Below are 274,275 nucleotides of genomic sequence, written 5' to 3'. Positions count from 1 at the left end.
CTAGCAGGTCTTTTAAAAAGTCATCTCGATATGTACTAAAATGGGATCATTTCTAGAATACAATAATGAGTGAGAAAAGCTAGATACAGAAGAATATGTACAGAATGCTTCTATGTATATAAATTAAAGGGAGAATAAAATACAGATTGCTGATCCTTTATGCTGGGAAAGATTGAAGGCAGGAGGAGAAGGGGACGACAGAGGATGAGATGGTTGGATGGCATCACCGATTGGATGGACATGAGTTGAGGAATCTCCAGGAGTTGGTGATGGATGGGGAAGCCTGGCATGCTGCAGTCCATGGGGTGGCAAAGAGTCGGACACAACTGAGAGACAGAACTGATCCTTTATCTACACATGTGAGATGACATTATTTGAATCTTTTTTGAGTTTTTGGAAAAGAACCTCAACTTCTTGGGTCGGAGGGCGGTGGGGAGGGGGGTGCTGTGCCAGGTCTTAGTTGCAGCATGCAGGATCTTTTGGTCTGGGCTTCCCTGGTGGTCAGACCACCAGGGAAGAATCTGCCTGCAATGCAGGAGGCCTGGGTTCAATCCCTGGGTGGGGAAGATTGCCTGGAGAAGGGCATGGCAACCCATTCCAGTATTCTTGCCTGGAGAATCCCATGGACAGAGGAGCCTGGTGGGATACGGTACGTGGGGTTGCAAAGAGTTGGTATGACTAGGTGACCAACACACACAAAATATGTGGTCTAGGTTTAGAGAAGGATGCTCAAAATCTGGCAAAAGAAATGAGAAACCAAGCACTATGAGACAAAATGGGAGGAAAACAACTTCTCTCAGCTGTACATTCAGTTCAGTTCAATCGCTCAGTTGTACTTCATACCTTTCAAACCTGTGCATTGTGTGTATACACCACCTCTTCTTTTTTTTTTTTTTTTCTTTTTTTTAAATCTTATAGCCGCCGCCGAGACAAAGAGGCCGCGGCCCGGCCTCCGCCCGCCGACCCCGGGCCTGCGCCGCGGTGCCCGCCCGCCCGCCCGCCGCCGCCGCCGCCGCCCTCTCGGGCCGCTCAGGGGGCCATCGGTGCCCCCGCCGGCGGCCGGCTGGCGCCTCCTACACCACCTCTTCTAAAGGAATAAATAAACTCAAAGAGATTGAAAATTTTATGGACAGAAAATTTACAAAATCAAATCATGAAAGAAATGTTATTTTGGCAACAGGAGCCACTAATGATAAGAAGGTCTATTCTGTCCATAGCATTCTCGGGTAGCTAAAGACTTCATATAAGAAGCTTTCATATCCATATATGTTATGTATTTTTCATACTAAAAAACAAAACTTGAATATAAAAGGTCAAGGAAGACATTGCAATTTCTGGACCAAGAAGTGTAGGAATGATTTATGATTCACTTTTTCAACAACAACCTGAACATAATTATATGTCAAGCAATACGAACAATAATATATAGAAGGAAACCCCCCTCCTTATTTCCTGCACTCAAGTGGCTTGCTTAAAACTTAATAGACTAATGGTCCTAAGATAACAAGAAAGACCAAAAAATTAATGCGAGGCACAGATTAAAAATGATTTCAGGGGCTCAGCTAACACCAAAAAGTCACTGTAGAGAAGTCTTACAAAAATTAAAATCTGGACCCTCTCTCACTTTCAAGACCTCAACATCTCTCTGATAAAAACCAACTCCTCCAGTTCCAAGTGAAGTTCTCAGCTGCCACCAATGACTTTCTGCTACCCTAGGTCACCCACGTGGTTTCTGTAGTTTCCATTAGCTGTGAATACTCTGTGCTGACCCAGCACCTAAGGTGGATGTGCAGCTGTCCAACAGCCAGCAACTCGGCCTCAGCCTTGTCAGACCTCCTGATGGTGGGTTCTATAAATAGTGAACAAAATCAGTCAAGAACTACTTTGTAATCATTATCAGGAACATCTCTTTGTGGTTTCAAAGGATTAAAGAGAGCAACAATTGATTAAAGATATGTAAAAAAAAAAAAAAAAAAAAGATATGTAACATCAGTCCATCCTAAAGGAAATCAGTCCTGAATACTCATTGGAAGGACTGATGCTGAAGCTGAAACTCCTTTGGCCACCTGATGCAAAGAACTGACTCATTGGAAAAGACCCTGAGACTGGGAAAGATTGAAGGCAGGAGGAGAAGGGGACGACAGAGGATGAGATGGTTGGATGGCATCACCGATATGATGGACATGAGTTTGAGCAAGCTCTGGGAGTTGGTGAAGGACAGGGAAGCCCGGCATGCTGTAGTTCATGGGGTTGCAAAGAGTCAGACACGACTGAGCAAATGAAATGAACTGAACTGAACTGACATGTAATACAAATATGGAGAAAGTTTCGCACATTCTAATTTATGTATAATCCACCATTTCCCAGGATTTTTAACTTTGTAGACAAAAAAAACTCTAAAATAATTTTTCCAAATATACAGTTTTTATGGTACCTTCTATGTTGACTTACACATTCCATTGACTTACATATATTCTATTTAAAGTTGACAAAAACCCTAAAAGCTTAACAAAAACTTCAACTTAAATTTGAAATTGGATTATAAGAAAGTGCCATCTGCACTTCATTTAAAAGTTTTGGACTTTTAAATGAAGTTTTAGACTTCCCTGGTGGTCCAGTGGCTAAGACTCTGCACTCTTAGTGCAGGGGGCCATGGACTGTAACCCACCAGGCTCCTCTGTCCATGGGATTTCCCAAGTAAGAATACTGGAGTGGGTTACCATTTCCTTCCCCAGGGGATCTTCCTGACACAGGGATCGAACCCATGTCTCCTGAGTCTCCTGCATTGGCAGGCGCATTCTTAACCACTGAGCTACCTAGAAATCCTACAGCTGTCTCAAAGAACGTACCTTTCTGTGTGTTCAGTAATTTATTAGGCTAAAGACAACAAGCATTTTATTATATCACAGTTTTGTGGTTAAGGGAGTCAGGCAGGCCTTAGCTGAGTGATCCATAGTTCCACATGGCATTGACCGGGTGGGTTGAGCTGGTCTACAGGACTTGGTAAACTAGATAGAAAGGCTGGGCTTACCTTGGACTGGCACCTGGAGAACCCACTGCTGGGACGCACCTAGCTGTCCCAGTGGACTTAGAGGGCAGCTCCCGGCTGCAGAGAGTATTCCTGAAACAAAAGCAGGAGCAGCAAGACTTCTTATGACACAGCTTGGGGGTCCAGAGTGTCACTCCCACCACATGCCACCAGCCTGTGAGGCCAGCGTTTACTTCTCAGTGGGAGGAGTCACATGGTACCTGTGGCCATTGAAACTGTGCACATCTCCCATGTCCTTTATTTTGAAGTGAAATGCTGACTCAAGAGTTAAAGATTGGGAAATATGAAGGTGTAGAAAAAAATAGCTGTTGGACTAGGGAACTGGTAACAATTTAGACTATATTTCTGCCACATAGCAGAATCACTGAACTCCCAGTTCCCTGCAAGATACAGATAAAGGCCGGACACACACTCCTGAGTTGTTTTTATAGGAAGCAGATCCCCCTCCAGCTGAAAACTGCTGACTATAAGAACATAGATCCTAGACTGTTTGAAACCAGAAAATTGATGATGCTTGAAACTGCGCGTTGATACCAACCAATCCAAGAATTGTCCATGAGTTGATCACACCCTCCTCCCTGAACTCTATTAAAACTCCTCACTACCCCATCCAGGGTGGGTTCACACAGCCTTGAGAGCATTAGCCCACTGTGGCCCCCTTTGACTGGCAAAGCAATAAAAGCTACTCTTTTCTACTGCAGCCAAAACTCTGTCTCCATGTTTCTGTTCCGCACCAGTGAACAGAGGCGGAGTTTCGGCAACACTATCTTTAATCTGCCATGTGCTATTTTATATCCATAAAATGATATCGTTACAATCTCCCACCAGAGCAACAATAATCAGATTTACCCAAAGAATTGGGGAATTTAAGATTGCATGATGCTGGTTTATATTAATTCGTCACTTTCCTTCAAATCATTTTGGCAGCATTTAAACTCAACTTGTCCCTTCTAACAACCAAAGAGGTTGGAATGCCCGCATACCCCCATTTTTATTTTCTAGAATTTACCCTATAAGCTGATCCATCCTGTTCTTGTTACACCTTTAACATGAGCAAAAGAAAGGGGTTTTCCTCTTCTTAGGGAAATAAGTACCGTGTACTTAAAAATATGAAGGATTTGAGCCATATGTGAGAAGTATTTTGAGCAATTTGGAATGAAAAGTGGTAGCCATCTACTATCTCTTTTCCTTCATTAGACGTGGAAACGTAATTTGCTGTTACATTTTGAGTTCATTTTTATTCCAGATGTGTTGGGGTAGGGGAAGACCTGTGATGGTAAGGAATTCAGTAATATGTCATTGAGCACATCCAAATGGGTGGTTCTACCAAGAAACGCAGTGAAGTGAAATTGGAAAAGGGAAGATCAGTGCATGAGCTGAACAGATGTTAGACCCAAAATAGACACAGGGGCCCCAGAGCTTAGCTGAGACAGAAGCTCAGCAGAACAAGATAACAGCTTCAGTTTTGGTGTCCTTCTCACAAATAGTGAAAACTTCAAGATGTGTGACTGGAGGGATGATTTGAAGTTGTATATATGAGAAAGATTGTCATTCTCCAAATGAGAAAAAAAAACAAACATATTTTGAAAATTCTCCTTTTGTGCAAGTTTAGAGGAAACTGTATTTGTAAAATGTAATTTTCTTTTTTAAAATATCACTCTCTGCTAAATAAAAGAATGTTTAAAATACTGTTTATCATATCTATATCACTTTAGCAGGCATAGCTGGGTGGCCAGATGGAGAATAGCCAGTTGAATTTTGAGGGTATGTTACATCTAAAATCATGCTCAGTTATTTTAACTTCTAGTGTTTCACTTGATGAGAAAATCAGATCATCCATGGACACTTTAAGGTCAGAAGCCTTGTTTTCATTTCCAAACAATGCTTCCCAAAAGAACAGCCATTAATCAGATCAGCAATGAATACTTTTCAGTTAAATAAAGCAAGTTCTTCTATTTTCTTTGTATTTAGGAACCGTGACCCACTTAAGAAAACTCAGGCAGGCTAAAATCACTAAAATGCTAACCATTAATTATTTAATATTGTTATTTAAGAATTTAAACCATAAAAGTTGTTGAGTTTATCATTTAAGGTGTAATAAAAGAAACTGGAAGCCACATTTTGCTTTTTAAAACATGTATAGGCTCTTTAACTAGAAATGTTTCAGTTCTGAGGTCGGCCCTAGGTGGGAAGATCTAAATTTGGCACACAACGTATATCCTCATGCTGAAAAATGCCATTTATGAAAGCCTAAATATCCAGGCATAGGCTGTGGCTTTGAATAAAGGAACCAGTGTTCAAGAATCCCATTCATTGATACTCCCACATTTATATTAATAGTACACATCAGTTTACAGAACTTTTCCACGTAAATTGCCCCATTTGAGCCTCACATGCCTGTGAGGTAGGTTTTACTCAACCCATTCTATAGTTAAAGAAACTGAGGATCTGAAAAGATAAAGATTTTTTTCCCTTTCCCCCTAAATCCTTGCCTAGTCCTGAGCCAAGTCAGGATTCTGAATTACGTTTCCCACCACACCGCCCTCCCAGCCTCCACCTGGCCCACCAGGGCCCTTTATTCTGTCACACGAATTTTCTTCCTGCCACCCAGACAGGGGGCCTTCCCTGGTGGCTCAGGGGTAAAGAATCTGCTTACAATGCAGGAGATGCGGGTTTGATCCCTGGGTCGGAAAGATCCCCTGGAGGGGGAAACGGCAACCCGCTCCAGTATTCTTACCTGGGAAATCCCATGGACACAGGGGCCTGGCGGGCTACAGTCCATGGGGTCGCAAAGAGTGGGACACGACTGAGCACACCCATAAAGTCTGTTCTCCCACCTCTGTTGGCTTGTGTGTTGGTTGTGTAAATGCACTTCCTCTTGGCAGAATACCCTTAATCCAGAAAGACTTCCCTCAATACAACAGCCCACATCTCTGTCACTTATTTCCAGCCCCCCACTACTACTTAATATCTGCAATGCACCCCATGGCATTTAATTGTGTCCCTTCCCCTTCCTTCTCTAATATTTACAAATCTCAGGCATCCAAATGGCACATGAATACTTTGAGTTCCCTGGTGGCTCAGACGGTAAAGAATCCACCTGCAATGCAGGAGACCAGGGTTCGATCCCTGGGTGGGTAAGTTCCCCTGGAGAAGGGAATGGCTACCCATTCCGGTATTCTAGCCTGGAAAATTCCATGAATAGAGGAGTTTGGCAGGCTTCAGTCCTATTAGTACAATTGCTTTAAATCACTTTCTTCATCACTTAGTTACTCTCCTTCCCCCAAGTGCCCAGCACAGCCCTGTGTTTGAAAGTATCTGCTGTTGAGCCTCGTGCCTGAGTTTCATTCCTCTGAAGCCTGAAATGTCCTCCCTGTTTCCACCGTCACTACTCCGAATTATCCTGAAGACCCAGATCACGTGTCACTCCCTTTGTAAAGCTGTCCTGAATCATCAGGGAAACGTTAGTCACTGTCTGCCAGTACTTGTCATGCTCAGCGGTGATTATTTACATGTCTGTCGCTCCCCACAAACAACCTGGAACGTACACACAGCAGTTGATACAAGCCATGGTTTCAAATACCTTCCGTGCTCTTCTCTAATTGTTAATAGGAGGAATTCTTGACCCCAAATAGATTATAGACGCCTTTAGAGTAAAGAAAGTGGCTTGGTAGACATTTGTGGAGTGAATGCAGTCTTTGGAGAAAAGATAACCTCTGAAGCAGTGAAGTCATCTCCAATGAAATGCATTTATTCATTCCTGATAAGGAATAAAATAACCCTACGAAGACTTCTGAAAGTCACCCAAACATTTTCCGGAGGAAGTTGGTGTGTTTATACAATTTTTTTTTTTTGTCATAAACAAATCATTATATTCACTGCAAACTCGACATGATCCTGTTGGAAGAAAATTGGTGGTGAGCAAAGATACCTGATGTATAAATCACTTTTACAAAGAAAATGTCTGATGCAAAGATATTTCACAGCTCGAGGATGACCATATTTATGTGCTCCATAAAGATTTCATCTAATTTCTAAAATATATGGAATTTGGCTTTTCATAACATATTTAACATTCTGGGTAATGAAAAGTAATGAGCTGAAGATAGTTTATTATATCAAAGTGACTAGGAGGATCGTTATTCATTCTGAACATTAGAATCTATTTTCATTACATCTTAGTGAATTTAGTCTATTTTAACAATATCTTAGTGAATTTCATGGTATGAAAACATATTTCATGAAAATGTAGAGTTCTTGATCAGGAGTGGCAGTACTACATATATAAGACTGTCCTTATGTAGGAATGAATACAGGAAGCAGAGCTCAGACTGCAGTATCAGGATCACCTGGGAAATTTGCTAAATATACAGATGCTCTGGTCTCAGCCCCAGAAATCTGTATCAACCTCTGTACTTTAAATGATAATGTTTCACACCAAAGTTTGGAAACCAGTAGATTGCCTGTATGTGTTAGCTGCTCAGTCATGTCCAACTTTTTATGATTCCATGAGCTGTAGCCCACCAGGCTTCTGTGTGCATGGAATTCTCCAGGCAGGAACACTGGAGTGGGTTGCCATCCCTCCTCCAGAGAATCTTCCTGACCCAAGGACTGAATCCAGGTCTCCTGCATTGAAGGCAGATTCTTTACCTTCTGAGCTGCTGGGGAAGCTGAATGCCTCTGGCCTTCCTTCTTAATCATGGCCTCAGTTCCATAAACCAACAAAATAGAACCGCAGTCCAGGAGTGTGCTGAAACCAGCTCCTACTGGCTTGCAAGAGCTGAATTTTCCCATCTCTCCCGACTCTGCAGGCTTCCCTGGTGGCTCAGCAGTAAAGAATCCTCCTGCAATTCAGGAGACCCGGGTTCAACTCCTGGGTTGGGAAGATCCCCTGGAGAAGGGAATGGCAACCCACTCCAGTACTCTTCCCTAGGAAATCCCATGGACAGAGGAGACTGGCAGGCTATAGTCCATGGGGCTGCAAAGAGTTGGACACGTCTAAGTGACTAAACAACAACCCAACCCTACACTGAGTTATGTCACATCAATAAGGTAGTCAATGGGGGCAGTACCCGAAAGTCTGCAACTACTATGCCGTTAAACATTTACCAGAACTCCACTGAGTAAGAAATCCGAGTCTTGGTCTCTACAAGCGAATTTTGGGGATAAATTTTGGTCCTTCAGAAACTTACTGATAAACATTTTGTTATGGATTTAGGAAGGAGTATGGCCTGGCGTGCTGCGATTCATGGGGTTGCAAAGAGTCGGACACGACTGAGTGACTGAACTGACTGACTGACTGACTGATGGTAGAAATTCATTTGGTATTTTCCCTTGTGTTGTTTAGTTGCTAAGTCACATCCAGTCCTTTCGAGACCCCATGGACTGTAGCCTGCCAGGCTCCTCTGTCCATAGGATTTCCTAGACAATAGTACTGGAATGGGTTGCCATTTCCTTCTCCAGGGGACCTTCCCCGCCCAAGGATCAAACCCACATCTCCTGCGTTGGCAGGTGGATTCTTCACCAATGAGCCACGACGGATGTTTCACTTTCTTTTAATGAAGTGAAAATTTTAAAGCTCCAGGAAATGAGTTAACACTCATTTTAAAAGCAAGAAAAGCTAAAATTTCTTGAGACGTTGAATTGTTTTTTTTTTTTTTAAGGATTATGGCCCAAGTTCTCCCCTGTATAAGGTGACAGGGCAAATGTAGGATGAGTGATCAACACTGCTTTGCTAACTTTCTCATATTTAATCAGGTCCAACTGCCCTGCTATTTTCCAACTGCAAGCCAGCTCTGACTCAGATATGGGGACCTGGTAGGGAGGGTTCCACAGTGTCCACTCTCCCATCCCTCCTGGACCAGCGTTTACACTCACATGGTTGTCTAAAATCCAACAGAAACAGACAGGGTGGATGCTAATTTAATATTTTATTAAACAACACAGGAAACTCAGAGATGTGGCTTTCAGACTTGGATCTGTTCTCCATTCCTGTATGACACACAACTTTGGAATGCTTGAATCAACAAGGAGTCCCATGATTCTGAAACATATGCACACCCTAGAGGGTTGTGGACAGTGTCTCCAGGTGGGAAAACTACAGTTTTGAAGGAGAATTAAAAAAAAAAAAAAAACCTATCTTGAAACTTCATTCACTGATGTTCATTGAGTGATAACAGCTTTAAAAAAAAAATAACTGGCAGAGTAGACCATGTCCAGATTCACAAGAGAATTATGAAAGAAACATTCTTCAGGATGGATCTGCAATCTAAGTGCCACGTGGGGTCATGGATGTTGACCTCTATGCCAGCTCTCCTGGTACAGTCGTGATTTTAGAAAATTCTATTTTCTCCAATAAAAGATTTCCATTACTGACTAACTAAATGGGATTAACCTATAGCTCATAAAGATTAATTGACTTCACACACACACACATACACACACACACTTCCAAAATCTTTGGAACTTCCCTGATGGTTCAGTGGTTAAGACTCTGCACTCCCAAACCTTCAGTCCCTGGTTAGGAAATGAAGATCTGCATGCTGCGTGGCATGGCCAAAAAAAAAAAAAAAAACACAGAACTTCTTTTAGATAGACGCATCCCCGTTTGAAATTTAGAGAATTTATCACCATGTTTATAGAAGTCATGATAGACAGGTTCCTTATAAGCAGATATATGTCCAAAAGTACACTGTGTTTTAAGACTAAGGGCACACACAGGGATACTCCAACATCTCAATTTAATTCCAAGGCTTGTCTCTCAGCCCCTGCCCTCCCCTGAGTCAGATGCTCTACTTTTCTTAAGACTGGAAGTCTGTTGAATCAAAGGCCAGCAGCCTCAAGTGTCACAAGGGAAGATGACTGATGCTTCTTTTGTTATAAGTGAACCTATAGAACAAAATAAAAAAAGAAAAGAAAAGGCAGAGGTAAATGATAAAATCATTGTGGGAGAGTTGGTGTGTTTTCCTCAAGGCTTAACTCATGCCATTTTCCCCAAATTTGTGCCTCTTTAATGAGAGTGGGTCACTGTAGGGCTGTGTCTCTGAGGGGAGGGGATGTGGGAACTGAGGAAATGTGTCCAGGAGCAAGCGTCTTGTGAGGCCTGGGTGAACTCTGGGTGGTCCCTGTGTAAACCGTGAAGCTACGTGGTACCTAAACTCACAGGTGCCGGGGACTATTCCAGGCAGAAGTTACCCCCCACACCCACTTTTCCCTGAGAAACACTGCCCAATGTTTCCTTCTTCTCCTCCTCAGATGTCCAACTTGTGGATAATATTAGGCCCCCATAGTCATGAATCAGGGGCTTCCCCGATGGCTGAGTGGTAAAGAATCTGACTGCCAGCGCAGGAGACGCAGGTTTAATCCCTGGGTCTGGAAGATCCACCGGAGAAGGAAATGGCAACCTTTGCCAGTTGCAAAGAGTTGGCCATGATTTAGTGACTGAACAGCAACAACCAAAATTCAAGAGTCAACCTAGTCCACTCCCCATGGAAGATTTTGATTTTGTCATTTTTATAAGAAGTAACATTCCTCAGACATTCAAAAGATGTATCTGGAAAGGGGGTAGGAAAAGATCAAAGAAGAAAAGGTGGCTTATGTGAGCAACTTCTGAAGTATATTCTGTTTGGAGAAAATGTGTTTTATACCCTCTCATTTGAAATCATATTGCAACTGGGCATGAAAAAAGATCTGAGATATCCTGCAGTTAAAACAAACATTCTTAGATCTGTCTTCCTTTTTGTGTGTTAAATTTAAATTGTGTTAAAACACACATAGCGTAAACGTTACCATTTAACCATTTCTAAATGTACAGTTCAGTGGCATTGAATACCTTCACATTGTTGTGCAACCATCATCACCATCCATCCCCAGAACTCTTTTCATCTTGGAAAACCGAAACTCTATACCTATTAAACAATAACTCCCCATTTTCCCCTCCATCAGCCCTTTTCGATCACCATTCTACTTTAGGTCTTTAGGGTTTTGAACACCCTGAAAGTGAAAGTGATAATCACTTAGTCTTGTTCGACTCTTTGCTACCTTGGATTGTAGTCTGCCAGGTTCCTCTCTCTGTGGAATTCTCCAGGCAGAAATACTGGAGTGGGTTGCCCACCTCATGTAAGTGGACTGGATTATTTCACTTGGCATAATGTCCTTGAATTGCTTCTATATTTGTAGCACGTGTAAGACTTCCTTTTTAATGGCTGAATAATATTTCTTTGTATGTATAGCCCACATTTTGTTTATCCACTCATCAGTCAATGGACACTTGGGTTACTTCTATGCTTTAGCGGTTATGAATAATGCTGTCATGAACATGGTTGTGCAAATATCTCTTTAAGACTTTGCTTTCAGTCATTCTAGAGCCACACCCAGAAGCAAGGGTTTTTTTTTTTTTTTTTTGCTTGTTTCTTTTCGGCCTTGCCACATAGCATGTGGGATGTTAGTTTCCTGATCAGGAATTGAACCCTCGCCCCTTACAGTGAAAGCACTGTGAAAGCACAGTCTTAACCACTGGATCTCTAGGGAAGTACCTAGATTTATTTTTAATGCGTTTCCCAAGCTTTTAAATGATAAATCCCTGTATGTATTGAACCTCTATGAACAGCACAAGAAATCCATGTTCTGTAGCCCACTATTTGGAATATCAGTCAGAGAAGGCACTTTGTTCAGGAAAAAAAAAGAAAACAAACCCTGCAAGAAATTCTTTCCTTTGTATAGATCTTTATACACAAAGGTATTTCATCAGACCAGCCCACTTGTGAACTAATCAACTGCTTATTGAGAGCTGGGCCACAGGTGGAGAACTAGATCCTTGAGACCTCAGAACAAAGCATTCCTGCTCAGGAGGGAAGGAAGCCAAGCTTACACTTCTAGAACTCAAGAGTTACCACTCCAGGGATGGTACTTCTGCTCAGGTTCCAAATGTCACTCTGACAATTCATAATTAAAGCCATTGATTTTTTTTTTCTGGGGAGTTTTTACTATCCAACACATGGGCTCTCTCTTGATCGTGCATTTACTACTGAATTATATTTCATAACTTTTTCTTGCCAAATTATTTCTAAAAAATTAATTTTCAGGAGTTAACACTTCACCCCAAATCCCATCCAGCAATATGCACAACATGTGGATGCTGAGACTCTCAGTAATAAAAGGAAGGCTGCTGAAGTAGACGTATCCATATATTCTAAAGGAGCAGGTGAACCATCAGCTTGCTTCTGCAGGAAGTAGGGTGTGCTGACTTTCATGGCTTATCATTAGCCTTTCTAGTGTCAGATGTTACTTACAACCAGCAAACAGATCTCTTTCACTCCCTCTGTATCCTGAGATTCTCCCAAGTTCCCTGGTATTTAAGATGAGCTTCACACAGTGCCTCTTCTGTGTCAACCCAGCAAATGCAGAGCAAAAGAAACTTAGGGAAGGGGAAGCACGGAAACGTGTGTGTTACTGCTCGGCACAGAACTCTGGGAAAGGGGAGGGCAGATGCCACAGTAGCAAGAAGTGGGCACTGAAGGAAATTCACAGTCCTTGGGGCTGGTCCAAAGGAGCTCTGGTGGTCATGAAAAGGGCGCCCTTGGGGAGTTGTCAGCGGGAAGGGTGAGCCCCCACCCACACTGTTGGCATGTCACTCTGTAACTGTATGGACACAAGGGCCCCCAGCTGGCTAGAGAGATGGAAGGTAGAGAAACAGCCCTCTCTAAAGCGTGGTCCTTGTAAGTTGGTATAGACGATCTTATTTACAAAGCAGAAATAGAGGCACAGACGTAGAGAACAAATGTATGGATACCAAGGGTGAAATGGGGCATAGGATGAATTTGGAGATTGGAATTGATGTATCTACACTATTGATACTACGTATAAGAGAGATAAGTAATGAGAACCTACTATATAGCACAGGGCGCTCCAGTCAATGCGCTGTGTGACCTGGATAAGAAGGAAATCCAAAAAAGAGGGGATATATGTCTACGTGAGCTGATTCATTTTGCTCTACAGTAGAAACTCACACAACATTGAAAACCAGCTACACGCCAATAAAAATTTTAAAAAATAAAAATAAAATGAAATAAATAACATTTGTGTGTGTGTTGTGTGTGTTTTACCACCGCCTGCTTCCCTCCAGACAGCCAGGGCTCCGGCCCTGAGTCCCTCCTGCTGGAACGCCCTGCTCCAGGCATCCTCCAGCCTCGCCTCTCGATGGAGGATACTTGGAGCCACCAAGCCCATGCCACCTCCCTCTCCTCCATTGCACTCCGCATTCCCAGGATCGTGGCCTTGCCCACCCAAGGTCTCCAGCCTTGACCAGCCTATAGGGAGCGTATTCTTAGGCTGGCGAGGTGGCTGAGGAGTGGCTGTTTGCAGGACAGGAGGGAGGTGGGTTTGGCCAAGCTGAGACTTGCAGGCTGGGGGATCCCACACCTGTCTGAATGAGGCCTCTCACAGCAAGGGGCAGAGCTGAGAGTGGGAACAAAGTGGGAGTGGAATTAGTATTCTTGCCCCCAGGCCTTGCAGACGATGGAGCTGAACCCGCTGAATCCATCCTATTAAGAATCTGGCCAGGAGACATTGCCATACATGAAAAAAAAAAAAAAAGATCTCTTGCTTCGCTGGGTACAGTAAATAATCATCTTTATAAAAGTTACTAGCCCTTACTGGGTACCAGACTCTGTGCTAAGAAGTCTACATGTGTGGACCTCACTTCATTAACAATGCCAGATGAGACATATTATCATTCCCATTTTACAGATGAAGAAATTGAGGCTGAGAGGGGTTAAGTCATTTGTCCAGGTTAACATGGGTCATAAGTAATGAGCAGGGGCTTAAATACCAGAATGAAGTGTCCAACCTGAGGAGGTAGCAGAAAAGGCTGACTCCAGGCAGGTGTGAGTTTGGTTCCTGAGACGGGGAGAGAGCCATGGAAACACCTAGGAAGGAGGCTGGAAAGGAGCAGAAAGACTCCTAGAAAATGGAATGGCCTTAGAAAGCAGAGAAGTGAGTCGGAGGCCAAGGACAAAGTGCTGCCAAGACCTTGAGGGCTTGTGGGGGCTGAAGGAAAATTCCAGCTCCTCCTCTGAAGAGAGCCCAGCTCCACCCAAGAATTGTCTTAGTGAAATCATCCAGGAACCTCGCAACCCCGCTGGACCCAAACCAAATTCAATTCTGGGAATATTTACATTTTAGACATAAGTAAACAGCTGGTTCTCCATGTTTGCCATTCAAAGGAGGACTTGCCTTTAAAAAGAAAAATGTAACTGGAAAATCTATGAAAGGCCCTTGTGGGCCCCTTCACACATTTCCAACATCTAAAGTTGTTTTTTCTTGTTGTCTAGAAGCCTGGGAGGATTGGTAGGGCTGAATTTCTGAGAGAGAATTCATAGCAACCAGATCAGTTAGAATCAAAGCAACTAGGCATATAAGTTCTGGATGTGAATTATTTAATAATAAAAAAATACTTATCATGAAGGTCCATTGAAAGTCAGCATGTTGCATTTGGGGAGAAATGAAAAGTAATAAAGAAAAGTGACCCAAATAGTTTCAATATGTTTCCTACCTCTTCTTTCATAACCACAGGAGAGGTTTATGAAATATCTGTATATGGGTGAGCACTTACAAAGAGCACTTCCTCATTTTCCAAATATATACACTTTAGGTCAGTGAAGTGACAGGAGAAAAACAAGTAGTATCAATGCCATGATAGTAAAAGGGAAGCACAGAGTATAATACATCACACTCTCTCAATACGTTGAAGTTTTGTCCTTGGTGCCATGGCCATGCCTGTTCGCTGGGAGTTCAGTTCAGCCGCTCAGTCATGTCCGACTCTTTGCGACCCCATGGACTGCAGCACGCCAGGCCTCCCTGTCCATCACCAACTCCCAGAGCTTGCTGTGAAGGAGATCTCTATCAAAAACCTTTCCTTCTCTAGGAAGAGAAAAATAAATACCAAATATTACTGCATATGTATGGGAATCTAGAAAAATGATACTGATGAACCTATTTGCAGGGCACAAAGAGAGACGTAGAAAATGGGCATGTTGACACGGGGGAAGGGGAAGGTGGGGTATGAATGGGGGGAGTAACATTGGCGTATATACACCATGTGGAAAATGCTAGTGGGAAGTTGCTGGACAGGGAGCTCAGTTCTGGGCTCTGTGATGACCAAGAGCAGTGGGATGGAGGGGTGGGAGGAAGGCTCAAGAGGCAGGGGATAGTTGCATACTTAAAGGTGATTCATTTAGTTGAACAGCAGAAACGAATGCAACATTTTAAAGCAATTATATTCTAATTTTAAAAAATTGAAAAAAATAAAATGACTCTTCCTTCTCTGACTACACAGTCTGATATTTTCCCTCCTCATAGTTGCCAAAAGCAAAAATAACAATCCATTTCTGCAAGAGAAAAAAAATTATTTTTTTCAGAATAAGAAATGAATGCAGCAAGGATGAAGGAACATGAACTGAGCCTTCCAGCAGGCCTGCTGGTGCTTGCCCCGCTGATGATAAAATTCTAGATCTGTCTTTTGGAACACTGTTCTGCTCACTAGAGGCACTTAATATGCGTTGGTATTTTGTCAGCCTCACAGCACTTCACTTGGATTACCACCCTCCTTGTACAGTTAAGGACATGAGAACATTGGTTAATAAATTTTTATCTCACTTAAACTTTTCCTTAATTTTCTTAAACTTGCATTGAGTCGAAAGTGGATCACCAAGGTATAAAACTAGGGATAAAAGTAAAAACACTAACACTCCAACTTCAAATAACTTCCTAATAAAGAATAATGAAAAGGCTCCCCAGTGTAAATACAGAATTTGACTGAGTGTTGGAATGGGGAATCTATAAAGATTTTTTGCAAGCATCCAAGGAATGACAAATATTTGAGAACTGAATTTTATTGAATTGTCTTTTTGTTTAACCTTAGTGTTAAATATGTTTTCTTTTGAGAAGCCTTGTTGTATTATGACATTAGCCCCAGATTCTTCTCCATCATTTTTCAAATAAAGAAAAGTTGCTTTTGTGATAAACCAACTGAATTTCTCTGGAACTTTCCAGTGCAAAGATGTTCTTAGTGCTACAAGAAACACAATCTAATTGGTAAGGGCACAGACTTTGAAATCTAGACAACCTGGCTGTGAATCATAGCTCTGCTGCTTGTTTTGTGACTTCGGGTAAGTTCCTTTGGACAAAATGTCTTTCTGATCACCTTTCCTCATGTGTAAAGTGGTGTTAATAGTAGCATGGTTTATACTCTTATAGATTTATTGTGAAGATAAAATGGCATGTACAGAGCTGAGGACCATACCTGGGAAATAGCAAACAATAAGCATGAGCAATATTAAAGGCAAAGAAAGCTTGCAACTGGAGAGGGCCATCTCGGGGTTTCTTTCACTTTTCATGCAGATGCAGGTACAAACGATAGTAATCTCAAACTCAGAGAAGCAGTCAGATAAGAGATTGGCAGAGCTTTTATCAAACAGAGCTGTGAGTACTGCATAGGATAAACAGTGTACCAGGAGGAAGGGCAATGACTAATTCATGTGTAGACTTCACAACTGGCTGAAGATGTAAGTTGCATGATACAGAATTTGATTGGTCTATGTGCCAGGTTCCTGGGATGGAGCTTCTAAACTCTTGAAATTTCCTCAGTGATAAGAGTGTTTTTGTTTTTCATGATGGATCCCAGGATGGGTCCCTAGATAGTGTCAGGATGGAGAGTGTCCATCCTTGGTCTGGAAAGATCTTTTGGAGGAGGAAGTGGCAACCCACTCCAGTATTCTTGCCTGGAAAATTCCACGGACAGTGGAGCCTAGTGGGCTACACTGCGGTCCGTGGTGTCACGAAGAGTCGGAAACAGGTTAGAGATTGAACAGCAATAACAGTGTGTATGTGTCGGCGCCACTCTCTCAGTTCGTCCCACCCTCTCCTCCCCGCACCACCCCCAGGTCCACAAGCCCATTCTCCACATCTCACTCTCTGGTCCTGCCTTGCAAATAGGTTCATTGGTACCATTTTTCTAGATTCCATATACATAAACTTTTTTTTTTTAAGTTAAGGATTCTTTCATGAGTCATGGTATAGACTGGAAAAAATGTGTTGACATGAACACTGACAAAGTGTGAGCTAATGGCTCAGCCAGGAAGGGTTTCTGCCACCATCCACTGAGCACTTCACATAGAGATAGCAGTTGTCAGTCAACAAATGACTCCTCCTCTTAATTCTATGGTTATGGTAAGAAGGACAGTTGGATGCAATCAAATTAAGCCTAGGGAATAAATGTATTGTCAGCCTACTATGCAAATAAATTGGCAGTGGAAGCCTGTTTTTTCCACTCTGAAATTCCCTGACTCTCACAGGAGAAGATGCTTATGTCAGCCTTTGAAGTTAAAGTTATGATAAAGTCAGATCATCATGACACTTATAAGGCCACTAAAAACCATCTCTACGATTTCAGGAAGCTTATTCAAGTGTCACAGCTCAACAATACATCAAGAATCCTGAAAAACCTAAGCTTCTCACTTCAGAGGTGATATTTCAAGATATTATTGCTGAAAACATGATTTCAGGATTTTATAAGAAAGCCAAGATAGGATAGACTGATTGTATATCAGTACTATAGTCCAAAAAGTATGTAAACTACTTAACTCAACAGAGGATACTGAACTTCATACAAGCTGGCTATATTTTAAAACCACCTTACATGGGCTTCCCTGGTGGCTGAGAGGGTAAAGCATCTGTCTGCAGTGTGGGAGACCTAGGTTCAAATCCTGGGTCGGGAAGATCCCCTGGAGAAGGAAATGGCAAGCTACTCCAGTATGGTTGCATGGAAAATTCCATGGACGGAGGAGCCTGGGAAGCTACGGTCCATGGGATTGTAAAGAGTCGCACGCGACTGAGCAACTTCACTTCTTCACATGATGCAAAAATGGAAAAGGAAAATTTTACTTTCCAGATTGGAATGTAATCAAGGCATAGATTATGAAACCATAAGCATCCCGGGATGAAACATTCATAAACCTTTACTTGTGACAGAATGAATGCCAGAGGTCATTTTCAGTGAGAAACCACCTCTGAAATTCTGAGTTCTTGCCTTGCCCTGAAAAATAGTTAGCAAAGTCACAGATCACTTGCTTTCTTTCTGACTTAGTAGGTCTAATTCAGTAAAAAATAAAGGAGTAAGTAAAGAAACATCGAGTGCTAAACCTCACTGATGGCTGATGTTACCTACCATCAAGCTGGTACAGTAAGTTGGGAAATATTATCCATTTAAGTACTATGGATTTACTATTTTAAAAATCATTTTCATTAACAAGAGCAATAACATTTATTTTACATTTATGAAAAATTGACAGCCTGTTTCCTGGATGTCTGTTAACTGCTGCTACTGCTGCTAAGTTGCTTCAGTCATGTCCGACTCTATGCTACCCCGTAGACAGCAGCCCACCAGGCTCCCCCGTCCCTGGGATTCTCCAGGCAAGAACACTGGAGTGGGTTGCCATTTCCTTCTCCAATGCATGCAAGTGAAAAGTGAAAGTGAAGTCGCTCAGTCCTGTCCGACTCTTCGCGACCCCATGGACTGCAGCCTACCAGGCTCCTCAGTCCATGGGATTTTCCAGGCAAGAGGACCGGAGTGGGTTGCCATTGCTTTCTCCTCAAAGTTTAAAAATAGTCCTGATAGGAGACGGGGCTCCTGGAATGATGGTGTGAATATTCAGATGAGGACCTTGGTGAATTTTCTCCCCAGCAAAACACCATTTAACAGGTGTAACTTATAAAAATAGAAGCAGAGGAAACAAACATTTAAAATCTCTGGAAATTGCCCTAAGGATATAACAGCAATTGGAGAGATATTTAATCAAATTATGTTAATCTTGTTAAAAATAGAGAAAGTTTTTAGCCTTTGAGTCTTCTCACCCCACCCACACTCTGTGTGAAGGCAGAATTTCTCCTCATGGTGCCAGAAAAAAAGATGGGGTGGCCTGCTCCCCTTTGCGTCTAGTCTATGTCTTACTATAATTTATTTAGTATAAATCTGAAGTAGATTATGATGAAATAAGTTATATAACATAATCATGAAGCAATCATGAAGAAAATAACTAAAATATATATCACTAAATTTCAACAAAGGAACAGCAATGAGATACCACCACACACCTACTTGGATGGCTAAAATACAAAAAGCTGACAATACCAATTGCTGGCAAGGGTAGAGAGCCACAGGAATGCTCATTCATGGACTGAAGGATCACAGTCAGTGGTGCGGCCATTGTTCGGTTGTGTGGTCCATTCACTGTGGAAGACAGCTGGGAGGTATCCTTATATAGATAAGCATAGTCTTACTAGTCTTACCCTATGGTCCAGCAATCATGCTCCTGGGTACTTAATCAACTCATCTATAAACTTATGTGCACAAAAAACCAAGAAGCAATTCTTTATTGATTTACAGCTGCCTAGAACTGGAAACAGTTACTATGTCCTTCAACAGCTGAATGAATAAACAAAGTGTGCTGCAGCCATATAAGGGGATACTATTCAGTAATAAAAAGCAATGAGCATCACGTCGTACAGAGACAGGAATAAATCTCAGATACCTACTTCAAAGTGAAATAAGCCCGTCTGCAAAGGCTACATACTGCATGATTTCATTTGTATGACATTCCTGAAAAGGCAAAACTATAAAGACCGTAAAAATGCAGTGGCTGTTTAAGGGATGGGGTGGGGAGGGAGGATTAGAGGAATAGTCACGGTGGTCCTGGAGAAAAACAGGCAGATGTAGGATTTGTTTTGGATGTGGGCTTAGATGTGAAAATGAAAGATGACTTTTCAATTTTCAGCTTCCATGACTGTGGGTATGGTTACCGTTGACAGAGATGAATAAGATTGGAGGAGAAAATAAGTAGAAGAGGGAATATCAGGGTTTTGTTTTGGACACTTACCTTGAATGGTGTCAGATAACTTCATGGAAGCAGGTAGGGAACCATTGGATGTTTGCCTCTAGGGCTAGGTGAGAGGGGAACAGAGAGGATGGAGACGTAACCGCGGTTGTCATCAGCATTAAGTGGCAGATGGAGTCCTCGTCCCACTCACTAACCTCATTCTACTCTGGCCCACCTCTCCTGATAGGAAGTGCCACCTGCCTTTCCCCATCGCACTCAGCTAACCTTTGAGCCTGTACCTTTGACTATCAGCCTCTCTTCCTGGAAGTCCTCTCTCACCACATCCAACTGGTGAGTACCTATTGATTTTCTATTACTAGAAAGAATTTGCAAGTAATATCCACTATGTATGTTACTAACAATGCTGCAAGCTATAATCCCAATCTCCACCTAATCTTTGCTTACCTAAAAATTCTCAGAAAACAACAAACAAAACTCATAGAAATTAAACAGGTATGTAATAAATTGGACCAAAGTTGGTTCTTAAAGCTCTGAACACAAAACCGAAAACAAAAAGGATGTGTGTATATGTATAACTGAATCACTTTGCTGCACAGCAGAAATGAACACAACATTGTAAATCAACTGTGCTTCAATTAAAAACAAAAAACAAGGCCAGTCGGTTAAGCAGGCTTCCCAGGTGGCACTACTGGTAAAGAACCCACCTGCCAATGAAAGAGACTTAAGAGACATGCGTTCAGTCTCTGGGTTGGGAGGATCCCCTGGAGGAGGAAATGGCAACCCACTCCAGTATTCTTGCCTGGAGAATCCCATGGACAGAGGAGCCTGGTGGGCTACGGTCCCTAGGGTCGCAAAGAGTTGAACATGACTGAAGCGACTTAGCACGCACAACTGGTTAAGCGTTGTTGCTAAGCATTCAATCCTAGATTTTGCTAAAAAACTTATTCTGTCTAAAAATTCTATCCTAAGATTCTTGAGGAGTCTGTTTCTTTAATGACTCCCATGTGTGTGCACACGTGTGTGTATATATGTGTGTACATATGACTATAATAAGATCTGACAGGTGCTCAATTCAGCAGCTGATTTTTCTTTAACAAGAACAAAATTCAAATGACAATGCCTCTATGTAGCTTCCCCTCAATGGTAAGATAAAATATCCACTTCCTGCCATACTCCTGACTGGATCCTGTGCAAGCTTCTGTAATTGTGGCTCCATGTATAAACATGTCTGTCTTCTCATTTGATTGCTTCTTGAGGGTGGGACCTTTGTTTGTGCCTTATTCTCTCATGTATACACACAGCTCTTGTCACTTACAAATGATAGAAAGGAGGAGAGGGAGGAAGGGGGGAAATTGTACACAGTGTGTTTCAAAACCAGTACAGTTCTTGACACTTTATTTTCATATTTTATTTAATAAACCTTCATAATTTACATTTTCTCTTTTCCTTGATAGAAAACTTGACAGTCCAATTTTTAAAAAAAATATATGCACCTAGCTATAAATGAGATAATTAAAAGACATTTTATTCAATTGCTTAACTAGGTCAAAACAATTCTTCCTTCTGTCTCATGAACTGCTCAACCCATTTCTTTACTAATTGAATAGCTCAAAACCACTTGCCAGAGGCAAAAAAAAAAAAAATCAAGTGAGTGAAAATGTCTGCAACAGCGGCCTGACACTCAGCGAAGCTCGTGGGAATCGCTCCTTGAGAGCCTAATCATGTCCAGAAGCAGCCCCCAACCCGTGGGAAAGCCTGCTGACAACCTCCAGCAGCAGAGGCAGGCAGGGCGCCGACAGAAATTCCCAAGATTCTGAACTCAGAGACAGGAAGTACTCATCGTGGCTCAGGGGTCCTACAATTTGTGCCGAATGTTTCTCATCCGTATCGGAGAACGTTTCACGTGGTGCAACTAACACTCAGGTGTTTCTGTGTATTTCTTTGTGTTGCATTTTTTCACCGCCCCTCTTACTGGCAGATATCTTCCTCAAGCACCTGGTTGGACAACACATGGGTCTGAACTGTTGCATCTCCACTTGGGATGTAAACACCACATCCGATCACACGAGTGTTGTGAGCTGTTATCAACAATAGCAGTCCATGAAAGAGCTATAGGGAGTCCTTCTTCATTAGGTAAAAGTCTGATCAGATAGATCTTCAGCGCCTATGACAGCTGAGCTTCCCAGGCTTTATAAACATCATCTGCGAAGCTAATGGCCCCAGAACTCAAGAGCCGTTGTGGACAGAAAATTTCCAATTGAGAGTCAGATGCAGACTTTTAACTTCATGTAGAAGAGGTTCTTCTTGATTCCTTAAGACATGACTGAGCACCAGACTTCAAAATGTAAAAATATTAAGTAGAAATAATAATATTTACTGAGCACTTGCTATTCGCCTGGCATTAGGTTGTGTGTTTCTCAACCTAGGTAAATACCATGATCACCTTTGGTTAATAGATGAGGAAACAGAGGTTTAGAGATTACCACACCTGTCCAGCGAATACATGGCAAAAATGGATCTTCAAGCCAGGCCTGTTTTATGGTGCCATATACTGTTATTGGGCTTCCCTGGTGGTTCAGATGGTAGAGTCTGCATGCAATGCAGGAGACCCAGGTTGGATCCCTGGGTCGGGAAGAGCCCCTGGAGAAGAGAATGGCTATGTATTCCAGTACTCTTGCCTGGAGAATTCCATGGACAGAGGAGCCTGGTGGGCTACAGTCATGGGATCACATAGTGTCAGACACGATTGAGTGGCTAATACTTTCATTTTCACTTTCACACTGTTACTAGTTCATGACTTTAAACTTAAAGCAGAGCTAGAGTTTAAAACAGAAAAACAGAATGATTTTATCCAAAAAAGAACCAAGGAAGCAAAACCACAAAACAGGAAAGACCAGAGCCTTTTTTCCCAGAATCCTGAGATTGAGCCAGACCAAAGATGAATGGTCTGGAGAAAACAGACCAGCCTGTCCTGGTCTGGGGTCCGTCCAGATCCACGGAGGAAAAGACAGGACTGACAACAGCTGGCATATGCTCAGAACGGAAGATCAATTGCCCTGTGGCAGACGTGCAGAATTCTATACCATCATTTTTATCTTGTGACTAAAACTATCCTAATGAAATCCTAATTTTATTCCCAAATACTTCTTTTTTTAAAGATTTCTTTTTGATGCGGACAAAGTCTTTATTGGATTTGCTACAATATTGCTCCTGTTTTATGGTGTTTTTTTTTGGGCAGGGGGTGGGGGATCACGACACGTGTGGGATCTTAGCTCCCAGACCAGGGATCGAACTTGCACGCCTTGCATTGGAAGGTGAAGTCTTAACCACTGGACCACCAGGGAAGTCCCTAGATTGCTTTCTAATAAAAAGACATGAGGAAGCCACACCTGCATTAGTAAATATTGCTGAAAAAACAACGCAGACTACTCCTTGAAGAAGAAAAAGAAAATACCTGTCTTTAGTCTCTCATTTGTAATAATATTCACTTCTGTTTCAAACTCAAGGTCCTTTATTTTATCAGGCATATCCAGTAGGACATGCCTGATACCCTTGACAGTGGTACGGATGATACCAGGATGGAACTCTTCACAACAGCTAAAAGTAATGAACCAGATCTATGTGTACAAATAGGGTTAATATGGATGCTTGCTCTTCCTTACAGCTTTCTATATCTTTTTATGTTTTAACTTATTTTTTAAATGCAAATTATGGCCCCTAGACCACATCTCTTGAAAAATAAACTTTGACAGTAGGCTCAAGCATATGTATTCTTTTCAATAGCTTTTTTTTTTTTAATTGTATTTATTTTTGGTGGCTCTGGGTGTTTATTGCCATGGGTTTTCTCTAGTTGCAGCAAGTGGGGGCTACTCTTCACTGCAGTGCAAGGGTTTCTCATCAAGATGAATGCAATTCATGAACAATAGCTGCTCCTCAGCATGTGGAATCTTCCTGGACCAGGGATCGAACCTGTGTACCCTGCATTAGCAGGCGGATTCTTAACCACTGGACCACCAGAGAAGTCCCAGCATCTGTACTCTTAGCAAGAACTACAATAGGGGAAAAGTTGAGTGATCATTTTAATGCCTTGGAGGTTATTGGCAATCTTTTAATGCAAAAATTATCTCTTGCATTGCCTCCAAGACACCACAGAATGCCATAAAAGAAAGCCAATCCTTGCAATATATTCCTAATCTGTGTTTACTTGAGCAGCACAGACCAGGGGATTTTGAACTTGGTAGAATGTCTACATATGGAGTTAATTCACAGCACAGTTTCCAAACTAGCTCTCTGAGAAACTTCCTTTGACTCTGACTTTAAGGGCTTTCACACCCCACCTTTGACCCTAAGGAAATGTAATGGGGAAAACTCCTTCCAGATGTACTGTGCAATTATTTGTGTTTATTTTTGTCTTAAATGTTTTTCTTCTTAAAGACCATTAGGAACCATCAGATAAAGAGGATTTGGAGTTTAGATTTCAAAAGACACCAGATGTATACCTCATCTGTATATCTAGTTTGAGTAATTAATGTCATATCAATTTCCAAAGACTCTCACTAAAAAGTCTACACCAATTGATATTTGAACACACAACTACAAATAAACTCAAGAGTAACTTTCCACTTGCTAATTGGGATGCTTCCAGCTAATTAAATGGTTTATTAAATGAATCATTTAATAAAGCCAATGAACTCTTCAAGTTTACATAAAACAAGAAAACAAACAAAGAAAAAAGCCCGTGGTCCAAGGTCCTCAGATACAATATAGCTCTATTAAATTCATCCACACATGCAGCCAATATTTGTTGAACACTAACAGTGAGACAGTGGCAGTGGTCAGTAAGAAGAACACAAACATTGTCCCTGTAACAACAATAGTCAAATGATAGACATAGGTGATTACTTCATTCCGTCTTTGATTACAGGAGGGTCTACTCTCCCTTTAGCTGAGGCAAGAAGAGTTGGCAAAGGCTTCCTTTATGTCTGACCTCAATTATGTGTAGGGTTTAGTTAGTGCTGAGAGAGGTATAGAAGGATGTTCTAGGCAGGCAGGGCAGAAGGACAAATGCTACAAGGCACCTGATATCTTGGCTAACTGAGGGAACCAAAAGGAAGACAATGTAGCCAAGCACAATAGATAAAAGGAGAAGAGTGACAAGAGACAGAATGGTTAGAGATGTACACACCGGGCAAAACAAGAGAAGCAAGAAGTCACAGGAAGGGGAATGATTGGCTCTATGGTTTTACATAGGACTTAGAGGAGAGCAAGTGAGGACATACGAAGATGCCTTTGGAATATGCAGATAAGAAGGGTATATTTGTCTGCAAAGTATGTTTTTCCTTAAAAAGCATCTTTTAAATTTTATTATTAGAGTATAATCGCTTTACAATGTTGGTTAGTTGCTGCAATGTATTTTTAAAATGTGATATATAAATATACATATATATGTATATATGTGTATGATATAATTTTATAATATGTAATGACATGCAAATGTGTGATTCTTCTAAATCTCTACTGAGAGGTGACTACATAACATTCAATCTACCCTCATTAGACATCCATTCACCAGAGGCAACAGCAACAAATACCTTCAAATATCACTATTCAATCTTCACTAGAGTGTTGGGTCATTGTCAGAGGAATGCTAGGAGTGTTTCATTGGTGAATGGAGTGGCAGCCAAAATTTATGAATTGACTTTGGTCAATTATACAGTCACTTCTATCTTGGCATGAACAGTGTTTTTTTGAGAGTCTCAGGAGCCCAGCAGGCTCTGTCACCTTTAGGACTGGTAACCTAGGTCTCGATTGGGCACCCCTGGTGGCTCAGATGGTAAAGAATCTGCCTGCAACGCAGGAGACCCAGGTTTGATCCCTTGGTTGGGAAGGTGCCCTGGAGAAGGGAATGGCTACCTCACTTTCACTTTCAGCCTCAGTCTTGGTAACCAGACACCGGGTTCTCTGTCCCACTGCTTAGCAGAGGGCTCTGCTCCAAAAGGTGAGTTGAATCCTGCGGCTTGAATATTGACATGTCTGCTCAAGTGAACCTTTCCTGCTGAGTACTTTTCAAAGTGCCTTAAGTACAAATCAGTGGAACAGATTGGATGACTGTTTTTGTGCTAACTTGAAAACAAATGTTTGTCTATGTGGCAGAATCTCGTGGGAGTCTTGCTTTAATCATAACATCCCATCTGGTGGTAAACTTGTGGAGATACTTACAGCTCTTGCAATCTCCAAACATCCTAAGCTCTCGATGTTTGCAACAAGAACTTGAACGTGGGGTTGGCTAACTTGGCTCAGATCTGTTAACAATACCTGGATTAAGACAGTATCAGTGGAGATGAAGAAAGTGGAACTATCTAAGGGGCAGAACTAATGTGGAAGAGGGAGAAGGACATATCTAAGATGACTAAGGTTCTGAACATGAGCAACTTTGTTCACAGTTGTGTGATGCACAAAGAACATTGGGGACGGAGCTGGTTTAGAAGGAAGATTAATTCAGTTTTGGACAGTGGGCATTGATATATCTCTGAGTTTGCTAAATGGAGATGTTGTGTGTGCAGTTGGCTATAAGAGGTCTGGGGCCAGCTATGTACTGGGTTGACCAAAAATGTTTTTCCCATAAGATGTTACAGAAAAACCTGAATGATCTTTTTGGCCCACCCAATACCTTTGGGATTCTTCAGAATATGGATGTAATTGAAGGCAGGAGAATACACAAGTTTCCCAGGGAGGTGATGGTGGAGAACGGAAGAAGGCCCTGAAGAATTGAACACTGAAAGTCTGACTGGAGCATGTAGGTCAAAAACGATTTTGTTACTTTAGCAAATATGTGCATTTTTACACAATTTTGGAACTGAGAGCAAAATTCCTTTTCAAGTAAGAATTGCCTTAATTTGAAAATGATGCTTTTTTGAATGAAGTGAAGAAGAGAGCCCTGGAGTATGCTTCAATGGCACAATGAAATAGGAACACAGAACGACTATGCAAGAGAGAAAAAGAGTTTGGTTTGCTCTTTTAGAGAAAAGAAGATGCAAGAGAAAAGAAAAGAGGAAGCAATTCAATGAAGAGACCAGGTTGGTGGACTTATTAGAACATCACAATAGAAAGCAATGAAAGGAAGATAGTGTGCTGTTCCATTTATAGTTGTTTGCAATGCTGGGTTGTAAATCTCTCCTCCAGCTTCACCTGCTAAATCTTCAGTAAAACCTATAAAAACGCATAAATGCTTACTGGGAGTAATTTTCTTTTATAGGAAACAAGAAAGAGCACCACGTTTTGTATTAGGGGCAAAGAAATTAAGGACAAAAGCAGAATCTGGGTGTGTAAGAGATAGCCTCAGAAAACATACCCCACCCCCTGCCCCACCGGGGATTTGCAGAAATTTGGGGGCTGGCTGTGAACTCTAATAGGTTATGGAATTGAAAAGGTTATTTTCTATAGATTTTGACAGTAGGCATATCCATCCTCTCATAGGTGGGTTATACATTTTTAAATAATCCATTTGTGTTATTTTAAAATTATTTTTGGGACTTCCCTGGTGATCCAGGTGTTAAGACTCTGTGCTTCCACTCCAGGGAGCATGGATTCAATCCCTGGCTAGAAGTTCCACACGCTGAGCAGTGCAACCAAAAAAGGAAAATTGGGGGGACTTCTCTGGTGGTCCAGTGGTTGAGTCTTCAGCTTCCAATGCAGGTAGTGTAAGTTCGATCCCTGGTTAGGAAGCTAAGATCCCACATGCCTCTGGGCCAAAAAACCAAAATACAAAACAGAAGCAACATTGTAACAAATTCAATAAAGACTTTTTTTAAAAGTCCACATTTTATCTTTAAAATTAAAATAGGTAATATAGCTATTTTTCAATAGGTAATATAGCCATAAGTTTAATAATATGAAGGGCACTTAAAGCAAGTTTTCCTCCCACCCATGGCTCTTATCCAGAGATAACTATTATCATCTGTTTCTTATTTATCTTTCTAGAAATATTCCATTGGTATAAAGCAAATACACATATATCCTTCATGTTTGCAGAACATTTGCGTTCTGCATTTGCAGAACATTTGCAGAAATTTTAGCATACTGTATAAAGTTTCTGCATCTTGCTCTTTTCTCTTAGATCTTGAAGCTGTTTCTGTATCAGTACAGAAATGCTGCTTTTAAATCGTTGTATAGCTTTCCACCTACGGATGTACCATCATTTATTTGCGTTCCCTACTGATGTGCATCTAAGTTGTTTCAAGACTTCTGCTCTTTCTGAAAATGCCTCAGTGAAAAAGCTTTTCCGTACGTCATTTTGCACAAATTGAAATGTTTCCATATGTCATTTTTGTGCAATTCACTTAATTCCTCTTGCCCAAAGACTTTAAAGTCCCTTGCTCATCATGACAATGGGCAAAGCCTGGAGGAGGCAGGTGTCATAGAGAACACAGATAAAGGTTCAGAAAGCTCAGCTTAGACTCTCAGAGAATTGGGCCAGCAATATCAAAGCCAACGAGTTTCAGGGTAGCTGGCGGAAAGCAAAATGATGTAGAGAAATAAACTCCTGAAGACTTAGGACTAGAGAGCTGGGTTTTGGAAGAAGGCATTCTTGAGCTTATCTGACCTCACAGGACAAAGTAAGTGGATCACAGAGAAGACAAACTAAATTGGTAGGAACCCTCCCTTTGAGCTTCCAATGGAAAACAGGGACCAACAGTTCTTCCATGGATTATCATGTGTTATCTTCATAATACTCCATTAAGAAGGTAAGATTATTATTCAGATTCCATAAATGAGGAAAGTAGGGTAAGGAAACTTGATCAAGGTCACACAACAGATACATGGTGGAATCAACATTCAAACTCTTGGGCACTCTGAGCTGGAAGGTCTTAATCACTGACATACGCGTGAAGCTCTAGCCAAACAAGCGCACGTAAATCCCGTGTTATAGCTAGCCTTAATCCACCCATCTCTTTCTGTTAGCTTAAACCCCAAGGCTTCCTTAAAGACCTAGAGTCTGTCAGTAAACTGGCTTGAAAACTAATGACTAAAAATTCCCCTCAGGCAAATAATAATTCATCCTAGATGAGTGCATTAAAACAGACAGCCCATATAAAAAATGTCTCCCATTGAAGCTTATTTCTGTGTGAGTTACAAGTTAAACACTCATTACAAAAAATACTATGATTGGTATTATAGGCTAATATATGCTAATAGGATTGTGACAAAGAGTACTCATTTTAAGAATTTAAATGCACAGAGAAACTTATAGTGAAAGAGTTAGTTGCACAGTCATGTCCCCCTCTTTAAGACCCAAAGAACTGTGGCCCGCTAGGCTTCTCTGTCTATGGGATTTCCTAGGCAAGAATACTGGATCCCAACCAAGGGATCAAACTCAGGTCTCCCACATTGCAGGCAAATTCTTTACCATCTGAAGCATTGGGAAAGCCCAGAGAAACTTAAGGGCCATGGTAAAATATAAAATATGTTAACAGTGAAGCTATTAGAGCATATGATACATACTAAGTGATCAGTAAACACTTTTTAAATGAATAAATAATTAAAAGAAAACTACCAGGATATCAGAGGCCCTAAGAAAACACTGTGGCTGAGCCAAACTAAGCATCTCAGACAATCCTGTGTAGAAGACACTGCATAATTTTCAAAAACAGGACAAGCAACCCTCCCCATATCCTAGAGAAGTGGAATTGTGAAAATTGTTAAGAAAAAAAAAATAGAAGCGGAACTTTCCAGATCCAATTGCTCATGGAAGTAATTTAGCTTCAGTGTGGCCACAGATGGCCTGATAGAGTGATGTTTTTTCCCTCCTCATTCACATTAAAAACCTCATTTTTCATCACTGCCATTTATTTTCAGATCCGAATGCTTTCTTTAATGATCACTTGCGTGCACAAAAATTGAACAGGCATTCAGGATACCAAAGTAAAGAAGATCTGAATCATGAGAATATTGTCATTTTTCCACACCAGGCGAACTCCTCCAGGGAAAAATCAATTATTTTCTCGTTGACCCCGTTGGTAGGTGTTAGGGCAGTGACCCAGATCATGGCAACCTCTTGTTCTGCTCTGAGGAATTAGTCCAATTTTGTCCCCTCAAAAATTACTCTTCAGATGACAGGCAGTTTCTTATCAATCCTGTAGGCTTGCTGAAAGCTGTCATCACGATCTATTGGTGACATTTCTAAGAAGGCTCTCGCAGGGACGCACCCCACATTCTGGGGGAAGCCCCGTATCCAAGAGGGGTGCCTGCACATTTGGTATTCTTGGAATGGAGCAGGGCCCTGCGGTCCTTGTCCCCACCACCCCACCATGTTCTCTGCCTGCCTTTTGCCTGTGGAAAACTTTAGTCAAAGAATAAATTTAATCAGAGAAATGCAGAAACAACAGAAAACAGTCAAAAGAGACTAAATAATAATAATGTAGTCATTAAGCATAGTCAAAGGCCGTTCGTTCTTTCTCAAGGACATAGATAATATTCTGAGCCACATCCTGTGAGCTGTCTGATAGAGACTAAAACCCCAGGTGGAGAAGTTAACTACACGATGACCAGACTGTACCCACAACACGAGCTGCCCCAATTCCGAGAACTGACCGCAAAGAAATGGGAACAAATGGACCGTGGAACTAAAGGCTAACTGTACCTAAAACATTCAGGACGATGCTGGTCAGACCACTGATGACCACTTTCAAGCTGTCAGAGATGACTACGCTGTTTCTGCAAGTGGGCCCTCCCCACCAACTCTGTCTGTAAATGCTCTCACCCCTCATCAGGGTGGGAGTCGGCCTTTGGAGAGATGATTGCCACCCTCCCCCCAGCCCTGACCCTCATCCCTGTCACCCACCCCCAGCCCCGTCCCCATCTGAAACAAAGCAAACTTAACTTTCGTTTCCACCAACCTGGCCTGTTGCTGGCTTTTGAGCGGTGAGCAGCTAGACCCACAAACTTTTTCCGGTAACATTCTGACAAACTCATTCCATCACGAAGGACTGCAAAAAGTTTTTTTTTTAATTATTTTTTTTGTTGAAGTATAGTTGATTTACAATATTGGGTAAGTTTCAGGTGTACGGCAAAGGGATTCAGTTATACATGTACATATATTCTTCAGGTGGTGAACATCTTTTCAATGCGATTACTGGCATTTGTGTATATCTTCTTTTGTAAAATATTCCATTTATTTCAACCATTCAAAAAATTGAGTTGTTTGCCTTTTTATTATTCCTCATATATTCTGAATGTAAGTTCTTTGCCAGATAGGTGACTCTTCCAGTCTTTGACTTATGTTTCCATTTTCTTAATGATGTCTCTGAAGAGCAGAAAATCATCACTTATCGTCTTTCTTTTCCTTATATCTTTTAAATGTATCTGTAATAAATAAATTAGGGTAAACAATTCTTTACCAGGTGGAACCTCCTCCCTGTGTTTGAGAGTCGATTGACACCCCGCACATGTAACCACTCATGTTCTTGTTAGTTTTCCCCCAAACAGCAAGGGCTGCACTTTATGGAGTGCTTTATACACAGTAGTAGAATGCCTACCAGGCTTCCCAGGGGGCACTAGTGGTAAAGAACCTGCCTGCCCATGCAGGAGACATTAAGAGACAGGGGTTCCATCCCTGGGTCAGGAAGATCCCCTGAAGAGGGCATGGCAACCCACTCCAGTATGCTTTCCTGGAGAATCCCATGGACAGAGGAGCCTGGTGGGCTACTTAACTCTCCATAGGGTCTCTCAGAGTCGGACATGACAAGAGACTTAGCATGCCTGCAGAATGCCTAGCAAGTAGTGGGAGCTCAAAAACTAATTGTTACACAAGTGAATACGTTGAAAACTGGAAGGGTCAATTCAATTTCATCAATTAACTTCTTTAAGCATTGTTTTCTCTTCCTTAAAAACAAGGAAACCCTCCCCCCCACTTACCTCACAAGCATGTACAAGCGATCTATGAGATTCTGAACGCAGCCCCTTACATGTACATCAGCAAGAAGTCCGTGATAGATAATTCTCAGAAATTTTATCATTATTTCTATTATTATTTCATGAAAGCTGATTTTCATTTGAAAAGAAGTATCAAAATAAAAAAATTCTTTAGATTTTTATACAATTCCTAATATATCAGATGCTGCTCATCAAGCCCATCTTGAACCAAAAAAGAAAAAAATTACTAGTCAGAACTGGAGATATAAGCGTGTGCCAATTGACTTCATCATGTCAGAGTGATCAGCTTTTTATTCTAGTGAGGCTCCCTAATGTCTAAAACCCTGCAGATTACATAAAAATGACAATGTTATCATTAAATCTGCCCAAGAAATTAGACCTTAATGAATTCCATTGAGAACTCCCAATTTGATAATGCGAGCTTAGGAAGTCATAATACTATTCTGACAAGAAGGTGCAGTTAAAGAAATTTGAAAGGCACTAGCAACAGTGAAAATGATGGGCTAATTGAGGAAGCAAAGTGCAATTGTCTCCTCCCAGCAGGAAGCCCCAGAGTGGAGAAGCCCCTGTTCACTGGACAATGAGACACAATCAAACTGCATTCAGCACAGGATGACATAAGCATCTGAGAGCTGAGTGACTTTTTCCATAGCAACAAAGACTCAGAAAGTCCAGAGTGTTACTGGCCAGAACCTTGTATTGTTCTTCCCAGGTAGCATCAGCCCTCACCTTGGATGATTAAAAGTGCCAGAAGCAAGGGTGATATTCGGATATTCAAGTTAAATTGCTCAATATGCATTGAAAGAATAAAAATATACTTTCATGTGTAAATAGAATGTTCAATTTCCAACTATGAACAATATATAATTTGGAAACCAATTGAACCAGAAGTTTTAAGGATTTCATGCTTACTCAACATTGCCTAGTAGAATACCCGTCACCCAATCTTTGCTTTTGAAAGAATTGGTTCTCTTAAGGGATAGTGAAAGGGTGCAGATCTTTCACTCTAGTCAAGGATTTAGGCTGGGAATAGGAGGGTAAGAGGGTCTGAATTGCCAAGACGCCTGAGCAACAGAAAGACAGGTAGCCCTTACAGAAAGTGGAGGGGCAGCAGCCACTGGCAGCCTGAGACCACTCTGTCGTCATCCACGGAGACTGAGCCACGCATGCCTTGGTTTTCGTTGGCTTCAACCACTTCTAAACATTGCCCAGATTCTCAAACTTCATCTACAACAGACTTGAAATTCTTTTCTCATAAGGATTTGATCATGATTGAAGTGCAGTGAACAGGCAGTTAGAGTTCTGGTGGCGAAGAATTTAGGTTGAAAGCAGGAATTATGTCTTACTCACCTTTAATGGTAGCTCAGCTGGTAGAGAATCCGCCTGCAGTGCAGGAGACCCTGGTTTGATTCTTGGGTTGGGAAGATCCCCTGGAGAAGGGATAGGCTACCCACCCTAGTATTCTTGGGTTTCCCTGGTGACTCAGACGATAAAGGATCCACCTGCAACGCAGGAGACCTGGGTTCAATCCCTGGGTTGGGAAGATCCCCTGGAGAGGGGAATGGCTACCCACTCCAGTAGAATTGCCTGGAGAATGTCGTGGACAGAGGAGCCTGGCAGGCTACAGTCTATGGGGTCACAGAGAGTTGGACATGACTGAGCAACTTTCACTTTACCTTTAGTACCTTGTGTGCCAAGAATGCCTGGCTGGATGACTAGTTAGTGAATGAACAGGAGGCCTACAAATAAAATGAAAAATTTACAAAACTGTTGGAGTTGAAAGGCTACCTTTAGGAAATTAAGAAGCAAACCCCATAACTGAATTATAACACTCTATGACTCACAGAGCTATTGATCAAAGAGAGAATTTATTCACAGAGCTTTTCAAATACAAACAAAATAGCACTTTTTACTTTTTACAAAATGAATATTGGAATAAATGTGGTACAGCACAGTACAATAATGGACAAAAGGAAACAAGATCTAATGACTGGAAAATGTCTCTCCTTACTCTCACGTCTTAACTGAATTCTCTCCTTTGGTGGACAGAAAGTTGCCCCTTTACTTAGTAAGAATATCACAGCAGAAACTACTCAGAGAAATATTGCATATTTGTGAATAATATTGAAATACAAAGGCTTAATTCTAAAGGTCTGCATAAACACTGAAAACATGTTGAGGGCGTAAAGAGTTTATGCAGGGTATACAAAATACTGATAAAGTGGCTTATTGGTCCATTGATTAGGTTGAATGTATGCTTTATAAAGTGATAATACTGTATTTTAAAAGTGTATTAAAAAGAAAACAGAGGAGTAATGCACCACTAAACATCTCGTACAGTCTGTGTGACCACTGAAATGTCTGTGTTTGGGTATGTGTATTGCATGGATATGTCTGTATATGCTCGTGTGCTTTCAAAAGTGCCATGACTTACAGGGAACCTTTCTGGGTTACCCTGCTTCCTAACATAATACTGTTTCTACTAGCCCTTTTGATTCTCTGAGTCATCATCCTAAAAAAAAAAAAAAAAAAGACCTTGTTTGCATATATAGATTTGTGTGTGTATGTATTCTATATCAACAATACTCTGTGGAATAGAAACACCCAACACCCTGCAATATTTTTAGCCTTTGGTCCATTTTTCTGTATCATTCCATGCTCTACATTTCTTTTGCAAATCTTGCACAACCCTTCCATGTGGTATGATGTTTCCGATTCCATTGGGTTTCATTTCGTTTGCATCATGTGGTTTAGAAGCGCTCTTCCGCCTTCTGAGAGCAGCTGGATGCTTCGGTCCCTCGGGTCCCTGCGGCCCAGCCTCTCCTCGGTCTGCGGGTGGCGGCCCCATCTCAGTATGGGTATTGTTTCTGCTTCTTGCCGGAGAAGCAAGCCAGCCACGTGCAGAGCAGCATGGCGGCGGCAGCCCCTGCCCCTGTGCAGTAGTAGGCCCAGCCGATCTCACACTTACCTAGGGACACAGGAGAAGGAGAGAAAGTAGGTACAGGTCAGGATGATCTTACTGGAGGCTCTGTCATTTCTCCCCAGGTGTGGGTTTCTGGTGTACCAAAGTGAAACTGAAATCCTCCTTAGAGATACAGTCTCCCTCGAATGATAGTAAGAGTTGAAAGTTATCTCAAGATGGAAGCAAGCCAGTGTGGTTGTCTGCATTTCAGAAGGACCTCAAGGCCTCTGTCTCCTGCTGGCTAAGGGACAGAAACCAGTTCTCCCCAGCTGTGATGCTCACGCCCATGGCTGAAGAAAAGGAGGAATAGCAGCCATCAGGATAGGGGAGATGAAGGTATTTTGATTTAAATCACTCAAACTCATATGCATAATGAGGTACCTTAGGAAAAAACTTCAAAATAGAGATACAGTCCTAAATATAGACACAGCTTTTGCAAAGGGGCCACTCTAAGGAGGTGATCCATTTGAAAGATAATGTGAGAGTGAAAGAATCTACCAAAAAAAAAAAAACAAACCAAAAAACCCTCCTGTAACTACTAGGTGATAACAGCAATGCAGGATAGAAAAGTAGATATACCACTGATTTCAGACAAGAGCAAAGGAACACAGTCCTTCTTATTTTTCTTTATCATGATAAGGTTCTGTGAAGTTTCTTTGGCTGTAGGAGGCTTAACTCACCCACCTATCTACCTACCCACCCAAGGCCTGCCCTTCCCTGAAAGACTCAAGAAGCAGGATAGAGCCTTCAGCACATCCTCCTTGAGCCACCATCTTCCTGAGGCCAATTAACTCCTTGTCTTGATAAGGGGGTGTGTGTCATCCCTAAGAATTGCTATGTTTATGGAGTCTTTCTTATTTGTGTTATAAAACATATAGTCAACTCATCAGACCAACTGTCTATCAGATGAAAATGGGAAGGTAGGGCACCAGATAAAGGTACCAAGAAGGGGCTTCCCTGGCAGTCTAGTGGCTAAGACTCACAGTTCCACTGCAGGTAGCGCCTGTTCAAGGAACTAAGATCCCACACGCTGTGGGGTGAGGCCAAAAAAAAAAGGTACTTAGGAAGTGTGCCATTGTTGAAAGTGTTTGTGGATGTTATACAGTACTGCTACTGACCACACATAGATCTGAGTGTATGTGCATGATCTACACATTTTGTGGTTTAAATTTAGTAACTGGCTAAGATCGACAATGAGCAACTAACATTCAGTGTGATTTAAAAGAAAATGATTCCTCTATTTCAGATATACAGACTTTCATTTGCTAGGTAATTCATAAGGTAAATCATTATTAAATCAATATGGATTTATTCTGGTATTCTGGATTATGTAGAAATATGGCCAATCCTTAACCTAACTTAAAAAAATATATATAAATGCATACACCATACACACACACACACACACACACACACACATACACACACACGCTCATTTTTTGAGAAACAAAACAATGGTCAAGATCAGTATGCTAAGGTCTAGATGTGTCAATAAAATTTAGACAAATCTAAAGAAACACTAAGTCATCCATCCCTTGATTCTTTATTCCCTTCTTCCCACTTTCTTTCTCTCTCTCATTCATCCATTAATTCAACAAATATTTTTTAAGTGACCACTCTGACTAGGACTCATTGGGTGCTAGGAATCTACTTTGGAAAATGATACAGTTCCCAGTATCAAGGAGCCATCATCTCATCAAGGGAGTATTACTGTTAATGCAGGAGACATAAGAGATGTGGGTTTGATCACTGGGTGGGGAAGATCCCCTGGAGGAGGGCACAGCAACCCACTCCAGTACTCTTGCCTGGAGAATCCCATGGACAGGGGAGCTTGGTGGGCTACAGTCCACGGGGTCACAAAGAGTTGGACACGACTGAAACGACTCAGCACACACGCACTCAGACATTTATATGATAACTGTGATATATGCTTTGAAGAAAAAACATCCAGGATGCTAAGACAGCAAATCATAAGGAACTTTATACAGTGAGGTTGTGTGATGGAGAGCCTTAAAGTAGAAATGAAATTTAAGCTGAGACCTGGCAGATGAGCAGGGGTTAGCCAAAGATGAATGTGAGAGGCCAGGGAAGAGTGTATTTGCACCACGGGGATGGGAATGTAATGGAGAAATGTAGGCAAATTTGGGTCTTGTTAAAGTACTGTCTGGGCTTCCCAGGTGACTCAGTGGTAAAGAATCCACCTGCCAATGCAGGATAAGTGGGTTCAGTCCCTGGGCTGGGAAGATCCCCTGGAGAAGGAAATGGCAACCCACTCCAGTATTCTTGCCTGGAGAATCCCATGAACAGAGGAGCCTGGTGGGCTACAGTCCATGAGGTTGCGAAGAGTTGGACACGACTAAGCAACACTTTTCAAAGTGTTGTTCAAGTAAGAGATGGGGATGCCACTGTTTGTGTAAGCAAGAGATGGGGTTGGGTGTGAGCACCTCCAGAGTTTGAGAGCTAGAAGCCTGAAGACTTCCTCTTCAAATGTTCATCTAGGCTGGCATATAGAGATGTGAGATATTCAACAATCAGTTCAGTTGCTCAGTCGTGTCCGACTCTTTGTGACCCCATGGACTGCAGCATGCTAGTTGTTGAGATATTCAACATCCATAGGTAAATCTTGAGCACCCACTCTGTGTGTTGCAATGTTGCAGGAGACCCAGGGGGAGCAAAATAGATAGCATCTTTGGTTTCAAACGCTTATGTTCTAGCAAGACCGATTCTTGAGTATCACTCACATCAGCTGCACTCTCTTGAAGCCATTCCTTGCATATTCTACACATATGTCTGCTGAAATTCAGTTAACAAAATTAACTAGATATAGAAAGGAATTTTTCCCATGAAACTATCAATGTAAATGTATCTTGAACTTCTCCAAAGAAGAAGAAAGATTTTTCTTCTTCCTGAGCATGAGTCCTTCCATAGTAAAACCCACATGCTCAATAATAAGAAATTAGCACCGTGTTTTACAGTAATAGAAAAAGTCTTTCTGAGTACATTAGGCTATTAGGAAAGAGCAGCTGTTTAAGTTTATATGCTTTAAACAGCACGGTAGTCCGTGAGTAGTAATGGAAACAAAGGAAAACCAGGAAATAGGGGACTATTTTTCCTTGGCCTCTCCTTTCCCCTGTGGTGGCAATAAATTCTTGTTATTATAGTGCAAACACAAAGCATTTTACTAGAGGGCAAGCTTTGTCTGTGATCCTTTCAGGAAATTAGAGAAGCAAATCCCTTTAAACTTTCCCTTTTGCTCTCTGTAATGCTCCATCAAACAGGACTCCAAGCCCACCGGGTTGGCAAACCGCTGCTTGCAGCAATGGGGGATGCTATTCTCCACAGATAAAATAGAGGTTAATGGGACAGAAAGCAGCAAACCACAGCCACCTGCACATTCAATGGAAAAAGGTGTCCTGGCTGTGTTCCAGGGCAGCCCAAGGGAGAAAGTGGGTGGGAGAGGTGTGGCTGATTTTTTTAGGGTGCCTCAAATTGGTAGCTCTGTTGGTAAAGAATCCACCTGCAATGCAAGAAACTATTTCTGAGTTGGGAAGATCCGCTGGAGAAGGGATAGGCTACCCACTCCAGTATCCTTGGGCTTCCCTGCTGGCTCAGCTGGTAAAGAATCCTCCCGCAATGTGGGAGACCTGGGTTCAATCTCTGGGTTGGGAAGATCCCCTGGAGAAGGGAAACCTGCTACCCACTCCAGTATTCTGGCCTAGAGAATTCCATGGACTCTGTAGTCCATGGGGTCGCAAAGAGTCGGACACGACGGAGTGACTTTTCACTTTCAAATTAGTTTTTAGTGCATCTTCTGTTAGTAAAAGGCAGAAGAAAAGGTACAAAGAACCCAGCCTCGGGACTTCCTTGGTGGTTCAGTGGCTAAGATTCCATGCTCCCAATGTAGGGAGTCTAGATTCAATTCCTGGTCAGGAAACTAGATCCCACATGTCACAACTGAAAAAAAATAAAAGATCCTGCATGCTACAACTAAGACCCACCGCAGCCAAATATATATAAATAGGGAGGCTTTCCCGGTGACTCAGTGGTAAAGAATCCTTCTGCAATGCAGGAGACTCCAGAGACAAGGGTTTGATCCCTGGGTTGGGAAAATCCCCTGGAGAAGAAAATGGCAACCCACTTCAGTATTCTTGCCTGGAAAATTCCACGGACAGAAGAGCCTGGTGGGCTACAGTCTGTCCATAGGATCACAAAGAGTCAGACAGGACTAAGCGAATGAGCACAGGACATAGAAATAAATACATAAGTGTAAAAAAATTAACCCGGCTTACTACAAATAAAAATGAAATCTCAATGATCAGTTAATCCTTTGAGGAACTGTATTTATTCATTCATTTGTTTGATTACTGTTTTAGTGTCTACCACGTGACCGCCTGTCGGCCCTATATCCCAGGGCTCAGTATGAGGATGTCTGAAGCACAGGAGACAATCGATACACATTTGTGGATGTCAGACACAATATCAGTGCTGAGAACAGAGATCTGAAATTAGTAATTATATAATAGCGGTTGTGGACAGCCTGTGAAGCAGGTGCCAAACAATTTAGAAGCACCATCTCATGTAACCATTTTTGCCCATGATGCCTTCAGGAAATTAGAGGAACAAATCTGTCATTCCCATTTTGAAGATGAGGACCCTGTGCTGCATGCAAGATAAGTCAATGGCCCAGTATCTCACATCAGTGATGGAGCCTGAACTTGAACTCCAAAACTTTTTCCTGTGCTCAGATATGTTTTAGGAAGATCCATATCAAAATTTTCCCCAGTTGCCAGATAGTACTTGTCTTTGCCAGAACTTACATGCCATGCAGAAATAAGCTATATGATGCATCTTTGCATTTACCAGTATTCTGAGAAGACTCCATATGCCCATGTCTACCTGGCACTATTTTAGTTATTAAAGGCTTGCATTTTACAGATCTAGCATTCTCAATTTTGGAGCCAGCGGAACCTATCTGTCACTCTCTTGGTGACCTCATCCCCCTAGAGGATGAGGGGGAGTGAGATCCAATACATTTACTTGATCAATTCAGATAATTGATTCTTCCTGAGCAATCACTTACCATAAACATGCTCCCAAAGTGGATGTTTTTGACCTGTCCTGGTCTGAGTGTAGCTGAGTAAGGGCTCCAGGTATGGGTCACATTTCAGCTCCTCTCTGCTTGCAAACCGCTACAGTCTGGCGGGAGCCAGACTGGGCCATCCTTATTTAATACCCAGAAACTTTGCCACAGCACCTCCTACTGTGCGCAGTACTGCTCATTTGAACAGAAGCCAGGATCCTTCAGGCAGGCCTGCAGGCTGACTAAACTCCCTTATGTACTCGACCTGCCTGGGCTCTGCATTTGAACTTGAGCCTTGCTGGTCTCCAGATTATTTCTCTCCTCGCCAGATCACTGCTGAGTTCCCAGCCTTGTATATAAGCTAACTGCCTTCATTTATCAAGGCGGGACATCTTTCATCTGTGATATTTTAAACTTTTCAGCAAGTTAAGGTGTCAATGCAAAGTTTGTGTAGAGAAGAAGCAGGCATATTAGATTTCAGCCCTTTCGCTGTACAAATAACGAAGGTAGTAGGAAGGTGGGAGGGTCAGCAGACAGAGAAAAAAACTTTTGTGTTCTTAAATACCATGGGCAGAAGTTTGAGAGGTCTTTTTCCTCTTGAATAAATTCTTTCTTACCTCTTCCTATTCAGACCGTCGTGTCTACCTATGCATGGAAACCAAGAACAAAAAGAACCTGTCATGGTACCGATTCCATGTGTTCTTTTGTGAAGTTACCAAACAAAAGTGCTGCCTCCCCCCCCAAAAAATAGAGTTTAAACATTTGTCCTAAAAACATACAAAAGCTTTGATTCAAACTTTTAACGGAACAAGTAGTTAAAATGACACGTGTGTCTGAAAAGAGAAAAGCAGAACTCAAACTTGATTGCTGGGCAAAAAATGTAAAAGTAAAAAGGCTGAGGGAAGAAAGTTTGTGAGGTGGAGTTCTTCTGAAGGCTCTTGGCTTGTTTCTGTCTGTTTGTGACCAAAGGCAATAACCCATATTGAGGATACAGCCCATCCTAAACACGACTTCAGAGCCCCACTTATACTGTACTTCCTGAGATGTGCTCCAGGGGGCGCTGTCCACAAGAAGATCTCAGGAAAGGGGTTCCCCATGGGTAATTCCCCAAAGAGTAGACAGTGTGGAGGCACGTGCAATGGTAGAACCCAGCCCAGCCCAAAGACTGGGCACCGAGTCTGCACACAGACCACACACACCCACCTTGATGCCTTCGGTCTCCAGAACCACAGCGCAGTGAACCGACCCAGTCTCTCTCTGCAAGAACTGCTGCTCTGGACCTTAATGAACCAGGCTGACTATATCTTTCTACCTCTCCTGCCCCTTAATTTCTAGGTTTAGGGGACTGGACAGTTGGATTAGAACTCTCCTGAGAGTTGAATGATATCCTCTTCCCTCAAACACATAGGATACCTAAGTGTACAAGGGTCTAGTGTGGAACACTGGAGCCACTTCAACGTATAAGAGGAGGCAAGAAAACCTTAAAAGACTCCACACCTTCTATGTTTGCCCTGTCTTCTCCAAGGAAGCAACCAGGAATGTACAGAGAATGCAATGCACATGTGTCCATTGGTAAGAGTTGATACTCTCAAGCTATGCATTAAAGTACTCTTCATAATCTGCATGCCCAAGGGAGCAGGGACTTGCTTCCTGGAAAAGATATGTATCCGCCAAGTGCTCAAAACAGTACCATGTCTAAGGAGATATGTTACAGTCCATTTTGATAGGAAAATACCAGCCTTGTAAATTACAGCACATCTTCATTCATTCTGTAGTCAGAGTGGGAGTGAGGCAAGGGCTGTCTAGACAAGTATGTGATGGGTAATTGACCGCTGTGTAAGCTCTCTACTCAGACATGAGTTCATGTTTTGTGAGTCTCAGATTTTAGGGGGAAAACCCTTCCTGAGTTACACATTGATTCTATTCTATCCAATGGCATGCAATTCTCTTCTGGATTCCCACAAAGACTTCATTAAAGAGCCATAATTTTAATTTGCTCTGGTGTATCTCTCTTGTCCCCACAGAAATGTTCTTAGCTCCACCTTTAAGGTGAGGAGCTGGGGAACAAAGAAAAAAGAGTTCTTGCAGGTACTGTTTACAGCCTCCCATAGAAGCAGTACTGTGCTATATGCTTAGTGGCTTGGGCATGTCTGACTCTTTGCAACCTCAGGGACTGTAGCCCACCAGGCTCCTATGTCCATGGGGATTCTCCAGGCAAGAATACTGGAGTGGGTTGCCATGCCCTACTCCAAGGAAACAGTGCTAGTCATCATCAACCTAGGGATTTACCAGAAAGTACCTTTCGGAGGTCCCACACTTGCGCAGATGTTCAAATTCATGAAAAGGCAGAACAGCAGCTGTTCTTGGCATAAGATTCAGTTGTACTGAGCCCAAACTACACACTCAGGGAGAAAAGCTAGTTATTATTAGCTATTATTATTACTAACACTTATGGCAGAAAGTGAAGAAGAACTAAAGAGCCTCTTGATGAAAGTGAACGAGGAGAGTGAAAAAGTTGGCTTAAAGCTCAACATTCAGAAAACTAAGATCATGGCATCCGGTCCCGTCACTTGATGGCAAATAGATGGGGAAACAGTGGAAACAGTGGCTGACTTTATTTTTCTGGGCTCCAAAATCACAGCAGATGGTGACTGCAGCCATGAAATTAAAAGACGCTTACTCCTCGGAAGGAAAGTTATGACCAACCTAGACAACATATTAAAAAGCAGAGACATTACTTTGCCAACAAAGGTCCGTCTAGTCAAGGCTATGGTTTTTCCAGTGGTCATGTATGGATGTGAGAGTTGGACTATAAAGAAAGCTGAGCACAGAAGAATTGATGCTTTGAACTGTGATGTTGGAGAAGACTCATGAGAGTCCCTTGGACTGCAAGGAGATCCAACCAGTCCAACCTAAAGGAGGTCAGTCCTGGGTGTTCGTTGGAAGGACTGATGTGGAAGCTGAAACTCCAATACTTTGGCCATGTGGTGCAAAGAGCTGACTCATTTGAAATGACCCTGATGCTGGGAGGGATTGGGGGCAGGAGGAGAAGGGGACAACAGAGGATGAGATGGCTGGATGGCATCACCAACTCAATGGACATGGGCTTGGGTGGACTCCTGGAGTTGGTGATGGACAGGGAGGCCTGGCGTGCTGCGGTTCATGGGGTCGCAAAGAGTCGGACACGACTGAGTGACTGAACTGAACTGATGATTACTATTATTTTTATTGTTAATACTTCCTGGAATCTTAGTAAGTTCTATCAGAGTGTGTATCTGGACTGTAAGCTTTTTAAAAAAATTTTTTGAGCATCTGGAGATTTTATTTTTCATTTTACTTTTTAAAAATTTTCTTTATTTGTCTGTACTGGGTCTTCGTTGCTGCGTGCAGGCTTTCTCCAGTTGTGGCCGGCAGGGCCTATTCTAGGCTGCAGTTTACAGGCTTCTCATTGTGGTGGCTTCTCGTACGCTCTAGAACTCTTGGGCTTCAGTAGTTGCAGCTCACGGGCTTAGTTGCTCTGTGGCACATGGGATCCTGCCAGAAAAGGGGCTGAACCTGTGTCCCCTAGGTTGGCAGGCAGATTCTTAACCACTGGACCATCAGGGAAGCCCTGGAGATTTTAAATACTACTTTATGGGTCCATCAGAGAAACTGAAAGATCTGAGAACAAGACACCCAGGTGACTGCACTGGGTGTGGCTGCTTGGGAACCAGTGTTTCTTCTCTTCCACTCACACCTGAGTTTCAGGGGGTTTCCCTTGTGTACCACACCAGATGTGCTCATCAGATCCACCCAGGGTTCTTCCTCCTAAACTCGACGCTAAGTCAGGGCCTTGCATCATCTTATCCTGAAATCCCTGCCAGAATCACATAACCAAGAAAGCGGAGGCAGAGACGCCTTGCCTTCGCAGTGTCCCTGCAATGCAGAGGTGGAGCAAGAGAAATAAAAATACCCCGGTGCCTTCAGAAGTGTGATTAAACTTCACTTTAAGTGGCAGAAAAGTAGGGAGAGTGGAGCGGCATCTGAATCCTTAAGATCACACCCATCAGATGAACCTCTGTTCCATGGCCTGCCGGGTGAATAGTTTTGTTGCTATTTGTTGTTACAGTTGTGTGATTTACCCATAAACATGGTGGATGTGTCGTCCAGTCTGGCTAGCAGAGTCTCTGCTGGCACGGTTGTTGTTAATTCCTGCCCCTTAGCCCCGAATCCACCCTAAAATGTTCCACTAGAGATAACGCCGCCGTGGAGACGGCAATGCGCACACGCTGGCTCTGAACACAGAGTGTGTATTCCTGCTGGTCTCTGTGTTCATGCTGTGAGCTGACACAGAATCCATCTCCACGTGGGGGTGGCGGAGATAACCAGCGGGCCCTTATTCAGTGTAGGCGATAAAGATGATCCTTTGGTTTCTGTCTGTAGCTGCTATTTATAGAGGCTGAAACTACCTGAAATTCAGCCCCTCTGTCTCACGGCCGGCCCCAAAGAGAGTGTGAAAGGACCCAGGCTCTCTCTAATTGCTGCTTCCCAGCTTGGCCTGTGGCTGCGGCCAATTTTCCAACAGTCCCACGAGAAGAGGTGCTGGCTTCCATCCTGACGGCATTTTTATCTACCCTTCCCCTGTTCGCACCTGTCACGCTTTCATCGGCCACTGAGCAGCCTCTGCATATAGTCTCCGTACCCACTGAAATGGAAATGTGTGGCAACCAGGGCTCCTTTGATCTCGGGGAGCTGCCCTCGGTCCAAAAGGTTTCCTTGATGATCACTCCTTGCTTGTAAGGTAGCCCTTGGGAACGGGCTTAATCCAATTTGGTCAAGCACAACCTTGAGACCCTGATAAATTACAACCCACCCCTGCTGAAAAAGCAAGAGGGATGGTGAGGCATAGCTACCGTCCGACGACTTCATTTCCAAGTTATAATGAAAGCAAGTCTCAGACCGCATCCTGCCACACATACAGATGCTTATTAAACTGTTATCAAGAAGCAGGCACAAACCAGCTCACCAACCTGTTCCGAGAGCTAGTTAAATCCTAGCTCCCTATCGTTTTAAGTGACTGGGCTATCATCTTGCACCAAAGAACCACTGGAAGCAAATTCAAGGTTCAGGGAGGGATTCTGTTCCTTTTGGCAACAAGTAACCAAAAATTCTCTGAACCAGAGACAAGAGATAGAGTCCCTAAGGGTGATCAGACTTTGGCTGACTTTCTTATGGCAGAGTGGATGCGGCAGAGTGTTTTAGTAAAGCTGCTCTCATTGTTTTATTTTTTAAACTTTTATTTATTTTTGGCTGCATTGGGTCTTTGCTGTGCTGCGTGGGCTTCTCACTGCGGTGGTTTCTCTTGACGTGGAGTACGGGCGCTAGGCGTGTGGGCACAGTAGTTGTGGCTCACAGGCTTAGTTGTTCTGAGGCAGGTGGGATCTTCCTGGATCAGGAACTGAACCCGTGTCCCCTGCATTGGCAGGTGGATTCTTAACTACCGGACCACCAGGGAAGCTCTGTTTTCATTGTCAAAAATACTAAAATATGTATCCGGGTACTAGTGCATAAACAGCCACTGTCCCCAAGTTCTCCAAGTGCCCCATAGTCCCCTCCCTCCCCTGAGAACCCGAGGGAATCCTAGCCTCATTCCCAGGAATGAAAAGGCCGGTGCTTGGCCAGTCAAGGCCCCTCGGGAGCCTACTCCAGCATTTACTTTAGTTAGGATTAGTCAGGGCCTATGACATATTGGTTGTTAAATATTTTAGACATCTTTCAGACTTACAATAAGGGCTATGTGCCTAGATGGCTGTTTAAATCCTTTTGTGTAAGGACAGAGAGGATCTCTAATTCTTTTAGCCAATCCACAATCTTGAATACCTTTAATTTCACCGATGAGAGTCCATTTTTAACATTATCATGCTCATTAATAAGACACCTATTTCACCATTAAAAATCCATTTCTGACCACAGGTATACTAATAGTGAGGCTTCTTGTGTTGGCCAAGACATGGATAACAAAACGTGTACTACAGTGCTGTATTTAAAATGGATAACCAAGAAGGACCTACTGTGGAGCACAGAGGACTCTGTTCAATGTCGTGTGGCAGCCAGGATGGGGAAGGAGTTTGGGAGAGAATGGATACATGTGTACCTATGTCTGGGTCCACTTTGTTGTGCACCTGAAACTCTTACGCTGTTAATCAGCTGGTTATACTGCAGTATACTCCAGGGCTTTCCTGGTGGCTCAGACTGTAAAGAATCTGCCTGCAATGCAGGAGACCCAGGTTCGATCCCTGGATTGGGAAGATCCCCTGGAGGAGGGCATGGCCACCCACTCCAGTATTTTTGCCAGGAGAAGTCTATGGACAGAGGAGCCTGGCGGGCTACAGTTCATGGGGTCACAAAGAGCCGGACATGACTGAGCAACTAACACTTTCATTTAAAATAAGACGTTTAAATTAAAACAACAACACGTGTACTAGTATCCCTGAGTTTCCACTCTGGAGCCTGCACCTGAGCTATGACTTCCTGTGACTCACCCACACATCTACCCCTGAAGTATTTTAACATGAAGGACAGGCATTATAATAGTGGTGTTAAGAACTTTGAAGAATCTTGAGATTTTACTCACAAGCTAACGAGTTAGCCTGCCACACTTTCACGGATGCTGGCAAAAGCTAGGAGACTCCTGGATCAGAGATGGAGGACTCTATTATTACTCTTAACACAGCAACCAGCACGAGCTTCACATCTGAATCCATCTTTTGGCCTCCTACATTCCCCAGGGACTGACGCGGTAAACTCGGTACTTCTGTGTCACCATTGAGGAACCCCAAGCTTCAGTCAATCAGTTCAGTCGCTCAGTCGTGTCCGACTCCTTGAGACCCCATGAATTGCAGCACGCCAGGCCTCCCTGTCCATCACCAACTCCCGGAGTTTACTCAAACTCATGCCCATCGAGTCGGTGATGCCATCCAGCCATCTCATCCTCTGTCGTCCCCTTCTCCTCCTGCCCTCAATCCCTCCCAGCATCAGGGTCTTTTCCAGTGAGTCAACTCTTCGCATGACGTGGCCAAAGTACTGGAGTTTCAGCTTCCACATCAGTCCTTCCAAAGAACACCCAGGACTGATCTCCTTTAGGTTGGACTGGTTGGATCTCCTTGCAGTCCAAGGGACTCTCAAGAGTCTTCTCCAACACCACAGTTCAAAAGCATCAATTTTTCGGTGCTCAGCTTTCTTCACAGTCCAACTCTCACATCCATACATGACCACACCAGACGGATATTTGTTGGCAAAATAATGTCTCTGCTTTTTAATATGCTGTCTAGGTTGGTCATAACTTTCCTTCCAAGGAGTAAGCATCTTTCATGGCTGCAATAACCATCTGCAGTGATTTTGGAGCCCCAAAAAATAAAGTCTGACACTGTTTCCACTGTCTTCCCATCTATTTCCCATGAGGTGATGGGACCAGAGGCCATGATCTTAGTTTTCTGAATGTTAAACTTTAAGCTTAGGGATCCCAAATTTTCTATAATAGACCGCAAGTAAATCCACCCGAACTTTGCCCCAGAGGGAGACATTATTACAGGGAACAATAAATAAAACCTGCCTTTTGCTCCAGCAGAAGTCATTATCTTCCAAAACTGCTCACTACAAACATCTTTGAGAAGAGGTCAGAACAACATGCTCCCCAGCCATGATGGAAGATTGCTTCCCAAGAGCAGCACTAAAGAATCCCGTAAGAACTCTAAGTGGAAGCGTATTCCATTCCGTAGGAAGGTGGAATGCTCCTTTTCACAGATACAATTTCAACTTAGAATCGAAGTATGGGAGTACTTACTTGCAATAAGGTCTACTGCAAGTTGGACAAGGAAACGGCAGCCTACTCCAGTAATCTTGCCTGGAAAATCCTACGGACAGAGGAGCCTGGTGGGCTATCAGCCATGCAGTTGCAAAGAGTCGGACGCAACTGAGCACACACACATGGCCCACTGCAAGCAGAGATGTTTCACCTTACGCCCTCTCGCTGGCAAACACTTTTCTGGAGAATGAAATCAAGCCAAAGGAACCAGCTTTGGCTGGTCAAATGGCTTCCCAGCTTCCTGGGGGGTGGGAAGATTATTGGGAGACTAGGTCTAGAATTCAGGTTTCTGGCTTTCCAGTGTCAGGCTTCCAAATGCTGCTTACCAGCGGTTCTGAGTCCTCTTGCGTCAGGAACCCACTTGAATAATGAATAAAAGTTATGAATACTCTCTCCAGGAGAAAGCACATATGCACAAGCCTATGGCATTTGCACATAATTTCAGTGATGTCACAAATTCCCCGAAGCCTGTTGATGGACTGTGGGCATCTTGAACGGTCTGGAGACCTGAAGTTAAAACTCACTCCCAGAACAAGGGTTAATAGAACACTGAATTCAGTTACCAATGTCATCAAGACATCTGGTTGCTAACCCAGGTACTGTATGTCTCCAGACATCGTGGAGCTGACATCCTCAGCTATCCAAAACATGACCCCAAATCAAGGGGTCCAAAAAAAAAAAAAAAGGAAAACCGATTCAGAATCGGCAAAAATCAGTGATTCAAAGACACACAGTGCACAGAAATCGCTGAACTGTGTTTTGTTTTTTTTTAAAGCATGGTTCTAAGATGATTTATGATGACTCAACAGAAAAGGACACAAATTAGAAGTGAGGGAATAAGGAGAGAAAGGGGTAATTAATAACTGTAATGAATTATCACTGATAGGGTGACATAAAACTGTTGCAAAACAACTATAAAAAAGCACAGAGAACTCAAAGTCTTTTTCAGTCTTGGTTATTTAGTGAAAAGGCAAATCACTCTACACATGTCCTGTTGGGGACGTCTGGGGGATGATTCCATGTGACAGCATAGTGGTTAATGATTTTTTTTTCTTAAATCTTGTTTGTGTTTTTTATATCTTTTATATATTAAACTGATGGAAAAGCATATGATATATCCTCAAACTTTTTCAACATGATTAAAACAGGAAATACGTTTATGTTTAAAGCAGAAGAAAGAACTGATATTTATTTGTGCATCTTGATGTATGAAGCATCTTTCACTATCCCCTTTAATAATTTTAACAGGCAGGTGAAGTAGTATTATCTTCTTTTAGAGACCAAAGAACTGAAGTTCCGAGAGTTTAGAACTCTCCCAGAACTCACCCAGAATCAAACAACTCTTGAGAAGTGAAACTGAGATTCAAATCCAGTCCAAGTTTTCCCTTTAAGGGGAAAATTCATTTATCTGGAGTAATTCATTCATATGGAATTTTCTGAAAGGATCCGATAAATGAGTTTTACTCTACAAATTCTCTGTTAATTAGTTATTGTCAACATTCTACTAGGCTAAAAATCAGAAGAAAAGTCAGAAAAGATAAGTCCTTTGTTTACTTTGTTATATTTTCGGTTTTATCCTAAAAACGTTTTTGAGGGGTTTATTAAAAATGCTCACCAATGGCCCTTTCTTAATAGGAGACATGTTAAGCCGTTTATCTTCTATTTCTATTTTATTTTTTATTATGGAACAAAGGTAAAAATGCACAGGAAGGTCACTAACACATAAGTTTGCGAATTCTCAGTTCTTGGGCAGAAATACTTCTCCTGAGATTAAGAGTCATAATATAAAGATTTGAAATGTGTATTTGAAATCTGTATTACATTATCAGAAGGAATTATCTGCTTGGGATGGTGGGGGTCAGGGGGTAGAATCTTCTTAATTAATAGACTATCACCAAATCCTTAACTATGGGAAAATTTTAATAATCTACATATTTATTCCAGATGATGTTCATATAGCCTGTTTGTCTTAAAGGCACACAGTTCAGATATATCTACTCTTTGTTGTTATAAAAGGTAACCACTGAAAAAAATTGAGAAAGATCTTTAAAAGAGAGACTAACATATTCTTTCCAATAGTTTGGTGGCCATATCTTATTAGTTCTTAATATCTTGTGGCCACCAAACTATTGGGAAGAATATTTTTCATTTCCCACAGGTTTTCTAAGCAGCATTTCCTTTTTTCCATTAGCACTGAATACAAATTGCAGCAAGTCACTGAATTAGGTTTTTAAAAGGCATTGATACAACAATAGGAAAGATCCTGCTCTAAAACAATGAAACCAAAAAAGACTTCAGGAAGGAAAGATTTAGAGCAATTTCCTTTTTCATCTACCAGGGTATCTGGTTCTTTAAACTATGACCCTGAACTTGATTACTTTCTAGGAGGTGGTTAAGCCATTAGTCCCTCAGAGAGTAAGGTCGTGATTCTCTCCAGGATATCAGCAGCTGAGTGTGTAGAGAAACATGATGGCAACTGCCTTGTTAGTCAAAAATGAGCCGTAAGGTATCTTCCTTTCTATCTTCTCTCTTCCTTCCTTCTCTCTCAGCCTCCCTCTCTTCTTTGAACCATTTAGTAGACAGTAGGTACGTGACAAGCAGGTAAGGATCCTGTCTATCTAATTCATAATCTTATTCTAAGTATATGGCACAACTTTGGGTACCTAGAATGTGCTTAATACATACTCGTTGAATAAATACATCTATTGAATACTGCTATGAGCCGTCAAACTGACATTGGCAGCAATGTTGCAAAAATCCTGTCCCAGAGGAACCTACAAAGATGGTTTAGGGAAGCAGATAGAATTGGATCAGGGATTATACAGAATGGAGGTACTTTTTCCCAAAGAAGGTCTAGGGGCATTTACTAAAGCTCTACTTAAAAGTGGAAATTGTGTGTGTATGTGTTAGTCGCTCAGTCGTCTCCGACTCTTTGTGATCCCATGGACTGTAGCCTGCCAGACTCCTCTCTCCATGGACTTCTCCAAGCAAGAATACTGGAGTGAGTTGCCTTTCCCTTCTCCAGGCGTTCTTCCCGACCCAGGTATCGAACCTGGGTCTCCCGCATTGAAGGCAGATTCTTTACCATCTGAGCCACCAGGAAAGCCCAAAGTGGAAATGTTTATGCTCTGATGCTGTTGCTAGGGCCCAAAAATGGACGGGTTGAATTCAGGCCCCTGAAATGAATAGGTTCTCCCCACTTTCTGAGATGAAAGTGAAAAATCCTTCATCTCCAGAAAAAAGGTCCCTAAGAAGGCAGAGGGACCCGCAAAGCTGATTGTTCTTCCCTTGGAGGTGCCAGGACATTTTGCTCCATCACTTCAGCACCAGCCAAGTTGGACTTCTTCTGTCTGTGGAAGTTTCCAACTATCCTTTGCAGCATCACCTTCCAGAATGTTCCCATGGGTCCCTCTGGGCCTACTCACTTTGGGTCTCAGCTTAACTCACAGAGGCTGCATGGCTTCTCTCTGTCACCCTCTGGCACTAGAGCTGAGTGAAGGAATATAGGCTCATGCTGGACCTTCTAAGTCAGTGGTCCCCAATATTTTTGACATCAGGGGTTGGTTTCATGAAATACAAGTTTTCCAGGGACTAGGTTGGAGGGGGATGGTTTCAGGATGTTTCAAGAGCACTACATTTATTGTGTACCTTATTATTATTACATCACTTTCACCTAAAATCATCAGGCATGAGATCCTGGAGGTTGGGGACCCCTGTTCTAAGTCACTTCCAGTGATTTGGACTTGAGTGTCAAGAGTTTGGAGCAGTTCCAGATAATAGCCTTGGACGAGGTGGAAATTATTGCTGCTTTAAAGACTTGAACGCTGGCTAAATCTCAATGCATATGCAACACCTTACCACTAACCAGTCCCCCAAAGAGCAGTCTCATAATGGGAGCATCAATTACCTTTAAGCAATGACCATATATATTGTCACCCTGCTTATTTAACTTATGTGCAGAGTACATTATGAGACATGCTGGACTGGATGAAGCACAAGGTGGAATCAAGACTGCAGGGGAAAATATCAATAACCTCAGATATGCAGACGACACCACTCTATGGCAGAAAGTAAAGAGGAACTAAAGAGCCCCTTGATGAAGTGAAAGAGGAAAGTGAAAAAGCTGGCTTAAAACTCAATATTCAAAAATGAAGATCATGGCATCTAGTCTCATTGCTTCATGGCAAATAGATGGGGAAACAATGGAAACAGTGACAGACTTTATTTTCTTGGGCTCCAAAATCACTGCAGATGGTGATTGCAGCCATGAAATTAAAAGATGCTTGCTCCTAGGCTATGACAAACCTAGACAGCATATTAAAAAGCAGAGACATTATTTTGCTGACAAAGGTCCTTCTAGTCAAAGCTATTGTTTTTCTAGTAATCAAGTATGGATGTGAGAATCAGACCATAAAGAAAGCTGAGCACCGAAGAATTGATGCTTTTGAACTGTAATGTTGGAGGAAACTCTTGAGAGTCCCTTGGACCACAAAGAGAGCAATCCAGTTAATCCTAAAGGAAATCCGTCCTGAATATTCATTGGAAGGACTGATGCTGAAGCTCCGATACTTTGGCCACCTGATGCGAAGAACTGACTCACTGGAAAAGACCCTGATGCTGGGAAAGATTGAAGGCAGGAGGAGAAGGGGACAACAGAGGATGAGATGGTTGGAAGGCATCACCAACTCGATGGACATGAGTTTGAGCAAGCTCCGGGAGTTGGTGATGGACAGGGAAGCGTGGTGTGCTGCAGCCCATGGGGTTGCAAAGAGTCGGACATGACTGAGCGACTGAACTGAACTGGACTGAACTGAATGAACAGAAATGCATCAAGTGTTAGGGGTCTCTTCCTGAACCGAGTGACAGATGCTGCCTGCCACTCTCTGGGACGACCCAGCAGGCCAGCATGGCTCACGCACAACTCACATGCCTGCAGTCCCTGGGCAGAGGCTCAGCCTTGTCTGCAGCCTCAAAAGTCCACATAAATCAAAGGAGTCGTCTCACTTCTGGCCAAAGGGATGTTTGTTTTATTCAGTGTCACAGAAGCCGACAGCAGCTTCCCCTGTTATTGAGTGCAAAAGTAGAGGCTTCTATGGGCACATCAGAAAAACTGGGTCACTCAGCTTCACAAGTACCCACTAACACTGGGCTTCAGACAGCTCAAAAAAGAAATTTTCTATTTTCGTTCCCATTTTGGCCTGCTGACCTCCCCACACATGCCAATCTTTTTTTTTTTTTCAAGTGCAGTTCGATCTGAGAGGAAAGAAAACACCAGTCAGGAATCAAAGAGCTCAAAGAGACATGGGATGGTCACTGCTCAGACTGCAGAAGAAGAGATCTCTTCACTGGAGTGAAAATTTGGAAGACACTGCCTGCCATCTTTTCTGACGTCACGAGGCTCCAAGTTTTCCAAGTTGATGGTACTACTCTTGAGAAGCCGAGAGCATAATTTCAAGAACAGGAAACACGATGGCTTCTTAATCAAATTAAATAGCAAAATGAAAGCAGTAATTACTCAAATTTACTTGGCAAATTAGCAAGACAAATTAATTGAAACACTCCTTTTGATCATAAGGATATAATTAGAAAAGTCTTTGGTGGATGAAAATATCTCTGAGGCATGAATTAAGTCAATTGGACGACCTGATGATAAAGCCCTTATGCTCAGCGCGTAAATCCCAACCTGCTGTTATGGAATATAAAGGAAGAATAGAGATTATCAGCAAGTATTCATTAAAAATGGTCCTGTACAAATAATGTGAATAATAATAGCTAACAACTACTGGGCTTTTATTACATGAAGGTGCCGTGCTACATGATGTATTATTCTTATCACTTGTACTGTTTTGTTTCTTTTAAAAATTAATAAAGAGACTCATCATGGTTATCAACAGCACGGCTTAAACCATCACTGAGCCCATGGTTGTGGACAGAAGGTCATAAAAGGTTTGTGCTATGCAAGTGGCAACCATGATGATTGTCTATGTCAATTTTCAAGAGAAATGAAACATTGCAAGAGATATAAACCATTACTGACCCTCTGCCCACGGGCTTCTCACGTGGTTCAGTGGTAAAGAATCTGCCTGCCAATGCAGGGGATGCAGGTTCAATCCTTGGGTTGACAGGATTCCGAGAGGAGGAAATGGCAACCCATTCCAGTATTCTTGCCTGGGAAATCCCATGGACAGAGGAGACTGGCAGGCTATAGTCCATGGGGTCACCAAGAGTTGGACATGGCTTAGCGACTGAGCACACACGCACATCCATAACCATAGACTCCATGATGGAAGAAGCAAGGAGCACAGGGCACCAAAATCTGACAAAAAACAGAGGCTGAGATGCCTTTTCTCTTCTTAGCCTCATCTTCCACTTAAAAATGCCATTGTGCTCAGTCGTGTCTGCCTCTCTGTGACCCAATGAACTGTTATCTGCCAGGCTCCTCTGTCTACGGGATTTTCCAGGCAAGACTACTGGAGTGGGCTGCCATTTCCTTCTCCAGGGGATCTTTTCGACCCAGGGACTGAACCCATGTTTCCTGCATTGCAGGCTGATTCTTCCCTGCTGAGTCACTGGGGAAACCCATGGGGGGAGTAAATACTGTCTTTTTAAATTCCTTCTTAATGCCATGTCCCTAGCACCCAGCCCAGGGCCCAGCACATTGGAAGCACCCGATAAATATTCTTTGGCTGAATAACTGAGTGAATGCACTCCTTAAATAATCTGCCAAAGTGGGAATGAAAGTGATGATGATTTCTTTCGGGACATGCTCGAAAGAGAGTAATCACAGTTCAGTAATGGCTTGCCAAGAAACTGACCCATATTCCACAATAAGGAGGCTGTGAACCTTAAAAACATCAACACTTTCCATCCCTTGGGAGGAAAGATGCATCCACACACTGTCTATGGAGAGGAGCAGAAACAAGCTCTGATTCGCAGAAGCAGCAGAGACAGGGTGTGGCCCTGGCAAGCAGTATGTAAGCCCCTAACACTGGGCATCAGAGCCATCCTGACAGAGTATGTTCACGCTCCCCCATGCAGGGGGTGGCTCCTAACCCAGCCCTAGGGTCCCTCCACGGTGCTCCAGAATCTGACTTCACTCACTCACTGAAGTTCAGCCCTCATCAGTGTTCTGGGAAACAGGAATACTCTCACAAAGGCAGAAAACAGAGCAAGTTAGGTGGAATAAGCATGATGGCACCTCTATGCCATAGTATGTTTTTAGGTTTCCTTTTGGAAGAAAAGACCACAGAGTCTGCAAAAATAATAGTAACCTGGAGAAATGGAACTCGATAAACCCAAAATACTTCTTCCAGGGACCCAGAACTCATTTTATCTGTAGATAATGCTAGTTTTGATTTTTTTCCTTATCATCAATCTAAGAGAAATCTAAAAATAAAAAGACCAAAATTAAAACCATTCTGTAATTTAAAAAAATTATTTATATTTAATTGAAGGATAATTGCTTTATGATATTGGTTTCATCTTTGCCATAATCAACATGAATCAGCCATAGGTGTACATATGTCCTCTCCCTCTTAAACCTCCCTCCCATCTCCCACTCTTTCCCACCCCTCTAGGTTGTTACAGAGCCCCGGTTTGAGTTCCCCGAGTCATACATTCTGTAATTCTGAGATCACTAAATGGCTTTAGTGAGTTTATAACATAAGAAATTAGTATCACTAGTAAAGAGTCAAGTGTTTTGTTTTTCACTTTAACATTCAGATTTTTAATCCTCAGTGCTGGGAAGATGTGAGATCCTGGGGCGCGGTAATGAAAATTGCAAAAACAGGATCCTCGTTTCATTATAATCTGCTAGTTAATAACACACTACACACCAGCTAGACACCAGCAAGAACAGGGTTCTCACCAAGTTGAGGCCCACGTGAAACAGCGAAGAATCCCTCAAATACTAGAGAAAGAAAGATGCTAAACACTGTACTGAAATATCTCCCTTGGACACGGTTTGCGTTTGGAGGAAAGAAAAGAAAAGGCTAGCAGCTAACTTTGTGCCTGCATTTTTCCCTTCTCTGCATTCATGGCAATCACAAACTCATCTAGACTCAGGACAGCGTCGCCTCCAATGAGGGAAGGATGGGCAGACGGAAATCTCTTATTTTTTATCCCTGCAAATTGGGTGGTATTTCAGGCACCATCTCCTCTACCCAAAGAGCCAGTAGTAATCCCCAGAGGGAAGCAGGTGTTTGTCATCCATTGAATCAAACAAAAACTGCTTCATTTTCAAATTCACAGACATTTTACATGATATCACATCTGCCCATTTTTCTCAGTATCCAACAGAATTGTTTTCCTTTACATTCTTTTACCAAGCAGCATGCGGGATATTAGTTCCCTGACCAGGGATTGAACCCTCACCCCTTGCAGTGGGAGCATGGAGTCTTAACTGCTGGACAGACAGAGAAATTCCCCTTTTTTAAAGAAAAAAAAAAGTTCTAACATAAAAAATTTTTCAATCACTTGGATTATAGTAATACTGCTGTAAGACCAATTCCATTGAGATTTTTCTTCTTAGAAAAAAATAATGTGAAAAGCAGATGTATGTTTAAGTTAGTGACTCACTATGAACTCATTGTCCAAAAAATCTGTTGATCCATATATTAGGGAAAAATAAGTTGGCTATCATTTGGCAATGGACTCATTTTTGTCCATTATGGACTCATAATGTCAACTGAAAGAAGTCAACAAGTGGTTTTAAGTAAATGTGTCTTTCTCAATCAAGTATTTGCTAACCATCACAAGTTATAATGGTGCAAATCATGTATTATGGAAAACATTTTTATAGGTTGTTAAGGAAGTAGAATGTCTCTACAAGTGAAACATACCTGAAGTTCTGATTAGCACACAGAAAAGTTGATGAGTCCTTCAGCAAGGTGGGAATGGGGACCCACTTAACAGACCTTTCCCTGCCCCTTGGTTCTCCATGGTCCCTGGATGGGCTTTCCTCACCCCTCTCTGCTCCCTCTCTGTGTGCTGTGCTTAACCTGACTGCTTGCCTACATCATGCTTCTGTCCACCACCAGATAACTCACATGCTTTGTTCAAGACTCAGCTCCCTTCTCATCTCTTTCACAAAGGTATATATTACCCTGGAGTGAAATTGCTTTATTCGATTCCTCAGCCCTGACTGTCATTTTCTTGATCATTGTGTTTGTTTTGTCTTCTCAGACAATGAATTCCACAGGCAGAGTTATTTTTAGTGCATGCAATGACTCATAAATATGTGATTTTGAATGAATTAATCAATGAATATAAATTCAGTAGAGCATGGACCATTTCTTTTCTTTGTATCTACAGGTCTTCCCATAGTGCAGACCTTCCCATAGTATATTATAGGTAACTATTAGTCACTCAGGCAAGTTTAACTCTTTGCGACCCCATGGACTGTAGCCTGCCAGGCTCCTCCGTCCATGGACTTCTCCAGGCAAGAATACTGGAGTGGGTTGCCATTTCCTTCTTCAGGGGGTCCTTCCGACCCAGGGATCAAACCCGAGTCTCCTGCATTGCAGCCAGATTCTTTACCATCTAAGCCACCAAGGAAGCCCACATGATAAATAGCTCTTCACTAAACAACTGGAGGAATGAATGTATGCGTATTGCATTATACACATGTTTGTTGGCTCCAATGCTGGGATGTGTTTTTCTTTCCCGTCCCTTTTCCTCCTTTTGTTTCTATGGAAGACCAGAGACATTCTCTTCTAAAAGGAGTACTGCCCATGAAGAGAACTTACCCAGATCGAACTGGCCAGAAATGTAGCCACAAGTCTGCCGGACTTCCTCACTGTCCCAGCCCAGAGGGTAGAGGGCGCAGCCAGCACCGATCAACAAGCCTGCAAAGACAGACGACAAGAAGGCTTTAGCAGTGCCCTTCTGGAGCCCAAGATAAAGGTACCAGGGACAAAAGATTAATACCAGCAATATGACAAAGGAACATAGGGTATGCTTTTGGGAAAGCACCAACCAAGCTCCCTTTAGTGATCTAAGGTCAATTTAACTCCAAGAACAACTTCAAGTCTGCTTAAAAGGAGAGGGAAGAAAACAACCCTGATAGACAGCTCAGTTTGGTTCCAACTTTGCCTTTTAAAGCATTAAAAGCCTAGCAAATCCTGTTTAGGAACTACAATCCAGAAGCCCTTTTTAACCACTCTTGTAAAAAGCCAGCCCAATTCCACTGTCAATACATGTAAACAAGTAACTCAAGTGCCAGCAAAAGACCTCATTGGTTATGCTTCATCATTTATCAGATCTTTTTTTCCAATTTAAGAATCAAAACAGAATGTTTCAGCATCATCAAATTTTACCAAGGTCAGAGAGAGCATAAAGATTTTCATGCACCACTTAGGCACATTGATTTAACTCGTGAACTGGGCTAGGGCTCTCATGTTCTTTTGAGAAGGTGAGAATCATTAAGTGTCCACGTGTCCTGGAAATACTCAAGAAAACGGCTGCTGATTGGGATCTCAGCGCTTCTTGCAGCGAAGACCAAAAGGTTTGCTAATTAAACTGAAGCAAGTGATGGATTTATTTTCATATAAGTCAGGTTATCATGGCAGCTTTCTCTGAGCCAGTCTTTAGCGACTCATTCAGAGTCACTGATGAGTGAGTCTTTGGTGTCGCATCAAAGCCTAATATGGTCTTACGAGAAACCGAGTGAGACCGAGTGAAAGAAAGTGAAAGTGAAACGGAAGTTGCTCAATCGTGTCTGACTCTTTGCAACCCCATGGACTGTAACCTACCAGGCTCCCCTGTCCATGGGATTTTCCAGGCAAGAATACTGGAGTGGGTTGCCATTTCCTTCTCCAGGAGACCTTCCCTACCCAGGGACTGAACCCAGGTCTCCCTCATTGTAGGCAGACGCATTACAATCTGAGCTACCAGGTAAGCACTTACCAATTGAAACAGAGGGCTAACCTGAAAGTATCATTTTGTCATGTCAGTCAAAGAGTAAAAACATCACTCCTGGGACTTCCTTGGTGGTCCAGTGGTTAAGAATCTGCCTTGCAATGCAGGGGAGGTGGGTTTGATCCCTGGTTGGGGAACTAAAATCCCATATACCATGGAGAAACTAAGTCTGCGCTGCAACTAGAGAGCCTGTGTGCCACAACGAACATCTCCCCGTGCTACAACTGAGACCTGATGCAGCCAAATAAACAAATAAACATCACCTGTCCCCACAGTCTGACTGTCTGCAGGATTGTGGGTAAAAAGGCACTAAATGAGGGGGGCTCCTAAATAAGAAAATAGTTAAGGTGCTAATGCACAGCCAGAATGCTGGGGCCCCCCAAGGCATCTCAAGGAGACCTTCAGTATTTCTGGACTGAGTCTCTTCCTGCCTGCTTCTGCTTCTCCTCTACCCTTGGTAGGTTACTTGTGTAGTTGTAACCAGACAAACCATCTATTTCCTCACAGACATCTAAGGAGGAGCCGCTTTCTACCCACCCCTGCCAAACTCCATGCCAAGCTCTCTGGAGAGATACCCCCCAGGAACCCATACACATTTCCCACCCTGCTGCCCCTCCCTCTGACCCAGCCTTTGGACCACAATCAGACGAGCATCTAATATAGAAGGGCTGTGATCCTAGGGAATGCCTGCAAAGAATCACTGCAGCTGCAAATCATACATTCCAGGACCTGTATGCAACGGTATAGATATGAATGGTGCTGAGGCTGAAGAATAATTCAGCAAGCAATAATACAAGGTTTGCTGACTAAGCAAATGCCTCAGTGACCGGTTTCCTTAGGCTTTTTGCCTTAGGATAAATTTTGCAGTATTCTGAAGACAACTCCAAGCTAGCGTTATCTGCCATCAGGTAAAGACAGAATTAATGAGGATGCCGAAGTTTGTGTACACTGAATTCCCCGAGTGTTGAATAAATAATGTGGCATCATTTCCATGAGAGTCAGTTCTTAATAAGTACTGTCACTTTCTGAGATCTGGTGAGCAATTTTTAAATGATGGCACACGCAATAAGGCAGTTGGATAGAAAACGTTCAAGGGTAAGAAAAGCAAAGAACAGTAACATTTAAATGATGAGTGTTCCCTTTATCTGATAGGCAAACAAATAAACAGTTTCACTTGCTAATATTCTTTCAGTATGGCAGAAAAATATGTGTCATGTGTTCATGAAACAAGCTGCTTTCATACAATATAACGATCCCATAATTTGGGAGATTAAATTGAGGGAAACTTTTCAGTGCCGATATAGGAAGCAAAAGGACTATCATACCCTAAATAGTACAACACATGGCAATCAGGATTCTTTTGTAGAATATTGGGCTGTCTTTGTAAAACTACAAAATGTAGATTCAACCATATAAATTAGAAACAATTTTATACATAAGAAATCTGTGTTAGGTGTAAGAATTTTTTAAAAATAAAACACCATGAGCATATGCTCACATTAAAAAAGTATTCTGTGGAGGGCAACTAGCTTATCTGGATTTTACTCAATATTTATGGAGCCTTTGTTTTGTTATCTGCTTTAATGTTTGCTGACAGTAAAGATATTGCAGAGTCTGAAGATTTGGGAAACATTTCTGGAAAAAAAGTGCAAGCTGCAAACTGACTAGGCTAAGTAGTCGTTGCAATGACTGGCTTCTGTAGGGGGTATCTGGCCTCCAGACACCTCGCTACATAGTCCATTAAGGTAAAAGCAAGTCTCAGGCCAAATTCAGCCAACTCTACAACAACTGTTTATTAGCAGGCTGGGACAAAGAACAATCAGATGACCAATTCTCTAAATGCAGTGGAACCCCACCTCCAATTCCATCAGAGAGTCCCTCTAACAAGTACCGTCAACACATAGTAAATACCACAAGTATTCAGATAACAGGATCAGGGACATCTCTCGTCAAAGCAGACAGTATCTTCCACTAAATGGAATGGGACAGGGCACAGGGGTCAAGAGTGCTAGGCCTGTACTGCCCCATCCTGTAGCCATGAGCTACTTGTAGCTAGTTAAGTTTAAACTTAAGTTAATTGAAATTAAATAAAAACTGGACTTCCCTGATGGTTCAGTGGTTAAGAATCTGCCTGCCAGTACAGGGGACACAGGTTCCATCCCTGGTCCAGGAAGATTCCACACGCCAGGGGGCGGCGGGCAATTAAGCCCACAACTACTGAGTCCACGTGTCGAAACTACTGAAGCCTGCGTGTCCTAGAGCCGGTGCTCTGAAACAAGAGAAGCCATTGCAATGAGAAGCCCATTCACCACAACTAGAGAGTAGCCCCCACTCTTGTTAACTAGAGAAAAGCCCATGCAGCAAGAAATATGCAGCACAGCCAAAAATAAATAAATAAAATTTAAAATAAAAAAAATTAAATTAAAATAAAATTCAACTCTTCAATTGCCCTTGTCACATTCCAAGAGCCTACTAGCCATTTGGTGCTAGTGGCTACCATATTGGACAGTGTAAAATACAGACCATTTTCATAATCACAGATTTATTTTGAGCTGAAATCAAGGCCCCAAAGATTCAGGAAGAAAGTTTGACCTTCTCTCTAAGTGCCTAAACAAATATAGACAGAGGGCCTTTTTAGCAGCAGAGATATCACCAGAGATACCTGCAAGTAATATGGGCAGGTGTGGTGGGGAAACTCTAGACAGGGCATAAAGATCAGAGTCCACTCTATGTCCCACTGTTTCTGCCTGGCCCGGCAAACATTTATTTACCAAACGCTTGCTTTTCCATCTCCATGTCAATTGCCTTCCTCTCCTCTGAAGTCCCAAATGACTTCAGTTCAGTTGCTCAGTTGTGTCTGACTCTTTGCAACCTCATGGACTATGGCACACCAGGCTTCCCCATTCCTTTCACCATCTTCCAGAGCTTGCTCAGACTCATGTCCATCGAGTCGGTGATGCCATCCAACCATCTCATCCTCTGTTGTCCTGTTCTCCTCCTGCCTTCAGTCTTTTCCAGTCATCAGGGTCTTTTCAAATGAGTCAGTTCTCCACATCAGGTGGCCAAAGTATTGGAGCTTTAGCTTCAGCATCAGTCCTTCCAATGAATATTCAGGACTGATTTTCTTTAGGATTGACTGGTTTGATCTCCTTGCTGTCCAAGGGACTCCCGAGAGTCTTCTCCAACACCACAGTTCAAAAGCATTAATTCTTTGGCACTCAGCTTTCCTTATAGTCCAACTCTCACATCCATACATGACTACTGGAAAAACCATGGCTTTGACTAGATGGATCTTTGTTGGCAAAGTAATGTCTCTGCTTCTTAATATGCTGTCTAGGTTGGTCATAGCTTTTCTTCCAAGGAGCAAGTGTCTTTTAATTTCATGGCTTCCTTCACCATCTGCAGTGACTTTGGAGCCCAAGAAAATAAAGTCTGTCACGGTTTCCTTTGTTTCCACATCTATTTGCCATGATATGATGTGATTGGATGTCATGATCTTCATTTTTTTGAATGCTGAGTTTTAAGGCAGCTTTTTCTCTCCTCTTTCACTTTCATCAAGAGGCTCTTTAGTTCCTCTTCACTTTCTGCCATAAGGGTGGTGTCATCTGCATATCTGAGGTTATTGATATTTCTCCTGGCAATCTTGATTCCAGCTTGTGCTTCCTCCAGCCCAGCGTTTCTCATGTTGTACTCTGCATATAAGTTAAATAAGCGGGGTGACAATATATAGCCTTGACGTACTCCTTTCCCGATTTGGAACCAGTCCATTGTTGCAAGTCTGTTTCTAACTGTTGCCTCTTGATCTGCATGCAGATCTCTCAGGAGGCAGGTAAGGTGGTCTGGTATTCCCATCTCTTTAAGAATTTTCCACAGTTTGTTGTGGTCCATGTAGTCAAAGGCTTTGGCACAATCAATAAAGAAGAAGAATTTTGAGCATTACTTTGCTAGCCTGTGAGGTGAGTGCAATTGTGTGGTAGTTTGAGCATTTTTTGGCATTGCCTTTCTTTGGGACTGGAATGAAAACTGACCTTTTCCAGTCCTGTGGCCACTGCTGAGTTTTCCACATCTGCTGGCATATTGAGTGCAGCTCTTTCACAGCATCATCTTTTAATATTTGAAACAGCTCAGCTGAAATTCCATCACCTCCACTAGCTTTGTTCATAGTGACGCTTTCTAAGGCCCACTTGACTTCACATTCCAGGATGTTTGGCTCTAGGTGAGTGATCACACCATCATGGTTATCTGGGTCATTAAAAACTTTTTTGTATAGTTCTTCCGTGTATTCTTCTTTGTGTTCTGCAATAACATGGGCAGGTGTGGTAGGGAAACTCTAGACAGGGCCTGTAGATCAGAGTCCACTCTATGTCCCACTGTTTACCAAACATTTGCTTTTCCATCTCCATGTCAATTGCCTTCCTCCCCTCTGAAGTTCCAAATGACTAACCCCCAGCTTTCTCTTTGTCTTAGCTGAGAATGATATTTAAAGTGAGTGATGCTTTTGTCATTTCGGGGAGTTACTCAATTTTTCCTGAGTCCCTCTCATGTACACATGTTGTTAAACATTTGTTTTTCTTCTCTTAATCTATCTCATGTCAAGCCAATTTAATTCTTAGACCAGCCAGAAGTATCTAAAAGGGTAAAGGAAAATTCCTTCCTCTCCATCACTGGGCTGGCCAGATTCTTACACCCTGTGCCTGATAATGCTTGTGAATAAGCAAAATCATTTTTACTCTTTAAGATTCTCCTTTTCTAGGTGGGGCTAGAAGCCAGGAAACTACATTTCAAAAACTTACCTGCAGACTTCCCTGGTGATCTAGTGGTCAAGAATCCACTTGTCAATGCAGAAGACACAAGATCGATTTCTGATCTGGGAAGATTCCACAAAGCATGGAGCAACTAAGCCTGTATGCCACAACTACTAAGCCTGAGCCCTAGGGCCTGTGCTCTGCAACAAGAGAAGTCTCCGCAATGAGAAGGTCGTGCACCTCAACAAAGAATAGCCCCTGCTCACCGCAAGTAAAGAAAGTCCACACAGAAAAGAAGACCCAGTGCAACCAACCAACCAACCAGCCTAAAAACACTGTCCTGCTAGCAGAAGCTCTGGCTTATAGTCAGTGAGAAGGTAAAAGGGAGAGATAAACCATATTTCCCATTGGCAGCTGCAGCCAGAGACGTGCCTTTCTGCAGTCTATGTGTGAGATATGGGGACTGGCTTCCTGGCATTCCTCTCAACTTCACTCACTAATGGCAGATCATAAGCGGCCCTGACGTTTGATCCGTGCCCTTCCTCAACTCCCGAATTCTACAAAGGAGCATCTCTGACCTTCACTTCCCCAGATCTAACAGGTCTGTGAAACTTCAAATCCCTGGGTTACATCCCCTCCTGCTTGAAATACCTAGAGTGGTTTCTTTCACTGGCCATTCCCTGGCTGGTAATGATACATACCCTACTTGTGGGAGGGCAGAGGGGCTGATATTTACTTAAACATTATTCCTTTTCTCAGTTAAGAATGATCTCTAATACAACCTATGCTAATTATTAAACCTTGGGTAAGTAGGGTGTGTTTGTCCGACTCCTCGCAACCCTGTGGACTGTAGCCTGCCAGGTACCTCTGTTTATGGAATTTCCCAGGCAAGAATACTGGAGTGGGTTGTCATTTCCTTGGGGTAAGTACAGTGATATTAAAAGGCTTTGTATTAACTACCTCTGTGGTATGGTCTCTCTTAGGAAACTTCTGCTAATGAACTTCTTGAGTGTGGATTTCTGAAGAGGAAACTTCAAATGTTAGCTAAGGGCCCTTAGATTGGAGTCAACTAGAATTTTATCATCTATACTGAAGTATTGACATGGTAAAGTTGGAGACAATTACATAAAAGTAATAACATCTTTTTAAAGGAAGAAATCTGTGCTCGCTTCGGCAGCACATATACTAAAATTGGAACGATACAGAGAAGATTAGCATGGCCCCTGCGCAAGGATGACACGCAAATTCGTGAAGTGTTCCATATTTTTTAAAAAAAGAAAAAAAAAATAAAGGAAGAAATCTGCCATTGTTCAGTTTTTAGCAGTGTTAAATCTTAGACCATGTTGTGGGTATCAATGTTTGATGGAGACATAGTCTGAAAATCCTTGAATTAGATACTACTTAGATAAAAAGACACTGTATGCTTAAATGAGGCCCAGAAAATATTCTGGAATGTAAAGTGGTTGCCCGAATGAAATTTTAGTGACCTAGTGAGTTTTTATAGCTCAGGCTGACTAATTTGTTCCTGGGGAGTAAATGATTCAATTAAAATCTCTGGCTCACAAACTTTTATATTATTTACATGGATTTTCTTTATTAGATTTATAAACCTTGTGGTTACCTCATGGGGCTTAATTATGTGGCATTTCAACTGAATTCTTGTTTCACTGCCATGACAGGAAAAAAGTCACACTTTTTGAAAAATCTGTGCAAGGAGTGGAAGTGAGGAAAGATGGTGTGAACTGAGGCATCAACCTGAGGAAGCTGGTAACAGAGGTGGGTGGGTGGAGGAGGTGTGAGGTCATTTGCCACTATAGGCTCATTTGCAATTAAAGAAGAAATCTATTTTCCCAGTCCTAAAGACTGCAACTTTTAAAGGGTCATGAGTCAATCACAAATTAATGTAAATTAGTTCAAACTTGTAGATTTCACCAGCACCTAGCTGGAATTAGAGATCAGGACATCATAGACCTTGACAAAAGTCATTCTGTAGGTGGTCCTGGGAATTCAGAGAGACACGGCTTCCTAAAAAGGAAAAGGAAAAAAAAAATCCAAACAAATGACTCAATAGTTCTTAAATTAAAAACACACAGACACATTTGAATCATGCATTAACTATTAGGCCATTTTAACTTGAGTACCCGTAAAGAAGGCTGAGCTCCAAAGAACTGATGCTTTCAAACTGTGGTGTTGGAGAAGACTCTTGAGAGTCCCTTGGACAACAAGGATATCAAATCAGTCAATCCTAAAGGAAATTAACCCTGATTATTCATTGGAAGGACTGATGCTGAAGCTGAAGCTCCAATATTTTGGCAACCTGATGGGAAGAGCCAACTCATTGGAAAAGACCCTGATGCTGGGAAAGACAGAAGGCAGGAGAAGAAGGGGGCAACAGAGGATGAGATGGTTAGAGAGCATCAATGACTCAATGGACATGAATCTGAGCAAACTCCAAGAGATAGTGAAGGACAAGGAAGCCTGGCATGCTGCATGCAGTCCATGGGGTCGCAAAGAGTTGGACATAACTTAGTGACTGAACAACAACCCCATGGTTCTGGCCTGACCCTGTTCAAGATAATTAAAATAGATGAAGAGCCAAGTCAGCACAGAGACCTCTAAGGAGAAGCCAGTATTAATGGAGACGGGAGAGTCCAGGTAAATGCAGAAAGGTGGCTGCTGGGAGCTGTGTTGTGATGTTGTATGATCCAAGGGAATCTGCCCTTGGCCCCAGATGGGTTCCTGTGTCTAAATCTTTGGAGACCCTCTGCCTGTAAACCACCTTGGGGAGAAGGTCCTAGTGGAAACGGTATTCATTTTCGCACCATGCTGGAGATGCCTGTCATGATACTAATTATTTTTTAGAATCTGAGTGGGGAGTCTGAAGCTCCTGAAGAGTTCTTTGGTCAAAGTGAAAACCCCAGGCTGGGAATTTTCCCTTCTGCAAACCCTTTTCTATTCAAAGTCAATACTTCACACTTAGCCAACGGAATATTAACATAACAATTCGGCTCCTGCCAAGAAGGCAAAACAAACCCCTCCAGTCAGCCAATGCCAATTACTCCCCACAGGTGGTACGAACAGAGTCCTCGTGTTCAACGCATAAAGTCTTATTTTTTTTTCCAGGCCACTCTTGAAAGTTTTTATGTGATCTCACTTTTTTTCCATGACTATTTGCTCCATTCTTTTCCATGGTTTATTATTTTTTTTTAAACAGCCTTGACTTTCCACCTATTGCCCCTGCAGTGGTCACGCAAGTCTTTCCCATCAATTCATCTTTTATGTTTTTTAGATACTTTTGTCCGTCCTCCAGGTCCTTTTCTTCCTTTCTGTGGCAAGCACCGAGGGAAATGGTTTTCTCTACTTTTCTCATGAAAGCTGCACAGTCTTGTAGCCTGTTATCTAGACTTTTCTTTGGAAAAGGTTGGCACTTTCCATCTCTAAGTCTTCATGTGCTATTTATGTCCACAATATTTGTCCATTTTCGGTCCTTGATAACCAGCCCTTTACACAATGTAACAACAAAATAAATCCAGTAGTGGGGAGAGAACGAGGGCAAAGGTCAGTATTATAACTCTTTGCACTCTGAACGCACAATGAGGAGAAAACTACTAAAGTATGCTAGAAGAAATAGACTCAGTTAGGCTTTTGCAAGCCATTTTGTTGTTATTGTTGTTTAGTTGCTAAGTGGTGTCCGACTCTTTTGAGTCTCCATGGACTGTAGCCTGCCAGCCTCCTCTGTCCATGGGCTTTCCTAGGCAAGAATACTGGAGTGGGTTCTTCTTCAGGGGATCTTTCTGACCCAAGGGTCGAACCTGTGTCTCCTGCGTTGCAGGTAGATTCTTAATCACTAAGCCAGGGAAGCCCATGCGATAGTTATCTAATAGATAATAGCCTTCAGTTAGCAGAAGAGGAAATTGAAGCTTAGAGAAGTAGGTTCCTGCTCATCTACCAGTAAATATTTACTGGTAGATCCAGGGACTTACTTTCAGGCCAGTCTGAGCCAGTTCTCCTAACCTCTACCTTCTATTGATGCCCAAATCCCAAAGTGTTCATGGCCCCAATTCTGACCTGACCTCCCATATTCACATGTGTATTGAGGAACTCTGTGTATAAATGGAGAAGTAGGGATGGGGCGGAAGAGAGATTTCAAGTTACCATTTCTCTATGATTGACTCTCTACAGGGAACAACTCTGCTGTTGCCTCTTACCAAAGAGACGGAATGGGCTCCCAGGAACCCTACAGATAGATCCCCGCTTCCCTGAGTGCCAGTGAGGGAGAACCAGGATGTGAGTTCCAGCACACCAAGAACTCCATCCATAAAGAGGACATCGAAACATAGAGATAAATGGATTCTTCATCATCAGAGGTTTAGCCAAGAAAAGCACATCTCCTCCTAACATTAAAGCATAGTATAGAAACAAGACCACTTGTGCTATCAAAGATACTTTCACAAATCACAATAAGATTATTTTTCCACTGAAAACATCCTGCAGAAGAGATTATACTTTAGATTCTCCTAAAATATTTTCCAAAATGGCTCCTTGATTCTTATTTCATCATCTTTTCCAGTTCATGGGGCAGAAAACACCAAAGACATACACAGTGAGGGGCACCAGAGTACCTGCTCTTTAGCTCAGGCTGAAAAATCAGAAGCTACTTTCAGCCACTGCTGACCTGTCATCTTTGCTTTTTCTAGAGTCCTAGGCAATCATCGGTAGAAAAATTAAAGTTGTTTCAAACAGTGCAACTTGGAGATTTTGTAATTTCTATGTGACTGCTTTCTAGTAAATTATATCTGATTGAAAGCAACAATTTTCTAACCCTCCTATTTAAGAGCTGGCTTCCCTGGTGGCCCAGAGGTAAAGAATACGCCTGCAATGCAGGGGATGCGGGTTAAATCTCTGGGTTGGGAAGATCCCCTGGAAAAGGAAATGGCAACCCACACCAGTATTCTTGCCTGGAGAATTTCGTGGACAGAGGAGCCCTGAGGGTTACAGTCCATGGGGGTCGCAAAAGAGTCAGATACGACTTAGTAACTATGCAACAACAAACAACCAGGGACTCACTTTCAGGCCAAACTGTAAAATGGGGATGCCTCCTTCTTGAGATTACTGCAAGGATCAAATGAAACAGTGTATGTAAAGAGATGGGTACGATACTCCCAGTAAGTGTTCAGTGACTGGTCTCTACTGCTGAGCTTTGAACTTTGTGCCGATGTAGGGGAGGGTGGTGGACTCTGTCCGAGCCAATGTGTATCTGTACTTCTCTCAGAGAAGGCCCTCTTCTTAGATGGAACGCAGAGAGGCTTCCAGTAAGTATATTCCTGGAACTGTGACTCGTGAACACTTGACCCGACGGTCATATCAGCCATGCAAACCTCAGTGAGCAAGAATGAAACAGCCACAAGCCTAATGGCCCTCAGTCAAAGGACCCATACACAACTATAAGGATAAAAACACTTTCACCTGTTCTGGTTCTATTTCGTTCTACTTCTAAAGGCACTGTGACCTTTCTGCGAGGCAGGTATATCCAGAACTGATGTCCCACTTTGGTCAGGATGGAATCACAGACAACAGTGGAGATCTGAGGGTCACCCGGGGATAATAAGGGGCAGAGCTGTGATGAACTCGGGGTTCTAGATGCCTATTCTATGCTTTGGTTCATTGCCTTCTCTCTGAGGCTCCTGATAACAGAGCTGGCCAGGCTCCGTGCTGCAGCTTCAGTCATGAAGCAAAAGAAATTCTAATTTTCACTGACCCTGAGGTGTCCTGAGGGCTTCTCCCAAGGCTCAGATGGTAAAGAATCTGCCTGCAATACAGCAGACCGGGGTTTGATCCCTGGGTCAAGAAGATCCTCTCAAGAAAGGAATGGCTACCCACTCCAGTATTCTTGCCTGGAGAATCCCATGGACAGAGGATCCTGGTGGGCTACTGTCCATGGGGTGGCAAAGAGTCGGACATGACTGAGCTACAAACACTTTCTCTGTTTTTCAAAGGTGTCCTATGTTAACAGCAGGGGGAAAATAAAGACACAGTCCCACACTTCCAGAGGAGGGTGGCTGGGGACAAGGCTTCTCAGCCTGACACGCATACAAAACAGCTGTCGGGCTTGTTCAAATGCAGATTCTAGCTCTGCAGGTTGGGGGCAGGGCTGGATCGCCTGCATTTTGAAGGGGCTCCTGGTGAGATGGGAGGCTGCTGAGTGTATCACACTTTGAGCATCGAGGATCCAGTGGGAATAGTGCCAGCTTTGAGGTTGACCTCGTCAGGTTTGAATCCTGACACCACCTCACCGGACGTGTGACCTTTTGACTTCCTTTTAAGGACGTGCTTTTGACTTCCTTAAGCCCAGATTTTCATCTGTAGAATAGATGCAATGGTACCCACATCTTCAGTACTGTTATTAGAAATAAATAAAAGACTTAATAAAGATGCCCAGTTGGGGCTTGGCATAAGACTAGGGCTTAGTCATCAGTATTAATACTAATATTGTATCACGGGAGTTGCAAACATTTTACCCTGCTATACCTGCTGATTTCAGATTCTTCATTAGCAGCTCCAGGTAACTGCCAGTTTAAACAAACCAAAAAATGAAAACTGCTTAAGGAAAGACTTATTGCTTGCTTACATCTTCTGAATAGATATATTTTCTGAAACTAAGACCACAGCTCTACAGAGAAGAATTATTGCATTTCCTCTCTGTTCCTTCCAATATTCTGTTATGAAAAACTGCAAAATGGAAAAACTGAATGGTGAACCCCCAGATACCCACTGTCTATGTTTTATGATTCAGTTCAGTTCAGTCGCTCAGTGGTTTTATGATTAACAGGTTTTTAAAATTTGCTCTATCACCTATCTTTTCCATTTTTCCATTCTTTTGTTGATCCACCAAGCCATCTTTTTTTGGGGGGGAAGGAGGGGATGAGGGAGATGTTTGTCACAGATTTCCAGCATCAGGACATATGAATGAATTTTTTTTTCAATTATTTGTGTTCTACCCTCTTTTTTCCCTTGGCCCAGTGGTCTGAACAGACTACGAGGTAGACACTAAGTTAGACCCAATGCCACAACTGAGACAACACTGCATCCCTAAGGGCTGATGGTACTAAGTAGGCACCCATCAATTTGGAAGTAACTTATATACAAGTCAGAAACAAGGAATACCTCTGAGCTTTCCACATTTCTCAAACAGCTACTCTATGACCTAAAATAGGATCGGCATGCTTCTGTTGTCTGACCCAGAAATACCAATAAGAATTTCTTAAGCCATTCCACCAAACCCAGAAAGACAACATACAGATCTCCAGCCCAGTCCAGCCACGCAGCTCAATTTTCTGTGTAGACACATTTTCTTTCGAGGATGACTGCTGTTTTGTACAAAATGCTGCTGCTCAGACACAGTCATGTCCAACTCTTTGCAACCCCATGGGCTGTAGCCCGGCAAGCTCCTTTGTCCACAGGATTCTCCTGGCAAGAATACTGGAGTGGGTTGCCATTTCCTCCTCCAGGGGATCTTCATGACTCGGGAATCGAACCTGCATCTCCTGCATTGGCAGGTGGATTCTTTATCACTAGCACCACCAAAATGAATCACTCCCAATACTCCTTAAATAAGGGGGAAAAAAAAAAGATGAACAGAATCATCACCCTGCAACACGAAAGCTTTCCGGGAACAAGGCTCCAACAAGATTCTGTTAGAAGAGTCTGACCTAATCATGAAAACAAAAACCAACCAAACAAAAACACCCACGTGTAAGTAAATGTAGACTGCAACCATCCACACATCCCACCCCTGCCTTGGAACCCACAACGTCATCTCCAAAGCAGACTCTGGCCTGGTCGGTGCCTGTTCACTAACTGTGGTTATGCTCACTCAGCCAGATACTCAAGAGGGGAACTGTTAGGAACAAAGGCTTTTGAGTCCGAGAGTCCTGTATTTGAATACTGGGTCTGCTACTTACCAGATATTGATGGAACAAGTCTCTTAAATTTGAGCCCCAAGAGTTTCATCCAGAAAATGGCTACACCAGGTTCTCCTTACAGAGGTGTTGAGGGGATTAGAGAAAACGTCCCAGCAGAGTGCAGAGCATGTGGAAGTAGTTTTGCTCTTATGAGATAATGACGAAAGAGAAGGGAAAAACAATAAACACTTCTTAAAATTTTATTCGTCCAACAGGGGCTTATGAGAACAAAGTATACACCAGCACCAGTATGCTTTGCTAATGGCACAGGTTTGCAGAACTTCTGTTGGGAGTGGAGAGCAGATGATACCACGTGTCTGAAGTCTCATGGGAACACATCACAACATATGCCAATCTAAGCCAGAATGCCATCCCCAGCTGCCGCCAAGCCTTCCCCAGACACACCTATAGATCTCTGCTTTGATTCCTGCTGAAGCACTGACTCCCAGTGTCCTTCCCCTCAGGCCTGTAGAGTGATTGCCCTGGGCAATCACAGGGCAATCACAGGTAAACATCGCTGTCCATCTGACCGTGTAATCCCTGGGTGGGCCGACACCAGGGACACTGGTGAGGGGATTGGGGGCCCAGTAACGCATAGACAGTGTTGGCTGGAAAAGAGGCTCCTGCAGTACACCATCTCTTGCAAGAACCAGCAAAAGTTGGGGGTTGTGTCCTGTTTGAATGAGACAACAGCGAAACCATCTGCCCCAGTTCTGTGTGGAGGATATGAGGAACTATGTTGTTTACCGCATTAATATACAATGAGGCTGTGGGTCTGGGGCTCAGGGAAGGAGCTAGCTGAGTTGGGAACTAGAGTGTCATTAACAAAATTCCCTTGGAAGAAGTAAGGGACATGACTGTGGGCTGGGGAGAAGGGGACCAGAGAAGGAATCTTTATTAAGGCTGCAAAAAGTGCTGGGCTTCTCAGGTAGGGTTAGTGGTCAAGAACCCACCTACCAATGCAGGAGACATTAGAGATGTGGGTTTGGTCCCTGGGTTGGGGAAATCCCTGAAGGAGGGCATGGCAACCCACTCCAGTATTCTGGCCTGGAGAACCCCCATGGACAGAGGAGCCTGGCGGGCTGCAGCCCACGGGGCCACAAAGAATCAGACTCGACCGAGAGACTAGGCACAGCACAGCACAGCTGCATGTGATGAAATGAACGGCGAGTGAGAGGCTTTCTACAGGCTGACACGGGAGGCCTCCATGCAGTCTGCCGCTGTGAGCCACTTGAAGCCTCGACAAATGGAAAGAGTTTTTAAAATTCTTATGAAAAGGTGATGCGGAAGCTATCAAGTGAAAATCCTATGTAGTAATGAAGACAAGCCTATCATGCCCTGAGAGGCCACTTGTTTCTTTAAGTTCTAGCTATTCTGATGGCAGATATTTTGTATACCCGGTTTCTGAACAGCCACCACAAAAAAGCCTGAGCTTGCCTGCATTTTTGTCTTGACAAGCCACTGCAGCAGAGACTAGACTTAAATCTAAGCCTGTACAACTGATGCCGAAGCCACGGTGAGAATCGAATAGGGCATGTTTCACAAACATGCTACAAAGTTGTGGGGTGATTCAGAGCACCTCAAAGTCTGATCATGTTCTCTTCTGACTTCGGGATCCTGAGTATCTTGCCTTTCTCTTGGACATGCTTCCTCATCAGTAAAATAGGAATAAAATTCATTTCATAGAGCTGCTCTGAGGACTATTTTATACACACACACACACACACACACGTAAACATGTATGCATATGCATATGCAACCATATACACAAATCCTATATGTAATTATAGATATAGCTTTATTATTATTTGAATATAATATACACAAATTATATATGCATATATATGTATTTTTTACTAGAACATAAGACACTTGTAACATGTTTCAACTAACTTTCTTGCCTAGGACATATGCTATTTTCACTAATATACTCATGAGGCATGTTTCTCACCACAAAAAAATTAGAGAGTATGAAGGTACCATGTCACGGATGCCATCAATGAGGTGGTACAAGAGGCAAACATACTTAAAACAGACAATTCTTGAAAGATATTCTTTTCCTTCATCCACCTTCTGGGACATCAGGAAAGAAAAACCTCATCTATTTTCTTCAGGTCTTTTAAAAATACCACCAATTCCACAAAAAAACAGTAAAGCCATCTGGAATAGCTGAGAGACAACAATTTGGAAGCAATTTCTTTCGAGACAGCCATAATGATTTTCCTTTTCTGTTTTCTTTCCCTCTTGAAATGTCAAGGATAACCAAAACTTTTTACTTTTCCATCTGTGATTTAGTAATCAGTCCCCAACAAATTTTGAAAGCACTTGAGAATTTGTTTCCAATCAGTCCAATGCTGGCTTTAAAATTTTAATTCAATTTTTAAAGTACCATATTTTGTCACTGATATTTAAAAATATAAAATATTTTAAAATGTACTTTGAAATGCGATCACAAAGACTTTCACAATGAGAAAAGAATACTCATGAGAAATAAGTATTTAAAATACTATCATTAGCAATCACAAAGAAATCACTGGGATCTTTTTCAAGTAGGTTATCCTAAGAAACTTATTAAAATAAAGAAAAAAAACAAACACAACTCCAAATGGATAAATGTTGCTTCTTCCATCAGAGCTAGCAGAAGATAGAGTCAGGAATTCTCATTCTTACCCTGTTGATCTAACTACTTGAAAATGAATTTTGCACAAGCCTTACAACTGAACACCAGATGTATCCCCAGGGTCCAATGAGATCTATTTAGAAATATATTTCTATCTAGTTGGTAGAGAAAACAATACTAATTGATCTATGCTTCATTAATTGAGCTGGTGGGCTTTTGGGTCCATACAAAGCCTGATGCTTACACAGTGGAAAAATTAAAAAGCTGAAGAAGGTCCAGTCATTTTAACATCTGAAAGAAAGTAACACAGAAATCATATTTCAAGCTTGTACTTGTGTGATGCTAGCAGCAAAACCGACAGTCACCATAGAAATTTCTGGTAGGAGCAAGATAAGGTGGTGTTTGATAACATGAACGGAATGTGATAACAGATGCCAGGTGAAGAAAGGGGGCCTGGAGATGGACAGGTGCAAGGGCAGGTTTGAGGAAAATGCAACCGGACTGAGTTGGGAACCAAAGGAATAGAGGAGGAGCAGTAGCCAAGCAGCTGGAATGCGGTCAATGACCCTTGAGGAGGTTGGTATTTCTGGGCCAAAGAAGTCAGTCTTTATTCAGCAAGCAAAGGGACCTTCATGTTTGTGATCTGGGTTCTCAAATGTAGGGCTGAAAAGGACCCTCAAAAAGATTTCATCTAGGTGCTTCTCAAAATCCACCGTTGAAATATTCCTAAAGACTAAGAGGAGTGAATTTCAGACCTTGCAAAGTCAGAGGTCCTACCTGAATCAGTCCTCCTCTCAAATAGGTCATCTTTATTTGATTTGAGAAATTACTGTGGGATTTTCCATTCTACTCCACAGATAGCCTTATTTAAAAAAAAAAAAAAAAGTAAATGGAGTCCATTTTTTGACTCCAAAATGGAGTTGGAGTCAAATGGATGCTCCTATGGAATATTTGGGGTTCATCCCATGGCTTCACCTATGTACAGCAAACCACTCTTTTCTCTATTTTTTTTTAAAAATTGTTTTTATTGGCTAATTTAACGTTGTGTTAGTTTCAGGTATACAGCAAAGTGATTCAGCTATTCATACACATGTATCTATTCTTTTTCCATTGAGGCTGTTACAGAATATTGAGCAGAATTCCCCGTGCTATACAGCAGGTCCTTATTGGCTATCTATTTTAAATATAGCAGTGTGTACATGTCAACCTCAGAGACTCCTTTCCTTTTTAGAGTATAGTAGGCAGAGCTCAGGAATGAACCTATGAATACAGGCTGCAGCTCAAAAAGATGGAGTGACAGTTAATAAAGGAATCAGAAAATAAATGATTAAAGTCACAGTTAGTAAAGGAACCAGAAATGGAATGGTATCTCTTGACCCTTGGTCCAAAGCCTTTTCTGCAACATCACATTGTCACACAGAAAAGGAAGTGGCTAGGCTGAAGGGCACAGGGCACATCACATTAAAAAGGGTTCAGAGGTCACTCGGTGCTACCCAGTGAGGGAGACGGAGGCATCCCCAGTTGGTCCCATGGACTTCATCATGCCCCACCATGCCAGCCACCGCTCCCCAGGGCTGCAAACAGAACCATCTCCGCTGATGTGAAAGAGAAACCAGTCTTCCTCCTTGGGGACTATTCCCAACATCGAAATTCCTAGCTTATTTATGAAGGAAGTCTCTGATAAATGCCTCCCTTCCCAAGTGGAACTGAGCAGCTGCTCATCAAAGTCTGTCAAGCAAGATTTGTGCCACGCAGGGCTTCATGGGAAGCACCAAAAGAAAAGACCGTAACATCATGTTTATCTCCCTCTCACCGCTGGTTCTGGCAATAGTATTACAGTCAGGCAGGCTGAGTCAAAACAATTTTCTAAAAATATGGATCAGCTGAGACCACTGAAAACTTCCTTTTATGGAGTTAATGTTCAAGGAGCTTCCCCTTGGGCTGTTCTGTGTATTTTTTCCCAGAGCCTGTTCCCCCAACAGCATTGCGCCTTCTAAAATATACGATTCTTTCTCCTTGCCAGGGGATCCCAGCCTCCAGAACTTATAGAAAGGAGAGAGTTCGATTCTAGACGGTGAACTGAATACTGTGATACTGTGAAAAATGAAGTGAAAGTGTTAGTCACTCAATTGTGTCTGACTCTTTGCGACCCCATGGACTATAGCCCGCTAGGCTCCTCTGTCCATGGGATTTCCCAGGCAAAAATACTGGAGTGGGTTGCCATTTCCTTCTCCAGGGGATCTTCCTGACCCAGGGATTGAACCCAGGTCTCCAGCATTGCAGGTGCACTCTTCACCATCAGAGCCACCAGGGAAGATATAATATTACATGGATGTTCAAATTTAGAGGGAAAGAAAATCAACTCCTCATCTCTATTGAGCTTTTTACTCAACTCCATTTGAAGAGCTGCTGGTGACAAGCCTTAAGGGGACACTGGAGGGCATTTGCTATTAGTCTAGATCCCATTGCATTTCTATTAAAACCAACAGCTCTGGAGTGGGCAGCCATTCCCTTCTCCAGGGGATCTTTCCATCCCAGGGATTGAACCCAGGTCTTGTGCACTGCAGGCAGATTCTTCACCATCTGAGCCACCAGGGAAGCCCAAAACCAACAAACAAAGGCAATGCAACTGTTTTCAAACACAGGCCCTTTCCAGAATGTATGCTTCTTAAAGCTGTCTGCTATCAAGGAATGGGGTTTGACTTAAGGAAGGAACCCAGTGCATATCCGGTTGCACAGATTTTCATCTGTGCCCTTCAAAACCCTGGGGGGCTCTCCATGGTGTCTAAAGAGCAGGTACCCAGTGGGAAGTGGCAATGGGACCTGCGGGGTGGGGTGGAGAGGAGGAAGGTCCGGGCTCCGCTGTGGCCTGGTCAAAAACATTCTCTTGTCTCACCTTACTTTTTTACCTTCTTAGGCAATACCTGGATAAAGGAAAGTGTATTAAAAGGAAACAGTAGAACATTATTGTCTTAGTTTATCAACCAACTCCTGACCCTCACCCTACCCCCATCCCTTATGTTTCTTAAGAAAATTCATCCAAGAAGAGACAGACACATGATCTGATTTCTTCAAGCACAACTCGGAGTTCAAAGAGGCAGCCTGCACTCAGATGCCACAGGTAACACCATAAATCTCTGCCTTACCACTGGGTCAGGAAACGAAGGTCGATCAGGGATCCTCATCTTTATAACCCGGAGGAAGCATAACTTACAGATGGGACACAGTTAACCATGCATGCCTGACATGTGAGATGCAAGCTGCGTGGTCATAATTTATATTTAAATAGCTTCTTTCAACAAAGGGCTCAAAGAAATTTACACACTTTTACTTAATTAATCCTTGCAAGCCATCCATGAAGAAGGTAAAGGAAGGTCGTATATCCCCTCTTCCTCTGGCATCTCAAGGTTTGGCTACTTTTCCTCTTCTTTATTCTTGTTTTCAGGATGGCTGAGCTTCCCTTCTCCCAAATGCAGATTTTTATTTTGAAGCTGATTTTCCTATTTCCATATAACCCTATTTCTAGGAGCTCCTGGTTAGAAGAAAGTTAGTGCCCCCTCCTTTTTGGGGAGGTTGCTTTGAAAGGTCCCATCAACTTAGAAATTACCATTTATTTAAAGCTTTAACTCCTGAACTATCTTGAGGTCTGGGAGACTAAGTGTTCACGAACGTGTGCTTGTGCATGTAGGGAGGGGGAGAGAGAGAGAGAGAGAGAGAGAGAGAGAAAGAGACGCAATAGCCTTGCCAAGTGGCATTAAGATGCCATAAAAAGTATTTTAGGGGTGGGGCAGTATCTCAGCAGACACCTCATCATCACACACATCTTTCATAACTCTTTTGGTCCGTTTTCAGATTGAGCTCCACTGGAACTCTTCCCAGAGTTGCCATGGCTGGGAAATGTGGAGGAGAAATAATCAAGAGAATTAAAAGAGGAAGGATTTTAGTCCCAGACCCTATTCTACACAGGGCTGCTTTTCTTTTGCCCGTTTTTCTATTGATCCTCTGACTAAGCAATGCATCTCCTGAGTATTTTCCTGGATGTTAAGCAAAGATTACAGATTATATTTGTAAATTTCTTTGAGCTCTTTGGAAAAAGAAACTATTAAAAAGGAAAAAAAATAAGTGCCATGAAGCATTGGGTTCTCTTGGGACTTCTCTTGTGGTCCAGTGACTGGGCTCCACGCTCCCAATGCAGGGGGCATGGGTTTGATCCCTGGGTGGAAAACTGGATTCCACAGGCTACAATTAAGGCCTGGCACAGTCAAATTAATAGACATAAATAAACATTAAAAAACATTGGGTTCACTGGACCTGACCTGTGAGATTCTGCCTTTAATTTACCATCGTGAGAACATTAATATCCATATTCCTCGATGGTTAAGGTTAAGTGCTAAGGGTTAAGCTTCTTCTGCATAGGGTAGAACACCAGTGAGCCATATGCCATGTCAATCTTTACTTCTCCGTATCTGAGATGACTCAATGAAGGGCTGCATTTAACCAGCCTGGGAAGTTCTGCTGGTACCAGTTTGCCTTCTTGGATATTGTGGATTGATAGGATTCAGCCAAGCGCCACCAGCCTCTAATACAGCAAAGCACTTTTTACAATCATTTGACAGGGGTGCAACCAACCTACCTTACAACTCGAAATCTTTCCTCAAGCCAATACTTAGTACAAGAATTCAAGTTTTTAAAAGCCTATGGTTTGTCAGATGCTATAAAAATTCCAACCCAGGGCTTTCAAACTTGCAACAAAAGTGTTTGCAAGCCAAAAGAGCTTAACACTCAATCTGGTTTAATCTGCGGCTTATATTAAAATCTGTAATGAACCACACTTTTATAGTACTTGCCGCCATCTTGTTGAGAAAGTACAGGATCACAGTCTAAAGTGGTTTCGGTATACTCATTTCTGCTCAAAATAATCTGAAGGATTCAGACGAAAACTAAGAGCACCCTCTTTGAGCAGAAGGATATTAATACAGAAGTTTCTAAGGCAGCATGAAAAGCATGTGCTATGCTATGCTCAGTCATTCAGTTGTGTCCGACGCTACGGAAGACCATAGACTGTCCTGCCAGGCTCCTCTGTCCATGGGATTCTCCAGGCAAGAATACTGGAGTGGGTTGCCATTCCCTTCTCCAGGGGATCTTCCCAACCCAGGGATCAAACCCAGGTCTCCCACATTGCTGGTGGATTTTCATCAGCCGAGCTACCAGGGATGCCCCACACGAAAAACATACTAATTAGCATTTATTGGAAAAGGAAAGTGATGCTGGGAAGAAGACAACTGGAAGAGGGGAAGCACAAGTTATTTTTAAACTATAATCAAAAACATTTATGTAGGTATAACTTTTTTTAAGGATTTTTTTTTTGGTTAATGTGGACCATTTTTAAAGTCTTTATTGAATTTGTTACAATATTGTTTCTGCTTTAGGTTTTGACATTTTGGCCGCCAAGGCATGTGGGATTTTACCTCCCCAATCAGAGAGCAAACCCGCACCCTCTGAATTGGAAAGTGAAGTCACAACCACCAACTCCAGGGAAGTCCCTACATAGGTATATCTTAATTGCAAGTTTACGACAGCAAAGTTGGGAAAGCAAGGCAGGAATTATTAACTTTTCTTTGTGGAAGCGGGAGAAGCATGGTGCCTGGAAAGGACAGTGTTCTATAAAGATCAAGCTGCACGAAAGAAAGAAATTCACTCAAAGGTCAAAACGCCATGGCATATGCCTAACGCTGACTCTTGTATCTTGGGTGAGATGAATTCCACTGTTATCAGCACCCATAAGGGGTTGAAAGGGCTCTGGAGATCAGAGGACTCTGACTGTCAGGGTTAAAAAAACACATAAAATATGATCCAGGAAAGCAAATCCAAAGTGAAGTAGAAATTAATAATTGTACATTTAAAAAGACAGATGGCGATAATGTATACTTTAGCATGACTGCTTTTGCTTCACTTGATGTTTTCTGTTAATGTTCACTTGTAAAAAAAAAACCGACCTGAGTTTAATCAAAATGTGAAGTAAGTATTCAATTTCTCTTTAATATTAGCTACATTTCACATCTTCAGTAGCCAGGCCAGTGACTACTGCATTGGGCAAGATAGATATAAAACATTTGCATCATTTGCAGACATTTCTGTTGGACAATGCTGCATTAGAGGAAATACCTTTTAGACCTTTCAGACTATTATTAGGATGGCTGACATTAGTAAGATCATTCTGTATCTTTCCAGCACCAAAATGCCAGTCAGCATCAATCATTGTATCTACTCTCCACTTTCTTGATTTCTTATGATTATGTCTCAGTTTCACCTATTTTCAAGCTTAACCACCACCGAAACTGAAGAAGGAGAAATATTATAGCAAAAAATCATTTAAACATAAATCAAGCCATCCTATAATTAATATACAGAAAACAAATTTGGATTATTCCTTTATAGAGCTATTAATACGTAGTATTAAATTCTGGTCTCACAACTATGTTGAGTATAACTGAAAGTATTCACAGCAGACAAACTGGGCAGTCTAAGTCCAACAATTTTAGAGCCTCCCGCCAAGTCTTTCAAATGTGGGTAATTTTACATTTATTTGGACTTTGAGCAAAGTGTCCACAAGTGCCAAAGTCACTTGCATGAACCCTCTTATATAAATAACAATGAAAATGGAAACTAGAAACGAAGAAAACAAAAGTACAGCTTGTTCCTCTTTCTCTGTTTCTCTCCTTTAAAATGAGAACATCACTGTTTTCACTGAAGAGAAGAAATTCATCAGCCTTGTGAAGATACAGATGAGGGACACGTGGAGTCAGCGGGGGAAATGACCTCACCCTCCCATGCTGTCAGGCTGAGTAAGGTTTGGAGACGGGAGTGTTGTCCATCTGTGCCTGTTCCTTCCAGGGGTCACAGTCACACTGGTGCTAAAGCAGAAAGACGAGCAGTTTGAACCTGGGCTTTTCAGAGAAAACACTAAGCCTTTTCCTTCTGATTGTTTAAAATTCAATTTTCACCAAAGAATCACGTACTCTACTGTTTAACCATTTTCATACCTTTCCTGATTTGCCAGTATTCTGCCCCCATAAGCCATCAGTCTGGTTTCTGTCACTTCTATATTGCTACGAACAATTAACCAACATGGCTCGTTTAGGGCGTGGAACTAAAAGACAAGTTTGAATTCCACAAGGCCAATTAGCTCTCTTCCAACAATACCCTTAACCCTGCCATCTCAAAATTAAGGGCTATCAATCAGGAGAGCCACTTGGAAAATACAGAAGGATCTGGACATATGCTTTCAAAAAAATCAACCCAAATGAGAAGCTGAATGGAAAATAGATTATTCAGATAATAGATTTCTTAGTAATACTATAGCGACTTCTGCTATCCAACACAGTAGCCAGCCACTAGCACTTGAAATGTGGCTGGTCCAAACTGAAATATGCTGGAAGTGTAAAAAGACACACTAATTTCAAAGCCTTAGTATGAAAAAAGAGGAGGAAAATACCTCATCACTACATTTTATATTGATTACACGTTGAAATAATATTTTGATATATCGGGTTACTTAAAATACATTATTAAAGCTAATTTCATGTTTCTCTTTGCTTTTTAATATAGAGCTCTTGGAAAACATTAAATGACCTATATGGTCATGTTATATTTCTGTTGATATAGATGTGGGCTTCCCAGGTGCTGCTAGTGGTAAAGAACCTGCTTGCCAATGCAGGAGACATTAAAGACAGAGGTTCGAGTCCCGAGTCAGGAAGATCCCCTGGAGGAGAGCATGGCAACCCACTCCAGTATTCTTGCCTGAAGAATCCCATGGACAGAGGAGCCTGGCGGGCTACAGTCCACGGGGTGGCAAAGAGTTGGACACCACTGAAGCGACTGAACAGGTACAACGCAGACAGAGACCACAATCACAGGCTCCATTTGTAATACAAAAGAGCTTAGGAAACGCTGACTCATGAAAGCAACTTCTAAAAGTTATCTGCAATGAAAGCAAAAGAATCCTCCAGCAACAAGAGCAGAAGACATGCTGGAACTGAAGAAGCCATCATAAACACCTCCACTATTGAGAGCAACATGAAGGCTTTGCCAGCGGCTGAAGCTACTACAATCTAGCAGTATCAGAAAGAAATGCAACAGAGACTTCAGAATCCCCGCCTGGTCTTTTGAACTGACTGTGGGAAAGCGGCTCTCACAGTCTGAGAGGCTGGGGCTGTGACTCCCGAGCAACTCAAATCCTCACTTTGATTTTCTCTTGATCAAAGATGGCACCTCATTATCGACACAGAGCCAAAGGCTCCTGGGAAGCATTCCCCCAGGAGGGTACACAATGACCCAGGGAGACAGCAAGATAATTTGATAATTACATCCCAGAGTTTCCTTAATAATATCTAAATCCCTAGATACTGAGAAAGAAGCCAAAACAGGGATCACTAGGGTAGGAGACCTGGGAGAAGCCAGGCTTTGATCAAGGGGCAATTCAAGTCATTCACAGAATTGGACAATGAAAGCTTTGCCAGTCTAGACAAGGGAACATCCAAGCAGCTCTCCTTCATTTCCAAGTTTACACCCCTGCATTCTCTAAACTCTTGTGTTCTATAAATAGTCAGGAAAGGAAGTGCATCAGCGTTAGCTTTCTCATCTAAAAAGAATTTTTTCCTAGCCTCCTCTCCAATCTTTCCAAACTTAGAGATGACCATTATTCCCCCATCACAAGTTTATAATTTTCTTTGTTATTTCATTAAGAAATATGAAATAAGTGTGATATTGTGCATATACCAGTTTGTTTAAACTTTTGTATTCAGGAGTCATCAGCAAACATGTTATGAAGAAATGCCCAAGCCACAGTGGCAAGTGACATTGGATGAGAAAGTTTCCACAGTCTAGAGGCAGCTAAGACAAGCCCTGCTATTATCTGCAAATCAATCGAGAGCAGAAACCAACCACGCCAACTGCAAATAAATATGAGCAATAGGTTTTTACTGGTGAAAATACTGTTTTGTTAATTAGCATGATGGGTATAATAATAGGATCTCATTAGACAACACTTTGGATTTTTGAAATATGTGCGTGAGCAGAAAATTAGGCATGCCTTCTCTGTTATGTGAGGTTATAAGAATCTGGCCTGGCCGGCATCCCATTAGATGTGACTCTCGCACCTCTTGGAGGGGTGGTGCCTGTGGCTTGCTGCCTTGGATCTGTGCCCAGCCATAGGGTTAGAAGGATTTCTGATTCACGGTGCCAAGTAGAAGGCCTGGAATCCTGCCGTGTTAATGTTGTTGTTTTTGTCCCAAGTAAACCTTTCATACAAGGGAAGGTCAGTGCACCCAGAAATAGAAAAAGCTGAGATTTTATGCAGCTTAAAGGACAAAGTGTGTGATCCGTCCTGTGTCTGCTTTCCTAAAGGCTGTGTATTGAGTGCGTGGGCCACAGAATTTTATTTGTAATTTACATGTTTGTAACCTAGTTCAGTTCAGATCAGTCCCTCAGTGGTGTTCAAGTCTTTACAACCCCATTGTAACCTAGTAGCCAGATCATAAGGGAGTGGCTTTCTCTCACCAAGTTGCTTACTATTATCTAACAAAACGAACCTCAGAGTTGTGCATGGCCCAGATGGCTTGGTCAGCAGACAGCAGCCCATTTTTCACCCTGACCCAGCAAACAAGGCTTCTTTCAGCCCGAGTGTACAAGCCTTTCTACCTCCAGGGGCTAGGAAGCCCCCTCGGAATTCTTTACCTGGTTTGTTCTGATTCACCCCTCAGGTCTCCATATAAATCCCTGGTTCTCACACTTGGCTACACATCAGAATTAGCTTCTAAAAAATCCCATAGCCCAGGTCATATCCCATACAGATTATATCAGAACATCTGCAGCTGAGCGCCAAGCTTCAATATTTTTAATGTTTCTTATTGTGGTAAAAGTCACATAATATAAAGCAATATTTTAACCATATTTTACTGTACAGTTCAGCAGCACTGAGGACATTCAGATTGTTGTGCAAATTTCACCATTATCCATCTCCTGAATTTTTCACCTTCCTAAACTGAAACTGTTCCCATTAAACACTAACTCTCCAATCCACTTCCACTCCATCGCCTGGGCCCTTGGCATCCACCAATGCACTTTCTGACTCTATGAATCTGACTACTCTAGGTACCACGTGTAAGTGGAATCAAACAGTACTTGTCTGCACCCACTATTCTCTGGCTGATTCTGTTGGTTAGCCATTGACTTCAAAGTTATTTTTTTTCAGTAAAACATTGCTAATCTCTCCCCCACCTAATTTAGGTTCCACTGTAATTTAGTTTTCTCTGTCTCAGAGCTCTCTGTACATTTTCTCACTTTGCAATTAGTCCATTTCTGTATAGTCAATATAGCCATGCCATGCATGGACTATAATTAGTCCATAGAGCTGGGCCATTCCTGTTTTGACACTACCTGCTTCTCAGACTGTGTGCTCTATGAGGGCAAGTACTTGGTTGTTTTTCTCATCTCTGCTTTTGTACAGTGCCTGCTACCTAGTAGGTGCTCAGGATATATCTGTGCAAAATAAATGTCAGGGAATTCAATATTTATCATTTCATTGATACTTTCTCCCCCAGTTAAAACTAGCCAACTAACCAGATATGTGAGTGCTGTGTGACCAGTTATTTAACAGGTACTTTGGAATGACAGACAGCTTCCCTGGTGGCTCAGACGGTAAAGAATACGCCTGCAATGAGAGAGACCTGGGTTTGATCCCTGGGTCGGGAAGATCCCCTGGAGGAGGGCATGGCAACCCACTCCAGTATTCTTGCCTGGAGAATCCCATGGACAGAGGAGCCTGGCAAACTACAGTCCATGGGGTCACAGAGAGTCGGACACGACTGAGCAACTTAGCACATTGGAATGACAGGAGAGCATTTGTAAGCTACTTGTAGGCAGGATTAGTGCATATGTGATCATAAGAGAACTAGATAAAGCTGAAGATATAAAAAGCAAGAAATTAAAGTGACAGTGAGGGCAAGGAGACGCGTGTGTGTGCTCAGTTGCTCAGTCATGTCCCACTCTTTGGGACCCCATGGGCTGTAGCCCACCAGGCTCCTCTGTCCATGGGATTTTTCCAGGCAAGAATACTGGAGTGGGTTGTCATTTCCTTCTCCAGGGGATATTCCCGATTTAGGGATCGAACCTGCAACTCCTGCACTGGCAGGTGAATTCTTTACCACTGAGCTACCTGGGAAGCCCATGTAAGGTGATGAGTAGCATATATTTATGGGCATTGTCCTCCTAGACTTACATGAATAAACTTGGGCATAGACAGTCAAATTATAAATCATATAGTGCAGACTGTCTCCTGTCATTTCTAATCTACACATGTGTCTCAAATTTTTGAATTATACCCCCCAGCAAGTCCTCCCCATCTTCAAGCAGCATTTGCCTAATTCAGTAGCCTTTCATTTATCTGAATCAGAAAACTAGATTCACTCACAAAATGCAAAAAAAAAACAAAAAACCCAAAAAACAATCACTATCTTGAAAATTGATGGTCATTTTTATCTAATTTTGATCAAGAATTGGGATAATATTTAAATGATTAGCCTGATGACTCACAGGGCTGTACTAGAAGAAACAGATTTGTTTGTGCTCTCCAAAATATTCTTTATGCTCTAAAATATTTATTCTCCTCACATTCTATTAATATCTTCCACTCAGATTCTTGACGATGTAAACATTTTCTAGACTGTCTCTACAAACCACAATTCCTACATCTGGCATGGATGCGTTAACTTCTTTTTTTTTAAAAAAATTTTTATTATGTATTTATTTGCCTGTGTTGGGTCTCAATTGCAGCACTCGGGATTTTCATTGCGTCAGGTGGAACCTTTTGTTGAAGTGCATGGTCTCTCTAGTTGTGACGTGCAGGCTCAGAAGCCGTGGTGTGTGGGCTTAGCTGTTTTGCAGCATCTGGGATCTTAGTTCCCCAGCCAGGGATCGAACCTGTCTCCCCTGCACTGCAAAGTGGATTCTTAACTACTGGACACCAGGAAAGTTTTGATAACTTCTAAGATCTCAGATTACAGGGAGAGAGGCATAAATGTTCTTGCTAATTTCAAGAAACCAACACATAAACAGATCAAAAGAAGCTTGTGGGCCCTTCTGCCTCATAACCTAAGCAGGTGCCACAAATTAAGGTAATGTTCATAGGCCACAGTGGAGAGTGAGGATGAATACATTTTAGGGAGCTCCAGGGTGAAGGAAGGCATGTGGTAAAGTATTAAAGGACATGCAAGATTAGTCCAAGCTGCTTGGGGGCAGCTCCAGCCCTTTTTTTTCTAAGCTAAATCTGAGTTAATGGCAAGACTCATCCTATTAAAGCAAAGGATGGAATCTGTCCAAACTATTTTTGCAATGGGTAACATTAAAGAGGCCTCATGGGTGTGACTGACATTAATTTATTATTCTGTATTGTAAGTGAGCTCCCCGGAGTTCGGGATGAATGGGAAATGACGATAGAGCGTTCAGCTCAATTTCCCTCTGTGGTCCAGCTTGGTCTTGTGTCTGAAGAGGCAACATATACTTTTTTTTCAATCGGGGCTTGAGATTGTGTAAAATATTCTCCAGTTCAGTGCCTTTTCAATAAACAATATACTATTTGAGGAAGAATCCCATCAGTATATTATTAGGGTGTGACTTTTAATATCTCCAAGGTTAGTTTTTGCTCAGTTAAGAATATCTAGAAATAATTTTCTTTTTTTTTTAAGATTTTTTTCAGTGTGGACCATTTTTAAAGTCTTTATTGCATTGGTTGAAATATTGTTTCTGTTTTATGCTTTGGTTTTTTGGCCATGAGGTATGTGTGATCTTGCCTCCCTGATCAGAAAACAAACCTGCACGCCTGCATTGGAAAGTGAAGTCTTAACAGCCCCTAGAAGTTATTTTCTTACAAATAAATATTCCTGAAGTTTCTAAATTCACTTTGTAAAATCTCTTTATTCTCTTGAAATTTATCAAATGATAACAATGTCTTTTAAGTGATCTCTGATCAACAGTTGGCCCTGTTGATTAACTTAAACTCCGTAAACATTTTAAACTACATTTACAAGCTTACTACCTTTGATTTCCTTCACTGCCTCAATTATTAGAGTTCAAATTCTACCACACACATCAGCAGTTCTTACAAATATAACAAATTAAATCTTAAACATGGTGAATCTTAAGTTATCTCAAGTGGTTCAATATTGTTTATGAACTTATTAATATTTCAACTTAAAACCACCAGTCTGAATAGTCAATTACCCATTTTAATTTAATCACAGGGCTCAGTGATGATAAACATTTATGATGCCATATACATTCAGATTTCTTAATACAAAAACATTTACTATTCTGGAGTAAAACATAACATTTAAAAAAACATTGCACATTTGATTTTAAGTCTTCTAATGAAAACCACCAAATCACCTCAAACAATTTTGTGGTCATGCTGACATGTGATGGTTGAGATTATATTTCTCCACTGGGAGTAACTGAATATCAACCTCAGATTTTAGCCTAGATATAAACTCTGGGACTGCAGCAGATCAGGGTAGTTTTTCTCATTATCATCACCAACATGTGGAGGAAATTCTGTTTTGACAGTCAACAGGCAACATGGATCTCAAAACCAAGCTCTCCAAATAGGTAGTCTTATAGCCCAGATCTCTAAACTAAAATCATCTACTTATTTAATTTTCTTCTCATAACAGAATTCTGCTGTCTACATTAAGCTTAGAGTTTATATCCTTCACTATTTAAAATGTATTTATTTGGGTTCCATAGATACTTTGTTTCTTTCATTGGATTCCACATGTCCCTTTCCTTTAAAAATCCTGTATGGAGAGGGGACACCTTCCGACCTGGGTGCTCATCTGTCAGTGTCATATCTTTTTACCTCTTTATATGCAATGGACGTGAACTTGGGGAAACTTCGGGAAATGGTGAGGGACAGGGAGGCCAGGCGTGCTGCAGTCCATGGGGTCCCAAAGAGGCAGACACGGCTTATCGACTGAACACCAACAACAACCAATCAAGGAATTAATGACTTTCCTAGTCTCTCCAATACGGTTGTAGATCTTCTGCCTAGAATTTCTAGGATAGAATCTAGTTCTTCCAGACCAAGCCCTTGAGTACTCCATATTCTGGAGTTCATCACAAAGTTTACCTTGATTCAGGCTAAGGCATTTCTATACAGCATGCAAATTTTCCATTTTCCAGATCTTTACCTACAAAACATCTTCACTAACTTTTGATCCTTCTCAGGTGAGTGCCAAGTGGGGCAGAAGTGAAACAACTCAGAAACTGAAAGCTGGAAGAACTAAGCCTGTCATCAAAATGTAGTATCTGCTAAGGAAAATGACCCAGAAAAGCTTTAGAAAATATCAGCTTGTCATTGGAGAAAAAAAAAAAGAGTTGAGCTGCAAATACAAATAAATATGAGGCGCAAAGGTGATGCTTTTCTACATAATGAGTACTTGTTTAAAAAGGGGTTTCACCTTCATATTCGCTGATCCATCTATATACAGAAGAACACAGAACATACACCTTTGCATGCAATTAATATTAATAACAACTGACTTTCGACCCATCCATTTTTTTTTAATTCCAAGAACCGCTTTACAAAAGTTGCAGTTTAATTAGTCATAGTGACTATGTAACAACCCAATTATTAGAGTCAGATAAACAGTACTGGATGCTCTTGGAAAGAAACGGGGGCATTTCCTTGCTGAGAACTAATGGAAGGTGGCAGATTCCCATCGGGACACTGTGTCTGGTATTGTCCTTTTCTTCTGCATAATAACCAAGTGTAGAAGTGGGTGGCAGAGACTACTTATTTATCTTTGTACCTGCCATAGGATAAATCAGGATGTTTGTATTTAGCTATCTCAAATCCCTCTTGAAATACAATTGGAAATTAAGCAAACACAATATACATGCAATCTTAAGTATGTCAAAAAACTACTGAATAAACTATTTAATTATGCTGAGAAATAGCTGAGTTTTAGGTAAACTTATTTACAAGTCAGTTATAGAAATTGAAATTGCTTTTTATTTATAACCACATCTTGATGGCCTAATCAGTAGACTAAAATAAACTACCCGATACAAGGAGAAATCTCACCCCAGACTAGCAGACCCTAAGGCAAGGGAATTATGCTGTAGTAATGAAGATATCTTTTCATACTCAAAAACAATGTTACAGAGTTCCTGGTATAACCATTTTAATTAAGTATAATTTATTTGGTCCTTTTAACAGATCTTTCAGAATTAGTGCTTGCCTATAGCCAATTATAAATACCCAGCGAATTTTCAGTTCTCATTATAGGAAACTGAAACACTCTAACAATAATGCTCCGAAACACATTAAAAAAAATTTTGTTCTTTGCCTTTAAATTGAGGCGCAGATTGAACTTTTATAAAAAGTTGAAAAGTAATACTCATTGAAAAGTAAAAATCAAGTTCAAATACAACTAGACCATGACAGGCAGCAAGTTGATGCCTTGTCACAAAGACACTGCCTGTCAACTTCAAAATCAGCAAGTCAGTTCGTTTGGAGATTCCAGGGACATGACCAGAAACAAAATTTCGAGAATATTTTTAATAGTAATGGAAAGGAGGAGAAATTTGTGTCATGATTTTTTTGAATTGGCTAAATTGGTTGACTTTAAGAAAATAAGGACTTCTCATTTGTCTTATTTCGCCTCAAATAACCTTATTGTTTTATAAAAAGCCCATTACAAAAATGAAGGTTAGGATATTCCATAGTTGGAAAGTGACCTACAGCACCCTAAAATATGAGGAATTTCTAGTCTGAAGTGGGTGACTTTCACAACATCACTTAGATCTATAAGCCAAAATGGTTTTTGATTTATAATTTGAAGTGGTATTTCTCTTCAAGACATATCTTTCCAGTTTATTTGACCTGATATCTAAATACTTTATATTCCAAACTGAGGACCACTGAGGCATTCTACATGACTGGCATCAATGGGCATTTTTTGATATCATCCTGTTCTAAGCTCTGATGCACTATGGAGACTCACATATGTTTTTGGACCAAGTGGTCCTTGCTAAGTACCTCCCACCATATACAATCTAACATTGAAATAGAGCAGGATCTTATGGTCCTTGTACTCCATGTCCTCAAGCCTGCCTTCTGTCTATGGAAACAATTTAGCCAAAGTATAAGTTTAATCAGAGAAGTGAGAAAATACAGAAACAAAGGAAAACAGTCAAAGGAGACCAAATGATAATAATGTACTTATTGAGCAAAGTCAAGGACCTTTAGTTCCTTCTCAAGAGCTATAGATAATATTCTGAGCCTCATCCTGTGAGCTGTCTTATACTGAAACCCTTACCAGGGGGAAGAAATTAACTACATGATGACCAGCCTGTAGCCATGCCCTGAGCTACCACAATTCTGAGAACTGGCCTCAAGGAAATGGGAACAAACCAACCCTGAAACTGAAGATTAACTGTATGTAGAACAATCAAGATGACGCTGGTCAGACCACTGAAGATGAATTTCAAGGTGACTGTCAGAGCTGACTGTGCTGCTTCTACATGTGACCCCCTCCCTCCGTCTATAAAAGTTCTTATTCCCTGATTGTCAGGATTTGGGGAGAGTCAGGCTTTGGACAGATGTCCACCCAGCTCCCCCACCCCCTGGTTGCCAGCATCCAAAATAAAGCAAGTTTTCCTTTCCACCAAACTGGCCTCTTTATTGTGCAGCCAGACCCCACTTTTGTTTACAACATGACAGGTTCAACATACACAATAGCTCTGTACATTTCCTGAAGTAACCATTAAGTTATTGGGATAAAACTTATCAGAAGGATCTTTGGCTAATGGTCTTTAAAACTAGTACTTGGTTACAAAAGAAATACTGTGACCAAAAAAAAAAGATGAAAAACAATCCAAAATAATTTGTTCCATAACAATAGGCTTCTTTTTGGTATTAGTCATCTTCTAGAAAAAGAATAACTCAACATTCCTCAATGCTATTTAATAGTACGGCAGAATCCCTAACCCAGGTTCTGGACAGTTTATCATTTTTGTTCCCGACAAAAGAATCCTGTCCTGAAGCTTACTCAGTACCAAGTGTCAAGAAAATGTCTAGAATGGGAGCTTCTACTTAAGATTAAAATTCTTAAACGATTTTACAGACTGGAAATCATTGTTCAGATACCCAAGAATTTCATCTATAGGTTTATGTGCTAAAATTGTCTACCTACCTGAATTACACATCACATTTTGATTAATAAGGACATCATCTGAAGAAAACATTTTCTGTGATTTTGAAAAAGAAAGAAGCCAAGATACAAAAAGTCTTTTACAACAGTTCAAAAATCCCGAGACCAAATTTATTCATTCACGTGGCTTTCAAGCAGGCAATTGCTTTGTCCCCAGCAGTATTATGCAAGCTTACTTAAGAATGCAGAGGAGCTCCAAGAGCTAAAAATTCTATTCCCATCGCCATGGTGAAAACCACAGACTATGAAGATAGCTGCCCCCAGCACAAGTAGGGTGGTCTCCAGTATTCCCTGGGAACCCCACCACAGCACTTAAAAACACACATTACAACTTAGAAATGAATCCGTTGTTTAGGAGCTAGAACATATCACTTCAAATATCATTTCAGGGACACTGAACTTTCCCACCTCTCATCAGCAACAAGAACACAATACTAACGAAAAATCATCCTGAAAGATAAGAATTTTCCCGTATCTGGGAAAAAAAAGGATGAATAACATTCACAAACAGACACTTCCCACATCTCAAGGAGGTGTGGCTCCACGTAGCATAACCTGAACTCAAGTATTCTGTACAAAACCATTCAGAGGACACCCCACTGGGATGATCAATCTGCGTATAGTGGCTTTGGGATGTTTTTCAAGAGCAAAGTCGCAGAAGAATGTTAACATTTTCTTTTTTTTTTTTTTTAATTTTTTTATTAGTTGGAGGCTAATTACTTCACAACATTTCAGTGGGTTTTGTCATACATTGATATGAATCAGCCATAGATTTACACGTATTCCCCATCCCGATCCCCCCTCCCACCTCCCTCTCCACCCGATTCCTCTGGGTCTTCCCAGTGCACCAGGCCCGAGCACTTGTCTCATGCATCCCACCTGGGCTGGTGATCTGTTTCACCATAGATAGTATACATGCTGTTCTTTTGAAACATCCCACCCTCACCTTCTCCCACAGAGTTCAAAAGTCTGTTCTGTATTTCTGTGTCTCTTTTTCTGTTTTGCATATAGGGTTATCGTTACCATCTTTCTAAATTCCATATATATGTGTTAGTATGCTGTAATGTTCTTTATCTTTCTGGCTTACTTCACTCTGTATAATGGGCTCCAGTTTCATCCATCTCATTAGGACTGATTCAAATGAATTCTTTTTAATGGCTGAGTAGTATTCCATGGTGTATATGTACCACAGCTTCCTTATCCATTCGTCTGCTGATGGGCATCTAGGTTGCTTCCATGTCCTGGCTATTATAAACAGTGCTCCGATGAACATTGGGGTGCACGTATCTCTTTCAGATCTGGTTTCCTCGGTGTGTATGCCCAGAAGTGGGATTGCTGGGTCATATGGCAGTTCTATTTCCAGTTTTTTAAGGAATCTCCACACTGTTTTCCATAGTGGCTGTACTAGTTTGCATTCCCACCAACAGTGTAAGAGGGTTCCCTTTTCTCCACACCCTCTCCAGCATTTATTGCTTGTAGACTTTTGGATAGTAGCCATCCTGACTGGCGTGTAATGGTACCTACAACCTAGATTACTGTATCCAGCAAGGATCTCATTCAGATATGAAGGAGAATTCAAAAACTTTACAGATAAGCAAAAGCTGAGAGAATTCAGCACCACCAAACCAGCTCTTCAACAAATGCTAAAGGATCTTCTCTAGACAGGAAATGCAGAAAGGCTGTATAAACGTGAACCCAAAAGAACAAAGTAAATGGCAACGGGACCACACCTATCAATAATTACCTTAAATGTAAATGGGTTGAATGCCCCAACCAAAAGACAAAGATCGGCTGAATGGATACAAAAACAAGACCCCTATATATGCTGTCTACAAGAGACCCACCTCAAAACAAGAGACACGTACAGACTAAAAGTGAAGGGCTGGAAAAAAATATTTCATGCAAATGGAGACCAAAAGAGAGCAGGAGTCGCAATACTCATATCAGATAAAATAGACTTTCAAATAAAAGCTGTGAAAAGAGACAAAGAAGGACACTACATAATGATCAAAGGATCAATCCAAGAAGAAGATATAACAATTATAAATATATATGCACCCAACATAGGAGCACCGCAATATGTACGGCAAACACTAACGAGTATGAAAGAGGAAATTAATAGTAACATTTTCTTTACTTCCTTCTTTTCTGAAGGTTATTGAATCAGGAAATCATTGTCCCCCCCAGGAATCTATTTTTAGATGACATTATGATTCTATTAGTATTTAAATATAACAAAAATAAAAACATAAACTCATCACATACAATGCTACCTTAATACTTAAACAACACAGAAACGTATCACAAAATGTGTATGCATGCATGCTCAGTCGCTCAGCTGTGTCCAACTCTTTGCGACCCCATGGACTGCGGCACCCCAGGCTCCTCTGTCCATGAGATTTCCCAAGCAAGAACAGTGGAATGGGTGGCCATTTCCTCCTCTAGAGGATCTTCCTGACCCAGGAATCGAACCTGCATCTCCTGCAGCTCCTGAATTGGCAGTTGGATTCTTTACTGCTGAGCCAACTGGGAAGCCCATCACAAAATACAAAAGGCAAGAACAAAAACCAGGTAAGATTTAACGTGGTGAGTGTGCCTGCCTGTTCGTAAGTTCATTCCAGTCTGGAACACAGGAGGATAATGCTACCTGTATTTGTTGCACCATTCAATCCATTCCTCTCCTTGGTTTTTAACTGGGTTAAGACTGAAAGCCCTAGTTCACACAAACCAGTTGCTCTGAATGGTAAAATAGCAGGACACTCTTTTGACTTAGCAAAGGAAAGTCTTCCTTTATCTTAATCCACAATGCTGATTAACTTCATGTTTCATAATCATGCTTCAATGTAGGTGAAGAACTGAGCTGTGATCATTCATTCTCTTCTTTGGCCACCAAGTTTAACTCAGTTACTGATTCTGGGTTTTGAAAAGCAAACAGATCTCGAACCCAATAATTTTGCCTTAATGCCTCAAATTTCTTTTCTGGGAAGAAATGGTTAAATGTTTTAGAGAGTGAAAAGAGTGAAAAGTCAAAGTGTTAGTCGCTAAGTCGCGTCGGACTCTGTGATCTCATGGACTGTAGCCAACCAGGCTCTTTTGTCCATGGAATTCTCCAGGCAAGAATACTGGAGTGGGTTGCCATTCCCTTCTCCAGGAGATCTTCTGGACCCAGAGACCAAAGCCAGGTCTCTTGCTTTGCAGGCAGATTCTTTACCGTCTGACTAACCAGGGAAGCCCTGAGAGAAGTGAGATGCACCTACTAAACTTTGAAGGAAACAAACAAACAAACAAAAACAATGGCAGGAATCAGCAATAGCTTTCCCATAGCATAGCACAGCTACTTGGCTTCCAATCAGCATGCAGTATTTCACCTATTCCACATTAAATCAAAGAATTACAAATAAGTGGTATATTGTAGGGAAACCTTTCCAGGTGAATGTCTTAGAGATATCTAAATAAAAGGCAAAATTTATTTTTCATAATGTTTTGTTGCCTATAATAAACATTTTTGCATGGGCTGTACAATATGTTTAAGGGTGAGTAATCTGTGTACTCTACACCCTAGGGCAACTGGTTGCTTTAACTAAGAATATACACTTCGGCTGTAGTTCGCTTGTGTTCATTCAAAAGGCCACATTTCAGGGTGGCTGCTACAGATTTGCTGTCTTTCCTTTTCCCTCTACACTAACCTTAGCTGTTGTTGTTATTTAGTCACTCAGTCGTGTCTGACTTTTTGCCACCCCATAAACTGCAGCACGCCTGGATTCCCTGTCCTTCACTATTTCCCTGAGTTTGTTTATACTGATGTCCATTGAGTCCATGATGCCATCCAACCATCTCAGCCTCTGTCACCCCCTTCTCCTCCTGCCCTCTATCTTCCACAGCATCAGGATCTTTCACAATGAGTTGACTCTTTGCATCAGGTGGCCAAAGTTTTGGAGCTTCAGCTTCAGTCCTTCCAATGAGTATTCAGGGCTGATTTTCTTTAGGATTGACTGGTTTGATCTCCTTGCTGTCCAAGGGTCTGTCAAGAGTCCTCTCTAGTACCACAATTCAAAAGCATCAATTCTTCAGTGCTCAGCCTTTTTTTACAGTCTAAAAAGCAGTGACATTACATTGCCACAAAGGTCTGTCTAGTCAAGGCTATGGTTTTTCCAGTGATGTATGGATGTGAGAGTTGGACTGTGAAGAAAGCTGAGCACCGAAAAATTGATGCTTTTGAACTGTGATGTTGGAGAAGACTCTTCAGAGTCCCTTGGACTGCAAGGAGATCCAAGCAGTCCATCCTAAAGGAGATCAGTCTTGGGTGTTCATTGGAAGGACTGATGCTGAAGCTGAAACTCCAATACTTTGGCCACCTCATGCGAAGAGCTGACTCATTGGAAAAGACCCTGATGCTGGGAGGGATTGGGGGTAGGAGGAGAAGGGGATGACAGAGGATGAGATGGCTGGATGGCATCACTGACTCGATGGGCATGAGTTTGAGTAAACTCCGGGAGTTGGTGATGGACAGGGAGGCCTGGCGTGCTGTGATTCATGGGGTTGCAAAGAGTCGGACACGACTAAGCAACTGAACTGAACTGAACCTTAGGATGTTTTATAATTGACAAAATGGATGTAAGAGGTGGGGGTTCTGTTAGTGAAATGACTGGTGCTTCAAGGTATTCAGATCGGCTAGAAGAGAGAGACAGTCTTCATTCTTAGGTGTGCATGGTAGAAGAATCTACTTAGCTATGGTGGGTATACTCTCTGAATTGGCTCCTATGACTTACTTGATTCCAGAAGAGTGCTATATCCAGGCAGGATTCACAGCACTTCGGGTGCCTGGATCCATCTCTCAGGTTAACTGAAGTCTTGGCCCTAGAATAATGTTGTGTTTACTTCAAGGGGACTCATTCCTTCATATCAGCCATGATGGAAACACCTAAAAGGAAGGAGAGCTGGGATTCTGATGAACTACAGAAAAGACACTATCATGTAAGGGCCTGATGGCTAGTAAATATATGTGTTAGTAAAAAAAAAAAAACTGCTAATTATGCTGCTATGTCTGTAGCGGGGCCATCAGGTGGAGAGCTAAAACCCTTACCTACCTCTAAATCCTAGCAAACAAAGCTAGTTGTTTGCAAAATTCAGTTTCCTCTTCTGGGGCACACACCTCAATAACATTTGCCAGCCCACCTTCAGTTGGATGTGGGCATCAGCTGACTAGGCATCAATTGCAGTCTAGTCAGAGGAATATGAGAGTGATAATGTGGGCCATTTCACATCACGGCCTTTTTAATCAAGGCAGCATCTCTGGGCTCTTTTTCCCCTTGTGTCAGGTGGATATAGGGTTAGCTGAGGCTCAGGGAATGGTACCCATATAAAAGGAGCCTGGGTCCTTGGGTCATCCTAGGGAAGCTGTCAAGTAACATCTACTTGGACCATAATGGGAGCTAGGAATAAATTTTTATTGTGTTTCAGCCATTATGCATTTTTGGGACTATTAATACAATTTAGCCTACATAACTGAATCAGGAGACACTGTCAATATTTCTCTAAAAGAACCTAATAATTATTCAGAAATGCCATGACAAACCCAGACAGTGTATTAAGAAGCAGAGATATCACTTTTCCAACACAGGTCTGTATAGTCAAAGCTATGGTTTTTCCAGTAGTCACATACGGATGTGAGAGTTGGACCATAAAGAAGGCTGAGCGCCGAAGAATTGATGCTTTTGAACTCTGGTGTTGGAGAAGATTCTTGGGAGTACCTTGGACAGTAAAAGGATCAAACTCGTCAAACCTAAAGGAAATCAACCCTGAATATTTATTGGAAGGACTGAGGCTGAAGCTCCAACATTTTGGCCACTTGATGCGAAGAGCTGACTCGCTGGAAAAGACCCTGATGCTGGGAAAGATTCAGGGCAAGAGGAGAAGGGGGCGACAGAGGACGAAATGGTTGGATCATCACTGACTCCATGGATATGAGTTTGAGCAAACTCAGGGAGAAAGCAAAGGACAGGGAAGCCTGGCGTGCTGCAGTTTATGGGGTCAAAAAAAAATGGACACAACTTAGCGACGAAACAACAAAAGCCTGTGTAACTGAATCAGGAGACTGTCAATATTTCCCAAAAGAACCTAATAATTGTACATGACCAGACTAAATGAGAACAGCTTGCATACATTTAGCTACAAGTGATCAACACACTGTATTTGCAGAATAGCTGAGAAAGAAGGTTGGGTTTGGGAATTAGCAGACAGAATCTTGGTCTACTCCTAGATCTTTTGAATTTTGTTCTTTCCTTTTTCTCATTTAGGAATCATGACAGGAATCATGATACCCTGACAAAAATAGCAGCTAAGAATGACTGAACTGTGCGTCTGGAACTGTTCTCAGAATTTTATGCACTAAATTCTTTTAACGTTTATAACAACCCTGGGAAACAGGTGCTAAAATATCCCCCGCCATCTTATAAATAAGGAGAGGAGCACAGACAGACCGTGTTTACCCAAACTCATACCATTGATAAGGGACAGGGAGGGGTCTTGAACCCATACTAGTGCACAATTTGTTTAATCTTATTCCCACACAGCCTTTCTCCAGAATATCACAGAAGATTCAAAGATAAATGACATTTGGGTTTATAAAATTAAGTATTATACAAGGAAATGGCAACCCACTCCACTATTCTTGCCTGGAAAATCCCATGGACAGAGGAACCTAGCAGGCTACAGTTCGTAGGGGTCACAAAGAGTCAGACACGAACGAGTGACTGAGCATAGAAGGTAGTCCACGTATCACTAAGAGGAATACAAAATATTGTAGAGTTTCAAAGAAGGGAGACAGAATATCTAATCAAAGAGATTTGGAATATTTTAGGGAGGAAAAATGGCTTTGGCTATTCATTTTAATTCCACAAAATTTTCCACAGTGTTTAATGCCAACTCTTCAAAGAGTCGCTAGCCAAGTAATAACTACAAAATATATCCACACTAATGTGTACTCGGGAAAATATTCTACCATTTAAAGTAAGAAAATGAGACTTGAATAGTCACAAAATTAGTTTTTATTTAAACTTCATCAATTCAGTCCAGTCGCTCAGTCGTGTTGGACTTTTTGTGACCTCATGGACTGCAGCACGCTAGGCTTCCCTGTCCAGCAACAACTCCCAGAACTTGCTCAAACTCATGTCCATCGAATTGGTGAGGCCATCCAACCATCTTATCTTCATATCCTGAGCTAATTTATGTTTCTTTTAAAGTATTGGCTTGGCCAAAAAATTCATTCAGATTTTTCCATAAGATGCATTGTTAAAACCCCAACAAACTTTTTAGCCAACCCATATGTCTGAACTGAGTTTTTCTATTGCTACTTTCTTTACTAGGTGAAAAAGTATTTGCATTTTCACAAGTATACTGAATCTAACAAGCCTATCAGAAAGTATACACCCAAGGGCATGAATCAAAGAATTTTCATAAAGTCAATATAACCTCATAACCTTTACTTGGGCTTCGCTGGTGGCTCAGTGGTAAATAATCTGTCTGCCAATATAGGAGAGGTGGTTTCAATCCTGGGGTTGGAAAGATCCCTTGGAGGAGGAAATGGCAACCCACTGCAGTATGCTTGCCTGGAGAATCCCAAGGACAGAGGACCCAGCATAGGTTACACTCCATGGGATTGCAAAAGAGTTTGCCTTGACTTAGTGATGAAACAACAATCTTTACTCAGATTAAAAAACAAAATATGACTGGCACTTCAGAAGCATTCTTCTGCTCCTTTTTAATCACCACCCTATCCCAAGGGTAACCATTATCTTAACTTTAAACAGAATAGATTGGTTTGCCTGACTTTGTACTGATATGAATGGAATCATAAATTTTGGACTTTTTGTTATGGTTTCTTTCATTCAACGCTGTTTGTAAGATGTTTATGTCATCTATATGGTTGACCATCACAGTAATTTGTTTATTGTAATTGCTGCATGGTATGCCATTGTGAATATACTACAAGTTATCTACTTTACTGTTGATAGGTCTTTTGATAGTTTCCATTTTTTCTTTGGTACAAAAGATACTTCTATGAACATTCTCATACATGTCTTTTCATGCATATAACTACATATTGCTGTCTGAAATATACCTAGGACTGGAATGATAGCTCATAGGGTATACAGGCATCTAAAAAGGTACTTCCTACCTAGAAATTAAGCTCAGTAAACAATGTTTTCTGTGAGTATTAGCCCAAGTCACATCAGAAAGCCTTAATAAAATAAGCATCAGTTGTGAGAATGGAAGTGTCAACATTCATACAACATATTCATCCTCATTACTCTTTCTAGAGTCAAATTTAGGCCACTGTTCAGTGGGAACTTATCGAGGGACTGGTTCTTGTCATTTTTCAAGAAATGGCTTTTACTCTTTCATACTAAACTTTAGGGCACGTGCTTCAGTACATCTAAAAATGTCCTAGGGATTCCTGGTGGTCCACTGGTTAAAACTCTGTGCTTCCAATGCAGGGGACTATGTTTGATCCCTGGTGGGGAAACTAAAACCCCATATGCCGCACAAGGGGGCAAAAAAAAAAGTCTTCAAGGTCAATTTTGACTGGAGCGCAGGGAGCACCAGGCCCCCTGCTCTTGCTGTCACGGACTCTCTCGGGACACTTGTGTCACTTGTTCTTCTAGAGCAACGAAGTAAATTTCACGTTGAAAGCTTCAAGCCCCTTTTGCTGTGGGCTCATTTCTTGCCATTTGTGCTATATCGTGCTATGAAATTTTTGTTTATGAAACCATAACAAAGGGCATAATAATGCCAATTATTTGCTTCATCTCTGCCCAAACACCTAAAGGGCACAATCTGCTGGCAGTTGAGGGTTTTTTCCATGCTTATTGGCATTTAGATTCTTGGAAGTGTTAGACCGTTTGGGGTAAACTGAAAGAAAACAGCATGTTAACTTATTTCAAAACATAACCAAGTTGCTAGAATTAGGCCAAATCAATGTTTTTGTCTCTACACTGGGCATGATATTTTTCTTAAAAACACTTATAATTCAAGGGACCGTTCAGAGGTTAAAGTATGGGTTCCTCCCTCTGCTAACCCTTGGGTAGCACATGATCAGGTCATTTTGCAAAAAAGCAAATACCTCAGCCCTGCTACAGGCCAACTTGGCCTGTGCTTTTTGTAATAGCAACCCAAGACGGAAACATCTGGAAAAATACCATGACTGAGCTGGTGGGATCAAAGACCAATGTGAAACGGTCTATTGTTAATTTCCAGGAACTGACACAGAGTGTAGAAAGAAACAATTCAGTTAGGCAGGAATCCTGTCCGATTTCTGAAAGGCTTGTATATCACTGTACTGTCTCGCCAGACAGTAGAAGGAAAAGTAGCTCAGCAAAGTTGGGGAAAAAGAAATCTTGGTGCATATGTGTATGTGTGTGCACGCAGCGTGTGCACGTATGTGCCAGACAACTCAAATCTGTAATCAATATGTTCCTGCTGGATTCCTCTGATGGCAAGGACAACTTGCCATAAAAGTTTCAAAAGAATACAAAGACCAGCTGAAAAAACGCTTAAGTCCTGAACTGTGTTTGCAAAGAAGCATCTTGGTTCCCCACTGGACTGAATTCCAGAGGCCATGGCTGTCTGGTTTATCCTTGCTCTCCATAGCAAATGGTCAGGGTCTGGTACATAGTTTGCAATATCCAAAAGTCTATCGGGTGAAGACTAAATGAATTTATAAGTGAATGGGACAACAAATAAAACAAGCAGCCAAGCTCCACAGTCTAAGGGCTGAATCTGACTCCTGTCAACCATTTCCCATTGGCAGTCAATTTATCTTCCTGATCTTTAGTAAAAACACTAAAGAAACAGGGGAGAAAAGAAAACAGCACTTACCTAGCTTGAGTGGATATTTGATTTTGAAGTGAAAGCCGCTCAGTCGTGTCCAACTCTTTGCAACTCCGTGGAATTCTCCCGGCCAGAATACTGGAGTGGGTAGCCTTTTCCTTCTCCAGGGGATCTTCCCAACCCAGGGATTGAACCCAGGTCTCCGGCCTTGCAGGCGGATTTTTTACCAGCTGAGCCACAAGGGAAGCCCTATTTGATATTAGGTAGTTAACAGAATAAGGACTAGAAAGACCTTTCAGATATCACTTCTCTATTCTGCTGCCCATGGGAAGTGTTTAATGGGAAAGGAATGGATGTAGGTTGAAGAAATGTTCAGTGGATGAAATTATGCATACACGCTTGCATACATGGTGGCTCAGACAGTAAAGAATCTGCCTACAATGCAGGAGATCCAGGTGTGATCCCTGGGTTGTGAAGATCCCCTGGAGAAGGGAATGGCTACCCACTCCAGTATTCTCGCTTGGAGAACTCCATGGACAGAGGAGCCTAGGGTCCATGGGGTTGCAAAGAGTTGGACACGACTGAGCGACTAACACTTACATTTTCATTTACATACGTGTGCCAACCTCTGAAAGTAGAGCATTGAGTAAACATAAACCACAGTGGGGACAGTAAATAAAAATTAGTATTAGCTAAAGTCTTTGTTAGGATTATGACTATTGAAAAGATCTGGGGGAAAAATCTGAACAATCAGAACCAGGCTCTATGACTCAGACAAAGATTCTATGTTCAAATATCAACCCCAGGGGGCTGGTATCTTTATCTGTTTTGTCCATTCATCTACCCAAAGTTCTAGGACAATGCCTGACATATTATATACACTCAGCACTTATTTGTTGAATGGACAAGTAAACCTTAAAATGCTAAAATGAAAAAAATGGGGGGAGAAGGCATTAAAGAATATTGTGTTAATCACATTGGTTGGCCGGTCCACTTACTCTACATCTTCTCAACTGAAGGCAGAGGTCATCAACACTGTCCAACTGGGTGCTACATAATGATACCTGTGACTGTACAGTTTAAAGGATAAAAAGATGGAGAATAAAAGGTTTTCTCTCTTCTCCCACCTACAACCTCAATACTTGGGTAATAAAGTCAGAAGTCTGAAAGTGAAGAACAGCAGAACCAGATTCACCTATTTAATGTGTGATGCATTATTTAGTTTTAAGAAGGAAGAGAAAGTGCCAGCTTTCTCTCTTTTACAGTGTGTGCGAACATAAATCAAACATAGGAAAGTTGTAAAGCCATCGTGCAATTTTTAAACTTTTATAACTCTGGTGTCAGGGGTGTTAGAAATCATTTGTAAATGGCATGCAAATCAAATTTGCTTCCTCAAGTTGTTAAAACCTCAGTTCTGCTAGTCCCAGCACCAGTTTTTTTTCAATCTCATTGCCTATAATAGGCATATAAACATTTGTCACAGGCGGGCACTGAAACAATGAATATGTTTTGCACAAGCACATGAGGTTATTTTCACAAAGGTGAAAACATTTTTGTTTTAAAGTGTCATTTACGGATTCCTTCTCACCTTGCCTAGAACTCAGGTTATTACAAATTTAGAAAAGCCCAAGGGTGTATGGAAACTCCTCTCAACTTCAGGAAGAAACAAAACTGTAACAGACAATGTTGTTTTTCATTATTCTTCTTATCAGTTTCTTTTCTTTGGAGTGAAATCACTCTGGCTTTTTCATACCCTTTGGAGAATGAGACTGTGTTTTACCATAAAGACTGACTACTAGTCATTCTCCCCAAAGGCAGTGTCTGTTGCAAGAGAATCTGTGGGAATCCCTTGACTTTGACTTGTGTGTGGATTGACAAGGCTAAATTGGGTCCGAGCCGCTCGCTGCATAATATTACATGAGACAAGTGCTGCAAGGGGGAATCCACGAGAGGCTTCCCTTCCTACAAGCATAAACTGAAGCGAAAGTGAGAGATCTTGCTTTGCTTTTATAAAACACATCTTTCTGTACCCTTCTATCATTTAATCCCTAGCATCTCTTAACTTTCCTCTCCCTCAAAAGGGCAAACAGAAGGAAAAAAGGAGTCGTATCAATGACGAAGTTTCTTTCAGCAAAAATTCTTCCTTGTTAGCCATTCTGCAAAAGTTCATTAGCTGAATAAACCATTCTCTGCAGACCTCATCTCTATTCCTCTCTCCTTTCCCCTCCCCCTTCCTTTCTTTTTAACCTTTCAGTGCAGAATTAAGTCTTTGTGATATTCAACACATCAATGAACTCTTGCCCAGCCTGGGGGGAGCTCGGGGGCCAGGGCAGGGGCGAATCTGTGGGCTGCATTCCAATTCAGTGAGGTGGTGACAAGGAACCCAGCCTAGTCATCAAATGGACCCTGTGTCTGCATATGATTCATAACCCAAACATGTTTAGAAAGGGACAGAAAGGAAGAAGAAGGCATGGGATTTGGAGTTATTGAGTCAGTATTGTGGGAAGATTTAGAGCATTATGGGGGTGAGAAAAAGAGGATTTATTCTTGAGTCCTGCCAGCACTCAATCCACTGGCAGATCTGCTTCAAAAGAAGGCCAGTGACTTCATACAGCAGCTTCCCAAATAAGCTCAAGTTAAAACAAAACAAAACAAAACAAAACAAACCCACGACTAGTCTTCCCACCCCAGCAGCCCACTTCTACCCTCTCATGGCAAAATACATGAATGAGTAAACGAATGAATGAATGAAATGAACAAGTCCTTTTCAACTATAGCTGGTTTTGTCTATGATTTTGTTTCCTTTTGGATAATGTAGGGGCAAAAGATGAATTAGCTGCTAATGCTTTTTATGAGATTTGGGGAAAACTGCTGCAGGGATATTTAAACAGTGAAATTTGAGAACGAATTAATTTAAGGGTTCTCATTTATCCACGTGGAGTGTAATAGATTCAAGGCTAAATAATCGATTGACTAGACATACTCTGGATCCTAAAAGTTTTAAGGAAAAGATTAAAGCTTTTTTTTAAAGGATGCAACAGAACTAATACTGGAGTTAAAAGGCACTGGCTATGTCTTATTTTTTTACTACCCCCTGATTTTTAATAAATTTATTAAATAAATTTTAATAAAATGCATTTACATTTTATCCAGCAATCTCCTTATAATACACATGGCTGAATATTAAAAACGGTAGGACCTAATATCACTTTGAATAAGCTGATGCTTATCTTACATTTTAAATGATAGGTGTCTCAAGACCCTCATTAAAGCAGAATGCCTCAAAGCTCCAGATAGCAGCTATGCATTTTCTTCAGTTATCCAAATAAAATATCTGATTTAGTCACAGAAATCTCACAATAATTGTCTTATCTTTGGGAACTTAAACAGCTTTGCCTTTCCTATTTATACTCTCAGTTATCTCTGGCATTAACATAAACTACCCACTGTGGTCAACTAGCCCTGAAGACTGTATGGCATGTGAACAGTCATATGCATCCTAAGATGTCTGGGAGGGTAAAGGTGGAAAAGGGATTCCAATAATTAATGATTAATAAGATGCTGCCAATGACCAAACCAAGAATTCCAGATCTGCTATTTCTGAAATGTTTCAGCAGTGCTACTCTGCCCCCTAATAAAAGATGGATTAAGTCCAGTTTGTCAACAGGTATAGATTTTAAGTCTTGAGTGTGCTAATCTATAGACTTAGTTTATCAAAATTTAGTTTATCAAAACAGTCCCCTGGGGGACTTCCCTGGTGGTCTAGTGGTTAAGACTTCACCATCCAAAGCATGTAGCGCAGGTTTGATCCTAGGTCAGGGAGCTAAGATCCCATGTGCCTTATGGCAAAAAAGACCAAAATGTTAAAACAGAAGGAATATTGTAACAAATTCAATAAAAACTTTAAAAATGGTCCATATACCAAAAAAAAAAAAAAAAATCTCAGTCCCATAGAACCCAGGACAATTTGTATTCTCCTATGTATACTGACTTCAATCTTGCTTATAAAAGAGAACAAACATTTTAAAATGTGGAATAAATTATACAGAATAAGGGCTTGTTTCTCTACTCTGGGACATCTTGCTTCTTGCAAAGCACAAGCATAATTTCATTGCCTCTCTTGAGTGAGTTTAGACTGATGTCATTGGTTGGGACCACAGTGATCTGAGGTCAAAGTCTTTTATATCACTGAACAAAGAAAGAGAGGCGCATTTTCAGGCAGCTTTGGATGAAATGGTTTCAAAACCAATTTGGTATTCCCACCCTCTTCTCTAAAAACAGAAGTGAAGAAAACTATTATAATTCTTATTTAACGAAATTCACCAAAAAATTCTCAGTAAAAAACTTTACAGCTAATAAATTCTGCATTCACTGTGTGTGAAGTAAGAGTTGAGTTCATATTCTCAAATTAATTAAAAATTTTTAACTTCCACTAAAGCTACTGTATTCTTAATCACTTGGGCAAACTGGTTTAAGTTGATAATTCCTCCTAAATCCTAATTTTTATTGAAATTTTGAATCATTATGAGTTCTGCACATACCAGCCTCAAATTAAAAAAAAAAATACATTCCCCTGCCAACAAGGAATTTAGAAATGATTTTTCTTTGTTTCTTGGGGGTCTTTTCCCAATTTGAGGCTTGCCAAAACAGATTAGGATTAACTAAAAGGTTTTCTAAAGATATATTTAAAACCCAAGTACATTTTCTAACTGTTAATAGCTGTTAATATTTCTTTCACAGAAGCAAAAATGGAGCAATGATTCTCAGTAAAGTGACCAAAGGCACAAAGAAGTTTTATAGACAAAACACACAGCTTAACAGCTCTATGTGTTTCTAGAAAATCTAGATCACCAGCTGCGTTTGCACCTGCTCAGCTGCCCTGACCTTTCTTTATATTATCAGGCAAGCCTCCTTCAAACTGGACTCTCTAGAATCTGTACCCACTGTTTCCCTGCAGCTCCCTTCCTAACTCATGTAAACCACACCCTTGGAAATAAGGCTTATTTCCCAAAGACTACAGTGCCTGAAGACTATGGTCTGGGTCACTATGCAGTCAACATACAGAGTATGCCTGAGTCCATCAAAGTGTAATCTGTACCTCAACTTGAACCCCATTAGGTGGATTTGATGAATGGACCATTCACCCTTCGTGTCTTATTTCTATAAGTAGTAATTAACGTTGTTAGCATTATTAGGGGAAAAGTATGACTTTGCCATTTAAAAGAACTGCTCTAAAGGAAGCACAGAGGAAAACGTTCCCATTCAGAAACTGGGACCCATCCTATCAGTTTTCTTAACACATCAAAATTACAGGATTTTTTTTTTTTTATACTTAGGTGGTGGCTCAGATGGTAAAGAATCTGCTGGAATGCGGGAGACCTGGGTTCAATCCCTAGGTCGGGAAGATCCCCTGGAGGAGGAAATGGCAACCCACTCCAGTATTCTTGCCTGGAGAAGTCCATGGACAGAGGAGCCTGGTGGGCTACAGTGCATGGGGTCACAAAGAGTCAGACATGACTGAGCAACTAACAGTTTCACTTTCATAACTCAAGACCCCTCCAAGAGCTGGCTTGCAAAAAGCAGGAGAGGCCAGCTTTGTGATATCTGGGGAGGGAAGAAAATACCTTAGGACTCTTAGAAAAGGCAGGGGAAGTGGACTTTGTCTAAAGTTAGAAAATTTTCAAAAGGTTATTTGAAAGTCTTGAAAGAACTGTAGCTTTACTTTCATTGTAAGAGATACTTAGGGGATGTACTTAGTATATAGCTCAGAGAACTATACTCAATATCATGTAATAATCTATAATGGAAAAGAATCTGGAAAAGTATATATATATATGTACATGTATATATTTAACCACTTTGCTATACACCTGAAACTAACACAGCATTGTAACTCAACTATACTTCAATAAAAAGAGGGACATAAATATGGTGAGAGGTTGAAAAGGAGGCTCTTCCTGGCATGTGGCTGCAAATATCAACTAGAGGTAAGATAAAACCTCCTATGAATTTTACAGTCTGTGTTTGCCCTGTAGTCTTGACTTTGTCCTGGAAAGAACTCTCCTCCTTTCCTACAGCACTGTTATAAACAGCAATACCTTGTCTTTAAATTCTCAAAACTAAGAGACAGTTTGGATGTAGAATTGAAAAGCAGTCACACTTGATCATTTCTGTTTTGCCAGGAGGACATTCTTATTGCCGGTGGTAGCAATATCTAATATCTGTCTATCAGATTATGAAGAAATTCAAAATTACAAGTGTAGATGCCCATAGCATAGAAAGCATAGAAAGTTGAGTGATACTTTCCTATTATGTCCCCAACCACCAGGTCGTCAATCATGGAGAAAAGGTGAAAGACTGAAAGTAAAACTTCAAAATGCACCAAAGTGATGCTTGGATATCATATTTGCTATTGGTTTAAAATTCAATTTAAACAATGCTTTTAAAGGATTTTGCAAAAATACAGCTAATAATTTAAAATTACTCTTTATAGATTCTGCTGAATGTTGAATTCATAAACCATTACGCCTTAGGTTCATAACCTACTAATTACACACATATTGTGATGAAATCGATTTCAGCTTTAAGACTGATCCTACATATTGAAAGAGTTTAAAAACCATTCTCAATGTCATTTAGATGATTTCATTGGGTGAATGACAGTCCACTGTTCCAATTTTTGCTTTACAAGGTATGAAATCAGATGTTTCACACCAATAATTATCATCATTTCCAAATGAACATATACTTGGCAACATCCCATGTTAATGGACTGACAAGTTCAAGGTTCAAAGTTCGTTCTCACTGTGAAACAATGGGGATATTAATGGGGCCATTTTGGAAACTCACAGCTATCATCTGTTTTTGCTTATGCAAAGCAGTGCAATACACGGGCCTTGGAGTTGGGAGGATGAAGAGTTGAAAAGTGACTTCAGAATGCTAGAAATTGAAGGCAAGCTACAAGAACAAGGCTATTTATATAACATATTTGAATTCTGTTCCCCACCCTGGCAAAATACTCACATACAAAAACCAGACTGAGGAATATGATTACTCATGAATGACAATCAAGCAGACTGGCTATCTTAAAACTTGACCTGCACGTAATAGAAAGAAAGAAGTAAACATAGGCAGTTGGTTTGGATGTTTTATTATTTTTGCTGAAATCTTCAGGAGATAACCTTGTCTCAAGTTCCATTTAGCGGATTATGTCAGAGATGAGACAGAGTCAATAACTTCTGAGCAAGTACTAAGAAAAGGCAAGTTATGAAAGAGGTTATACTGTTATCATGATCTACATAAAAACATCAGCAGGCTATATGGTATGTGTTAAAATTAGGTATTATTAATTTTTAAAAAATGTATTTTCAAGAAAATACAGTGGGTAACAGCCTCAAGTTCCTTACTATAAAAATAAACCATTTAAGCCCAAAGCTCTCACTCCAGGTCCTTTCCCTCCATAGTTTATTTTAGGTCAGAAGTCTTATTTGTGTGGCTTTTACTGGAGCCAAGAACTAGTAAAAGGATGCTTCATGTGTATAATTCTCCACAGGTCTCTTAAAGTACCAAGATTATCTCAGATATTACATACGAATGTACCTGGCTGGAATCTTAACAATGCTTCAATATGCCAAATGACTTTCAGTCTTGCTTCAGGAATATGTGAAGCATAGTGCAATGAACAAAGTGCAATGAAATATTCAAAATTATACGCACTGTACAGCATTCAGGACTTCTACATTATTGTGCAATCATCGCCAGAATTCATCTCTAGGACTTTTTCTTCATCCCGAACTGAAATCCCCATTAAAAAATAACTCCCTATTCTCCCAGTCTCCTCACCCCTGGTAAGCAGTATTCTACTTTCTGGCCCTGTGAATTTGACTAATCTAGATACCTCATATAAGTGTAATTAGGTTGGCTTAATTTTAAAAGGTTCAAGTAGAATAATATTTACTTATCTCAAGAAATGAACTAGCATGGGATTTCCCTGGTGGTCCAGTGATTGGTTTTCACAGCTGAGGGCGTGGGTTTGATCCCTGGTTGGGGAACTAGATCCCACAAGCTGAGTGGTATGGCCAAAAAAAAAAAGGAAAGAAGGAAACACATCAAGCTAATTAGGTTGCTTGTTATTTATGTATGTGTCACCCTCTTTTGTGTGTGTGTGGCTTGAGTATCTTTAATTCTGAATAGAAAAAAAAAAATCCTCACTTTTTGCTCTAAAATGATTACAAATCAATTTAGTTTACTTTGTATGCCTTTCCTTTTTCAAGAAACTCATTTGTCATTCAGCTCCTATCATAAACCAGATACTAGGTTAGACAGACCTGGAGGATAAAAAGGTGATCAAGACAGACAGTAGTCCCCATCCTCACATACCTTACAGTGTAGTGGGAAAAACAGTTAACAGAGAATTCGAAAGGCTCTAACGAAGGTTCTGACAGGAGAAATGCAGGGTGCTTCAAGATACACAAAGCAGAAGCATCAAACTCAGCTTGGGAAAAAGAAAGTTTCTGGGGAAAAGAAATGTATAAGCCGAGACACGAAAGATAAGTGAGGATTAGGAGGTGGGAAAGAGGGATTCCAGAAACAGGACAGAGTATCAGTGAAAAAGGATCTGAAAGAATTTCAATGGAGAAAGAGTCAAGCATGAGAAAGGGACTAGAGAAAGATGAGATGAAGTGGGGACAGAGCACAGTGGGCCTTCTGCCCGTCACATTGATTAGTTTGCGCTGTTTCCAAAGCAATGAAGGGCTGCAGGAGTCTATGCAGTATTGTGACATGATTATATTTCAGAATGCTTGTTCTGACTAGAACCGAATTAGAAGTGGGAGAAACTGGACCAGGTAAAACAAACCAGGAATTATGGTAGAAATCCAAAGACGACAGCGGCATGAGCTATAGCAAAGGCAATGGAGGGCTTAAGTGAAATCCTCTTTATGTTGACTCTCCTTTATGTTCTCATAAGCCAGTATAAATACTTATATATATAAACTTCCCTTGGGTTTTTCTGTAAGATGTTGAGGAAGTTTGCGGTCAACCCAATACATATTATACACACACACACACACACACACATGTATTTTAAAAAGCATATACAAAGTAGCTAGATAAAATCATGGTTGTTCCTAAAGTGGCTCTGGCATTAAAATGAAAAAATATATGAAAATTATGTGAAATTAGATAATAAAATGGAAGGGTTTTGACAAACAGTTTGACCTTAGATTTGGAAATACAGTAAAAATTAGAAACAGATTTCCATCTTACAGACTCAATCCCACAATTTGGAGAAATAAAGTTTTAAATAAATGAAAGTTGTGAAAACGAGAAACTCGAAGTAGTCAAAGAGAGACTGCCAACTAAAGCTGTCAACAACTACCCCATGAGCTCAGCCTCCTCACTCTGACGATAATAATGTGGGCTGCGTAGGAAACATTCATATTGTGGCAACGAGACGTGCGAGGCACATGAGTCAAGGAAACTGCAAAGTGGAACTCCAGAAAAATTAATTTATGTGTCAGGCAGTGAGATGAAATTTAATTTAAAATTATGGGAGGAGGGGTTCCCTGGTGCCCCAGTGGTTAAGAATCCACCTTGCAATGCAAGGGACCCTGGTTTAATCCCTGATCTGGGAAGATCCCACATGCGAACAGAGCAACTAAGTCCATGAACCATTAACTACAGAGCCAGTGCTCTAGAGACCTCCAGAAGCAACTATTGAGCTCACGTGCTGCATTTACTGAAGTCTGCGCACCTAGAATCCTTGCTCCACAACAAGAAAAGCCACTGCGATGAGAAGCCTGTGCAAGTCAATGACAAATCGGCCCTGCTTGCTGCAAATAGAGAAAGCCCATGTGCAGTAATGAAGACGCACCACAGCCAATAAATAAATAAATCTTTTTTAAAAATACATTAAAAAAATTATAGGGATTTTTTTTTTACAATGTTAAAAGAATATTATTACAATTTTTCAAAATGATGAAAACATCCTGTATGAAATGTAAAATTCCAGAGATCTGGGATCTTTGTGGCTATCATCTCACATTTCTATCTGCAACAAATTAATATGAAGTTAGAGAGAGGGCACCAAACATGTTTAGAATATTTCCCATAACTCTTAATAGCAATAGGGCAGTCCATCTTAGCATTTTTGACTACTAATTCTACAGTTTTACTTTGTACCCTTAAAGTTGTTTTAGATAGATTTAATAAGTATAAATGACATACAATAAATTCCAAATATTTAAAATATGCATGCTAAGTGGAGTCCAGCTTTTATTAATAGTAAGACTCCTTCCTGGGAAGTATTGTCTCCTATTCAATTTTTTGAAAGAGATTTGTAGAATTAATATTATTTCTAAATGGTTGGTAGAATATACCAGAGATGTCAGCTAGGCCTGGAGTTTTCTTTCAGAGAAGGTATTTGTCTACAAATTCATTTTAAAAATAGATACAGGGCTAGCATCTTTACTATTTCTCCCTTGGTTTGTGTTTTTTGAAGGAATTTTCCGTTTCATCTTAGTTGTCAAATTTATTGGCATGCAATAATTCATAACATTCCCTTATTATTCTTTCAATGACTATAGAATCTTTAGAGATATCACCTCTCTCATTCCTAATATTTGTAATTAGTGTCCTCTCTCCTTTTTTCCCTCTGATCAGTCTGACTAGACCTTTATTAGTTTTATTGATCTCCTCAAAGAAATAGCTTCAGATTTCTGCAATTTTGTCATTGTTTTGTCTGTTTTATATGTCATTGATTTCCACTCTGTATTTATTATCTCCTCTCTTTACTTTTGATTTCATTTACTTTTTTTTTTTACTTTTAAAGTGGAAGTACGGGTCATTGATTTGAGACATTTCTACTCTAACAAAATAATACTCTATTAATAAAGTAAGTTTCCCTCAAAATATGTGTTAGCATCATTCCACAAATTATTATATATTTGTCTTTATTTTCATTCAGCTCAAAATACTTCCTAATTTCTCTCGTTATTTTTCCTCAAATCATGGGTTATTTAGAAACACCTTTTTTATTTTCTAAATTATTGCTAACTTTCATATATGTTTATATTATGTATTTCTAAGTTAATTCCATTCTGGTCAAACAACATATATCATATGACTTGAACTTTTAACAATTTATTGAAGCTCATTTTATAGTTTGGAAGATGATCTATCTCGACAGTATTCCTTTTACACTTGAAAAAATTCTGTATTCTGCTGCTGTCGGGTTGAGTGTTCTGAAAATGTCAATTAGGTCAAGTTGTTGACAGTGTTGTTGATGGATTCCACAGTTCAGCCAACTTTGTCAAGTTTTGATGTATCTTCAAAGGAGAATATCCATAGTTATCTGAAAATATAATTTCCTTTTACAACACATATCTGTGTGAGCATAGATTTTCTTCATAAGCTTATTCAAATCAAAATATTGCAAGAGATTGACTGCACAGATATGAAATTTACCTGTCTTCTTTTAAACCACATGTTTAAGAAATTTACAGAAATGTAAACCAATGTCACGCTTAACGATTTTTTATTTGGAAAAGTATAATTATTTATATTAACATGTATTGGGCTTAAAATTTTGAAATAAATAAATGTTATAAAGCCCAGTGATGACGCTATGCTTTATGCAATCACACCTGTCGCAGGTTGCACATCAGACAATACTGAACATGCCACCCTCTCATTCACTCTCTCTTTAGCACCCCACCGCACACCTAACAAGAGCTTTGAAACAGAGCTGCAGTCCAACAAAGGTGGAGGGGGTGAGAAGAGCGACCTGTGCTTGGGGTACACTTGGTCACTTGACGGCTGTGTGGTTCAGCCACTGGAATCCAACAGAACTGGGAGGAAACCCACAGTCCTGAATCCCTCCGTATGTTTTATAACCTCTCTAAATCTCCATTTCTTCATCCAAAAGTGAGGAGTTTCACAGAGTTATCATAATATGTTGTGTGTATGTTATTCACTCAGCCGTGTTCAACTCTTTGAAACCCCAAGGACTGTAGCCCACCAGGTTCCTCTTTCCATGGAATTCTCCAGGCAAGAATACTGGAGTGGGTTGCCATTTCTTTCTCCAGGGGATCTTCTCGACCTAGGGATCAAACTGGGTCTCCTGAATGGCAGGCAGATTCTTTAACATTTGAGCCACCAGAGATGTTTCTATTATAATATAAAAAGTTTTACAAATTCTGGTAGATGGTAAGTGCTCATAAAATGCTAGCTGTTGTGTTTTTATTATATTTAACTATCATGCTTTCCTTCTACATCACTGTAATGGGTAACAGTGACTTTCTTTTCCAGTCTAACCTCTTTAAACAGATGTACATTGAATCAGTTAATACACAGAGCCTGGAAGGCTGAAGTTGCAAGATGGCTTAAAAGGGACAGAGATCATTTAATCTGTAGCTGAGATGGTCAAGAAGTATTTAAGAAAGAGCAATCTGGACCGATTATGCAATGATGTAACACATCTCATAAAGAGAGGTGGATGTAATGGGTAGGGAAGGGGGACAGATCTGAAGGCAAATTTGGCCAACTTCATAGTTTTCTCTCAAGTTGACTGAAACCAGAGATTTGCGGAGTACATTATATACTCTTTGTTTCAAAAAGAGAGGGCAAATACCTGGACCCTCTCTTTCATTTTATTTATAATCTTCAGTTATACTCCATCTTGGTACTTGATAGCTGCTTAATTAAATTCATTGGTTATCAGGCTCTCACTTAATCAGGAGGTTAAAAGAGCCTAAAAAAAATGACCTGAGACCACCACAGCCATAAGGATATAAAATATGTATAAAATAGCAATTTGGAGACCCAGGATACTTTGTTTTATGCATCTTTTCCCAGTTGAAGCTTTTAATATAGCAGAAAAAAATTATCCTCTTCTTACTATATTGCTTAAATTTTCTCATTTATCAAATTCAGGATTTCTGAAAAAAAAAATAAAGACTTTTTTCAGTAAAGTTCAAATAGTCTTCCATGGTTATGGGAGAAAACTGAGTCTTTGAAAAAAATAATAGCAATAATAGAAAAGTTCAAATATCTCAAAAAGCATACAGTTATATTGTTTAAAATTTTGTATCACAAATTCTCTATTTCTTATCAGAAAACACACCTCTGAATATTAAGAAATGGTAAGTTCTATCTACAGCGTATGAAGCTCTTGGGCTAATTTTATGAGAAAAAAAAAATAAACCGATAAAGTCTCCAGGTGGAGAGAAACTTTCTGGAAAGGTTCACATTTATGGTTTTAAAATACTATTTTTTAAAAATCTTTTGGTATATTTTAATGCATCAGGAATAAAAGCAAACTTTGGGAGACACCTGTAAAGGTACAGTTAATGTACACAGGCATTTCTTTTAAGTATGACAGCTGTTTAAGTTTGATGGGATTTTTTTTTTTTCAATTGGAGGATAATTGCTTTACAATGTTGGGCTGGTGTCTGCCACACAACACCACGAGTCAGTCATGACTATAAAATACCACTTTAATGAAAACTTTGGAAATGCTACAAGGTCTGTGTGGGCATCAACTGGCTACAAAGGCAATAAATTAGAAAAAGCCCTGGGCTGGGACTCAGGAGACAGAATTGATCTGGAATCCACCGCTCACGAGTTCAGTGTCTTTGTCCAGTGCCTTTATCTTTCCTGATCTCAGCTTCTTGGTGCAAGTGCAACATTGGAAAGAAAACTGTTAGCCTCTCAGTCGTGTCTGACTCTTTGCAACCCCATGGACCATAGCCAGGCTCCTCTGTCCATGGAATTCTCCAGGCAAGAATACTGGACTGGGTTGCCATTTCCTTCTCCAGGGGATCTTCTTGACCCAGGGATTGAACCTGGGTCTCCTACATTGCAGATAGATTTGTTACCATCTGAGCGAGTGGAAGGTTAGGCTTAAACATCTCAGAGGTTTCTTCAAGTTCTGAAATTCTGTTTGTAATTTCTTTTCTTGCACTGTGAATTTCTGCCTCATCACCCTCCTGGACTTCACTGCATCACTTGTAAGACCTACGACAATCTCTTTCTGAAAAGTCCTTCCTTGACTTTCATTGGGAAGACAACTTGGGGTGTCATTCCAGGGACTTCTGTCCTCAGTCGTGACCTTTAGGGGTCAGTTCCCAGAACTGTCTCTCTCTCCTCGTCTGAATAGCTGAGCACTTCCACTGTCTTCCACCAGTACTTCTTCAGTAACTGACAAGTCTCCATCTCCAGGCCTAATGATGTCACATTGTGCAATGAAAATGAAATAAGGGAATGGATTTCGGTATTTAACAATACTTAGAGGTGTTCCGTGGGCTCCCCTGGTAGCTCAGATGGTAAAGCGTCTGCCTATAATGTGGGAGACCCGGGTTCGATCCCTGGGTTGGGAAGATCCCCTGGCTAAGGAAATGGCAACCAATTCCAGTATTCATGCCTGGAAAATCCCATGGACCGAGGAGCCTGGGAGGCTACAGTCCATGGGGTTGCAAAGAGTCGGACATGACTGAGTGACCTCACTTTCGCTTAGAGGTGTTCCGTAACTCAGGGCTTTGTAAAATAACATTATATGTTGAAAGTAACGTTTCCAATTTCAAAAATTAGAAAAACAGATGATGAAAGAGGTCAGATTAATTACCCACCCAGATTTCAAAATGGCCAGGACAGTGCCCAGTCCTAGGGCAGAGCAGATTTCAGCAAACTTTCATTAAAGCACTCTTTGGAATCGCTTCCAGGTGGGATAGAAAAAGAGACAAATAATCTGAGTACTCAGGGGTTGGCAGTTACCTAACACTTGCTTTTCATAACTTACATAACTTTTCAAAGAGTTATTCAATTGTCCCTGTGAGCACATATTTGGTACAATCCACATATTTACTACAGAATAAAACAAACAAAAAGCGATGCAGTTAGAACAACCTGGCCTCTTCAAATGGCAGCTCAGAGTCATTCAAGAAGACCTGCTACTTTGGAGGACATCAAAGCTCATTTGAGATGGAAACAGCTTCTCCAAAATGGGTCTTCAAAGATGGCAAAGTACTGCGGAACAGCTTTAAATTTAGGCTTTACTCTCTGGTCCTGTAAGTATAACAGATGGATCTTCATAATTAGCATCACATTTGCATTTTTCTCTCTACAAAAAAAAAAGAGCTAATAATCTTAGAAGGAGAATGAAAAAGCATCATTCCATCATAGTTTTATTGATCTTAGTTATAATTTGTATGCCGAGTCCTCTTTATGGTCCCTATTATTTCCAACCCTCTCCTAGGAGAAGAGCAAACGTGCAAACCAGGAAATGAGCAGGTAGTTACTCAGGACACAAACTCTGAAATGACTTGAGGATGAGAACTAGCTGGAAGGCCCTGATAAAGTGGAAGAAATATGAAGATTCAGATACAACGCTAAGCCCATCAATGTGATTTCCTACAACAGAACAGCCTATTTATCTTTGTGTATATTTCTAGGAGACTCCCGTCCTCTGTGCTGTGTAATTCCCATCACTCAGAAGCATTTCGTTTAAAGGTGCTATTAAATAAATGCAATCATTGGGCAAACTGCCCTCCCAAGCAAGCTCTCCTGGGTCTATAGCTCCAGACGGCAAGTGGCATGGACTAGTGTGGGGCATGGAGGCTGAAGAGCCGTCATCTTCACCAGCAGAGCATGCAGGAATGGGAAGAGACTCTGGGCCACTGAATATGGAAGAAAGGGTACCCCCGGGGAGCAAGGCCGGTGTAAACAAAGACCATGTCCCATCCCATATATAACAGGTAGCACCTTGATAATCCTTATAACCTCCCTGTGAAGCTGACATCATTCTCATTTTGCAGACAAAGAAATTAAAGGGAGAGAACATGTTGCCCAAAGTCCTCTAGTAAAGTGGCAAAGCCGGGATTTTCATCTAGGTCGTGTCCAACAGCAACTTCAGTATCATAACTCGTGCACCATTTTTTTAACTTTTTATTTTGTGTTGGGGTATAGAGGTTAACAAACAATGTTGTGACAGTTTCAGATGAACAGCAAAGGGACGCAGCCACACACATATGCATGTATCCGTTCTTCTCCTAACTCTTCTCCCATCCCGGCTGCCACAAAGCATTGATCGTGGACCACTTTGACCTGCCAACTCTGTTCAGTAACTTTGCTCTGGTAATGGCTTGGCTTTGATTCATTCATACTCAATCCTCTGTAATCAATAGCATGACTTCGCAAGTCACCTGAATAGGGATTAAGAGTGTAATCAATGACCATGAAACAGAGAAGAGAAACTGGTCCACAGGGAAACTAAACCCCTGACCCTAAGCTCTCGAGGGCTGACTTCTAACCAATTCAGTTAATTAGTCAGAGGCTATTCAGTGAACAAATTAGGGCCCAAATCCTCTCAAACCACAAATCTGAGCTGACCCTTCCAGGCATACAGAGTTAATATGCACTGATTTTGTGTGTCCCCTCAATGAGCACACTACAGGCCTTCTGAGCGGCCCCGAACACATGAAGCTATAATGGAAATTATAACCTTATTTTAACGTTCTCTTATAATAATAATGCCTATGCTCTGCTACATCTTTTTGTTGTTGCTGTTGTTTTGTTTTGAAGACGATACACCTAACAACTAGTTTTTAAAAAATCAGTTTTTCCATCAAATTTATTAATCCCCTACTCTGGCCCAGAGGCAAAATCAGACCTTACATTCTTGAGTTGGGAGTATCCCAAAGAAGACAGTGCATCCTAAATGAAAAGCAATAGCCCCACACTTAGCACACGACTGCTAAGATCTGGAAACACAGGTAGCCTGAGAAGGCCTCCCCTTCCCCAAGCTGTTGCTTCTGGGTTTCGGGCCTCTCCACCAGCACACCGAGCCCGTGCACACGAGGCTCAGTGCCTCCACCACCTCCCACTTGAACCAGTCACTTAAGGGCTAGGTTACTGCAAAGCAGGAGAAGGAAAGAGAAGGAAGCAAGAAGAAGGTTTGTATCAGTGGCCTCTACCTGATACAGTATGGGGGCCACTGCCCTCTCCTCCTGTAAACTCTTTTATTTTTTTTTTTTAATGTTTATTTCTGTTTATTTTTGGCTGTGCTGGGTCTTCATTGCTGCAGGGGCTTTTCTCTAGTTGCAGTGAGCAGGGGCTACTCGATAGATGGGGTGCACTGGCTTCTCACTGCAGTGACTTCTCTTGTTGCGGAGCACAGGCTCCAGGGTGCGCGAGCTTTAGCAGCTGTGAGACCCGGGCTCAGTGGCTGCAGCTCCCGGGCTCTTGAGCACGGGCTCGGGAGCTGCGGCACACGGGCTTAGCTGCTCCTCGGCGTGTGGCATCTTCCCAGATTAGGGACCGAACCCGTGTCCCCTGCACTGGCGGCAGATACCTTACCACTGAGCCACCAGGGAAACCCCATGAACTCTTGATAATTTTGAAAGGGCTGGAAAGGGAGGAACAGAAAGGATAAGGTGAAGGAAGAAAAGAGGAGAAGGGAACTCATTTGGGCTGCTCTTCTATTCCTCCTCCCTCCGCTTGACACCTTCCCTTTATCATCACTGCAATTCCTCATACCCCCTTCTTGCCAACTCCTAATCTACTCCAGTGTACCATGTCCTAGGCCCCAGCAATCACACATCCAGACATCTGGGTGTCTTTCCCACATCTCAGGAGTGGTAGGAAGGCACAGATCTCAAAGCTACAGAATTTCAGTGAGAACAGACTTGTTGGCTGCCTTTAATTTAGAAATCTGTCTTTTCATAGAAACAATGTTCTCCAAGAAGACTAAGTTTGATAAAACTGTTATTCAGTGCATATTTTGAGTTAAATAGGCTTTCAGGGGCTGGCTTTAGATCTTAAACATCATAATACAATATTCTGAGTGCCAATGCTTCCATGTAGGAGCTTTGCCTGTATTGCATTGTGAGTGCACATTTAGTCATTGCATAGATGAATCAGGAAAGGTGTAAAACAGAGAAGTGTTTGGGCTTCCGGGTGGCCCTAGTGTTAATGAACCCACCTGCCAATGCAGGAGATGTGAGAGACGAGGGTTCAATCCCTGGGTCGGGAAGATCCCCTTGAAGAGGAAATGGCAACTCACTCCAGTATTCCTGCGTGGAAAATCCTATGGACAGAGGAGCCTGGCGGGCTACGGTCCATGCGGTCGCAAAGAATAGGATGTGACTGAAGCAACTTAGCACACACACAGAGAGAAGTGGAAGTGGCAGGAACAATGTTAGCGACAGAATCTGGCACATGGGATAAGTTCTGTAACTATGAACAGGAATACCCGGCATTGCAGACACTAGAAATTCATCATGTGTTCCAGCATCTCTACTTTTATTTTCTGTAAACAATGTACAACTTTCTGTTTAAAAAAAAATGTCATAATGTCTGGTGGCTGCTCTAGATTCAGATATGAAGAAGCCCTACTAAGAGAAATCACATGGCTGTAATTCTTTTTAATGGAATTTTTGTTGCTTCAAACCATCACTCTTGAGAGAACTCCACATTCAGGAAGGTGGTGGATTCTAATTTCCTAGTGTTAATCCGACAAGATCATTTGAAAATATTTAAACTGCCTGGAACAGAAATCATTTACTGGAAGGCTATCATAAATTCCTTAATGAGTTTATTTCAGGACAAAAAAGAAGAGTAATACTCTGTTTCTTTTTAAGAGAAAAGAACTAATAGGATTAGATTTGCAGTGAAAGGAGCTTGAGGGGAACATGGCCAACTGAAGCTGGCAAAACCACATGAGCAGATGCGTTAGGAACCATCTGATCTGGGAGACACTGATCGCAAAGCCGTTTTACCCCGAAACATCTCAACCATGTGGATGCAAAAATGGAATCTTATTTCTAAGTTTGTAGCTATCATAGAGCCAAGAGAGGTGCCACTTATCTCACAGTCAGAGGGAGAAGCTTTTCAATGGCATTTGATACCTCTACTTCTCACAGAAACAGAAGTCCAGCCCAACTGGAAATTGGACCGAATGACCACTGATATTCCTTAGTATATTTCATGACAGTTACATTTAAATATGTATTAACCTATATACGTTTGAAATGTACTTTAATGGCAAACCCAAGAAACTAACACCTAATTCTAAATCGGACAAGTTAATAATTTTTTACTTATGTAAAGGGCTAGAGCTATAATCAATATTTCTCCATCTATCACAGTCAAGACTATGAATGGAAATGACATTAGGAATTATGGAAAATTAATGCTGCTAGGAAAAGCATCTTTTCAAGGTCAGAAGCACTATGATTTTCCTACAACATTATTTACAAAAGTTAATTTACAGTTTTGCCTTAAAAACTATCATGAAAAAAAAATGAAAAAAAAAAACCTATCATGAATATGAATAATTTGATACACACTTGATAGAGGAACCTGGCAGGCTACTTAAAGTCCATGGGGTCAAAAAGAGTCGGACACTACTGAGCTACCGTCACTCACTCACCCAAGGTTCAGAATTAAAAGGAGACTAAATGGATGCAAATTGTCCTACCTTTTATTTACACGGTGGAGACTATTTTCAGAAGAGAATATAAATATATAAATAATGATCCAAGTATCCAAGCAGCTAAGCTTTCACTCCTGTAGAGCCCATCAGAAATGACACTGAAATCTAAATGGGATTATGTCAATGACGTGATGGTAACTGTATCTGTGATTTAACTGCCAAGTCTACCCAAGACAGATGGTGACAGTCCAATGATAACAGGGTGAAAGAAACAAGAGAAATTTCAAATTAAAATGGAATAATTTTACCATAAGATTTATCATCCCTGTTTTCTTACTGTGGTATCTCTCTTATTCACAAATATTTAGCTGGCAATCTCACATATTTGGAACATAACTGAAAAGCAATCAATCAAATCACAAAATTCAGGTGATAAAACTCTCAACTGTGTGTCAGAGGAGAGACTCTTACCTCCATCGACATTACAGATTATTTGCTCTTACACCTGACCTAAAAATATGACAATCTTGGTGACTTGTTTTCTAAGTGCAAAGAACCTTAGAAGTCATAAGTAAGTGGGGTTATGACTTGCTATGGGTTTTATGAGAACACAGAGAAATAATGGCCAGACCAGCAGAGAATATAGACAATCTATGAAACTGACAAAAAGCACAGTATTCTGAGGAGACAGCAGCAAGACCGAATAGAACTCAACAGGTCCTGCTAGCATCATGGTATCATATGAATAATAGAAGAATTATGATCATTCTTATATATGATTCATTCAGAAAAGTTCATACTGGGACTTGCCTGGTGGCCCAGTGGTTAAGAATCCACTGCCAATGCAGGGGATTAGGACTGTTATCTTCACCCCAGAAGCACTAAGTGGATTTTTTCTCGATTTGAACTACTGAACAGTGAGGTTTTGGTAAGTCTGATCTAAGTCAATGCCATTGTTGTTGGTGAAAAGTAGTCAAACATTGGCAATTTCAAGTGGCTGTAGCTAACAGTGTACATTTCAAGGCATTATGGACCACTTTGTGATGTGTTTACCTTCTCCAGGTTATAGCTTACTTAGGAAAATTATAAAATTAGGTTATAAGCACACAGTCCTTGGTGGCTTAGCAGTAAAGACTCTGCCTGCAGTGCAGGAGAAGGGGGTTCGATCCCTGAGTCAGGGAGATCCCTGGAAAAAGGAAGTGGCAAACCATTCCAGTATTCTTGCCTGGGAAATCCCAAGGACAGAGGAGCCTGGAGGGCTACAGTCCATGGGGTAGCAAAAGTCAGACACAACTAAAGGGTCGGGCTTTCAGGCTTAGCGACTAAACATCCAACACCATAAGCACACAGTAACTGGACAATGGGACCCCTGGAAAGGAAAATATGGTTAATGGTCTAAAGAAAGTCATGATGAAGAAAAAAGAAAGTTAATATTGAAAGACAAGATATTAGAACCCTCAGTTACCACAGTTTCACCATGAAGAGTTTAATTTAATATTTGATAGTGTTTTACTTCTATCACCCAGAACATAACCAATTGTTGCCTTATGAACCCAGGAAATCTGCACCAAAGCTGAAGTGGAAAATGCAAGGTTTTTTTCCCAGTCATGAGTTTCATTTTGTTTGTTTGTTTATTATTTACCACGGGGCGAAGGAGTAGTTACAAATAGTTTGCAGAGCCAATGGAATAAATTATTACTTCAGGAAAAAAGAGAAAACTAAGATAGCTATAGCAACTAAAATATTGGGTGGCCAAAAATGGAAAAAAGAAAAACATCAAATGGAATTCTGATTTTATTATGAATAAACACCTTTCCAAGCTGGGTGGATGGGCCTCCTAGGTGGCACAGTGGTAAAGAATCTGCTTGCCAATGCAGAAAACTCAAGAGACACGGGTTCGATCCCTGGGTTAGGAAGATCCCCAGGAATAGGAAACGGCAATCCACTCCAATATTCTTGCCTGGAAAAATCCCATGGACAGAGGAACGTGGTGGGCTATAGTCCATGGGGTCGCAAAGAGTCAGAAGTAACTGAACACAGCACAGCAAGCTGAGTGGATGTTTTTTGATTTATGAAGATCATGATTTATAATAAATGATAATCTTTTCTGAGAAACAACCTGCATTCATCCTATTATACAGTGTAGTCAGAGAGAGAAAAGAAGGTACCCAACGTTGGTACCATCTGTAGGGGATTAAATGAAATTGTTCTGTCCTTAAATGTGTGTTATTCAGAAGATTAAAGTAGTACATTTTACAAGTACATAAATTTGTTTACAACCAAGCATATTACTATAATGGTGGCTTGATTCTTTACATGTTCTATTATTAATAGCACATGTCTCTATTGCTAAAATTCTCTTTCTGATAAGTCTCATAAAATAGAGTTAAGCTAAACAGGTTTAATTTCCCTGTTTGTTTTTAGCTTTATCAAGAGACACCCTTCACTAACATTTCTAAAGATTCAAGTATGTTCAAATATTCCTGTTACATTTGGGGGGGGGGGGAAATCTCACACAAAAGCACAGCAATCAAACAACAGACAGAGGAAGTACAACACTACGGGAAATGTGTGTGTGTGTCTCTGTGTGTGTGTTTTGCTCTCTTGAGAATACATGGGCTTAAGAAATATTTTTGGATCAGGGCCATGAACTGAATGAACGTGGACTCCATCTAGCCCCAAGAGGACCCCTGCATCATAAAGGAACAAAAGCTTTCTATAGAAAATGCATTACGTATGGCTACATCAAGTGAAAAAAAATAAAAGGATTATAAAACAGAGTGTAAAAGAGGTCAATGAATTATACTAGTGTGTCCCACTGCCCACCTGGCTGCAGGAGGAAGTGAAGCAATCCAAGGGATCCCTGAGGTTTAATACAGACAGAGCTTCACAGAAAAAAATCAACATGCACTGAAAAACAATCTTCAGTCACCCAGATCATCGAGCACTAATCAAACTAATAGTTTAAATGTTTGTCCTTCAAAGAAAAACTCTTACGTACTAAGCCAGGGAACCCAGGTTTTGATATGCAGTGTCAAATTCAGCAACAGAGGCTTCCTTTTAGAGAAAAGCAAGGGGGATATAGTGTGTGCTAACTCATATTCAACTCTTTTCGACCCCATGGCCTGTAGCTTGCCAGGCTCCTCTGTCCATGGGATTCTCCAGGCAACAATACTGGAGTGGGTTGCCATTGCAACTGCAAACAGAAGAATAATGTCTTCAAACCTAAAGCCGAAGGACTTCCCTGGCAGTCCAGTGGTTAAGACTTCACCTTCCAACGCAGGGGGGTGTGGGTTTGATCCCTGGTTGGGGAGCTAAGAACATGCGGAGGGGCCAAAAAACCACAACATAAGACAGAAGCAACATTGTTGTAACAAACTCAATAAAGACTTAAAAAATGGTTCACATCAAAAGCAAAAAAAAAAAAATCTTAAAAATAATCAAAAACCAAGCATGAGGCAGATGCTCCTCCATTTCCTTATAAACACCGGAGCTGTCTCTCTCATCTGTTGGAGCGCGGGGCAACAGGAGGACTTTGCACAGAGGTTTGAAATGGTCCACGAGGATGCTACCCATACACGACCATCCTCTGCTGTCACTTTAACTCTTCCATTCAAATATGGAGCTAAGATGCTGAAGACTGTAATTCAGCGAATGGAAGAGCAGCAGGAATAATGATGCTGGGAAAGATTGAAGGCAGAAGGAGAAGAGGGAGACAGGGATGAGACGGTTGGACGGCATCCCCGATGCAGTGGCCATGAACTTGGGCAAACTCTGGGAGATGGTGAGGAACAGAGAAGCCTAGTGTCCATGGGGTCGCAGAGTCGGACACGACTTGGCAACTGAACACCACCACCAATAGTTATAGGATAAGTTAAAAAACAACAACAAAACAGAGATATCCATTGATTTTACTAAATGGAAAGCAATTCAATTAAAATAGAGGACCTCCTAGTCTTTTTCACTTTATACAATGCCCACCCCTGTCTAGCTGGCCCTCTCCTCTGTCGTTCCAATCCACCCTCTGGCTCTGTCCATCTGTGCCAGTTTCCTCTGCCCAGAGAGAGTAACCTTACCGCTCCTCTGCAGACGGGCAGTAAGTACACGTGCCAAAGGCACCTGGGGAAAGAAAAGAGGCCAGCAACAAAGAGTCTCCCTGGAATCCTGACCTTTCAAGGGCTTTTTTTTCGAGATGTGCTCTTCAGAAAAAGAGAAGCCTGCTGTCTTAACTCACCTACGTACACTGGGAACGGGAACACAGAAGGCCGTTCATTTTTTTTTTTGGCTTTACCCTGGGAGTCATCATTCTTTCTTCTTAATATAATACCTTTCCACTAGCTTTACTTGAAGAACTACATTTAAGTGCTAATGCTGTAGTTATAGCTTAAGACAAAGCTGGTTTCTCCAAATAAAATATCTAAGCAACCTATCCTATGAGTGCAGTAAAACAGTAGCATTGGGCTAATTAAGTAAGATTGATTAAGCTACATCAATTTCAGACTTCTGCAGTATTTTTACTGGAAGCCTGGAAGTATATCATGATGTGCATTTAAACTCATGCAGGGCCTTTCATTTAAAAATATAGAACCCTTTATCTTGAAAAGCACATAAAAACTTTTATTTATTATGTTTTTTACAGTGCTGAATTTTTAAAAATCTTTATGATAATGATTTTAATTTTCATGAAAAGACATGGCATTGGCAAGGTGAAGCAAGTACAACCTGATGCACAAAGAAGTTAAATGAAAATCAAGGTACACCACTGGTCAGGGAGGATTTCTCCTTCAGCCTCATCACTACCTATTTGATCTAAAGTGAGTTCTTTGCTTTCTCCAAGGAGGCTGCTGATTCACTCATTCTTTTCTCTCTCTTTTTTTAAACATTTAATACATACTTCTATTTTGAACTACACTGAATCATAAAGAGCTGCAAAATACTACAGAGAATTCCCATGTACACTTTACTCAGCTTCTCCGACAAGACAATCTTTTATAACAACGGTCTATGTTGACACAATAATCAAGTCAGATATAGACATTCAAGTACATTTTTAAGATACAACCTTGTGTATTACGCTAAACAAATGCCAGGAAAAGACCCAGTCTTTCTGTATTAAGGAGCTTAGGTTTTAAATAGACACACAAAGTTAATTCAATAGATAGGCAAGGCAGATGGACTAATGGAAAATCTTCACCATAACTGGAGAAAGACCTCAGCAAGCAAGACATGTGTGTGATATATTTAAAGGAAATAAGAATCCAACCTTCTCCTTAATACACTAGACCACCAACCACCAGAGAGAATCGGGGGAAGGCCAACATCAAGGCCAGACCCAGAGGTTTTGAGTCTACATGTGCAGGTCTAGATGTACTCCAGCTGAACTCTTTTACTATAGCCCCATGGCAACCCACTCCAGTATTCCTGCCTGGAGAATCTCATGGACAGAGGATCCTGGCGGGCTATAATCCATGGGGTTGAAGAGTTGGACACAACTTAGTAATTAAACCACTACCACCAGGCAAATGCAAAGGACTTTAGAATTACCCACTGCTTTGAATGGTCCATCTCAGTTTCCACTGCTTTGAATGGCCTTCCCAGTTTTCCCCCATCCCTGCGGATAATTAAGAACTGACACGGGGCTTCCCAGATAGTCCAGCAGTTAGGAATCTGCCTGCCAATGCAGGGGACAGGTTCGATCCTAGTCTGGAAGGACCCACATGCTGTGGAGCAACTAAGCCCGTGGGCCACAGCTACTGAGCCTGTGCTCTAGAGCCCAGGAGCTGCGACTACTGAAGCCCTCGCGCCCTACAGCCCATGTCCCATAACAAGAGAAGCCACGGCAATGAGAAGCCCTTGAACCTCAACTGGAGGAAGCCTGAACACAACAATGAAGGCCCAGTGCAGCCAAAAATAATTAAGGAAAAAAATTGAGAGCTTGAATAACAGTGGATCTCAAACAACTATAAACTTTGAATCAGCCGCTCTTGTAAATTATACCTTTTCAAGACAAGGTAAGAACCCAGAAAAAGGAAACCAGGTTCCTGAAACCTATAGTTTTACTTTAAAATATAATCCAGCACCACTTGGTCTTCTGGATTGCTGACTCTCTTATTTCTACTCCCTATAACCTGTCCTTAAGAGCTGTAATCCCAGGGTTCTTGGGTAAGAGTTGGGTTCACTTTAAGACTGAAATTCTTCTTTCTGTAATTCCATTTTAGCACCTGATTAACACTGATGCTTTCAAGAGCTGCTTTCTGTTGACAGAGTGAATTCATCATTATACATACTCATCCCTTTGGCTTCCTAGTGATACTGTTTAAAGCGTGGAGAGGCAATGTTTGCATCCAAAAGGTCACGATGCATATAGCTGCTGGCATTTTAACTCATTTGGAAAAATAAATGTTATCATTGTTTCACTGGAGAGTGTCCTTCACTTTTTTCTTCTTTACATTGTCATTTTGGACATCCTGTTAGTAAAAGTCAAGCAGTCTGCAGTTTTTTAATATCTAAATCATTTACAAAAACTCACTAAGCAGAAAGTGGGTGCATGCTCAGTTCTGTCCAATGCATTGGGACTCCATGGACTGTAGCCCACCAGGCTCCTCTGTCCATGGGATTTCCCAAGTAAGCATATTGGAGGCGGTTGCGATTTCCTTCTCCAGGGGATCTTCCCAGCCCAAGGATCAAAGCCCCCTACTCCAGCATTGCAGGCGGGCTCTTTACAGCTGAGCCACCAGGAAGAAGACACCTGTAACTGCTACAAACTGGTGGTCAGCAGCTGCTTGGGTGACTGTATTATTGAAAAATACAGGAAATGGAGCAGTTGAAATTTCCACAGCATGTTCTCAAATAACTGAACATAAAGACATCCTCTGCTCTCATCGAAGAAGAAAAAGTGTGCCTTTGTTGTCACGTACCATTGATATTTTCACTGTGGAATTAATTAAATCATTTGGATGACAAAGCCCATTTTCCATTTCGTTAAAAATAATAACCATTATTTTAAAACTTCCAAGAGTTTCATTAGTTCCAGACAGAGCAGACAGAATAGTCACAGCAGCAGCGACTCCTGCTTGGAAGCCTAAGGAAGAGAAATGGTTTATGAGAACAATAACCCGATTTTATTTCACTGGGGAACAAGGCTTTCAAGTCTCTCGTACCGCGTATGGTAGATGTAATGTATTTATCAAATGTTACGAAGCGTTTACTTCATCTGCTCTAGTCATCAGCGGCAAATAAGATTACCATGTGAGAGAGCACAAAGAAAGAAGTGGTTTTTTTTTTCCCTAACCACATTAAAATCACATGACCAATGTGGCTGCTTAAATGAACAAAACACATATGAAGAACAAAATAATCACAGACATTTGACTATGTTTATGAGGAACCACGGCATTATGTGTGCACACCTTCATGCCCCTAAAAAACAGTGACAGGGCAAAAGTCATCATCTTCTAGACACTCTACAAAAGACACAAATATATTCATGGTAATTGACTGTTGATTTTTAGAGCTTTGATTGCCAGAGGCTACATGTGGTAAAAACTGGATTGCATCACTCAGCATGGTTAACAAGGAAATAAGAACACTCTATTAGAGAACATGAGGAAGACACAAGTTTCTTGCAGGCAAAAGCCATTGCTAACAGATTTGGACTCACAGCTAGACAAGTGTCAGTTTCTTTTAAAGTTTTTATTATCCAGCCTGAGCCGTCTTCCTGTGGGAAACTTCTGGAGTGGCAAAAAATTGAGCCCTTTTGGAGATAAGTTAACCCTTTCAAACTTCAGAGGGCTATTTAGAAAACTACCACTAAAGGATTTGGCTTCACTCCCATATCTATAAAAAGTTAAACTTGGAGTACAAAAATACACATTTTGATTTTTGATAAATTGGGAAGATCAAAGGATCAGCATATTCCCCTACATGATACTATTTGACCTAAGATTCTAGAACGAGCCCAGAGATGTAAAGAGTTGAGGGAGGGATACCTAACATGTCACTCTCTCTGGGTTTACCTCTGCATTTTGAAAACAAATAAAATAATGCTAACCCCACCAACTCCCTCAGAAAGAGAGGAAGAGCAAACATATCCCAATTCATTTTATAAGAAGTAGTAACATATCCTGATGCCAAAAAAAAAAAAAATCACAAGAAAATTATAGACTAACAGGCTCAAAGACCAATGGCAAAAAGTTTCTTAACAAAATATTTAAAAATTTAATCTAAAAATACATAATTAGGACAGTATATCATGACCCATGAATGCAAGGCAGTTAATGTAATTCACAAAGGTAATTTGGAGGGGGAAAAGAGACTTTTCAACTAATGAAGCTGTATCAACTGGGTATCTCTATGGAAAAGAAACAAAAGAACCTTGATTCTTCACCTCATATAACACTCGAAAATTAATTCAAAATTGTTGTTGTTTTTCAGTCAATAAGTCATGTCTGGCCTTTTGCAAGCCTATGGATTGCAGCACACCAGGGTTCCCTGTCCTTCACTATCTCCTGAAGTTTGCTCAAATTCATGTCGATTGAGTTGGTGATGCTATCTAATTGTCTTAATCTCTGCAGGCAGCCTTCTCCTTTTGCCTTCAGTCATTCCCATCATCAGGGTCTTTGTTTTCTCCAGTCTTTGGAAAAGTTAAAATTGTACATGGACCTAACTATAAGAACTAAAATTTTAGAAAAAAACATACAAAAAAAATTGTATCACCAGGTTAGGTACAGATTTCTAAAACAAAGATTTATTATGCACAAATAACTGAAGAAAAATTGCAAAAATGAACTTAAGCAAGGTTGAAACTATATTATTTGAAAGATACAGTTAAGAAAAAAATACTAGCAACAGACTGGGGGAACATGTTTGCAAACAAATGTCCAAGAAAAAAGCTTCTATCCAGAATATATAAAGAAATCTTACAATTCAAGAAGATGACCAATCCAGCTAAAAATGAGCAAAATATTTGAGTAGACACATCACAAAAAAAGATACATAAGTACATGAAAATATTTTTCATATCACTAGTCATTGTTGCTGTCTATGGGGTCGCACAGAGTCGGACACAACTGAAGCGACTTAGCGGCAGCAGCAGCAGTCATTAGGGAAATGTAAATGAAGCCACAATGAGCTATGATTACCCACCTACTAGACTGTGATTTAAAAAGATGAATAATATGAAGTGCTGGAAAGGATACAGAGCAGGTGGAATTCACACACCTTGCTGGTAAGAATGAAAAACAGTACTGACACTTTGAAAAACAGCATGGCAATATCTTATAAAACTGAAGATATGCTTGCCATACGATCCAGAAAGTCCATCCCCAGGAATTGATCCAAGACAAGTGGAACTTCAGTCTGTACAAAGGCAAAACCACAGCAACAAATTTAATCAGGAGTAGAGGGTGAAAGCCAACTATAGAGGGACATAAAGGAACGGTTTTAGGGTGAGGGGCTTTATATTTTGACAGCGGTGGTGGTAAACAATTGTGTGCATTACCAAAATTCAACAAGCCATGACCCTCAAAATGGGTGGATTTGATCGTAGGAAACACATTAACAAATAAACTGGGGACCTCCCTGCAGTCCAGGGGTTAAGACTTCACCTTCCAGAGCAGGGGTTGCCAATTTGATCCCTGGTTGAGGAGCTAACATCCCACATGACTGGTAGCCAGAAAACCAAAACTTAAAACAGAAGCAATATTGTAACAAACTCAATAAAGACTTAAAAAAATAAAATTGAAAATGATATAAATGTTTTTCTTTATCCACTGCCTTTTGGTAAAGAAAATGACCAAGTCCCAGGGGAAACTACCACAGAAGAACACAGTGAGGTTAAGATTTTCCGAAGAGCATGATCGAGAATCCAGATCGTAAAGGAAGTCTAGCGCAAGCAAACTACTTTCCAACACTATGAATATGATCCAGGAGCATTTTATTTTATAGAAAAAAAATGTTCAGTGGGGGGAAAAAACGAGAAATAACTGCTGTTTCTGGGTATAGACAAGTGCTCAGAGCTGGTGCACTGGGATGACCCAGAGGGATGGGATGGGGAGGGAGGTGGGAGGGGGGTTCAGGATGGGGAACACAGGTAAATCCATGGCTGATTCATGTCAATGTATGGCAGAAACCACTACAATATTGTAAAGTAATTAGCCTCCAACTAATAAAAATAAATGAAAAAAAAAAAAGATTCAAACCCAAACAGCCCGGTTCCACACACCATTACTAATTAATTTCAAGACAATGCTAGGAAAACAATGTCTATTAAAGGCTACTTGAAGTATCCTGTAAAATACATAAGAGGTCTGGGATTTCACGTTCTAGCTCTGCAAGTCTCTTATATGTACAGTGAATTAGGAAAATGTAAGTAACTGATTTTTGATGCTGAGCTCTTCCCTGTTTTTAGTAATGAAAATATTACACCAGATTTTAAGAAGAAACAGATAAATTAAAATTTTCACATTATCTATTGCTGTGTACATAGTACAATGCTAATGTCCAGAGAATTCACTGAAATAGAAATAAATCTACTTCAGGGCTGAGGTAAAAAAATAAATAAATTATATAATGGAGAGACAGCTCAGTCCTGTGACAGATTTCCAAAGACAGTCTGCAGGACCATACCCTGGAGAACTGAGGAGGAAAGAGTGAGCTGGGGAGAGGATGGAGAGGAGAGGTCAGGGCCAACCTGGAGAAAGAACAGCTGGGAAACAACCCAGGAAAAAGTACCAGGCGAAAGAGGGGAAGGGAAAAAGCAGAAGAGCTGGAGGATGTCAAAGCAAACGGACAGAGAAAAATAAGAACGGGCGTCAAGGCAAGCAGAGTTGGAAACCAACTAGAATGAGTCAAGAGAGAAGAAAAATATGGAAAATATGGGAACGCCCACAAGGAAGGAAAAACACAGAGGGAGCGTTAAGCAGAGCAGCTTTGGACAGGAATGGGAGATGGGAGGCTGCCACTGTACTCTTTCGTTGTAAAATTAAAATATGTTAAAGAAATATTATGGAAATAACGGAAAGAATTGCTTTCCGGATGCTCCTCACATAATTTTTTTCCCCTCTCTTTTATGAAAAGGAACCTTCCTAGGGCCTTTCAAAATCTTAATGGGCTCCCTTAAACTTAAATCAGGTCAGGCAAGGTTTCTCTTCCAAGGACATTTTAATTTACACATTATTTTTAATAATTCTTTTCAAAGATTTCAATGTGTTTAGGAGGCAATTGCCCACTCTGAAGCAGAAGGACAAGAGGAAGGTATAGTATAAAGACAGACGTGTATTCTGGATCCAGGATTCTCAGCAATTGTGTGAGCTGGAAGTGAAGTGAGTGAAAGTCGCTCAGTCGTGTCTGACTCTTTGCGACCCCATGGACTATATACAGTCCATGGACTTCTCCAGGCCAGACTACTGGAGTGGGTAGCCTTTCCCTTCTCCAGGGGATCTTCCCAACTCAAGGATTGAACCCAGATCTCCCGCACTGCAGGTAGATTCTTTACCAGCTGAGTCATAAGGGAAGCCCAACATGTCCCTTAGTTTTTCTGTGTGTGGAGTATACATATTTTTTAACACATAGCTTTTTTATTCTTAAGTTTTTATTTTATTTTTTTAATTGTTGGCCGTACCACGTGGCATGTGGGATCTTACTAGCTCCCCGACCAGGGATCAAACCCATGGCCCATTCACTGGCACCGTGGAGTCTTAACCACTGGACGGCCAGGGAAGTCGCCGGTGTGGCTGTATTTTAACAAAGCGACCTCTCTTGCAATTTCACTTATCTGACTCTTCTTCCTTATTCATTTGTTCGGTTGCTTAGTTGCACCCAGCTCTGTGTGACCCCATGTACTGCACCTCGCCAGGCTCCTGTCCCTGAGATTTTCCAGACAAGAACACTTGAATGGTTTGCCTTCCTTCTCCAGGGGATCTGCCCAACCTGCGTCTCCTGCATTGGCAGGTGGGTTCTTTACCACTGAGCCACCAGGGAAACCTTCTTTCTTTAATCCTTCCTTTCCTCAATCCTTTCCTGGTGGCTTTTTTCTTTCTCCCTCTTTCCTTCCTTTCTTGTGTTCCCTTCCAACAAATATTGAGAGCATATGTTACGCTGAGCACTGTGCCAGCTACTTAGGACACAAAGCCATGAGGCGTTCCATTCTACCCAGGGTTTGGGCTGGCTTGGAGACAGCTAATTCATCGGTCACTTTCATCATTTTTAAGAGGCACCTATTGACTGTTCTATCCTTCAATATGAAATCTTTTAAAGGATGAAAGCAAGACTCTCTTTCCCATGGAAATAGTAAGCCTTTTTGGGTACAGCATTTTTCCTGTTATATGCGATTATTTCTCTCCCCGTTTCCTAAATGTCATGTCTTCACCATTCAATTTGGAATGTAAAATCTGAGCCTGACAAGACAGCCTGAGGCTGTACACAACGATCCTGTGAATTTAAGAAAAAATCATTTGTGGCAACCATAACAGCTCCAACATCCCAAAACATTAATACTTCTGGAAAAATGTGTCTCATTTCAGCAAATAATTTGATGCACAAGGAATCATTCAAAGGAGGTTTGGAAATATCCTAACTGTAGTTGGCACATCAGCATACCTTTCAACTCTTTTGGGTTACCACAATTATCAGAAAGAACGCTGTATAAGAGGATTTTTGTTTTTTTTAATGTCCCCAGGTGACTCAGTGGTAAAGAATCCACCTGCCAATGCAAGAGACGTGGTTTCAATTCCTGGGTCAGTAAGATCCTCTGGAGAAGGAAATGGCAATCCACTCCAATATTCTTGCCTGGGAAAATCCCATGGACAGAGGAGACTGGTGGGCTACAGTCCCATGGGGTTGCAGAAGAGTCGGACATGACTTAGTAAACAATAACAACATTTGTATATGTTATTTTTTCTTCTTCTTATTTTACAGTATGCAATGAATCCCTTGAGAAGCTACTGAAATTTCTTCTCATGCTGTGTCTAATGGAGTTCTGCAAACTAGCAGGCATTTGAACCCAAACATCAACAGGATGCTCGGTCACCTACATGTCACAATCCTGGACAACACAGCAGTCTCAGGAAAGAACAAGGCTCACAGTCACCTTCACACAAATCAAGGCTCAAGAATCCAAGGACTGATTCTGAACAAACTGATAAGCAACTCCCATCCTTTTCTTTGGGAGAACGACCACATCTCTGCCTGCCTCAGAGTTGCTCTAGCTTCTCCCAGGGCTTTCCAATGATGCCTGAAAAGGAGACATTTGAACGAGCACCTTGGTACAGATTTTAAAAGTATGGGCTTGTTCAGGGGGCAAGAATGTGGGAAAGAGACAGGGAGTTTACGAATCATCAGGTACACACTAGTATATTTAAAGTGGACAACCAACAAGGACCTACTCTATGGCACAGGGAACTCTGCTCAAAGTCATGCGGCAGCCTGGATGGGAGGGGAGTTCGTGGGAGAATGGATACATGTATACATATGGCCGAGGCCCTCTGCCGCCACCTGAAACTATCGTAACATTCTTAACTGGCTATCCTCCAATATAAAATAAAAAGTTTAAAAAAATAAATAAACTAAAAATAAATAAAATAAATAAACAAAAGTGTAGGCTTCCAAAGTGTCATGCATGCTGGTTTCAACCTGCAGAAGAGAAAACAAACAGCAGCAAGCCCAAGAGTCCCGGCATCACTGAGCAGTGTTGAGCGATGACTTCTCGAAGAGCAATAGCTGGTTCTTTTAAGCTCCTTGGTACAGAACCCAGGACAACGTTTGCGGGCTCTGAACAGTATTTGATGGTACAACAAATGCAAACAGTGTGGATTATTTTGAGAGTCGTGCTCTTAAGTGATTTAAACTCCTAACAGATGCTCTTCGTAGGAGTTATCTCCCTTGGAGTAGACATGCAGTTTGCTCTTTGGAAATACTAATGGGGAGAAAAGACTCTCTTTGTGATCGTGCCAATGCTTTAAATCCAAATGTCCTCAACCGCATCTGTTTACAGCGAGGGCAAGTGGGAAGAGGGGCAAGCAGAACCATCTGGAGAACTTGAACACACGTCACTGTCCCTGGGGCAAGTTCTTCCTTACAGATGAGGTCTGTACTCAGGGATGCTCAGGCTCGTCTCTGGCCAGAAGGATAAAAACAACTGATCCTTAGCTAGTCACACCCAGGGAAACGACTAGAGAAGAGCAGAGGTGGAGGACCAGCAGCAAAAGCCAAGACAAAAATCGACATGGAGACTTGCTGTTGAAGGATGTGTACTGAAAAAAAAAAAAAAAAAAACCTCAAACCAGCAGATAATGGTATATCCAGCTGGAATTTCTTCTCCTCCAGGCATTTGTCACCTTGTGAACTATTAGTTTTTTTCAATCCTCAATTTTTCTTTTTTTAAAGTTAGTTAGAAACCTCTCACAACAGACAGAAGAGCAGACCAGGATTTGTAGAAAGTAACAAACAGACTAGGGTTGCGTCTGTCATCTGGGGATTATTGCAAAGTCAGTCTCCCATCTCAGGTCGGTGATCAGCAAAAGTGGAGCTTTGGGTTTCCTGATAGCTTAGTTGGTAAAGAAAGTGGAAGTGAAGTCACTCAGCCGTGTCCAACTCTTTGCAACCCTAAAGAATTCGCCTGCAATGTAGGAGACCCTGGTTCGATCCCTGGGTCGGGAAGCTCCGGTGGAGAAGGGAATGGCTACCCGTTCCTGCATTCTGGCCTGGAGAATTCCATGGACTGTATAGACCATGGGGTCACAAAGAGTCAGACACGACTGAGCGACTTTCACCCAGAAAGCCTGGAGATGAAGCTGCGATACCAAGAGGAAGGAGAAGAGATGACTCAAGGCTCAGACACACTCCCCTAAGGATTCATTTACTATCAAAATGTCACAGCAAAACCGCCCCTGGGTTGAGCTTCTTTTGGACTCTACTGAAAATCTCTTAGCTTTGATTGCCTTTGTTTGTCTCTCTTTTCTTTTTCTTTCTTAACATATGTTCTACTCTGTCTCACACATTGTGTCTTTGGGAAAGTTCAGTAAATTGAAAATACCCATCTTTTCCTCCCATTCACATAACTGTCAGTATATTTAAAGTCATCGCCCTCTACAAATATTTCCAAGTGCTACCGTCCTATCTACATACAGTTGCACATCATTTAAGGACTTTTAGAGAAAGGGAATAAACAAATAAATGCCACACACTGGGCCATGCCCTTTTCCTTTCGGTCCCCCTCTATGAAGTGGGGTGTGGATGCAACTGTCACCAGCTGTACAGGTAAGGAAACAAATTCAGGACCGTCTCACAAGTGGTAAGTTGTGGAGCCAAGAACCAAACCCGAGTTTGTGTGATTCCGAGTCCTGGTGGTGTCCTTTCCTCTGCTTCTTGTGATGCTCGGAAAACCTCAGGAATTGAAGTCTTGTGAGGACCGGACGAGAGTTGCCTTTGAAAGGTCTGGAATCACTCTTCAGGTTGGGACTGGGGATGTCATCATGGGGCTATTTGTGGCTAATGCTCTCTGGTTCCAAGTGGTGCCCATGAGCAAGTTCGGGAAGAGAAAGTGGCTCCCTGGGGCAGCTTTCCAGGCTCCCCCAAAGCACTCTTCCTCCATCCCACCCACAGAGCCATCCGAGGCAGGGACAGGAAGGGAATGGCGATACGACTGTCAACTCAGATTGAGAGACACTATCAAGAGTGATGGATTGAAAAGATTCTGGGCTATGACAAGAGTACAGAATCAATCAGGTAAGCCTCACTGACCTCCCACCATTTTTGCATCTGGTATGATTTGGCCAAATGATTTCAATCTCATATGACTTCAATCCCCCCTCTCCTCATCCATACAACTTTCCCCCAACCACAGAATGTTTTGTTCATTAATAACTAATGTTTGGTTCATTGATAACTTAGGTGTTGTCAAAACTGGGGAGGTAGATCCACAACCCATAGGATATCCTTCTATGTTTACTTTGACTGTGCGACTTCACAGATGGAGCGACTGAACTGAACTGAACTATGCTTACTTCACTGGCATTCATGTAATTAGTGGAAACAGCAATGATCACCTTGCAGGTTACTTATACTGACTACAACACTATTCAACATAACTGAAAGTGTCTGATATAAAATAATCTAATTGACCCAAATTTTCCTATTAACACATTCAGTTCAGTTCAGTCAGTCGTATCCGACTCTTTGTGACCCCATGGACTGTAGCACGCCAGGCCTCCCTGCCCATCGCCAACTCCCAGAGTTTACTCAAACTCAAGTCCATTGAGTCAGTGATGCCATCCAACCATCTCATCCTCTGTCGTCCCCTTCTCCTCCTGCCCCCAATCCCTCCCAGCATCAGGGTCTTTTCCAATGAGTCAGTCCTTTGCATCAGGTGGTCAAAGTATTGGAGCTTCAGCTTCAGCATCAGTCTTTCCAATGAATATTCAGGACTGATCTCCTTTAGGATGGACTGGCTGGATCTCCTTGCAATCCAAGGGACTCTCAAGAGTCTTCTCAAACACCATAGTTCAAAAGCATCAATTCTTTGGCACTCAGCTTTCTTTATGGTCCAACTCTCACATCCAGACACTGTGAACAAATACTGATGTAGGGACTTGCCTGGTGGTCCAGTGGTTAAGAACATGCCTATCAATTCGGAGGATGTAAATTCAGTCCCAGGCCCGGGGACTAAGATTCCACATGCCCGGGGCAATTAAGCCTGTGTGCCACAACTATGGAAGCAGCATAGCCCGGGCTCCTCAACAGGGGAAGCCACCGCAATGAGAAGCCCACACATCCCACCTAGAGAAAGCCGGGATAGCAACAAAGACCCAGTACAGCCAAAAATAAAATACAAAAATACATAAATAATTTTTTAAATGCTAAAAAAAGAAAGAAAACCCTCACAAATATTCATTTAGGGTGGGGGTAAAGCTGGCCACCTCATGCAAAGAGTTGACTCATTGGAAAAGACCCTGATGCTGGGAGGGATTGGGGACAGGAGGAGAAGGGGACAACAGATGATGAGATGGCTGGATGGCATCACTGACTCGATGGACATGAGTTTGAATAAACTCCAGGAATTGGTGATGGACAGGGAGGCCTGGCATGCTGCGATTCATGGGGTCGCAAAGAGTAGGACATGACTGAGCGACTGAACTGAACTGAAAGTAATAGTATTTTAATCTCTAGGTGGGTACCTGTGACAGTCCATGAGTTGCCATATAGGTATAGAGACTACAGTTGGATGAGAAAGATCTGATGACTTCTTTCAATCAGAGAAAAATTAGGAGGATCATTGGTAGGAAGGTGTGGAACCTCATAGCTCTTATTCCCTTGCACTCATTGGTTTCCTGAGGGGTTCTGTTTTTGCACACCCATGGCCTCGTGCAAATGAATAAATCCTGATTCGCGGATCCCAGATATGATAAGTATAACACTGCAAGCACTCTGCTAGTCCCACTCATTAGGCAATAGGTTTTCTGGCTATGCAGACTGAATACCCCTAATACGTGGGTGCTGGCTGGACACAAAGGCCTTCACTGTGACAAGGTAGCCCCCAGTTGACTAAAGTACCTCCAGAATTGTGGAGTTCGTAATCATGATTACGAACTCTACCCTGGTAAAATATGCCAGTCACAAAGGGAATTATGAACTAGGGAGATGTTTAAAAAAGGGGAGTTTTCAAGTAGGTCAGTGATTTACATTTCTTTCTGATAAGCTCAGTGATGAAGTAGTTCATGAATTAGAACTCAAAAGAGTGTGGCATTAAAAACAATCTCCAGCACAGCATGGAAACACCAGTGAGAATAGGTGGCTTATATCAAACTAAAAGTGATATTTGGGGGCCAGTTAAGTCTTTCCAGGAGTAAACTGTATAAAAATCAGTGAATTGAGGGACAGAGTCTATACAGCAAAGGATAGGCATCATTTAACACTTGACCCAGACCAATAAAGTGAAAATAAAGATGAAAGTCAAATGAAATTGAAGAAAAACTCAACCCTAATAGTTGCTAAAGACTATTCATATTGAATTCTGGACAAACTGTCATAGTTGACTCTATGTCAAAGAATATATGCCAAAAAAAAAGAAAAAGTTTTAACCCCAAACTGCTACAAAAAAAATGTAAAGAAGCCCAAACCTGCAGTTCTTTAATTCTATGCAGTGAAATGTGTTAGCTAAAGGTATAGCTAAGTATGATTTTATTTCTGTAACATTTGAAAGACTGAATGTAATAAATTCAAACATCAAGAAAACAGTCTTCTGTCAGATCTAATGTCTTGATTTGGGTTTTAAATATGTGATCACTACCGAAATAAAGTATATGACCTATTTCCAGAGAACTGGAAATAATGAACTTGTTTGTTTCCTTACGGAGAAGGCAATGGCACCCCACTCCAGTACTCTTGCCTGGAAGATCCCATGGACAGAGGAGCCTGGTGGGCTGCAGTCCATGGGGTCTCGAAGAGTCAGACATGACTGAGCGACTTCACTTTCACTTTTCACTTTTATGCATTGGAGAAGCAAATGGCAACCCACTCCAGTGTTCTGGCCTGGAGAATCCCAGGGACGGGGTCGCACAGCCGGACACAACTGAAGTGACTTAGCAGCATTAGCAGTTGTTTCTTTAATTAACAATATACAAAGGGGAAACATGGCTGTAACCATCATTCAAGCTAATTATCCTGAGATGAGATCTCAGAGTCACATACTCAATGAGTCCTTCATATTATATCTGAGACGAGTTTTCTTTTTTCTTTTTTCTTTTTTGGCCACATCAAAAGGCATGTGGGATCTTAGTTCCCTGGTCAGGGATCAAACCTGTGCCTCCTGCAGTGGAGGCATGGAGTCTTAACCTCTGGACTGCCAGGGAAGTCCCGACTGTCTTCCAGGCACTTATTACCTAAAGAGGAACAAAGAGCCAATAATCCTCAGGCAAGGCTGCTGTCAAACCACATAAACCAGGGACCACAATTGATTAGCTGATTTGAGTGGTTAGGACAGATTTGGTTGCTATGGCAATAAAGGAAGTGTTGTTGAAGATCTGATCAACTGAGAGATTCCTTATTCTCATGAGATTTCACAGAAATCAGAAGCTACAATGAGAAAATGCCCACCAGATTATTGACTATGGCCATAAAATACTACTTTAAGATGACTTTCCCTTTAAGCATTTAGCATTGCAGGCAGATTCTGTTAGCCACCAGGGAGGCCCTCAAATGAGGGGGCTTTACCAATACTAGTTATAAGGTGACCTCAGACAGCTAGTGGCATCCCCAATCTCTCATTAACAATATGTTCAGTAAGGGGGTTCCTGGACATTACGAGAGAATGCAAAAATTTTAGGGTCTTCCTGTCTCTGTGACCACTGAAGAACTCACTCTCCTAATTTAGGAACTACTTATCCAGTGCATTCAAAGACTTCAAATGGCCTTTACCAGATTATTGCAATTTGGGTTAAAGAAAATGAGAGTTCCATTGTCCACAGACCATGTCCCCCACCTTCTGCATCCAATTCCATAAGGAACAGATAGGAGCCACGTACATCATGTGTAAGGATGCTCATCTAGAAAAGATGAACTGGGAAGTCACTTCATAATCCTTATTATCATTATTATTATTTTGGTGACACTTGGGGACAAGCAGGAGGGTTGTCCCTAAGTGACTAAGGGTAACTTAGTTCCCTGACCAAGGATTGATCCTGAGGCCCCTGCAGTGGAAGCAGGAGGTCTTAACCACCAGAAGGCCACGGGGAAGTCCTCACTTCATAACCTTCATTTAAATCAATCCTGATTTTGAATCAAAGAAGAGGAAGGGAGTCACCTGTATGGGGAGAGTTCCTTTCACTGAAAAATGGTCCAAAGCCAGTAACGACCCATTGAGAAGAGGGCCTCTCATCTTGAAGGAAAACGGGGCTCACAGGGCTCAGTAGTGGCTTCCTCTATGGTCCTGTGATCGTGATGGTGCAAAGATGCTGCACCATGGGCAAGAATGCTGCAAGGATGGGCAAGCAGTACATCCCTTCCCTGGGGCGCTGCCCTCTGTGCTCCTTGAAAAAGGTTTTTCCTCTAAAATTCAGGCTTCTGATCAAAGGGGGCTCTCTTCTGTGGAAAAGAGGCTCAAAAAAAAAAAAAAAAAAAGGCTCCATTCCTCAGCCCTGTACCTTTCACCAAGAAGAGTGAAACCTTCAAGAGTAAGTGACTCTCCTCCTGGCTATCTTCAACCTTCATCACTCTTGTTTCTGAAGGGGCTCTCCAGGTCAACAGGGCTAAAGAGTCCTCTTGTCTATCATGTGAATACAATACTCCTCCCTCTTGGTTCCATATTCCTTCCTTTCGATGTCATTAAGGTCTTTTAGCAGCAGCAGCAGCAAGAGCTCCTATTCTTGTAATTCTTGAAATAGCATACAACTGCTATCTTTTCCACCAATCTAATACATAAACCCAAATCATCATAGCTACCTTCAATAAGGCAAACTTAGTATTTGCAGATCTGTGTAAGCCTCTGTATGTCTTAAATTCCTTTATCATTTTTCTCCTACTACCTTTCTGAAAATTCTTTACTCCTTGATTCATTCCTCTTACTTATCCTTTCACTTTTTTTGTAATAGAAATAGAACATGACAAGTTTCCTTTATACCTGCTGTGGGGTAATCATGCATTTCTCCCTGGCCTTAATCATTTGATTCCAGTGAGCTGGCGAGGCCAGCAGAGGCTGGGGCTTTGCTCTTGTTATCAGATGGGCTACCTAGTATCGAGTGGTTCTTGAAAAAAAAAAAATACTGGTTGGTTTCTTGAACTGGGCCAAGATTCATGCAATAGCTTGACATTTCTGTCACCAGCATAATTCTTCTATGGTATATCTCTTCATCCTTGGCTATGTCCTAAATATAATGTTATGGTTTGCATTCTGAAGTTCATCAGGATTATTCATAGTCTGCAGGAAATTATCCGAATACAGCTTCCCGATCAAAAATATCCAACATAGCCCTTTTACATTCCCATTATTCACTACGTAGGACTTCTTTACGCATGATAAAAAATTCTCAGAGGAAGCCGAGTGTTAAATTCTGGTTTCTTCCATCAAAAACTCAATCCTGATTTCATAAGGGAATTCATGTTACGATTCACATCTTCTTTTCACTATTCGTACCATGGGGAAATGCCAAGATGCGCCAGTAACAGGGTCAAAATTCAACATTCTCTTCAAGTAAATGCCCAGGCATTGCTTGCTATGCTAGACATGCTTTAACTACTTTTGTCTGCCTTGGGCTAGCATCCCCGTGTAAAGCCTAGGGCAGCAATAGCTATTCTAGGAGAAAAATCATATTTATAAAGATTTAACGCTAGGGTACTAGTCACTGCCACAGACATTTCTCAGCTCTCTTGCCAGGAGAGTCATCCTCAAAGCACTTCAAATTGGATGCTGTCTTTTGTCTCCTGGCCTTAGGACAGTTCCCTCCCCGCTTCTCCCCGCTAGGCTCTCAACTCCCTCCTTCCTAGTGCTACCAGCAGACAAGAAGTCGCTGAGTGTTCAAAACACTCCTGGGAATCAGATTCTCAGGGTCACCGGGTCCCTAGCAGTCCCAGCCCGCCCACTTCTCTAACAGATGCGAACCGCAGCCCACCATTCTCTCTTTATAACACGGCTCGTGGTCCTCTGGCTCTTTCCTTCTTCAACACAACCGATGTCTGTCTTCACCATGTTTCACCCATACGAGATGTGGGACATAGGAGGTTCTCAGGATGCTTGTCTACAGTTGGGAATAATCCCAAGGGCCCCTACAATGTCCTTGGTGCCTTGTTAGCCTTGGGAGCCAGCCAATGGGTAAGTGTCAGGATGAAAAATAAATCAGGAGAAAGTTGTCAAAAGAATCTAACGTATACGTATGACTGATTCACTCTACGGCGCAGCAGGAAACTAACACAACACCGTAAAGCAACTATACTCCAAAAAAAAATTAATTTCAAAACAAGGAATCCAAGAAGCCCTGTCTTTGTAAGACCACATGGGTTAACAGAGTGAACTTGAACTAGACATCTGTGGTTTCTGATGGGCCCGGAGAGCTCCATTTACCTCCTCACCAAAGTGAAACAGAATCAAAGTATGATTAAAATTATCTCTACAAAGCTTGTGCTGGATATCTGGGGTGTGCTAGGCTCTAGGGAAACCAAAGCTGAAAATGCCACACAACGTCTCTTTCTGCAAGGTTCTTATAACCAGCTATGGTCTGAGACAGGGAGACTCACAATCACATGGTGATGGCCTCGTTACTACAATAGAAACACATGCAAAGCACTATGAGAGCACGAATAGCCAACAATTAATCATGCCTCCAGAAAAAGTCACGGGAAGATTAGGAAAATACTGCAATGGGCAATATTTATCTCCCAGACTTAAAGTGAAAATGGCATTTGGGGTTGAAGAATCAAGCTAACCATTTCATCTCCTGACTCACTTTTAAAATATATGATCCAAGTCAAAACAGGCTAGCTAAAATGAAATGCTCCTTTTGTAAAATGTGATGAAGCTAAATGGGCAAGATAAACTCCTCTTCAATATCACATATCAAATATGTTTTCTGCCAGGCTCATTAGAAGAAATGCAAAGGAAAACTATCTATTATGTTTAATTTATTAAGAAAGCTCCTGTCAAATTTAGAGACTAACAAGTATCAATTTCAATTCAATTTAATGTTTTGCAATTTATTCTGTTTAAATTTTATTTTTTCACACTGTCAGCTTTTTAATCACCATTATGTGTCAGCTGTTTTCTATGAAAATTAAACATTGGCTGCTAAGGACTAAACTGAGAAGGAAACTTCTTTTAATTACAAACACGGACTTTAAGAAATGCCAATAAATCAAAACGAAAATTTCTTTTCTTTTGGTTTTTAGCAGATTGCGTTTCAGCTACACACGTTTCTAACTCACCAAGTGGAAGAATGGGTGTACCCACAAATTCATGCTCCATGACATGGATTTTATAATAAATGGTTAAAAAAATAGACATGATAAATGATACCGAAAAAAATTTGATACTTAGTTCAACAATTTGCCAAGCATGAAATCTAACTTCTAAAAGCACCTGAGTGAAAAAAGGCTGTTTTGAAAACAAGTGTAATAATTACTGAGGTTTTACATAATGCTTTTCAATGTATAAAATGCTATTACATAATAACAGTGAACATTTCGGTTCGGGTCCAAAACAGGAGTCTGATCATCATTTTAGCTTCTCTCTCACTCACTACTTCAGCCCTTCAGACATCTGCTCAATAAATACCCATCACGTGTCTACAATGAGCAAAGCTCTATTCCAGGCTTTGATGATGATCTATGAATGAAAGAAGAGAGTCCTTCCTGGTGGTTCAGCTGGTGAAGAATCCGCCTGCAGTGCAGGAGACCCCAGTTTGATTCCTGGGTCGGGAAGATCCCCTGGAGAAGGGATAGGCTGCCCATTCCAGTATTCTTGGGCTTCCCTGGCGGCTCAGCCAGTACAGAATCCACCTGTAATGTGGGAGACCTGGGTTCGATCCCTGGGTTGGGAACATCCCCTGGAGAAGGGAACGGCTAACCACTCCAGAATTCTGGCCTAGAGAATTCCATGGAATGTATAGTCCAGGGGGTCGCAAAGAATCAGACAGGACTGAGCGACTTTCACTTTCACTTTCTCCTAGAAGAACTTGAGACCAGCCAGGGAGACACACACACACACACAAACCAACAACCACAGTGCAGGTTTGGTACAAGTAGGGGCTGGATGCTGGCAGATGTCCAATCAGGGTGAGGAAGAAAGTCTTCTGGGGGCACTGATCTCTGTGCTGAATTTTCAGAGACTGGGGGATGAGGCAGTGTTAGCCAGAAGGGAGAGAGAAGGCTATTCCAGGCAAAGGACGCAGGAATTTCTATCATTTCCACTTTTCTACCTTAAAAACATCACTGAAATCTGTTCCTTCCTCTCCATTCTGACTGTCATTGCTTTGTTTCAAATCCTCAACATTTTCTCCTGAAGGACATTAATGCACACGTCTCCTAGAGGCTTTTGGTACCATGATTAAGTTGGGCAGAGAGGACAGGGCTGTCACTTGACCATGGCAGACAACAACGTTGCCGTACAGCCCATTATCCATACACAGAACCACCAGGAGTTTCTTCAAAAATGGTCATGATATAGTTCTAGTGTCTTGGAAACTCTCTCAAGCCTCTTTGCCTCCCAACCTCAGCTCTGACTGCCCTCCCTCACTCCCACAAACAAATTTATCAAGAACACATATTGATCTGCTGTTAAGTTGGATTTTAGTTGGCTTTATGTTACATATTGTTACTTATACATGTGATGTACCATGTGTACTAAACATGTCATGGGGGGCCCAGGATGCTCAACCTTAGAGAGAAATCAACAACCCACTATAATTCATTATTAAGGCATTAGAAAAAGTCTTATAGCACAAAACTGTAATCTAAACATGATTATCATTCCTGATCACGGTTGTCCTAGAAAAATACAAAGCTTTTCCAGTAAAACGGATTAATCTAAAAACTTTTTCAGCAACGCATCATTAAATGATCCTTAACCTTATGGCATGATGAGACACATGTAAGGCATTTATTCTTTTCCATAGTCTTTTCCATTCTCTGGTCTCACAGGAAGAGAATAAATATTCCAGACAGGTGAGGTGGTACTCACAAACCACTCAGCAAACTGGTGACAGAGCAGGACCAAAACCTGACTCTCAGGTCTTCTAGTTTTCAATCCATTTTTCTTTCAACTCATCTCGCTGGCCCTGGACTTTTAGTAGTTTACAACATGTCTTCTCTCTGTGGCTGAGTGCATCCTTTTTTAAATATACTATAGTCAGTCATTGGAAAAAAGAATCAGACTATAGAAACTAAAATCGCTGATTGCATGCATACAAAGTCGCTCAGTTGTGTCTGACTCTTTGCAACTCTAAGAACTGTATCCCGCCAGGCTCCCCTGTCCATAGAATTCTCCAGGCAAGAAAATAGAGTAGGTAGCCATTCCCTTCTCCAGGGGATCTTCCTGACCCAGGGATCGAACTCATGTCTCGTGTCTCCTGCATTGGCAGGCAGGTTCTTTACCACTACTGCTACCTGGGAAGCCCTAAAATCGCTAGTTAGTTTCATCTAATTTAAAACACCATCACCTCTTCAGTCGGCAGCATCCTTACAGCTTCCACCTCTCTTTGCTGGATGCAGGACTCCCCCTCCCCCGCTCACCCCAGATGTGTGTAAGAAAGACTGTGAGAGACCCCCAGGCAGAAACAAACCTTCTCTCTTTCTCACTCTCTTGGCGTCTTCATTGTTTCAGGACTCCGGAGTTAAAGTCAGATAAATACCACATGGCTCCACCTGTTGTATTTATTTCCCGGGAATACGCCAAGTCTCAGCAGTGAGAGCAGGAACTTTTTTCCCTTCTCTTAATGAACTTGAAAGATTTCTTCTCTTCATTATTAACTGTAGTCCCCACTCCTGTGCAGCTCTTTTTGGCATCTGCAGCTAAAATCCCTTGAAGGTACTGGCACGCCAGCGATAACTTCTCATTATGCTAGTGGTAATTACAGAGTGAAGGGGCCAGACGGCCAAAGGCAGAGAGCGGCGTGTGAGTGAGCAGCAAAGCTTTTCGTGGGGTTCTCCTCTCCAGCGCCCTCTCTGTATCCACACCTGCAAGGTTTTTGACACCACCTCACCTGTCTCCTTCAAACTGGGATGCTTTAAGAACTCAAGGTCTCTGGGAAAATGCCCAACTCTTCCAGAATAACGACAGAACAAGATCAACTATACACAGACTCACACACACACAAATTGAGACCTTGCAGGTAATAACTGAGATCCTTAGAAACTCAGAGTGAAAGCATGAAAGTCAATGTGAATTCAGGTGAAGGATGAGGCATTTTTGATCCCCCTACAATGCTATTCAAAACTTTTTAATTTCTTCCAGTATAGTGAGTGAAGTGAAGTCGCTCAGTCGTGTCCGACTCTTTGCGACCCCATGGACTGTAGCCTACCAGGCTCCTCCCTCCATGGGATTCTCCAGGCAAGAGTACTGGAGTGGGTTGCCATTTCCTTCTCCAGGGGATCTTCCCAATTCAGGGATCGAACCGGGGTCTCCCACATTCCAGGCAGACGCTTTAACCTCTGAGCCACCAGGGAAGCCCTCTTCCAGTATAAATGTGTCCAATGTCACTTTGTCTACTAGATTATTCTACAAGAGTTTACAGAGTTGAGCTCCCTGCAGTCTTCTTTCTTTCAAGGGCATTGCCAGCAATCTCCCCTGCAATGTCATCCACAGAAGTCCTTCTTGGGTCACTTTTCGAGAACCTGTCACACGCCGATATTCAGTAGGAAATGACCTCTCAGTGGGTGGGAGTAGAAAGTAAGACACAAAACAGTTATATTACCTAGAGTTTATGAGAGCCAAATACTAATGTAGATTTACTGAGTAAACACCATTGACATTGTATCAAAACTGGAATCTGTTCACAAGTTCTGGTGGGCTCCAAAAAAAAAACACTGAATGATTAAAAACTCCAAGTGCAAGTGTTCACATGCAATCAATAGGGTGGTTCCACATGGAAATGGTATTTACACAAGGAGGTAAATATCAACAGGCAACTCCTTGGCCAGTTTGCTGATACATATTCTCAGAAATGTATAATTTGACATCCAACTTGTGCACTAAGTCACTTCAGTTGTGTTCAACTCTTTGCGACCTTGTGGATTGTAGCCTGTCAAGCTTCTCTGTCCACAGGATTCTCCAGGCAAGAATACTGGAGTGGGTTGCTATGCCCTCCTCCAGGGGATCTTCCAGATGCAAGAATCAAAATCCCATCTCCTGCATTGACAGGTGGGTTCTTTACCACTAGCGCCACCTGGGAAGCCCAACTTAGCACCCTGGCAAAGAGTGACTTTATTTATTTTTTAAGAATATTTCTTTATTTGTCTGCAATGGGTCAGTTGCTGCACATGGGATCTTTGATCTTTGTTGCTGCATGCTGGATCTTTAGTTTCCACATGAAGGATCTAGTTCCCTGACCAGGGATTGAACCCAGGGCGCCTGTATTGGGGGTGGAGGGGGGGGGGCAAAGTCTTAGCCACTGGACCAGGGAAGTCCCAAAGATCAACTTTAAAGCTTAATAAAAGCATCAATGCTACTTCAGAATCTTTTTGGATTCCTTTCTGTATGACTAAGGGGTAGTTAAACCCAATTTCTTTGGTAGAAACAAAAAGAGAAATGGGGAGAAAAACAACTTTCCAAAACTTAATGACCATAAAGTAGATTTCCAATTACACAAAATGTCCTCGATATGTTAAGACAGAGTTTGGAGGAAAGGTAAATATTCAATTCACCATCATTGATTCCAGAGCAAGAGTGGATAGTTTATATTCCTAAATAAAACTGCAATTGCAACATCAGAGGTATTCTGCCACAAGCCTCTGCTTACAGATATTTTATGGGTATGCCTTCTTTATGACCTGTATTAAACATTCTGCATCTTGTGGCCTGAGAAAATGTAGTAAAAAAGGTTTAAGTAATATCACTTTAGAAAGAAAAGGAACAAATTGTCTCCTTGTAACAATACAGCTTTTCTGTTTAATGGGTTTGTTTGAAATAACAATACAAATTGTTTTTCAGTTTCATGGAGAGAAGTTCCCTTGTCTTTCTTTTTCCATTTTTCTTGGTCTGAGTCAGTGTTTCAATTTTTGATGTTAAACTGGGCAAGACATATTGGTAATGACTTTTTATTTATACTTGGTCTTTATCTCATAATTTAAAATATTATTATTTTCCCCCTCATTTGTTCAAACGGGATCTCTCAAAAAAAGAAGAGAAGAATGTTTCCCCATCTTCTTTCTTACTCTTCTGGAGTCAAATTAACAAGTCAGTGTGAAGTGAACTTAAAGGATACTCTTAGGGTTGATTTAATGCCACTGCATGCTAATCCTGACCTGGCAGGGAACAAATAAATAGCACTTGTTAAACTCTGCTGGTGCTAAGTTCCTGACAGAGGGAGCTGTCAGATGATGTCCCAGTCCGTGAGGACGGTCCAGGGCAGGGCCTGGCAAGCCCTGCACGTGGTGAAACATCACACAGAGGGCAGGCCTACTGGAGCAGGTGGAGAGGAGAAACTCAAGCAGGAGAGACTCCGACAAGTAAAGGGTCTTGTCCTCCTCGTTGGATGATGGTGAAACGCAGTCTTCCAAGAAGGAATTTGTTTCATAGATCAACGGCGCTCATATTTTAGGCTGAACTTATTGAAAACAGACTCCAGGAACTTCCTTGATGCTTCAGGAAGTCTGCCTCCCAATGCAGCAGACGTGGGTTCGATCCCTGGTCAGAGAACTAAGATCCCACATGCCGTGGTGCAACCAAATCCGTGAGCCACAACTACTGAGGCTGCACGCCACAACGAAAGATCCTGCAAGTTGCGACTAAGACCCAACACAGCCAAACAAAAAAAGACATAAATACTAAAATCAAAAGATTCCAGCTCTGCTCTCCCAGAGAATCCTACACAAAACCTCTCAGCTCTGACCCAGAAATCTGGGCTTGTGATAAGCTTCCAATCTGATCTTGATGCATGTAGTCCCCAGGGACACCCTTGGGGAACCACAAGGTAGACAGATAGGGGGCGGGGGGCAGGGAGTGTGGGTGGGGTGGCAGATCAGGCAGGGGGAACCGTCTATGAGACGACAAGCAAGGCAATGTGGTGGCCACTGAGTGATTGAGAAATCATGGAGGACTTGCTTGCCAAGTGGAATTACCTGAACTTGAATGCGCTGGAGGAGAATCTATTTCGGTGTTAATAAAATGAGAACTAAGAACAGATGTGCTCAATAAATTTAATGATAGTCACAGAGCCGAGAATCAATTTTTTCAATTTGATTAGTTGATCCATTTTTTAAAGCTGTGAAAAAAAATGAGAAATGCTTTTCCTGCAGTCGTTTTTCACACAGACGTTAATGTCAGAATACAGTGGTTTCATGTGCCCGTGAGATTTTGGGGGGCTGGCAGCACATCTCCTAACAGATGATGCCAGGTAGCCCATGCTACTGCAGATACCATCCACAGCCACACACGAAGGGGCTTCTGGGACCATGCCCATCTTCCGGTTGGCACCGTGACATGTTCTGAGATGGCCCTGCATTCCAGAGGGGACCACAGGTGGCTGGGATACGTCAGTTAACATCACAGGGGAGCCCTCACCCATGAAAGAGCAAGCAACAGGCTATCTTGATCAGAGTATAAATGAAGCAGCACCAGTCACTGGTCCAATAAAAAACTCAGAGGACCCATTCTCATACCACTCAGGCAGAGCACAGACAATGACAAGTGATAGGGATGCCCGGAATAAAGGGCTGAGTTCATGGCACCCTTGAATAAAACAGCTACCTCATAAAAAAAGCATCCCACAAGGCAGGAAATGAAAAAGCATTCAGGTGACAGAATGTGCTTATATCTGTGTCCTGACTATATATCACCAGTGATTTTTAAAACTATTTCATCTAAACTAAAAAAAAAAATTACCCTTTCCCATAAACTGATTATTTACTATTCCTATTAATGAAATATGACAAAAACACATGATCAATAATGTATTTAACCTAATGGAGAATATATCCTGGCTTCTTCCTGTATAAGAACGTTAAACTTATATTAATGAAAAACAAAAATCTGAACTACAAAATTAAAAAAAAAAACCTCTATTTTAAAGTCAATTAGATAGGGGGACTAGCCTGGTGATCCAGTGGCTAAGACTCCACGCTCCTAATGCAGGAAGCCCAGGTTCGATCCCTCATCAGGGAACTAGATCCCACATTTTGCAACGAAGAGTTTACGTGCTGCAACTAAAGATCCTATAAGCGGAACACCTAAGACGTGGTGTAGACAGATAAATAAAAGTTTATAAAGTAAAATAAGTTCAATTAGAAAGATACTATTTGAATAAAAGTTTGCAACCAAAATAAGATTTTGGTCCTTGGCAAAACTTCTAAATTCTTACTAAAGATCTAGTAAGAATTTGGCAAAAAAGCTGAGCCTAATGAGATTCTGCCGAAAGTAGGTAAAAATTTTAATGAAAACCAAACTGAGGGCACAGTGCATTCTTATTGTGTTTTTTCAAGTTTCCAATACAATTTGTCTCAACTATAGCATCACTAGAAAAATGTCTGGTTAAAAATATTTAATATATTTCAAGTGTGAAGAATCTGCAAACCACATTTACAGTGGCACCGAGAATAATATTTAATAATGGATGTACTCAATATTCTAGAACCTGTGAGGAGCTTCTTCCCTCCAAGACGATGGCCAACAAACACTCCCAAGCTTAGAAGTGGTGTCTTTCATATTTAATGAAATACACAATCTCTGAGCCTCACTAAGTTTGAGACCCCTGCTCCAGTGCAAAGGAGGGTGTTCCATATGGTCTCTGTGGTTACATACACTGAATGTCTGATAAGCTGCTGCCAATATCTGCAAATAGTCACCGACCAAACAAGGGTAGTAAAAGAGAAGTTCTGACACTTAAAACTTCATTCTCATTTCCTTTTGCTCCCAAGCATCCACTTTATGCTTTCAGACCTGATCTTCTCCTGGGCAGCCCACCCAACTCTCCCACCTCCCCTGACGTCACCACCACCAGGTCCCCACTGGCCCAGCACCAGCGTCTCAGTTTCAGACACTCATTACACAGATTCCTCCTCCATGACTCGGAAGCTTTTCTGCTCCATCTCAGTCAGACCCTCTCCTTTCCCTAAAGCGCTGCTGTGTACACCGTCAGCACCACCTCGCTGAGTTTAGCACTTCATGTGCTTCTGCCTCCCTGAGTAGGTTTCACAAAAAGGAACTTACTCGCAAGTATTTTTAGAATTCTGTTAGCATCTCTAAGATTTCCCTGGTGGCTCAGCCGATAAAGCGTCTGCCTACAATGAAGGAGACCCGGATTCGATCCCTGGGTCGGAAAGATCCCCTGGAGAAGGAAATGGCAACCCACTCCAGTATTCTTGCCTGGAGAATCCCATGGACAGAGGAACCTGGCAGGCTACAGTCCATGGGGTCACAAAGAGCTGAACATGACTGAGCAACTTCCCTTTCTATCTTTCTTTAGCATCTCTACCATGAGAACTATAGAATACCACGTTTAGCAATAGAACTTGATCTGCAAGCAAGCTCCTTGTCTCCGGAGGATTTGTGAAGAGGAACACGCTTCTGTTACCAAATCCCCCAGCTCCATATTGTAGGATGCTGTCAAAAAGGAGAAGAGTCTTCTGTATACAAACCAAGAGTATGTTGGTTCATAGCACATGGGAGTCCATCCCTAGACAAAACATGTTGTCTCTTGTTTGTTGATATGTCTGCTCTTTAGTGAAGTGAGAAAAAAGTGTGGCTTTCAAGAGGGGGGAAAACACACTCAAGAGTTTTCTGGTTCTAGTTCTAGCTTTTCTCGTGATTTATGAGAAGCTCCAATACTCTGGCCACCTGATGCAAAGAGGTGACTCATTGGAAAAGATCCTGATGCTGGGAAGGATTGAGGGCAGGAGGAGAAGGGGGAAGCAGAGGATGAGATGGTTGGATGGCATCACTGACTCAACGGATATGAATGTGAGCAAACTCTGGGGACAGTGAAGGACAAGGATGCCAGGCGTGCTGCGGTCCATGGGGTTGCAAAGAGTCAGACGTGACAGCGACTGAACAACAACGAGAAGTCTCTTAGCAGGGTGTCATGGTCAACAGACAGCTAGTAAATAATGATGGGCTCACTGAGCACAAGTCATATGTCTATTGGTTTCCCTTAAAAAGTCAGTCATGGATAAACTTATTCAAAAAGGAAATGGATGGAATCATGAAGTTACAACGAATCAAAGCCAATCAATCAATCAACAGCATGGAGCTGGAAACCAATGTCCAATTTTGTGGGGAATTAAACTAAGAAAATGTTTTCAAATGAGGACAGTCATCCCATTTACAGAAACCGAAGCATGGTCAGTGTTTATTCAGCACTTACTATCTACCAAGTACCATTGTAAGGGGGAACAGGGAAGAAGGCTTCTAAGAAGTGAGTGAGTGTCCCCACCCACCCAGCTGTGGGCTTGCTTCAGCCCGTGATTAAGAGAAGTTCTGAGAAGGGGTATCTGAATGGAGTATAGAATACCCACAGAAGACTTTGTGGAGTCCCTGGGTATTTATTGGATTTTTCTTTAGGAAACCAGGACAAAACTGTAAACATTTATCTGAGTCTCTGTGGGGTTCCAGACACCATGGCAAATGCTGGAAATCTATTAATGAATAAGTAACAACTGAAATTAATGGACGCTTACTCCTTGGAAGGAAAGTTATGACCAACCTAGACAGCATATTAAAAAGCAGAGATATTATTTTGCCAATAAAGTCCGTCTAGTTAAGTCTATGGTTTTTTCAGTGGTCATGTATGGATGTGAGAGTTGGACTGTGAAGAAAGCTGAGCACCGAAAAATTGATGCTTTTGAATTGTGGTGTTGGAGAAGACTCTTGAGAGTCCCTTGGACTGCAAGGAGATCCAGCCAGTCCATCCTAAAGGAGATCAGTCCTGGGTGTTCATTGGAAGGACTGATGCTGAAGCTGAAACTCCAGTACTTTGGCCACCTCATGTGAAGAGTTGACTCATTGGAAAAGACCCTGATGCTGGGAGGGATTGGGGGCAGGAGGAGAAGGGGACAACAGAGGACGAGATGGCTGGATGGCATCACCGACTCAATGGACATGTGTTTGAGCAAACTCCGGGAGTTGGTGATGGACAGGGAGGCCTGGTGTGCTGCGATTCATGGGGTCGCAAAGAATCAGACATGACTGAGCAACTGAACTGAACTGAACAACTGAAAAGAACTCCGGACTAGAAAGGAACTAGACCAATGAACACACAAGCCTTACTCGTATACTAAGGGCACACTACATGTACCTTGTAGGGATATTTGGTCTTTTGAATCTAGCACCGTTATCTAAATTTTCAGATGAATCCACTTGAGGGGTCATGAACAGAGGAAGAGAAAGATGACACCAATGCCTTTTTGGATTGAGAGATAGGGCATGACAATTCAGAAAACATCCTATGAGTACTGGGGAAAGTCTTGACAGACGTACTTCATCTCAATTCATAGAGGAGGTCTCTGATCCCCTCCCAAGAGGAGTTTAATCAGCCACGAAGCCAGGCAAGGACTGCAGTTTCCAGGGATGTCTCAGGGTCACTGCAAAGCTACTGTGTGATGACAATATTGTGTGATGACAATTTGAAATAGAAAAAACAGAGACAAATTAAAAGGAAGGACAAAGTAGGAATAAATAACAGAGACATCATCAACAGTAATCAGTGCTCTGTGCAGCTGAGTCAGAAAACATGTTTTAAGGGCATATTGACATTGAAAATCCCCCATGACTGACATGAACACACTTGAGATGCAAGTGCCAGGGTGAGACAGAGCCAAAAACCCATCAACACGGATCCAAGCACATTTATATCCTATTTCATGGTCTGATTTACTTACACTATGAAATTAATCTTTTCCCCATGTTATCGCAAACTCTGAAAATGAGTTGATTTGACAAACTAGAAAATAGAGATAAAAATAAGAAGAATCTCCACAGGCACAGGAAATTCCCATTAATATTTTGGCACTGATTCTTCCAAAGGTGTCAATCATAAGTTTTTTTATTCTTTCTTTCTTGAGAAAGTCAAGAGTGTTAGTTAAGAACAGAGGGAGAAAATCTGAAGCTGGATTTGGACTATGAGATATATAATGTTAACCCCCAGGATAGATTTTTTATGCATATTTAGGTGAAAGTGCTCATCACCCAAAATATGATAACCTCATCCAAATTTTATACTAGCATCTTGATATGGTGGTGGTGGTGATTTAGTCACTAAGTTGTATACGACTCTTTGTGACTCCATGAACTATAGCCTCCCAGGCTCCTCTGTCCATGGGATTCTCCAGGCAAGAACACTGGAGTGGGTTGCCATTTCCTTCTCCAAGGGATTTTCCTGACCCAGGGACCGAATCCATATCTCCTGCTTGGCAGCCAGATTCTTTACCACTGAGCCACCTGGGAAGCCCAGCATCCTGATATAGAAACTTCTATATCTATCTATTTATATTAATATAAATATGTGTGTTTCAAACAGAGTATCCATTTACTATAATTCTTGCAACTGGCTCTATCATTTGTTCCCTGCTGTCCAAGATAAAGGGTGCCTTGTGGTACTATTAAGAAGTAATGATATCAAGGTGAACCCCCCGAGAGGAAGGCCATTTACTATGACCCCCAGAAGGATTTGTCTTAATTAGTAGCTTGTGAATAGGTCTTAGACAAACTACCACAACAAAAACATCTGTGAGTGGCCCACTCGAGACTTTTCCTCTCACGCGGACTTCTTAGTTTAAGGGCCCAGCCTTTTTCATGAGGCAAAAATCCCTGTAGTGAGATTAGATCTGGAGGTGGTAAGTCAAAGCAGAATGCGGTGACTATGCAAACACAAAAAGAATACACACTTACTTCTTACCAATATTACTAAAAAGACAAATTTTGGAATCATAGAATTTGAAATCGTTTCTAAAGGTCAGAAAAAGGTACATGTTGCAATGTTATTTTAGTATGGAAAAAGTGGAATTAACTGAATATTCACAAGGAATGAATGAATGATGACATAGCCATAGGGACAAAACATTCTCTAGCTGTTAAAAATTATATTTCCTAGCATGAATATTTCAATCTAATGTATTATATATTTGTATGTCCATATGCAGATAATTATATGCAAATTATTAATGAGTATTAGAAAAGAAGCAAATACAGAAAACTGAATTGTGTGAAAGCTGACAAAGCAGTGGTACATAGAAGGAAATGGAGAGTTTCATTGAAGAAGGTGGCACAAAGGCTAAGTGAAAGACGATGGATTAGATACAGGACTCAAGCAGAAGGTCACCCTACACCCACCGTGACAAACGAGGGGGCAGACAATATAGGACACAGGCAGGTAGCCTGGTAAATGCTGTGGAGGTTTGACTTGATTAATTTTCAAATTGAGATATAACTGACATACAATATTATATTCATGTCAGGTACATAACAGTGATTTGATAATTTCATACATTATAAAATGATCACAATAAACCACATATTGAATGAAATTTAAAAACACATTGGAAACATTCGAAAACTTTAAAACTATAATGTTACACAGGAGATTTACTGAAACATGCGTTAAAGGAGAGCAAATTTTTCTGGCATAATGTGCCCCGTTCCAGCTCTCCCGCTGTCAAAAATACTTCCCCATCTTGTCTGTTTCCTTCCAGGGCTGTGTTTGGGGCCATGGCTCCCGCAGCTGTACCAATAATGTGATTTTGGAACTCAACCAGAAAATGGAACTTTGCCCCGAACTCAAATCTAACATAAAAATGTCACAAACACAAAAACAGTAAGTCTAGATTATCCCAAATTCCTGTCTGTCTGGTCACAGGTTTTTAACAAAACTACATCCTGCTGCTTTCCATTTAATTCTGCCTCTGGCAAAAGCATTTTATGATGTCATGAAATACACAGCTTATTGGTATGGATTCTATTTCCTTTTAATTTTTTTTTATATGAAATACTGATGCAGTTCTCTTCGTTGGCTTCAGAGTCCATGTAGATCCCATTTGGGTTTACAAAAGCATCAAAAATCAATGTAGCAAGGAGGAAGACGGAACCATTAAGGGAGAAAGCTTACTGACCGAGAAACAGGAAGTAGCTGAAGATATTCAGCCATCACTTGCACGTACCTGTCACCTATTCCCACCAACGAAGAGAAGGGCTTCAGACACATTGAGCCCAGTTGGCCTTTAACATCTGGGAGATAATGTTTAAGGTAATTTAAAATCTCCCTGGTGGCTCATTATAAACTGGGTAGAATCTCTTGGGGAAAATCAGCCACTGATGGAAAATTCAGATCCCTTCTTCCTCTTGTCTTCCACTTCTTCCTATTCTTTTCCTCCTTCCCTTCCTGTACTGAAATGACTTATTTTCCTTTTTGGATTCTTTTCAATTAACCTGAATTTCTCCTAGAAGATCCAAGCATCACAGAAGGAGGTTGAGGCCAGTTATGAGTGTTTTAAATACCAGCCTTCATCTCACCCACTTTGCAATAAACTATTTTAGGGAATATCTTTCATGGTATGCAGAAGGGGTGAATATCAACATGAGGAGGCGCAGATCTGTGTGTGGCAGGCAAGTTCCCTAGAGATTTGTATTTGTGACTGCCTACCATCACTCTAACCTTCAGAATGACTGATGGGACGTGTTTTCTTCCCTTTCTTGGATCGCAAGAGAGAACTTACTGATATTTACAGTGATGAAAACAAATGACCAAACCTGGCAGTTTTCATCTAGAGTCAGTTCACAATTACCCACTCGTAAGCCTGTGGATTTTCCATGGCCAATTTTCAATTCCAAAAGGTTTCTCCTGATACCTTCTATCCTTCAGGGTTATTTTCCCTTCATTAGTCAGTTACTGCTCAGGGACTACCAATGACATTTAATATCAGGTTAAGCAAACTCCGAAGGAAGATAAATTGGCAAGAAAAATCACAGTGCATACAAAGCACAAAGAGGAATGTTTTTGGAACATATCATCTTTTGTATTATCAACACCACCACCTTCTAAATGCACAATGCCTTATAGGCATTTGGAAACTCTGAAAATTTTCTTTGTATATCAGATTCAGAGAAATGGATTTGGCTATTTTCAAGTGTTTTACAATTAATTAATTTATAAGTGATTCGAAGAAAATCTATTCTTCTGTCACCTGATAGTCATCTTTTAACCGTTGCACCATGAGGTGATGGGAAGGAAATAAGGAAAGAAAGCTAAAAAGCAGTTCACTTTGCTACTTAATAGATCTCTGGAAGAATGCTGGTAAATTCAAGTTCAGACTAGAAGGTAGACTAAAATAAGATTTCTCCATGTTCTACCTTGGAATTTCAATTATTTTTATGTATTCCTTGGCTTCTGCCACTATGAATAATCCAGAACTAGCTAATATGAAGGCAGCAATGAGATTCAGTACATTTCAAGGAACAAAAGAAATGAGGATAGAACTAAAGGAAAATGATGAATAGCTCCAACTTTGCAAAATCTAGAAGTTGAAGTGAAAACAATTAATTTCCTTTCACCTCCTATAGCATTTATACCTACATCACGAATTTGGCACTGGGCCCACACTGGCTTGCGCCATTGCTGTTGTTAGTAATAATACTGATCTACAAAGTTCTAGGCTATGTTGGGCACCTTTCAAACAATGTTTCTAAGGCTGACAACAATCCTGGAAGACAAGTATTATTGTTTCAACTTTACTGGTAAGAAAGCAAAAGTTCAGGGCTAAGTAACCTGCTCAAGGCCATCAAAGTCCCTTGGGTCATTACTGGCATAAGGGCTTGACCAGAGAATAGTTGACCTGCAAACCCTCTCCATATATGGCAGGGGAACTGGTTACAGGAATCTCCTTCCTAACAAGGCCAAAGAGTTGGACACAACTTAGTGGCTGAACCACAACAACGAGACTGTAAGCATCTGACGGAGGGTAGGGTTGGAATCCCTAGTAGGACACAGAACTAGAGGTTCCTTATTCTTGCATCATTCATTCTCGCCTGAGCAGTGCTCAGTAAGCGCTATTGATTGTGGCTCCATCTTGGTAGGGGAAGTTTGATTTGATTCGGTGTCATTTTTGTCTCTATAGAAAAGTCAGATGCAGCAACGCAGCTGCTCTGTGTGGGGAGAGCAGTGATTTTGCTACCAATGGTACAGACTGTGTTGGCTAATATAATAATTTTAAACACGTACACAACTCTGTGCTGCTATCGGTAATAGTCAAGTAATACACGTACCAACCCATCCCAGTGCCCACCAGGAGCAGAAGCAGGGGACAGACTGCATCATCCCAGCAGTAATTAAGTATCATTGCCAGTGTGATGAGGGCGGTCAGGGTGCCTCGCTCCACTCTAAAGATAGATTTGTCAGCAAGAGAAACACCGCAACCTGTCACTATTCACGGGCGTGTAATCTCCTGAAAAGCAGGGGTCATTCTGAGCCCCTTTTATAGAATAGAAAGAAATGCTGCCATATCAGGGTGTCTCATTTCAAAAGAGAAAAAAAAAACAGCAGAGCTCCTCGATGGATGGCTCTGCTTCAATGATTTTAAACAACTGGGTAGCCCTAAATAAAAGACTGAAATTGTGTCTCTGCTTCGGAAAAATCACTAAAATTTTGTTTGAATATTCTTGTGAGCTCATTCAACAGTACTTAACCAGCAAAGTGAAAGTGTTAGTCACTCAGTCGTGTCCGACTCTTTGCAACTCTATGGACTGTAGCCCACCAGGCTCCTCTGACCACGGGATTCTCCAGGCAAGAATATGGGAGTGGGCTGCCACTCCCTTCTCTGGGGGATCCTCTTGATCCAGGGATCGAACCCAGGTCTGTTGCATTGCAAGTAGATTCTTTACCATCTGTGATACCAGGGAAGACTGCAATATAAACAATGCCACCTTCTGAGGCAGTCACTGCTTCCACATGGGTCACCACTCAACTCTATAGATGGGTATGTGCCCTTTTCACCCAAAGGACAATGATGAAATTTGAAGTCTTTCTGAGAAACTAAGCATATAATCTTGGAAGCTCTGGGGAACTATCATACAGACAAAACCAGTCACTCCAAAAAGTCTTCCAAAAATTGCTAAAACTGATAAATGAACCATTGGTCAACTTGGGCCAAACTATATGCATTTCCTACATTATTCAAGAAACAAATGGAGATGGAATAGACACTCCTCAATTCTCAAAAACTCTTCATTGCCTTTGGGACTTGATTTTTAGTAGGCAAAAGAGCATCTCTCCATTTTCAGCAGACAAAGCACGTGCTTTGGACGGGAACTCTCCCGTCCTGCTCCAGGAGCACTGGCTTCCTCAGAGACTTTGGCTAAAAAGCACTTAACCTTCTTGCACTTTAGTGTGTCCAGCTGTGAAATAAGAAAGATAATGACAACAACAATAATAAAGCTCAGGACCTACATACCTCACTGAAGGGTTCTATGAATTAAACATACTGGGCTTGGGAAGTGCTTTTACGCTGTAAAAGCACCTAACACTCAGCAAATCCCCACGTTAATGTAATATACATGGTCCACAGGATTTCACCAGAGGCTGTGTGGCACACAGCTTTGCAGGTGACTTGGTAGGTAAGTAAGGCTTTAGGTAACATTAAAAAGAAATGCGTTCTTGGGCTTCCCTGCTGGCTCGGTGGTAAAGAATCTGCCTGCCGATGCAGGAGATGCCTGCTGGATCCCTGATCTGGGAAGATCCCACATGTCGAGGAGCAACTAGGCCCATCTGCCATGACTACTGAGCCCACGTGCTCTAGAGCCCATGCTCTGCAACAAGAGAAGCCACTGCAAGGAGAAGCCTGGGCATTGCAACTAGAGAGTAGCCCTCGCAGCAACGAAGACCCAGCACAGTCAAAAATAAATAATGAAATAAGTAAAATAATAATACTAAAAAAGACATACATTCTTTAACTGCTTTGGCTGTTTATCCCAGGGAGGACCAGGAAGAAAAGCAATTTTAAAACATCAGATCCAGTTCAGTGAGAATTATGACTGTCTAAGTAAACCATGAGACTCTGACAGTTTTAAATCAAGCTCTGAAAAGAAATAATGGATAGCTGTGAGGTGATGCTCCATTTTATGCCAGCAATTTACTCCCCTTTTCAGTCCTGCCCTTAACGCAATCACAATGACCTCTTCGCTCACGCTCCACCATAACCTGTCCTTCTCTCCCAACAAAGATGAAGTTTCTGAAGCAAATTTCTCAGGTGAGATAAACCCTGCTTCTATCAGCCTGGCCACGTGGGGAAAATCTTAACTATCAAAGGAAGTCATAATTATTTTGTTAGGTGATGTAATACATATTAATCGTAATGAACTTTAAGCCGATATATGGTCCCCATTAGATTGCCAGTGTAGGTGCCAAGCCTTGGGCTCTTGCCTCCCAGAAGAGTAACACTGATCAAGTAAAATGCTCCTGTGTTCCGTGGCCATGAATGGTACTTATTAATTTAAAAACAGTGCTTAGATATTTATTATAATGCAAGGTTTCAAAAATACATTATCAGTACACACTACTTGGTCTCAACACGTGTGACTACAGATATCACTTTAGATTCTATGTGCTTCATCATGAATGTGGAAGACATGAATAAAAACTACCTTGATGGAAATGTATTCAGTTTATGTGGCTCCTGTGCCATCTTTTTACCTCTTGGGTTACTTTTCTTTCCCCCTTCTCTCATGACTGACATCATTTAAACACTCCCATCTCTCCTTTCCTATAAAGACAGTTGTTCTGTTGTTCGGTCGCCAAGTTGTATTTGACTCTTTGAGACCCCATGGACTGCAGCACGCCAGGCTTCCCTGTCCCTCACCATCTCCTGGAGTTTGCCTACATTCAGGCTCATTGAATCGATGATGCCATCCAACCATCTCATCCTCTGATAAAGACAGATCTGCCAACAAACTGTTCAATCCTAGGTGGCTTTTTTTTGTTTTGTTTTTTGTTTTGGCTTGGAGGGTTATGTGGCACCTCTTCAAGTGGTTGTGATTGGTGCTCACACTGCAACTGGTTTGCAAGCGTCCTTGCATGCCAGTGACCGAGCCTACCAGCATCAAAGCGACACACTAACCATCGGGAGGTCTAGGGGCTGCGCACCCTGAGGGACTGCTTTGCAAAGCTGACAGCGCCTTCTGCTTCCAGTGTTAAAGAACCTTCTGGATGGGCCACTGACCTAGCAGACAGGGACCTGGGTTCTAGTCCCAGGGTGAACCCTGAGCAGAAGCAGGACCCTGGACAAGGCACTTCAGTTCCCTAAGCCACCAACATTCTTTTTTTTTTTTCTTTTTCAGCTTTCTTTTTTTTTTTTTTATTTTTTATTTTTCCAGTGGGTTTTGTCATACAGTGATATGAATCAGCCATGGATTTACATGTATTCCCAATCCCGATCCCCCCTCCCACCTCCCTCTCCACCCGATTCCTCTGGGTCTTCCCAGTGCACCAGGCCGGAGCACTTGTCTCATGCATCCCACCTGGGCTGGTGATCTGTTTCACCATAGATAGTATACATGCTGTTCTTTTGAAATATGGCACCCTCACATGCCACCAACATTCTTAACACCACAACTTGGGACTTGTGCTAGACAGTAGGTCCTTGTTGGTTATCGATTTTAAACATAGTGGTGTGTATATGTCACCTGAAACTCACACAACACTGCTACCAACTACAGTCCAATATAAAATGAAAATTTCTTTCAAAAAGTTAAACTCAAAGATCTTTCAGCTCCATATTATTTCAGAATATGTGTGTATGTGTGTGCATATATATATAATATGATCCCATATATACATATGTAATATATATATAATATGATATTTCAGAATATGTGTGTATGTGTGTGCATATATATATATATAATATGATCCCTTATATATATAATATGATCATAAACATGGTTTTTTAAGATATGCTAAAGGAATGGAGAAAACTGCTGTTTTTTTTTTTTTATGACTGATCCTGATTTTCTATACAACCTTTGAAGAGTTAAAGTATAAACTGTTTAGAATCCACCAAAAAAAAAAAAAAATCCAAAAAACAGTTCACATAAAAAAGAAAAGGTAACAGCCATGAAATTGAAAGCAAACCAACAACTGAAATAAAATTCAAACTACCATTCCTATACAGAAGTTGGAAAGAACAAATAAAGGAATAACAGCTAACGTGATGGATAACATGATGGAATACGGAGGATCCTGTGGGGGGAACGTGGCCGCTTCTTCCTCCTCTCTTTTTCCTATTCATTGATCCACAAAGATGCACGAACTGCTGAGGCACTTTTTATGTCCTGATTAGAGCTGCAATACAAGTACAAACCAAGAGGGAAATAAGTCCACACAAGCTTGAGAGGGGAACATACCAGGTGGACAAAATCAGAGAATCTAAAGGGTTGGATGGATGAAGCAGCCTCATAAAATACCCCAAAGAGAGACTATTCTAGTTTTGCCAGTGGTAGGGTATTCCTCAGGTGTATCAGTCTCCATGTTAATTCCATCTCCACTCTGGGGGAAAAAAGAAAAATGATGCTAGATGCAATGAATACTGATGTGCTGGAGTGTTTAGGAAAAGAAAAGGACTACAGCAAATAAGCAGTCACTAATATTGGAATTACAGCTACATCTGTGGCCATGTAATTAGCTGGAAAGCTCAGCATCTGTCACAAAATTGCAACAACGATCTGTGAACTGATAACACTAACAATTAAAATAATAACACCACAAAGCCTCAAGAAGCTTTAATTATTCATTTAATTTGGAAAGTAAAGCTGGAGAGGACAGCCACTAAAGATCCAGCTTTTATACTCGTTCCTACTTATTTGATTCTTGAAATTTTTCTATTGTTCATGTGATCCTCTACTGTATTTAATGAGCCCTGATTTTCCTGCAAGTCTTACCAAAAAAAAAAAACAACAACAAATTTTGTGTTCAATCCCTGTATTTCCAATTACATCAGGCATGTGGGCAAATTGTTAGCTCTCTAAAACAGACAATCAACTCCAACTTCACTAGAATAAGGACCACTTTGGTATTTAATGCACTTAAACAGTGCAATTAAAATAAAGACAGTGACTGCTGTGTGCTTCTAAATGTAGTCGACAAACATTTGTGAGTCTTCCCATGCACATATAAACTACCCTTAAACTTTACAATCAAGAAGAAGAAAAGGAATGAGCAACAGATACAATACAGTCTGCTCTGCAATAATGCCATGGAGGTGTTACAAATTTTGAGCCCTAAGCAAGGAGGGCAAAGGGGTGACTTCTGATTGGAGATCAAAGAAAGGCTTAGGGCAGAGGTGGCATTTGAAGTCATTCTTAGCCTGGGCAAAGAGGGAAAGTGACATTTCTGACAGCTGGGTGAACATGAAGGGTAACTCAGAGGGACAAGAAGAGCAGAGGGAGCTTGGGAGATATGGGGAATGGCTGCAGCCAGCTGAAATCATAGATATAAACCAGAAAGGGAGGTGGAGGATGGGTTACATTGGGGGCTGGTTTAAAGAGTTTGGATTTTACTTAGAAGTCAAGAAGTAAGTCGTAAACATTTTAAAATTGGGGAGCCACAGTTGATCATGATTCTTTAAGGATTCTCTGTCCCATAATAATGGGCAGGGCCAATTTTGAAGGAAATCTCTGGTGTTCACCTGGTGGAGGGGGGAAGGAAGGTGTTAGTTGCTCAGTTGTGTCCATCTCTTTGTGACCCTGTGGACTATAGCTCGCCAGGTTCCTCTGTCCATGGGACTCTCCAGACAAGAATACTGGAGTGGGTAGCCATTCTCTTCTCCTGGAGACCTTCCCGACCACAATAATAAACAGTCTAAGAAGAACTTGATGAGGACGTGGCATGGAGATAATGGGAAAGAAGAGCAAGACGCTTCCTCCTAGAGCGGGTCGGTCCAATACAACTTCCCGTGATGATGGAAACACTCTACACCTGCCCTCTCCACTGAGGTCGCCACAGTCACACATGCCCAATCAGGACTGCAATGTGATGTGTGTGAGAGTGTGTTAGTGTGGGTTTCCCTGGTGGCCCAGATGGTGAAGAATCCGCCTACAATGCAGGATACCTGGACTCTATCTCTGGGTCGGGAAGATCCCCTGGAGCCGGAAATGGCAACCCACTCCAGGACTCTTGACTGGCAGGCCACAGTATATGGGGTCGCCAAGAGTCGGACACGACTGAGAGGCTAACACTTCACACTTCAGTGTGACGGAAACGGAATTTTAAATTGTATTAGGGTTGGGATGATCCCCTGGAGAAAGGAAAGGCTACCCACTCCAGTATTCTGGCCTGGAGAATACCATGAATGTATAGTCCATGGGGTCACAAAGAGTCGGACATGACTGAGCAACTTCCACATTCCACATGCATCTTGTGACTACTGTATTCAACAGCACAGTTCTCAAGCAATAAAGGCTGCACAGTAAGATATCAAAAACAAAGAGAAATAGTATTAAAAATATTTAAGTAACAGAAGGTAGAAATTTACACACTTTTTGTAAGTTCCCCCAAATGTTGATCTGAGTCAAGTGCTTGTTAAAATACATTGAGCTGTGACCTTTTTGAAAGCAAAAATAGTTTTCTTTCCATCTTTCTGTCTCTTAGTCCTTAGTACAGACCTGAGCACTGTAAGTACTCAATAAACAACTCTGAATGAATACAGGAATGAGTTCACGAGTGAACACACTATGTGCATGCAGGTCAGAGTTCACCATTCAAAGAGCTGAGTGCATTAAGACATTAGGCAAATCCTTAATGGGTGAAGGACACCAAGTATGGGCTATTTCCAGAGCTTCATTCCTTGATTGCTCTAAAACTCGAGATTCTAGAGTATGTGGACAGAAACATCTGGAGAACTGAAATTTCATTTTTTTTAAGCAAAATTGGTGTTGTTACTTTTCTCAAGAGTTTTAGCAAAGCCAAAAGAATTCATATGAATGATGGAAACTGAACACCATCATGCATAATGCTTTTAGAAAGCTACTTTCTGCTTCTTAAAGCAGTATGTATTTCTTATAGAAACTCGAATATATTCACATAATAAAGGAGAAAATAAAATTATCTATATTTCTAAAACCAGAGGTACTCACTGTTGAGGTATCATTGTTAGCAAACCAAACATAGGTTTGCTCACCTGCTCTCAGCAAACCTAATATACTGACACAGGATGGTGGTGAAGGAAAGTGCAACATTTACTGCAGGGTACCAAGCAAGAGTCTGGCCAGCTCATGCTCAAAAGACCCCAACTCCTTGATGACTTTCAGGGACGGGTTTTTAAAGACAGGATGAGGGGCAGGACTTTCAGGTCCAGTGGTTAAGACTCTGAGCTTCTACTGAAGGGGGAATCAATTCAATTCCTGATCAGCCATGCCTTTTGGGCTCAGTCACTAATGCTGTCTGACTCTTTTGCAATCCCATGGACAGGGGAACCTTGCAGGCTATTGTCCATGGGATTTTCCAGGCAAGAATACTGGAGTGGGTTGCCATTTCCTCCTCCAGGGGATTTTCCTGACTCTCGTCTTATGCATTGCAGGCAGATTCTTTACTGCTGAGGACTGGGGCTTCTCAAGTGGTACTAGTGGTAAAGAACCCGCCTACCAATATAGGAGATATAAGAGACACAGGTTCGATCCCCAGGTCCAAAAGATCCCCTGGAGGAGGCCACAGCAACCCACTCCAGTATTCTTGCCTGGAGAATCCCATGGATACGGAAGCCTGGCAGGCTATAGTCCATAGGGTCGCAAAGAGTCAGACATGACTAAAGCAACTCTGCATGCACGCATGCATGCACCTGGTCAAAACAAAACCAACATAAATAAATCTCATTAAGACAGGGTGAGGGAGACAGTCTTGAAGTGCATGATCAGCTTGTGGACATGGACATTCTTCTGATTGACCAGTTGTGAGGTAATTGGAATGCAACATCATCAACCTTCTGGTTCCAGCCAGCCTGGGGTCTACATGCTGGTGGTCAGCATACAATTACTTTTTTTTCCAGCTGGTGGGTTTCAATATCTGCATAATAGCTCAGGCATATAGCTCAGGTTATCTATAGCCTTTGAGAGGAACTAAAGGTTCTTGACTTGGTTTGATAACTAAACTATTATTATTTTGTCTTGCTTGACTGTTTTCATTTGCTTCTATGATTAGATCTGATCTTTGGAACTCCCAGAAGGCTAGTTTCTCTACAAACAAGAGGCAGGTGCAGGAAATGGGGCTGTCTGTTCCAAGGAGACATCGCTGAGTTCTGCTCATTACAATCCCCCCTTTTATCTGATACTCTTCAATCTTGAGGAGGACCAGGTACAGAACAGGAAAGCAAATAAAATTTTGGATAGAGAAGTTAATCATAAACTTGGCATAGTAACTTGGTTTTAAGGGGACCCATTTTTATTATTATATTTGTCTTTTTTTTCTGTATGTGTTTACACATATACATAAACCTTTTCTCCACAAAAAGTAAATCTTCATACCATGAATTATGTCAACATTCTTGTAAATAATTTCCATAGCCACATAACATTCTGTTGTGTGAAAATGCCATGATCTACCTTTACTGTTGAACACACACATTGTTTCCAGTCTTCCAGAATGCCATTTGGAAATTTATATTGAGACTTTAAAATATCTATAGCCTTGACTTGTTACTCCACTTCTAGGAAAATGTCTTAAGGAAAAGAAAAAATGGGCATCAAAAAATTATTTATAATAGTGTAAGACTGGGACTTCCCAGGTGATCCATCCAGTGGTTAAGAATGTGCCTTGCATTTTAGGGGATGCAGGTTTGATCCCTGGTCAGGGAACTAAACTCCCACAGCAACTAAACCCACATGCCTCAACGAGAGAGTCCAAGAGCCACAAGGAAAGATTCCACATGACACAACAAAGATCCTGCGTGCCTCAACTAACACCCAACACAGCCAGATAAATAGCTAAATAAATACAAAAATAAGGTAAGATTGCTAAAAGATTTCAACATCAAATAATAATAGGTAATAAATTATGTTAAAATGAATACTATACAACTTGTAAGAGCTGTTTAAAAAAAACTGCAAGGCAGAAAACATAAAAGTAAACAAAAAACCCATATAATATCAAATTACATAGGTAATGTAAGTACCAGGTTTTAAATCAAAATGTATACATAAAAGGGGGTGAGAATAATGTACATATCTTAATTGTGTGTGTGTATCAGTCCCTCAGTCATGTCTGACTCTTTGTGACCCCCCTGGGCTGTAGCCTGCCAGGCTCTTCTGTCCATTGGATTCTCCAGCCAAGAATACTGGAGTGGGTTGCCACATACCCTGCTTCGCGGGATCTTCCCAACCCAGGGATCAAACCTGAGTCTCCTATTTCTCCTGCATTGGCAGGTGGGTTCTTTACCACTAGAGCCACCTGGGAAGCCCCATATCTTAATTAAAAAATACTTTATTGCTGCAAGTGCTAACTGGTATCTAAACCTTCAGTGAGTTGTGGTTGTATCAGCAAAGATCACTGACCACAGATCACCATAAGAAATATAATACAGATGAAAACTCATGATATTGTGAGAATTACCAAAATATGATGGAGAGGCATGAAATGGCAAATGTTGAAAAATGGCAATAGTAGACTTGCTTGACTCGGGGTTGCCATGAACACTCTGTAAAAAAACAAACAACAAAAAAAACCCCACAGTATCTATGAAGCTCAGTAAAACAAAGCACAGTAAAATGAGGCGTGCCTGTGTTAGCAATGCTTGTCCTTGACCGAGAGACTAGAAAGCAACTATATGTGCTTCCACTCCCAATGTTTCCACATAGTGAAAGTTCTATGATAGAAACAATTTTCTCTTAAGGAGTCCACAGAGCGCTGTGGTCAAGACCAGAGGGTGCACTGATGCTGGCATTAATGTCGTCCGGGAAGACGTCTTAAGGACGCCGTGAGATAAGTTTCTCCATATTCCTATACAGAAAAGCAGGTGAGCAGGATTTCTAAGCAAGCAGAGACTTAACAGGGAGTCTGAACATGGTGAGTGTTTTCAACCCTCTTCAGAGAGGGGCACATAGATGTGGTGACCTTACTTAAAACCTGAGACAACAGTCATTGAATGTTAAGTTCATTCACTTCCCATTATAAAGGAAAATCATTCTGTGACCATGTCAGAGTCCTGGGGCGCCCTCAGGGGATTCTGCTAAGGGTGCCCCAGATACACCAGGCAGCTGGTGTTTGTTTAGACACCACCATGCTGAAACAACCATCCACATAAGCACAGCTAAAGCATGTTGGCCTCAAATGCTATTGTTATCACTTGTAGGACTATTGCTATCTGTTAGGGCTGCCTTTCAGAAAGCCGCTGGGGCTTCCCAGGTAGCTCAGTGGTATAAAGAATCTGCCTGCCAATGCAGGAGACACTGGTTCAATCCCTGGGTTGGGAAGATCCCCTAGAGGAGGAAATGGCAACCCACTCCAGTATTCTTGCCTGGATAATCCCATGGACAGAGAAGTCTGGCAGGCTATAGTCCATGAGGTCGCAAAGAGTTGGACATGACCAAAGCACCCTGCTTATTTAACTTATATGCAGAGTACATCACGAGAAACGCTGGGCTGGAAGAAACACAAGCTGGAATCAAGATTGCTGGGAGAAATATCAATAACCTCAGATATGCAGATGACACCACCCTTATGGCACAAAGTGGAGAAAAACTAAAGAGCCTCTTGATGAAAGTGAAAGAGGAGAGTGAAAAAGTTGGCTTAAAGCTCAACATTCAGAAAATGAAGATCATGGCATCTTGGACCCATCACCTCATGGGAAACAGATGGAGAAATGGTGGAAATAGTGTCAGACTTTACTTTTTTTGGGCTCCAAAATCACTACAGATGGTGATTGCAGCTGTGAAATTAAAAGACGCTTACTCCTTGGAAGGAAAGTTATGACCAATCTAGATAGCATATTAAAAAGTAGAGACATTATTTTGCCAACAAAGGTCCGTCTAGTCAAGGCTATGGTTTTTCCAGTGGTCTTGTATGGATGTGAGAGTTGGACTGTGAAGAAAGCTGAGTGCCGAACAATTGATGCTTTTGAACTGTGGTGTTGGAGAAGACTCTTGAGAGTCCCTTGGACTGCAAGGAGATCCAACCAGTCCATCCTAAAGGAGATCAGTCCTGGGTGTTCATTGGAAGGACTGATGCTGAAGCTGAAACACCAATACTTTGGCCACCTCATGCAAAGAGCTGACTCATTGGAAAAGACCCTGATGCTGGAATGGATTGGGGGCAGGAGGAGAAAGGGACAACAGAGGATGAGATGGTTGGATGGCATCACCGGCTTGATGGACAAGAGTTTGAGTAAACTCCGGGAGTTGGTGATGGACAGGGAGGCCTGGCATGCTGCAGTCCATGGAGTCACAAAGAGTCGGACACGACTGAGTGAACTGAACTGAAAGCAATTGAGCCACTAGGCTAGGCAGTTCACATTATTTTTTAACCATACACTTCCTCCTTTGGCAGTGAAAGTCACTCAGTTGTGTCCGACTCTTTGTGACGCCATGGACTATACAGTCCATGGTATTCTCCAGGCCAGAATACTAGAGTGGGTAGCCATTACCTTCTCCAGGGGATCTTCCCAACCCAGGGATCGAACCAGGTCTCCTGCATTGCAGGTGGATTCTTTATCAACTGAGGTATCGGAGAAGCCCAGTGGCAGATGAGGAAACATTAATAGCTTGTTAATTTCCCTCATTCTATATATGGGAAAACTGAAGGACAGACAGAGTAAGAAATGGCCTCAGAGATCTCTTTTTCAAGAAGCTTCCAAAGTGGACTTTCATCCCAGTCAGTCTGGCTCCAGAGCCTGACTCTTACAAGTCCTCTCTCTTCCCCATCAGCTTTACCATGCTTTTAACCTCCACTCTGAACCTTATTTGCATATTTAGCATTAAGGTTTCATACTTATCTATATTAATATGCAAAACATTTCTAGCTAATGTGAACAATCATCCCAAGAGCATCAAAACTGAAAGAGAAAATAATTCAACAAAACCCCCTTCCATAGTTAGAGCTCACTAAGTTATAGATTTTCTGGAGTACTCCCTTTGAAATGGATTCCATCGTCATTTAAGATTTAATTGGAATAAAATTTGCCAAACTTACTAGACTGTAGTAACTCACAGGAGAATAGAAGTGTGCAATGCCAAAAGGCATTTTTCTCTGAGATTCTATATGTTATTTTTCTAATGAGTTAGTTCAGATTTTTCCATGTTTATTAACCAATTGTATCACTTACTTCAAGAGCTGGAAGCAAGAAAGTGACTATGTGGCTATGAACTGTTGTACCTTTAAGCCACTATATTCCATGTGTCATCCTCAGGCATTTAGTTCGAACATGAAAGGACGGTACCCTGTTCTCCTACCCCAAATTGTCTGTGCTCTCCACACTCATACCTGTTGGTGGAAGGATGGAAAACAGTTGAACTCAATCACCTTCCGGGCCAAAAAAGAAAACAGACATTCAGAAACAGACACTGTAGATCAAACAGGGACAAGTCCAGTTTCCAAGTCCATTCACTGAACATTGGCTCAGGACCTTGTAATACATTTTATTAACAGAAAAACACATCTGGAGTCAACGGATTTGTTCATATTTCAGGTTGTCAGGCTCCCATGACTTTTACTACCAATCCCCAGTTTACCACCTCTTCTACTCTGACCTTTGATTTCATTTCATAGGATCCAGGGAATTTGGTCAATCAGTTATGGAATTTCTCTTATCATTTGCTTTATGATAATAATACCTTTCATGTATACTTTAATCACAGTTCTCAAAGCATTCATTGAGTGCTCATAACATTGCAGTGACAAGCATAGAAAGAAATGATGCCCATTTTAGACTGAAAAGACAAGAGTTGTGGCCCCATATTGAGAATGAACACATTTCCCTCCAACAACCATACTGGGATTTGTTTATAAGTATATGGTCATTCCATGACTCAAACCTTACAGCTTGCTTTGGGTTTGGCATGCTCAGTCATGTCTGACTCTTTGCGACCCCATGGACTGTGTAGCCGGCCAGGCTTCTCTGTCCATGGTATTTCCCAGGCAAGAATACTGGAGTGGGTTGCCATTTCCTCCCTGGGGGATCTTCCTGACCCAGGGATCAAACCCTTGTCTTCTGCGTCTCCTGCATTGGCAAGCAGATTCCTTACCACTGATCCATCTGGGTCTTACTACCTGTCAAAACCTGCTGGGCATCAAATTAATATTGATTATGTGCCTATGAAGTGCCAGACACTAAGCTTGGGCTGGGGAGATGAAGAACTTGGGATATAACTCAAGGATTTGTTGTATAAATAATCCCCAATTTATGCTATTGTCCAGACAAGGTTGGCACCAGCAGTGTGAAGGAAAGAGTTCAGCCTTCAGGAACCTACATGACCTGGAGTTGAAATTCTGGCTCAACTGCTTACCAATCACGTGAACTTGGGAGTTATTTTACCTTTCTGAGCTTCAGTTTCTTCACCCAAAGCCAATGAAAACAATCTCTCAGCGCAAACATACAGGGAAAATGAGATATTAGATTTAAAGCGTCTGGCACAAGATAGGTATTCAATTAAAAGTAACCCTATGGAAAGGGAAGATGAGAGGAAGAGGAAGATAAACATGCAGAACTCAGCCAACTCCATCTCTTGATACCTTGATGAGTCCAGTGTTACGAGATGGGATACAACAGATCCTAAAGAAGACTCGTTCAAAGCCCAGCACTTCAAAACCACACACATGCAGTCACGTTTATACCTCCCAAATGCAGAGAAGGACCAAAGGCATGAGTTCCAAAGAAAGATACCCCTCCTGCACACAAGACGAGTAACTCAGCAGCCTGCGTGCTAAGTCGCTTCAGTCGTATCCGACTCTTTCCAACCCCATGGACTGTAGCCTGCCAGGCTCTTCTGTCCAGGAGATTCTCCAGGCAAGAGTCCTGGAGTGGGTTACAGAGCTACAAAGAAGTGTGCAGCAGACTGGGTAGAGTAACTGCAGGAAGGCAAGCAATCTGTCATCAGTGAAAAGGCTAACGACATCCCATTTTAGAAAACATTGGCCCAGCTGGCCACTTCGGAGATCCAGAGGTCACTCCTGCCCTAAGTGTTTCCAGTGTCCAGCCGGGTATGAGGCACTAGTCCTGACTTTCCAGGAAACCCCACGCACAGCATGATGCCCAGAGTCCAGGACCACAGCCCTGGCAGCATCACTGTGGTGCAGGTTGCAGGTGGCCGCGTGAAACCTCTGTACTACCCGAAATCCTAACCCACCTCAATCCAAAATGCAGAAGCCCATCTCAAATCTAACTCCTGGCTAAAAAAACTGTGGAGCCAGAAAAAGAAAATTGAGCAATTAGACTTCAGTAGGGAATCTGGACTTAGTGATAGACCATTTCATTCATCATCCTGGGCAAGTAAACTGCTTTCCAAAGCTACCAACGGGCTTTCAGCCAAACCCCCACTTACTGCAGTCTCCGCAAGAGGCAGACCAGGGCATGATGTCAGGTTTTATGGTAATGCCAAGCAAAAGTAAGATAGGAAATTGGGTGATCACTAAACCACGGGGTCTAGTTACTGGCACTGACTGTGAAAGCTTTGGGGGGGGAAGGTCAAGGTGAAAGAGGTCTCAAAGAGCTGATTTTATTCTTGATTCATGGGCTCTATGTCACTAATGTCACACGATGGAGGGAGAGAAATGAAAGATGAACTCTCTTATTTATAGGATCTCTACCCAACGTCCAGTAGGAATTTCATGTCATCCCTTGAGATGCTCTCATACTACAGAGGCATGTGGGACCAAGAAGAGCAAAGTGTGCATTTTTAAAATATGTGGTTTAATTTTACCAGCATAATCTATGCCTCTTTTGCAACAAGTTCTTTTCTTACTTTTTTACAGTTGTGGGAAAAATCAATTTGGAACAAATGAATTTTTACTACTTGTATAGGAGTCCATCAGTGATAAGTCTTCCTGCTTTGTTTCGTATTTAATCTTCTGGTATTATGACAGCAATCCCAAAGATGGGGGGAGACGCGCATAGCTGTCTTTTCTCCACTTCCTTTAAAGTGTTAAGCATACCAGAGATGACGTTAATGGCCTTATCTGATTTGATTTGAGTAGCAATCTTTTAAAATTAATAACTCTGATGTCAGCTTCCCTGTCATGTTGCCAAGTTTAATTCCCACTTCTGCCACGATTAACACTCTAATGAAGACACTGTCTGATTTTACCACTAGTACACCCTTACAGAGCATCACTCTGCTCAGCTACAAAGCTTCTGTAGTGAATCACGATAAATCAACCCCAGTGAGAGTCCTTATCAGTTGCAAGACTAAAAACCACTAAACATTTCTATTTCTCTCTAAATCTGGATTGCCCCATGATGTATTTAACATTAAATCATCACTTTCATTTCCAAATGTTTCACTCTGTTTTAGGGGATTCTCCCTAAACCATTCCACAAAAGGTAAGTGATTTGGTTTCTGTTGAAGACCTAGAGGATAAGTGGCTTTCCCAAGAGAGGAGTTCTACAATGTCCAATCAAGAATTAATTGCGTCCATCAAACCCCGTCTCTGCCTCTACAATCTGAAATGAGTGAATAAAGATGTGGTATATAAACACAATGGAATATTACTTGGCTATAAAAAATAACAAAATAATGTCAATTGCAGCAATGTGGATGGACCTAGAGATTATCATACTCAGTGAAGTAAGTCAGACAGAAAGACAAACATCATATGATATCACTTGTAGGTGGAGTCTAAAAATAATGATATAAATGAACATATTGACAAGACAGAAATAGATTCATAGACATAGTAAACAACTCATGGTTACCAAAGGGGAAAGTGAAAGTGTGAGTCACTCAGTCATGTCTGACTCTTTGTGACCCCATGGACTGTAGCCTGCCAGGCTCCTCTGTCCATGGAATTTTCCAGGCAGGAATATTGGAGTGGGGTGCCATTTCCTTCTCCAGGGGATATTCCAGACCCACGGATTGAACCCAGGTCTCCCGCATTGCAGGCAGATTCTTTACCATCTGAGCCACCAGGGAAGCAGGGAGGGGATGAATTAGGAGTCTTTCCTTTTCCTCCCGTGCAGCATGAGCAAAAACAAAGGTGCTTATCTCACAGATAAGGGTTAAAAGTGGAGTGCTTCTCCCATACTCAGCATACAGTAGGTGCACAGTAAATGCTGTTATTCCTACTGGTGCTGTTATTGCTGTCAGCAACAGGAAGTCAATGGTCTTCCAATTTCCTGACCAGGATTCTTTTAATTCAGCCACTATATCTCTTATGTGAATATATCTTTCATTATAATGCCAGCCTATACTACTATCCTGTCTCATATCTCATTCTATTTATTCTCTTTTACTACAAGGTTCAAAATTATATTTGATCAGCCCAGAATATTTTCCTTCTGTGACAGAATGTGGTTTTCTCCTTTAGCCTAATTTAGTTAAGACTCAATTTTCACAAAGTCTGCATTAGAGCCAGGAAAACACTTGGTTTGAAATAGCCCCACTTCCTTTCCCCCTGACAATTAGTAACGATTTTCCTACAAAATATATTGAGGTTTCCCATAGGGTCCATCTCAGTTGAATGGAATTCTCAACCGTATCACCACCATGGAAGATGACTTTTGGTGACATTTCACAAAAACAAGAGGAAAATAAGATCCACTGTTCCCTGCTCTCTTTCATTTACCCCATGAAGTGTGCAGGCCAGGAGCTTCCTCTTCACGCGGTCATGGAGTTTCAGAAGAGGCATCCACCACGTATTCAAAACTTGACAAGGGGCTGGCCCACAGAGAGCAAGGGCAGAGAAGCAGGATGCTAAGGAAAATAGGAGCCAGGAGTCAAGCAATTAACATTTTTTTTCATGCTTCACTGTAATTAGCCAGATCAAAGGGGACCTGGGCTTACAGAATTCATCAGCTCTGTGCCTCTCTGAGGACAGTTAGCAAATAGTCCTGTAAACTTTCAGTATGGCTAATTGTCCACAGGCAGACTTTGTTTTCTTGTAAATCACTCCTTTGTGAATCCTTGACCAGTTATTCACATCCTGGAGTGCTGTACTTGAGAACAGTTGCAGGACACATGTAGTTCCCGTGTCCTGGGTATCTCTTGTGTGTTGCAGGTGGCCCAAGAACACCCCAAACCCACTCTGCAAGGTAGGCACTCGGGTTCCAAGTTCTGTGACTGTTGCCTCATTGTTAGGCAGTGGTAGGAACCGAACTCAAATCTTTCCAAAAGCCTGTGATTTGCAAAGGTCCCTGATCATTAAAGAATCCTCTGTGCTGCTTATTAAAAATACACTTTTTAAGTCAGGCGATCTGGAGTGAGGCTAAGAAATAGGATCTTTAAAAAGTTCCAAGTGATTCCTATTTTCCCTCGAGTTGGGTAAGCCAGCTGCATCTATGGGACTTTCTATTTACGCCCAAGAAATTGAAAACAGAAACTCCATTTTGCAGGAGTCTTAAGGATTTCATGACTTGTCAGTCTCTTCCAGTCTTTTCTTCAGAGACTCAGAGTAATAAACTCATTTCTATCGTAATCCATATCCATGTCAACCCTCTGTCCAGAACCCTGAGTGGTTTCCAATTTTACTCAGCATCATGGCCAGAATCCTTACAATGGCCTGACAGGGCTCCATGATCTCACTCTTACCTTTGGGACACCCTTGCTCTTTCACTCATTCATTTCTAGACACATAGCCCCTTGCCGTCCCAGAAGCGCTCCAGTTCCCAACCTGGACCTCCATTTGAGCCGTTGCCTCTTCCTAGAACATCCTTCCCTGAGAGATCCCTCACCTCCTGTAAGTCTCCACTCAAACACCAGCTCCATAAAGTCTGCCCTGATCATCCTATATAATGTTCAACCATTCTCGACTCCTGTAACTCCTAATCCCCTGTACTAACTGCCACTTGTCAGGAAGATCTCCTAGAGAAGGAAATGGCAACCCACTCCAGTATTCGTGCCTGGGAAACCCCATGGACAGAGGAGTCTGGCTGGCTATAGTCCATGGGGTCGCTAAAGAGTTGGACACAATTGAGCGACTAAACAACAATAACATATACATACCTCACATACTTACTCTAAGGCAGGAGTCCCCAATCTCCGGGATCTAATGTTTGGTTATCTGAAGTGGAGCTGATGTAATAATAATAGAAATAAAGTGCACAATAAATATAATGCCCTTGAATCATCTCAAAACCTCCCCGGTCTGTGGAAAAATTATCTTCTGTGAAACAGGTCCCCTGGTGTCAAAAAGGTTGAGCGCCGTTGCACTAAGGCATATGTATACATATACCTTCTAATATGCCATGTAATAAGATACTGTGTACTTTATGCATTAGGCTTACTGTTTACTTGCTACAGAATAAACTCCACAATATCAGAAACCTTTGTCTACTGAGATAGGCCAAGCACCTAGAACAGTGCCTGGTATGCAGTAGGTGCCCAATAAACACATGTTAAGCTAATGAATATAACTGAACCAAGATTTCATACAACAATACTATACTACCCCTTACTATGTCAATGGACTCGGATACAGTCCATCCAATTCTCTTCTAAATCATCTCGTTAAAGTATTGGCTGCAACTTATTAGTTGGTCACCCAACAGTTTGAAAAACACTGACATAATTAAAATCCTGTTGCTTCTTTGCCAACAACTTGCTGGGTGCCTATTTAAGTCATCAGACCAATTTCTCACAAAGCGTCATTTAACCAGTCACATACAAGGAGCTCCCTACAAAGGGTAATCACTATAAGTGGTGATAGAAAATGGGCAAATGAGAAAGATGATAAAATAATCAGATTAGAGGTTTTGGCATATAATCACATGTTCAGCAAAATGCTAACTCAGCTTTGAAGGTGTAAAGTTGTAATAAATATGAATATTCAGGCAATAAACATGACTATAGTAAGCAATGCATCAGTGAGTCATCCGGAAGAATAGTAACCTGTCTCAAATTGTATTAATTTAGTTACAGCAAAGTAAGGTTTTAAAACATTCAGTTTAATCATCATGTTTGGTGAATTTTCCTTTCAAAACTATTAAGAGGAAAGGACTGGTTTTAAGTCAGATGAATCATTTCAGAGAACACGATCAGTAGGTCCTATATTATCACCAATGACCAATTATTTGTAGTTATATTAATATTTTAAGGGGTCTTAAATATTCTTTAATCTTAGTTTGGCTTCACATTTCACAATTTATGCTATAAGCATGCCCCATTAGTTTGCCAGGACGGCCATACAAAGTATCACAGACTGGGTAGCTCAAACAAGAGAAATTTATTTTCTTGTGACTCTGGAAGCTAAAAGCCCAAGGTCAAGGAGTTGGCAGGCTTGCTTTCTTTAGCAGACTCCCTTGTTGGCTTGTAGGAAGCTGTCTTCTTTCTGTCTTCATAGCACCTTTCCTGTGTGGGTCTGTGTCCTAATCGCCTCTTCTTAAAAGGACAGTCATCTTGGGTTAAGTCCCACTCTAAAGACCTCATTTCTACTGAATTATTTCTTTAAAAACCCCATCTCCAAACACAGTCACATGCTGAAGTATTGAGGGTAGGGCTTCAACATATGAATTTGGAGGAGACACAACTAAGCCCATAATATCCACATTCTTAAGTTTAATGCCTAAGACATATGCAGGAATAAGCATATCAATTTATACTTTTACCTGCTTCCATATATGCAGCCAAAAGCTAAGATAAAAATATACAATTTCACATTTAGTGCACCTGGCCTCTTTAACATGAATAAAAACAAACTGTCAATAATGATGTCAATGAATAAATTAAAATTGATTTAACTCCAGTTAAGATCTCGAGCTGGTCTCATCAACCCAGGAGAATAAAAGAACTTGCCTTCCTCAAAACTCAGGCTTTCTTCCTAAATACTTCATTTCAGATTGGTCTATACAGACAGGCCTATTTCTCCTAAAATCCTAGGTGCCAATTTAAAAGGAACGTCTATCTCAGGCAGGATGAACCAACCACCTCAGGAGGAAATGTGAGGTTAACTGAATGGTTTAAAATCAACCACGTAGAGATGTGATCAGCCTCGAAGCATCCTAGGAATCACGGCTATTTCCACGTTACACAGAGTGGAATCTGAATGGAATACCATTGTCAGTGGAATTCAGAAGAGAACCGGTGTCAGCCTTTTGTCGAGTCAAACCTTGCCAGAAGGCCCCTACGGGTAGGGGATTGTGCCAGATCCTAAAGGAGACGGAGTGAGAAGCTACGGAAAGAAGTGAGTTGTTTTTTTTACTTGGTGGATGAAAGAGAGTGGCGCTATTAGAACTGTCAAAGGACGTGAGGGCTCTCGGGCAGAAGAATTCCACTTATTCTCAGAGGCAGCCAAATACAGTCTGATCAGTTGGTTCAAACCCTGAGAGGCTGACTTTGGCTAAAGGAGAGAAGAACTGTCCAACAGAAGTCATGGGGTCAGTGAGTCCCTCTCCCTGACTATTAAGACTAAGGGTCACGCGTGCCCTGGAGGGATTTGTGTGTCAGGTAGAGAATAAACTTCCTCGGTGCCTTCCAAATCTGAGACTCTTCCATCATGTTCATTCCCCCTAAAGGTTTCCAATGAATGACAATACCTACCTACCTTCATGCACTGTCTAAATAATAATACTTTGTCTACAGCATAAGTAGACAGTATCATCTATTCAAGGTTGTATTGCCTTACTATCAGAAAGGAGTTACTCCACAATTTCCTGCCACATATAAGTGATATCGTATGACATTTGTCTTTGTCTGACATCACTCAGTATGACAATCTGTAGGTTCATCCATGTTGCTCCTCTAAATTTTTTTTTTTTTTAAGAGATGATATCATTCACTGGTTGTTATTTTTTGGTGCAACCAGAAAATAGTGGGGTACTGAATATGGGAGATTTTGACTGTCTTGGGTGTCAGCTTAACGTTCAAGTGGCAAAACAAACAAAAATAGAGCTTCATTCTACACCATGCTTCTTAGTCATCTTCATTACAATATAATTTTCTAGGGAACATCGTAAAGGTTTCCAATACTCCTATTCCATGACCAACAGGGCAGTTAATTATGATTCTGGACAAAAACAAAATATAAACAAAAACATGTATGAAAACAGACCTGTTGTTACTACTGCTAATACATTTGCCAGACTTTTAACAAGAAATGAGGATCCGAATGTTCACACAGTGATCAACTTGATCAACTGTGAGAAAGGACCCCAGAGGCACAGGAATGAGGGGAGGAACACGGAACAGAGGGGAGTAAACATCTTCAGTTAAAGTCCACCTGACTTCACACTCTGCTGAGCAGTAGAAACCAAAATCACCTAATTTCTACCCAGCCAGGCTGGGAGGATCATCCACAGTGAGAAACATTTCATGCTCCTCATTTACTTTATTTTATTTTTCGCTTGTCACCCCTAAATTAATCAGGGCCACCACTGTTCAGCAGCTTAATCAACAGAACTCCATCATCTTGTCAGCTCCTTAAGAAGAAGGAAGTTGGGGCGGGGCGGGGGATGGGGGAGCAGTGGAGAAAGCTGGGGTCAGGGAGGGGTGTGCAGAGAAGGAAGGCAGGCGGTGGCTAAGAATTGAAAGAGAGAGGAAGGTGTGAAAAAATAATGTGAGATCTCACATACAATCTAAAGCTGAGGCAGCCATGTAATTATAAAGCTAGCTTTTCTTTCACTTGACAGCAGAAGAAAAGGAGGTGAAGAGAAGCTTTTAAATGAAACATGACATTCCCTTATTAAAGTCTGATTTCGATTTTAAATGGCTTAGAGCTTTGCATCTTTACTTCCCCACTCAAGGAGTCGATGTTTAATAAAAAAAAGAAAGAAAGAAACTGCAATATTTGAGGAGAGCATATGCAGGTTTCTAAACACAGTCTTTTTATCAACCCTTTTAGGTTAATAAAAGCTTTTAATGTTATCCAAGCAGTAGTTGGGCACTGTTTGGTGGGCATAAATGTATTCTGACTTACAGGGAAAATGCATGGGAGGCTTTTGTTTAAAAATAGCATGATGCATAATGTGTGCAATGCATTAAGAATTTATTGCCCGTTTCTGCTTCAATTCCTCTTTACAGGGGACAGTCCACAGAAACCATGCATCCTTACAAGCAGAGCTCGGTGACCCGCACTGCACTGGAGCACTGCATGCTGGGACCTGCAAACGGCCAACAGGACGGCAGCTGGAGTACATTTTCTGTGCGATGAGAGGTTCAATACGTTTCAGGTTTTATTTTTCATCTCTTAGCAAAAGATGAATACCACTGCTACTTCCTTCCTCCCCACACAGGAAATGAGAAAGGACCCCATGGTCCTCCCTCCCCTCCCTCTCCACATCCTCCACCTGCCTTTTGTCTGCAGGAAAACTTTAGCCAAAGAAAAAGTTTAATCGGAGAAGTGAGAAAATGCAGATGCAAAGGAACACAGTCCAACAAGACCAGATAATCAAGTTCAGTCAAGGACCTTGACTTCCTCCTCAAGGGCTATAGATAACATTCTGAGCCACGTCCTGTGAGCTGTCTGGTAGATACTGAAACCCCCACCAAGTGGAAGAAGTTAACACATGATGACCAGGCTGGAGCCATGATACATGCGGCCATAGCTCTAAGAACCAGCCTCAAGGAATGGGAACAGACTGGCCCTGGAACTGAAGATACTTACAACAATTAAGACACTGGTTAGAGCACTGATGACCAATTTCAAGATGACAGTCAGAGCTGACTGTACTGTTTCTTCATGGAGCCCCTTCTCTCTGATAAAAGCTCTTGTCCATTGGTTGTCAGTGGTGGGCAGCTGGCCTTTAGCCAAGAGTCCAGCTCTCTGCCCCCCTGGTTGCCAGCTTCCAAAATAAAGCAAACTTTCCTTTCCACCAACCTCGCCTCTTTATTGGCTTGAGAGCACCGAGCAGACAGACCCCACTTCTGGTAACATACCCACTTAAGCATCCCCTCCATCTCAAAGGACTCCAGACATTTCTCCCAAAGTAAGAGGAAAATGCCCCAGTGGCTACAGTTTGTATCTGCTTGATAAATACTGTAAATAACAGTCATAATAATGCCTAATATTTATAAGGACATTTTGCATATGGCAAAATATTGTTACACATTGTCTGCATATGAGGTGGATGTTACTAATTTCATTTTATAGAAAAGAAAACCGAACCTCACAGAATGCAATTCAAAATATATAATATTTGAATATTATCTATATAATATTCAAATGATAGAAAATGCAGTTCACCCACAGAAACAGAGCAAATAAATGACAGTTCCAAGACCCCAACTCAGGTCTCCAGACCCTTTTCTCCCTCCCTCTCTTCACCCTTTTCTATTCCTTTGTCCTTCCTTCCCTTCTCTCCTCTTTTCCTTCCCCTTTTTTTAAACAGCTTTCAAAGTCAAAGTCAAGGTGTTTGTCACTCAGTGAGGTATGACTCTTTGTGATCCCAAGGCCTGTAGTCCCCCAGGCTCCTCTGTCCCTGGGATTCTCCAGGCTAGAATACTGGAGTGGGTTGCCATTCCCTTCTCCAGGGATCAAACCCAGGTCTCCCACATTGCAGGAGGACTCTTTAGCACCTGGGCCACCAGGGAAGCCTATTAACAGCTTTGCTGAAGTATAACTGACATAATAAGCTGAACTTACTTGAAGTGTACAATGTGATAAATTTTGATGCGTATATAAAAGTAAAAAAATCACCATAATTAACACAGGTATCCATTATTCCATCAAGTTTCCTCCTGATTTTCTGTAATTCCTCTCCCCCTCCATTTCCCACTCTGCCATCCCAGATAACCCTTAACCTGCTTTCTTTTGCTATAGAATAGTTTGAATTTTTGAGAATTTTATAAAAGTGGAATCATACTCTTTTTTTTGTCTGGCTTCTTTCACTCAGCATAATTATTTTTAGATTCATCCAGGCTGTCACATGTATCAAAAAGTCATTCCTTCTTATTGCAGACTAATATCCTAGTGATATTCACTGCTCATAGTGAATAGATCACTAGATCACTAGATCACTGCTCATCCATTCACCTGCTGATGAACATCTGGACTGTGTCTAGGTTGGGGTGATTATAACTACAGATGCCAAGAACATTCATACACAAGTCTTTGTATGAATATATGTTTCATTTCTCTTCGGTAAATTCCTAGGAGTGGAATGGCTGGGTAACATGGTATGTGTCTATTTTACTTCTTTAAGAAGCTGCCAGGACTTCTGGTGGTCAGATGGTTAAGAATCCATCTGCTAATGCAGGGGACATGAGTTTGATCCCTGGTCCGGGAAGATCCCACGTGCCGCGGGCAACTAAGCCTCTGCACCAAACTACTGGGCCCGCGTGCCTAAAGCCCACACTCTGCAGCTAGAGAAGCCACCGCAATGAGATGTCCAAGCAGTGCAATGAAGATCCAGCACAGCCAAAATAAAATAATAATACATAAATACTTTTTTAAAAAAGAAGAAGCTGCCAAGTTGTTTTATGAAGCAGTTGTACAATTTCCTATGGCTGTCAGCAGTGTAAACGTTTTAGTTCATCCACATCCTTACTAACACTGATGGTTGTTGTTTAGTTGCTAACACTAAGAATAGCTAGGGCTTCCCTGGTGGCTCAGAGGGTAAAGTGTCTGCCTGCAATGTGGGAGACCGGGGTTTGATCCCTGGGTTGGGAAGATCCCCTGGAGAAGGAAATGGCAACCCACTCCAGTATTCTTGCCTGGAGAATCCCCATGGACAGAGGAGCCTGGTGGGCTATAGCCTATGGGGTCGCAAAGAGTTGGACACCACTGAGCGACTTCACTTCACTTCAAGTACAGTTAGTCTTTTTAACCATAATCACACTGGAGATCGAAAAACTAGGTAAAAATAGCATCACCCGTTAAAGACAGAGTTCATTCTATCAAGTCATAAATTCTGAGCAGGGTTGGTTTATAAGTAACATTCCTCAAATTTCCTTTATCTTTATCTTCCTCCCCCAGTTACAGTGTTTTCCAGAAGAGCTACTTTCGCCCTGAGGCAAATGGGGTGGAGATGTCTGTAGTAACTATAAGGAGGGCTGCCTTGTCCCTCTCCTGGAGTTGTTGTTCAGTCTCGTTCAGTTGCCAAGTCATGTCTGATTCTTTGCAACCCCAAGGACTGCAGCATGCCAGGCTCCTCTGTCCTCCATTATCTTCCGGAGTTTGCTCCAATTCATGTCCACTGAGTCAGTAATGATATCTAACCATCTCATCCTCTGTCGCCGCCTTCTCTTTTTGCCTTCAATCTTTCCCAGGAGTGAAAGTGAAAGTCGCTCAGTCAGGTACAACTCTTTGCAACCCCATGGACTATACAGTCCATGGAATTCTCCAGGCCAGAACACTGGAGTGGGTAGCCTTTCCCTTCTCCAGGGGATGTTCCCAACCCAGGGATTGAACCCAGGTCTCCCACACCGCAGGTGGACTCTTTACCAGCTGAGCCACAAGGGAGTAGGTCACTAGAAACTGAAAATTAGGAAACAATTGTTTCTTGTGCTGCCCCAGGATTTTATTTTTAGCATTGAGACCCGGGGAATGGTGGGTACATGGGAAACTGTATTTTTTATATAGGTCTGAAATCATTAGATCTAAAATTCTTCACCAAACCCTAAGTTAATCAAGAGTCCATCATGCAACTTTCCAGAAAAAAAAAAGGGAAGGGGGAAAGAATGTGGAAGAAAGTATCAAAATAAAAATTAGTTGCAAATAAGTATTCTTTACAGAAATGGATAACTTTGTTTCCTGAAGAGAAAAGCTAAGTAAAACAAAGCAAAACAAACAGCCAAAGAGAAAAATGGCAACTTGAAATAATGCAGCTTAAACCTGAAATTAAATCACTGTAACTAGCATCTGTGATTATTATTAATATTTTTAAAATATTTGCTCATGAAGTATTTCAAATATACAGAAAGTCGTAGATTAGTATAGTGAACATTTCTGTATCCACATCTGGATTTACCAAACTATAACATTTCATCAAACTTGTCTGCTTCTTAAAATAACACAACATTCTAACAAAGTTGCTCTTGACTAAGAATTTACAAATGAGAATAAACTGCAAAGTATATTTAATATACTTCCTCCCACAGGCAATTTTCCATAGTCTTCAGTAATCAATCATGGCCCTCCTTGCCCCTAACCTTTATTGATTGATTAAAACTAGTTCAAAAAGAAAGGAAATATAGTCACCATCCCTGACAAATGCATAGGAGGAGCAAAGCAGAGGGTTTAACACAGAGACCAGGAAAATTGAACTTTCTAGATCAATTGACTTTATAAATGAGTACAGAAATTTTGCTTTATGAAAAATGAATACTGTCAAACCACACTATCTTCTTTTCATGAAATATCCACAGCATTTAAAGAAAGGGCAAAGGCTGTTAGGACAATGAAAAACTTTTCTTCTTCTGCATTTTAGTAATATCTTGGACTCAATCACCAATTTAAAGTCTATTTTTCTCTGGAGCAAAGTTTCACTGAAAAGGTATTTGCTATCGATTTTCTGGTGCTCCACAGTAAGATTTTGTGGGCAGTCGGGTATCTGCCTTATGGAACAAAAACACATGCAGAGATGTCCTTGAGAAATGCTTCATAATAACATCGATGCAGGGTCCCTTCCTGCACTTCCCCTTGTAACTTCCTATCTTTCCCTTTGTGCTCCCCATCACTTTTTGGAGCACCTACCTGTAAGACTTCTCTCCCAGCCCAGCTATTGCCTGTGGGTTCTCTGAAAAGTTTCCTTCTCCAGACAAGTGGTTCACAAGCCTCCCCCTGAGACCACCTAGGAAGACCTATAGTCTCTCCGTCCTAAAGTGGGATGAGCATAATAAGTCAGAAAGAGAAGAACAAATATCATATATTAACGTATATATACATGGAATCTAGAAAGATGGTATAGATGAACCTTTTTGCAGGGCAACAATGGAGACGAAGACATAGAGAACAGACTTGGGGACACAGTGAGAGAAGGAGAGAGTGGGACGAATTGAGAGAGAAGGACTGAAACATACATGTTACCATATGTAAAACAGATAGCTACTGGGAATTTGCTGCATGACTCCGGGAACTCAGCTCGGCGCTCTGTGACTCCTGAGAGAGGTGGGATGGGGTTGGAGGTGAGAGGGAGGTTTAAGATGTTGATGTATGGCAGAAACCAACACAATATTGTAAAGCGATTTTCTCCAATTAAAAACAAACTAATAATAACAACAAAAAAGATACTGAATATAGTCGCCTGTGAGATATATATATATATATATATATATATATATATATATATACATATACATATATATTGCAGCCATGAAATTAAAAGATGCTTGCTCCTTGGAAGCAAAGTTATGACCAATCTAGATAGCATATTAAAAAGCAGAGACATTCCTTTGCCAACAAAGGTCCGTCTGGTCAAGGCTATGGTTTTTCCAGTGGTCATGTATGGATGTGAGAGTTGGACTGTGAGGAAAGCTGAGTGCCGAAAAATTGATGCTTTCGAACTATGGTGTTGGAGAAGACTCTTGAGAGTCCCTTGGACTGCAAGGAGATCCAAGCAGTCCATCCTAAAGGAGATCAGTCCTGGGTGTTCACTGGAAGGACTGATGCTGAAGCTGAAACTCCAATACTTTGGCCACCTCATGGAAGAGTTGACTCATTGGAAAAGACCCTGATGCTGGGAGGGATTGGGGCAGGAGGAGAAGGGGACGACAGAGGATGAGATGGCTGGATGGCATCACCGACTCGATGGGCATGAGTTTGAGTAAACTCCGGGAGTTGGTGATGGACAGGGAGGCCTGGCGTGCTGCGATTTATGGGATCACAAAGAGTCGGACACGACTGAGTGACTGAACTGACTGATACATTAACACATTAACTATATATATATATATATATGTATATATATATATATAGTTGCTTATATATAGTAGTGTGAATCTGTTCATCCCAAACTCCTAATTTATCCCTCCCCTCCAATCTTTCCCCTTTGGAAGCTATAAGTATGTTCTTTTTATGTCTCTGGGTCTACTTTTGTTTTGTAATATACGTTTGTTTGTATCATTTTTTTAGATTCCATATATAAGCAATATCATAAGATATTTATCTTTCTCTGACTTGCTTCACTTAGTATGATAACCTTTGGGTCCATCCAAAGCATTCTCAGCATTCATTTGTTCATTCTTCAAGAAATATTAAGTTCCAAGTGTGTTCCAGAGACTGTGACAGATGCTGGGGAAAGTAACAGGGAATATGCCGGGTGTGGCCCCAGCCCTGTGGAGCTTATAGCTGGATACAGACTCTCACATTCCCCCAGCCCCCAATACGGTTAATAATAAAAGCACAGAACACAGCTACAGAACATTTGTTTCTCTCTCCTGAAGTTTAAGCAATACTCAGTTATCTATGAACACCAGTCTATTCTCATATAAATGTTTCCTTTTAAACTTCCTCAGGTCCATGGCTACCGTCTAGGGTACAAGAAAGCCAGAAAGAATTGTTTAGATCATTGGGTCTCAAACTTTGTTGTGCATTAAAGTCACTTGGAAGCCTCATTAAAACACAGATTGCCAGGCTCTACCCTACAATTGGTGGGGCCCAAGGATTTACCTCTCTAACAAGTTTCCCAGCGATACTGGTGCTGGTGTGGGGACCACACTGTAACAACCACTGGTTTAGATTACCCCGGGATGACCAGTCTCCTTCATAAGAAACTTAGGACACAGGGGATGACTTGCATCATCTCTCACCCGGGGTGATGAGGACTATTACTCTGATTTTACACATGAGGAAGCTGAGGCCAGAGAAAAATCAATGGCTTGTCCAGGAATAGCTGTGTGTCTCCTGACTCATAATGAATGCAAGAGGTCAGATTTCTCTGAGTGAAACTGAACAGGTTTTACAGAAACTAATAACTAGATCCTTATGAAGTATTTGAGGAATTCTGCCCTCTTTCCAACTCTGAAGACCAGTCAAGAAAACTGATGAGCCCATCCTGACCCTACTCTTTCCAACTCGATTCTTGAAATCCAACGATTAATCTTTGTAATCCCTACTCCCGGTCATGACATGCATCTTGACGGGAAGCTGAGTGATGAATGAAGAATGTTTTAGGCTGAAGGTCAGGAGACCCACATTCTGGCCCGGTCTCAGGCACTGAGTATTTAAACTGGTTGAATTAATGTAACTGGGTTCACTTCTTTCATCTGTGAATTGAATAATTGGAAAGATGACTTCTAATGTCCCATCAAGCTCCAGCAAGCACTCTACAATTCTCTCTGACCCCCCTGGTTAGAAATGAGCCAAAAAAAAAAAGGATAAAAGGAGGGCTGGAGCCACAAGTGACAAAGCTCTCGCAAGCAAGGGTCTCTTCCAAAAGCAAAGAATGAGAGACTCAACCTCTCTCTGCACCTGTGGATCAGAGGGGCAGTTACTAGTCAGCCCTCCTGAAGTCTGATCAGTCTGCTCCCAGCTTACAGCTCAGAGAGGAAGAGGGGTTCGGCATCAACACTGGCCCCTCGGCACTATGTCCGTACCTGCTCTGAAAAGCAGGTTACTGTGGTGATCCTGTCACAAATGGGGACCACAATAATCAAAGCCGGAAAAGCATGCTACATGCGAAAATAAAATTTACCAAAGAAATGTGAGCCACAAAACCCACCTGTGTAGCTCATTATTATTCAGCCAGGGTTAAGTGAGTGCCAAGGGATGGGTGGATGGAAGGCACACCCCTTATTAACTCAGCAGGGCCCCCAAACCAGCAGCAAAGTGCAGGACTCCAAACGTAAGATGTGTGTCTGCACTTACGGAAAGGAAAGAATTTAATATCCCCAAGGCTGAAGAAGCCAGCCCAGGACACAACTGACTGATGTAAAAAATTTAACTCCAGCCAGCCAAGAACCGAGAGAAAAATTGTGACGTGGTCAAGGACTCCTAATTCCCATATAATAATGCCACATCTTAGAAACAAGCTCAAAGACTGCGTACGAGGAACGTGTTGAGTTTTCAGGGCACTGGCAGGAATAGAGCGGATCAATCAATAACTAGCAAATGGGTCCCAGTCATTCCTTGGAGAGCCTTCTGAGCCGCTGCTGTTGAACTGCACTCATTTGATCCTGATAAGACCCGGATCCCCTTTAAATGGAGTGGCTGCACTTCTGACGGCTCTGCCCACTTGGCCCGCAAAGACTCTGATTCTGTTTTACACCTGGCGGCTTCTCTGACTAAACACTGTCCCTGCCCATGAGCCCCAGTCCCGAAGCATTCCAAGCCAGGGATGATTCCGCCGGCCGCCTTCAAGAAGTGAAGTGAGGCGCAATACAACTCCTGCGCCCACTTCCAGCTTTGCCCACTTTCCCATCAAGGGTCGAGGATTTTTTTCTTCCTGCAGAAAGCTTGAAGCACACAAAAACGATAAATCAGCAGTAGGAAACAGGGTCACAGGATTTACAGCACATGCTCCAAACACGTGCTGAGCCAAATTGGCCTTTAGTCACTCAAATGGACATAAAACGCGCCTGGGCCGACATTTGATTTTCACCATTTGCCCTTATTGCAAGATAAAGGCTGTCGCCTCAGCCTCCCTGGGAATTTCTCTGTGGCTAACAGCTTCCTAAATGCTGGCCTTTGTGCGATAATCATTTTCAGGCATTGCTTTAAATCATCTTTCTCCTTTACTAATTTATCTCTGGCCGACAGCAAAGCTATGTGTGCCGAGGTAGGCGATTGAGTGGCTCACTGATTAGCCCTATATTAGCATCAACAATGCCTTCCCAACCACCCCAAAATGTGCGTGCTGGTGAGGGAAAGTGGGGAGAGACCCAAACTGAAGAAACTGCTAAAATAAAAGGCATTATTAACTGAGCGGGGAAACCAATAATCAAAAACGTCTGCTTTCATTTAAAATAAATAAATAAATTACTCTGGGTATTCCACAGGAGAGACAAAATGGGAGCTTGAATACAGTTTCCGATGAATTCAGACCTCAAAAGTTACATGTAATTACAGTATGCCTTGGCTCTCTATTCACGCTACTCACTTAATAAGTTTAAACTAAATTTCAACCTAGGCATTTTTTTCAAAGCGTTTTGCATACTAGCATATCCTAGAAGGCTCGGGACCGTGCAGGCTAATTATGGGTTCCTATTTTCTAATGCTTCTGGTATAGTCTCCTAGCTGCATTCCTGCAAGCTTCACTTTTGAGATCGCAGCAGACTAAACCCTACAGGGGCAGACACAAAAATCTAGCCGCTATGCCACACTTGCAGCAGCCTCTAGGAAATGAATGCAAAACATTTCTCTCTTGGCAAAGGCTCCATGCCCCTGAAATGAAGTCATCTATTTGCAGGCCATCCTGCCTTCCATCATGCCAGCCTCAAATACCAGACAGCACATGACTAGCATCCCACCCCACACAAGCATCCAAGTGGTGAACCTGAGCCTGATTTTGCTGGCGTGCGGGAACAAATCCCTAGAGAGCTGCATGCAAAAGATGATTCTAATTGATCTCTGTACGTTTCTCATTTGCATATAAAAGATAGCCCTTGAACACGCAGGCTTCCCATCAAGTCCCACTGGTGTGGAAGGTCCTTAACACGGCCAGTTCATAAAGAGACCAACCAACAAGGATGCGCTGTCGGTCAATGAACAGATTGATGAACGTAGAATGCAGACATCAACGGGGACTTAAAACTCACCTGCGCTGACACTGACAGGCTAGATGACCTTGGCCAAGGCACTTGACCTCTGTAAGCCTCAATGAGCTGAACAGTAAAACCAAATGAAACCAAAATCTTGAAGAAAATCAGATGTGGAATTTAATTTACTCAGATGAACTTTCTGGAGTAATTTACGATCCCAAAGGCAACAGTCAAAACAGGAAACCAACTTCAAAAGTACCAACACAGAAGGAAGTTGTATCACTTCAACTGTTCAACTGGTTACACTAAGTCTCTTAAATCAGCCTGTGGGTGTTGTCTTAATGGAAAGCACATGACCTGACTGACAGCAATTTAAATCTTGCACATTGGAAACAGAGTGCGCTGTGTCATTTTAAGGAGAGGAGGACTGTTGTTTTTTTTTTAATTCTGATCTCCCTATGTGATCCCAAAATAATACCTTTTCCTAGAAACTGCTTTAAAGAAACCCTTATGGTGTTAAAGAGAAAGTCTTGCCAATTGCTCTATGGATTCAGAAGAATCAAAGACTGCAGACTGATTCTGCAGACTGCAGATTCTGATCTGCACACTGCAGATTCAAAAGAAAAAGTCTGTAGGGGGGTAATGAGAACTTTTACACTTCTAAATTATATAATTAGCTCCTGAGTACCCAAGACTATTTAACATGCACTTTGCTGATTGGAAAGGAAAAAAGATAATGAAGTTCAAAGAGGATAAATGAAGAGACCACTTCTGAAGCCAGTGAATGTTCACGGTATAGGAGGGGGAAGAAAAAAAAGAAAAGAAAACAACAACCCTGTTTGCTTGCTCCAAGCAGTCAAGATTTTCAAGAGGATCAGATGACAAAAATGCTTCTTTGCTCTGATTTTACAAAGAGAGATCTTAGCTCCCTTTTCTTTATTCAAAATCTGAAGTAACATCAAATAATCCAGGTGTCAACTTTTATCACCACGTTGTTGTAGTTCAGTCACTAAGTCCTGTCTGACTCTGTGTGACCTCATGGACTACAGCCCGCCAGGCTCCTCTATCCATGGGCTTCTCCAGGCAAGAATACTGGAGTGGGGTGCCATTTTCCTCCTCCAGGGGATCTTCTTGACCCAGGGATAGAACCCATGTCTCAGGAAGCCTAAATATACATATACATATGTGTATATGTAATATAAATATATATATAAATAACTATAATTTGAAGTTACTGCTCTACTCATTTTTCTTAAAGGGGGGTTCACTTATTCCTTGCCCAGTAAAGTAGTATCCTTTCCTCTGTCCTTCATGTTCTAGAATACAGTGGTCCTTTTCATTGTTCCTCACTGAATACTGTGGCAGAATCCTTCCTCTCACTTTCAAACCCTATATTCCTTGAGCTAAAGACCAAAGGGCAGCAGAATATCCAAATTCACTTAGCTCTCTTTTAAGCACTAAATAAAAAGAGAAGAAATGAAAGCACTTTATAAGGTATCTTTTAGATGACAGGGCTCATGTTCTTATTTCACAAGCACTTGTGAGTCACTAGGAAATTTGAGTGCTTTTTTTTTTCTAACATTAAAGTTAGCAATGTGCCAAGAGCAATATTGTTGCTCTATTAATAATAATAATGCAAAAACTTAGAATTCATTTTCCCAGATCCCAAAGTGTTGGAAAACCAACCGACCAGGGCCTGAACAGCTTCTTTTTGGGTAAAAGACAGGGGATCTGAGACAATCTGGTTTCTGCTCCCAGGAGCTGCTCCAAAAAGCTGTGTCTCAGTCTTGTCCTGTTTTGCACCAACTTACCTTTTGAATGTACTGGAGAAGCTCTCTATTTGAAACAGCCCTGAAGAAAAGCCTTCTGAATGATAAAGGATTCTTTTACAATGTATAATTTTTTATTCATTAACTTCTCATTTTCATAGTTTTTCTAAATTTTTCTAAAACTTTCTGACACCTCACACTGGGCCAACCTACATGAAATCTCAGGGCTGGAAAAATCTCTAAAGCCCATGCCTGTCTGGTATTTATTTCAGTCCTTCTACAATTGTATTTCTCAGCTTTAGGATACATCAGAATTACCTGGGGGGCTTTGCAAAAATATAGATGCTCATAGGGGGAGTGGGGAAAGAAAGGGTGGGATGAATTAAGAGAGAACTAGCATTAACATATATACCCTACCATGCATATACACTACCAGGTTCCACGGCTCAGCTCAGCTCCATGCTTATCGTAATGAGCTGGAGGCATGGGATGGGGGCAGGGGTCACAGGAGGGAGGCTCAAGAGGGACGGGAAGTACGCATCCACGCAGCTGATCCATGTTGTTGTAGAGCAGAAACTCACACAGCATTGTAAAGCGATGATCCTCCAATTAAAAATAAGTTTTAAAAAATACAGATGCTCAGGAACCCCACCTGACTTAATAACGCAGAATTCCCAGAGATGAGGCCCAAACAGGTGTGTCCACTGATGCTTCCTGAAGACAGGCAATGACGACTAATATCCAGTCCTGGATGGAACACCCAGGGAACCGACAAACCAGCAGAACCAAAGCCTACTTGGCTTCAGCAGGAAAGCAAATTAATAAACCAGGTGGTAAGCAGAGTAGCTGCTGGGAAAATCAGAGCCCCAATATGTGAGAAACTATGAAAAATATGTAAATATTTTAAGACTGGGGTTTATTTCTGATAATATTGCTTCACACTATCCAAACCAGTCACATTTTCCATAATCCTAAAGCTATGTCTACTCACACTAAGAGCGCAGTGGAGTAAGCACTCCACTGTACACACACAGTAGTTACACAAGTGTGTGAGAGCCCCATCCTTCCTCTCGTGTCAGTAAGAGACTGGGCGTCTACAAACCTTAATACCTCAATTTGGGCACGATAGATAAAACAACACATGAAGCACCCTGGATATTAACACAGACAAAAACTGAAACGAGGGGGAACCTGCCCAAAGCAAATATCACTGATATTCAAACCACCACGTTGACGTGTGGTGCCCCCAGAGTGATGCACCAACCACCAGAGAGATTCAGAGGAACGGTCCACGCTAAACAGGCTTCCGAACTTGGTGAATCACTGGTCTCAGTGGAAAGCGGGATGCATCAGTATCTCCCAAAGTTTCTGACCACCCTCTCTGTCCGGGAGCACATCACCCAGCAGCCTGGTCTTCACAAAGGGTTCATCTGAACCAGCGCCTTCCACCACGTAAAGGGCGAGGTAACATACAGGGACCTACAGTTAGGACAGAAAAGGGTAGGAGTCAAGAAAGAGACCCAGCTTCTCAACCAGAACAAACTCAGGGAAGCAAGACAAGACACAGTTTCAGGTGCATCAAGTCAAACCAGTCCAGCACGGGCTCTCTGAGACCACGATGCCCCCCACCCCACGGTTGTGGGGACCAGCTGTCGTGTCGGGGACACCCAACAAGAGCAAGAGTGTGACTCGGGGCATTCGGGAGTGGTGCACTCTAAGAACAGCTAGTTAGCATTAACAGATTCTAGGGGCAATTTCCCAAGAACAAAAAATAAAATTAAAAAATGGAGAGTTCCAGGCTTCCAAAGACTGTGAGGAAGCAGGGAGTTAACAAGTCATGAACTCAGCCACAGGGAAAGAGAGCTGAACTCCAGTCATCAGAACTGGGGTCAAAGGGAAGACTGGGGTCTTTAAGGCTCATAGAGAAACCAGCTTCCAAAGGAGTAGCCATATCAAGGCCAGACAGCAGCAAATATCATGGTGATGCTGAGTGGAAGTGTTCACCATAAACTCTTTGGATCCCCCTGCCTGAGGGGTAAGTGGTCTCTCAAGTGGGGATTCCCAACCCTGATGTCTATGAGAATCGCTGTGGTCAATCTAATCACATCAAACTCTGAGCATGGGGCCGGGCACTGTTATTTTTCAGTGCTCAGGGTGATTTCACTGTGCAGCCAGGATGGAGAATGGCCACAGGACTGGGAAAGGGTGACTACTGGGTCATATGTAGCCCGAGCTGTGTGCAAAAGGCACTGGACTCAGAAGCAACAGCTTGCTGAGACCCAGGCAGGATCTGAAAACACATAATCCATAATCGAATTCTACATAATCCTAAACCTGTGTCTACACAGACACTGATTCTGTTCCTTTCTTTTAACAATGTCCTTACCTTCACAGGTCTCAGGTAGCATAAGATACCTGCAGCCTTTTAGAAAGATCATTTCGACAAATGAGAGGCAGAAACAAAGACCCCAGTTCAGGCTTCAATCAATATTTCCTCTAAGTGGGAAGTAAAGATTCTCTATTTTTAAACGACCTCCCTAACCATGGCGGCTTGCTACAATACTTACATGATCCTTTTTTATTTTTGTGATCCTTTTATCTTGAATTGAATCTTAGAAAGCCGAACTTCAGAGTGTCCAAAAATACCCCTTATTACATACAGTCGGGTTCTACTGCTAACTATCACTTGCTGGATGTGTGTTTCATGTACATTTTAAGTGATGAAAAGGAGATCAGAGGTTAAAAAATGAGAATCACATTTCCTCTACCGTACATAAAGAATGTCAGGCTTGATTATCAGGTTTCTATCATTTGGTCAGAGGCAAAGATGCAGGATTTTACGCAGCAACTGGACTGCTGATAAGATATGCTATGTGCTGGGGGTTGTTATGTATGTTTGCTGTTTATTAGCCACACTGACACAGAGAGCGATGAAATAGATGCTTTCCTCATATTACAGAGGTAAAATGTAGTCATGATAATGAGGCATCATCTATCCAAGTATTGACAACATGTCTAATGGTACTCACCGCAGAGCAGCTAAAAGATTCTCGACTGTAGACCTGCTTTGCTGATGACATCTCAGAAGATGGAAAAGAACAAAAAGGGAGCTCGTGCACTGAGATTTAAATCTGACCAACCAACAAGGACAGGTCAATTAGGGAAGGGAAAATTAATGGCATACTGAATGAAGTGGTCCTCTTGACACTCTCTTTTAGACCCTCCCTCATGATGTCTTACCCATCCCATTGACTTTCTCATTGTTTTTTACTCACCCCCACCCCCAGTACACATATACAGCCTCTACCTAGCCGATAATTCTCACAGCTACCAGTGTAAGCGTTTTACCATCCAACTTTCGTTATGTGATTTTCTTCCTTCAAACAAAAAAAATCTCTCCCCTTTTACAAGCACTTAGCATTTACTGTTTGGCAGGCATTAGGTAAGGACTTAATAAATGTTAACTCAGTTAATCCTCACACAAAAAACTTACAAAGAGGTTGATGATTTAACTTCATTTTGCAGACAGGGAAACTGAGGCAGGGAGGTTTTAGTAAATTATCTAAGATTACACAGCTAGTAGGTTTTCCAGGTGGTGCAGTGGTAAAGAATCCACCCACCAGTGCAGGAGATGCAAGAGACATGGGTTCGATCCCTGGGTTGGGAAGATCCCCCAGAGGAGGAAACGGCAACCTACTCTAGTATTCGTGCCTGGGAAATCCCATGGACAGAGAGCTTGGCAGCCTGCAGGCCACAGGGTCACAAAGAGTCAGACTAAACGACTTAGGGACTGAGCATGCACACAGTGAGTAGGGAGCACAAAAGAATTCATGCCCAAGACGTCTGACTCTGGAGTCTGTGTTCGTAATCAGTACACTGCGGTTGGCATGGCCAAGTCCAGGCTCTTCAGCATGGCAGAAGTCCATGACCAAAGCCTTCAGCACAATTGCACAGTGCACCTCCTATGCACCCCACACCCCACAAGTCAAAGCAGACGGCTTAACTGTTTCACACACATGGCCTGCGCTGTCCATCTGCACATGTACAGGCAATATCCTCTCATCCCACACAGACCTCCGCATCTCCTTTAAGATTCAGCTGGTATCCGACTCTTAGGATGTAGCCTTCTCTCTACAAGACCTACAGTTCAATTCAGTCACTCAATCATGTCTGACTCTTTGCGACCCCATGAACTGCAGCACAAGACCTACAAGTGGATCTGTAAAATTTACACTTATCCAAGTCAAATCTCCCTAGTCTCTCTACATCTGAGAGGAGATTCATCCTGTTTTGCTTATAATTACCTGTGTACTTGTCTATTCCCTCTTCTTCCAAACCACAAAAAGACTGTGTTTTGTTTAGCGTGTCATTTCCACAGGACCTCCTAAAATGTCTCATTCTTGTTGATTTCAGTTGCCCTAAATCCTAATGAACAATATGGAAATAGGGGCTGAATGACAGAATGGTTAAACGGAGTCACAGGTTGACTCTCTCCAAAACGTGTTTAGAAATGAACATTGAGATAGGAAGCTTCTGGTGGTGTATTCTTGGTCCTGTGAACAATTTCCAGGCAGACACAGAAGGAATATTTATCAGGTCATTGGAAGATGCAAAAAAATGTAATAGGAATAGAAAATCGATGCTGAGACAAAATCAGTCCCAAAAAAGGATTGAAACTAACATAATCAGAATATCATCTGAATAAGTATAAAGACCTGAAGCCAGCAACATTAGAATGTAGGATGAGAGAAATACAAGCTCAGGAGCTTTGGCAGAGAGGAAAAACAGCCAAACCTGCCTTGATCCATGCCAACTTGGACAATGTACACACTCACCTTGAGTCTGTATTTAATCCTCCTTATAATCTTATGCTTTATGGGATTCCCTGGTGGCTCAGTGGTGAAGAGTCTGCCTACCAATGCAGGAGACACAGGTTTGATCCCTGATCTGGGAAGATCCCACATGCCATGGAGCATCTAAGCTCACGCACCACAACTACTGAATCTGTGCTCTAGACCCCAGGAGTGGCAACTTCTGAGCCCACGTGCTGCAACTACTGAATTCCATGTGCCCTAGAGCCCATGCTCTGCAACAAGAGAAGCCACCACAATGAGAAGCCTGCAAACTGCAACTAGAGAAAGCCAGGAGAGCAATGAAGACCCAGAGCAGTCAATAAGCAAATAAATCTTATACTTTGAGCTTCCCTGGTAGCCAGCTGGTAAAGAATCTGCCTGCAATGCAGGAGATCCTGGTTTGATTCCTGGGTCGGGAAGATCCCCTAGAGAAGGGATAGGCTACCCACACCAGTATTCTTGGGCTTCCCTGGTGGCTCAGCTGGTAAAGAATCTTCCTGCAATGGGGGAGACCTGGGTTCAATCCCTGGGTTGGGAAGATCCCCTGGAGAAGAGAAAGACTACCTACTCCAGTATTCTGGCCGGGAGAATTCCATGGACTGTACAGTCCATGACTCCATGGACAAAGAGTCAAGCACGACTGAGTGACTTGCACTTCACTTTATTTTAGAACTGATACATGTAAAGTGCCCATTTTACAGAAAGTATGCAGTTTCTTGTTACTATTGTTGTCATTATTATGAAGGGTTTAGGTTTCTAGAAACTCAAAACCAGCCAACCAGGTGACATATTACAAGGGGGTTAGCACAGGCTTAAGCTGCATTAATGGACATGAAGATCCAGATAACTGGCCGGAGAACTTGGCAATGGCCCTGGATTCTACAGAACATTCTGGAGTGATGTAAAAAACTGTAAAAAGCCCAACAGAGAAATCCTAGATATGGAATTTACTTTCCTATTATTTTCTATCACAGCAGGTCCACTCTCTAAGTGGGTCTATCCATACAGGGCCCGTTTATTTTACAAAAGATGAAAAAGTAAGTATAAATTCCAGAATTAAAGCTGGTATTAAACTCAACGAGAGAAGAGGAACAGAGAGAAGCTTAATGGAGCAGAGGTTTAAGAATAAAGAAAAATAAATACAGGGGGTGAACTTCAAAGAAGAGTTAGCACTATCTTAACATGGAAAAGAAAGGATTGTTTGAATAATCGTATTAGAGAAGGACAGGGGAAGATGGCACACCTACAAATAAAGGATAATAAAAAAGCAAGGGCCGATGACTAGCCTGTATTTCAGGGCGGCTGAAATATAAACAGGCCATACTTGACCGATTTAAAGAATGTACTAATGGTATGAAATATGATACAGATGCTTAAAGGGAAGAAAGTCAAAGGATGCAGGAATACCTCTTTAGCCTTGAGAATTAAATATTCAACAAATACCTCCTTAGTACACACATGAAGGAAAATCCAGTGTATACTGATTTTATATAGACTGGATTTCCATTCAAATAACAAGGGTGTAATGAGCAGTTGTTAAAAAGAAAGATGCAATTCACAGGCAGGGCTTGGAAAAAATTGGGATGGTGGGGGAGATTCTAAGTGGTCCCATTAAAACCACATTTATTAAGACACCTTTCAAAAACCATTAGAATTTCCTATCACATAATTTGCAGGAACTGAACACATCTGGAGCTGGAACCATTGTTTGACTCAGCGGTTCACTTAAAAAAAAAGAACAGGACCTTGATTCAAGCTGCATTTTGCAGTTTGAATATTTTGCAGTTATCTGTGGCTTTTTGTTTTTTTAAATTATTTATTTTTAATTGAAGGATAATTGCTTTACAATATTGTGTTGATTTCTGCTATTCATTAACATGAATCAGCCACAGGTACATACACATCCCCCTCAACTTCTCTCCCACCTCCCACCCCATCCCACCCCTCTAGGTTGTCACCGAACACTGTCATACATCAAGCTGTCACACACTGGCTATCTATTTTACACACAGTAATATATATGTTTCAAAACTACTCTCTCAGTTCGTCCACCCTCTCGTTCCCTCACTGTGGCCACAAGCCTATTCTCTGTCTGTCTCCATTACTGAAGTCGCTCAGTAATCTAAATCATCCAGGATCTCCTTCCATCTGAGATGACCCTACAAAAGTCATCACCATTATAGCTTTGTTTGAGGGTAAGGAAAAGGATCCAGGGGTCCACACTATGAGTCAAGCCAGAACTCAGACAGAAGCACTACTTGGCTTACTTCCCATCCTGGGGCTCAGAGGCCAGTCGGCTCTACACTCATTGACATTCTCCAGTCCTGGGCTGATTCGTTCCCCGAAACCCAGCTGAACCTGCTTCTCAAAGGGGATGCCTACTGCTCACCTCTCCACTTACAAATCTTTCCTCTCCCCCTCTTAATGAAAAGAACTAGGCCTCTGAACACTGGGCAAGCTCACTTAGAAAAGGAATTGGTTGTTGTTGTTTAGTCAGTCATGCCTGACTCTGCAACCCCATGGACTATAGCCCACCAGGCTCCCCTGTCCATGGGAGTCTCCAGGCAAGAATACTGGAGTGGGTTGCCATTTCCTTCTCCAGGGGATATTCCCGACCCAGGGATCAAACCCACATCTCCTGTATTGCAGGCAGATTCTTTACCACTGGGCCACCAGGGAAAACCCAGAAAGGGAAATTAAAGGACTTCTAATCAGCCCCTCGGTCACCTCCTAGTTTCCTTAATAGGAGCACGGAGACCCCAGAGAGGAACAGTAATGATGAGCCAGCAGCATCTTGAAATGCCTGAGTGCCAGTCTGCAGGGCATCCCTCTTTCCCAGCAGCCAGCCACTAACACAGACAAGTGTCCCCATGACTGTTCATTCACCACAGTGTCACCTTTACAAACAAAAGTGGAATTTTCCCATCTCTCTCTCTCTCTGATATTAAAAATTATTTCCATTTTAGGGGAAAGTAGCAGGCAAGATAAAACACAGCAAGAAAGAGAATTTACGAGCTGCTTCCCGTACATCTGGGCTACAATTCTTGCACTTGTCACCCCTGTTGACAAGCTTAAAATAAAACCATGAGGTTTATTTTTAGGTCTCCAGATATTCTTCCAGGAATTTCCTTTAAATGCATTTCTCTCCTTTGGCAAGAAGAATTAACACAGAATGAGTAATAAATGTATTTATTGTGTTGTTTAGACTCTTTGGAAGAAAAAAGTGTACATGACTAGATTTTCCAAATAATTACTCTCTTGTTAAAACAGAGAAGGATGCCTAAGGCAGTGCCAGTTAGCTTCTATTGAAGACAGCAGGAGGCCAAGGTCACTATTTCCCAGTATGCGATTAGCAGAGATGCCACTGCCAAGGAATAATATATACTATTCATGCTAATTTCCCTATTTTTATGTAAACATATTTAATGATACAAACCTTGGGTGCTTCGTTGTTTATTCAATAGACTTTCATGAATCCCTGCTATACTCAAAGTCACAGACAAGAAGGATGGAGAGGACTAATGGGTGGATACCTTAGTATCTTCATAATAAGGTGATGGGCTCTGTCCTGGAAATGTATGAACACATTCTCATTTAAAGTCTGAGGACAGTGAAAACAAATAAACCCTCTTGATTTAGTCTAACTTGATGTTCTTATCTCCAATGCACAGAGGAGGAATCTAGGATTTTAGGAAAGTTAATTTGCCCCGCTAGGAAGAGGTGGAATTGAAATTCAGTCTATTCTACTGTAATTTTTGCTTTTCTCCAATTTACTGAGCTATTGGTTGGGAAACAAAGAAAAAAATGCAATCTTGTACTCAAAGTACTTATGGTCCAGAGGGACCACATATATAATAAGCAGGCACCATGCAATGTAAATGAAGATAAAGTGATCACTTTTTTTTAAAGTTTTGCACGAAGAGCCAAGATGAGGAAAGTGTTATAAACAAGAGAAGCATACACTGAGGCTTCTCCAAGGATTAACTTATCCAAAACAAGATGATCCCTGAGTACGTCCTAGGTGCTTAACATAGTGCAGGATGCATAGCAGGTGCTCAATAAGTAACTGTTGAATTATTGAATGAGTCAGTAGGGTTTCCTCAGGTGAACATCAAATGGGGAAAGCTGGGAGCTGCAAGAGGGTGAAGAGGAGACTCGGAGGTGGGGTGCCCGGAGCACCAGTGCTGTGGAGCATCGTACCTGCCTGTGTTTAAGAACCTGAAATGTCCCACTGGGGATGACAGGACATCTACCACTAGGACGTATACAAGGTGGGTACTCAAGATCAGTATTCTCACATCCCATAAATTCAAAGGGCACCATCCACTTAATAATTTATAAGAATAGCGCCCCCCCCACCAGAATTGGGCATATGGAAGTAGGTACATGATACTGCAGACCTGTGATTGAATCTGGAGAAGGACCACATAGAAAAGAACCTAAAAATCAGCCACAGTCCAAACTTCCAACCATATGACATCAAAGAGGTTCCTCAAAGGACATTCCCTGTCAAAGCCACGTGTATGCTCAGTCACCCAGTTATATCTGAGTTTTTGTGACTCCATGGACTGTAGCCCACCAGGCTCCTCTGTCCTGCGGATTCTCCAGGCAAGAATACTGGAGTGGGTTGTCATTTCCTCCTCCAGGGGATCTTCCTGACCCAGGGATTGAACTCACGTCTCCTGAGTCTCCTGCATTGCCAGTGGATTTTTTACCCACTGATCCATCAGGGAAGCCACAGTGCCAATTATAGAGTCAAGCAGAGACTCCATATGAAACCACTGTTTCTTGCTCACTAAAGACAGGAAGACATTCAGTTAAATTACAAACTGTAACAAGGGTGGCATTCACGTGGTATCTACAGTATTACACACAATAGACACCTAATGCCTCAGCATTTTTTCTAATGGAACATATCATCTTTATTACTTTGCAATATCTATCTTATTCAGACAAACTGTTTACCATTAATTTGAAAAATAATAAAATTCATAAACTTGTTTAAGTCACACAGAAACATCCTGAAATCTGTGTCCTTTTATCATCCGATTGATTTCACACAGTAAGTATTTGCAAGTTACCTCACACCAGGATCATGTATTACAACAAATGAACAGATTGCAGCTTTTTTCCCAATGGTCTGTATGAGGAAAGGTTACTGGAATAACTTAAAAACATGTATTAAAAGCAATCTAGACATGTCACCACCTTGTCTATGTCACCATCCCCTCCTGACATACTATTAGGAAACATCCTTTGTTTTCTGGATACACTGTCTCCAGTTTATAATGGAAAAAGAAGCTGTACTGGTAGAAACAGCTTTTATGCCAATGCGAATTAATCAACCTCACTGTCTCTTTGTTGACAGCCATGCTTACATTTGTTCCCCTTTGGACACATCAAACTTTTAAAAACAAAGAAAAAATTAAAGCCACCTGAAGCTCCAATACTTTGGCCACCTGACGTGAAGAGCCGACTCACTGGAAAAGGCCCTGATGCTGGGAAAAACTGATGGCAAAAGGAGAAGGGGGCAGCAGAGGAGGAGGTGGTTGGAAAGCATCACCAACTCAATGGACATGAGTTTGAGCAAACGCCGGGAGATGGTGAAGGGCAGGGAAGTCTGGTGTGCTGCAGTCCCTGGGGTCTCAAAGAGCTGGACACGGCTTAGTGACTAAACAACAACAAACAAAATGGAAAAAGTTAGTTGAAATGTACAAAATGGACTCTGAGGCTCTGGTAAGATTCCAGACAACTCAAGTCAAAACCACATTGTGGGGTTGGAGCAGACACGTAAATTTAGGAATAAAACTGTACCCCATAGAAGTACCAAATTTAAATTACAGATTTATGAGCCCAGAGTGTTAAGCAACCAAAGCTAGCTAGACCTCTTGTAGATCCCCTGCAAGTACAACAATGCTCCACCAACTGCCAAACAATGGATATGGGTGGCCTAGAGGCTTTGAAAATCTCCTAATGAAAGTTCAACCATCCCATGAAGAGCACTGGAAATTCAACTAAAGAGCAAACAACTCAAGCTGAACAAACACTTTACAGAACACAATTTCATAATTCAACCCTTCTGCCATGATACACCCAGGAAAGGAGGGTTAGGGACAAAGGTTCCACGACATAAGCAAAGACTGAAAATACATTCAATGGTTCTTTACCAATCGCTGTCAAAAGGCAACTATGGAAACAGATATGGCTTTTATATTTTCCAGTGTAGTCATGTGCATCTGTTTTTTGATCTTTTATTATTGATTTATGTTTCTAAAAGCCCACACATCAGCCCTATACAAAATATAACTCCATGTAGGAGTGTGAGACATAGAAATTCTGAAAAATGATGCCTGAAGCATCCCCCATTCAGTCCTCTGCCCTGGATGGTTGCAACGCAGAGTAATCCCACCTCCTGCCTGATAACCTGGCTTCCCACAGTGTTTGCCCTCCCCAAACCACTTATTTTTCGTTCTGATGTCAGACTGCTCTTTTAAAAAACAACACAAATCTACTGTCCTGTTCAGAAACCTTTCAGTTCAGTTCAGTCGCTCAGTCCGACTCTTTGCGACCCCATGAATCGCAGCACGCCAGGCCTCCCTGTCCATCCTTTGGTGGCCCCCAAATGCCTACCAAATGAAGTGTGAATTCACACCTTCCACCATACAGCCCCAATTGTAAGAGTTTACTAACTTTACTAACACCAACAACAGTTTTTCAACTTATTTTTGTTGTAGCATCACCATGTTTTGCCAATAAAATCTTACATGCAATCCAAATGATAGAAAGCAGATAAAATGGGTTCTTATTAGAACATATGCATTTCATATATTCATGCATTTCAAATTTATATCATATCCTTTTTATGAAGATACAAACTAATGCATTTTAATTGTACCATGTCTATAGCTCATGGGAGCAAATGTGAAGAACTCCTCCAGACCTGGAAAATAAAGTAAATGTGGTTCCCTTCTATGAGCTGCAAAGTTTGAATCAACGCAAGATGGATGAGATACATAGTCCTCTGTAATAGAGACATTTGTTTACAGACCAGCAAAATACAAACAACTGTAACCCTGTAACACTGTAATTCCAAACTATGTTTCAAAAAAACACTAGTTTCACAAAATGTTAATACATTCCAAAGAAAGAGATGCATGGTCAAATAATACTGGAAACAGCACACACCTTATCTCCCACCAGCCGGCTGGTGGTGGTACTTTCTCATTATAGCCCTGAAAACACTGGTTATTTGACCCATAGCTTTCCACTCTTGCTGTCTTCAAATCCTTCCCTACAACTTTTTTAGAAAAACACTCATGTGATTTATAATAAAGACATTTATAATAAAGCCAGGAACTTTCCCAGTTCCTGGCTCACAGCTCCCCAAACCGTTGGAATGTCCTGAGCAGTAAGAGACATGAGGGCATCTTCTGTTATATTTGGTCTTTTGTCCTCAGTCCCTGAAATCACTTTAGAGCCATAAAGGTGAAATTGTTTTATTATTCATAACAAGACCCTGACTTTATGTTAATGAGGTGACTTGTGGGACGCACCTAAGGATGTGGCTGGTTGCCGGGGAAACCCAACCTTGAATAGAGGGATGGAACTGTCAGTCCCACCTCCTGATTTTCAGGGAGGGGAGAAGGACTGAAGGTTGAATCCACCACCAACAACCAATGATTTAACTAATCACCCTACGTAGCGAAGCCTCTAGAAAAGAGCAAAAGGAGGGGGTTTGAAGAGTTTCCAGTCTGGGGAACCAAAATGCTTCCATGTGCCATCGTGTTGACACCAAATTCCGCTGGGATAGAACCTCTTTTGTTCAGGACTTCACTCTATTTATCTCTTCATCTGGCTGATTCATATTCTTTAATATCCTTTGTGAGAAAAAAAAAACAAACAAAAAACTGGTAACCTAGTAAGTAAGCAGGTTTTTTGAGTTCTGTGGGCCATTCTAGCAAATTAGTCAAATCCAAGAATGGAGGCTGGGGGTCATAGGAACATCTGATTTATAGCCAGTAGGTCAGAAGCACAGGTAACAACCTGGGCTTGTGATTTACATCTGAAGTTGAGGGCAATCTTGGGGGACTGAGCCCTTCACTTGTGGAATCTGTTGCTATCTTCGGACAGATAGTGTCAGAATCCAGATGAATTACAGGATACCCAACTGGTATTGGAGAGTCGCTTCTTGATGTGTGGGAAGCCTCCCTCATGTTGAAACTGGTACTGAATCGATAACCCATTCATACGCGATTCCTGAAAAGTAGCTTGGAAAATACTGCTATAACCAACTTGATACTAACCAGTCTCATCTCATGTTATAAACATTTCTAAAACACAAAATTAAATCAGAGAAACAAGAGAATCACCATCCTGGGGATTTAGGCTACTCTGAGACTAGTAATTTGTACATTCACATTTGATTGTAGAAGGGGGTTAAAAGATGCAGGTGGTCTAGTTCCTTCTTAATCATATCTAGACATATGGATGTATCAGTAAGGGCACAATTTAGGCTGCTGAAACAAAGAGCACCCCCTCAACACAGGAGCTTAAACAAGACAGTGGTTTATTTCTCCCTTTGAGGAATACCCTATGGGGGCGGGGTGAATTCCCTATGGGGGTGGGGTGAATTCCCTCTTGAGCAAAAGATAGCAGCTCCACCACCAGTACATGGATATCTGAACAGCAATAAAGGACACAGGAAAGGCAGGCAAGAATACCTGCTCCTTCCAGGGCCCTGGCCTGGGGTACCCCACACCACTTCCATCTGCATCCCACTGACCAGAATTTGGTTACCTGCCCTACTAGCCACAAAGGAAGCTGATGTGAATCCCCTAGTTTGGGCGCTGATGGAAAACTATCAACCTCTGCCCCCATGGAGCCAGCGGCAAAGATACACTATAAACCAATCAAAATAAGGGCATCCTCTCTTATCATTCAAGTCCATGGCAAGAATGGAGATACTTTGGTGTACATCAGTCCTTCCTTATCAGAAGTTTCACTTCCTGCTGTTTCAGTTACCCACAGTCAACCAGTCAGAAAATATTCAATGTAACATTCCAGAAATAAACAATTCATACATTTTAAATTTCATGCTGTTCCCAGTAGTGTGATGAAATCTCACGCCCTCCAGTTCCATCCCACCCAGGGCGTGAAGCATCCCTTTGTCCAGCTCATCCCGCATGCTAGTCGTTAACAGCTGTCTTGGTTATCAGACTGCCTGTCCTATAGAACAGTGCCTGTGTTCAAGTAAACCATACAGTACTAAGTAATGGCCCCAAAGCACAAAAATAGTGCTGCTCGAAGTCTGACCATTCTCTTACTGCGGATGAGGGGCACCACCGTGCTTTCAAAAATACCAGTCTAAAAAAAAAAAAAAAAAAGAATACCAGTCTATTTACCTTGTTTCCATAGCAGATCAGAAGACTTCTACACTTCCAAGTCTGAAACAGGACAATATTGCCACAGGTACTTGCCTGTTTCTTTGTGGCCATAAACAAAACCCCTCATCCTTCAAACTCCCGGCTGTCAAGTTTCCAATGAAGAATCCAGATTTGAACATCAGTAGTGACAGTCACAGTAGCTTCAGGGTGGCACATCAGACAGTGCCTGTAATCGACTCTTGTCCTCGGTATAAAATACAAATGTACCCTTGTTTTGAGCCTAGTTAAGAACATTTAGAAAAATCAAAACCAGGCTCTGCTTTGCTTTGAGTAAATTCTATGCCAAAAAAATTACATTTACAGCATCAAAGAAATCATGTTTTTCAATAATGACAAGTAAAAGACAAGAGATAAGGATTTTAACATAAAACTAATCTTGAAGCAGCTGGCAGTAATCAGAACTACCTACAAAAATTTCCATTTTTTATTCTTTTCAGAAGCCTATAGTACAAACGGGACTTGATCCTACTTCAATAGTAAACATCTTTTAAAATATTCTTTAGGTCAAGGAAATTGAAGCTTTCTTATTAACCCTTCTGTTAGCAGCCCAGAACAGGTTAAATGAAATCTCTGAACCACTCTGCACAGTACCTAGTTCATGCAGTTTTCCAAAGATGGTAGTAATAAGCATTCCATTTATGGTTGTGTGGTTCATGCACACAGTAATAGCAGAGGAAACAACTGGATTTCTTAGACAGAATTCTACATGTCAATTGTGTGTGTGTGCTCAGTCGTGTCCAACTGTGCGTGACCCCCTGGACTGTGGCCTGCCAGGCTTTTCTGTCCATGGGATTTTCCAGGCAAGAATATTGGAGTGGGTTGCCATTTCCTCCTCCAGAGGATCTTCCCAACCCAGGGATCGAACTCTTGTCTCTTGCGTCTCCTGCACTGGCAGGTGGATTCTTTGCACTGTACCACCTGGAAGCCCAATGTCAATTTTAAATATTCCTTATGACAAAGTGGGGCTTCCCTGGTAGCTCAGTCAGTAAAGAACCTGCCTGCAGTGCAAGAGACCTGGTTTGATCCTGGGTTGGGAAGATCCTCTGGAGAAGGAAACGGCAACCCACTCCAGTATCCTTGCCTGGAAAATCCCATGGACAGTCCTGGTGGGCTGCCGTCCACGGGGTCTCAAAGAGTCAGGCACAGCTGAACAACTAACACTTTTCACTACTACAAAGTAGCTCTACAAGTGATGTCAATATGTAAAGATCTCAAAGAGATACTGTAAATGAAAAACTCAGAGGTCAAAACGTTGTCATCATTGCATGTTGTCATTTGTGGAGAGGAGATGGGAAAGGAAAGCAGGTATTCATACATGTTTGTACATGTATTACACACTTTTCAAATGATACCCAAGAAAGTATTAACAATGGATGTCCTCTAGAGGAGACCTAGGTAGGTGTGGGAAAATGTAACAAGAGATGTTTTTACTACATACAGTTTTATACCTTTATAACTGTAGGCTGCATCCATGCATCACTCATTCAAATAAAATTAATAATTACATATTTTATCACTGAAAAAAGAATGCAACCTTCACTCCCTTACCATTTAAAATACTACCTCTATTATTTCCCTAGGGCTGTCATAAAGTACTGCAAACTGGGTGCTGTAAAACCACAAAAATTTGTCTCTCACTTCTGAAGCCTAGAAATCAGAAATCAAGGTGTCAGCAGGGCCATGCTCTCTGCCAAGCCTGGAGGGGAGGATTTTCCTTTGCCTTGTACTGCTACAGTGGCCCCAGGAATTCCCTGATTTGTGGCAGCATAACTGTAATCTCTGCCTCCAAGGCCACATGACCTTTTCTAGGTTTATCGCTGTCCGAATTTCCCTCTTCTTACAGGACATCAGTTATATTGGATTAGGGTCCACCTTGGTCCAGTATAACCTCATCTTAAGTTGATTATGGCTTCCCTGGTGGTTCAGATGGTAAAGAAACTGCCTGCCAATGCAGGAGACCTGGGATTGATCCCTGACCCCTGGAAGGGGTCCCTGGAGAAGGAAATGGCAGCCCACTGCAGTATTCTTGCCTGGAAATCCCCAGGGACAGAGGAGCCTGGTGGACTAGATAGAGCCTGTGGGGTCCCTAAGAGTCAGACATGACTGAACGACTGAACAACAGTAACTTGATTACATCTGTAAAGACACTAGTTTTCCAAACAGGATCACACTCATAGGTACCTGGGGTTCGGGTTTCAACACGTGTTTCTGGAGGACACAATTCAGCTCCTAACACTCTGTCACCCAGCTCATCATTCACTACATTTTATAGACCTCGTTTCTCTGTTGCTTCTTTCTGGTGGGAGTTCAATACAGCAGAGTGCCTGGACGATCCCCAGAATCACTTGTCTTCCTCTTAAAGGTTTGGTTGGCATTGTAAAAATGAAAATGTATCCCTTTGTGACAGAAATCGAAATAAAAGTTCAAAAGAATAGAAGAGCAGATAGATTTTACCTATGTTAACAGGGAAACAGGGCTTTCCTGGTGGTTCAGACGGTAAAGAATCCACTTGCAATGCAGGAGAGCCAGGTTTGATCCCTGGGTCGGGAAGATCCCCTGGAGAAGGGAATCTCCAGTATTCTTGCCTGAAGAATCCCATGGACAGAGGAGCCTGACTGGCTACAGTCCATGGGGATCGCAAAGAGTCAGACACAACCGAGCGACTAACACACAATAGGAAAACAAGGTCATTTAACACCACTAAAGGGGAATTTCAGGCACTTGATGAGGTTGCTCTGTGAATTCAGAGGTAGTGAACACATGCTGTTTTTCTAGTAGTTTTTAGCTGGTTGAAACTGATGCTCATAGAAGTATGTGCCGCTAAATTTTATAGATAAATTGAAGCAAATAAGAAATTAAAGCTTTGTTCGAAACAAAAATTTGTTAAGGAAAAAAAATGCCTTTCTTCTGTTGTGATTTTTACCTCTTCCTTTGAGAGTCATAATCACTTGTTCTTAGCTACTACAGGTAATAAACAATTATGCTCAGGTCATAAGAAAGAAGGGGTAAGGGATTAAAAGAGACCATCAGCATTCTAAATAAATGACTCAAGGAAATCAAGATGAGAATAAACTAACCTAACCATTCACAAAGCATTCATTGACATTAACTGATTACCTACTTCAGCCTTCTACTTGACAATCCATAGGAAAGGAAAAAATGAGACATGGTCATCTCACCACTCTCTTTATGCATTGTCTTTTCCATGCTCAAGTTAACAAGAGATCTCCTATTAGGTAAGAGATCTACCAACTTAGGACAGACCTAAGTTCGCAAGCAGCAAGTAGTAAACTTGCATTATCCAAAAAAAAAAAAAGCAATCTCTAAAATATTAAAATGCACTGCAAAGTATCGTTATCTTTGAATTATACAACCAAGTGATTGCTTAGAAGGGCAAGGAAACCAAGAATGAAGAGGGGCAGGAGGGACGGGGTGGCTTTGTGGACAGCCTTGTCTGTGGCAGCCATGGGCTTGCACCACTCAGAGGGGAGCAGGATCAGCAGAGTGGAGGCCAGTCACCGCATCTTTGGTCCCTCACCGTGGATGCTGAGGCCACGCCTCCCCAAGGTTGTCCCAGCCAATGAATGAGCAGCGTGAGCATAACGCTGAGTCTAGCCCTTCTTGCCCAATTAGGACTCTTCCTGTCCTCGGAGGCTCCCGCAGAAGTGCGCTGAAGTCTGACGCTCTTTTCACCCAACCCTCTTCCTGCCTCTCTCATTTCACAGGGGTCAGCTCTCCAGCCCAGTTCGGTCATCCTCTCCACCTTGCCCTCTTATCACTCACTGGTGAAAACCCCCAGCTCCGATCTCCTGTATGTCTGACCAGTTGAATGCAGCTAAAATTCTACTTAAGCTGGTATCATAATGAATCAGTCACTGTCAAATCCAGCTCAGATTTATCTTGTGTCTACTTGAGACTTCATGGGTGGGTGATGGGCGGTTTCTTTGGAGGCAGTCACTCTTCCTCAAACCATGAAGCGTGATTCTTTATTTTCCAACTCTGGAGCTTTCGCCATCCCCTCCGTGTCTGTATTCTAATACATCCGCTCTCCAGAAGCAGCTCCGACAGTCCCCTGAGGACATTACGAGGCTGTGCAGCACATCCCCTCCGACAGCCTTGTACCTCCGCGCCTGTCATTTTGATTAACTGGCTTCCTACTGACGGGAGCCCTTAAAGCCTTGCGGGAATTTTTCAGGCTCATTCAATGATTCTCTATCGGCAGTGTCTTCCCGCCTCTCACCCCATCCCTCCACCGGCAAGGTACACAAACGCACTGCTGTCTCAAAATAATGGGACAGGTGAGGTCACTGGCAGCTCTATATTCACAGTCCTAAACACACACACTAAACAATTCCACATGGCTTCAGCTAAGATACATAAAATGCTAGATCTAGGCTGTGAAACACAGGTTTATGAACCAAGGAAATCACAGTTACAAGGCAAAACAGAAAACTAAGCCTAACACAGTGAAAGTCCACCTTCTAAGTGTGCAGGTTCCAGCCTTCCAGTTTATTTGGAGGCAGATACACTTCCAGTTTATTTCATGCCAGAGAAGGAGCCTCTACAACTTCCACGTGAAGAAATCTCACTGCTATAAAACTGCATTCAAATGTTACAATGGGTGTAATTACCTAAATGCAGTTATTAACTTAGAGCTTTGGTTTTTCTATCTTAAGTCTGAATCACAACTCCTTTTGACTTTCTCCACATCTCATTATCCATCTTTACAATTTTTAATCAATTTGTTGGGTTTCTCCCACATGTCGTAAAAATAAGCAAAGGAATACAACAAAAGCGAAACCTCCAACAACTCAGAACCCAAACAAGACACAGTCACCAGGAAAACAGGTCTGGGCCCATTCTACTAAACCATTATTACAGGACATGACTGAGTTAGAACATGAAGTGAAGTCGCTCATTCGTGTCCAACTCTTTGTGACCCATGAACTGTAGCCCCTCAGGCTCCTCCGTCCATGGGGTTTTCCAGGCAAGAATACTGGAGTGGGTTGCCATTTCCTTCTCCAGGGGATCTTCCAGACCCAAAATCACTTAAAAAAAGCAACGAGAGTCAAGGTTGAGTTACCACGCTGAGCAGCAGCCTGGAACAGTACAGAAAGGAGGAAATCAACGTGGGGGTTGAGAGTTCCATTTCTAACTCTTTATTTCTTGTGCTGTGATTTTACTTCTTGGATGCCATGCCATTTTCCCCATTTTTAGGATAATTTGTAGACTAATCTGATGGTCAATGTTAGTGTCCCCAGTGGGCACCATTCTTCAGATTTGATGCAGATTTGAGGGTCACTTCTCATGATTCTGGACTACCATGTTTAACCTGGATTCAGTGGAGACACAGCTTCAGATAAACTCAGGATAGGCAGGAACATAAAAGTTGACACCTGTCGAAGCAATCAGAAACATGGCAAAAGGTGGGCCATTCTACGGGACAAGTGATATAGCCTTTCCAGGAAGCCAGTGTCAAGAGAAAAGGGACTTACTCCTTGAGTATGGAGACCTTAGAGACATCAGGTGTAAGACACAGTCCAGACTGGCTCTTGGCAAGGACAAATCAGTTGTGAATCATACTTTGGAAACAATTCTGAAGTTTGTATATGAGCTGGTATCGAATTACACTAAGGAGTTACTATCCATTTTGTTATACCTAATAATTTTAATCTGGCTACATAGAAAATATTATTCTTTGAGCTATCCACTGAAGAAATTAGATGTAGAAAGTGAGGATATTTGTAATTTACATTAAAATCTCTCTACATAAAATGTGATTTATTCATCTACCATAGGGTGATACATCCACTCCGGGGAATGGCAAACATTTTCTGTGAAAAGCAAGACAGTAAATATTTCAGGTTTCATGGACCATTGTGACTCTGTTGCATTTACTCAATTTTACTGTCCTGGCACAAAAACAGCCACATATGTGCTAAGTCAGTTCAGCTGCATCTGACTTTTTGCGACCCAGTGAATTATAGCCTGCCAGGCTCCTCTGTCCAATGCATAAATGACTGTGCACGGCTATGTTTCAGTAAAACTTTATTTACAAAAACAAGGGGTCTACAGGTCATCGTTTGCTGACCTCTGATCTATTCCATTTAAAAATGGATGCTGGGCTCATTGCAAATAGATGGTTGGCCATAGTATAAAACACAGCCCAACATATGGTTCCTGTTCACTTTGAGATCCATGATAACCAGCAAGTTGTTTTCCCACTCAGCTAGTCTTTTCTCCAGCATGTGACTCAGAAACTTTATTTGAAAACAAAACAAAAGCAATTAGCCAATAAAGTAAAATAACAATGTCAGAAGAAAATTTAACTCTGAGAAGACTCTAAGGTCCTAAGAGCACCAGGGACCTCTGGCTTTGGAACTAATTAGCATGGGACCAGCTTTTAAAAATAAGTGGGAAAGTCTTTGGACCTTTCACCACTGAGACCCAGTTTACTCTTTTAGGTCTTCAGGACACTGGTGCAACTCAGCAAATCAATATGTTCATACACAAAGGCTACACGTGCCCAGTGGTCTGGAAGAGTAAACATAGGTTCCCAGTGGGTCTGGGGCAACTACTGTCAGTGGATAAACCACTGGGAAAACTGGACTCCATTATCCTGAACACTGTACAGGTGAGGTCAGCACCTCTTACAAAGTGGTTATAGATTCCACTGGAATACAGGTGTCTGTTTGTCTATCTGGATGCTCATAAATGAACGATCCTTCCAGAAAGATCCCCACAAACTCAAGATTCCCATCAAGATGACTCTAGACATACAGAAGTCAAGATCAAATATTTAGAGGGTTAATTAAGTTGCACCATCGGTTAAGAGTTTACCTATAATGGAATGCTTTAGTCTATTCAGTTTTGTGCTCTGCCATTAAAACTGCATGTCATAAACTTTTATGGAATATAGCATGTCATGAAATTTGAATAGACTTAGTACCTAAAAGAGTTTCATAGAGATGAGTAAAAACTGAGAGAAAATTCATGTTATATAGATTCTTTATTAATAAAAAGAAATCTAAATCATGATTTAAATTTTGAGGGGAAAAAAATCCATAGAGCTAAGATAAGATAGCCTATAAATTCTTTGGAAATGAGAAGTGGGGTTGGGGTGGAGGAGTGAAACCCCTGCCAAGCTTCAAGGTCATAAAAGGAGTTGAAATAAAATACAAAGCTATATATAGAACCACATTTTTCATGGTAATATACTTTATGGTTCAAACTGGTCAGTAAAGTAGCACACTTGTGAAAATACATTAGAGTCTTCAAATTAATTCTATGTATTATTTGGAAATTCTTCATTAAAATTAACTAGAAATGACACAGGAAAAAAATTACTATTGTTAAGCCTTATTAGAACGTTGTTTGTAGAAACATGTTACTTATTTTTAAATTTCTGCTTTTAAGTATTGTATCCACCCAGGACATAATACATACATTATTAGAAATACTGTTGTATTTCTATAGTAATTCACACCCTGACACTTATGTAAACTTATGTCAAGAGGAGGGGAGATTTATCTCTTCCCTAACCCAACACACAGGATTTTTTGATGGGAAATAAGGTCCTTAGGGATATATGTAATCTACATAATATAAAAAGTTTTCAACACATTGTTTGAGTTTTGGGGGTTAGCAATTAATATCATAATTATAAAACAGTTGCATCCTCCTGGAAAACTAAGTTGAAAAACTTATTTTAACAGAAAATAATAAAATTACCCTCCTTTCAAAGAATTTGAAATTGTCAAACCCCTGTATAGCTAGTTGGGGATTACTTGCTTCTTGACCTGTACCAGCTAGTCAGAAATGACACTTCTCTGCTGGATGCTGCCAAACCTGGAATAAATCTATGGACAAAAGGTTCAGCCAGTTTTGAAATCATAAATTTTTTATGAATCAAAGAACATACTGACCTTTTCCAAGCTCTTTTTTTCAATGCTTATTCCTTCCTTTATTTTCTAACATTGTTAAGAATGAAGTGTCATTCTGATATAAATTACTAATTTCATTTGTCAGAACCAATAGGTTAAGTGAAGTCAAAATGCCCGAATAGGGAACAGTATTCAATCTTCTACCTTTGATGCAAACTTATGCCATTTTTGTTTTAGAAGAAAAACAAGTCTACATATACCCACTCTCACCCCACTCAGGGCTTCATAGGTGGCTGAGTGGTAAAGAACCCACCTGCCAATGCAGGAGAAACAGGTTTCATTCCTGGGTCAGGAAGATCCCTTGGAGGAGGAAATGTCAACCCGCTCCAGTAGTCTTGCGTGGGAAAAGGACAGAGGAGCCTGGCAGGCTACAGTCCATGGGTCACAAAGAGTAGGACACAACTGAAGTGACTTAACAGGCACAAGCATATGAAATAGGTGGGAGGGGGGATCGGGATGGGGAATACATGGAACTCCATGGCTGATTCATGTCAATGTATGACAAAACCCACTACAATATTGTAAAGTAATTAGCCTCCAACTAATAAAAATAAATGAAAAAAAAAGAAATAATGCTCACTGATCTATAAAAAAATACAACTTGAAATTGCATATGGTCAATTGATTTTTCAACCAAACTGCAAAGGCAATTTGATGGGGAAAAGATAGCCTTTACCACAAATGATACTAGAGTAATTGTATGTCCATATGAAAAACAAACACAGACTTCCCTGACAATCCTGTGGTTAAGACTCTGCTTCCAAGGCAGGGGGCATGAGTTTGATCCATGGTTGGGGAACTAAAATCCCACATGCACAAGGTATGGCCAAAAAAAAAAATCCTTTAATTTCCAAAATAGACCAAATTCGTTGTTGTTGTTTTTCAGTGGTTAAGTCATGTCCAACTCTTTGTGACCCCAAGGACTATAGCTTGCCAGGTTACTCTGTCTATGAGATTTCCTGGGAAGAATACTGGAGTGGGTTGCCATTTCCTCCTTTGGGGTATCTTCCATACCCAGGGATTGAACCTGTGTTTCTTGCATTGGCAGGCAGATGCTTTACTACTGAGCCATAAGGGAAGCCCTATAGACCAAAGTACAAAATCTAAAACACTTGAACTTCCAGAAGAAAACATAGAAGTGATCTTTGTGACTTTAAGTTGGGCAAATATTTCTTATTAATAGATACAAATTGTAAGCCACAATGAGATACCACCACATCAGATAAGAATAGGCTTGAGTTAGAAAGACAGATCATAGCAAATGTCGGAAAGGATGCAGAGCAACAGGAATGCTCATATACTGCTGGTGAAAAGTGAACGTGAAAGTCGCTCAGTCGTGTCCCACTCTTTGCGACCCCATGGACTACTCAGGAAAACAGTTCAGCTTGTCAAGTTAAGCACACGTATTCCACACAATCCCTGCAATCTTATTCCTAGTCATTTACTCAAGAGAAATGGAAACTCAATGTTCACATAAAACTTTTAGGCAAATGCTTAGGGTAGCTGTATTTACAATCACTAAAAACTGAAAAGGAAAAAAAAAAGCATATTGTTGTTCAGTCCCTAAGTCATGTCCGACTCTTTGTGATCCCATGGACTGCAGCACACCAGGCTTCCCTGTCCTTCACTGTCCCCCAGAGTTTGCTCAAACTCCTGTCCATTGAGCTAGCAAAGCCATCCAACCATCTCATCCTTTGTTGCCCCCTTCTCCTCTTGCCCTGAATCTTTCCCAGCATCAGGGTCTTTCCCAAATGAGTCAGCTCTTTGCATCAGGTGACCAAAGTATTGTAGCTTCAGCTTTGGCATCAGTCCTTTCAGAGAATTTTCAGGATTGATTTCCTATAGGGTTGATTGGTTTGATCTCCTTGCAGTCCAAGGGACTCTCATGAGTCTTCTCCAGCACCACAGTTGACAAGCATCAATTCATGGGCTCTCAGTCTTCTTTATGGTCCAACTCTCACATCCATACATGACTACTGGAAAAACCATAGCTTTGACCAGACAGACCTTTGTTGTCAAAGTGATGTCTCTGCTTTCTAATATGCTGTCTAGGCTTGTTAGAGTTTTGCTTCCAAGGAGCAAGTGTTAAAAGATTTCATGGTTGCAGTCACTGTCCACAGTGATTTTGGAGCCCAGGAAAATATAATCTGTCACTGTTTCCACTTTACCCCCAGTATTTGCCATGAAGTGATGGAACCAGATATCATGATTTTAGTTTTTTGAATGTTGAATTTTAAGCCAGCTTTTTCACTCCCCTCTTTCACCCTCATCAAGAGGCTCTTACATCCTGTAACTAGTATATATAATACCATGGTGTGATCCATCCCTTCAGTGGTATACTACTCAGCAAGAAAATTCACACAAACAAGATGAATGTAATTGCAAGTAAATAATACCTCAAGAAACTGAACATTACTTTTAGCATCTTTTTAATCCCTGCGTATCCCTCATTCCATTCCCCAAAGTCAAGTTTTGACACATTGAAGAATGTGCTTGAGACATAGATAAAACATAAACTTCTATATTTTAAAATTTTCAGTTACTGACAATGATAGCCTTTTGCACCTAAAAGCTTCTACTTAATAACTCAGAATATCTTGGCTAACTTCCTTAATTATATGTGAATAATCTAAATACAGTTGACCTGGTCTTTTTATTGTACAGGGTAATTATTCAAACATCAGAAAAAAATTTCACAAGAACATAAAATTTTGAAAATCAGTACCCTCTGCACCACATAGCATTCCCTTCATGAATCTGAAACAGTATGTGATTATCTCATTCACAAGGTTTTTTGATCAAAATAAGTCGTACACATGGGTAATGTAACCCCAGTGTCACCAGGCCAGCTTAAACATGTACCCTTGAATCCTGTCCAGAGGCAGGGGCCAGCATTAATATAAGTAGAATCCATTAACTGAGAGGAACACACACAGCCACATTCAAAGGCTATGATTGTGACAGTAATTGGTAAACTGAATATTCTGCAAAAAGTCTCTCTGTTCTTAATGGCTTTGAAACCATCCTTGGGCTATACCACTGTCACCGACAGGAACAATAGTGGTGCGCACTGGTGCATGCAAGGATCAAAAACTGTGTTGAAAGGGCCTGCAATTAATAATAATTGCTCCCCAAGTGTCTATTTTACATAAAGATTCCACTTCATAAGGGATGCATTCAAGTCCACCAGATAGGCTTAATATTTTCCCTGTGGGTGGTCCTTTCTGGGAAAGTTATTCAAAGGCTCTGCATGGGGCTAGCAAAACATCATTAGTAAGAAGGATACAGAAGAATTATAGAGACAAAGCATACCTTGTCAACTGGTGACATCTTACAGGGCAACCCATGCAGGTTTTGAGGCCTGTGAAATGAAGGGCTCCCTGAGACAATGAGGCCACGATCGCTTGTTTACTCAAGTCTTATTATTTATGGGGGCTCTTTGGGGAGGTGGTGACTGAGAATGGGGTTGACACTTGCCAGACTGGTTGTATGTATAACTATTATTTTCCTATGGGTAATTTTATTTTATTTTCCTATGAGTAATTTTAAACAAAAGAGGGAAAAAATTTTAATGCTGTTGAATGAAGTTAAAGGCAGAAATGTAAAGCAGCAACAACCAAGTAAAGGGAAACCAGAATCATTTCTGTGATTCCAACAAAGTGAGAAATTTAAATAGACACCAGCACTCTTACGCTCACATTAGAAAAATCATTCATTTTCATCTTCACTGGGTCTTCCCTGATGGCTCAGTGGTAAGGAATCTGCCTGCAATGCAGGAGACTTGCACGAGACCCAAGTTCAATCCCAGGGTCAGGAAGATCCCCTGGAAAAGGAAATGGCAACCCACTCCAGCATTCTTGCCTGGAAAATCCCATGGACAGAGAAGTCTGGCGGGCTAGGGTCCATGGGGTCATAAAGAGTCAGACACAACTTAGCGACTGGAACAACAATCTTCACTGGGAAGCAAATGAATGCAACTAATGAAATATAATTTTTAAATTATTTCAATAATCACTTAATAACCATGAATCATGGTAAAGTTGATTAAGATAACTGTCCCATTCTTCAACCCTCCTTGTAACTATACTCCTTGAAATGAAAACTCACAGTTTGATCCACTGAAGTTGGACTGATCTCATGACCAAAAGTTGGACTGATCTCATGACTCATCTTTTTGGCTTTGGCCAAAAGATGCAGTGGAACTGATACCGTGCTGGTACTGAGACTATATCTCAAGAGGCCAAGATTGCCTTGGAATTCTGCCCTGCTGTCATGGAAGCAAGCCTGAGCTACCATGCTGAATGATGAGAAACAGAGAGAGCAATCTCAGCTGAGACCACCCTCTACCAGCCACCAGCCAATCCCTCTGAAGCTGCAGACACATGTGTGAGAGCAGGTGAGATCAACCTAGGCCATCCCAAGCCAGATGAACCACCCTGCTGACACATAAATTCATAAGAATAATTAACATATGGTTGTTTTGCCATGAAATGCGAGGACTGTTTGTTACACAGTACAAGCTAACTGATATAACTGCCTACCTTTTCAAGTTGTTCCTTGGATTTCATTCTATACCACTCTCCTTTCCTGTCCTTGTGTTTTCAAGGTTACCAATATCACCACTACTAGTCCTATGACTCCTGATTACTCAGTCCACTTTGATCTCTACCTCTCCTGTAATTTCCCACTAGTCCCTTAGTCTAGCAACTTCAGTACAGAAGTGAGTCTCATTTCTATCTGCTAAAGGAAGAAACATTTGTCTTCTAAAAGCTCTCCTTTCCTCACTCTTTTGTTTCTTTAATACATTCTTTAGTCACTGACATAGAAAAATTTTCTTACTAAATCAAAGTCATTATCTTACAGGTGACTTCCCTGGTGATCCAGTGGTTAAGAATCCGCCTTGTGATGCAGGAGATTTGGGTTTGATCCCTGGTCGGGGAACTAAGATCCCACATACCATGGAGTAACTAAGCCCTTGAGCCAGAACTAGAGTCCGTGTGCTAGAACGAAAGATCCCACGTGATGCAAATAAAGTCCCGTGTGCCATAACTCAGACCCAACACAGCCAAATCGGTTAATTAACTATTTTACAAATCATCATTTTACTAAAATGCATGTCTAGATACATCATTCCCCATCCCAGAGAGCTGAATAGCCCTCAGTTACCTACAGAATGTTCCAAACTGTTTAGCATGGGATTCAAGATGCTTTGTCATTCGATTCCAATCTTTCCTTTTAGTCATTCCCTACAGCACCTTTGCATACTTCTTCAGTCAAATCAAGCTAGAATGATCGCCCAAGCGGACTATGCTTTTTCGTATCTCTGTGCCTTTAACGTGTAATCTTCCTCTCTTCTCGTGCTTGCTTCGGCAGCACATATACTAAAATTCTCCCCCTCTTCTCTACCCATTGAGCTCCCAACCAATTGACTCAATGCCTGACAGCTCTTTGACCCCTCTTTGGCAACGGGCATGCACCCCCTCCCCTCCACTCACACCTCCTTATGAGTGTGTTGGGTAAATCTATTCATTACCTTGAGCAACTCTCATAAGCCCCTATTATGGTAATTTTCTCATACAGTTGACTCTATACTTGGTTGAATGCTGGAAGGCTGTACATTCTTTGGCAGCATGGCATCCGCCACATGCCCAGCACAGTGCTTATTACATTAAATACAATATTCTACAGATCCTGGGGTACCAGAGGAGAGAGGACCTCTTCAGAGAGAACACAGTTTTCTGGCCAAGAACCAAATCCAGATGTGTGTCAAATAAACACCTTTGCTCCACATAAGACATGAAAAGTTAAGTACAGCAGAAAGTTAGCTTTTGACTCCTTAAAAATTTTACATTTAAATATCACAATATAGCATTAGTTACTTCACCCCTATTCAGGAAGCTGACAACTATGATTATGTTAAATTCACCTGGAGTCAGGACCCAGAGGTGCTGAGATACCTTTCTGTTCTCACTCTTGCCTGTCTGGTATACTTAGAATAAGATAAGTGAAGGATAATTTCTGAATGCAGCAAAACCTTGAAAAACAAAGCTCTCTGTTATGCAAACTTTTTTTTTTTTTCCATTCTGCTATAAAGAGATGAAAAAAATAAGTTGATATCAGAACTGAAGCCATGGCTATTTCTGGCATATATTATATTCAGAAGAGAGTTCTGTAATCACATGCACATTTTGCCTCTAAAAAGAAACACAGTGACCCTGAGAACAGTTTCTCAATTCCTCTGAGTCCCTCCTTCTTATGTAACATGAGTGGTTGAGGCTAACTTCACACTTAACTTCAAGGAGCTTATTAAATATCAGTTTTTGAAACTGATATTCACAATAATGAACGCGAGGAAATGCAAGACGAGTAACAAAATTGTTGTGCTAAATTATGCAGGATATACCTATTATACAAAGAGCAAAAGACACCAATATAATTTTGAAAGATTTTTAACAAAGGTGAAAAATAGAGTACTTTCATGACCTTCCATTCATTAGAAATTTCGGTTAATACGAACAATCTCTCCTACATAGACGATCTAATCAAGGTACCACTGTGAATATTAAAATAGTGGTCTTACAGAGAGTGGAACAACCACAGGCTTTGTAGATGAGCTATGGGGGGTGGAGGGGGACTTCCCCAGAGGCTCTGTGGTAAAGAATCTGCCTGCAATGCAGGAGACACAGTAGACATCAGTTCGATCCCTGGGTCAGGAAGATCCCCAGGAGGAGGAAATGGCAACCCTCTCCAGTATTCTTGCCTGGGAAATGCCATGGACAGAGGAGCCTGGCAGGCTATAGTCCATATGGTCACAAAAGAGTCAGACAGGACTGAGCATACATGCATGCATGTATGGGGCCTTAAACAAGTTACCTAACCTCTATGTCTAACTGAAAAACAAAGATAGTTAATTCCTGCTTCACTGAAGGTTGTAAAGATTGAACGATATTGTCCATGCACTGCCTAAAAAACAGGAGCTACTAAGTGAATGTTAATTTCCCTTTCTCTACCATCCCCAAGAAAGTTTAAGACCACATTAAAATGCATGATTGGAAGTTACCTCTCAGCTATGTAATACTTTTTTTCCCCATCATTCAACATTCTTTTATGATGCTGAAATATTTTATTCTCACCAATAATACTTGCTTCAAAGTTCTGTTTATTAGATGGTGGGATGATAACCCCATAAAAAGAGCCACTAGAAATTTATTCATCAAAACAAGTCTGACCCAAGTTTTGCTAAAGTTGCACGAATCTGAGCAAACTCCAGAAGACACTGAAGGACAAGAAAGCCTGGTGTGCTGCAGCTCATGGGGTCAAAGGGTTGGACATGAATTTGCAATCAAACAACAACAAAGCTGGCCTGTGAAATAAAGTCAAGGTCTATCTAATCATAACTTCCTGGAGAAGGAAATGGCAAACCACTCCAGAATTCTTGCCTGGAGAATCCCATGGACAGAGGAGCCTGGCAGGCTACAGTCCATGGGGTCACAAGAGTCAGACATGACTTATTGACTAAACCACCACCAACAACAACCGTACCTTTGGTTAGTAGAAATACCACTGAGAAGAGAAACCGCTGATCTAACCTTCCCCCCAATACTAGGCAGGATACCCTATTTTAGGAAGGGAAGAACCTGTTATTTTCTTAAATGATGTTTTCTGATCTCTAAATGCCACCATTTTTGCATGTATGAAAGCAAAGTTGACCTTTTAAAAATCCTTAATGGAAATGAGGAACATTCTATAAAACATTCCATTCTATAAAGTCTCTATTCATTGAACGCAGTCGTTCTTGGATCTTGGTCCATTCAAGGTTAATTTGAAAAAAACAGACTAGGAAAAGCCAGAACCCGGAACCAGAGCTCCCCACTGGAGAGACGCTGCTGTGGGTGCTGAAACAAGGGCCAGCCTTCCCTGGTGGCTCAGAGAGCAAAGAATGTGTCTGCAATGTGGGAGATCCGGGTTTGATCCCTGGGTCGGGAAGATCCTCTGAAGAAGGGAACGGCTACCCACTCCATGGAGAGTTCCAGGGACAGTGGCGCCTGGAGGGCTACAGTCCATGGTGTCGCAAAGAGTCAGACACGACTGAGCAACTAACACTTAACACTTTTATCAGACAAACATAGCATCTAAGGAAACAGTACCAGGCAGGTGCTGGAAGTCTCAGCAACACTTAGCAGCAAGGGAGAGATGAGGTTGAAGACCATGGGAGCATTCAGGCCTCTCCTCCAGGAACAGGGGAGATGTCCTCCTAGGAAAGTGACATCAGACATGCACAATGGAAGCTCGCTGGCCCCATCCCCCAGGCTGGGATTCGGGGACAGTGTCGGGTTTCTGGGAAGGGGAGTTTTGAAGGAGAGGAGGTCTTTATTCTAATGTGATTGGCCTAAAAGAACAGGAAATAAGATGTAGATGCAGACAGGATTCAAGAGGGGCACTTGGATCTCAAAACCAATATCCAAACTAGGGCAGAAAGCCAGAACTGAACTAATTGAAGGAGACACTGCAGGTCTTTAGAGTTCCTTAGGCTCCAAGGAGCCTTCACCCCACCTTCTCCAGTGTCATTCCTTCCTAGAGAGCATAGTACCTCCCACAGAAGAATTGTGAAAGATGAAAACAGTCACTGAAAGCATCCCTGATCCAGGCAGTGGGAGATCAAGGAAAAAGAAGACCACCGTCTTCAACTCCAGAAGCCCCCAGTCCAGTGGAGGAAGCGGAACGTGACCAGTGTTATGCTGGAGATGGTCACTACATGCTGTAGAATGCAGGCCAAGCCGGCTAACCGAGATCTGCTTCCGGCACGAAAACCTTCTCAAACAGACTGAAATATGTTTTGTTGAACTAAATCAATCCTTGGGCTGGTACTGGAGCAGTCCTCTATCTTCTCTTCCTTAGAAAAGTTTCTTTCACTTTCTTATTTTTAAACATTTAAGAAAATCCTTCTCACTCTTTTACTGAATGTCCTCCAAATTTTCTCAGAGCATTGTAGAATCACACCACCGATGATTCTTGCCACCTCCAAGACCAACTGAGCTTCTAAGATGGTTTGAGAGGTCATCGGGACACCACACAGGAGAAAGGGCACTTGACGATCCATCAATAGGGCTGCTGCCTGAATCCGCTAGGTTATTTCCTTGGCAGGAGTTCATGTGAGCTCAAAATTGAGCTCAAAAATTATTATCATTAATAATTAGAAGTTAGCAGGCACCTCCTATCAGCACCAAACTGCATACTTTGCCCCCAAATGGTGGTTCGATGAATGAAATAAATGTCAGCATCACAATTATTCCATGAGATAGTCTTTATTATCTTTATAGACAAGTGCTCGAGCCTGGTGCACTGGGAAGACCCAGAGGAATCGGGTGGAGAGGGAGGTGGGAGGGGGGATCGGGATGGGGACTACGTGTAAATCTATTGCTGGTTCGTGTCAATGTATGACAAAACCCACTGAAAAAATAAATAAATTAATTAATTAAAAAAAAAAAAAAGATGAGCAAACTAAGATTCAGAAAGCAAATAAATATTTCTCAACGTACTTTACCTAGAAAGTAAAATCCTTAGAGTGGGGCAAAAATTCAATTCCTGCTGTCTGTCTCCAAAGACTGTAGAATCTAAAAAATCCACCTCTCACCTCCAGTCTTAATCTTTTCATTACTACCTGGGAGTACTCCAGGGCACTACTTTAAGTTATGCAAATTACCTAAAATGATACAGCAGTTGACTATTTCCAGAGCAGTGCTACACAAATCATGTAACGGCTCTGCTAAACCTCTTGATTGCACATTGGCTCCAACATTGAGCCTGAGATCTTAGCCGGGCAAACGAGACTAACCCTTCACTTCCTGGCTCCAGTTAAGCATTCTACACTCCTCTCTTGCATCTTTCTCCTTCCTCTGCTTTCCTGCTCTCTACAGTAGAGCCAGCCTGCGTCCATATCCCTGATGCAGCCTCTGACCAAAGGCCTTTCCCACTCAGCAACTCAGGATCCAGATGACTCACTGGAAGTTCCGCCTGCCTCCTACCACGTCCTGAGCACTAAGCAACTGCTCCCTCTTTCTGCTCCCACCATACTCTGGGATGCCAGGACTACAGTCCTTACCACCTTGCATTAAGACCTGTTTGCCAACCTCTCCCTGAAGCCTTAATTAATCAAGATGTGGTCCATGGACCTGCAACACTGACATTTCTGGGGGATCTCGGGTGCTCCCCAAACCAATAGCACCAGAGTCAACACTGTTAACAAGAGCTCCTTGACATGGGTGCACTTTATAAGAATAATCTCTCTCTGAGTTGGTGAATTTTAAGACAACAGTGGAGTTTGATTATCCTTAGAACTTAGCACAGGGTCCGGCACTGAGTGAATTCTGTAAATATTTGTTGAATCAAACTGTGTCTGTGATCTCATTTGATTCTTACAACAACCTTCTAAGATAGCAACTTTTCAATGTTCCAGACTTCCCTGGTAGGTCAGCTGGTAAAGAATCCGCCTGCAATGCAGGAGACCCCCAGTTCAATTCCTGATTAGGAAGATCCCAAGGAGAAGGGATAGGCTACCCACTCCAGTATTCTTGAGCTTGCCTGGTAGCTCAGATGGTAAAGAATTAGCCTGTAATGCGGGAGACCTGGGTTCAATCCCTGGGTTGGGAAGATACCCTGGAAGAGGGCAAGGCAACCCACTGCAGTATTCTTGCCTAAAATATCCCATGGACATAGAAGACTACAGTCCATGGGGTCCCAAAGAGCTGAACATGATTGAGCAACTAAGCCCAGCACAGCACTCATGTTCCCGATGAGAAAACTCAAGAGTAGGGACTTTAAATTTCCTAAAACACACAGCCAGTTGATTACCAAGATGAAGCCCAAATCATTTAACGTCTAATACTATACTCTTTTCATTTCCCTATTCTATAACACATGCATTATAAATAAGAAAAATATTTATCCAGTAATTCACAAGATGTGTGCATGTGCACTCTGTCGTGTCCGACTCTGCAACCCATGGACTGCAGTCCACCAGGCTCCTCTGTCCATGGAATTTTCCAGGCAAGAATACTGGAGTAGGTTGCCATTTTCTATTCCAGGGCATCTTCCTGACCCAGGGATCAAAGCCACATCTCTTGTGTCTCCTGCATTGGCAGGCAGATTCTTTACCACTGCTGCCCCTGGGAAGTCCAATTTATAAGATACTTAGTTTATCAATAGCATTAGAATATCGCCAAAGTAGGGTTAGTAGAACCCCTGCTTTCACATTCATGCACTCATTCACTCCTTCCTTATAGCTTTAATTGTAGAAGATTTTCCTAGTAGGTTCTGGTCTTTTTCTTTGTTTTTTGTGTGTTTTCTGTGGCTGTACCACACGGCATGCAGGATCTTGGTTCCCAGACCAGGGATTGAGCCAGCGCCCTCTGTATTTAGAAGCGCAGAGTCTTAATGACTAGACCACCAAGGAAGTCCCTCTGGTCTTTTTCTTCGATGGTTGGTCTAGAAATAGTTGCAATTTTGACGTGCCCATGACAGGAGGTGAGCTCAGGGCCTTTCAGCCCCTCTATCTCAGCCAATCTCTCATTCATTCACTCCTTTATAGAGTAAAATCTTACCGAGCACCCACCACACATGCCACGCATTGTACTCAGAATCAAAGGCATAGAGTCTTGCCAAAGCCATTCCTGCTCCCCTGGGGGACACCCTCAAATAGAGAGCATCCCTCACCCAGCATGAGACATGCCATGTAGGGAGGCCAGGGTGTGGTGGAGACAAGGAAGAGAGACCCAGGACTCAGATGCAGAGTCAGGTTCTCTACAAAAATGAAAATCACAGGTGAGAACTTAGTTTATCTCATTCATCTCAATTTTCCAAGACTACACCTGTGAATGTGCACATTGTGTATACACCGTGCACACACAACAAAGAGGAAAATAAAGGTCAGGCACTTGAAACAACCTATGGCACATGCAGCCAAACAAACTCTGGTAAGGTAGGATGGAGAAAAAGACCCACTGGGGTACCATCTGGTTTTCAATGCATCAAAGATTTACACACTCTCCCCATTACCATTAATGGCTGTTATGAACGTAACTTGTCCTCACGCACCAAGGGGAGAATAAATTCTTCACAGAGGGGAAATAGAGGGTATTCAAAGAAAAAATATTGTATGCAGAAAGCTGATGACTGCTAGCTGGTAATGAATGCAGTAAGAGTAATAATAATTTTTTTAAATCCTCATTAAATGAGCCATAAAGGTCATAGGGCAATACTAGAACACACACAGCATCTCTGAATTATCCAACAGAGCAGCGATAATAAAAATGGCATTTCTAAATGCAGGCAAAGTAAATTAAAAATAAAAATCAGGATGAAATGACAATACAAAGAAGGTATACTTCTAATAAATTTAAATCACAAAGGTCATAGAAAAAGCAAAAATGAAAGGGAAAAAAAAGTAGAAGGATGGATCAAATAAGAAAACCCATCCTGTGATAGTCCATTTTTCCTGAAGTCACTAAATCTGCTGCTGACAGAAACAAAATACAGAGAGGTATCTTTGTGCAGAAGCAAACAGCAGACACACTCCTAAGTGACCAGGATAAATGAGACCGGTGGGTTGCTAAGTGACTCCTACAGTTCAATATAGGTGTTAATCTAATGAGACAAGGGACCACACGTGTTCGTCGAGGGTAAAAGTGTACAAGTCAGCAGTCCAGAGGCATTCTGAAGAGCAGCAAGGTTGCATATTTTAATGCCTTCTTGGCTAATAACAATCAGACAGACAGGCCAAGTGGAGGGACGGGACTTGGAACAGCACTCTTACTTTCCTGGGAGCAGCATTTCTTAAGGTGATTGGAGGCTTTAGCTCCTCATCAGTTCTTGATTAAGCCATTGTCATGTGTCTGTATTTTATTATTCCTACCAGGGTAACAGATTATAGTCACGATTGCAGATCATAAAATATAACAGCTAACTCAGGGGATTGAGACGAAATGAAGACTCAAGAATGGCATGTTCCTTTGCTCGTCAGAGCCCCCGCTTCTTTCCCTGTAAAATGAGGTTAGTAGACACTCTCCCCAGGAATGTTGAGGAAGAGAACAGACACGTGTGGTATATTCCCCAGAGGCAACCAGAACTGTGTTATAAGTACCTAAGTCTCATAATACCATGCGGGGCCACGGTGAGCTCTCAGTAAACATGGGCTTGTATGATCACTGCCTTGGAAGGCTTCCTGTCATTGACAGTCATTAAATCCAGGAAATTCTGAGCAGCTTCCCTCCAGAGAGCTTGTTTTTCAAAGAAAGTACAGTACAAATTTAGCCAATTCAGCAGATGAATTGCCAAGGCCACAGATAAACCCTGTTTAGCATACTCTGAATATAGTACCTAGCACACCATTATAAATATACACTGCTTAATGAGCAGTATTTGATAAAAATGGTAAAATCTACTGCCAGGATTAAATGAGGTGACCTCTTTGGATTCCCTCCAAATGGAGGCAGCGAAGGAAAAAGTGAACATTAAATATCTATCTGTATGTTTGTCTGTCCTTAATCCATCCAGACTGTATCATCCAGACTGAATCAGAGCAACACATATCTATGCGTCTTCCTATTTATAAACTGCAGTAAGTGGCCCCTTCTTGAGTAAAAACTCAAGAACAGTAAATCATGATCCTCCATCCTGCTTGTACCACATCACCTACAACCTCCCCACCGAGAGGAGAACCCTATTTCAAAAAGAATTACTGTGGCACCAAATGAGACCCCCATAAAACTGCCCTGTGATATCACATTATTTTGGTTGCCTTTGGGAAATACACAAGTCAAAGGCATCTAACCATGGGAGAATGAATTGAGTTTGGACCTAGGAAATAGAAATGCTGATGAAAGAGTCTTTGCTTATTTGAATATAGAGGTTTTGTGCATAAAGAGTTAAGAATATCACTTCTATACTCTGCCAGGGAACAATTCTCATCTGGAAATTGGAACGGTATTAACTCGCAGGTGACAAAATGAGAAAAATGCCTATGGGGGAAGGTTCTGTAAACCCGACCCGACATCTTACTATATCTTGATATTGTAGAGCTAGCATCCCTCAATAATAAGCAAAGGGCAAGCAATTAAAAGATTGTTCCCTGACAGAGGAACCACACTGGGTGACTAGCAATCTCAAGGCATAAACATTCTTCTACATTCCAAAGTCCCAAGAACACTCTGCAGACCAGAATGATAGATGCTGTTTCAAGACACCATTTGCCTAGAGTAAAAACCAAACTGTCCTGAAATAAGCTTGCCATCAAGCCCATCCCATATCTAGGGGGAAGATGAACCCAGGGAGGAAAAACAGAAAGGGGAGCAATCAAATCGAATTATAGTACATCCCATCATAGGGCCATAGAGTATTCTTTTAAGGAAGCAATTCCAATTCAGTTTGTGTCAGAGAGTCTCATTTCTAAATGCTACAGTCAAAAAGAAACCTGTTGTTTTTTTTTTAAATTTCATTTTGAGTTCAAGTTTACTGCAAATTACATATGACAATGCAGTTCTTAAATAGTGCAAAATGACACTCCCACTATAATTTTGGTGTCGTGGTTTTTATATTTATGTAGTTGTTAAAATAAGCTGAAATGCTGGCAGAGACAGCAGAAAACAATGAAGAGGAAACGACCAAAGAAACAGCGCTGGAAAGTGATGGGGGGTTTGAAAAGGATTTTGATGGGAATGGTGGGGTTTTTTGAGTCTGGATTAATTAAGTTATTTCCGAATGAAAACTGATCATTATAAAAGAACATTCTGTATGATATAGTAAAACTCTGTAAGTTCTTGGCAGAGTCAATTAGAAAGTAGGGGGCTGACAAGCCCTTCTTTTGAAATTCATAAGAATTGCATAAGAATTATCAGTCTGAAGTGTGCTAGTCCGGGTCCTATGGACACACTCTCCTGGCCACCCAAACTGGGGCTCCCAGCCCACTCTCTGCGGGGATTCCAGCGCCAGACCAGCTCATGGCGTCCTGTGGAAAATAACGAACATGATGAGAAAGCTTACTGCCAAATAAAAAGAGCCCAATCAATAGAGAGGCCACAAGGCCATTTCGTTTATATTTTAACTCAATTTCAAACTATTATGCCCCAACATATATCTGAAACCCACACTCAAACAAATGCAGACAGGGCTTTCTGGAAACATGAGAAACTGTAAATACCTTTTATAGTAAGACTATGTCTCTCACGTTCAAGAGTCAATGAATGACTTTATCCTATTGGAAAGACAAGAGAGCAAAAAGGAGGAAGTCTTCAAAGGGAACTGCTCACCACCTCTTTAAGAATATCGAAATTGTAGGTAGCTGGAGAGAGGAACAAAGGAACATTTGACCGCTGCTATTCTAGTACCTTCTTTTGGTCTATAAGAAGGCAACTGATTTCTGTCCATGCTATACTTCAAGCATCCCTTTGAGAACAGAAGATCCCTCAGAAAACAGAAATGGTATCTCCGAGACTCCCAACGCACACATACCTTGTCTTCGTTGTGTTTCACAGACACTGCGTTGTTTGCAAACTGAAGGTTTGTGGCAACTGTGTCAAGTGAGTCTCTTGGTTCCACATTGCCAACAGCATCTGCTCACTTCATGTCTCTGTGTCACATTTTGGTACTTCTTGCAATCTTTCAAACTTTTTCAGCATTATTATATTTGTTATGGTGATCTGTGATCAGTGATCATTGATGTTGCTACTTTAATTGTTTTAGGAAACAATTTACCACGAACCAAGTGACACTAATGGTGAAGTATCCGCCTACCAATGCAGGAGATGCAAGAGACATGGGTTCAGTCTTTGGGTTGGGAAGAACCCCTGGAGCAGGAAATTGCAACCTGCTCCAGTATTCTTGCCTGGAAAACCCCTTGGACAGAGGAGACTGGTGGGCTACAGTCCGTGGGGTCGCAAAAAGTTGGACATGACTGAAGTGGCTGAGCACACACACGCACGTGCATTTTTCTAGGCTGAACTGAAATTGATAGGTAGAAGCAGCATTCTCAGAACTGAGCAGATCACTGTCTTGAGTAACTGATCAACTGTTTTCTAAAGTACCAGGACACCTCACTCAATGTTCATATACCAAAAAGGGGTGTTTTTCTTGCCTAAGTTTATGCTGCATATCTTATTCTGAACTTTTAGACAGGGTATTCCAGTTTCATACTGTTTTCTTTCAACATTTCCCAAGAGGCAGTATTTCCCATTCTCTGTTGTTACAAAACTATGAAAACACAGGCCATCCACTTAAAGAAACAAATGGATGCCCAGAGGTCTTCTTATCCCAACTCTGGTTTCATGTATAAATTTGTCAACTTTTATCATGTTTAACAATAGCCAAATGAACAACAACAACAACAAAAAAAAACCTCTGAACCAAGTAACTAAGGCTATTTTTTATCGTTCTTTATTCCATTATTAAAATTCTCACCCTCAAAGGTCTATCACATGGGCCTACCTTTAAACTTTTCTTTATCCCATTTACCCCCAAGAAAACATTTTTTATCTTGACCTTTCCTGGGCTTTTGTTAACGTCATGTTTGTAACTCTTACAGGGCATGCTGTATTGGGCCTATATTACATTTAGTGGTCTACTGGTTTCTGCGTGTTCTCTTAATCATCTCACTGACTCATAGCTTTACCATCACCATATACTGGCAAGTACAAAATTTATGCCTTGCCAGGAGATCTCCTCAAATGTGGCCATCACATATCCAAATGCTTGTGATACCACTCCTGTGCCAAGTCAATAGTGTTCAAAGTTGAAAGCATTTATAAACTCAATGGGCTTCCCTGGAAGCTCAGTGGTAAAGAATCCACCTGCAATGCAGGAGACACAGGTTCGATCCCTGGGTCAGGAAGATCCCCTGGAGAGGGAAATGGCAACCCACTCCAGTATTCTTGCCTGGAGAATCCCATGACAGAGGAGCCTGGCAGGCTACAGTCTATGGGATGGTAAAAGAGTCGGACACGACTTAGCGACTAAACAACAACAACAACATAACACTCAACACACCCTGACCCTCTGCACTCATTTCTGAGTTAGTGACATGACCACAGAGCCACTCCTAATACCAAGTCCTGATAATTTCACTTCCTAAATAGATTCAAATCCCAGTCTTCTTCTCTACTTCAACTGTCTTTTTAGTTTTGACCTCTCCTCAAGCAGATTGATAGCTTACAGTGAACGATGTCAGCTTCGTGATCTCTGAAGAAGACTGAGCTTTGGGACCAGGAACCAGGCTTGATGATTCAAGAGCTTTTGTGTAGCAGAGTTTTATTAAAGTGAAAAAGGGACAGAGAAAACTTCTGACACAGACATCAGAAGGCGGGTGGAGAGTGCCCCCCTCGCTAGTATTAGCAAGGGAGTTATATACTTTTTAAATTAGCTATTACAATAAATCAAAAGAATGTCTCAAGGTGGTAAAGATCTTACTAGACCCACTCCCATAATTTACATTTTAAGATAACAGGATTAGCCAGAAGGTTTTCAGGAAGGAGAAACTGTCCTCAAGCAGGCTACACTGTTGTTATATAAACCTTAGTACAGAGTTTAAACTGAGTTGTTTGTTGTATAATCATTAGTTCGGGCTTAAAGAAAAAAACTTTTTATGTGACTAAGACTAAGGAATGTAGAGGAAAAAAAAGATGTTTGTCCTTTCCTCCTCCTTGAGAATTCCAGACCCCTATCTCTACTTTGAGAGCCCTAGACCCCTTTCTCCTCCTCAGGAACCCTGGACTTCTTACCAACCTGCCTAGGAACTGACTCTCTCAAGACGGGACATTCATTTCCTAATGATCATGCGTACACGCATGCTAAGTCGATTCAGTTGTGTCTGACTCTATACGACCCCACAGATTGTAGCTTACCAGGCTCCTCTGTCCCTGGGATTTCCCAGACAAGAATGCCAGAGTGGGTTGCCACGCCCTCCTCCAGGGGATCTTCCTGACCCAGGGATTGAACCTGGGTCTCCTGCATCTTCTACATTGGCTGCTGCTGCTGCTAAGTCGCTTCAGTTGTGTCCGACTCTGTGTGACCCCTTTGACGGCAGCCCACCAGGCTCCCTTGTCCCTGGGATTCTCCAGGCAAGAACACTGGAGTGGGTTGCCATTTCCTTCTCCAATTCTACATTGGCAGGGGGATTCTTTACCACTAGCGCCACCTGGGAAGCCCCCTAATGATCGTACCTCTTTATAAACCTACTCTACAGAAGGCAACCTTCCTAAAGCATTCATTACACTGTTTAAACCCTTTACTGACTCCCCTTCATATCAAGTTAAAGTCCAAATTCCCCAAAACAGTCTAAGAAAGACGTGGTCTGTCAGTTAAGCTCACAGAGTTGAATAGCAAAGAATAAGGGTGAAAACCTCACAGCACCGTGACTCCTTACTTTCCTAAATCCCCTGCTGTCTCTACAGTCCTTGCCAGCTCTCCTTTAGCAATGGAACGCAGGGAACGGAGTTGAATCTGGATCTACCAGCCATCAACACAAGCAAATCTCTCTCTGCTTTGCCTCGCCCATTCCCTCCTAGGATCCTGGAAAGCTCTAGAGGCTGGAAGCAAAGGAAACATATTTCTTTACATTCCAAACCACAAACTCACAAAATCTAGATAATTGAAATCTAACTTCATCTCTGAGAAGATTTATATAATTTTAAAAGATCCAGCAGGTTTCATCAAAGTCACGGCAGGAAAAGAGGAGATGAAGCCGGAACCTTAGATGATAGAATGATAATCAAAGAGCTAAGCAACAAAATATTCAGATAATTAGCATTTGTGTGCAATAACAGTTTAATCATGATTAAAGCTATGGTAGGTTTAAGATGGTTTCATTTTAAGTAATATCAACTGTCAATCTGGTAACAACTGTGTGTGTGTGTTGCTTTTAAGTGTTTAAAGCAAAAGCCTAAAATAAATGAGGCTATCTCTTGAAGAGGAATGTTTAAAGTAGGGAAAAGCCTATAATTTCTTTTACCCATGGTTTACACTCTTCATCTTCTTATCCAATCCGATTCAGTAAACATCAATCCTTAATCCCCACTAGGGCAACCATACAACCATTCGATAGAAAGTATTAACAAGAAAAAACTAACCATTTCATATAGTCTAAATTTTAGCCAATTCTATTCTTTTTAGGAAATCTCAATAGATGGATGTCTCATCCTATACGTCAGGCTGAAAATGAATGTTCATGACCATATACATAAAAGGTTATAGATGTAATAATTAAAGGGAAAACATATGAACTGGACAATGATATTTCACCACAGGACAAGGAATTCCTAAGTAGTATTTATATCCTGCATAAGTAATAATCAGATAGCAAAATAGTAAGTTTTCACAAAAATACCTGGAAGTTATCCTAAAGCTAATACAATCAAATATTAAATAAAACATTTAAGACACAGAACAATTTAAGAGTTACTCATCTAAGGCTCAGAATTGTAGTGGATTGTTTGCTTTATAAAATTTTTGTGTGTTTGTCACACTGCCCACTGGGAATCAGACGAAAATCTGATACTTTTTTCCAGAAATGGGTACAATATGCACAAATGCTGGGCCAGATGTAGATCTTCTACAAATGATGAAATAAGAAGTCCTAAATTAGAGGCTCAAGTCCTATGCTCAATAAACCACTATACATTACATGTATTGCCTGTTATTCAAAAACCTCTCATTAAAGAACAAAAGCTTCCAGATGGCCAACGGGCACATGAAAAGATGCTCAACATCACTAATTATTAGAGAAACATAAGTCAAAACTACAATGAGGTATCACCTCATACCAGTCAGAACGGCCATCATCAAAAAAGCTACAAATAACACATGCTGGAGAGGGTGTGGAGAAAAGGGAACCCTCCTACACTGTTAGTGGGAATGTAAATTAGTGCAGCCACTATGGAAAACAGTAAAGAGGTTCCTCAAAAAGATAAATATAGGGTCATCATATGATCCAGCAATCCAACTCATGGGCATATATCCAGAACAGACAAAACCTCTAACTGGAAAAGACTCACGTGCTGAAATGTTCACTGCAGCTCTATTTACAACAGCCAAGACATGGAAACAACCTAAAGGGCCATCAACAGATGAATGGATAAAGAAGATTCCATTTCACAGTTGAATATTACTCCCCCATAAAAAAGAATCAGGCTTCCCTGGTGGCTCAGAGGTTAAAGTGTCCGCCTGCAATGCAGGAGACCCTGGTTTGATTCCTGGGTTGGGAAGATCCCGTGGAGAAGGAAATGGCAACCCACTCTAGTATTCTTGCCTGGAGAATCCCATGGACAGAGAAGCCTGGTGGGCTACAGTCCATGGGGTCACAAAGAGTCGGACACGACTGAGCAACTTCACTTACTTCCTTAAAAAAGAATCGAGTAATACCATTTGCAGCAACATGGATACACCTATAGGTTATCATACTACTCCAGACAAACACAAATATCATTTGATATCCCTTGTATATGGAATCTGAAATATGTTACACATGAACTTATTTACAAAACAAACAGACTCACAGACATAGAAAACAAACTTCTGGTTAAGAAAGAGGAAAGGGAATAGGGGAAGATAAATTAGGAGTTTGGAATTAACAGATACACACTACTACATGTAAAACAGATAAACAAGACCCTATAGTATAACATGGGGGACTATATTCAATATCTTGTAATAACCTATAATGGAAAAGAATCTTAAAAATAATGTATATAAATATAACTGAATCACTTTGCTACATACAGAAACGAACACAACATTAGTATAGCAATTGTCCTTCAATCAAAAAAGTCAACGATTAACCAAAAAAAATTAAAAAAGTAACCCGAACTATTTTTCCTCTATTTCCTAACTATTCAAACCATAGATGTTTCCAAGCTTAGTTCAAAACCTACACATGGGTCCATGGCATCTGCTCGGACCGTTACAGAGAAAACTGAGGTTTGTTACGTTGACGGAAGATGTACAGCTTTACGTCTCCCTCTGTGTCACAGCAAGGGAAGAACCGTGCTACAGAGGAGAGAAGGACAGGTGGGGACTCGCCTGATTCATGTCTGAACCCCAGTTGGCCAGGCTCCATGCTAGCTTGCTCCATGCTCTTGGCCTCTCTAAACCTCAGCTTTCTCATCTGTGAAATGGGGCCAACCCTCCCTTACAAAAACGCAGCAAAGATTACAAATGAAAGTGTCCACCTGATGGTGAGTACACAATAGATCACAATTCCTGTTATTTAGATTTTTCATCCGTTTTTGTGTGTTTAATCTCGTACTCCCAGCTCCACGGCTGAGCAGGCCTTGGCATCAGGATTTAGCCGGATGATGACACGCCAAGGTTCCTGCGAGTTCAGACTCTCAAAAGAGGCTGGAAGCATGGAGAAAGGGTACTGGCAGGATGTGGTTCCTTCCTTTACTTGCAAAGGAAGTGGGTCTAACACATTTCCATTCTATTTCCTCCTCCATGCTCTGTCTCATCAAATGGAAACACCATCATGACCACATACATGGGTGACCAGAGCTGCGGCCCCCTTCTGAGGGTAGAGATAGGCACAGGGCAGAGATATGGAGGCAGGAAGATAACAGAAGCACTGGTGAGTGGTCCAGCTAATGCCCACAGCTTCATTTCCGAAGCTGCAAATACACTTGCTTGCATTTTCACACTTTAACACGCAGTTAAGTGACGACTTTTTAAAATACATTTCCCCCCCAAAATAAAATAAAATAAAATACATTTCCCCCAGGCTACTAGCATTTCATTCTCTATCGATATTAGATTTAAAACCATGATAATGAAAACCCACAGACAGTCCTATCATTTTAGTCATAACATCTTCCCCCTGCGCTATAGAATCTTTATGTCCAAGGATCGAGAAGGACAAGTGGCCAGATTTATCATTTGCATCATTTTAACTCCAAAAGGTCTACTGTCTGGTAATAAGTGATATGCCAGGAAGGTATCAACTAAAGGATAAGGTAAGAAGCTGCAAAAGATGCTGGTAGCAGTGTGACCTTCAGAAAGCTCAAAAGCCCCGGGGCAGGGAGGATGTGGGGAGGGTCCTGGAGGGAGCAAGGGTCTTCCCTGTGGTCTCCTGTGCCTGGCTTCTCCCTGTGGCTCTCACCTCTAGCCAAGGGACAGCAGGGGTGGAGGCTGCGGACTCCGCTCCATCTTCAGATTTACTTTCAGCGACTTGAAGGCTCATCCGTGCTGGCAAGTCTGATTAGAAATCACCAATTTACTTTTATATCTGCAGAGACCGGAAAGGGGCCAACATTTACTTTCCACTCAGGTTTATGTACTGAGCGAGCCGCCCTGGAGGACGTATCTCTTCCTTCTGCTTTATTACAATTCAATTTCGCTTGTAAACTAAACCTACCCCCAGGGATTTCTTAAAATATAAAGGTTTCTCTTACCTCTTTTTGGGACAAGTGACTCTTTGGCAATTCCATTTTGAACGTGTTCCTATGTCTCCAAAACGGAAGAGGAAATAAGCTCATTTGTCACTGCTCTAATTTTAAGATCATTTAACCAGAGTTCATACTGACTAAATTTGGGTCAACGTGATTTACAGGTGCAACACAAGCTGCAGTCTGTAACATACTAGCGCTTGTGGAAGAGAACAGATTGCTTGGGTTTGTGGCATTTACTGCTTTAAATTTTATGCTAAGAAAATTGGTGCAGGCTGACTTCAAAGACGGTAAATTAACCATTAGTTCAAATTTGCAGTGTGACAGGTACTAGTATTAAGTACTTTTTCTCGCTATTTCATTAGGAATCAAAGAAGCAAAGCTTTCATACTATTAATATTAATGAGAAATTGAAGATTAGAAGATATGTTTAAGTCACAAGCAAAACCAGGAGGGACAAGAATTCAAACTTCATACAAGTATATATGCACACGGCTGCAAACTCAGATATGCCAAACAAAGTAACTTCAGTGAAATTTTGCTTATCCCTCCCTAAAAAAAAAAAAAAACAACACTACAAATAATAAATGCCAGAGGGTATAGAGAAAAAATAACCTTCAGGCACGGTTGGTAGGAGTGTAAACTGGCTGCAACCACTACAGCGAACAGTATGGAGAAGTTCCTTAAAAACTTGAAAGGAGAATTACAATAAGACTCCTGATAAAAATGACTAAATCAATATGAAGTGAACTATCTCACAGTAACATTTATGATTCTTGGCTATGTCAGTAACTGGCTGCTGGTTCAAACGTAACTAAAATGGGAACAGGTAAAGCAAGACAATCTTTGGAAATGAATTTCATCAGAAATATTTGCACCTAAACAGACCTCCATTTTAAAGCATAGGGCTTGTTATTTAGTCGCTAAGTTGAGTCCAATGTTTTTGTGACCCAATGGGCTATAGCCTGCCAGGCTCCTCTGTTCATGGAATTTCCCAGGCAAGAATATCAGAGAGGGTTGTCATTTCCTTCTGCAGGGTATCCTCCCAACCCAGGGATCAAACCCACCTCTCCTGCATTGACAGGCGGATTCTTTACCACAGAGCCACCAGGGAAGCCCTACCGAAAATTCCACCATATCTGTATTCTGCTATCATGTATGATAGCCAGGAGAGAGAAGAAAGCCTTCCTCAGCGATCAATGCAAAGAAATAGAGGAAAACAATAGAATGGGAAAGACTAGAGATCTCTTCAAGAAGATTAGAGATAACCAAGGGAACATTTCATGCAAAGACAGGCTCAATAAAGGACAGAAATGGTATAGACCTAACAGAAGCAGAAGATATTAAGAATACACAGAAGAACTGTACAAAAAAAGATCTTCACGACCCAGATAATCACAGTAGTGTGATCATTCACCTACAGCCAGACATCCTGGAATGTGAAATCAAGTGGGTCTTAGGAAGCATCACTATGAACAAAACTAGTGGAGGTGATGGAATTCCAGTTGAGCTATTTCAAATCCTAAAAGACAATGCTGTGAAAGTGCTGCACTCAATATGCCAGCAAATTTGGAAAACTCAGCAGTGGCCACAGGACTGGAAAAGGTCAGTTTTCATTCCAACGCCAAAGAATGATCAAACTACTGCACAATTGCACTCATCTCCCATGCTAGTAAAGTAATGCTCAAAGTTCTCCAAGCCAGGCTTCAGCAATATGTGAACTGTGAACTTCCAGATGTTCAAGCTGGTTTTAGAAAAGGCAGAGGAACCAGAGATCAAATTGCCAATATCCTCTGGATCATCGAAAAAGCAAGAGAGTTCCAGAAAAACATCTATTTCTGCTTTATTGACTATGCCAAAGCATTTGACTGTGTGGATCACAACCAACTGTGGAAAATTCTTCAAGAGATGGGAATACCGGACCCCCTGACCTGCCTCTTGAGAAACCTGTATGCAGGTCAGGAAGTAACAGTTAGAACAGGACATGGAAAAACAGACTTGTTCCAAATAGGAAAAGGAGTATGCCAAGGCTGCATATTGTCACGCTGCTTATTTAACTTATATACATCATGAGAAACGCTGGGTTGGAGGAAGCACAAGCTAGAATCAAGATTGCCGGGAGAAATATCAATAATCTCAGATATGCAGATGACACCACCCTTATGGCAGAAAGTGAAGAAGAACTAAAGAGCCTCTTGATGAAAGTGAAAGAGGAGAGTGAAAAAGTTGGCTTAAAGTTCAACATTCAGAAAACTAAGATCATGGCATCTGGTCCCATTACTTCATGGCAAGTAGATGGGAAAACAGTAGAAACAGTGGCTGACTTTATTTTGGGGGGCTCCAAAATCACAGCAGATGGTGACTGCAGCCACGAAATTAAAAGACGCTTACTCCTTGGAAGGGAAGTTATGACCAACCTAGACAGCATATTAAAGAGCAGAGACATTACTTTGTCAACAAAGGTCTACCTAGTCAAGGATATCGTTTTTCCAGTAGTCATGTATGGATGTAAGAGTTGGACTATAAAGAAAGCTGAGCACCGAAGAATCGATGCTTTTGAACTGTGGTGTTGGAGAAGACTCTTGAGAGTCCCTCGGACTGCAAGGAGATCCAATCAGTCCATCCTAAAGGAGATCAGTCCTGGGTGTTCATTGGAAGGACTGATGTTGAAGCTGACACTCCAATATTTTGGCCACCTGATGTGAAGAGCTGACTCATTTGAAAAGACCTTGATGCTGGGAAAGATAGAAGGCATGAGGAGAAGGGGACGACAGAGGATAAGATGGTTGGATGGCATCACCGACTCAATGACATGGGTTTGGGTAGACTCTGGGAGTTGGTGATGGACAGGGAGGCCTGGCTTGCTGCGGTTCCTGGGGTCGCAAACAGTCGGACATGACTGAACGACTGAACTGAACTGAACTGATGATAGTATTGGACACAAGGAGTGACCTAGCCAAAATCAGGAAGTGATAGTCCCTTTAGTCATATCTGACTCTTTGCGACCCTATGGACTTGTAGCCCCCCAGGCTCCTCTGTCCTTGGAATTCTCCAGGCAAGAATACTGGAGTGGGTTGCATTTCCTTCTCCAGAGGAAGGAAATTTTGCTATCATGTATGACAGTACTGGATACAAGAAGTGACCTAGCCAAAACTGGGAAGTAGACGAGTGAGTGGTAATTAACGGTGTAACACAGAATGCAGTCCAAGCATGGACTGCATGTCATGGACATGGACAAGCATGTCATGGGCCCCAAGTCAGAGTCTCATGTGAATACCAGGATTTAAAATTTTCCAGAATGATTTTGAGCAAATCATCCGTCAAGTGGAGGTAAATGTTGTGCTAAGGACAGGGGTGTGCTGAGACACTGCAGCAGAGGGCCTGGCAGTCACACATGGGAGACCGTGTTGCTCCCACAGGCCTCCACCAGAAATAACCAACGCTGGTCAGGTTCCAAGGAAGCACACAAAAGGCAGGATTCCTTCAACGATGCCATCAGAGAAGGCTTTACAGGGAAGTCAACATTCAAAACACGTCTTCAAAAACAAGCGGACTTCGGGCTTGCGTCAAGGGGAGGAGGAACATGGCCGGCCAAGGCACAGAAGAGAGACCTGGGTAAAAAATATACAGGGAACACTGTGACATTCCGGCTGGGCAAAGCACAGCCCAACAGAAGGATGCCAGTGGATGCGGCGTGATAAACGGGGCGGGTGCTGCTGCTGCTAAGTCGCGTCAGTCGTGTCCGACTCTGCGCAACCCCATGGACGGCAGCCCAGAAGGCTCCTCCGTCCACGGGATTTCCCAGGCGAGAACACTGGAGTGGGTTGCCATTGCCTTCTCTGGGGGCAGGTGAGGCGCCTTGTAAACAGCCTTTATCTACGGGAAGCATGAAGGGCCGTGATCCCAGCCAAGAAGATGACTCTTAGGTACCACAAGGATGAACAAGATGGAGGCAGGTGAGCAGGAAAACAGCCCGGGCAAAAGACATGGGTCCTTTTGAGCCATTTGAAATCAATGTGGCAGGGCACCATGGCACTGCAATGAAATGCAATTTAATGCCTTTTTAATTAATGGCTTTTTCACAATTAATAACTTTTTACATGGTCACTCAGAGATCCCAACTATCATAGCAACATGTCTCAATAACATGTCTCAATACAGTTACATATTACATAAACTTGCTCATAGTACATTCAAGGCAGTAAGATGTCTCAGCCTTCTATAGGATTCAGCCTCTGATACCAAAAACAGATGACTGTTTTACAGCATGTTCTTCTGCCCTCATCTCTAGCCTCAATCTCAAAATACATTTTATCTTTCTCTAAAAACGCACTTGGTACGGTTTTTAAAGAATTATATACAAGCATCAAAGATATTTTCTTTTTATTTTGCTCAATCCCCCACCCAGGATCAGAAACAAAAGCCCCACAAGCCCTGAATTGAGCTTTAATCTTAGAGAACATCACTGCAACATACAACCTCAAATATCACTGGCAAGGTTCATTTTGTGAAGATAAAAAAAAAAAAATGATCTAGCTGTAGAATGCAATACTGAAGCTGGCTTTTCTTGGAATATCAATGACATCTTTCTGAGGGAGAGTCCAGTGACCAAAGTCCTGAATTTGTAAACTCCCTGAGGTCACAACCCTGTATTATATTTACTTCTTTTGTTTCCCACGGCACCCACAGCATAAGGCTGCAGCAAGATTTTAAGATTAAATGAGAAAATCTGTACCAGAGGGTTTTGTATATTATAAAATGATATATTCAAAGTAGCTAATATTAGGGACTTCAGTGGCAGTCCAGTAGTTAAGACTTGGAGCTTCTACTACAGAGGGCATGGGTTCAATGCCTGGTCAGGAAGCTAAGATCCTGTATGCCACGCATATAGCCAAAAAAAAAAAAACCCACAAAACCCCTATTTTCTTTTGTTTTTCATTTTCTTTTTGTTTTTTTTTTTTTTTTGCTTTTTTGTTAGGGGAGAGAGGTTCAAAAGGGAGGGAAATAAATACACATATAGCTGATTCAGGGTTTCCCTGGTGGCTCAGACAGTGAAGAACCTGCCTGCAATGTGGGAGACCCAGGTTCGATCCTGGGTCGGGAAGATTTCCTGGAGAAGGGAACGGCTACCCACTCCAGTATTCTTGCCTGGAGAATTCCACGGACAGAGGAGCCTGGCAGGTTACAGTCCATGGAATTGCAGAGTCGGACATGACAGAGCAACTATCGCTTTCACTTTTCATAACTGATTCACTCTGCTATGAAGCAGAAACCAACACAACATTATAAGGCAATTAGACTCCAATTAAAAAAATTAAAAAACATTTTTTAAAAAATGTAGCTAATATTAGGTGAATGGAACTCTAAAACGTTAGTTGACTTGGAACTCTAAAGAACTGATTTTCCTTTCAGTTAGTTTCTGTGGTTATTCAAAAAGGATAAAGACATGGACAGGTAGTACATGTATCAGAGGAAAGATGTATCAGAGGAAAGATGGAGGTTTAAAGGAAGATACTTCACGGAATCTAAGGATAGTATTTTAAAAAATAACCGCCAAGATGGAGAAAACCCACATCATGGAGGTATGAGCTCAAACAAACAAACACACCTAATAGAGATGCTGAGAATACCTATTTAGATTGCAACTCAAATTATGATCTATGGGGATCAAATACAGCTAGCAACAAGGGGCATTTACTAGGTCCTGAGTAATAAGTCACCTGCCAATAAGAATATTATTTGTTCAAAACTTACTTTGGGAAATACAGCAGAGTGCAATAGCAAACTAAAAGTGGACAAAAGTGGAATCAAAGTTCTTTCTTTTAGTTCTTTCTCAGTCCGCTTCTATGCATTATGTCATCCTCATAGCTAGAATTCTGCCCAACAGAGAGCAGGATTCAGTAAATATCTGTGTAATGAAGCAAGCTAATTAATTGTTTAAGTTAAACTGTAAAACTCTTGAGTCAAATATACTATTGGTAATGGCCGCCGTTTATGGGGACGCTACCTTTTCAGGCTTGATATTACCTGACTTACATGTATACCTTGCAGAAACCCCATGAGTTAGTATTACTAAAAAGCAGAGACATCACTTTGCCAACAAAGGTCCATCTAGTCAAAGCTACGGTTTTTCTAGTGGTCATAAACAGATGTGAGGGTTGGACCATAAAGAAGGCTGAGCGCCGAAGAATTGATGCCTTTGAACTGTGGTGCTGGGAAAGACTCTTAGGAGTTCCTGGAACAGCAAGGAGATCAAACCAATCAATCCTAAAGGAAATCAATCCTGAATATTCATTGGAAGGACTGACACTGAAGCTCCAATACTTTGGCCATCTGATTCAAAGAAGTGACTCATTAGAAAAGACCCTGATACTGGGAAAGATTGAGGGCAGGAGGAGGTGGGGGTGACAGAGGATGAATTGGTTGGATGGCGTCACCGACTCAATGAACATGAGTTCGAGCAAACTTTAGGAGACAGTGAAGGACAGGGAGGCCTAGTGTGCTGCAGTCCGTGAAGAAGTCGCAAAGAGTCAGACTCACCTTAGTGACTGAACAACAGCAGCAACGATAGGTGAACGAACTCAGGCTGAGTCAGTGGCTTGCCCATGGCCATGAAGCTGTTGAGGGGCAGAATTCAACCCTGTCTGCCCAGATCCTGCTTTACAAGACAACGCACAACCACAGAATAACGTAAACACAAGAACAGAAGGCAGCACTTGAAGCTTTGCTAATAGAAGGGGGGAAAAGGCACCAACATTTTATTTTACTTACAGTTTTACAGAAACAGCTTCTTCTGAGATCCGACCACATGCAAAATTCTGAAGCATCCCACATGGGGAAAACTGTTGTTATTCTAATCCCAGGCTGCAAGTAATGCTACAAAAACAATCTGCCACAACTTACAAGCTTAACAAGCTAAACAGGGCAAGTATAGAGAAATGAAAACAAGTCCCTTCTCCAATATTTTCCACCATCTTAAAAACTCATCAGAGTCAGACTTCCAGATCTGCTCTAAGTAGACTGCAGGAGGATTATGGTAAAAACCACACCACACAAAGCGCGATTGTCTGAAATTACTCTGAAGTCAAATGTACATAAACTGGTGCCACACAGAGAAGAAGAGCTCGCTGCTGTGTAATTTCATGAAACCTGCTGGGCACCGAGGTCATGGGCAGCCAAAGTGAATTTTAAATGGTGCCAACCGGGAGGCTATAATCAGGACAGCCACCAGTGGGCGGATGAAATAAATGAACCAACTGACTTTCTTCCACCAGGCGATCAAAATAGGAATGTCATCTTTATGCATGAAACAAAAAAAAACAATTGTTTTTTAAGTTAAAATATTCACCCTTCACATCTGTCTTTTCACTACATTTCTAGACTCTTCTTTCCTCCAGGCACATTTACGTGAATGAAGATCATGCAGTGTGATTTCTGTCCTACCTTGAGTTTTCCTGCAACCTACTCCAGAAAAATAAAATCTATCCCTACAAAGCACAAACTTCTCCATAACCCTGGTCCACCAGCATGGTAGATGTCGAGCGGCTGGTACTACCCAAGGGCAAGCTTAGAACTGATGATGGAGTCAGACACAGCCAAGAGCCTGCCTTCCAACTGGGACAGTCAAATGGTAAAAGAAAGTGTCAGGATATAAAACCACATCTTTTTAAGAGTGAGTGAAGTAATACTGGGGCTTCCCAGGTGGCTCAGTGGTTAAAAAAAAAAATCCGCTTGCCAGTGCAGGAGACACAGGTTCAATCCCTGAGTCAGGAAGATCCTTTGGAGGAGGAAATGGCAACCCACTCCAGTATTCTTGCCTGAGGAGTCAGGCAGGCTACAGTCCATAGAGTCACAGAGTTGGACTCGACTGGGCAACTGAGCATGAACACACAAAGTTATACGTCTCATAGGAGGTTCTCAAAGACACTAAGGATCTATATATTTAAGCCTGATCTCTCTCATGAGCTCTTTTTCCATGTTGCCAACTGCCCACGTAACCTTCCACCTGAAGTCCTTGAACCACAAACTGTGGATTCAGGAGGTGTTCTTTGGTCAGTATCCTCCAGATCCTATGAGATGCACAAACTGAGCAGGCTGCCAAGCAGGGCAGCTTCTGCCAGCCTTAGCCAAATTGGGCTGCAGACCTTGAGTCTTTTCTCCTGAGTCCTCAGCGCTGCCCATCGAAAAAGCCGAAAAGGGACTTCCTGGTGATTCAGTGATTAAGAATCTGTGCAGGGGACATGGGTTCCATCCTCGGTCCAGGAAGATCTCATCTGCCACAGGACAACTAAGCCCATAGGCCACAAGGACTGAAGCCCACGTGCCCTGGAGCCCATGCTCTGCAACAAAAGAAGCCACTGCAAACAGAAGCCCACGCACTGCAGCTAGAGAAAGCTCCGCATGCAGTAATGATGACCCAGTGCACCAAAAATAGATATATAAATAAAAGTTGATTTAAAAAAAGAAAAAGCCAAAAAGAGGCCGGTACAGGATAACGGGAACTCTGAACATTTTGCTACTGATTAAATTCCTTTGCAAAATGCTTTTGCATTTGTGGGAGTCACATGACTCATGTCAGCACAGCCACAGGATCACTGACTTGCAATTGAATTGGTTCTGCCTTGATGTTCTTATTTTCCCTCTCCTCCAAGTTCCCCAATAAGATTAAGTCTCACTGAACTGCACTTCAACTGCTTGGGCCTTGCTGTTCCCTCCTTAGTGATCAGAACAGATGCACAACGATGCACAGATGCACAGATGATCCCAACATCATCAGATACAATCTGCTACCCATACAGAAGGTACCTTCATAGACTGCAAGAGGGGATTATCTGGGTAACCTCATCATAAGATAACACTGGGGTCAGAGTTTTAGAAAAACTCTGGAGCTTAAAGGTGGAGATAAACATAAACACTAAGAAAGTCAGGTCTCATATGCAGCAACTCTCACCAAAGAGCACTAAATCAGATGAGAATTAGATGTCATCACAGAATCATACCAATTTAGAACTTAAAGGCACATTTCATTTTTTCAAAAATTTGATTTGACAAACATATGGGAACTATAACTTACACTGAAATAACACAAGGACATTTCATCCTTCATGGCCTTCAATGCAACTGACTTATGGCATAGAAACAATAATCATTGATAATATTAACTCATTAATTCATAACTAGTTTCCTGTCTTGCTCTACCATATTACACACCTGTAACATGACTAACACAAGCTATTACACATAAGCTATGAAAGGAATCTATTAGGTCTCCAAACTACACTAATTTATTCATCTAAAAATAGGAGCCATACAACCCTTTTGCCTCGATCTTAGAAAAGTCTTCAAAATTGTTTTCTGATTTCCACAGCTTTGCTGAGGTCTTCTCCATCTCTGGCTGAGCCTGCAATAACAAGCCTCTTGCTGCCTTTCCTGGTTTTTTACTGTTTCCCCAGATCAGCCTTTATTCCTCATCACTACTAGATTATATAGTTCCTAAGTCAGTTTCTCCCATAACCACTCAAAGACTTCAATCTATAAAGTTGACTTTAGGTAAGTGTTCAATTCTTACCATGAAACAAAAATACGGACCTCCAGACCTGATCTTGTTCCATCACCCCCACTCCATACTTTACAGGATATTGCCATTCCCTGAATGCCCATCAGATCTTTTTATAACTCCTTGGCTTTGAGAATCTGACAATTCCACTGCTTGAAATTCCAAGGAGTCTTCTGCTCATCTTTCAGACCCAGTTCATCTGGTGCCTCCGTTACGAAGCCTTTGCAGACCCCTCCAGACACAAGGTCCCTTCCTCTTCTGTGCTCCTACAACATTTTGTTCACACTTCAGTGGAACATTTTTAAACATTGGTGATTTTTGCCCATTCACCAAAAACCCCACAAGTTCATAGTATGATATAATCTGCAACTTGGCTAAGGCAGGAACTGGAATTAAGTATTGTATTTCAGCCAGGATCCAGGAAAGCAGAAACCAGCCTAAGCATTTCAAACACAGATAATGCAATATAATACAAGAAACTGGTTGCACAGATGATGGGAGAGCTAAAAAGCCACGTAGATGTTAAAGAGGTGACTGGGAAACTGGCTTCAACAGAAAACTACTACCATCCATGAGGCTGGAATGGTGTTGGAAGAAGAGGGCATCACCAATGACTAGAAGAACCGGGCTGTGTCCCTGGTGGAGGATTGTCGAGAGTGGCTTCCGAGGGGAGCTGTGACCGTGAAGGTCAGGGCTTTCCAAAAGGAGAGACAACGGCTGCCAAAGATGCTGCCAAAGGGGGAGCCAGAGAGAGAGACATACCCTGGCTTCTCCTTGCCTCCCGTTTTTCCAAGCGCCTAATCTATCCAGAGGCCAGGAGTCAAGGCTTCTGGGAAATGTAGCCTCCTGTGAAGCAGGAAATGAGTGGCACCATGTGAGGCTGGTGAGCCCCTCATCTGGAAGCTGAATGAGCCTCACCAGCCTCTCAACAACTGTATGCAGTGGAATGCACATCTGTGTCCTGAGTCCTTTGGACTGTAATTATACCTCACGTGTTGGTTTCCTCCACAAGACTGTGAGTGCCTCCAGAGTAGCAATCTTATCTCAACTTATAAACTAGTGCGGTATTTGACATTCGGTAGGCCCTCAATAAATACTGCTCAGTTCAGTTCAGTCGCTCAGTCGTGTCTGACTCTTTGTGACCCCATAGACTACAGCACACCAGGCTTCCCCGTCCATCACCAACTCCCAGAGCTTACTCAAACTCATGTCCATTGAGTTGGTGGTGCCATCCAACCACCCATAAACACTAATGCCCTGGGTTTATGACATGTTTTAACTTAGCACTTCCTAAAGTTTGTTGTGCTGGTCACTAATTAAAAGAGATGCTATTGCCTATCATAGGGTAAGTAGGACTCTGCAATTTCCAAAAAGTTTGTGAAACACAGTGTTAAAGTTAACTTGGAAGAAAAAAAAAGTTAAGCTGGTCTCAAAGCATAGTCGAGCTGCAATTAAAAAAAAAATACTGTGGACTATGTAGCTTAGAGTAAGTCAAGGCTGTATATTGTCACCCTGCTTATTTAAGTTATATGCAGAGTACATCATGAGAAACGCTGGGCTGGATGAAGCACAAGCTAGAATCAAGATTGCCGGGAGAAATATCAATAACCTCAGATATGCAGATGGCACCACCCTTATGGCAGAAGGTGAAGAAGAACTAAAGAGCCTCTTGATGAAAGTGAAAGAGGAGAGTGAAAAAGTTGGCTTAAAGCTCAACATTCAGAAAGCTAAGATCATGGCATCTGGTCCCATCACTTCATGGCAAATAGATGGGGAAACAGTGGACACAGTGGCTGACTTTATTTTTGGGGGCTCCAAAATCACAGCAGATGGTGACTGCAGCCATGAAATTAAAAGATGCTTACTCCTTGGAAGGGAAGTTATGACCAACCTAGACAGCACATTAAAAAGCAGAGACATTACTTTGCCAACAAAGGTCTGTCTAGTCAAGGCTATGGTTTTTCCAGTAGTCATGTATAGATGTGAGAGTTGGACTCTAAAGAAAGCTGAGCACTGAAGAATTGATGCTTTTGAACTGTGGTGTTGGAGAAGACTCTTGAGAGTCCCTTGGACTGCAAGGGGATCCAACCAGTCCATCCTAAAGGAAATCAGTCCTGGGTGTTCATTGGAAGGACTGATGTTGAAGCTGAAACTCCAATACTTTGGCTAAGTGGTGCGAAGAGCTGACTCATTTGAAAAGACCCTGATGCTGGGAAAGATTGAAGGCAGGAGGAAAAGGGGACAACAGAGGATGAGATAGTTGGATGGCATCACTGACTCAATGGATATGAGTTTGGGTGAACTCTGGGTTTGGGTGAACTCTGGGAGTTGGTGATGGACAGGGAGGCCTGGCATGCTGCAGTCCATGGGGCCACAAAGAGTTGGATACGACTGAGTGACTGAACTGAACTGACATGGCTTAGAAACAACAGAAATTTATTTCTCCTATTTCTGGAAGCTAGAAGTTTAAGATCAGAGGGCCAGCACAGTTGGGTGGGGGCTCTCTTCTCCATGTATCTTCACATAGGCAGAAGGGGCAAGGTGCTCTCTTCAACTTCTTTATAAGGGCACTAATCTCATCTGTGAGGGCTCCACCCTCATGACCTAATCACCTCCCCAAGTCCCCACCTTCTAATACCATCCCACTGGGCATTAGGATTTCAACAAGTGAATTTTGTGGGAGGACAAAAATATTTAGACAGAGCAGCTTGTTTCTTTATTGCAGATAATACAGTTCATTCAGAACTTTCAAAATGTGCTTGAAGAGACAGATGTAGAATTATGTAGCATCACAGCAACATATATAACTACAGAACATATATGTTTTCCAAAAAACTAACATTACACAGGGACATCAGTTAAGGAGTCATTGCTTTAAGTATGTTCACATTTGTGATATTTTATCTCTCCTCTGAAATATTCCCATGAGGTAGAGAAGAACAAGGTCACTTACAGATAAAAATGTTGCTAATAAATAACTAAAACTAATACATCAAGTATTAATTGAATATATAAGATGTTATTTACTATTCTAAATATTGTAGGGCTAGAAGGAAAATGTAGATATTCACCTATGCTGAGACTTATTATTCCTAATGGCCAGAAATTCTGAATTCTACATACAATACAAAATGGAATCTCAATTAATGCTGAAATATTATGGTGATAGCATTCATAGCTCAGCCAATAACTAATGGGATAACTTTGGGTATCACTCTAAAATTCAGTGCTCATAGCTGTAAAAAAAGAGAAAGAGAGAGAGAGACAACAAATTACCTGCCTCACTGGGGTGAAATAAGAACTGAATATGTTCTAAGGATCACCAGTCCCTTCAGGGACCCCATTCCAAATTACTTAGGAAAACACTTAATACTATACCTTCCTCATGCCCCCCAGGAGGTTGGTATAGGCATCAAAATACTTAAGATTCTGTGCTGTAATGAAATTTATTAACGTTCCATAACCAAGTGTTTCTCCAATCTACTTGTTTCCCAAATGGTTCTGCTTTTCCTGTTTACAGCTACTAGTCCCCCCAGGAATCCATGCTCCCTCCAAGCCGAATGTGATGCCTTATGAAAACAAAAATATGACTTTTAATGATATCCAGGAATAAAAGTTTTAAACTTGATGCTGTTATGCTTTCTGATTATAAGCAACAACACAAGAGGACACCCTTGGCAAGCTAGAGTTAGCTGCAAAGTTCAAGAACCAATAATATAACAGTGATGAGGCTGTATGAGGTGCAAACTGGATACATCTTAAGATGCTGCCTATGTATTGTAGAGTGAGGTAAAGCTGTCTTTAGTGTGTGTTTTAAGTTTTTCTTTTGAAATGATTATGAATTCACATGCTTCAGCTGGTTTTTCTTATAACTGAAAATACACGTTTTACAAGGCAGTGGGACAATTGTAAATCTATGCAGATGTAAATCTAGCGACATTTACTTACTGTGTTAGTGAGATTTGATTTAGTTTCGTTTAGTTAGTGTGGTTTTTTCAGTAGTCATGTATGGATGTAAGAGTTGAACCATAAAGAAGGCTGAGCACCAAATAATTGATGTTTTCAAACTGTGGTGCTGGAGAAGACTCTTGAGCGTCTCTTGGACAGCAAGATCAAACCAGTCAATCCTAAAGGAAATCAACCCTGAAAAGTCACTGGGAGGACTGGTGTTGAAGCTCTAATACCTTGGCCACCTGATGCGACAAAGTGACTCATTAGAAAAGACTCTGATGCTGGGAGAGATTGAGGCAGGAGAAGGGGGCAACAGAGGATGAGATGATTGGATGGCATCACTGACTCAATGGACATGAATTTGAACAAACCTCGAGAGACAGTGAAGGGCAGGGAAGCCTGGCGTGCTGAGTCCATGGGTTTGCAAAGAGTCAGACACAGCTTAGCGACTAAACAGCAACAAATGTGTTAGTGAAGATAACCAGTCCAGACAGACCCTGACCTCAGAAGTATCAGCTATCACTGTGTTAGCTGGTGGCAACAAAGGGAGTTAAGTTAAAAATCAGATGATTCTCTTAGAAAGACTCTTCTCCACAAGAAGGAAATGAAGATTTGGACGTTACGGGTATAGTGGCTTTTTAGTGGCTCAGAGTTCAAAGCAACTCACCTGGACTTTACACCGTAAGGTTAGAGGAATAAGGAAACAGTAGTTCATGATCTCTAAGGTGTAATTTAAAGAGGAGCAAGAAGAGCTCTGCCTGCTGCCCCAAATGGCCCAGGAAATGCCTGGATTTCTTAAAAATTAGAGCAACTTCTTACAGTGAGGACACTGTCACTAAAAACCCACGATGCCCATTAACACACCAACACTTACTTACCTTATTCCTCAGCTGTCACGTGACAGAGAACCTGGATGTGATGGAAAGCACAGGGGGACATATCGTATGTCAGATCAGGTTTAAAGTGGAGCAAGGGGAGCAGAAGCCTTCATCCCAAAGGATGAAAGACAAGTCCGGGTGGAGCCCTACAGTGAGGGACTCCAGAGAGGCCATGATGCTTTCAGCACAGAGATGGGTTTGTGGCAAGAAGCACTCTGTCGTCATTACTGGCGTGAGTGGCACTTAACCATCAATTTGTTGAGGAGATGGTCTCGCCTGGTTTCTCTGAACAGAACAGTGTCTCAACTGGAAAGGTAGTTGTTTACTACTGATTTGCACTCTACACTCATTTTAAACATATATGCGACTCGCATCCAAACGAAATATGGAATAATGCCAATTTGGGACTCTTCCGTGCCCTCTCATTATAACACCAGCAATTTCCAAAGATGAAATCTACAGATTCGGACCCTGACAATTACAAGCACCAGAAGGCAGAACTTCAGTTCAGTGGCTCAGTCGTGTCTGACTCTTTGCGACCCCGTGGAGTGCAGCACGCCAGGCCTTCCTGTCCATCACCAACTCAAACTCAAGTCCATCGAGTCGGTGACGCCATCCAACCATCTCATCCTCTGTCACCCTCTTCTATTCTCTCCTTCAATCTTTCCCAGCATCAGGGTCTTTTCAAATGAGTCAGCTCATCTGAACTTAAGATAGCCTTAATATGTCTTTACAGTGTTCTTACATGCTTCATTTACAGAGCCTGTAAATAAGATATTTTTCTAATGCATACGTCAAAAGTTTGGTATTAAGCCTTAAAAAGTCTATTAAAGTACTTAACAACATATCGGAAAGGACATAATTCTGCATTCCAAATGATGTATCGCAAAGGACATAATTTTGCGTTCCACAAACAAAACGTTGTAAAAACGTTACAACCTCTATCTTCTCATAACACCATTACTACACTTTCGGCACGTGACCATTTTCACTAGACGTGATACTTTTCAAAGGCTTTCTACGTGCCCGTTAAAAATTCAATTGAGGGTAAAACTCAACCCAAGCTGGTTTTTAAAAATTATGACAAAGACATGACTTAAAATATAAGCTGGAGATGGTGGCAATTAAAGTTTATGAGCAAGTTACTGCGAGAAAGGCAGAAGCCGTTGACTCCGCGGGTACTTCCTTTATAGGTGGTAAAAGTCTGTGGACCACAGTGCCACTTTGTGCTGTTCCACTCGTCTGCAGGTGACATTTTAACCTCTAAGCAACCACAGCAAGACGATTCAAAATGAAGTTGACACTGTGTCCTTTAACTAGTCCCAAAGTCCTGCAGGGGTTTTACTGCCTGATGTTGTACCATATGTGCACACTCTGGACGCAGCAAGCAGGATTAAGCAGGATGCTTCTGCACCCAGCCATCATCCTGCTTCCTGTTGTTTTTGGAGCAATCCTAACCTCAGCTAAACATAACCTTTCTGGGTGGAGCATTTTTAGAAGGAGAATCCACCTTTAGCAGAGTGCCCTGTAATGTTGACTGTATTTTGAAGGCACAGACATTGATTAAACTCACAGAACTCAGTGGTTTGGTATCGTGCTATCTTTATGAAACCCATTTTATGAAAACTTTCATAAAATTATTTATCACTCAAGTTTTTATGCATAAAAACTTGAACAAGTATGAAATGAACAGGAGGAATTCTTTCTGAAGCCTTTTTTGGTCAACTGGTCTATCACTAAAGTGGCAATGATTAATGGCAAACTTTTCAGAATCTTTTCTGTAGCTCAAGTTATTTTTTAATTCTAAAATGATGACTGTCTTGGGTAGTGGGGATATATTTACTTACTCGGGTCCTCAAAAGGTTCGAATCAGAAAAGCCCTCTTAGGTTTCACATTTCAGAATTATTTTCTGCAGGATATGAGAAATCTATTTGAGACATGCTAATAAGAACCTATATCCTCAGCTCAATGTCAGGAACTCTTAACAAGCCAGAGTTCATGAAGAGCATATACAAGGGAAAAAACAGACCTTTTAAAAGTATACATAACTTCTATAATGGTCTTTCCCCTTGAGTTTTCTGTAAAGTAGAACATTAAGCTCTTTATAATTCCCCCAAATCTATAGATAGCTTAGAGAGAGAAGCATAAATCTCAAGAGCCTCAGATTTACTTCCTGTTGCCTTCCTGCATTAGACATTTAAAGGTAATCAATAAAAACTGATTCCTCTTCGTAAGCACTTTCCTGTTCTGCCAGAAATAATAGTAGCCTCTGCCCCAAAATGAAGAGGAAAAAAAACGAAAAGTAATATTTACCAGGAGAAAAAGAAACTGCCCAACTATTTTTCCTGAGCCAAGTGAAACACAAACAGCAAGTCAAAGTTTATTCTTAAAGAAAAAAAAAACAACTTTTAAATATTCCTGGCATTAATCCTGTTTTTCAAATCTGAGGTATCAACAAGTTTTTACCTCCGGATTTGTATTTCCACTCTCTGCAAAAACCTCATTCTGTTTCCTAATGGCTTTCCGGTGCTGTCCTTCTGTAGGAATCTATACACCACAAGCAAGACTTGTGCTCAACGCTGACCAGTAAAGAAAGGACAGTTAAGCCCCCCAATTACCTCCTAGGGCAGAGTGAGACACAAAACCAGAGGGAACAGATAGATGAGGACAAAGTTACAACTTGTAAGGAAATAAAGAACTGCAGACAACTGGATCTCTTACTCCAAAACACAAAACTTTGGGCCCCTTGCATTTTCAGCACGAGAATTTTCATACTAAAAATGTTACTTGAAAGTTTAATATTAGATAATCTGAAATCATCTGTTGGGATGTCTCCAATATGTAGACTCTATCTGAGGACTCTATTTGCAGTGCTTTTTCTTCTTCTGGATTTTTCACAAAAGACTGCAAGAGAGTACCCAAAGAAAGAGCTGGGTCTCAGACTCTTACTTTGTGATGAAGTTACAAATATGTTTTATACGTTTTCCTGGCTTCCTGTTTCCCTGTGTTCTGTACTATCTGCAGAGGTTGTCATATTTCACCAAGGCGGATTATAAATCAGACAAGTTCAGCCCGTCAGGTTGAAAAATGGAGGTGAAAGGCACAGCAGAAAATAAATAAAGTATAATTAAAACCATATGACCAGAAATATTGAAGCAATACTTGTTGGAGGAAACCCAAGTAAAAATCAAACCTTTTCTGGTGTTAGTGAGACTAGCCAGTCCATTTGAAACAAGCACACATCACTTGCTAAAAATTCCCTTTTTTTTTCCTTCACAGTAAAAGCAGTCCTAACAAAGTAATTAAGCCTATCTTTGTGGCATAGTGAAATTCATAATTGTTCACGTAAAACTGATCTCTCATTTAAAACTGTAATCACTTCTTTAGAAATATAATTTAAGACGGGGCAAGGCTCAATTTTATATCCACCAAAGAGTATTAAAGGCTTATGATGACAATGTTGAACCAAAAACCTTTTCTACTTTTCGTGAAGTTTTCATCTCTTAAGATCTCAGGATTCCAGAAAGACACAGATACTGTAATTGCTAGTTGTTGATCGTAAAGAGCCAGTAGCTATAAAATCCAAACTGTCTCCCCTCCAACATTATAAACAACCTAGACGTTACTGCCTCACAGAGGTGGTACTGAGCAGACCAATGATGTACATGCTTGCAGATATACAGAAATTAAGAGCTCTTGATGTTTATACAGCAATTCCGGTAAAGAATCTCTGACTCTGGCAATCTGTCCCCAAAGCCACTCTATATCCACGTCTCCTTAGCGTTCCAAGTGTCAATTACCATAATCTCAGTAGACAGCTGGAACACAATTTTCAATATTGCTCCGGGATTCCCGTAAACAAGTGAAGTTGAGAGAAGTCACTTACCCCCCAGAAACTGAATTCCTCCGGCCACTCTTCCCACCGTCCGGGAGATGAGCTCCGACACGCAGCAGCCCATGAGGGCGGTGAGCGCCACCAGGAGGAGCAGGCCACAGCCCAGGCCGGTCACGATGGTACAGATCCTCCATTCGGCGCTGGGAATGCCCTGGAAAGAGGCGTAGCGCCCACACTCCTCAACCATCACCATCATCTGCCGACTCTCATCGTGCACGGGATAGGAGCACCTCCGGAAAGTACCGAAGGACACGGGCTTGCCCAGCTGTGACCCCCAGAGCCAGTAGGGCATGAAGAACCCCACGCAGGAGGTGGCCGCACAAAGAAACGAGAGCAGAGCCCAGATGACCCCGGTGCAAGTCAGACTGGATGCCATCTTTCACCTCACAGGGCAGGGAGGCCCCGAAGTAACTGTTCCGGGGCTGCAGGAAGGAGTCAAGGCTGTCAAACCGCTGGCTCCCCGAGGGTAATCCACAGCTGTGTGATGGGAGAGCGGCTACTAACAGAACGGATCTTCAGTCTTACTGGACATCAGCTTCCCATTCTCTGCAGTAAGGATGCTGGCCCCTGGAAAAACCATAACATTAAAGGTTAAATGTCTTTACAGAAAAGATAAGACCGACTCAGTTGGTCTGCAACTTTCAATTAACACCCATTCAGAGACACCTCCATAGTTCAAAAAGTGAGAAGAATCCATTCTATCAACTTTTCCGTAATTCAAATTTTGTCAGACTGGCTCAAAGCTTTTTCACGTCTTTATCTCTTACATTCCCTAATTAACTCAGACAGCTACTTACTTAAAGAAATGCATGACTTATTCCTGCTTGCCAAATCAGTGAATTCACTGCATATACTCACGTTAAAAAGAAGGCAGCATTTTTACTGGCGGTAAACAGAATTCTGAATGTTATAATAAAATGAACCATAGCATGGTTTGTTCAGTTGGCTTGCAAGTTCACGCTCATAATTTGCAGCAACTTTTCTGTGTTCCTTTAGGTGCATTAACTCTCTGCATGAGCCTGAACAAAATAATTAGGCTCATTTTCACAATTATAGACTGTCTAGGCATCCAGACTGGGACTCTTAGGCGTCTTGCCACGCTTATTCAGTAGTGTTTGGGAATGCCTTCAGTCTCAGCTATCTTCTCTAGTGTCAACAAAAGAAAGCCTGTGTACGACTCATTTTCATATCTGCAATTCTGATTAATTGCTTCTAATTAAATTATTGGAACCATCTTTCCCACTGAATGAATGACTGTGTCTCATCTGAAAAAGAGTCCATACTTTCCGGTCTTTCCAGGGGTTTCACTTGCATCCTGCTCTCCCTTTAGAACCCCTTCTCCCACGTTTCATAAAGAACACAGAAGCCCAGAGTCCATGCACCCCACAGTTCCATCCCCAGGACTCCAGCTTTCAGAGTCCATCTCAAATCCTCCCCTCTCCTTTCCAACTCTCGCCCCTGCCCTTTGCTTTCCACCCACCGCCCCTTTTCCACTCCCCTGTGTCATTCACTCCAGGGGAGCTCCGGCTACTTTTTTTTTTTTTTTTTTAAATCTTGTCAACAGCGGTCAGCATCAGCATTAGTCGCTGAAGTTGGTCTGTTTGGGCCCTGAGGCTGGGGCAGACGGGGGAGTCACTGGGTGAGTGGGGAGGGGGCCCTCACCTCGAGTTGGGGCCAGGCACCCCGGGGAGGGGGGTAAGACCAGGCAAGCCCTTAGCCAGCCGAGCCCCCCGCAACGGCCGCACCCACCCCCACCCCGAAGACACACAACGATCCTTTAACTCCCCAAAGGGGAAGAGGGGCATTTTCCAGCCGGCCCGCGCGGAGGGAGGAGGTGAGGATGGGGTCCCCCACCCCGCCCCGGAGGCAGACGGACGCGGCGGGCCGGGCGAGCCGGCGGGGAGCCCAGCTCAGGAAGTCCGGAGCCTCGGGGGCAGCCCAACTCCGGCGTCCGGGAACGAGGGGCGCGGAGAGAAAGGCGCGGAGCCCGCGCCTCGGGGCAGCCGCGCGCTGGACTCACATGGCTGGCGGGCGGCGGCCGCCCTCCCTCCCGGGGCCGGGGCGCACTCACAACTTGCTGTCTCTCCCTGGCGGAGCATCCACGGCGCGCCGGACCGTCCTTCCTTCTTCGCCGCGGTCCCCGACAGCCGCGGAGCCTCCGGGGCCGGCCGCGGGAGGGGCGCGCAGGGGCCGGCAGGGGGCGGAGGTCTCCGGGAGGACGCGCGGCGCCGCGCCCGGGCAGCCCTCGCTCCTCCGGCTCTCCGGCGGCGGCTCGGGCGGAGCGCTGGGGCGGCGCGCGGGGCGCCGGGGCTCGCGGGCGGAGGAGCAGATCTGCCTTTGGCAGGCGAGGCACGCAGCGCCTCCTCCCCTCCGCCGCCCGGCCCTCCTCTCGCCTGTCCCCTCCCCTCGCGCCCGCCGGGACCCGGAGCGGACGCGGCCCGGGCGCGGCCGGCGGGGACCCTCCCGGCGCGCGGGGCGGGGAGGGGGCGCGGCCCCTTGGAGCCGGGGTCCCCTCCCACCTCACCCCCCTCAACCCGGGCGGCTCTCGACCCCTCTGGCCCCGAGCCTCCTCCCGCCCTCCTCGCACCGTCACTCCTTCCAACCCGAGAGTGGGATGGAGGCAGACAGACCGAGAAGTAGGGGAGAAAGTTGCTGGTCCTCTGGGGTGCTCTCCGGAGCGGGTGGGGAGGGGGGGCGGTGGCTGGGAGCTGAGACACGCTCCCTGGCTGCTCTCCTGAGTCTGGTGTTTCGGGTTTAAGCTCCGGTTTCCGACCGCCTTTATGAGATGGAGATAGAGAGCAGGGCTCTAGAGACTGATGCAGTGATTCCTTTCGAGTTTTCCTGGGATGTGGTCACTTTGGAAGGGGGTGAGCAAGGACAGTGTGGGCGTGGGAATGGGAGGCAGAGAGCAGAGAGCCCCCTCTGGGGTTCCGTCTGGCAGCCGCCTTTCCAGCCAAGCCAGGGGGAAAAAAGCAGGGGAAGATTCCAGCAAACCTCTCCCAAGAGACCTCCTCTCTGGGAACCTCTTTCAAAGCGTTTCTCCCCGTCTGTCCTCTCTCCCCTTTCTATTTCTGTCTGTCTCTCTCTCTCCTCTCTCTTCCCCTCCCTCTCTTCTCTTCCACCTTTCGGTCCAATCACTCTTGCAATCAATACCTCCATTGAATTTCTTTACCGAGAAAACACTGGTTTTGATCCCCCCTCTGGACGTCAGGTCTTTTTTGCTTGTCCTTAGCGCTAACCCCTGTGGAAGTTGAGAGCCACATTCAGCAGACTGTGGGAGTCCTTGCTGAAGGCGGTATTTTAAGAAACCTGCCATCTGGGAATAGCAGTTTGTGAAGTAGCTACTTCCCCACATACAGTTTTTATGCTTTTTCAAAAGTTGAAAGTAATCGCTGGATAGATATAGATTCCATAGTAAATTTTCAAATTGCACCATTTTAATTAGCCATGGTGGTGCACATTTTTGTTTTACTACTACAGATGGAGATGTGCACGCTTACACTATTAATTTGAGAGGTTTTGTGTAATTAGTTCCCACTCTTTATGAGGTCATAGACCGCTTTAAGAATATGATGAAATTGATGAGAACCTTCTCCCCCCTCAAAAAAAAAAAAAAAAAAGACGAAAATGCACTTCCATATCAAGCTTTATCACAATGGTTCTCAAGCAAGAGAAGAAGGCAGATTATGACCCCTCCCAGGGAGTAGTCTGCAAGGTGTGGAGATATTTGTGATCATCATGGCCAGGGTGATGCAGCTAATACCTGGTGGGCGGAAAGGCCAGGGATGCAGCTAAATACCCTACCAGGTACAGGACAGCCTCCCAGAATTATCCATCCCAAAATATCAATAGTTCTGAGGTTGAGAATGCCGGTTTCAATAAAGTGTTAGACTGTTCCCTGTTCCCCCCGCAGCCCATTCTTGATTGGAGTCCCTGATGAAATGCCTTGATTTAAGTTATTTTTGTTTGTTTTGTACAAGTCGCTGGTTAATGAGCTCAGTGACTGTGTGGTAAGGATTGCTCTGACTTTCAGTTCTGTATCCTAACCTAGTGTTTAACACAGAGCCTTCAGATCTGTATAATGTGCAGGTAAAAGGTATGACTCCACAAAGACAAGATAATGAGAGTGACATTTGGACTCACCCTCCACATTCCCGCTGTGGATATTGGTCCAGGACGCTCTTCTCAATTTGGAGTTTGAAGCGCTGAGACAGCCTGTTGAGATTAAGTCCTTGCTGTGTCTCAGTCCCTACACTGTCCTTTTCTTTTTTTTGGCCTTGCCACATGAGATCTTAATTTCCCCGCCAGAGATCAAACCTGGGCTCCCTGCAGTGGAAGATAGGAGTCCTAACCACTGGACCACCAAGGAAGCACCCCTAAGTCTCCTTGATAGATTATTTTGTCTAGTCCTCAAAATAAAAAGGAAAAAAAGTATGTAGGAGGTGCAATTTTTATTTTACAGAGAGGTTAAGTAATTTGCCTGAGACCTTACGGCTAAAAGGTGGACTTCAAAAAATCTCATTATCTGAACTATTAAAACGGAGTAAATACTGTTGAAGAGATTCTGCCTAACATGAAAATGAAGATAGAAGAGGAGACTTAAAAAAAAAAATCTGTCAGGATACAGCATCAATTACTTGTGAAAGCACAGTGTATTCTATACTAGGACTCAAAAATTTCTATCCTAGAAATGATTGTGTTACTAGCTCAGCTGTGTCCGACTCTTTGGGACCCCCATGGACTGGAACCCACCAGGCTCCTCTGTCCATAGGATTCTCCAGGCAAGAATACTGGAGTGGGTTGCCATTCCCTTCTCCAGGGGGTCTTCCCAGCCAAAGGATCAAAGCCTGGTCTCCTGCATTGCAGGCAGATTCTTACCATCTGAGCCACCAATTTGGACAAGTAGTGACTTTTCTGAGCCTGAGTTCTCTTACTTGTAAAAAGAGGTCAGAAATAGATGATTCCGTTTCATGACTTCTAACATCATGATTATATAGTTAATCTTATATTTGAGAAAAAGTTTAGGGGTTATCTAATTTTGTTCAACTATATAATTTTACAAATGAGGAAGCGGAGTCTCTGAATTCTTCCAGTGTCTTACCCAAAGCTGAACCTTGAATCCATGTATCTTGATTGCTCATTTCATTCCACCATGTAATGATCGTCCCAAACTACAAAATCATCTGAATTACTCCTTGAGGTCTTGTATACTTACTTTATAGGCAGACTGCATTATCTTTAAAACCCTTTCATTAAATTTGCACCTTCAAAGGATCTTTAAATTACATTCCAGCCAGAAGTTCTCACAAAGCAGATGCTGCCCATACCTCTTATTTCAGGCTTGAGCTTCTAGTATGTTTGGATGGTAGTCCTGTTGAGTCATAAGATGAGATCATGAATGTAAAAATATGTGGAAAACTATAAAGCATCTGTGACAGCACTCTTGGTTGGGTGCCCAAAATTGACTCCCAGTCCCCTCTCCCTTATTCGGGCTTCCCTGGTAGCTCAGCTGGTAAAGAATCTGCCTGCAATGCAGGAGACCTGGCTTCAACCCTTGGGTTGGGAAGATCCCCTGAAGAAGGAAAAGGCTACCCACTCCATTCTGACCTGGAGAATTCCGTGGACTGTATAGTCCATGGGGTCGCAAAGAGTTGGACACGACTGAGCAACTTTCACTTTCACTCACCTTCTCCCTTATTCACTCGATATTTTTGGTGGACACCTGACCCTATTCTAGATAATGAATCAGCTGAGGTGTCCCCTAGGGAAGACTGTATTTCCTGCTAAAAGAAGGAGGCATGAGGAAACAGCTCATCCACCGTCTTGGCTACCATTATTAAAGAATAAGATGTTTAGAGCTATGGCAGCCTTCTTGTAACCATGAGGGGAATCACAGAGATACAGTTCTAGCACCCTAAAGTTGTGGAGCCACACACCTCCTTTTGAATGTTTTAGAAGTGAGTCATAGATTATTAATAGTTTTAAGTTACTGTTATTGAATTTTCTGCTTTTTAGTGTCTGAAAGCATTTCTAATTGATAAAGCACTGTGCAGAGAAAACATATGTTCAATGATTAAAAAACCACACGTTAGTCAACGTTGTATCCCAGTGTTTGGCAATAGAAGATAGATACTCGGTAATTTGAACATTAACTGAGGGAATTCATAAACAAATCAATATTATTGTGATGATTTTCCTTTCCTAGTGCAGCCTACAGAGTGGGTATTTTACTTTTAAACAGAGAGAGTGTGCTATGTGAAATTAGGGAAGAAATGTGATGGTGAAATATAGGAAACACCATGGAATCCATCACTTCTGACCATCAAGGGAAGGTTGTAAAGGAACTTCTTTGGTTCCACATTTGTGGCAGTCAGTATATTTTGGCTGATATGGTTCCTATTCCCAACCCTCTTCTTCCGTATCTTTCTCTCCCATCAAAGCAATGAAAGCTAAAATCTCCATCTCCCAGCCTCTCTTCAAGTGTGAGGCTCATGTGACAGTACCACCCAAGGAGAGGCAAAGTGGAGGGATGCTGGGCCCCTCAAAGCCACATCCTCTTTCCTCAGCCCTAGAAAATGGATATGGCACACCTTCGCAGCAGGCGCCTTTCAGCCACGAGGTGACAAGCGTGAGGACCAAGCCCATGCACTAAGAATGATGCAGTCCAATAGTGAGTCTGGATCCACAGTATCACTTTTAGGCTCCTGCATTATCCTCAGACTTCTCTTGGGTGAGACCAACAACCCTTCACTGTTTAAATCTGGGAGTAGCAATAAGTACCGGTACATACTTACTGGAATATTAGAATACAGGTACGTACTTACTGGAATATTAGAATACTTCTTAGAATATCCAGACTACCTATTCGCTTGCCATGCAAGAGCCAAAAACCACAGTAAAGTGGGTCAGAGCCAGACACCAGGCAGAACAGAGAGAAGGCAGAACAGTGTCAAGGGGGAGTCCGTTCTCCAGCAGTTGGTGGCTGCAGCGGGCAGTCATCATCTATAGCATGGATTAGAGACACAGACCCGCGTTAAAACTTGACGATAGAAATGGGAAGAGCTTTGCAGATAGTTGACAAAATGTGCTCAGTCACATCCGACTCTTTGCGACCCAGTGGACTGTAGCCTACCAGGCTCCTCTGTCCATGGGATTCTCCAGGCAAGAATGCTGGAGTGGGTTGCCATTTCCTTCTCCAGGGCATCTTCCCAACCCAAGGATCAAGCCTATGTCTCTGGCTTTTTCCAGCATTGGCAGACAGGTTCTTTACCACTGAGCCACCTGGGAAGCCCAAAATAAATAGAGACCACGGTAAGTTCTTCCTTTTTGCCACTTCCTTCCTAAGCTACCCATTCCCTTCATGAATGCCATCTTTTTTTTTCCCTGTAAATTAAGCCCACCTTTTATTGAAATTTTGTTCTAATAAAACATATCCAAGCCTGAATGGAAAGTGCTTTTTTTTTCCTTCAGGAGGCTGTATCTCTGATTCATTTTATTTTTTTAGTTTATTTTTAATTGGAATATAATTGCTTTACAAAGTTGTGTTTGTTTCTGCTGTACAACGAAGTGAATCAGCTGTGTGTATACACACACCCCCCTCCCTCCCACGCCCACCCCACCCCATCCCCGCGCAGAGCTGATCCCCTGTGCTCTCAGCACCTTCCCGCTAGCTATCTGTTTTACTCCTGGTAGTGTATATATGCAAATCCTAAAGCTCCCAGTTCTTCCCGCCCTCCCCTTCCCCTTCCCCTCCCCACCGACCCTGGCCCTATGTCCATAGTCCGTTCTTTTTGTCTGCATCTCTACCCTTCATAAATGCCTTCTTAAAACAGGTTTAAGCAGGTATTGCTATGCTGTCCATCTCATTGATAGGGGATAAAAAAATCTCATGGGACAAGTGACCTTTCAGGTTTCCTGGTCTCCATTTCAGGTCACCTCTGGATGAGATTATGGATTGCTTATAGGATGCTTAGTCTCCTGTTTGTATCCATACATTTACCATAGCTGGCCCAACATCCTATTAAGGTAAGCATCCTTACTTTAAGAGGAACAGAGCTGCTCCTCTCTCACGGGTGGATCTCCCACACAGGAGCCCTGCCCTCTCTGGTCCATGTGGCCAATACTTTCCTATTTCATTTTCCAGGAACTTTTTTTTCATGCATTTGATAGACTCAAGACCCCTCTTCCCTGTGGAAACTGCACATGTCTCATTACGTACAATTTCTAAACATAGTGATTTGTCTGGCCATATTCCCCAGGAGCTCTCATGGAAATAAGATACATACAGTCTGTGGCCTGATCCCTGGGGTGCTGTCTGCATTATTCATTTAAAGTTTGTGAATTACTTTGGAAATATAAAGTGCCATATAATTTCTCTAGATTATTCTTTTATGAATTAAAGGAGAATACAAATTTTAAATCAATAACTTATTCATAAGAAGAAAAAAATGTGAAGTGTTAAATCACATTTAACATAGCAGACACTTCACATTAAACCATCAAAATGGGAAATGTCCATAATACATTATATATATATTTTTGCTACATGACCCAATATGCATTTGAAAGCAGGGCATAATTATGCTTAATACTGAATCAGTATTACACTTTTGCTACTTTTAAATCATGCTTCTTTTTTCTTCCAGTATCAAAAAATCATCTTAGGCTTTTTCAGTGTTACAACCATGTTTTCAAACTTTTAAAAAATTTTCCCAGAATATGTAGAAAGAGGAATATAATGAGCTTCATAGAAAGAGATAAAAATTTTGTGTATCTGTAGATTATAATATCTACCAGTCAGTCATAACTTCTAAGAGAATTCACAAAGATCTGTTCTATTGTATTTAAAGATCTTAAATCCCACCCTCCTTCACCAAAATAAGATGCATTGCATACTAATATGCTGACTATACTAATACAATGGTCTAAGAGAACAATGGGCTTCCCAGGTGGCTCCGAGGTAAAGAACCTGCCTGCCAATGCAGGAAACGCAGATTTGATCCCTGGGTGGGGAGGATCCCCTGAAGAAGGAAATTGCAACCTGCTCCTGTATTCTTACCTGGAAAATTCCTGCCAACAGAGGAGCCTGGCAGGCTACAGTCCATGAGACCACAAAGAGTCAGACAAGACTTAGCGACTAAACAACAACAGAGGAAAGCCAAACTGACATGCTGGATTTGATATTAAAATACTGAGAGGGGTTAACAAGCACTGATTTTTCTAAAGGAAATAATTTCATATCACAGCCATGTGAAATGGAAGCGTGAAAAGGCTTCTTCACCAGTTTCCTGGTTTTCCCCAGGGGAAATTTAATTCCGCCTTCCACACCCCCTCCAGTGGGTGTGGTCAGGGCTGCTCCTCTCTTGTGGGCGAATCTCCCACACGGGAGGCCGGCCCTCTCTGGTCCACGTGGCCAGGATGCAGAGAGTGGGCGAGTCTGCCAGCTCTGGGCTCCTTAGCAGGCCCCTCGCCACTCACTAAACCACATCCTCCACTTTAGCCATTACCAGTAATAATCGTGGTATTTTGGTCTCCATCTACTTCTTTCTTGCTCCCTCGGTTTGTTCGGATTGCAGTTGGGGAAGAAGTGTTATTTACTGATCCCAGGAAAACCATCACAAACGGAACGTGAAGCACGGGAGCTTAGCTCAGTGCTCCGTGATGACCTAGAGGGTGGGGTGGGTTGGGGGGCAGGGGGGAGGGGGCCTCAAGAGGGAGGGGGTATGTGTGTATGTGTAGCTGATTCACTCTGTTGTGCAGCAGAAACTAACCCACAATGGTAACGCAATTAGACTCCAATAAAAACAGAAGTTAAAAAAGAATAATTATCACAAACTGAATGCATGCACCACGTTTCAATATTAGTTAAATATTACTATTTTGTTGGGCTTCCCAGGGGGTGCTAGTGGTTAAAAAACCCAGCTGCCAATGCAAGAGATGTAAGAGACGTGGGTTCCATCTCTGGGTTGGGAAGATCCCCTGGAGGAGGGCATGGCAACCCACTCCACTATTCGTGCCTGGAGAATCCCAAGAACAGAGGAGCCTGGCGGGTTACCCTTCATAGGGTCATACAGAGTTGGACACGACTGAGGCGACTTAGCGCACTCACACACACACACACACACTCCAGCAACACCAGGTCTTTATTAATAGGGGTCAAGGAGAAAAGAGAGAAGTGAATTTTCAGCAGTTTCCACTGCCTCAGAAGGCCAACGAATGTATCTTAAATGCTGTGCTGGATTGAGTCGCCAATTAAAGTGAAAGGGTGGATGAAAAGAGAATGCTTTTTTGCTAGTTACGTCTCTGAAAGATCAATGTCTCTCTTAAAAGCAAAAAAGTATGGGTAAAGTGATGAGAAGCAGAAGATATAAGAACAGAAATAGAATTTCGAGCTGTGGACAATGTCACCATGTCAGCACATATAGACATTCGAAGTGGTGATGGCAGAGCTGGGGAGAGGAGAGAGAAAGAGGAAGAGGAGGGGAAGGAGATATAGAGAGGGGGAGACCGGCAAACAGAGAAGGCAGGTGTCGTGTCTCTGGGTTTTTGTTCTGTTTTACTTTATTTCCAGGGAGAGAAGGTAAAGAGCTACACTGTCTTTTACTTTGAAGGCGCAGATACAGGATACCTGCCTTGTCTGGTGAGGGATCCCGTGACTTAGTCGCTACCACGAGGGTGTGAGTGCGTTCACGTCCACAGAATGTCAAAAACACATTCACTAGGTCAACTGATAAAACTGATATCGTATTATCAAGAAAGTCTACATTATACACTTCTTTCTTTGTTTTTTTTTTTTTTTTAAGGGCTTCTCTGGTGGTTCAGGCAGTAAAAAAAAAAAAAAAAAGATGCCTGCGATGTGGGAGACCCAGGTTTGATCCCTGGGTCAAGAAGATTCCGTGGAGGAGGGAAAGGCTACCCACTCTAGTATTCTTACTTGGAGAATCCCGTAGACAGAGAAGCCTGGTGGGCTATCGTCATAAATAAACAGTTTTTAAAAATTCATCTTTTATCTATACCACCCCTCTGAAACTAGAGCAATGACAAGAGTTCCTCCCTCAGTGCTCTGTATTTTTAAAAATATATGTATTACAAAAGCAATTTTATATTATACATTTCTATGTGTTTCTTAAAAGCATTAAATTATACTATCTGCTTTGGAAATATTTCATGTAGTAAAAATTTCAAATTTAGGATGTGCAGTCTTTAGCTGTCTAGAACTTTCTTAGCCAAATCAGCCACTCCTTGATTGGGGCGTGTAAAAATTTTACTATGTAATTGAAATAAGCTGTTACTCACCAATTATTAAAATTAAAATATGGGAAGATTAAGGGATATATTTTTCTTTTGGTTTTTCTGTATTCCCTAATCTTTCTTCAAATAACCTGGATTACTTATGTAATTAAAATGTTGAATTAAGAGTGGAAGCCAATTATCAGTTGAAGGAGCTTTCGGAAACAGAATAACTAAGCCTAACACACTGGAGAGAACTATCAATGAAGAAGAGAATTTCAGGTCAGAGTAAGGAAGGATAAGAGTTGTCCTCTGAAGTGGAACATGCACTTCAAAAACCTGTGAACCATCAGTGTCCACCCAAATTGCAGACCTGTGTCAGGAATGTTGTAGAAAGCAACCCAGGTTTTGTCTGAAGTTCTTGAGCAACTGGCGATCCCCAACATTTTTGGTACCAGGGACTAGTTTAGTGGAAGACAACTTTTCTCCAGATTGTGGTGGTGGTGGTGGGGAAATGGCTTGGGCATGATTCAAGAGCATTATATTTATTGTGTACTTTATTTCTATCATCATTACATCAGCGCTTCCGCAGATCATCAGGCATTAGATCCTGGAGGTTGGGGACCCCTATTCTAGAGTTTTTTCCTTTTCCATTCTCCTAGAGTCAACCTTCTTTAGCACTTCTGTAGTAGCTCAAATTCATTTCCAGTGGGTCTCCTACATTTTTGCAAACCGCCTGGAGAAACTCGAGTCTCGTCTCACTAAGTTGTGGGTCTCATCCCTGCCTTACCCTGGGATCCTCGCATCAGACCCCAAGTGGTAAAAGACCTCTTTTTCTTTATTTCCCAAGTAAGACTACATCAGGTAACAGATTTTTAAGAGGCTTAGAGAAAGATCAGGGTGGAAGGTTAGACCACCTAGAATGGAACACCAGAGCCCCCTGCCATGAGGCATCTCACGGGAGCTGCTTCTCCTTGGAGAATTCTGCCTACAGCCATCTTCAAGGCCAGGTGGGTCCCTCTTTCTGTTACCATCCTTCAGTTGCTCCTTCCTACACCTCTAACTCTTCTGAACTGCTTAGCACCTGTCTTGCCTTGGAAACGCAAGTCTCTGTCCTCCGTGTTGTTTGAGCACTCCTCTCTTCCCCTCTGTGTCCCTGCTGCTCATCCTCTGGGGATGACCACAACACAAGCACTAAATAACCCTCTCCCCCCGACCCAATTAAAAAAAAGATTCTCTTGCTAAGGGGATTGGAAGTTGCACCTTCTTCAGATGTTCACTGGCTCAAACCTCAGGATGCTATTTAAGAGGATAAAATAAACTTGTTTAAAATACTTTATTAGATGATGTTTCAAAAGGCACTTCTTTAAAAACATAAAGTTCCACGGCCTCTTAGAAACTCTTTGAGCCAAAGTATAAAAGAAAAAGCCCACATTATTACTGGTTTGAGAAAGAATAAATAGAATACACCAATACACTGCCGTCAAAATATGTATGTTTTCCAAAAGGAGATAGAGCCAGCTTCTGACCATCATAATCAAAACCCACAGTGTTTAGTGGTCAAATGAACACTATGTGGGGGAGTCAAAGACCTGAGTTTAAATTCAGAGTCAGGGTCTTGATCATACTATGACTCAGATATTTGTTCTCTTACAACCCATTTGAATAAGGCCATGGCTTTACCTAATAGTGCTAGTCACCATCGTATCTGACCACTTGCCTGAGATGAAATGAATCAATTAACTTATTTGTATTAGTTAGTGGTAGAGCTTGAATTAAGTGCTTGGATTAACATGAGTGTGTTCTATTTTTTTTTTTTTGAATGCTATACATTTGTTTCTTTATACCAGAAGCCTCCTAGTGGCAGAAACACAGCAAAAAGGACCTTCAATATTTTTTTTTCCCCTAGGTATAAGGGTGAATGTAAAATTTCAGCCTAACTGTGTGACTTTTCTGTTAATAACTGATTCGTACCCCGTCTCTTCTCCTAACACGCGAATATGGGAGCAAAACTTGATTTAGTGCAGTTATGCTAAAAATGTCATTAGCCAAGAGAAACCCACGTTCTGTCCTTGCTATGAACTCTCTGTCAATTACATTCTGTTTCTTCTTCTTTTACTTCTGTTTTTACATACATGCCTATTATTTCTTCCATGGTCATGATACTCAGTCAGAAATTATGTGTAATGTGTTTACTTCAAAAAGTTAAGGTTTTGTTTATGACTTGCTTTTGATCCAAAAGTATTGCAAGTCTTATTTGAACTTGGCTATTGCTTAGAAAACAAGTAATTATGGTGTAGTGAAAGAGGAAAGACCGGGTTTCCTTGTTTCAAAAGAGCCTCCAAGTCTGTTAAACAGAGCAGACAAAGAATAAACATCCGGTTTTTGATGGACACTTCCTAATCTTCATTTTTGTCTGTAAAGAGACAGAAAAGGGAGATGCATCAAAAAGGAGATCTAAATACAGGAAAGTAGTCAGGAACACCCAGCTCTGGGCTGGGCTTAGCTGCTAAATTGTTGTTTGATCTTGGACAAGTAACAGTGAAGAGTGATAGACCTACTTTGATTGTTCTCTCCTCCAAAAACTGCTCGGTTCTTTAAAGAGACAGATGGTACGATTACCAATAACCAATCAGGCCATGATCAGGCAATTCCCTGCTCTTCTGTGAATGCTAAAACTACATGATATCAACTTTTTGAAGGTTCAGCTGACCCCAGCAGCAACAGGGATGGAAAGATGCACCATTTTGCTGTGGATTAACTTTTTAGGAGGAGGAGAACGGGTAACAGAGGTTGGACGGTTGGATGGCATCACCAACTCAATGGACATGAGTCTGAGTAAACCCCAGGAGACAGTGAAGGACAGGGGAGCCGGCACACTGCAGTCCGTGGCGTTGCAAAGACTCAGACATGACTTAGCATCTGAACAACAACTTTTTCTCAGGGCTTCCCAGGTTTCGCAATGGTAAAGAATCTGCCTCCTAATGCCACAGATGTGGGTTTGATCCCTGGGTCGGGAAGATCTCCTGGAGTAGGAAATGGCAGTCCATTCAAGAATTCTTGCCTGGGAAATCCCATGGACAGAACAGCCTGGGTGAACTGTATCCCATGGAGTCAGAAGAGAGTTGGACACGACTTAATGACTGAGCACACACTTAACTTTTCCCCAATGTTTGATTCTTGTACTTTTTAGACAAAAAGAACCTACAGGCTTAATGACAAGTCTCATATACTAATTAGTGCTGGAGAGTGATAGGCCAATCTGCCATCAAGCGTCCCAATGTAATAAATTAATCCAAACCATTTATGTTGAATCGCTTGTTTTTCCCTAGCCAGGTTCTGCAGAATATTTCCTCTACCATCTTAGATTCATTCAGTTACAGCAATAAGAAAATCCAGCATGTTCAAACCTACAGTTTGAACCTATCCTTCTGAGATGAATTTGAGGGTGCAATTAGTTTGCCAAGGGCATGCAAAGACTAAGACTCTGTTAGGGGTCATAACAGTATAATGAATCTAAATTCAAGTGCTTATTTCTTGGTTTATTTATTATGCATGCCACATCATGCAGCATGTGGGATCTTGGTTCCCCACTCAGGGATTGAACCTGGGCCCCTGATAGTGGAAGCACAGATTCTTAGCCACTGGACACCAGGGAAGTCCCACTTCTCTTGTTTAATACCGAAGAGAAAAGTTATCTTTTTTTTTTCTTTTGATCTTGGTATTTTCCAGTTTCTTGGATTAAGTGTTGATGTACAATAAAGGTAAATACAAGGATAAGATGAAGCATAATGACTTGCTGCCACCATGACAGGACTGATCTGAATTTGATTTAGCCATAGAAATACCTCCGATGGAAAGAAAGCCTGTTGGGGTTGAGAGCAGCAGATTCTGGGCTCAACCACTTACTGGTTTTCTCATCGTGGGTAAGTCAGTCATTTAGCCTCTCTAAAACTCCATTTGCTCATCTGTAAAATGGAGTGTGTATCTTCCCATAGCGTTATTCTACAGACTAAATGAAAACACATATGTAATGATCACACTGCCAGGCACATAGTAAACTGCTTAACAAATGGTAGCTATTATTTTAGGAAGATCGCTCTTCTACTAACTTAGAATTTATTTAGCAGCAAATAATCCCACACATTCAAATCTATAAAAAGTTCTGACTTATTCTCTTAAGATGATAAAATTAAAGAGATCTTTAAAAAAAATCAATATGCAATCTGGTGTTTCCCATGATTATTTTTTAAGAGAGAAGACAAATTTTGACCAATTTTTTCATACAAATAAAAGTATCAAAATATACAGTACGCTGTGTTATACAAAATGGTAACCAAGAAAAGTTTTCCAACGGAAATATTCTTTGACACTTCTATACATCAAATTAACAAATATTGAACTTTGAGGAAGAAAGAAATTTGTGTTTATTCTGAGCTCAAGAAAGCCAAGGGTGAAGTCCCCCAAAGCTAAATTCTGTGGATCTATTTTCTCTAATTAAGTCCGACTCTGTCTACACCATAACCCATCCTTTCTTTTTTTCCCTTTCCTATCTCTGAATCTCCGTGGAGGAAGTTCATGGCAACCCTCTCCAGTATTCTTACCTGAAGAATCCCCATGGACAGAGGAGCCTAGCAGGCTACAGTCCATGGGGTCACAAAGAGTTCGACACGACTGAGCGACTAAGCACAGTATCTCTGAATCTATCTCCATAATCCAGTTAGCAGGGGCATATACATAAAAGTTGGGGTCTGTAGGTAAGGCACCTTAATACAGTCCTAGTGAGTGAAGTGAAGTCAAAGTCACTCTTTGCGACCCCATGGACTATCCCAGTCCATCCTAAAGGAAATCAGTCCTGAATATTCATTGGAAGGACTGATGCTGAAGCTGAAACTCCAATACTTTGGCCACCTGCTTCGAAGAGCTGACTCATTTGAAAAGACCCTGATGATGGGAAAGATTGAAGGCAGGAGGAGAAGGGGACGACAGAGGATGAGATGGTTGGATGGCATCACCGACTGAATGGACATGGGTTTGGGTGGACTCCGGGAGTTGGTGATGGACAGGGAGGCCTGGCGTGCTGGGGTTCATGGGGTCGTAAAGAGTTGGACACGACTGAGCAACTGAACTGAACTGAACTGGACTATACAGTCCACGGAATTCTCCAGGCCAGAATATTGGAGCAGATAGCTGTTCCCTTCTCCAGTGGATCTTCCCAACCCAGGGATGGAACCCAGGTCTCCCACATTGCAGGTGGATTCTTTACCAGCTGAGCCACGAGGGAAACCCAAGAATACTGGAGTGGGTAGCCTATCCCTTCTCCAGTGGATCTTCCCAACCCAGGAATCAAACCGGGGTTTCCTGCATTGCAGGCAGATTCTTTACCAGCTGAGCTATGAGGGAAGCCCCATACATTCCCAAAGTCCTTATTAAATAACATCAGCTCCTAAGTGGTATGGCCCTCACTGATTTATATCAATTCTAGCTAATAAAAATTAATGGCCTTTGTGGACAAAACAAAGCATACTAGTTTGCAATAATATCAATAATCTTCTAATGCTTCACCTTACTGACCATTGTGAAAATAAAGATAGATACCTGCGTATAAACCCAAGAAAAATTTATTCCCACTGAAACCCACTTCAGACTTTAGAATTGATGTAGAAACCCCCAGACACTGCTTTATCTTGATCAGTTTTCAGAAACCAAATAAATGTTATTTCGGTTGCTAATTAAAAATATCCTTCCAGGGCAGAATTGCAGTAATGGGTAGAGTAGGATGCTTCAGTGTACAGCGAGCTTTTTTTTAGCCAAGACCGTTAGCTAGAACAACGGCGTTGTTACTCACTAGCGCCATCTTGTGGTGACCTAGGAATATGGTTTGCACTTTAGGAAATTACTCCCTGATAACGGAACTGCCTGAAATCAAACATAAACTCTTAACATGAAACTATTCTCTGGTTTGAGGATTTCCTGGTTTTTAGGGACCCTTCATTCTTACACCCATTCTCTGCTGTTGGCTGAAAGGCTAATCTTAACACTCTTGCCAGAGGTTAAGTAAGCAGGGCATAAACAAGGACCCTCACATCAATCGGTATCGTTTCTGTTAATTTGGTGGTTTAAAAAATATGAAGTTTCCTTACAAAAGGATTCTAGATAATGCATGTAGACACCACCCACCCCCACCCAGAAGGTGGAATTTATCCTCTCCTCCACTCCCTGGAGAATAGATGGACTCAATGACTCGCAAAGAATAAACAATGGAAAGGAAAAACTAGTAACTTCCCAGTGGAGAAGTCTGACAGACCAACATCTTAACCAGGTGACCTATTAATAGATGAACATCACTGGCCATGTGTGGACCCCTGATATGAGATGACCAGAGCACACTCCACTTCATGGCATTCTTGCCCAAAACCCATTACTCCAGTTGAATCACATTTGACTAAAGCATGCTGGGGGTCATTCTACAAAATACCAGATCAACACTCCTCACAACTGTCAAGGTCAGGAGAAACATGGGGAGAGGCTGAGACACCATCACATATCAGGGGATCCTGATGAGACAGGATGAGTAAATGCAATGTGGTCTCCTGGCTGGGATTCTGAAACAGAAAAAGGACACCCATAGGAAGACTGGTGAAACCCAGATGAAATCTGGAGTTTAGTCAATAGTAAGATGCCAGTGTGGTTTTCTTAGTTTTGACCAATGTACCACAGTATGAAAGATGAAAACATCTTAGGGGAAGCTGAAACTGGAGAAAGGGTATAAGGGAATACTCGCTCTTATTTTTGCAAATTTTCTGTACATTTCCAAGTATTCCAAAGTGAAAAGTTTATCTTTGAAAAAGTATTAAGTATTTGCTGTGTATGCTGGATGTTCTTGAGGACACTTCATATCTGAAGAACATGTCACGGATTAAAATGTGTTTTCATGTACTTTCATTTAAACTTCCATGGCAGCCTGCAAGGCAGTCAAGATGGGATTATTTCCATTGACAGTGTATGGACGAGGAAGCAGAAACTATGAAGTTCTGTCCTCAAAGTCACCCAGGGATTAAGCAGAGCCAAGTGGTGGCTCCACCTTCAAGACTCCTTCTGTACCTTACAAGTTTCTCACTTTTAAATTCTAATTGTAGTGATTCTATTGGGAGTGACTGCCACAATCACATTGGGAGTGATTGACATGAGATTGCTAGATTTTAATGTACCCATGTTATCTTGACCCTTCTGTGGGAGGATTTGTGTGTGGAAAATAGTAATGAATGCTATAATTAAAAAAAAATTGAAGTGGGAAAGACTAAGTCAAAGTTCCAATATTTACTCCCAGACTTCATCATGAAGTAATAAAGTTCCCTCTGCCAAGAAAAACCCTTTTCATCCTTTAAGTCTTGGCTCAAGAATTATTGGATATTTTTCATGTCCTTTTTCCAGGCTCCCTGCTGCATCCAAACTCTCCAAACTTCATACTTCTGTAGCATTTTTCACTGCTTCTTTACTTGTTTGGGATAAATATTAGAAATATACATTCACATTTTTGCTGTATATAAAATGACTCTCCCATCTCTCCTTTTTTTACATCTTTTGCTATCCAAAAGTAATCCTCAAACATAGTTTTTTCTAGCCAAATGGCTCATTAGGAATGGGCATGTTAAATTCTTTAAGTTAAAAATCTCAAACTCAAATGTCTACAGGGACCAGCAAAGAAATATAAATGAGTAAAGTAGATCCAAGTATAAGGAAAAGTCAACTGACTTTCTCTGTCTTTTATTTCCCCATGTTTATAAAACCAACAAAAATGGCTATTTTTCTGCTACAATAAAAATGGTGCTTGATGATAAATGGTAACTGACATTTGACCTCAAGATTTGTAGGGAACAAGAGAGTGATTGGAATTGTGGCAGATAGAAAAGCTTGATTAACTTGAGAGGCTCTGAAAATTATGAAAGGTCCTTTGGAAGACTCAAATGTTGGCTTGATTATTCCTCAAGTCCACCATATAGAAGAAATGAAAGATTCAGTCTAGCACTTAAAGGTCCAGCAGAGAAGGAGCAAGGTAAGGGAGGTGGGGAATAGAGGACAAATTCCCAGGGAAAGATACGACACTGTCATGTTGACTCACAAGGCTAACTATGGGCAAAAGGATGACAGAGACTATACCTTCTAACCTCTGTCCTCCATTTCCTGTTCGGGGCTTCTTTCTTTTCATAAAATGTTAAATACCCCGAGGTAAGGTTGCTCACACCATGTTCAAGGCTTCTCTGGGAAGTCCAGCCCCTTCCCCCTCTTCATTCTTTGTGGCCACTTAACATTCTTCCAAGTGCTCTCAGCTGAAATACTAATGAATGGACCTTATCTCTCTGTCATTGGATGCATTTTAAGTAGGACTCTATGTCTGTGGTGTTGACTGCCTTTCTCTATGCTTCTTGACAATGAAACAGTCTCTGTTGTGAATTTTCTGTCTAAATCTTTTGCCCAATTTCTATTAGGTTACCTAGAGGG

At 41.8% G+C, this 274,275-nt stretch overlaps 1 protein-coding gene, 1 long non-coding RNA gene and 1 other non-coding gene across 5 annotated transcripts; 1 reads left to right on the top strand and 2 right to left on the bottom strand.

The window, feature by feature from the left end:
- Window positions 1-33,721: 33,721 nt before the first annotated feature.
- LHFPL6 (LHFPL tetraspan subfamily member 6) lies at window positions 33,722-256,933 on the bottom strand. Of its 3 annotated transcripts, none has more exons than XR_006271108.1 (6): window positions 256,565-256,933; window positions 254,536-255,111; window positions 174,896-175,023; window positions 71,381-71,526; window positions 57,504-57,602; window positions 34,825-34,840 (listed from the first exon to the last, which is right to left on the bottom strand). XR_006271108.1 is itself a non-coding variant. In XM_043477333.1 (4 exons), exons 2-4 carry the CDS (start codon window positions 254,918-254,920, stop codon window positions 34,722-34,724), a joined length of 603 nt encoding a protein of 200 aa, XP_043333268.1. In that variant the 5' UTR covers window positions 254,921-255,111; window positions 256,565-256,895; the 3' UTR covers window positions 33,722-34,721. The 3 variants fall into 3 exon arrangements, 1 of the variants encoding a protein (XP_043333268.1); XR_006271109.1 differs by having other exon boundaries at window positions 256,616-256,753; XM_043477333.1 differs by lacking the exons at window positions 71,381-71,526; window positions 174,896-175,023 and having other exon boundaries at window positions 33,722-34,840; window positions 256,565-256,895.
- Window positions 64,581-64,687, top strand: LOC122447711. The gene has a single exon (XR_006271361.1). It is a non-coding gene; the product is annotated as a U6 spliceosomal RNA (small nuclear RNA).
- LOC122447039 lies at window positions 202,107-206,695 on the bottom strand. The gene is made up of 2 exons (XR_006271110.1): window positions 205,861-206,695; window positions 202,107-204,336 (listed from the first exon to the last, which is right to left on the bottom strand). It is a non-coding gene; the product is annotated as an uncharacterized LOC122447039 (long non-coding RNA).
- Window positions 256,934-274,275: the final 17,342 nt, after the last annotated feature.

This window comes from Cervus canadensis, chromosome 9 (genome assembly GCF_019320065.1).
Source record: "Cervus canadensis isolate Bull #8, Minnesota chromosome 9, ASM1932006v1, whole genome shotgun sequence".
Classification (NCBI taxonomy): Eukaryota; Metazoa; Chordata; class Mammalia; order Artiodactyla; family Cervidae; genus Cervus; species Cervus canadensis.
Note: the sequence above shows the minus strand (reverse complement) of the source record. Positions and strands in the feature narration are given on the sequence as shown.

Coding starts and splice junctions, on each gene's coding strand:
- LHFPL6 (XM_043477333.1), bottom strand. CDS start 254,920: ATGGCATCCAGTCTGACTTGCACCGGGGTCATCTGGGCTCTGCTCTCG. Junction 57,603..254,535: donor AGGAATTCAGTTTCTGGGGG/GTAAGTGACTTC, acceptor CTGTCTTTGCAG/GCTTGTTGATCGGTGCTGGC. Junction 34,841..57,503: donor TTCTGGCCAGTTCGATCTGG/GTAAGTTCTCTT, acceptor CTGTGTCCCTAG/GTAAGTGTGAGATCGGCTGG.